The 288,358-nt window shown below is 41.9% G+C and overlaps 4 protein-coding genes and 2 long non-coding RNA genes across 12 annotated transcripts in view; 2 read left to right on the top strand and 4 right to left on the bottom strand.

Moving 5' to 3' along the window:
* The window catches only part of CFAP299 (cilia and flagella associated protein 299), a 224,681-nt gene extending 133,373 nt beyond the window's left edge, over positions 1-91,308 (bottom strand). The window contains exons 1-3 of the mRNA XM_005498548.3: positions 91,150-91,308; positions 89,042-89,163; positions 14,858-14,948 (exon numbers count right to left, since the gene is read on the bottom strand). Of these exons, the coding sequence (XP_005498605.3) occupies positions 14,858-14,948; positions 89,042-89,163; positions 91,150-91,242 (306 nt within the window). The 5' untranslated portion in view covers positions 91,243-91,308. The remainder of the gene's footprint in view (positions 1-14,857; positions 14,949-89,041; positions 89,164-91,149) is intronic.
* On the top strand, positions 89,439-92,763 carry LOC110359824 (uncharacterized). The gene is made up of 3 exons (XR_002415271.2): positions 89,439-89,637; positions 91,012-91,191; positions 92,179-92,763. It is a non-coding gene; the product is annotated as an uncharacterized LOC110359824 (long non-coding RNA).
* A 2,576-nt stretch (positions 92,764-95,339) lies between these two features.
* Positions 95,340-105,362, bottom strand: FGF5 (fibroblast growth factor 5). Of its 2 annotated transcripts, none has more exons than XM_005498549.3 (3): positions 104,804-105,362; positions 101,889-101,992; positions 95,340-97,169 (listed from the first exon to the last, which is right to left on the bottom strand). In XM_005498549.3, the coding sequence occupies exons 1-3, from the start codon at positions 105,072-105,074 to the stop codon at positions 96,828-96,830; spliced, it is 717 nt and encodes a 238-aa protein (XP_005498606.1). In that variant the 5' UTR covers positions 105,075-105,362; the 3' UTR covers positions 95,340-96,827. The 2 variants fall into 2 exon arrangements, with proteins under 2 accessions (XP_005498606.1, XP_064917770.1); XM_065061698.1 differs by lacking the exon at positions 104,804-105,362 and adding an exon at positions 103,980-104,192.
* An 8,118-nt stretch (positions 105,363-113,480) lies between these two features.
* PRDM8 (PR/SET domain 8) lies at positions 113,481-118,276 on the bottom strand. Its single transcript, XM_065061697.1, has 4 exons — positions 118,039-118,276; positions 116,272-116,492; positions 115,764-115,995; positions 113,481-115,538 (listed from the first exon to the last, which is right to left on the bottom strand). Exons 2-4 carry the CDS (start codon positions 116,488-116,490, stop codon positions 114,133-114,135), a joined length of 1,857 nt encoding a protein of 618 aa, XP_064917769.1. The 5' UTR covers positions 116,491-116,492; positions 118,039-118,276; the 3' UTR covers positions 113,481-114,132.
* A 30,325-nt stretch (positions 118,277-148,601) lies between these two features.
* On the bottom strand, positions 148,602-253,185 carry LOC135579376 (uncharacterized). Of its 3 annotated transcripts, XR_010472353.1 has the most exons (7): positions 253,118-253,185; positions 251,741-251,782; positions 217,598-217,710; positions 182,727-182,840; positions 158,331-173,045; positions 153,966-154,749; positions 148,602-149,607 (listed from the first exon to the last, which is right to left on the bottom strand). It is a non-coding gene; the product is annotated as an uncharacterized LOC135579376 (long non-coding RNA). The 3 variants fall into 3 exon arrangements; XR_010472351.1 differs by lacking the exons at positions 251,741-251,782; positions 253,118-253,185 and having other exon boundaries at positions 217,598-218,626; XR_010472352.1 differs by lacking the exons at positions 153,966-154,749; positions 158,331-173,045; positions 182,727-182,840; ... (1 more) ...; positions 251,741-251,782; positions 253,118-253,185 and adding an exon at positions 149,828-149,967.
* ANTXR2 (ANTXR cell adhesion molecule 2) lies at positions 150,044-271,202 on the top strand. Of its 4 annotated transcripts, none has more exons than XM_065061691.1 (17): positions 150,044-150,283; positions 151,182-151,253; positions 154,315-154,386; positions 162,746-162,827; positions 163,850-163,957; positions 164,060-164,128; positions 165,032-165,112; positions 178,488-178,548; positions 179,640-179,735; positions 185,158-185,227; positions 202,925-203,003; positions 207,726-207,821; positions 213,663-213,704; positions 214,746-214,841; positions 219,451-219,618; positions 220,818-220,898; positions 269,342-271,202. In XM_065061691.1, exons 1-17 carry the CDS (start codon positions 150,141-150,143, stop codon positions 269,378-269,380), a joined length of 1,455 nt encoding a protein of 484 aa, XP_064917763.1. In that variant the 5' UTR covers positions 150,044-150,140; the 3' UTR covers positions 269,381-271,202. The 4 variants fall into 4 exon arrangements, with proteins under 4 accessions (XP_064917763.1, XP_064917762.1, XP_064917765.1 ...); XM_065061690.1 differs by lacking the exon at positions 269,342-271,202 and adding an exon at positions 224,688-227,743; XM_065061693.1 differs by lacking the exon at positions 207,726-207,821.
* Positions 271,203-288,358: the final 17,156 nt, after the last annotated feature.

The raw sequence follows: 288,358 nt of genomic DNA, 5'->3' as shown, positions 1-288,358 counted from the left end.
AAGACACTTGTGTATATCTGCTTCTAGGTCATTTTTTCAACATACATGAGAAAGTTCATTATCATGTTACACAACATGAGTCAACAGACAGCTGCCTCCTTGCATAGGTGGTTACAGAATACAAAAGAAGAGCCAGTTCCTAATTTTAAGAATGCAAGTATTATCACAAGTACTAAAAGACTATTTTTGTTTATAAAATACAAACACATAGAAGATAAAGCCAAGGTCACCAGCAGTAATGGTTTTGTTATATCTCTCCGCAATTACTGGATCCAAGGCCCTGTAAGTGCTAAAACGTTTATGAGTCCACAAGCTGGTATTCATTAAACACTACCATACATTTACCAGATAAGTAAATTCTCGCAGCATTTTCACAGTGCAAATTGTGACCCTTTCGTTTGCAGTGATGTAAAAACCAGGTAATTTAAACATCAAGGAATGTATGCATACTTGAAGAAAAAATGCCAGCCTAATGAAAACAATCTGATACCTGGTTCTCTCCTTCGACTTGTTTTCAAGCCAGAGAGGAGGGAGAAGGACTGTTTTACCTTTGGTATTTTGGTGTATTTTAGGTTAACAATCTGTTTTCTCTTGTATTGTTTTATTTGGCATTTATGTGACACTTACATAGTTATTAGGACTATATATGCCAACACATACACTTAAAATTTCAGTAAGGCAGATGTGACTCTCAAGTGTTTGTTTTTACATGTTGCAGTTTATGGTCCACAATGACCTAACTGAAATATGTTATTAGAACAACTATACTGACTGCACATCATAAAAATAGAAAATAATAAAACAATTAAGAGCAAGAGGGCTATATCTATTTAAGAAATAGTCTACAGGCTCTGTGAAAGCTAAATAGGGTACAGTTTCTCATATGCTGTTAAGAGGCATTACTTAAGCACTGCAGACACATGGTGATCCCATGATCAACATGTCTGAAGAGAAGTTTGTTCCCAATACTACTGCAAAGTGCTTATGGACTGCTGCAGAATAATTTTCTCTGTCTCATAACGGGAAAAATGCATCTCTTCTCCGTACTTGCAGGATGCTGGTCAAAAGCCATTATGATCTCTTCTAACTATGCAATACTTAAGCAAAAAGGGCTTCTGCAATGCTCTTCTAAGAACAAATAAACAGGTATTTACAAGTGTTATGCTGAAATTTAGATTCACTTCCTTTTGAAGTTGTTCATTAAATTGTAAATTATTACATTACTCATAGTTCTCTTGCAGACAGCTCATGACACTATGCAGTTTTGTGATTTTGCTGCTCAGTGAAAACTGTTTCCTAGATAGACACCAGGTTGGAAATGTGAAAAGTATGCTTTTGTGGCTTTTTTCTTGTTTTGTTTTGGTTGTTGTTTGTTTGTTTGTTTGTTTGTTCCCCCACCCCCAGGAAGCCATTCAGAACTCATGTACTGCTGAACAAACAGGCTCTGCTGGCTAGCAAAAACTACAGTTCAAATAAGTTTCATACAACTGGAAAGAAATTTGTAACTTAAACACCTTTGAGATGCTTACATCTAACACACCAATACAGCACTACTTATCTGCAAGCAACCCAAATTTTGCTTCAAAACAAACATGGATCAAAATCGACTTCCTAAAAATACCCACAAATGCTAATCTCTCTCACTTGCTTTTTCACTTGTATTGAGATACATACTTGTTACTCTCCCAAATCTCTGAAGAGAAAGCAATTCATTTTCACATAATAGCATCCTGCCTGCTGGACAGAAGAGCAATTTTCAGGACTGCTTGCCTTTATAGGAGCTTTCAGTTTCAAGACAGACACACAGAGAATGTGGATTTCACGAAATACATATTTACACTTTCCTATCCTCAAAGACAGTGTGTGCCATGGCATTGCTATTACTGGTCTTTGTCCCAATGCACATTCCCTGATCTTGTGAGTCAACCCTCAGAGAAGCCCCAGGGCCAAAAGTCTCCTTCAGATAAAACACTGATGGAATCAAATGGGCACAATGACAGCCTGAAGCTCTTTGAAGGTAGTCAGCTAGCTAGGAAATGCCCCTGAAAAGTTATTCAGTGGTTACAAAACCTTCAGAGTTCCCAAACCTGCTCAAAAAGCAGCTGTGCCACACTGGAATACCTTCTGCTAGAGGGCGCTGTAGTGATATTTTGGCTCTGTTGGCTACTGTATAATACAGTACACACAGTCTGAGCTCTCAAGGTCAGTTCTTGACTAAGTGCAGCATATTGCAATGAAGAAAGAAACAAAGAATGAAGAAAAAAAGAAAGATAACCCCTCTTGCCTGTTTTAGCACATTAGAAAAAATATTTCTGCTTAAACAGATATGCTTTGCAACGTGACTCTCTGCTGGCACACATTTGACATCTTTTACAATCAAGTGACAGACCAAGTCCTCATGTAAATGCTTGATTCAAAAACTTACCTGCATCATCTGCCCAAAATGGTGCACACTAACCCCCCAAAAAAGGGATTACATCAACCTTTGCCCTGTGTTCACGGAAACTAAGATCTCCATCTTGCCGCTCCCTTCCTTTAATCACTAGAAATGACAAGATCCCGCACACCCATCAGGTCTTGTCACTCATCACCACTGACATTACTGACATCCCTGTAGCATCTGTTCAGTTACTGCAGGTATACTATCCGAAAAGCTACAGAACAGTAATGTAAGAGGACATCCATTTTACCGCCAATAAAATACAGAAAGACAGAAAGTGACTTTAGCAAGGACAGGCAGAGAATACTGCAGCAGAGGGACTCCAAGCATGGTGTCTGGCAGAAAGCAATATTCTGGAGATGTATGTGCTTCTCGATACAACCTCCCAGTTCATCTGCATGATTCTTATACTGCTCAAAACCTAATTCTGGAATCCCTTCCAGCTGAGAAGTATCTCACCTTGAGGGAGACAGAGGGGAGGTTACATCACTTTCTATACCCCGTGGCCACACAACAGATCTTATTAAACTTCTGCCCTTTCAAAAGATGCAATGATGATGACCTGTGAGCATTACACAGCACAACAACAGAGGCCCAGTTCTGCTGTCAATAAATTGCGTGAAATTCTCATTGGATTTCCTGAAAATTTTCCTCTGTAATGAGACAGAGCTACTTTGGTCTTTAAAATGAATAAGCCTCTCTATGTAAAATCTCTCGATGGCTCTTTGGTAGTGCTGTATCACCATACATAGTGATGCAAAAACATTTTACAAGTTTTAAGGAAAATTGCACAACAGAATGAAAATGAGACTGTGAGGCCTGAAGCCAAATCATTATCCTATTCCTTTTTTGCAAGCAACTAAAGAAGCTGTGTGCGAAGAAGACACTGATAACTCAGGTCAGATACAGTGTGAGAAACACTCCTAGTTTTAACTGATCTTTTAAACCCCACTTTTTTTCAAAGTACAGCTGTTATTCAATAACTTATTACCCATGGGTTTTCTATACCATTTTGATGAACAAAATCAATGACACATCAAGCTTCTTTTAAATCACTCCTAAAGCAGACCAGCTCTTAGCTGATATCAAAGTTTCCAAGTAAAGTAACACAGGTAACCTTACAGTATTTTTACGTTGCTGTGTAACATACTGAATAAATCCAGTTCTACTAGCACTGTAGACTTTCCACCCATGCTGTCATGAACAGTGCCACTGAAAACTATGGCATTTTTCATTAAAACTCCCATGACAGTCAGTGGGACTACTCTAGGTAGTACATTTAAGCAATATGCAAAAATATTTTTAAAATCTGTGCCAAAGTCCTATTTTAACATTTTAGTGTTAGACAAGAAGTAGTAACTTTGTTCCTAAATCAGAAATATTTGTCTTAAGTACAGAATAAATAGGCTTAGGGGTGATTTTTTTTCCTACAGTGCCTGCAGTGAGAACGGGAGCATGACTTGGAGGGTACTTCATTCTTTTGGTGAGAGGACAGCACTTAACTTGCTCAGTCCTTTTGAAAAGCTAGAATGGGAAACATATTGTAGTACATGATGAATATTCATCTGTGAATACATATCTATCTGTTGATATTTGTCTAAATCTATAATGGGGCTCTACGCAGACATCTCAAAAACAGGCAGAATATGTTTTTCAACTCAGAATCAGTTGTACAAAATCTGAGCTTCTTCCACCTCTCAAAAATGGCAAACAACAGTTCCTAAAGTGATAATAGATGTTAGAAATTCTCAATTGTTTATAACATATTGTATTTCAACTGCCATCGGTATGATTTAACATTAAATGTAGAAGTGAAACATCTCCCACTTATTGCAGTGACACCACATTTGAAGTTTCTGTGAGATGAAACCAATGTACGTTTTCTTTGTCATTCATGGGGGGATTGCATGTAGTTGACCTCAACTTTTTTCTGGGTCTACAAGAAACAACCTGTAGGCATACCTTATGCACATGCTAGTGTCATTTATTATGCTACAATTCAAAAAAGTATACATCATAGTGAAAGCATATGCTGTATTGACTAGCTCTCTAATGGTTTGAACTAGGAGGCCACTGGATATCTGGCAATAATCCATATGACTATGTCATGACTTGTTGATTCTATGCCATCATACCAGGTGTCCTGGTTTTGTTAAAAACAAGACCAGTTCTCTTTTAGTGATTTTTCTTTCAGCTAAGTTCTTCTAGGTGGCTGTACTTTTCTGAGTTTTAGCCTGCATACTTTTTCCTAGGATGCTGTACTCGGTGCTGATAAGAAGACCAACGGAATGCTGAAGAAGCTCATGTTTAGATTTATTACTATGGTAGCCAAGAAAGACTGATAAATTTTCCCACATTCTGTTGTGAGAGGGGTGTGTTTGAGGAGGGGTGGATAGAACAGGTGACTAGAACTGAACGACTGAAGTATTCCATCCCATAACCATCGTACCCCCTATATAAGAGAGTGATCATGAGGGTCAAGCTCTCTTCGACCATGGCCGGCATCTAGAGAGAACCCAGTCTGTCTGCTGTGATCTACAGGCCTCAGGCCCTGCATCCCTGCAACCAGGTTCTGGTTTGCTGTGAAGTCCTGCCCATGACTTCTGTGGGCCTGGCCTTCACCTGCTGGAGCCGCCAGCTCTGCACACCCAGCTCTGCTGCTGGAGTGACGCCAACTCCACATCGAGCATTCGAGATCGGTTTTGTATATTTTGTATACATTCTCTAATTATTAGTAGCATTAGTAAAACCCTTTAAAACTCTCCAACTTGAAGTCTAAGTTGCTCTTCCTTTCCTCTTATCTTTCTGATCTAAAGGAAAGGGGTGGCAGGAAGTGAGGGGATAACAGGGAGTGTCTGCTGCGGTTTATTGCCACCTTGCCTTAAACCTTGACACCAGGTGGCTCTTTCAGTAAAAATTCACAGGGAATCACTTTGTCAAAAAGCAACAATTTCCCCTCATAACAAACTCTGTTCTCAGAGATGACCAACAGTCCACAAATCTGTACAAAGTACAGCTATGAAGTTGTTCACATTAACAGACAAGGTGCCCAAGAACATCACTCAAACTCCAAGTACGGAAATATTTCGGAACATGGCTTATAACATATCGAGCCTCCTTTATGCCCATTAGTTCACATTCCAGCTGTCTTCTTATGCCTCTTTCAGTAATACTTTGAATATCTTTTCTTACAGCTGGTTTTCACTCAGTCTCACTTAGACTATTAGTTAATTTGAGCAAATGAAATGATCTGCTGACAGAATAGCTGCTTATTTCATTCGTTTCCACTAAAAGCTTTTATGCATCAGCTCTCTCCCCTTTCTCCATTGTTTCCTTTAGAGATAATCATTTATAATGTGAAACTCATTGTGTTTGGTAACATTAGGCAGTCAGATGGTTTTGTTTTCTATAGCTAGGAAAAGAGAATTACTCCTATTGTTGAAGTTCAAGAGCTGAAAACACTAATGTGGGCATAATGATTTTTAAAAGTTGGTGACCAAAAAAGAAAGAGGAAATTTTTTCTAAAGTATCACCATTTTTCTATCAGTACCATCATACTTTACTGAGCTTACCCAGATATCTTTTCATTACACTGCTTATTTGTTTTAAACGAACATTATAAACCACATATAACTTGAAATATGATGCCCACGTATAAACACTGAAAGCCTCTTGAAACATGTGCACACTAAGAAAATAGGTTTCCCAGTTAAATCACATGGTATTAGTTATTTACTGAGAACAGATCATGTGTTTCATAAAGGCACTCAGAAGATCAATTTCTTATGTGTGGTAAAGAATTATCTCCTGAGTTCCAGAAGTATCTCACAGCTTCTAATGGGGATCTTGCATGCAACCAGTTTTAATTTCTGTAACACCCACTGGGCTTGCATTTACACCTGCAAAAAGCTACTGCTGAGAACATGAAGTAGACTACAGATAAAATTCAGCTACCCATCCAATACAGGAGGAACTCAGCTGAAAGCAGCAGAGAAATACCAAGATCAGTATGGAACCCAAGGTCCTTATTTACACAGAATACATATATTATTTTTTTTTTCCATAAAATAGTGCTGTCTCAAAGAAGAATAGAACTCAGCAGCACAAACAGAAAGCAGACAGGGGTTCTAGCTCCTTTAGCTCAATGGTGTCAAAATAGACACTGACTTCAGCAGGAGCACGACTTCAACCTCCATTTCCAAGCAGACAAAACGCTGCATTGACAGATGCAGTGAGCAGCCAGCTAGTACATGTTCTCTGCTTTGTCCGAGGATTCTACAGAAAAACATCCCAGAAAACAAACATACATTCTTTAGGGTAAACCTGCCATTTTACAATCTAAATTCAAATTTTTCAAACTGGTATTTTCTGACTTTAAACATAGCATTTTTTTCAAAATATGTAATAAGCTAAGGGTTACAGAAGAAAACAACTTCTGTTTAGAGAAACAAATTTGTGACGAAGTCAACATCAGAGACCAAGAAAGTTAGCTTTAAAAACAAGACAGGCTAAGAACTCCAAGAACATTTAAGCATAAGAGACAGAAAACTGCAGTGGTTCAGCCTGCAGCCGCCACACTGCCACTTCTCACTGCCAGAAGAGGTTAGAGTTGTCCTGCCATCAAATCAGGACTCACACTCCACATCCCACACTCTCACCAAAATCCCTCGAACCTCCAAGTACAAGTAAACCATGGAGCACGAATCACACATTCAACTCACTAAGCGGTCATGTGTATTTTAGTCAAGAATTTCATCTGAGTACATGGAGTCTCTAAAAACATGTTTTCTAGCTAAAGCATTTATATAGTCACGTACATTGCCATCCTTATGCTTTTTTTTAATATACACAATTGACAAGAATGCAAATGAACACATGACAAATTCCTTCCCATCAACAACTTACGCACACAACTGACATTCTTTGAAAACAAAATAAAGTCTTTAGAAATATTTCTTATATTAGTTGTTAAATTATATTCATGCAAGTACACTGACATTGAGGATCAGTCTTCTGAACTGACCAATCATAGCTACTTTAGGAAAACAAAATGGTTAGGTTTGGTTTAATTTACCTATAGTCTGTGATCACCTCTTTGTCTGTGTTTTAGTGATGCTCTTTGATGGTTCAACAAAACATTACCCACTTCAAGGAGTTCTTTTCCTTTTGAGAAATCTACTTCTTCAAGCCGATAGGCCACGATGGAAGTTCTCTACTGCATGTGCCAGTGCTTAACACAGCCTACTGTCATAAATACAGTAAGATGAACTGCAATGTATGTTTGATCTATATATCTATAATTGCATTTGTAATGCAACCTATTTCCCCAGTTATTCTTTACTGGGTTTGCACTCATCTAGGTCCTATTCAGTAGAGACCTCAGGTTACATTTACACTGGAACATGTCTTCAGGAATCCAACAGAGACCATGTGTTGCCACACATGCGTCTTGGGATCACAGGAGCACTAGTCTTATCACAACATCCGTAAGAGGATGGTGCTCCTGGAGACCAGCTTCTTGTATGATGTCTCTTTTTTTTTTCCAGTTAAAGCCAATTAGTGCATTCCAAGATTGCTTGGTGATGCAAGATCAATGTGTGGTAAGTGGGACACACAGAGAGACTTGTTGCGAAAATCACTCTCCTGATCTCAGCTCAAATGCAAATGTAGACACACTCTCGGTAGTACGTGCACGCAATCACTCATCAGTCCCTTTCAAGCTGTCTTTACAAGGAATCGAAAACTCCTGCTGAGACAAATAAAACCAACCACAAAGTCTTTAAAAGGAGCTTAACTGATCTTGGATTAACAGCAGTTAATGTATTTATGCATTTTGATTGGAATTCTAAGTTAACTTAGAGGTCTTCTGATGACAGCTAAAACACTTCAAGTAATACACCACATCCCTTGCTGTCAGCTGATCTGAAATATGACCATTTGCCACAGTGCAAATAATTTGCAGTTATTTGCAGCTGTTGTGTCAGTGAAATTATACAGTTAATGTACTCTATAAAAAGTACTCAGCTTTCCTAACTTTTGTTTCCCTTTCAATAAATTACAGAAAAGAACAAAGAAATATGAGATGCTCTGTATTTCTCCTCTTTTTCCGCATTCTTTTCTATGTGGAGTATCAATTTTGCAGCCTCCTGATGCAAAACACACTCTATCTAACAATGCAGTTCTTAGGTGTTTAAAACAATCTACAACCCATATATTAAATTAAAATGATTTCTTACATGATACTGCACCTACAACTGATGGAGAAGAAACTTGGGGAAAAAAAAAATTAACTTGACTGATTCTTTTTACAGATATTTCTCCAGGACAGATTTGATAAACACAAAGAAAAAACCTATTGAGTTTAAGAGCTGTCTTAGCGTGCTGTATAAAAACTGTAAGTAACATTCTTTGCTTGCTTTCTTATCCCTTCTCTTTTGCCAATACTTCACGATTCTACAAGTGAAATAACAGAAATAAAACTAGACCATAAACGTACAGCCAGAACCCTTACAGTTGTTTTTAAGTTTCAGAGGACTCTGGATTCATTGACTCCATTTCTAAGCATTCCAAGTGCTTTTATAACTTCATTACATCTGTTGCCAAACATTCATCAGTACGCAAACAGTAGCAGAAAATCCCACCTATCATTTCTGGAGAGAAAATACAAGGAAAAAAGGTTCCGCTGGTCATCTGCATAAGAAGTCTCATCAAGTAACAATTTCCAGACGTTCCTACCCCCTTTTAATTGAGGAAACATGCATACTAGGCCGTTAAGAGATGGAAGACAAATATTACATCTAAGTACTGGAAACACTGTTTCATTTCTTTCATACTACACTCTTTCAAATGAAATTGAATACGATATATATTTTGTATTTCAAAGCCAAAAGTGATTTGTTTGAAATGAAGTTATGATTACCTGCATGACTTATGCAATTTCCATAGGGATTAATTAAATAGACAAACATAGGTTCAGTTAAAAGGGAAATAAACATTTATGTAAGACTCTCATTTTCTTGACAGGGAACCTTTCACAGATGTTGGGAAACAGTAAAGGGGAAAAAAGATCATGTCAACACAATATTGTTGGTAATATACAACACAATCTTACGCTTCACTGAGTTTTGAATACAAGAAACAGGTATATTAGAACATGCCTAATTCACAAGTTTTTCTGAGTCAGGAACAGTGGTTTCTTTGAATGGCTCTAAAGGAACAAGCTGTAACCCGTACCTTCATACAGCTTCAATAGTACCCATTTCAAAGGCAAAAAGGTCCAGCCAGCTAACTCTTTTCACAGCCAACACTCCGCACAGAAAAAACTAAACAAGCTCCATTCTCCTAGGCATTAATTTTATCTGATCTGATCTCCTGGTTGTAGTTCTCATGAAACTGAGGACAGGAGCATCAGGTTTTTGTTTGTTGTGGTCTTTTTGCTTTCATTTGTTTTTTGTTTGTTTGTTGCACCTTTTTTTTTTTTTTTTTAATTTGTGGGATCTACTTCTTTTCCCCGCAAATCAGTGGATCAGGGGGAGAAGGAATGAATCCTCAGCTTACTAATGTCCCTAATTTCCATCAACAAATTCCACCTTATTATTTGAAGCACTTAAATACTTTTGATGGTGACACCGATGCCTTTGAGACCATAACTAGAACTTTTTCCCATAGCCATGAAATCCAAATTGAGGCTTACAGCGTGTACCTGTGTTTTCAGATATCTGCTACAGTGTAGCTGTAGTCTTCCTCTCTGCCCCATTACCCCAAGCCTCTCTCATAAAATATCAGCCTCAAGGTATTCACATAGTACCTGTGAGACTTGCTCTGGGACACAAAAAGGAGTTCCTAAGTCTTGCATAATTTTCTAAGGCTTTTGTAAATACAAACTATGATATCCACAGAGCCTTTATCACACTGAATAAACAAGTAATATTTAGTGCATACCAGAGTATAGGTGAGGGCTAGATAGGGTAAACATACACCTGTGCAAAGAAGTCAAGATCTGTCTGCTTGCCAAGTTCATCTGATCATAAGGCTCACACTGAATTTCATGAGGACATGGAGAATTCACCAGTACTGTCAAAATCCATCAGGAGTCAATTGTTTCCTTACCCCACAGCCTCCACTAATTTTTTAAAATTGGCTTCTACCTCATACATCTTATTTCTCTTACAAACTCTTCTGGATCAAATTTTTGAATGGAAATTGTTAATAAGCAAATACAAGCATTGCACACTCCTGTCAGACAGGCTCATTTTAAAGAATTAACCTCCAAGACCAACTTGACAAATAGATGACCCGCAAAAGCTGATATGGAACAGAGAGGACATAAGAACCTCAGCTAATGAAGACACACAGAGTGACCAAGCACAGCTGAGAATTTTTTTCTTCCAGGTACAGTAAAGTGCAGTTTCTGAGACTGGATGCTTTTCAATCCTCCTCCTCCCATTCTATGTGAGAAAAGGAAGACATTTTACTCTGGTTTTTTGCTTCTTTTTTGTTTTGCTTTTGTTGGGTTGATTGTTAGTTGTGTTTTCTTCGGCTGGGTTTGATCTGTCTTCAAGTTTTTTATTGTTGGGTAGTGGGTTTGAGGGTGGAATTTTTTTTGGTTGCTGTTTTTTTGGTCTTGTTTTTGTGGTTTGGCTATATATCAAGAGAAGACAAAGAGAAAATAACTTTCTGGCAAAGGTTGATTTCTAAGGGTCCTCACATACCAGCAGAGGTCACACCACAAACACCAGACAAGAGCATGGATGCTGTTCCCTACATGCAACATCCCTGTCACTGTTACATGCAGAAGTGCTGCTAACCCTTAAAAATGGCCAAGCCTTGCTGTAGATGATGCTAGAGCAAAGTATGACAAAAAGCTTTATCAAGATCACACTCATTCCACTTCTGGAAAGATTTTTAGACTTTTTCTTTTTCAGCTCCCATTTCTGCAGTAACTCTGAAGTCTAGCTCTAAAGTAGGTAACCATATCAAGCAGCATTAACTCCTCTTGTGCTGAGGACCACCACCAATCATGGCAGATAATCTCATCCTGACAATTGTCATGTGTGGGGATTTTTAAGGTAGACCACAGAGCCTCAGAAAGCCCTACCTGGATAGACTACAAAAAATTAGTTTTATGTTGACCAGTCTTTTGTAGAGAATCCCAAGGACTTTATGAACTGGCTCATTAGCTCAGAGAGAGGCAAGTTGCTATTGTCATGTGGTCTCCTTCAAAGGAGAATGGGAAGCCATATGATAACTCCCTGCTGCATCTCTTTATTTTATTACACCAACCTGTGGGACTTGTAAGCAAGCCCCATGGCTTGCACTGCCTTCATCTCAAAAGGAGGAGCAGGTTCTAGACATCATCTACTGAACAGAGAAGCAGAGAAACCATTGAAGTGCTTCACTTACTAAGCACAGGCAGGATGCTGCAACATAAGCGTTGCTTGGCAACAGTTTTAGCTTTCCAAATAGGCAGCGTTTTCTTCAGGTAGGTTCATCTTCTCAGCAACCAGCCTATGTGGTCTCAGAGCCCACGTGCAACCCCTAAAAATGTAAAGAATAGTCTAAAGCGGTAATAGAGGTGGCACTGTCGAGATAAAAACAAATGAATGAACAAACATAGTTTCACACAGGAATGCCTTCTCTCTGTTGGTTCATTAGGTATGCAACAGTTAAAAAAAAAAAGTCTTCTGTGTGCATTTATGATTGCAGCCTAGAAGCCTATGTTCTGAATCACTATTTGAAATGCATTCCCACACTGAAGTGTATTAAGAAAACATTATGAGTTCTCCTGTAAACCAGCAAACTGCAGGTGGGTCAGAGTTGAGGCTGATATTTCATGCTTGATATACTTCATTATGCCTAGTTATGTATTGAATAGCTGTTAATAACACTCACTGTTCCAAAAACTTTTGATACATAACCAGAGGCTGTTTTGAGGGCCTAGAAATTTTATCACTGCAGGAGGCCTGGGAACTTGGGAACTGACACCAGCTCTCTTCATTTTGGTGGTACCTTTACTATTTATTTTTTATTTTAATTGGAAAGGCTAGCCCATAACTTATGTACCTTTATGTTTTAGAGGTCCACATGTAACTACACAGGCTGAGTACTAAAACCTTACTAGCTCTTCCCTGAATCCAAGCTCTGCATAACACAGGGGTGGTGGCCCCTGCCTGCTTGTTCCAATATCCTCTTCCACAGCAGCATAAGGATACACCATATGAGAGCAGAGAGGTGTATCCAAATTAGCCTAACACATGAAGATATGCTCAGAGCACCAGAAAAATGAAACAAACAAACAAAAAAATCTCTGAAAAAACTCATTTGTTTGTATAATTTGGGTTTATAAAATCCAAGGAGTTTTAAAAAATCATTTTAAGCATATGAACCTATTCTACCTGTTTCTGTCCAAGTTTCTCAGGGCTAAGTTTCACTCGAAGAGAGAAATCTCTAGCAGAAGCTTCCAGGAGTTCCCAGACTGCACTGTATCCAGTTTCAGGTTCAATGAATGCTACTGCACGGTATCCCAAAGACTGAGATGCCTATTACCAACCACAACTCCTCTGTTTCCTCCTTAGGCCCTCTAAGATAACAGAAAAGCACATTTCATTTCCCACCCCAAGATCCACACAGCATCCTGTCAGCACCATGTGGGGTCTGAGGTTTTTCCTCCTCCTGACCTACGGTCTAGGGCACCCTGGCATCAATCTGCAAGAAGGTCCCAGCCAGCCCGAAGTCCTGGATTCAGCCCTGCTGCTTTTACATAAAGTCAGAAAAAAAACCTGTCAGTATTAAGTGATAGTGCTTTCCTACGCTGAAAAGGGTTCTGCGTAACTCAGTAGTGCCCCCAACTGTAAACCAGATAAATTACATTTCCTTTTACAGGATGCTCTGAAAACTACAGCCAAAAAGGGACCTATAAGAATAAGGTGCTACAATTAACATTTCCCCCCCCCCCTTTATTTTTTAATGGCAAATCTATGGAATAAGTCACAGAGTGCTTCCATTTTCAAGGCTAAACCATCATGGCAATGTTCCACCCTGTCTCATTTCTGCCATATATTTAGCCTATTGTGTCATACAGTTACCCTGTAGAAATCTCTAAATATCCCAAGAAGCACAGTTCCCAGGATATTTGTCAGCCAACTGAAACCACAAGGTGGTTGAAGCTTCATGAGAAAGGTTGCTCACATATATTGTGGAACCACACCTCAGGCAGCATTTCCTCTCCAAACTCTGGAGGATAACTAGCTATCCACAAAATAATAAATATTGACCTTACAATTATTTTACAGAGGGAAGGAGAGGAGTTACGTTTTTACTTCAATTAGGAGAGTTGAAGGAACACCAAAAAAATCATTAGTGCATACCTGATCAACTTTCTAAGCAAACAGAACCATGAAGTAAGATCATGATCACTTCTGACTTCCACAATGCCTTTGCAGTAACTTTTATTATTTTTCTTTAAAGAGAGGCAATCTAATATCCAGAAATCCAGGCTCCTGCTACTCTATAAAGAAGGCAAGAAACAGCACTATTCTATCTAAACACAGCAGCAAGACCATGATGACCATTCCAGGCTAATTCCAGGCCTCACTATCCCAGTTGTGTTATCAAGTTTACATGGAAGCAAATTGAATCATGAAACCTGAAACTTCCCCCCTTGTACAGCATGCAGGCACAAACTCTTCTTCGTGCAAAGCCACAGCTATTGAAAAGCCAAGCATATGGGACCATCTTCCCTTTAGAGTGAAGGATATTGATCTAGCTACATTTACAAGTGGAAATTCATAAACTTCAGCAACACTGTCCCCTGAGCACACCTACATCAATGTGAGGTAATGACAGATACATCAGGAAGGATTCCCAAGTGGCATCTGCCAGCATTATCCTGATCGAGTAAAGCATGGGAAAGCACAGCACAGACAGCTCTGCCAGTGTGTATGAGCTGGCTGAGCTGGGAGGCACATGGCCATATTCATGTTTTAGACACAACATATCAAGCACCCCTCCAAAACTCAGCAGGGAAATTCCAATAGCACTGATGTTAATCAGTTTCAAAGAGGTTCTCCTAACAACTAGGTTGCATCTTCCTCTATTTTAAGCACACATGGGAATTAATTTTGCAAGACAGGAATCTACAACTTGTTATGAAATCAGAATATACTTCACTAGATGTTTTTCCTCTTGTATCCTTCAGCTCATCACTTACCTTTTGTAGACTTCTGGGCAGTGTTTTCATATGCTTTGCTTATTTTAAAAAAATTAACATCAACAAATTTCTAGGTTCCAAGGAATCTCTCCTAAATCAAATAAACTTTTTCAAATGTTCCACCTGAAGTTTTCCTGTCAAATACCTTGCTTTCCTATTCGGATTAATTTTTAAGCTGTTAAGAAGACTTTAATCTCAAAAGTACTCACAGAAATTTTTCCAGTACAATTGGCTTCCTCTCTTTCTGCCAGGGCCCGCAAAAAGTTATCTTTCAGTTCTTTTCCTACACTTGCTAGTGACCTAGGAAAAAAAAAAAAAAAAAGGTACAATTGCTACTAATAATTATCACCACACACTTTGGGTTCACTGTTGGGTTAAGTGTCCTGTAAACACAAGGAGATAGTCCTCACCCTATTGTTGCTAATTTGTCTACTGCCTATTGCCTGTTCTGTTTTTACATATCCTTAAACCACTAATCAAAATTCATCACCACTGCAGATGTGCAATATAATAGCAGTTTATCAAAAGGTGACTTCTACTAACACACATTTCCAATTATATATCAGGAGTAATCTAAATGCTTATTTTATTTGTCCAGAATTACAGTCAAAGTCAAGTTTACCTAAGAATACCAAATTATCACAGTGTACTAACATAAACTTAAATAGATTTTATACCTTATTCTTCAGCCAGCAACTAACCAAATGAACTACTACATACTTGCACTGCTTGGTAGGGTCCATATAGTTTCTGTATCATTAAGCACAAAGCATGAAAAGAAACAATTTTGCTCCACAAAAACTGGCAAATACCAAACACACACAACCACACAGGAAAGGATAACATACACTAAAAATTACTCGTCAGTCTTCGAACATAGCACCCTACAACTCCGTCATTAAAAACAGGACACGCCTCAGATGGATAAGAGCACTGAATATTGGACAAACCCCCTCAACAAAAGTGTGATACTTTAAAATGGTTTCTGCAAATCTTTTAGCCTAATCTAAAAGCCTTTGCCATCTGCAGGGGTCATTGCGCTCACTCCAGTGTACTTTGCACACACAAGAAGGAAGTGGAGACTTTTGAAATCCTACACTAAAGTGGCTTCACTTGGAATTTTTCTCCTTTTAATGCCTAAAGTAGTAAATGCTGATCAGAAAGTTCTGTATTAGGCAACCCAAGGCAAACCAGCACTTCTGAGTCCAGTACAGATCTTCCTGAAAGGGGAAAGATTATTACGTTCCCCCAGTATCTCTATGTGAGTATTTCAATAAAAGCAGCAGCATCTGTCAATCTATTAATAAGCAGACAGAATCCATCAAGTGTATACTGCATCAAGCTTCAAATAAAAGAGTGTCACAAAAACTGAAAAACTCCCTTCAGAGAAAAACTCCCTATTATGTCTTTAAACTGAGTGAAAAGTCTGCATCTAAGCTTCAAATCTCTGATATAGAGCTATCAGGTCATTCTCTGGCCACTTTACTGGCTGTTACACAGAAGTACGTTGGTTCAAAGTTGTTTCAGAAGTGCACCTGCTGCATTGTAAAAATAAGAAAAACAAAGAGTAACATCTGGATTTAAACACCTCAATTACATACAAAAGAAGGTTAAGAAATGGAGTCTCAAATTTTCCTTTTCCTGTCCATTTAGGAATTCTAGATTCCTGAACTTCCTTTCTCTGGCAGATTTTAATACTAAATCAACAAAGTCCATGTTTAACAACTGTTCCAGCCAACTTCACTTGAAGTTTCTGGCTCCTATTTTGAACCAGAAGAAGGGTTAGGTGCCTAAAGATTATGTGCCTTTATCTTCTTAAATCTTATGTTCCAACAAGAAACTTCACCTTTCCTTAAAAACTTTGTCTTCCCTTCCATCCTTCAACAGCCAGCTAAATAGTCACTGACCACTTTCTGAACACTAAGTTGTACAAAACTTCTTCTTTAGTAAATATCACTACTTCTGCCACATCTGAAATCACTATTTCTGAAAAACAGGAGGTATCACTGGGTGGCCCTGTCTAGCTTAAAAATCATAGTGTTAAATCACAGAGTTAAAACACCGCAGGCAGGTGTAAGATAGAGGTTTTTCACAGTCCTTGAGATAATTCCAGAAGTGCACCACTGTGCCTCACTTGCCGTGTTGACTACTTGGGGTCTGTTTCAATGAGTCTAACTTCTGAAAGATGCAAGATGAAAAAAGAAATCATCTGACATATATGTATTTTCTGTACACTATTCTTAGCGACAAAGCCCCCCCTTGCTCTGTAGATGTTTCAACATCTACAAACATGAGGGGAGGAAGACGTCTGAATTTTACTGAAATAAACTTGTTCTACTACAGCCTGCAAGGAATACCATCAACAACAATATTATGGCTGAATAAAACATGAGCAATGCAACAGATCATGGTTGATGTGACAAAGCAGCAAGACCACCTGGAGTAGAGCTTAGTATTAACTGACTAATTTTTGTAATGATGAAGAAACTGGGACAGAAGACCCCTCACAAAAAAAGAAGGCAAAATTATTCTTCAGTCATATCTGAGAAATGTATGAGACATTTGTTTATTTAGAAAAATATTTTTAGAAATAAATCAACATCATTTTACTCCTGCAACAATGTCCCTAAGGGCCTAAAAGTACAAGAAAAGTTCATGGGACCAGTGAGTCCAGAAACAAAACATGAGATGGATCCTCTCTATCACATGTATGCACTTTTAATCTCTTATAAATCTACAGTTTTAAATATATACTATTACTGGATAAAGAAAAACAGAAGGTTAAATTCGAGTCACAAAGAAAGCAGAAATAGGCTCAGGCTATTCTGAGGTAAACCTTTATAAATTTGGAAAACAAGAGTAGTGTTAGAGGGAATGCAGAACCTAACTTCTAAAGCCTGAATTCTAAAACTCCAGGATCTGGGAGCATTCCCAAGCATCTAAGCAAGCATTCACCTTTCCTGAGGTAGGAACAAAAATCTACTTGGTAGACTTCCCCCTTTTTTTAACTGGCAAGGATTCACTCTTTTATTTACTGTATGAATGTGTATGTTATTTCTTTGAGTGCTGGCCTTTATCACTTCTTAACCCTTGAGATGTGCACTCTATGCCTCACTATCCCAGCTCAGAGGTTCGTCTCTCCTCTCAGGACTTGCCCACACAGAAAAAATGCACCTGTTTACCTTCAGAGAGATTTTCATCTAAGGTACAAAACAGTAAAAAAGGTCACATGAATATTCTTAAGACTGCTTTAAACCAGGCTCATTATGGCATCAAACGTAATCAATTACTAAGTGACCTAAACAAACTCTCCACAAAGAACTGCAAGCTTCTGTAAACATATATTTGCATTTGAACGGGGTTTAAGAAAACCAGTTTGACTTAAATAAACTGTAGATACAGAATGGCAAGCTTCTGGAGATGTAAGTGTGCAACGAATCAGTTTTAAAAAGTTCAGTTATACAAGGTTCTCACCCAAAGAAGGCCACATATTCACTGGGAAGATGCAGCACTTGTGGGAAAATTGTATGAGAATTTGTTACTAGCCAGCCTTTAAGAAAGGAGATTTTTCTCCCCCTGCCACAGCAGCGTGTACATTCTCTGCGCTCTCATTTACTATTAAAGAAGGAGACTGAGAAAAAAAGATCAAGGCATTCCACTCCGCAGAAGTTCCCCCACAAATAAACAGGCTGAAGTTTTGGGGTGTGACTAGCTAGGAATTCAGGAAGGCCACGTAAATATTTGTTCCAGCTCCCTGCAAGGCAAGATGAGGGAGTTCTCCAAACAGGGAGGGGCATCAAGGAATTCTCTAGCACCCACTAAACACTACTCCTGTCTAACGAGGGTTCCTTAATTTGCCGTGACTTCAGAATTGCTGTTTAAATCCATTTTTTTTAAAGCTACTTCCTAAACTCTAGATTGGGCCCTTCATAAAGCTAAAGGATTTCAAATTATACACCAGCACAGAAAATATGCCAAGAATGCCTTTGCTTTTTCATACAAATGGGCAGCTTACAAGATTCCTTGAAAAGTACAGCACAGAATTTTTCATTATTAGCAGAAATTTACGCATCTCCAGCAACACACATGTAATTGTAACATTAATGCACTTAACGAAACTACTCCCACCATTCAGTTCATTCTTCAGCACACTTCCTGGAGGATGATTTAGAGTGTAAGCCCTATTTATGAGGCAGTGTTATCTCTTTCTAAGGCAATGATGCTAAATGTAGTTACCTGCACTTTTCACTACCAATAATATTTTTAATTATCACCTTCAACACATAGGTACAGGCCCACACCAAGAGTAGGATGTTACTGTGGTAGGTGCTGTACAACCCTACTGTCTGGGTGAGCTTTGAAACCAAACACCCAGACACAGAAAAGCCTGGTGGAAAGAGAAAAATACAGAAGAACTTTACTATTCACAAAAATAAAAGGTCTGCTTTTCTAAAGGAACTTGTTTGGGTACAGAAACTCCAAGTGATGTTAACACTATTAACTGTTGGTTGCTGGGTTTCATTGCAGAAATTCAATTCTTTCTTTATGATGCTCCAAAGTCTCACTTTTAAAACGGTGCATTTACACACTATCATTTTCCTTCCAACCTGCTTGCCTCCTTTCAAGAGCTTTTGCAATCTTCCACCATCCCACACAACCTTCTCACATTCCCAATTCAGATGCCTTTTGCTTGCAGCATGCCTTTTCGGTCTTCACTGATAGGTGTTAGTAAAGCAGAAAAAAGGATAGGTCTTTTTGAACTTGGGTTAGGGCTCCTTGATTTTTATTTTGACCGGCTGTACTGCTTTTTTTTCCATTTTGTTTTGGTTCCCCAGGGCTTCACTTACTTTATTTTCTTACATCTCCTACTATGTGGGCTGTTACTGAGAGCACTGGGCTCACAGTTGGAAACAGAACAATGTAGTTTAACTTTTAGGGAGCCATGGTGACCTGAAGAATGCTTTTTATCAAACTGACATAATGGGAAGAACATTTAACAGTTACACTGTTATTCTTTCAAAAATACACTCCATGTTCCAGTTTAGCAAAAAGCTGCACTGGAATGCACATTCTCTCCTAACTTCTGCAAAGCAGCTGTGTTTTGCAAATATCTGCCCCAGGATTAGTTGGGAGACAAGCATAAGAACTCAGTCCCAAAGTTTCTCCCTCATCTTGAGACACATAGTTTTTATTTTAAAACATTTGAAGTTTCAACCTCCCAGTGCCATGTCCTGAGGCAGGACTATTACTTGAGTACTGTTCCAAGACATCAGATATGTATTTGTTTTCTCTATGTGAAATATACATGCTTTATAAAGAAGGGAGAGACTACAGTACAAGATTATACCTTAGAGACCAGCGTGTAAGGCTGGGACTGGAAAGATCCAAGTTCATCACCTTGTTCTGTTACATATACGTGGTGCAAATGAATCTACAAGTTTGCTTCCATTTTAAAGAGGAAAAATGAGACAAGCAAAAAAAAATATCTTTGATGTACAATTAGCTGTCTGAGTCTGACCCCCATGGCCTGGTCCTCTGCTCGCCAGCAGTACTCTTATTGTGTTCAAGTGATAAGGCAAAAGCAAGAACCCAAAACATCAACTGAAACCACAAGGTTGGGTTTGGACTCCTGCACATACAGATGCCTCTACCTAGAGATAAACAGAAAGGACTTCATTTCTAAATAAGTATGATATGGGGCTGCTTAAAGAGGAGGCCTAGATTAAAAACAAAAAAAACAAACCAAACAAAAAAAAAACACAAACAAAAGCAACAACACCACCTAAGAAACCCCCACAACTTTTTTAGTTCAGCTCTGTCAAACAAAGTCTGCTGATCCTACTATCCAACTTGACATACTGTGTTAACTTGCATTTCCCTGTAGCTGCTGTAAAGCTGCTATAAGCAACACCAGAAGGTAAAACCATCACGTGAACTTTCTTATATTTTACAAAGACGACGATACAAGGAAAAAAAAATATTTAACTTTCTTTAAACATAAAATAATGGCATCAAATGACACTAGGCAACAGCATTTGTATAAATAGCCTCTGGCTGACAGTCTGCAATGTTATTAGATAAGGTGTACGGCATCACAAGCGCAGAGGACCTAAGCAGCAAGGTATGGCTTGTAAAATACAAATGAACTTAAAATCTGTTGTATCTCCATCACCTTGTGTATTGTAAAAGTGTCGTATCTCTAAAACAGAGTGAAAAATCTTCAATTAGAGTGAGAACAAGCTGGCTGTAAGGGCACAAGAAGCGATGAGTTTAATGCTGATCTCAAGAGAAGGGAGTGAGTGTATCCATGTCCAGAACCGGGTCCAGTGTGACTGTGCCCAGTTTCACAAGGTCCTTTTAATTTTTTGAGATCTCTGCATCCTAAATGTACTCTCATACAAACCCTCTGAAAACTCCCTAACCCGAAGATCTTCATATGAACAGTTCATGGCATACTGACATTGGGGTGCACAGTATGTACTATTTTGTTAGTTGTACAATTTTGTTTTTAAAATATTTTTACTGTATGTGTGTCTGTGCTAAAAAGAATGAACCCAGTCATCAAGGATTTAGATTATGAAGTTATATAGAAAGAGAAGATTAAACTTTGAGCTATTTTGACATTTTGAGGCATGTAAGCATTTGTAAAATCTGCTGTAAATTTCTTCATTGCTGGTTACATAATCAAACATACGGGAAATACCTTTCTAAGGACCTTAATACCAAATATTGCACTGTTTAATAAAATGAACAAGGAACAACTACACTTATTACATGATATTTGAAACTCCATGGAATAAATTATCAAAAAAAAAAAAAAAAAGAAAAATTTGAGTTGCTCATGCACCCGCCTGGACACCTTCCTGTGTAGCCTCATCTAGGTATTCCTGCTCCGGCAGGGGGACTGGATGAGATGATCTTTTGAGGTCCCTTCCAATCCCTAACATTCTGTGATTCTGTGATTCCCTTGAAAAGTTTCCAGAGCTTTTGCAAATTTATTTTGTGTTGAGATGCCGACACCTGACAAAACACTGGCGCCAATATTTCAAACGGTCCAAGCTACTGGCAACATGGTGTCGCATGGGAGTGATTTAGGCTTCTGGTCCTGTCACTTATCCAACAATCACAAACTTAAATAAAAATAAATAAATAAAAGCAAATAAACAATAAATAAATAAATAGGGATAAATAAATTTAAAAGTTCCTTTATCAGCTCTGGTTAAGGTGCTAGAATACACTGCTGCCTATTTAAAACAAGGAAGGGAGGAAATTCTGGGATTTTTCCCAGTGCAGCTGTCATCGCTTACTATCTATCAGAAAAGGTAGGTATATGTCCTCTATGTTGTACCTTTTGCATGAAAGAATCGGAGTTTAACTCGAGAAAGAAGCTCACCCAACTTTGGGAGGCATACTGAACAAATGGGCTGCAGCTCATGAAAAGGAAATTTATTTTGGTCTGGCTGGGGAATCTCTTTTTGCTCATTCAAAGCTGGACTACACACAGGCCAAGCCACTCTCCTCACACAAGTCAGAGCAGCCGTGAGACCTTGATTCAGATGTCAGCACAATGCAAAAAAGCCATTTGGAGAAACACAACCATCTCTTCAGGTATCATGCCATGAGTGGTTAGGTCCATATTGCTGTCAGTTTGTATCACAAAAAGGTATCAAAAAGCTGGAAGAGAAACACAGCCTCCCTTCTTCATCATCAAGAAGTGAAACTGGCATCTAGAAGACTTCTTACTATCACATCTTAATCACGACTGTTGAGGAGTGAAGCTGGATTGTTATTTTTCCACCCTCACAGGCTCATTTTTCTCAATGAGCAATAGCTCCTTCAAAACTCATGCCAAATGGATACAGAATGAGACACAAAACCCAGCTGTAAAAATAGGAGAAAAGTCACTTTACCTTCTTTGCGAAAATTACAGCATCTTAGGGAAAAAAAATAGAAATAATATAGAAATAATTACATTGCCCTTAAGAAAAATGTTTCTTTCTGGTTCTGCGTTTAATAAATAAGATGAAAGTGAGGTAACTTGTCCACATAAACCACTATGTCACACATAGAACCAACCAGAAAAAGGGTTTTGGTTAAGGTATGACTACTTTTGTTTGTGGTTTTTTTTTTTAATCATTGTGTTTGTTGGTTTGTTTTTCCCCTAAGAGAGACAAGATTATGACTCTAAGGACTCTGCAACATACAGTTCAGTCTCCAGGCTAAGTACAGCCCTTCAGAGGATACGAATTTATAATGTGTAGTATAAAAATTAAAGCAGCTGACAATTTCCCAGCAAAAAAATCTTACACCTAAGGTTGGAGGCCTATCTGCAGCAAACTACAGGTAGTATATCTGTAAAAATGTTTACCACCTTCTCCACTGAAGGACAATCGAAGCACCAAGTACAAAAGTATCACTCTCTGCTTTTCCCATAGAATGCATAAGGTCCTTGCCCCTTTTAAATAAATGTTAACAGCCTTGCAAGTTGAAGCATCTCCCCCTAGATCTAACCAGTGGTTTAATAAAACACATGGAGGAACTTGTTGCTCCCCTTCTTCCTTCACTATCTTAGCAAAAAACACTTGGTTTAGACAGAGAGATGTCACAGGAGAATGAGGGAGGTAGGAGGAAGGGTTGAGAAACATGAACAATAGCCAGAGGCTGCTCCCAGGTTCCTCAAAACAACTGACAAAAGCAGAGTCTAATGCTGGGAGTAAGGCTGGAGCAATGGCTGATGGACACAAATATTTGGCAAATGCAGGTTCAAGTGGAATGGGGAGAGCTAGCACACACCTGCTTGTTCCACCCCACAAATGTTCCATTTTCGATGTCCAGTTTTTCTGAGGGGAAAAAATTTGAGGCAGTGCACTTAAATGAGGTGCTCTTATCTTTTTGTGCTTTGCTGGCTGACCATTCTCCACTTCAATTACTTGGCTGCTATTATGCAAATGAGAAGGAAGCCAGAAGTCATGCACCTGTGTTTGCCCCTGTATTCAATATTCCTATTAAGTCCTAAAGCCCTATTATGTGGTAGACAGGCATGTGGGATTGCCAGCTCATGTTACAGTAGGGCAAGGGAAGGGCTTTTTCAAGCTCAGACAATGTTTACATAGAATTCAAGACAACACAGTGGTTAGACTTGGTCTTACAGCTTGGAAGAACAAAAACACTGAATGTTACTGAAAACATAGCATTTATTACAGCTGCTACTCTGCACCCAGATACTTTATGTGCGAGAAAAGAATAAGCAAGGCCCCAACCCAGTAGGCCTACCGTCAAACACAACAAACAAGTCCAACTCAGACATTTAACTAAAGTTATGGATAACACAGTTTGCTGCATCAAGGCTCTACACATTTTCTAGTACAGTTCACAGTGCCAAGAGGAACGTTCTTGCATTTTGGCAGATCTGCTTCACTGTAAGAGTTGCCTCAAGACTAGGTCTTAGCTGTTTTGATTTACTGTCGTTGAACAGCAGCTTCCACTTCATCAGAACCTCTCTTGTCAACAGGGTCACGATAAACACTTGATTTTGCCCTGTGCATGCAAGTTATTCTGTAGAGAACTGGAAGTCTGCAGTAATAATTTCCCAGGTTGGAAGAAACTGTAAGCAGTATTTATACACCATTACACATATTGAATGTTTAGCTTCTGAAGCAGTGATTCTGAAGAAGAGATTAACAGCTGTACCTCTACAGATTAACTTTATGAGTTACCATTAAATTGAAAAAAAAAAAAAAAAAAAGTAGAGCTGGAGTTCCAAAGGCATAACAACCTGACCTTCAAATTTGGTGAAAGTAAAAACTTTACAAGAGGCACCTGGCAGATTAACTGTTCCAAGACAACAAAAGAAAGTTTTTTGGGAAAGACAGAAGTTTAGAAACCACTCAGATAACAGAGTATGTTATCCAACTGTACCTCAACCATGAGTGAGGGAGCTTAAGACAGTTCACAGAAATCTTGCTACTACTTGAATTAAAACAGGCAGGAATAAACAAAACATCAGGCACATATAATCAAAGAGAAATTGAGATAACAACAAAGAGTGTGGTTCTGCTGCTGGAAGGCTAGTAAGTATGGACAGAAAGTCACAGGGAGAGCAGCAACATGCTGTCAGCAAAGAAAATCTCAGGTTCAGGTCTCACAAGAAGCTCCCAGCCCACAAAGAAAGATCTGAAGTGTCAGAAGCAATTGTCAGAAGCAACAAGCAGGCAGGCACATTTGGTCAGAGTGGCATATGCCCATCTAACTGATACCGCATCAAGCTGTTTCTCTGGGCTACTCCCAGGACTGAGGTTTTAGGGGAGTGGAGAGCAGACAGTCTGTTTTGTCTGGATACGCTTGAAAACCTGGTAGTAAAAAACGACCAGAAGCATGACCACCAACACACAGCATCTCAGTATTTCTGGGTACTCTACTCAGGAGGTTAGGCAGTTCTGCTCAGCTATAGAACTTCAGAGCGAGTTTTCACTGAGTGCAGGTACCAGGGCAGAGATTAGATGGACATGTACTCCTTTTCTACTAGCTGCCATTCCTTTAGCTGTTTGGTTTCCTTTGAGCTTCATCAAATGAACATTTTGTTTCTGAAGGAATTCTTACCTCTAAATTACTAATATTTTGCCTCAACTTTCACCTATGTACAATTGTTCAGCTGGAATCTGACAGTTAGGAGATTTCTTAAAGTCTAGAGACGAAGGAGATTAAGAGGTCTCTGGAGAGAGGAAGAAAGAAAGAAACAGGGTTTAGTGTAAACTTAAGTAAACCTTCATTAACATCAGCAAGCATCCTCTAACAAGACTAGGCCGAGTTACAACCAAGTGTTGTGAACACTTCAAAGGACCTTATTTACCTGCAGATTCCAACTTCCATGGCTCTGAACAATTTTATTTCTCAGGAACCCACTGATGTTTTTACCAAGAAGACCTGCTTTCATAACCATTTCAATGGAAGAGATTTAAAGCTGTCAGTCCTAATTAATTATTACAGGTACTGTTGCATTGATTTACCGGTGAATTGAAATTTTGTTATTGGTACAATTAAGAAACAAGAAACCACTAATATAATATATGGGATAAAATATAAACACAGGAGTGAAACACTGCTTTGTACTGAAAAACCAAAAATCCTTTTAAAGAAAGCTCCCCTCCTCCTCCTAACTTGCAATTTGCCAAGGAAAGCAGTTTCTAGACTCAGGAAAGTCACTGGTTGAAGTCCAACTAAGGTCCTTGATGCACAGAAACTACCTCACTAGCACCTAGGGATTTATAAACTTGATATTAAATGTATCCAAGTTATGAAATTTATTGTCTGGAGAGCTAGAAACCATCCCTTTCTCATCTTTTGTTCTTTTTCATACAATAAAATAGAAGAGAATTTTTCAATGTTTCTGCCAAAAAAATACTCCACAAAACTGCAAATGCTATATATTTTAGGTGTGGGAATGAGGAGGTAATATTGTATCATCATGTTTATGGTAGGAAAAAAAAAAAGAAAAATTAAAATCAGTAATAATAACAGATCTTGATTCCCTCCTTTTCCTCCTCACTCTGACAGGATTACTTTTAGAGCTATTTCAACTCTCAGTATGAGGAACTAACAGAGCTGGCTTAAACCAATTCCTTTGTAGGCAGGTGCTACATAAAATTTCCTAGTGACCTCTGTTCCATACTTCATATATAATGCCCAAACATATTTGCCATTTCACTATTTTGGCCTTTTTTATATGGACAATTGCCAATTCTGGCAAAACAGATAAAGCTGAAGGATATTACCATGCCAAGGGTTTGCCATTGCCGCTTCCTTGCAATACTTCTGAAGAAAAACCTGCACATTAGCTGCAACAACGTGTACATCACCCTTTCCATGGGGACATCACGGGCTCTATCACCTCTGCTAAAGGCTGGCTGGGGCTGCAGCAGGTGGTGGTGGTGCTGATGGGGATGCTGGCCCTGCCACAGCCACCCACGTGTGCCCAAAGTCTCCAGCCAGCCCCCTGCACTCAGCACCCTGCAGCCCCCATGGGCAGGGTGCCCAGCTGCTCCGTGGTGGGTCCTGGGGCACAGCCAGAAAAGGCTGGGGGGCTCCAAGAAATTAGAAGCTTTCTGCTCTAATCTGACTTTGCCATGCAACCTAAGCTGAAAATGGTATATGCTACGGGTTACTGCTTCTACAGGCCACACAGTCAGCAGGAAATGGTGGGAAATTACTCAGACTCCACCTTTGTAAACCAAAATTAGGTTGCCAGACAACAGAAAAGCCTCTTCTGTTGTAACATATATATAGTATCACAGTCTAAGCATCAGCAGTAGGAGTGTAACTAAGTGACAGTAACACATAGAACACACTCTGGTATTTAACAGATATTTAACACCCAAAGAAACTATCACTAAGGCAACACACATTAGCAATGGGATGAAATGCAAGCACTTAAATACTAAGACAAGCCCAGACCATGGTGATGTTAAGGTAAGAAAATTGTTCCCTAAAGAATGGTGTGTTTGTTTGCAAGCATTCATCTAGTTGTTCATGTGAAAAATACCTAAAGTGCTGACTTGAAGATGGGTAAAGAGCAAAAGACACAGGTGTGTTTCTTTGCAGATAAACAAGTTTCATTATGAATCATAGAACATCAGGTTGGAAAGGACCTCAAATATCACCTGGTCCAACCTTTCTTGGCAAAAAAAAAGTATGCCACACTCAGCAGGAAGGGGGCAGCAACTCAGACAGAGCCACAGCAACATGCAGCCTCCCAGACCTCAGGCTGCAGAGAATGCCAGAGCCTTCCACTGGTATGGAGTGGTAATACAGAAAGCATCTGTGTGAGATGTGAGCGGGTGGATATCCTGCTCAGCCTGGTAGTAGAGCCACGAGAGGAGATGGAAAGATTGAGAAGTATCAGGGAACTGGGATCAAGCTCTAGCTGCCCGGAGGCAGGTAGGACCAGCAAGAAACAAAGATCAAGGGATTCCTGTCTCCTCCCCTTGCCTCACTGAAGAAGGCAGGTCAATGGAAAGGGATGAACGGGAGCAAGTCCACACTAGGGCAGCAGGAGAAACATCCCCCTACCCACCCCACCTTCCCACAAGCAGATTGTGGTTGTAGGAGACTCTCTTCTAAAAGGAACATAAGGCCCTATATGCAGGCCAGACCCACTTCTTCGAGAAGCCTGCTGCCTCCCTGGGGCCAGGGTTAGAGATGTTAGAAGGAAACTTCCTGCCCTGGTTAGGCCCTCAGAATACTACCCACTAATAATTTTTCAGGTAGGCGCTAATAAAACTGAAAAGGGGAAACTAAAGATGATCAAGAGGGACTTCAGGGCCTTGGGATGACTGGTCAAGGGATCAGGAGCACAAGTAGTGTTCTCCTCTATCCCCACAGTTGCAGGGTATGATGATGAAAGATACAGGAAGACCCAGCAGATCAATACCTGGCTGCAGGACTGGTGTCACTGGCAGAATTTTGGGCGTTTTGATCATGGGTCAGCTTACATGGCACCTGGTTTGCTAGCAACAAATGGGATCGACCTACCTCAAAAGGGGAAAAAGATTCTGGGGCAGGAGCTAGCAGGACTTATTGAGAGGGCTTTAAACTAGATTTGAAGGGGGAGGGGGAGGAAACCAGATGTGGCAGAAGCACACCCAAGGGCGACATGCTGGCATCTGAGGGTAGCACTAATGAGACCCTTCAGTCTGCCAACCCAGTGGAATCAATGGCTCAGCTGAAGTGCATCTATACGAATGTACGCAGCCAGGGCAACAAACAGGAGGAGCTGGAAGCCCTCGTGAGGCAGAAAAACTATTATTTAATTGCCATCACAGAAACATGGTGGGATGACTCCCATAAATGGAGCACTGCAACGGATGGCTATAAGCTCTTCAGCAGGGATAGGTGAGGAAGGAGAGGAGGTGGGGGTAGCCATGTATGTTAGGGAGGGTTTTGATTGTCTCGAACTTGATAGGGTTGAATGTCTATGGGTGAGAATCAAGGGGAAGGACAACACATAGATTTGGAGGGAGGGGCAGGAATACAGGAATACAAGAACTCTGTGAGGTTATTCAGGGAGAAAATCAGAAGGGCCAAAGCCCAACTAGATTTGAGAATGGACACCGCTGTGAAAGGCCACCACTGTGTAGCGACCTGCCACACCACTTGGACACTCAAAAGACTATGGGGCCAGATGGGATATACCCAAGCATGCTGAGGGAGGTGATCACTGAGCCACTTTCCATTACCTACCAACAATCTTGGCTAACTGGGGAGGTCCCAGTTGACTGGAAGCTGGCTAACGTGACGCCCATCTACAAGAAGGGCCAGAAGAACGATCCGGGGAACTACACACCTGTCAGTCTAACCTCTGTGCCAGGCAAGGTCATGGAGCCAGTGATCTTGAGTAACATCGCACAGCACTTACAAGAGAACCATATGATCAGGCACAGTCAACATGGGTTTATGAAAGGCAGGTCCTGTTTGACCAACCTGATCTCCTCCTACAACAAGGTGACCCAACTAGTAGATGAGGGAAAGGCTGTGGATGTTGTGTACTTAGACTTCAGTAAGGCCTTTGACACTGTATCCCACAGAATTCTCCTGGATAAAACTGCAAGTCAAGGCCTGGATGGGTGTACTCTGCGATGGATAAAGAACTGGCTGGAACGCTGGGCCCAAAGAGTTGTGATGAACAGAGCCAAATCCAGTTGGTGGCTGGTCACGAGTGGTGTTCCCCAGGGCTCAGTATTGGGGCCAATTCTGATTAATCTCTTTATCAATGATCTGCACAAGGGGATTGAGTGCACCCTTAATAAGTTTGCAGGTGACACCAAACTGGGTGGGAGTGTTGATCTGCTGGAAGGTAGGATGGCCATACAAAGGGATCTGGACCGGCTGGATCATTGGACTGAGGCCAATTGTATGAGGTTTAACAAAGCCAAATACCGGGTTCTGCACTTGGGTCATAAAAACCCCAGGCAGCGCTACAGGCTCAGGGACGAGTGGCTGGAAAGCTGCCTGGCAGAGAGGGATCTGGGGGTGTTGATGACAGCTGGCTGAATATGAGCCAGCAGTGTGCCCAGGTGGCCATAAAGGCCAACAGCATCCTGGCTTGTATCAGGAATAGTGTGGCCAGCAGGACTAGAGAAGTGATTGTGCCACTGTACTCGGTGATAGTAAGTCTCCACCTTGAATAACGTGTTCAGTTTTGGGCCCCTCATCATGAAATTGACATTGAAATACTAGAGAGAGTACAGAGGAGGGCGACGAAGCAAGTGAGGGGCCTGGAGCACAAGTCTGATGAGGAGCAGTGGAGGGAATTGGGGCTGTTTAGCCTGGAGAAAAGGAGGCTGAGGGGAGACCTTATTGCTGTCTACAACTATCTGAAAGGAGGCTGTAGCATGAAAGGTGATGGTCTCTTCTCTCAAGTAGCAAGTGATAGGGCAAGAGAAAATGGCCTCAAGTTGCACCAGGGGAGGCTTAGATTGGATATTGGGAAAATATTCTTCATGAAAAGGATTGTCAGGCATTGGAACAGGCTGCCCAGGGAAGTGGTGGAGTCACCATCCCTGGAGGGGTTTAAAAGGCATTTAGATGAGGTTCTTAGGGACATGGTTTTGTGCTAGAGTTAGATTAGGTTATGGTTGGACTCAATGATCCTCAGGGTCTCTTCCAACCAAAATGATTCTATGATTCTATGAAAAGCATGGTCTAGACAATATGGCCCAGCACTCTGTCCAGCTGAATGTGTCTGATTTTGGGAAACATATCACTTCCCTGGGGAGATTATTCAAAAAGTTGATCTTTCTCATAGTGAAAAATTTCCCTCTTGTGTCCAATCAGAATATGTGTAGTGTAGAACAGAATAATTTTAAAGGACTTACTACCTGATGAAAAAGTCAGACCTTTCAAGGTCATTAAAGGAGATAAAAAAAATCCCAAGGGAATTGCTCAGCAGAGGAGAAAATGGATAAGGAATAAATCACTCAGACTTGGACTCCTGACTCTAAGAGATGCAGTCACCTGCACTGCAAGTGTCATAGATTTGAGGCCAGACAGGACGAGTGATACCTGTGCTGTGCCTAACATTCCTTTTCCTTCTGCACAATACAGGATTACCCACCAGTTTCTGCGTTTATCATCATGTCTCACACAACCTTAGCTGCGTATCATAGGCAGAAACCCTTTTCCTTTAGAAAGCGTTCTCTCTTTCTGGTATGGTTTGTAACAAATGGACAAGGATGATGCTGGAACCAGCTAACTAAAGGCTTTCTCTACTATTACAATACCAAGTTTTCCAGCGACGATCTTGTGAAAAAAAAAATGCTTTTAAGGCAACGTTATGCTTACATTTTTATCAGCAGTCTTACACCACTAAGTGAGAAAACCAAACATCTTCTGCATATGTGTGACTTACATTAAAGTGGTTTGGGAATCTCCTCTATCTGTAACTCACAGTTCTGAGTTACCCTAAGAGCCTGCCTCTGATCCAATATAAGCTACAAAGCCTCCACCCTTTTCTTCTGTTGCTGCTGCAAGATTTCATGCCTGAAGCAGTAACAAACCTTGACAGAATGTCTTCAGCTGTTTGCAAACTCTAACAGAATTTTGTCATAACAACTGAAACCACTAAGAAAGGACAACTAAGATGTTTATCTGAAATACTAAAATGAAATTTAGGGAAGTCACCTGTACGTCAAGCCTACCTAGACCTTATCCGGCTCTCTTGCTCTGGGGCACCCCTCTACATTACCGCAGAGAGACAACGTGGAAAATGCAGGTCAGCGTGCACCTTGTCTGCAGGAGGGTAGTCTCCTGCCCATGAGCACACCAGCAGCACTCACCAACACCTTCTCTATGGTGAGCCTCACATACTTGGACCATGCACAGGAAAACGTAGTTTGAAACAATGTTCTGCAGCACTTGATGGATGTATATGTATGCACTCTACCCCTCCCAAAGCCTTATCCCCATGATAACAGACAAAAGTGAAAATAATAATGAATCAAATTAATTGCTCCAATGTTACTGACTTACATTATGTCTTGTTCAGGATTTTCAAAGTTCACATGTTTATATGAATTGGCCTTTGTTTTTCTTGGGTGTCAAATCCTCTTGAAAGAGATGAAAAAGGCAGGGGGTCAATTTTGGAGTGGAGTTAGCAGCTAGCTGGGTTAGAATTTACCCTTGAGTAAAAATAAAATAGATTTTCATTTTGAAATGCTGATACTCACATTAATTAAACAAAAAGAAGTTACATGAAAATATGAATATTTATTACCTCACCGTAGGGATCTCCCTCTAGCAAATGGAATTTACAGAAGTAAAAATAAACAATAACAGAAATAATACCTTCACATGGACCTGCAGAAAGTGAGGCAAGTAAAAGCAGGCAAACCCTAAGTGTTTTAGGGACAGAAGGAGCTATAGCATACTTTCATTGGATTACACTGGCAGAGTCAATTGTTCATAAAGCCTTAGCAAGTACACCATTAAAAAGAGACTGAAATAGGTCCAAAAGCAAGATATTTCACACATATTTATTTAAATCCAGTGGGAATTGCAACCAGACTACATGTTCTTATCTAATTGATAATACTTTGGTTATTTTTACTACCTTACTTGATAACTGCTAATATATGCCACTCTCTTTTTCTGGTATTATGCTGTATTATTAGTTATTTTTATTATGAAAGATCTAAGTAACTTTTCTATGCACCTCTAACTGGATTTATTTTGTGATGCTTTCAGACTTACTGCCTCCAAGAAAAATGACCACAGAAACTGTCATAGTCGATTAATAAGCTAATTTTGCACTTTCTCTCCAAATCTCCAAGCTACTCCTTAAGCAAAGATTAAAAATAAACTCTCTCAAAGGCTACAGGAAGAAAGAGGCACTTCTAACAGCCTTCATTTCTAACCTAACAACACCAAGCAAGACAAAAGCAAAGGCAGAAATCTCACTTTAAGACTTTGGCTATCAGCAGCCCACATGCCTGAAGCAAAATACATTAGTTTGCTTTGGATAATCTAGACTTTGTTTCAGCCCCATACAACTCAACTATGACTCAAACACCCAATTACAGGAAGTCCCTCTGGGCCAGCGCAGAGATGCTTCTGATAACAGCAATTGAGAAAATGGAAAGCACTGTGCACAAGATGATGTTTTCATATTAAAAAATCTGCTATGCAGCAGGCTTTTGAGCAGAGAACAAATGTTACTCATAACATTACATAAGCTGACTTCAAAACCTAAATAACATTGCACTTAAAAACAACAAATCTAGTTATCTTTTGGCAACATACTTGGATTTAAAGCTACAGCAGATAGCACGGTGGCGTATATTTCTTAAAGTGACTATAGATTGTTAACTCAAGCTGTTTCTTGCCAAGTGACCCTGATTTTCAACAAGTGCTGAGCATTTACCATGTGAAAATCAAAACCCAAGACCAAAAAATTTTGGTCCATTTTAGAAGAATTAAGGTTGCCAAGCCCATTCACAAAACTGAATTCAACACATCTATCTGCATGGCTTCTCAAGGCCAAGTTCCATGCAACCTAGCTAGCATAGCCAAAAAGATAACATACAGCTGCTGATTTTTTCCAACCAGCACTACACACATCAATCCTCATTATTTCACAAAATGGGTATTAGGATGCGGTTTGTGCAAATTACTAGGTTATCTTTGGACTTGAGCTCTGTAATCCTGGGCTTCTGCTGTCTTAGTTCTCTAACCAATCAACACTGCAAGAAATCTGTCTTACATGCTGAAAATACTCAGAAGACATTGAATCTCCTTCATACCACATGGAAGTAATATGCTATTTGGCAACTGGTTCTCCACTAAAGTGATAGAAAAAAAAAATCCAATTTTTTAACATTTGGATCAAGAACCTACATATTTGTTAATGGCGCAGCAATAAAATACAGCTCTGGGGACTGTCTCTTGCACCTAGAATGGGGAAGTGCTCAGTGAGTCTGCTTCCCGATGCCAGTAGTTTTGTCCACGTAAGAAAATGAAAGACTGCTGACAATATGCAAAAAGGCTGGAGCCACTCCTATCTTATCCCACTTCCTCCAAACATACTTTTCTCAAGCTTTCAGATTGAAAAGAATTTCATATTTTCATGCCAAGCCCCTAAGGCAGCCGGAAAGTGCAACGGCATGGTCACTGAGAAGCTTAAATACAAAAGTGGTGACCCAAGAAGACACAGAGTTGAAATACGCTCAAGCACTGTAACGAGTCAGGAAGAAAGCTGCCCAAAGTAGCAAGTCAAAAAAGCAATGTGAAGAGCTGAAGAGCAGCATGATGAGGCACCAGCAGGAACCAGCCACTAGGACCTTGTCTGAAGTTCTCACCATGAGGGGGAAAAAAAAAAAAAAAAAGAGGGGGCCAAAAGGTGATATCTGTAATAGTATATAAAATAGTCCCAGCAGTCAACTGGTACAATAGCACATAATATCAGTGAATCCAGGTGTCTTTAAGGAGTGGGTCATTGCATCCAAGCTGCCTACTGGGACCTGTTCCACGATCAGCTGAACTCAGGAATTGTGACTGATAGGTCTTTGGTCCAATGACCAAAGGACCAGTACCAAGGACTAGTCTGATGTTTTAAATACAGAATAACACAATTTCTGAACCAGCATGAGGCCTTTGACACTGCTTGATTGCTTAGCACAGAGATAACCAAACAGACTGAACCAAATGGAATATCCCAAGGTATGAGGATGCTAACCAAGTTTCAGCTGCCAAAACACGGCAGAGCTAGGTCAAAGCCAGATGATCCACTCCTCATGCCAAGAGGTCCTGGGTCCCCAAAATACACTGTAATCCCTCTAATGAGCTGGCACAATCTCCAAACGCTGAGGCTGCTCAGAGAGTCCCAAAGCTGTGTGAAAGCCCTCACTCCCTACTTGGATGCTTTTAAGGACAAGAGTTTATTTGATGAATTCTGGCCTATCCTAAGTTCTTCTAAGGCCAGTGGACATGCTGGCACACAGCAGTCAGGTGGTAGGAACTGAAAGCATCTGGAGCTTGCAAAGAAATGCTCAGGATCACTATGAAGGGTGGGATATGTGACCAAGACTTTCAAGAGAAAATGCTACAGCTATTTGCAATCTGCCAAGTGGGAAAAGCATGTATACCTTAGCACGTGGACTTAACACTATAACAACAAAACAGATTATTTTAGATGGTGGGCTGAATGCTGACCCCATATACAAGTAACTTTGTTATATATTCACATTTTAAGACTATGAGCCATAAGAGGTTTTTTTCCCAAGGAGTGCATCAGTTAAAGAAAAAAAATAGAAAGATAAAAAAGAGAGAAGAAAATAAAGCAGTAAGATCTTTTCTGCCGGAAGAGCAGACTGAGTAGGAATACAGACTTGTGAGCTGCAACTTAATATAATTACCACCACTACACTCAAGGCTCACAGCTGCTGCCCAAAGTGTTCCAGAAATTTCTGAAACCTTTGAGACTGCTGCCAAAGCAAATGCCATCCACTGCAAGGCTTGAGAGTAGATTTCTAGGCAGGATACCTGTCATTACAAGGGAATTCAGAGCAGGTTGACTTTGTTGTTGTTTTTTGTTTAGAACTGAATTTCAAGCTACAAAATAAAAAGCTTTTGGCACAAATCAACTGCAGAAAATGTTTCTGTGTATGTATTTAAGAGAGTAAGTTTTTGCCCAACTATAGTTACTTAGCTATTACAGAAGAGGTTTTCTTCTGATGGCCAGAGAATGCTGTGCTTACACTAAAATAAAGCTTTGCATTTTCTCTTCTGCTGAGCTATCGAATCACTTTGTTCAGTTAACTCTGCTATCTTCCCAAGAGATAAAAATCTCATTACCTGAAAAGCACACTGAAGTTAGACCAAGTCAGAATCATTGCACTAAAGCTCTGTACATGCAGTTGACCTGTCAAAGCTAATGAATGAGTGGGCATCATACCCATTTCAGAGCCTGTGAAAGTTATCTTAATTCGGACACAAAAGTCACTGAATTCTTTATTGAACTTAAGTTTTCAGGGTGAAGAAAGACTGATTTTTTTTTTTTTTTTTTTTTTTTTTTTAAACTCCATGGAAAAACTGACTTACAGAGAAGAAAACAAATATATATTAGCTGAATTGACAAGGTAAGAAAACAAGATAAACATTGTTCGGCTGTGTTTGAGGAAAAATGGATGAACACTTTTTGAAACATGTCCACACATACTGAAGAAGATTTTAGTAGTTAACAGGGGCATACGGAGAGCATGAGTAAAATCTTTTAAATAAACTATAAGCGTTCTCTTAAATATGATAATATCTTCATCTTGGAATAATCAGCTCCTTAACCTTTGGCACTAGAGTTTAACTCACAACACAGTAATTATTTCATTAACTGAAAACTCTTATGTTGCAACTTACAAGTATTAAAATGCTTTTAGTCCTAATTACGAATGCAGGGAAGAACGTGACCTGCACTTACAGAAATCATGAGTGACACACATTTCCAGCTCTCACACAGACATACATACACAGAGGTGTCATGCACCTCAGCAAAGCTTCATTAACTTCACTAGAACTACACACATTACAAGAGTTGTGGGACTGGCTCAACACCTTAAATATATAACAATAAAAAAGAAGACATTAAACTAAAATTCTGTTATTACGAATTTACATGCTGCTACACGTGGGTTTCCAAGTATAAAATAGTAGATTTATTATGCTTGATGAAAGATAGCACAGTACTCAGCTCCCATGTGTATCCCCAAACAAGCTCACTGGCAATTGGTTAATCCAAGAATTTGAAATTTTGCCAAGTAGTAAATCTTGCCCTAATAGAATATGTCATACCTCATCCATCTTGCTATGACCATGGTTCTGAATTGCTAAATAGCAGTGAGAAGCGCTCTGTAATTTAGAAAACTTGCAGCATTTTAAAAAGGAAAGTAAAAGTTATAAGTCAAGGTTCTGTAGCATATGGTTCCTCTTTACAGTTCTTCAGCTTTCCTGAACCCATTTATAAGAATCATAATGAGGTTAAAATGTTTAAGCAGAAAACAAACAAATAAGCATTGCCCAGACAGGCAGTGTCCTGCTTTGTTTTACTCTTCGGTTACTCTTTCTTTCCCAACCTAACCTGATATTGGAAACTGCACAATTTCTGATGAAATCAGGGAAAATCATGCTCTGGGAGCCATACAAATCCAAATGTAGCCATTGTCTGTTCATTCTTGTAATTTCTATGAGCTTCTCAAAGGGCTGGTTGAAAAGAAAAGACAGGTTTCTACTGTGACAGAACTAAAGGAAGAACCAAAGAGTTACACCCCTAAAGCTTTGCAACTTCCCCCAGCACAACTCAACTCCTGAACTCACAGGAGTAATGCAGAACATGGGTTTTACACCAACATCTCCTCATGGTATCTGGGCACTATGCAGCGATTTTTTTTAAAGGGTTTAATATTCTTAGAAAGCCTAAAAAAACACTAATTGGATCTAAGATTCAGAGTTAGGAACTACAGCTTTAGCTGGGCCTGTGAGAGGACAAGTTGAGCTTTATGCCTTCCCATATTTGTCTTTAAGGGCTAGCTAGAAAAAACAAAAAAACAAAAAACCCAAACAGTTATAAATGCCAGCACTAGAGTACTATTTGTTAGTTTTTTACTAATTAGCCCTTTAAAACGGGTTACTGATGTGTGTGCATTGGAACTTGATACTGACAAATAATTAATGGATTATTGATAACAGGCTGGAATACATAAATAGGGCAATACTATCTAAAAAAAAAAATACTGGATTAACAAGTTAATGAAGAATTTGGGTGTTTTTTCTTTCAAGCACAACAGTTAATGTATTTGTTCTGAAACAGTACCTGTTCTTAACAGGATACATCTGCTATATTTTCATTCTAAATTTTGTATCTCCAGATAACAATTTAAATGGTATTGTATCAAGTTACAACTTATTACTTAAAGGTATGTATTTGCTTCATTCCACTTAAATGTGGCACAGACCAAAGCCCATCTCTTCTGAATGTAGATTTCCCTGTTTTGGAATGCAATGGTGGGCCACTTGCATAATGCTCAATACACCTTATCGGGGAAAAAACAGTAGGAAACAGAAACAGAAAGTGAGACCTTGACATGTAAAACCTAAGCACTATCAAGTAGAGGCAAGAATGCATTAAAACAGAAACCTGAAATGAGAAACATGCTGTCTATTGGAAGGAAATGGAACTCGCTGCACCTGTTTACTTGTTCCCAAAACCCCGCAACAATAAAGGCCAGTTCTAGTGCTTATGTCATTAAAATCAAAGTGAGTGACAAACATATGAAAGGAACAGGAGAGGTAAAACTTAATGAAAACAGCAAGGCCTTTCAGTAACACATCCACTCCTGAGACGCTACAGCAGGATTGCAGCTAATATGAAGGACCACCCTGTTTGGTTCAAAGCACACTCTGTAAGTTCCCTGCCCCACCGCATATTCACACAGGACCTCCTAAAGCTCCCATTTCATTTTCAGTCACTTGTTTGTTTCTGTCAATGGGAGGATACAATTTTATTAGCTAGTCCAGTACAGCCTGCCATTTTACTCCTCAGTGCTAATACAGCTTCTTGTGGACTATGGTGATTACTCAGTGTAGTGCTTATTCTGTTTGGTGAAAAGACAATAGTTGGACATGAATTTTTTTTTTTTTTTTTTTTTTTTTTTTTTTTTTTTTGCTTGATATCTTCTCTGCTCCAGTGCCTTTTTAGAAATCCCTCTTCTAAGAAGTATCCATGATCATTAACTACAAGCAAGTTTAGTAGGATATACTGATGTATCTCCCATCCCATTTATGTGAAACAGGACAGGCTGACAAAAGCTGTCGCAGTCAGGGTGAGGATTCCTGATGCAGCAGACGACAGCCTCACATCTGCTTCCAACACTTAACAGTGACTAAACTCCTCATTTGTTCCCTCGTGTTCTTTTTTTGCAATTCTGATGGGTGCAAAAGGGAATATGGATTAAAGAATTACTAACTCACCTAAAGGGTTGTAACAAGCAAACAACAGAAAACCTGCCCACTGTAAGCATGATCTGCTGGACGTGCAACAGTTTGACGGCAGTGAAGTAAACACCCCCTGCCCACTACTTTATCAAATACCTGAAAACTATAATAGCAGTCCTACACACTGGAACATCTGAAGCAGGAACCAGTGTCTACCCTGCAACTTTCAGAGACAAGAACGGCATTAGATTATTTTCTCTCTATGAAAAATATAGTGCAAATACAGACCTAAGCTTGCTATTTAGCAGGTGGTTTGAGCTAGCAATTTTCACACTAGATCTCAATGTAGCGTAGAAACTCTCATTCCCTTTTAAGTTGAAAAACTACCCACAAAAATCACTTAAATAAAAGAAGTAATTTGACGATAAAGCAGTAATTTCTTAAATCTTGCTGATATAATTGCCTGCAGCTCATATTTCGTGATCTACTTTTGAAAATTATATCAAAATCAATTCACTTATTTTGTTTACTTTCATTACATCATTAATTATGAGAAAAAGAACAATGCTTTTTGAAGCTTCCATGTCATTCAATTAATATTTTCCTTTGAAGAGCTTTTGAAATAAGCCTATTATTTGCTTTTCATAAGTGCTTAAGTGCTCTGGTAATTTGCTGCTTTTCTTCTATGTATTTTAACTGAGTTGAAAATAAGAACTGAAAGTAAAGACTTACTGAAAATCTAGAAAACACAGACAGAAGAGAGAAAATATTTATTTGATGGTGAAACAATTAGCTTTTTAAAACAAGTAATATCACAACTTATGTTGCAAACATATTCATTAATGCATTTAGTTATATAAGAGTTAAGGCTACAGAGATTTGCAACTTTTTTTTTTTTTATAAAACATGCTATACAGCTAGAAGTGCATGACTACAAATAGTCTCCATTTCAATTGGAGTTGCTAACATAATTCAAGTTGTGAACCTTGACCCTTGAGTGTGAGTATTGGTTCAGAAAACAGTTCATCAGGTCATAAATAATTGGAGGGACATTTAATTCTATGTGGAATAATATTAATTACATTCCTTAGAGAATTACTGCTGCAGATGTTAATATCAGCAAATCAGTTACAGAGCACTCTAAATATTTTGGAGGAAATTTTTAAAGATTCCACCAGTTCTAGGATGTGCAGTTTGTTCATGACAGAATATGGCTTGAAATCAGAAATAGAATGAAACCTCCACAAGTTCCAGGACCTTCCACAGTTTTGTTAATTTGCCTAAGAAATTATGAGCCAGGTGTAAATCTGGACTTTGTTACTACCCTGATCTCAAAAGTCAAAGAATGAGAGTATCTCAGTTAATGTTTCGGTAGCCCAACTCTAGCTTCACACTCAGGCTTCTAAGTGCTTGAAATGCAAAAAGGACTGGTTTACAAAAATACAGTTTAAATAGTTCCATGTTTCAGTACAAGGATTTTTTTTTTGTAGATTATATGTTGCACAACTTAAAAAGCATCGCAAGAATAAGATCTCTTGAATGGCATAGTGCCATTGGATCCATAATTCAAGCTTGCCAAATCTAAATAAACAAAAAAATAATAATAATATTTCCAATGGCTCTTAACATTTTTATACATTCAGAAATTTTAAGGTGCTGTAGTGACTGCTTAGAGCATTTAGTTATGCCTAATACTTTCTACTGTGTATCTTCTTTACAAAAGCATAAACATTTCACAACCAGTATTATTAGCTACGTATGTTTTCTCCCTCAAGATCAATTTTTGAGCATGTCTGATTTGAAGAGATGCAGTTGTTTTCAAGAGAGCAGTTAGTGAAAAATACATAAGCTTTTCTTGGTTGGGCCTTTTGCTTATTTAAAATAAACCAAGGTGGAGTAGGTTCCAGGGAGTGGGAAACACGATCTGAGTCATTGCATTGGACAGTATTCAGCATTCACATAATTCTTAATTTGAGGTATACTGCACTTAAGAGAGTATGAGATGTCCTGCAGTAAGCTCCTGAAAGATAATTTCAGGCCTAAACCCTTTAATCCCTGCAATTTAAGACAAACTGGCAAATGCTCAAATATTAAAAAGCAGCACCAAAATTGAAGAGAGCGCTCTCTGTTGTGAAATACCCATGCACACAGCCTTTAGGTATACTGAGTGGAAAAAGAGTTTGAAAAATTGCTAGATTATCCAGATCCATGTATATGGTCAATGAGAGGACTTATCCCCTCCTCACCATTACTATGGTTTTCAGAAGATCTGTCTTATAATTGCATAAGCACAAAAGAGGCACTTGATATTAACAGAGCCACTGAATGTCAGACCTGACAATTCATCATCATTACCAAGAAACTGTTTCCTTCCTACAGGCTGGAAGTGGGAATTTTTGGATTGGCATTTCCTCAGTCACTGAAGACACTAGATGTACACAGACGAGCAGTATCAGGGCTGAATTATCTTCCTGCTTCTCCCACCGGTTGCTTTCCCCCATAGCACTGGCACCAACTTGCTATGTTGGCTGCGTCTTGTGATAATCTCAAAGCCTCACATAAGTAAAGGAGCAGAGCGCAGCACCAAACCCTCCCCACCTTTCCCCGTTGAGGAAAACAGAGCCTGTTTAACACAGAGTTCCCTAACTCCATGAGAAAGTGTTTGTGTTATCCATTCACTCCACTTACACAATTGTTCAAGTTACTCCCGGTGTGAAGTTTTACAAGAGGAAGAATGAAATGGTCTGCAGGAGCCAGAGCCAATACAAGGAGATTTTCAACTTGAATTGCAATATGCAGCACCTCCAGCACAGAGAGGTGCAATGTAAACATGTCCACCAGAGGCCTTGTAAAAATATCACTGCATCTCAAGGTGAAAAACAGCCCACCTCACACAACAGCTCCATTAAGTGCCTTTAATGAAGAGAGATTGACAACTGTCTTCAACTCTGCCGAGCCACAGATGATGCGTTTGGGATAACTTCTAGAGATGATAAAGACCAGTTTCTGGCCAAACTATATTTACAACAAAATTGCAGCAATTTAATTGTGCATCATATTCTGAAATGTCATGTAACGAGATGTACATAATAGAAAGCCTGAAAACCATGAAGAAATTATTCACATTTTTATCCAACTCAGGAAAGTATCTGGATTGAAGTGCATGCTAAATTAACTGTCTTCCTGAAGTGAAACCACACCACTGGAAATACTCTCATGGAACACATGGCAGCACATAGCTTTGGTGTGGAAGAGTGTAATTCAGTTTCTATTTTGCTCACTTGACCAAAAAGCAGTGTTTCTGGATCAGATTCATCCACTTTGCCTGAACGAGCTTAATTTCCCTGCAAATGCTCGATATTCACTGCTTTTTACACAGTGTTTTCTGCATAAAACTATTTGAAACAGTCACCATACAAGCGAAAAAAATTTCTAAAAAACAGGATAAAGATTCATCTCTCAGATAAATAGATACTGCATCTAAAATCTCTTATGTTTTCACTACTCAACATATTTTCAAATAATGAACAGGAGCTGAAACAGCAACAACAGAAAAGCACAAAACCAAAAATTCTCAGCCCCCCGTAATATCCTAATTCAGTACGTCAACAGAACTCAACAGCTTACCTGAGGGCAAAAATACTTGTATAATTTTAGCTAGTGTATATGAATGGCTTTTTCTTCCCACTTTTTGGAAAACACTGTATAAACAGTAGATACACTATGGTAACCAAACCACCTTAATTTATGTGGTTGCAGTTTTCTTCAAATAATTCTGACAAACACATAAGGTAGGACTTCCCTGTACAAACACAACATCTGTTGTTCCCCAGCACAATCACACTTATTCAAACCTTCTAATTCCATTCTTCATTACAATTTCTAACAACTTGCCTCGCACAGTTGTCCCAGCCTTACTAGTGAATAGATTACTGACTCTCCCCTAGAAGATACTTCTAAAACTATTGTCATATTTAACACTTTGGACTCCCCAGGCACTAAGGTAGTTTAAGCAAAAATATTCCCACCAATATAAGACAGCTAACAGTTAAATTAAGGATTTGCTTGAAAAATTTCAGAGAGAATATGATTTTCAACTGTTTATTTCACAAAAAACAAAACTAAACAAACAAATTATGGGAAATCTAAGAACAGCTATCACCAAAACTATACTGGAAACATCATTTAGGCTAAGCCTAAATAATTTGTGTCCCTATGGATTAAAAAGAACAGAAACAAAACAAAACAAAAATAACTCTAATAATAAAATTCAAAGAAAGAAAGACAAGACAGCACTGACTGCAAATATTTGTAGTAACCTGTCTCTGAAGTTGCCACATTCCAAACCAATTTTACTCTAAGATTAAAATGTAAGCCCACAAGCAGATTTTTTTTTCATCTGAAACTTATAGAATAAATGTCCACAGTAGCCTCAAATATACCAGAAGGGTGAACACATGACTTTGTAAAACAGAACAAATAGAGGAAAGCTGCTCTGGTGCCTGACTTTACCAAATCTTCTACCAACAGGAGAGATTCATCGCTAAATCATGAGGCCTGTTAGGGGGCAAAGCTCTTCATCTCTGCCCAGCTGGTGACTGGAGATGTACTACAGACTTAATGAACCCAGTTATTCCATTCAGAGATTCCTGAAGAAGACTTGCGCTTAATTGGCGAGTCTAGCATCCTACTTAGCATGGTTAATAAGAAATTACTCCTAAATACAACATGTTGGTAGTTTATTGAAAGTTCATCTATCAGTAAGGCAGCCAGGCCTGATCTAAATTATGAAAGTTAACTGTATATACATTATTATTAATCCACCAAAATGTAAATTACCCTTGTTAAAAACTTGTTGATTATTTCCAGATGGAAATAGGTTTCTTCCATATTCTAGTCACTGAGTTACAATGCTCAGAAGCACATCAATAACACCTATAATATACTTTACATAAACATATTGCCATCTATCATTTAGATTGAACTGACTTTTTGTTGAACTTCTTCGACCTGTCCCATATGGTAGCAAATCCACAGACGCTTCCCTTTTCCTCAGTGGCTGAAGAAGCACCAAACTCCAAAGGGTATTTTCCACTCTTTCTGTTTACCCTCTTCATTTTCTCAGCAGTCTTACCATCACATACAGCCATGTTTCATGTGTAGGCATAGGACTAAAAAGTCAAGGCTGACAAGTTTAATAAAGCTGTCCCAGAGAAGCTAAAAATAAAAGCAGACCACAGATGTCAAAGGCAAGGCTGTAAAGCTTCTGCATTACATTAGCTACAGACACAATCATTGCTTATATCAGGTGAGCCACATCCCTTCCTATCACAAAAAGAAGTAATTATGATCACTACTCCAACATCATTAGTCAGGCTCAGAGCACAGGGATCTGTGAATCCCTGACATACAAAATACCTACATCAACTGGGGCCTGGTGCCTCTGAATTACAGAGGGGGAAAAAATGTCAAACACAACAAAGCTTTGGCACTTGAGACATCTTGAGGCTATCAACCTATATATATTTTCATCAACATTTCTCTGAGTAGAAACTTGGAAGAAAATTCCAGGGCAGGAATCTTATAAATTAAGAACCACGTGTTAAGAAATACCATCTTACTCAATGAACTTGGCTGAAGAGACCAAAATAAGTCAGATTTGTGGTGGTACACCAAGCAGCTGTCATTTGCATACAGAATGCTTCCTAGCACTCCTCCATCAAAAAGCCGCTGTTCTCTGTGTAAGAAGCTGTTCTCAGCTTTGTGCAGCACGTGGGAGAAGACAAACTGCTCTCTCCAGTTCCCTACTGCTAAAAAGGGTTGGCGATTAGGTAATATGAACCATCAGCAACCTCTGACAGGCAGCAGCGTGGGACCAAAAACCTCTTTTCATTTAGAATTTAGAACTGCCATTTCTGAAAGTGGGCAATTACTGTAAAATCTGCAAAAATAGGGGTGATAGCTTCAAGGATGTTGGCTACTGTAAGTTATAGTTAATCATCTTCACAGAGCAATCATAAGGCACAAGGGAGAAAAAAAAACCAAACTGAATAAAGACTGGCAAAGGCCCTTCTTCAAGAAATGCTTCCTCAAGAACAACCAAGTCACTGCCTTAAAGGAAGAACATAACTACTCTTTTAACATCAGGATTATCACCAAGACCCACAGTACGGTTGAAGAATGATGTTTACAAACCAAGCAAGGATTACATGGCAGCCTCATGAGCAATAATATAGTGAAATCCAGTGTCCCTAGAACAGCTTGGGGACTCCGGGCTGAACAAGCTACTGAATCACCTTTTGTTCCCTCCTGCCCCATCAAAAGCAGGTTGAGATTAAGGTCATTCTTCACAGTGGAGCAACCATTACATGCCACTCAGTCACAAGCAGTCTGTGCTTGCTTAATACGCTTGTTCTATCTAAGCTACTGCATCCAAGTCAGGCCCAAAGCACGAACCAGGCACACGGGAATGGACATCACTGTTACAATTGAAGAAAAAACCATTGTATGTAATTTCATTAATGACCAAGAATTACAAGGGTGGAAGGAAATAATTTTAAATCAGTATCCAAAAAAGCATAAAGGGACTTAACAAAATAAATAACCCTCCCAGAAAGTGAGAGACTTCTATTATACTGCACAAAACTTCCGTAAAGGCCCAGAGCAGTTAGAGGTTAAAATGTTAAATAAGGAACTCAAGTCCCAATAATAATTCATAAAAACCTACATCCTCTCTTGAAATTGAGGACTGAGTAAGCAAACCTTATCTTACAGGCAATTCTCTGTCAGAAATGATTAAATTCTCCAGTGTTAGGTTCTAGGGAAGCTTTACTTCATCATTTAGAAACAGATTGAAGTTATTCACAATGACAAAATACTGGTTTACATTTTCCACTGCACATTATGAAATCAATTTTGTCAGCTTGTTTTCCCAAAACTACAGCAAAAATTTACACTGTTTTCTAAGTTCTCCACAGACAGCAATGAAGGAGCTAGGTCTATCAGCTTCCCTGTATTTCAGCCTACTTCAGCCAAAGTAATTCCCAACAAATCTTTAATTCAAGGAACTCTATTCATTTACTGAAGAGAATCATATAGTAGAAAAATGCTGATCATCACACATAAAACATGTAGCCAGCGACTGCCTGAATGCCTTAAGACGATGAAAGTTTGACACAATAACTGGCAACTCCCAAAATCTGCTTCTACTTCCCCTAACTACTCTTAAGAGCTTAATTCTGACTTTCATGTAAATTGTACCATTGAACTTGCTGCATAGATCAGCCAAAAAGATAAACCTCGATTTTTTTTTTCCTGCTCTTTTTGCAAGTTGAAGGTTAATGAATAGCTTTGGCATAGAGCACAAGCCAGCTGCTTTGTGATATCATCCACCCGACTCTTTGGCACAATGAAATACACATTTCTGATCCAACTTACTCCACAATTGCTGACAGCTAAAAATTTGCAATCTAAATATTTTTACTCGTAAAAAATTTATTAGTAGCTCTATCAGGGTATTTGTGCACATATACTTTAGCCCATATGGCTATAATGTGAAATTCCTTTTGAGTACATGGAATGATTACTGAAAGAGATCTGATTTTATTACAAATATTATAAGTAAATTAAATTTATCATTCTAGATTCTGTCCAGCAGACAGTAAGTTTCATGATTTGACTAGTAAAGCTCTGTGGCTTTGCATGGATTAGTTTCTTTAGTAAGGAAGGACTCCACAGCTGATCTTGCATAATTTAACTACAGACTCTGAGATCTTAATGCTGAATACCCACATGCACAATGTGCAGAGCCCATTTTACTAAATAAAGGGTAGCAGTTGCTAAAGCACCACAAACCAAAAGCAAGGTTTAGAAATTCTTTTACAATTAGAACTATGTCACAGAAAAAAAAAAATCCAGTGTGTATTCTTGTTTTAATAACACCTCTGTTTCTTACCTGAAAGTACAAACAATCCATCTTTAACCTAGGTGTTTCTTACCCTGATACTCATCACTGCAATATGTGAATACTTTGCACATGAGACTTTCTGTAACCACTAAAGCTCTGGCAGACTCCACGGTCTTGGACTGCCTTGCTGCACTGTCTTATTGTTTCACAATTTGAAATTTGATTATACCTGAATGCAGGCATACAGTGCTATTTTAGATATCCTGGAGCACTTATGAGGCTGTGAGGTATGATACAAACCTCCCAGAAACGTGAATTTGTCTGGAGCAGCAGCTAAAATCCAGGCAGGGCTACTCTGTTACTGTGCAAGATGGTGGGAACTTATCCTATTACAGGACTCGACCTATTGCCCAGCTTCAAAACATTGGGTCACATACTGCCTATCTGCTTCACAGAGGAAACCAAATAATTGTAGGATAAGAAAAAGTTACCACTTCTTTAACAGGTGTGAATTATCCAAAATTGCTGGAGTCCTGCATAGTTCTGAGCTTTGACAGCGAGGAGCTTGCAGGTGAAGCAGCACTTTGTCAACAACTGGAAGTAGCCCTAGTTTAGTTTGTGAAAAAAAAAAAAACAAAAAACTCACAAGCTTCTCCATTGGCTTCACAATAGAAATATTTCCTAGAATTATTATTATGTGATAATCAAGACAGCAAATTAACTACTGAAAGCCAAATAAAACTATTGTGGAAGTTAATGCCTGTTATTTCTGTACCAATAAAAAACTAGAGTTCTGCCTTCTGCTTATCTGAACAACTTGATTAGAGGCCGTTCCAGGCCCAACAAAAAAATGCACTGAATAAAAACGGGGCCGGTCTTAGGAAATAAGTCATTATCTAAGCTTTAGTGATGATCATTATATGGGGTGCTAACATTTTTGTAGAACTCATGTGAACCACTTGCTCTATGCTTTTTTCACTCTTGGGAGCCTATACTTGAAACATAAGCAATAGATCCTTGATGTACCAGAGACAGTCAGATTTTTCTCAATATTGGGGAATTCCTACGAATCAGGCCATCCAAGGAGAGCAGAGGACCCAGCAAATCTATGAGTGGGTGGGCAATGCAATTCTCCAGTGCAGAGCCCCAGCGAGGCAGTCAGAACTTGCCCTGGAGGCACGGGGATTGGCAGGAGAACACCAGATCCTCTTAGAGGCCAGATTTCTCTGAAGCCACTGCAGCAGGTTCCAGCTGCATTCTCTTGATGGGAGAAAAATCTGCTAGTGCTCTCATTAACTCTGCTGCTGCTCCAAGCCTTTTACCTCTGCTTTCCGTATTTCTTTGGGCTCAAGGTCTACATTTCTTCTGCAGACCATTTTCAGTACCCCCATATGTACTGTAAACAGAACTGGACAGCTACAGTATCATTAGCAATTTTCCTGTTTTCTTTAAAGTCACCACGATCCATTTTAATTTGGTCTTTCAAGAAAATTAAAGAAGGCTTTTAAAAGGAGCTCCAAAACCTAATGCACCACAATGAGCATGTGGGCGGGTTGGCGGAAAAATAAAAGGGGGTAAGGAGAGGGCTCAATTGCTTCCTGTGGTTAAGATGTTAAAATCCATTCCAGAAGAATCTGGCTTGATACTATGGGTTTTGCTGGTATCTTATTTATGAACATCGGAAATAAACTTGCATGTGTGCCCCATTTTTGGTAGAAAGCACATGTTAAACAGATGGAATTTGGTTTTATTTGCATCAAATACAACTGAAGACTCATATTGAAGATGCTGCCAGATGCCACAAAAACTAAACAGTTTCCAGAAGAACAGAATTTGCTGTTGCAGTGACAGCACTTTCCAACAAAATAACAGGCTATACTATCAAACTGAAAGAATTCGGCTTATCCACAGAGAGATTTCTCTTACTCAAGTAATTTATAGGTTCTTTTTACAGATCAGACATCCATTTATTCCAATTAATTTGGGGCAGATATATTAATAAGCCAGATTTAAGGCTTCTTTAAACACTTTTGTAAATTCTTTCATTAAAGAGCAGTCAGAAACAGAATATACTTCAACTCAGATGGTCTGACGTTCACACTGAATCTGCATTGTGTAATGTGTTATCTGTATGTCAGCCTGTGTTATTGTCCGAGTCTGATATCTGGCCTTATGATACAATAAACACCTTAATCTTGGCTTTTTTCTTTTCTCATTCTTGCCTGGACACTGTCACATTGTTTTGTATTTTGTTAGCATCCTTCTTCACTCACACTACACAGCACCACTGAAAATGGTTGAATATAACACAATTTGCACTGAAAAAGGAAGATTTTAGTGATTTCTTGTAAATACTAAAAGAATAAAATCATTGTCCGCTGAAAGGAGCTGGAGAAAAACAAAGTTATTCCTTAATTATAAATGCATCATGTGATAAAACACAATGAGATGTTCATGAGTGCTGTGAAAAAAAAGCCAGTAAGATGAACTTTTTTTGCACCACAAATGTAAGCCCATGGTAGAAAATCATATCACTGCAGAGGGAAAAAAAAAATAAAATAAAAAAAGTGTCTACTGCTTGTGAAAGATAAAAACCCCATGTTCTTCCATGTTCCTGTGTAAACTGGTGTCTTGTCAGGTCGCCATCTTCCTTGCTGAAATGCTTAGGCAGGGGATAAGCCTGACTTAGAGAATCCAGCTTGCAGCAAGGCAGACCACCCTGGCAGCACCTTCTGAGTAAAAGCATCATTTTCTACTAGAACTCAACTTTTTAAACATACTGTAAACACTGCTTCACGCAGGTTTTTGACAGGGAAAGAACGGGTGGAGGATAAGCCTGAAGACAAGAATGTAACACTATGATATGGGAGTCATTGACCACTATAATGGGCAGATATTATTATATATATCAGGATTAGGCTTTTATTCTATATCTTGTAAATATAGTGGTTTACTACTATTCAAGGTTGTAAAAGCATCTGGACTGAGGGAGATAAGCAGATCTTTATAAGCACATTAAACAGCACGGGAACTCATTATTAATTACATGATGCTAGTAAGTACTGGATGAGCACTGAGGGGCCCTGATAGACTCTGTGCTTGCTCCCTCAATATCAAACAGTTAGCAGTGGTCAAGAGAATTTCACGGCAAAGATGTACTTCAAAAACTGGTACATGGGTATGGTTGGGAATCACTTATCAAAATGATGAAGCACTAATGGAGTTATAACTATCTTCATGTGGACAAAATGCCAGATATTCTCAAGCTTGTTAGTTCAGCAGGGAAGGACCCAGCCAAAACCAGTGGGTAGCAGCTGAAGCCAGGCAAAGCCAACATTCAAAGGTAGAGCACAGCACCTCACCAAAGTCACTCATGTCACTTCCATTTGGGAATACGGAGGCAAAGCTAGTTGTTTGAATACAGTGTGTTTAGCTATGTTTTTTTAAAAGGTAAACCAACATTTTCGCATTGAAAAAATTATCTTCTATGAAGGACTGGGTTCAAATGCACCAAGGCAGCAGATGGCTGATCCTAAGAAGACTCAGAGTACTTTTCACCAACACAGAAAAGTATTCTTGAACTTACCAAGCAGAAAGAGATTCAACTTCTTCAGGTTTAATGAAAATGTCATTCCATTACTGTAATCAGAATTGAGTACATACTGCATTTGGTACAATGATAACTGAAAGTCTTTGTGATCTTTCGATTTTTTTCACATACCAGCATTGATATTACACAACAAATTACTTGGGCTGATTAGTGAATAAGAGTTATTATTTTTACTTCAGCAGGTTTCAATTCAAATTTATGTATGGCAGCCTTTAAAACACTGGGAGCCTCCAGGCTGTGAATGCAACTAAAATATTTAAAAAGCAACATGCTGAATCACTGAAAAAACAGAATGCATTCCTAATGCAACAAAAGGTAAATGTTGTAAATCCATGTGTTCAAACATCCCTTGGTCTTACAGATTGTCTATAAATCAGTTCTCCCTTATTCCACTGGAGTAACACACCTGAGTTCTCTGCAGAAGCAGACAGCAAGAAATCATGTGTCAAGTCTAATTATCAAAAACATGTTTATGGACAGGGGGTCTACTTGAAAATAAACCTGTTTATTTTGTTGCTCTTTTGCTTATAATTCTAGCTGAAATGTTTCAGGAAAAAAGAAAAAGCTTTCTTAATATATTTTCAGTGGGACTCTTTATTTCCATTCTGAAAGAGTGGCAAAAGGCCCATATTTCCTTCAGGATTTTTTTTTTTTAACCTAATTATTTCCTCCCAGTAAAAGAATGCGAAAAAGTTAAAAAGGCAAAACACTTTATGGAGTGTTATTTTTCACTTTTTAGAAGTAACTTTTCACCTCTAAGTGCTAACTGAACACTTGAAAGCTAAATGAATACATCCCCCCGTGGCACTTGCAGCACAACAAAGTGGACTGCTATTAAAAAAGAAAGACTCCTGTGGCAAAGTCATGAAGGAAATACAGTCACCTCAAGTAACCTGAATGGTATGTTGGGAAATTCTCACAAATAGGGCACCAATCATTATGCAAGGACTTTTCCTGGGTGTGCAAGGATAAAAATTAAATATCACAACCACTGTCACTTCTAAACACTCAAAGACTTCTCACAAAATTTAAGATCATTTTTACTTCCATAGTGAATTCATAATCAGGGAGAGATTTTATCACTAACCGAAAGTAGATAATTCAGTAATCTGCTCACATCAGATTAAACCGGGAATGGGACGGGGGAACACTAGACTAATGGAAATGGGAAATCTGGCTTGTTTGGCACCTTGACCTGTTACCTCACTGCAAGGTTCTCTCTACTTCCACCTTATCTGTGTCTTGTAGACATTATCTCTCAAAACAGTGACTTCAGAAAGGAGCACTCAGAGGAAACTCCAGGCCTGGGCCATGAAGGAGTTTGTGGAGAGCACTTGGTTTCAGAATGACCTGCACATGGGGATGCTGACTGGCAGCCCTGGCTCCTAAGGCTGAGTCGTTGTGTGGTGGTGCCTTCTTCAAGAGACTGAACATCACATTCCATGTAGGTGAGGGGTGCGTGGATGGAATTATATACCAGTCACACCAAGAAAACAGCATGAAAGACCACAGAGCAAATAGATGGTCCAAGGCCTGAGATGCTGTCTATAATTACAATAATCTCATCATCATATTGCCTGTTCATAGATGTAATGGTCTGTCTTGTTTTGGGCAATCAAGTTATTTTATAAGAATCCAAGTGTAACATCACGTGTACCTTTGCATTTACCATTCTGCCATTAGAACTGAACTAGGAAAAAACACATGAAACATCTTAATTTAGCTTTATATAAAAATTGTCTTCTGTATTAGATTATAGCCTGTTCAGAAAACCCAGGCCAAGACCAATAACACAAATGCTTTAAACAAGGTATCAGGTGGTGTGGTCATGAAATAACACTCCTTGGTAGAGAGGAACTGTGGCTTTTGATCAGAGCTGAAACCTATTAAAAGCAAATGTTAGAATGTGAATAAAAAATTTAATATTTTTACATTGCCTTTAAGCTTCTATGAAGGCAAGAGTGAAATCTGATTAAGTGAAGCCATTTGGAGGATTACAATGCAACACTGAGTGGCTATAGTTACACACAGTATATTGTATCTACCCAGTTTTGGAAACTTGCCACCACAAGAACTCAAATCCAAGCCACCTGGCTATAAAGTGCAAGTGCAAACCTCTTGAAATTCAAATATTTAATCTTTGTCTCCTAACAAATACAACATAAATGCTTAAGGAATGCGTGACCATCATTTTGTCTTATATTATTACTGTGAAATATTCTGATAAAATATTTTCTGATGTAGTGTGATCCATAACTTGTCTCTTGACTTCCCACAATGAGCTAGCCATATGCATAATGCGACATAACAAAAATGAGAAAAGGACATTCTAGGGTTAAGCTAAGACAAGAAATTATTCAACAGTTCCCTACAGCTAAGAAGCAAAAGAGAGGACCTCAACTTGATGACAAAGACAGTCATATATCTGATATTACTAGGCAATGCATTCGACTTCAAAAGAAGAGAGATAACAGCAAAAGGACAGACGCTGACCCTTCACAGACTAGTCAGTAACAGGAGGCAAAAATTACCTGAGCAAAGGAAAATCTTTGCTTTCTTTGATGGTCAAATCCTTTGCTTGCCCTGTGATTTGCACAAGAAGAAATGGAAGATATTTCAGATGCCTGTGGCTAGCTCAGAAAAAAAAAAAAAAAAAAAACAACAAACAAAACAAAAACTAAAAAAAAAAAAAAAAAAAAAAAAAACAAACAAACAAACAAAAACAACAAAAACACAACAACAAAACCCATAGATGACTTAGGGCCTGGTACCTGAATGGTCCAAAGAATTTCCATTTCAGTAACTAGGAGAGTCACAAACACATTTTATGATCAACTCTCTCCCCCAAAAAAGATAGATCCAAATTCCTGTCTTCCCTCAGATACATCTCACTAAATCTTACTCTCTGCCCTGCAAACAGCCTCTTCCACAACCTTTCCCTCAATCATTTTTGCTGAAGGAATGCAAATTGAGATCAAGACCTCACTTTTTATAGCTTCATCTTCTTAATTTGTACTTATTAAGAGCTTACAGTATTTCTGTGATTCTCACAGACATTTCTGAAAGCTTTCTTGTAAATAAAAAAGAACTACTAGGAAATTTCCTTAAATTATGAAATCTAGAAGTCAAGGTGGAGAGTTGTCTTCAGACAGCTTTACTTACATGTCATATGTTCTCATGCAGGTAGTTCTGAATGTGTAACTGGCAACATCTTCCAAGGACTTCAGCTCACCATACCACCAACTTCTACTGCATTACAATATCTTTTACATTATTTTCTTCCACTAAGCATGTGCATCAGAAGGCAAGAGCTGTAGACCAATGACACACTTAATCGTACATCCTCCTTGCAGTTGCATTTCATGCTATGCCCTAGCTTCTAAAACCCTGCCAGTGTCTGAGTATAATCCACTTACTGTGCCTCACATCTACCTAGTGGTTTGCAGCTTGCACTGGTTTTATGGTACTTCTTGACTATGGCTGAAAGTCTTTAAAGCTAATGATTTCCAACTGCAAGTTGGTCAATTTTTCAAAAGAGAAAAAAAGGTGACGTCATCTTCAAAGATGCAATGATAGGAATTTTTGTGGTTTGTTTAATATTAAGATATGGATTTCTGCCACAAAAACCAAGGCAATCATAAAAAACAATCAATCCCAGGTAATACTGGAAATACATAAGGAAAAAAATTGTATATATTGTATATTGCATATTTTTATTTATTTATTTATATGTATGTATATAATGTATCATTATGGAAATGCTGTTGAAACATTCTCCAAACCATATGCAACTGCTCTTATTTCACTAATAAAGTTAATTTGTAATAGTACTTTATAGATTCTGAAGATAAAATCCTAGACTGATGTCTCTTCTCAGATATCATTGCTTACAAAACCTCTAGATATTTTTCCATACATATGCAAGATTCGGAATGGCAACATTTCTGATGCTACCTGCCTGTTGCTGTCATAGTTTTCTGATTATTTTAAAACAGTTACAGTGCTGGAAATGGTTCTTTTTGCTTTCTATTAAGAAAAAAAAAAAAAGTGTGTTTTGCAAGGTCCCAAGCAAACAGCCCAATTTTTTTTTTTTTTTTTTTTTTGCATAAGCTTCTTAGGAAGTTGATGTTCTAGGGGTTTCTGTAGAGCTTTTGACTGCAAGTTAAATTCTTAAAAGCCCCAATTGAACACTGGCTCCCTCCTTCTCTTCACAAGATCCAGTATCAGAGGAAAATGCCTTCTCATGTCTGCTTATAACCTGGTCCTTCTTTGACTAGTTTTCCTTTCTCACTTCATCAATTCTACATGACTGATCCCAGCAGGATCACTTCACTGCACTGAGAGGTTTTAATATACATTTTCATTGAACTTGCACACTTTTAATATAATCTCATGTCAATAAAACACTTCTGGACTTATCTTAGTCCAAAGGGATCCTGCTCAGTGCAGCACACACAGATTTTATTTCTGTCAACTAGAGCTGTGTTTGTAATTTCCAACACAAGCCAGGGAAAAAGTCTACAGACAGAGGATCTACGTGAAACCTCAGCTGAAGTACCTGGCATAGTCAACTTCAATACAAGTCCTCCCCATCTGCAAATCCAGCCACCCACAACGTAAGACTAAAATGTTCTAAACTTAGCTGCACTGAAACCTTTGCAGGACTGTCTGTGGACAGTGATGGCCATAGCTCTAAAAATGAAAGGATAAAAAAGGAAAGAGAAGATGGACAGCCTCAGATGAGGAAAAACAAAACCACAAACAACAACAATAAAAAACACAACAACAAAACCAAACCAAAACAAACCCCCCCAAACACAGCCACAGAACATGGGATAGACTTCACATAGCTTACTTGTCTCACCTGCTCAATTGTGAGTTCTTCAAAGCAGCTACCAATTCCTGCTAAATTTTAATATATATCCCAACTGTTACCCTGACAATACATAAAAATTCACTCAGCAGGAACTTAGAGTTATCAGGCTTAACCAGTTTGTCATGATAAGGTGAGCACCACTTCTAGAGTGACTGCTGTAACAAAGTGTTGTGGGTATGGAGTCACTTACTACTACCCTGGGACACCAAAGGCCACTCTTGGCCTGAGTTCACTAAATGCATCTGATGAAAATTGCCATTCAGAAGCAACTGTGACAGGCTAGAAAGCATCATCTCTGTCCAAGAAGCAAAAGCAAGAACCAGCTGCACAGCAGGTAAAAGAGTGAAAACACAGTTCAGAAAATGGGTTAAAGAAGTGAACAAGATATCTGAACAAACAGAAGTTACTAGATGTTTATATTTTCTTCAGGTGTTCACTCTACTGTATCAGTTACTTGGGCTTCAAACAGAACAATTAAAACATATCTGAGAAGCATTACAGAATTCTGGTGCCCCACACAATTATCTCTACAGCAAAACTCAGGGCTAATGTGTTGCAATATGCTATTCAAACACCAAACGCTTCCTTTCCTATGATAGAAGACAATCCAGGAATTTAATTTGTGAACTCCCAGGTGGCTGTCTTCCACATTACACATGCCTCAGGGCAATAAATCCTTTAATACCTCTTGCACCCTCAGGTGAATGTTCCAGACATGTTCCAGAAGGAGCTCCGCTTCATGTAACCACATCACACAGTAACGAGGAAGAATTCTTTCTGAAGCCACACTACGATTATATTAAGAGTTACCTAAACACATTATGGTTCCAGTATTTTACATGCATTTTGTACTCTTTCCATTTCTTCTGCATATGTTTGAAAAAATATAATGGGTAAAATGCTGCAATCTGCTCCTACAAAAAGGATGCTACTGCAAACAGCAATGAAGCACTTCAAAAACACGACAGGAGCCAATACTTGGTGCTGGAGAGGAAACTGTTCAGTGTAAAAAAGTGCCTTTATCCATAGAAGGGATTTTGTGCCTGTTAGATTAGCACCATTTGCAGTACTGTAATAAACCAGGTCTCACCTAACACCATAAGTGCAAAGGAGGCTCTTAACTTTATCACTCAGCTTTTAAGAAAACCATCAAGTCCACTCTGGACAAAAGGTTTTCACATGAGTACAAGAAGAAGCAAACATAGCTACTAATGCTAAATGAAACAGCAGCTTGAGCAACGGAGACACAATACTGGATCCACTTCAGCCTGCCTTCAATTGAAGTGCTGTGGCAAGAACTTTTTTTTTTTTTTAATTCTGAATTTTTCTATCTTGGAAAATGTCACTGAAATGGAAAAACAAACAATGTCTTTTTTCATTTTTCACAATGGTTTCATAAAAGCAAATTGACAGAAACAGGTAAGAGCTAAAATCTACAGTTAATATAATTTTTTCCTTATTTTTTCATTGTAGTCTTTACACATTAGATCTAAAGTAATGTGGGACCTGTTCTTCAGCCATACTGTCTTATTTCACATGTACATTCCTAGATCACCATACATACAAATTATAGAAAGAGATTCAGAGCTCCACAAAACCTATCATATACAAGAGAAAGTTGCCCGAGCCATAAGGAAATAAAGCAATTTCTTAGATTCGGATACTTCTTAAATTATCATGCACTTCACTACCTTTCTTCTTGTCTGTAGCCTACTACATCCAAATTGCATAAACAGGCCTGCACATGGGGCTGCTGTTCCACAGATTGTCGTGGATGTTGCCATTTTCCTTCAGTGCCTCGATTTACCCCTAAAGCAGCTGGAACCAGCTTGCATTCTTTTTTTGGTCAGCTTCTCTCAAGGTTACAGGATGACCACCTCTTCAGTGTGGGACCCAACAACACCACTGCACCTTAGTCACTTCTGGATGAGTTTGGCTTAGTGTGCTTTTCATCAATAATCTACCAAGCTGTCTCAACTCACAACCCGACATATAGAGAGCAAACAAAACGGGATTCATCTGAAGGTGAAATTCACATCACTGAGTGAAATTGGACCCCAGGGAAAATCACCAAGGTGATCATCTCCTTCTAGAAACTTAAAACAGTTTCCAGAATTAAATCCTGAAAGCTATGACAGGGTCATGCAAGGATAAAATTAGTGAGGGCTACAATAAAAACATACAAGACAGACTTCGAGAAACAATGTGGACACTTGAAAGTAACAAAAATTATCATTTGCTGCAGAAAAAAGGACTGCTTACTGAACTGTCACATCTGCTGTTCTAAGGATCTTACTGTACAGCTATGAAAAAAAATCAAGTAGTAATAATTCACAATTATTTCTTTAAAGAACATGCAGGTAATTCATAAGCTTAAAGAATCTGTATAGCATTGACTTTGCATGTAACAACTCATACCTGTGCATTGTTTCCTAAAAAGGGATTTAAGGCCTTTTAAAAATGCATTTTCTTATTTATAATTTTATCTAAAAACTGTGCAAGAAGCTTATTTCTGCTTAACTGAAAAGATCTTCAACAATTATATTCATAAGGATGAACCTCGCTCTTTGAGTTAGACTAATCACCAGCTACTTTAAAAACCACTGAATTAGTAAAATGGGAAGAAACAGGTCAATTCTAACAGTCATATATGCAACTCATCTTTCTCATGGATGCAAAATGAAATATTACTTTTACCATGAAGTTTAATGGAGCAAACAAATTCAGCTTTCAGGTCCTTCAGGTGACAACTTCTATGCTCTGTAAGGTTCCAGGAAGAAATATGTCTTTGGATTGTAAAAGGGAAAATAACCAAACTTGCAAGGAGTTTTCCAGTATCAAAAATCTCTCCTAGTAGATGTGTGACTAAAATCAAGCAGCAGAAAAAGTATTAGCTTTCATTTTCCTTATTTAGAGCAATATATCAACAATACCACTCTTCTATAACTCATACAATACAATCGTACATAAAGCCACAATACCACCCATCTGCACTCTCAGAAAGGTTGTTTGCACTATTTTTTGGAAACTACTCAAGAGCTGAGAACTGTATCTACATTAGCTCATTCCACATAACCACAGGACAACTGGGACAATTGTTTCGTATTCCTGTCCAGACTTCTGAACCCACAAGACCTATATTTGGCAAACATGACAGAATGTGATTATGTCTTGGCTGAGTGTATTCACACACGAGCATACACCTGGCATTGTTCAGCAGTAACAAATTAAGTAGTTGATGCTTCAGTTTGCTGCAGGCTGGTGCAGACTCAACACCTGCTTAGCAGCTCAGCACATGTGATTCTGAAAAAACAAACAAATAAATAAAACAGTCTCAGTGATACAGGTCCACCAGAGCCCTTCCTGACACTGCAGCAGGACTCATCTAGAGTTAAGCAAGGATGCCCATGTACAAGTTAATATAAAGACTAATTAAATAACAGGTCAATAAAGAAATAAGTTGCTTCTCTTGAGAATGATACCTAGAAATGTCTAGGAGAGGACAAGAAGAAAAATAACACACAACCATTCTCCCTGTGTTTGTTTTACCTGCAGCTTATCACTAAGTGGCAATAGCTAGAAAAAAGTCAACCAGTTTCTATCTGTGGGTGGACCATAAATACAAACAGACTAGCACAGCTGGCTGAAGTTGCAATAGGAAAGAACCTGGAAATGACCACTGCCAGATGGTTGGCAAGGTCCCACAGCCCACATGGCTCCTACTTACAGGCTGCCCACTACCATCCACGGCCTTTCCCAGTTTGCTCATGTCAATGGTGTGCATGCTGCTGAGAGTCCAGTGCCTCTGTTCAAAGAGGGCCAACTGAGGGGCTATTTCTATTAAAATCACAGCTGGGTTCTGCAATGATGAGATGTGCAGTGGAATTCTGATCAATTCTACTAAACATCTTTAGAGACCCAGGCTCCCAATCACCTGTCACACAATGCCCTGCTGCAACAGCAAACCATGCAAACATATTCAAGCTCATTTGTCGCATGTGTTTGGGAAGGAAGATTGTAGATATTTGTTAAATTCTTAAATCCCTACTCTGCTGGTGACCAAGTGAAAGGAAAAAGCTATGTAGCTCACAGAATAGCTACACATCAAAACAATTTTTTTATAGATTGTCTTATTTATAATATCAAGCTCAATGTGGCAGTAACACGAAAACAGGGACTAAGAAGATGAAAAACTCAGAGCCAGACAGCCAAGTCAAAAAGGACAAAAATGGGTGTCCAGTCCAAAGACCTTGTAATGCAAACAGAAAGAGACCCTGAAGCAGTACAAATGATAAAGTAAAAATATTTATTATGGGAGATGAGGACAGAGATGGCCATTACTTGTTTTACCTACACGTAGTTTCTTTTTTCGTGTTCACACTCTAAATCTGTCAGGTAGTCATGCCTCATCCATGCTGAAAAAACAAATATTTTTAACCGATGCTTTCAAATTCCCCTTTCTGTGGAGGAGAAGAGCCTGTGGAGTGGCAGGAACCAAGGGTAGTTGCATTCTTCAGAGCACATCCACAGGTGAGGAAGGGCAAACTCCCTTCCCTTATTTGTTGAACAGTATTTGTACTGTTCAACAAATAAATACATCTGAAATGGCAAATAGCTGAGAGCTATGGCCAACCCCTGTTTCTTTTTATTGGAAGGTAAAACTATGCAGACAAAAGCTTGCACCTCTATTAGCTTTAGAAGACAAGTTGCAAAATTAAAAAAAAAAAAAAAAAAAAAAAAGAAAAAGGTGATCTGAAGTAAGAACTAGGAAAACTTGTGGTTTGGCCTTTTTATTGTCTACAATGTGTCGACCTTGACCTCCCCCCTTTCCTGTGGCAGATGTCTGACTGGATTCAAATGAAATCCTGGAACACTAAAACAGTTTAAGTTCCATGGCTATCTTTCAGAATGGATTTCACTAAAAGATAACTGCGTGGATGAATGAAGAAAAGGTAGTCTATTAGTACACCTGCACTTTGAGCAGTTATTTTATTTCTCCCTTTACATCCACAGTTACAAGGAGTGGACTATTCCAATTGTTTAAGTATTTAAACAGAGCTTTGATTAGGTTACATTTAGACACTGTTCCATTAATACATAAAAATATCTAAGGAATTCCATATATACAATTGACCTACCAAAAAAAAAAAAAAAATAGCAACACCAATCTCCAATTAGAAAAGCAGACAAAAACGAACCTAATTCAAGCCAGATTATTGTTGATTTCGGCTGCCTTCATATCACGAGCAAATTGATTTTGGCGTGACTCTCCTAATCTGTGCAAAAGCATGTGTTTGCACAAGTATGATTGCTAAAGCCTGAAAATACATGCCATGTTAGAAATTTGAGCAAATTCAATGGCTAAGATCTAAGTTCCCAGAAAGGCCTATCTACAAGATTCAACTGATACATTAACTCCATTGGTCTCTTCTCCCAAGTAGCAAGTAATCGGATGAGAGAAAATGACCTCAAGTTGCACCATGGGAAGTTTAGATTTGGTATTAGGAAAAATTTCTCCCCAGAAAGGGTTGTTGGGCATTGGAACAGGCTGCCCAGGGAAATGATTGAGTCACCATCCCTGAAGGGGTTTAAAAGACACAGAGAAGAGGTTCTTAGGGACATGGTTTAGTGCCAGGGTTAGGTTATGCTTGGATCTTGAGGGTCTCTTCCAACTGAAATGATTCTGTGGTTGCTTTCCCCTGTTCCCTGCCATAAACAGGAACCAGAAGCATAATGACTTTGCTTTACTTAGCAGATAGATGTCATCAGACTCCATTTTCTGTTTTCAGATGGAAAAACAGCATCTGTCAGAGTACAACTTTTATCAGTGGAGGGAGGAACTCTTCATATTAGTCACTTGCAACCTTTTATCAATCAACAGCAACAATTTTTTGTAAACTTCAGCCCTCTGCTCAATACCCAAACTTTTCTCTCCTTACATGCTTTCTGAAAACAGCAATCATTCTCCCTTTTCTCCCTAGCATGCCACTCTGCTACATACCTTCCCATGCTAACTTCTGCTGTTTCCTCCCCAGTGCTCAAGAATGGCTATTCCATGACTCCCGGCTTTCCAGTCCACTAGGGGTTTTTGCGTAAATGTTTGTTCTTTATTCTAAAGAAAGCTTACCGCATCTCCACATTGCTCCTAAAATGCTAGGGTTGTTTGGTTGATTTTTCCCCTCTCATTTGTTTTAGTGCCTAAAAGATAATTTATTTTGCAGTCGTTGTGGTATCATCCTTGTATGTTTTTTTTTTTTACTCTGTGGAAGAAGGTTCCTGAAAGCACTGCTTACTTCTGAAAGTCTTCCTTTGTTTTCCATAATTCTTTTTTGCCATTCTGCTAAGCTGATCTTTTCCTGCTCTATGTTTTTTCCTTCTGTCAAAACTTTTCTCTGCAATCTCTTGCAGTGCAGCTCTGTCTGCCCAACTCCATGGCCCACAGACATTGAGAGATAGCAAGAGCAGGGAGTTGATTCTGGCACCCACCTCAATAAGGAACAGTTCTCTTCAAAACTACACTTTGGAGTCGCACCCACCCCAAGTAATTGTTATTTAGATTTCATAATTGCCATATTATGGCATTAGGTAACATACACACAACCTTCACCTCAAATCCAGAAAAGTTTTGCCCAAACACTGCAAAAATAAGACGTGAAGTTATGTACTGCATATGTATAGCTGACAGCACTTTTTAACCTTGCTCAGATTTCATTTATAGATAAGGGGATCAAATCTATTCTTTTTTTTTTGGGGGGGGGGGATTGCATTTAACACACACACACACACACACACACAAAATAAATCCTGCTTCTTTCCAGTACAAGCTCTGAAATTTAAAGGTGAAAAACACATAGGTATTCTCCAATTGTTCTCCAGTTATGCTTCTGAAGATAAGGTTTCTCAGCTCACATATTACACTAACATAACTGTGAAATAAATATAAAAAGAAAAACACAAAGAAACCTGCAGTCCTAGGAGTTTTTATCAAGTGGTATTGCATTTCTTGCTGCAAAATTAACTGCTTTTCAAGTTAACATACTAATTCTATATCTCCTGTGTCTAATCTTGCAACAAGATTATTTATTCAAGTATCTTTCCTAAGAGGTCCTCACACAAAGGCGGGAAAAAAAAAAAAAAAAAGGGTATTCAATATATGGGCTTCCACCTAAATTCATTTTAAACAAGGCAAATTATGCAGAAAGTTTGCCACTTTTTCAGTAACTTCCCCCTAGATACACACACAGGCAAAAATGCAGCCTCTCTTAAATTCTACAGAACTTTTTAAAAGGTATTAAAAACATTACCACAACCTATCCAGGTGTTATGGATCAATAATACATTCATTATAACTCAAACAAAGAATAAATTAAAAGGTAACTATAGTACTGTGACATACATTGGGGATAAAGGGGAAGATAATTCATATGTTCTATAGTGACAGGAGTCAGAAACATGTTTCCAACTTCTGTTGCTGAATTATTATTTCCTTAGGAGTCAAATTTGGTCCTGTATTTTCAAACATCAAGGCCTTGAACCTGATGAGCCAATCTAGTCTCCAAATAAATCTCTTGTGAGAAGTCACACACATTTATAACAGCAGAAAATCAAGTCCAGGCACTAACACCTCATGGATACGTTATCAATACTTCCTAACTGAAGAATTTTTTATTCTTGGTCTTACAAACCCCTACACAGTCTCATGCGCTTTAATCTCCACATCATACATTTTAACCTTTCACAGACTCTTCTAGAACTTCTAATTTTCGAAGCTGGAAAACCCTCTCATTTTCCCCTTAACTTTGAAAAAAAGAGAAGGAAGAGGAAAAAAAAAACAAAAACAAAAACAAAAAACGCTGCTGGAGTCTCATATTTTGCCCACAATTCTTTCACATCTTCAGTGGTTGCCTCCAGTGAGAAACAACTTCCTAAGGGACAACTGCCCCCTGCAGTCTTAGTTCACTACTGAACATGGAAATTGTCTTCCCTTCACAGAAAGTCTTACCTGTCCAGATCTCATCATCTTGATTCCTTTCATGCTACTCATAACAATATGCAATACATATTTTACACACAACTGCACTCAAGTTTCCTGTTAAACAACTCAACTGCTTCTAGGTGTACTAGGCTTGTAATTCAGGGGGCAATCTTTACATGCGCCACTAGTGATTTCTGAGATCATTTTCCATAACAGCACAGGACTGCAGATTACACACACTTGATTCATCATGGTCAACTACAGAAAATTGCAGGACAGCCTCCAGCAGTGTAGACAGACACAAAGAAGGCATTCAGTAACTCTGCCTTCTCTGTATCTTCTGTCACCAGGGTACTCACTTCATTGATCAGTGAGCCTACATTGTCTCTGGTGTTAGTTTTATCTGCCATGTATTTGAAGAAGCTCTTTCTGCTGTCCTTGACCTCGCAAGGTTTAAGGAGGCCTTAGCTTTCCTAGTTGCCTCCCTACATCCTCTGGCAACAGCCTTATATCTTTCCCAAATGGCCAGCCCCTCCTTGCATGATCTGTAAATTCTCCTCTTCCACTTGAGTTCGCCCAGCAGTTCCCTGTTCAACCAAGCAGGTCTCCTGGTTCCTTTCCTTGACTTCCTACCTGTCAGGATGCTCTGATCTTGAGCCTGGTAGAAGCAGTCCCTGACTGCTAACCAACTATCTTGGGCCTCTTTACCTTCAAGTACCCTTGCCCATGGGATTTCCCCTAGCAATTGTTTGAAATTGCTTGAAAAGGCCAAAGTTGGCCCTGCTGAAGTCCAGGGTTGTGATTCTGCTTGCTATTCCGTTCCTGCCACAGGAGATCCTGAACTCTACCATCTCATGGTCTCTGCAGCCAAGGCAGCCCTCAACCTTTACCACTTCAACCAGACCCTCCTTGTTAGTGAGGATGAGATCCAGCAGCACTCCTCTCCTAGTTGGCTCCTCCACCATTTGCATCAGGAAGTTGTTGTCAATGCACTGGAGGAACCTCCTGGACTGTGGCTGGCTAGCTGAGTACTCCTTCCAGCAAACACCAGGGAAGTTAAAATCCCCCACCACAACCAGGGCCTGTAATTGCGAGGCTGCTCTCAGCTGCCTGTAGAAGGCCTCATCAACTTCCTCACCCTGATCTGGTGGCCTGTAACAGACACCCACAACAGTATCACCCATGCCAGCCTGCCCCTTAATTCTCACCCATAGATTCTCAACTCACTCCTCATCCGCTCCTGGACAGTACTCAATACAGTGTAGTTGTTCTCTCACGTAAAGAGCAACTCCACCACCATGCCTGGCTGGCCTATCTTTCCTGAAAAGAACATAGCCATCCATGACCACATTCCAGTCATGTGAGCTGTCCCACCATGTCTATGTAATTGCCACCGGATCATAATCTCCTGCCCTAACACAGGTTTCTAACTCCTCCTGCTTATTCCCCATGCTGCATGCATTGGTGTACCAGCATTTATGGGAGCGAGCTGAGCACACTGATTTCACCTCTAGGGGGATGTAAGGCCTCCCAGTCTTTATCAATTCTAGAGTGCTGCCCCACTGGTGCAAGCCCAGCCACAACTCCATCCCCCTTCAAAACTAGTTTAAAGCTCTCCAAATGAGCCCTGCTAATTACTGTTCCAGCATCTTTCTGCCCCTGTGAGATAAACCTTTCCCATGTATTACTGTTTGGATGGGTGTTTTATAAAACCAGCCATTATCAAAGAACCCAAAGCACTGCCTGTAGCACCAGTCTTGTAGCCAAGCATTTATGGACTGGATCCTTCTATTCCATCCCACGTCATCACCTGAAAATGGAAGGAGTGAAGAGAAAATAACTTGTGCCCCAGACTCTTTCACCAACCATCCCAAGACCCTGAAGTCTTTGGAATATCTGGAATAAATCCATGCTAACTTTGAAACACAATCTAAGGTTTCTGTAACTGCCTGGCAACCTCCAACTTGTCAAGTTTCACAATCCTGGGTTATTTTCTTCTGGTATGTGTGTTCTTTCAAGACAAACACAAATCAGTTGTAGGTCACTTTCTGCATATTCCAGTTCCTAGGGATCTTCATGGAAACAGTTTCACACCACTTCATTCAAAAGCCACAGGAATTACAGTTTTTGCTGTTTGTTTCAATTCAGTTCTAGAAAGGACACCTACTACTCTCTTTTCCAAACATATGTTCGGAGACCTCATGTTCCCATGGTCCTGCAGCTTGCTAGCCAAACTGACTACAACATCTTCTTGTTTCTCCACCAGCATTTGTGATCTGCTCTGATTTATCCTCTAGCTTGGCTAGTTATCTTTTTTCTTCTCATTCTTCAGTTTTAAAAACAAAAAAGTACCCACCAATGGTCTTTCCTGACTTTGGGACTTGGAAATTTCATTCCTAATGAAAATCTGCTCTTTCATTAAGAATCCAGAGGCCTAGACAAACGCAGCTGGATAGACTTTTTTCCTCAGAATTTCATTCAGCAGCTTCTCATGCTCCCCATTCTTAGCCAAGTTGGTGTTTTTCAAAAGCTTTGCACCTCTTTGGGATGCAAAACTCTTTACATTCATTACCATTTCTGGTAATTGACTTAGTCTTTCTTGCTTAATTCCATGCTTTCAAGAAGTAGAGTGCTTCTGTTCCAGAAGTAGTCAAAACAGCTGCTTTGCATTCATGTTCTACCTTGCTTTCCATCATGAAATATAGAAGTTCATATTTCATCTTCCTCCAGGGGTCCCCAGCTGGACTTCTTAGTTTCTTCAGGATATTATTCCTTTACAACTTCTTCCTTACTCTGTATCTCCAGTATAGCTGTAAGGAGTTCACTGGCATTCCTCAGAGAAGAGCACCACACCAGATTTTAATAACTGGAAATGATGATGCTGACAATGCAAAGCCCAGAACAGCAGTGAGATATTCTCAGAGAGGTGACCCACTTCACGCATTTCAGTCTTTACCAGTGTCCCATGCAGACCAAAGGCGTTTTTTCTCAGTTCAGGTGCAATACTTACTTTAGAAAAGAAAAAAAAAATTCTCCATGTGGAGTTTGATACTGTTGTTCCTGTTCAACCTTCATCTGTCCAAGCAAGCATACAAGTGCTATTTTCAGTGTTAAAATTAAAAAGTAAAGTATTACAAGATAATTTCCACTAGCTCTTTTATTTTTAGTCCTATTTATATAATTCAGTTCTTTAATGTGCATATTTAAATCAGAATCTTTAAATTACTAAAGGGGTACTTTCTCCCTCTCTAACAGAAAGAGCTGTCTTCCTCAAAGGAAGAAAACAATGGAAAACACTAGCACGACACACCCTGAAGAGTAATTCAAAATATAATTCCCTTAACACCTTGTTAGGACATCAAGTTTACATTCTGTGATTTAGCAAAATATACCTCTAAGAATATACAAAAAAATTGTCCTCAATTATCTTATGGTTTTAGAAATTCACACATAGACTTTCATGTATTAAAAAAGGTTTTAGGAAATATTACCATTTACCAGTATCACAACAGGCTTTTCTAATGGCAAATCCATCTGAAAACAAGTCACTTGGAGTGCAAGGAAAGAGGCCTGCCTACAAGCTTTGTTTGAAGTCACTGAATCACAAAAACTTACTACACTGCGGGAGATGAGAAACAAACTTGGCAGAAATCTACTACAAGTGTTTTCTTTTAAAATAAAATTCCTAGTACATCTGGCAACACAATTAAAATAAATACATGCATTGGCAATCCTCAGGGAGAGCTTTTTAGGGGAGAACAAAAGCAATTTCAGTGGCTCAGCTCAATACACCTTCAGAAAAAGTAAAATTATCACCGACTAGTGAGAAGATCCCTTGTGAAGAATCAGGTCCTTCTAGAGACACCTAACATAGGAGTCAAATGAAAAAGAAGAAAAAGACTAAGCTTGTAGTGCACAAATAGGAAAATACAAATACGCAAGCCTTTAAAAATCTATCACATTCTGAAACTGGGTAACAGTGTAATTTTACTTAACATCTATGTAATCACAAAAAACAAAAGCTAACTGAACAGAATCCACTGAAGAGAGAGAGAAGATTTTACATGTCCTTGCTTTGGAAGTTTTATGACACCCATCAAAGTTTATATCACTTCTTATTCACCTCCTACCTCCCATTTTCCACAACTTTTCTTAGGAGTTTGCACCTAACACTATTTTTCTATTGCAATGGTAGCACATCATAACAAATCAAGACTTTGGCTTGATCTCACAGTCTCAAGGCAGATTTTACAAGAAACTCGTCTTCTTTTCTGTGCATTAGCCATGACAACATTTTCTCAGTAAAATAAATATTTTCTGTAGTGTAATGCAGGTGCAAGGGAAAAAGTCAAGTACAACGCAGGAATATTTTTCAGCCTAAAGACAAATATAAATCTTTTAAATTTACTTACTCTAGTGCAACAAAAATGGTTTTGGGCTGTGCAACCAAAAATGCTTTGTCCCTCTGACCAGACTCATAGCAAGTCATGGCTATAAACCTGCAAACTCAATCCATCTGTTTTATCTTTGAACTAGAACATCAGCAACACAGAAACTAAGCTGCAGTGTGAAACAATCTCGCTGTTTGTACACCCCTCTGAACCAAAAGACAAGGGCCTTTCAACAAAGCAGTGTTATACCTGCACAGACAAGGTGCAGCATGTCCTACCTTTGCATAAAAACCTGTACTTCAGATGGCTTGGTCACGGGTTACCATCACAGGACACCAGCTCTCACTCATAAGGTCTAGGGCCATCCTGTACTGAAATACAGTCTTCTGCTTCCTTTTAAAAGTAACTCCTCTGCTTCATAACATACATAGACAAGGAAGGGTTATACACTTGGAAATATGACAGTTTAAAACTCTAAGCTTGTAGGTCCACGAGCCATTTCACCAGAACACAGGTGAAGAGGAAGTTCTCAAAAGCACACACCTGAAAAAACTCGACTTGATACGTATCAGTTCATTGCCTTTGGGATTTTCAAAGCCTTTTTTCAGAAGTCCTACAAAGTTTCTGCCTCATTAAGCATTAAATTGCTTTTAAATCCTAGAGATCCCATAGCATACAAAGTGAAGTTTCAATTTGCCCTCTCAACTCGGATTCACAATGAACATAAACTCTTTCCCTGGTGCACCACTCCACAAGAGGACCACAGAAAGGATCCTTCTGCAGACACTATGAGTTAGTCAATGTGGCAAAGATGGGAACAAAATAGTTTTGTTCCGCTAGAAGGAGGGAGCAGCCCTGAGCAACACAGGTAATCTAGTTATACAGCTTTGGCTAGAAGTACTCCAAATGAAATCACTCACTGTTTTATTATGTCGTACACTATAATACTACAGATTTATGTGCACATCAAGATTCATCCATAAGAACCAATATCCTTGTACATTCCAACTTTCATGCAAATATTGCATTAACCTTCTTGGTTTCTTTCTGTAGTGCAATGACAGGGCAAATTGTTTAACCACTCTCTATATTTATAAAATAGAGTGCAGAGCTTGAAACAAGCCTCACCGTTTGAGGTACACTGTCTGTCCAAAAAGAGTAACTTTGTGCCCAGGAACGAAAAACAGATGCATGGACTGTTGTTGAGTTTGTACCTGCAATTACCTCTATTTCTGGCACTGTATTAACACAGCAATCAAAAAAATTGGCCTGAAGATCTCATTAAAAGCGTGCAAACTCTATTTAACACTTTCTAGAAGGCTTCAATATCATTATTTCAAGGTGTGGCTCAAAGAAAAAAGTAAAACTAACAAAAACCACAGATAAAAAGCTGGATTTTGTTGGTTTTTTTTCTTCTTTCAAAAATCTCAGGTATCTGAAATATGTTTCTGTAATGCAGGTGAGTTCAATCTGCCAGTTTCTCTGGAAAATGAGTCAAGTATGTTTGTGTTCTATGATACAAACAGCAATATACTAAAGTTGTGGGACACAGAATACCGTTTTCAGGCAGAAGGTCAGCAAAATTTTGAAACAAAACCAATAAGTTATTCAAAGCATTGCTTAAAAATAATAGTTGACCAGAACCTTCAATCACATACACACTAAGTACTAGTAATCAAGTGCTTAGCTAGCTTAAATTTACCACATGTAGATCCACTTTTCTTTTGGAGAGCACCAAAGTACTTGAAACTGCAGTATAAAACATATCTAAGCACAGGCCAACAGCCGGGTCTCACTGCAGTACTACAACATGTTGAGTTCTCTGTTACTGTGCTTCTTGCAGCTAAACAAAAAAGGCAGTTCTAAATCCAAGATATTTGAACTACTTTCACATGGCAGATTCGTAAAAATAAATTTTATACAAGATCTATTTTGTTTTGCAGAAGTACTTAATTAATTTTCAAGAATGAAAAAGGGTTCAATCAAAAACAAACATTATATAATCAATTTGCAAATAATAATCTCGCATCTTGCCTTCATCCTTCTACACTGACAAGATATGGCTTTGATTGCAAAGTTAGACAACTCTCTTCAACTTTTGTTAAAATCTCTTTAGCCTTTGTTGTGGTCCTCCTTTGCACAGAACCTAGTAATGAATGCCTTGTGGTGGCTCTTGCAGACAGGCTTTTCAACAGACCTGCTCATCTCATCCATGTTGCTTCCTAGATCTAACACACTCACAGGCATTTGCCCAACTGTGGATACCACCATCACTGTCCTCTCAAACAACACAATTTAAGCCATCGAGATAAATGATCACTGTTCCAAGAACCAAAGCTGCAGATTTTAACGGCTATTAATACAAGAAGTGACAGCTAAACAGTGTCATCTGTCTCATTTCAGTGAGACAAGACCCTCTCCTCTCTAAAAACAGTGATTTAGCATGCAATACTCCTAGTTCTCAGCCATATGCTTAATTTAAGCACTTAATTAACTCTTAAGCACTCAATTATGTCTGGGGGAGTACTTACAGGGCCTAAGATCTAATGTTATAATGTGGCACACATACAGTAGCTCACTGTGTGTCTACAGAAACCATCATGCTACTATGGTATGTTTTCTTCTAGAAAACCCACCCATTACAATAGTCACACATCTGACAAAAAAGCATCAAATTACCTCAACTCCCATTATCTTCCTTCTTTCACCACATCCTTAATTTTTATAGGAGAAAAAAAAAAAGTCTACAGCTCTTGGAGTACTTCTTGGAAATACAATAAAACACACTTTCTTTGGAATGCACTAGGGTAGGTATTGAGGGCACAATACAGTCTGTGCCCAAACCCAGACATCATGGGCCTAAAAAGAGCACAGTCTTCAAACCAGGTAAATACAGCCAACGTCACCTCTGTGAACAACTGGAGGACTAGCACTGCAGCAGAGGACTAGCACTGCTTGTTCCTAACAAACAGCCAGGTGTGACTCACTACGTGTTTCCCTCTGATATACCCCAGGAAAGTTTCTGCCAGGCAAGCAAACTTTGGCAACTTCAGTGCCTCAGCATCAACATGACTTCCAACTACGCTTGCCAGAAAAAGGACAGGTCTTTTCTGCACGCAGGGTATTGCTGTGGCTCTAGTGCATCTTCACAACAGAACTGACAGGACAACTTCCACACTGCAGTTAGCAATATTGTTGCAAAATAATCAACATTAATGCCACATGCAATACTTCCACTCTCTCTTCACTGAGAAGAATTGACTTATCACTATAATCAAAACAGTCCCTTGGGTTTAGCGAGAGCTGAAACAACCTCTGCTGCTGTGAAAGTTTATCTGTAAACATCCTTTAAATACCTTCAACACCTGCAGCCTTGGAGTAACAATCGAGTTGTTTTATGAAATGCTTGTACCCTTCTGCAGCATTTCCTCTAAGCAAGCAATTAATCTACAACTATGTCGGCTCACTCAGAGCCTTTTCCTCAATCGTTCTATCTAGCATCCTGTATTTACATGCAGGATCTTTTGTGAGTGCAGGTGTATAAATAGAATAGCTTCAATTAATTTCAATGTTGCCCATAGGATGTCTCTGAGCAGAGGCTGTTGTGCACCTGCAGTAATAAAATACCAAGAGAGATAATGTACTGAATTTTAATCACATGTTGCTGTGTTACATATTCCACTGTTTAAAAACATTCCCTTTACTTCTGAGCTGCTCATAAAAGGGTGTTACCAATTAAGCACAAATAGCCTGGGGAGTGATATTACAGTTCACACAGTTTGATTATAGTGACTAAGCGGAAAAAAGCAGCTTGATAGAAGCTGGTATTTTTCTTAAATGGCTAACATAATAATAGGATATTTTTTCCTGAGCCATTGCAAGGGGAAAGGATCTGGGGTGGTTCAAAAACTCTCGCCACACTGTAATGCGATATTATTGTGTAGCCCAAAATGATTCACAGTTCAATATAAAAGCTAAAATGAAAACAATCAGTGTGCAGGGAAAATTAAATTAGGATGCACATTAGTGGCAAGATGTTCCCAGAAAAACAATGAGATATTTCAGTCCTGCTTCTTTGTATATTCATGGCGACAGCCTGTGCCACTGCACACAGACATGTAATCTGAAAGAACACATAAAGGGGAAAACTACATGCTGGCTTTAAAGGCATTGCTTCTAAACCACCACCCCATTTTTGCCAAACACTTTTTTCCAGTCAACACCAAGTACATGGACTGAATTTAAGGAAATATGAGTGTGCACTAAGGGCCTTTACTGAAAGGGAAGTACAGAAGGAGAAAAGACATCTTTAGCATCTGGTTATAAAAGAGATGCCAAGCTCCACACTTTCTCTCAGTTTCTTGGTTCACTTACAAAACCTCAGAGCACCCCTGAGGAACAGTACAGCTGATTTTGTTGTGCTTTGGCAACTTTGCTGACTAAGACAGGAGGCTGGGACCAGAGCAGGTCTAGTGCTAGCTCCCCAACAGCAGGAGGAAATGCTATTGCTAACAGCCTATGCAAGAATATACTGGAGAGTAAACACCCAGCACTATATTTTCCTCCCTCAGTGCCACAAAATTAGGACCTTTACATATTGCTCTTCTCTCTGGTTAACCTGCAAGCTGGAGTGTAAAATAAAATGCACTGTGCTTCTCTTGGTTTTCTGCAGATATATGGTAAGCAGGGATAGGTTGTTAATCTGCAAATTGATCCACACAGAACTTTGCATATGCATTGAAAAAAAAAATCAAGACAAAATAATAATCCAAATATGAGATACTCTAATGCTTGCGAGATTAGAATGCCACACTGTACAAGAATCAGTATCCACTTCAACTATTACAGTGCTAAATGGAACACAATTCCAGTATGGTCCACATGTCTTGAATCTTTTTCCATTGTAAAATAATAAATGTAATGTCACTTCTAAACCTAAAACAGCCATTGAAAGGGCTTTCCCTACAATTATTTGGGTTATAAATGCAAAAATAATGGTTGTTTAATCAGAACAATATATTTGGACAGCAATTCTTGAACTATGGATGCCACTTATTATGAAGTATGGCAACCAAAGAGCCAGGTTCACGGGCACGTGCCTCTGTCCCCAAGCATGGAGATGGATGTGAAAACAAGCCATCACCATCCACACCCTTATACTGTTGCCAAAATACAGTAAGTGTAAAAAAATCACTAAAAAGAAAGCCATTGGATTTGTAGCATACATTATTTCCTCTACCAGGGGCTTCAGAAGAGGTAAAAGCGAAGTTAACACAGGGAAAGCATGTTAAAAATGAGCACATAAATTGAAAAGGACAACGAATGCTGGCAGCAATTAAACAAATACTTCAGGAAACAGCACACGAAATTGGAAGAGATTACAAAAACAAATTGTCAGAGAGAAAACCACATAATCCAGCTGTCAAATCAAAGCTAACGTATTCATTCCCAACTTGGTTACTCAGGCAATAATGCTGATAGACACTCAAGAATGCATTTCTCAGAAATAGCTTTCCTAACCACTCCCACAGCACAATGGCAACTTGGAAAGAAAAAAAAAAAAAAAAGGCACTTGAAAACTAGTAGCCTGCTTTATTAGGAATTGGAGCTACCAATGGAAATTTCATTATAGGTCTAATGGTTGGATAGAAACAGCTGCTAATAATAAATTATAAACTTGCATTCGTCAGAAAATGGGAAACTTCTCCAGCTGAAAGGTTTTGTTAGATACAAGTGATCTTTGTTGCAACACAAGACAAACCTGTTCTTCCCTGGTTCAATTGACTCTGGAAAGAGGTCATACTTCCCCTCTACTCCGCCCTGGTGAGACCACATTTGGAATATTGTGTCCAGTTCTGGGCCCCTCAGTTCAAGAAGGACAGGGGACTGCTGGAGAGAGTCCAGCGCAGGGCAACAAAGATGATTAAGGGAGTGGAGCACCTCCTATGTGAGGAAAGGCTGAGGGAGCTGGGTCTCTTTAGTTTGGAGAAGAGGAGACTGAGGGGGGACCTTATTAATGTTTATAAATATATAAAGGGTGAGTGCCATGAGGATGGAGCCAGGCTCTTCTCCGTGGCAAACAATGACAGGACAAGGGGTAATGGGATCAAGCTGGAACACAAGAGGTTCCACCTAAATTTGAGGAAAAACTTCTTCTCAGTGAGGGTGACAGAGCACTGGAACAGGCTGCCCAGGGAGGTTGTGGAGCCTCCTTCTCTGGAGTCATTCAAAACCCGCCTGGACATGTTCCTGTGCGACCTCACCTAGGCGTTCCTGCTCCAGCAGGGGGATTGGACTAGATGATCTTTTGAGGTCCCTTCCAATCCCAAACATACTGTGATACTGTGATAATGGTGACAACACCTTCATCAGAAACAGCAGTAAGTCATCAATCTAACATGCTACGAGGGATCACAAAATACAGTATCAAATAGGTCCAATCAAGTTTTTCATTTTCACAATCGCTCTTGTCCTTACAGTTACTGGGTTTCTAATTTTCTGGGCCAGTGTGCACATGACTACTGTTTAGTTAATTCCAGACCTGATCTAATCTTTTCATATATACCCACTACAATAACTACTCAAGTTTGCTACTACAGTTAACGTTCCCTTCATACAAAAGACTTAATGCTGTTCTGCACACATTCTTTAGACCAAACTATGCTCTAGAAAACTTTAAGGTGAACTTCAGCACAGGGTAGTAAAACTAACTCACTTTAGCAACAAAAGTTTTAACTTACTATTATCATCATAACTATGTTTAATCAACAACCTAGAACTTACTTCTTGTAAGGGCATGTAATGTATGGCTCATCTTGTTACGCCCTTATATGGAAAATCATCATCTTAAAAGCACCAAAACTCTCCTAAATTATGTCTTTTAACTCCTGTCATTTGTGTGGCAACATCACATCATTAATTGATTTCACTCAGTGCCTGGAAAACTTATTAAGGAACTTCAATCTATAAGTAATATCTGTACCTCACACAATACAGTTGATTGCATTCTAGTAGACCCAGTGACAACTTGCTCCTTAAGCGAAGGCTAATTGTTATGTATGGCAATTCTCCTATTCTCCTCCTTTTCTTGTTCTTTCAGGACTTCATAACTATTCCTGCTGCTACCTGCAACTTAGCAGTTTTCAGCACTGAATTTCACCAGTCTCTGTAGTACCAGTCCATATAGTCTAGTTAAATTCTTCAGAGATATTTTAACCTTTTCAGGAATTAATAGATATAACTAAAGTTTATCTGAGGAGTAAGGACTGAGCCACCATGCTATTGATCTTTTGCCAAGAGTAAAGATTATTACTCCTTGTTCTTTTTAAGCTGGTTTAATGCATATCAAGATAGTCCTTACTTTACTAACCCCAGAGAGACTTATTGTCAAAGACATTCGGAAAGTTTAAATCCATTGTGTCAGACCACGTCTTTCCCTCTTGGCAATAAGTTTGAAGAATGGCAAGACATTAAGAAAATCCAATTTGTACTTTGCCAAAACCATGTTGTTATGATATTTCAGGTGTTTTATTATTTATTCTGTGACCAATTAAACACATTCCTACTTAAACACTCATAATCTGCAATTCTATGCCTCCCCCTAAAAGCATTTCTAAAAAATGCAGTATTACTATTCTCCATGGAGGCCAGATAAAAGCAGCTTTTAATCAAGGATGCCATAAGCTCCATCACTTCATTAGTGATGGCTCTTAGAGTCCCGAGAATACACGGATTGGACTTCATGATACTGCTTCATAACATTTGTCACTTCTTTCCAGCACATTTTTTGAGACTATCGCCCATCTTCACTGCTAGAAAAAGAACATACCTTTCCTGCTGTATTCTGTAGGGAAACACTGTGGGACAGACTTTATCAGCAGTGTGTGTTACAACAGGACAAAGGGTGATGGTTTTAAACTAAAAGAGGGGGGATTCAGTCTACACATGAGCAAAAAAATTTTTACACTGAGGGTGGTGAAACACTGGCCCAGGTTGTCCAAAGTGGTGGCAGATGCCCCATCCTTGGAAACATGCAAGGCCATGCTGGACAGGGCTCTGACCAACCTGATCTAGTTGAAGATGTCCCTGCTCATTGCAAGGGGGTTGGACTAGATGAGCTTTGAAGGTCCCTTCCAACTCAAACTATTCTATGATTCTATCAATGAAAAAACATCATCTGCCACCTGAAAATTACTAGTTTACTTCATTATTCCAACTGTACTGTTCTGTAGACTATTATTTCCCTACACTAATAAAGTACATGGTTTTTATCTTTCCCGTTGGCTATTCTCTTTTAAGCCATATTAGCCTCCCTCTGACATACCGGCTGCTACAATTAAAGCTTTTGCTCACCAGCTTCACGCATCCAAATTCAGCTGATTCTCCCTGTACTGAAAAAGCCCTCAGATAACCAAATAAGCCCATTTTGCAGGAACTTCAAACCAGAGAACTGCAAGAGGCTTCAACCAAGACCAGAGTCTTCTCTAGCTACTGCTGACAATCCCCTAGATCCCAAAGTGAAAAAGCAGGGTCTTTCCAAATATTCCCCAGGTTTCTGTAACTTCACCTCACTTGCAAGGACACCCAAAGGCAGGTTATTGCAGGTAACTGGAGCAGTAGATTTCCCCTCAGCAAAAAGGCCAATTACAAAGCAGATTTTTCTGATGCCTGCTGGAGAGTAAAGACAGGTAAACACTTAAGTATTCATTTCTAAGTCTGAGGTTACCACACAAATTAACTCTACTAAACACGGTGTAAAAACACTCAACAGCCTTGCATTTAATATGAAAACATACTCAGGAAGCTTCTGAAATAATTGACTGCATGGCACAAAATAGAACCTTGTTACACTGTGAATATACATAGATAATCTATATTAACCAATATCACCACACCAATATTCCCACTATTTAAAAGGAAATATTTCATTATTAATAGCACTATGTCAAATACAGATTTCAGGTCTGGGGGGGGGGGGGAGGCGGAAAGGTAGCTAAAGGTAGCTACCTAATCACTGACTAGTTCCCTCAGGCAAACAAGTCCCATGAGCACTATCTGAAAAAGCTGCCTCTAGTAAACTGCTTCAAAGAAAGCCTGAAGATGGACGAGGATGGATGTCTTTTGCTCCATAACTGGTCAAAGGTTACTATCAATAAATCATTCTCACCAAAAATAGAAAAGAAAAAAAAAAAATAAAGACAGACCTCCTCAAGGCTAGAGTGCTAGAAGTTTCAGGCTAACAAGTACTTCCTCAGGTTTTGAAAACCTACACAAGCAAAAGTAAAGAATACAAGACAAGTGCTTTTAGAAATTGGACTGTTTTACAACCAGGGTTGAGTGGACATAGCAATAAAAGTGACAAAAAGTAAGCACTTAGAGCCAAGTGCCACACCACAGAGAAACAGACAAAGGTATCTAGCTATGTATGAATCAAATCAGTACAGACTAAAGAATTTGTGAAGTACACAAACATGACCTGTTTAAAAAGAGCCAACACAGCCTCTGTGAGGGGAATCCTGCCAAATGTCAAGAGTTCTCTGAAACAGTGTCAAGCATATGCATAAAGATCATCTGGTTGACACGGTCTACTTGGATTTTTGAAAGCTCATCACTAAAGACTTCTAAAGAAACAAACTAGAAGTGGAGTATGATGAAAGGTCCTTTCTAGGACAAATGTTGCAAAAATTGATCATTAACTTCTACCCTCTGTTTTCTATCTTTTAAACAAAAGGACAATAGAGTGCTGGTTGGAAGTGTGCTGTTAAACCTAGGGAAGATAAAGCTTGAGGATGTTCAGAAATTATTCAGTGTAGGGATGAGTTGACATGCTAACAAGCTATAGAATGACTTGATGAAACTTCGTGACTGGCCCAAATGACAATCAATGCAGAAAAATATTAACAGATGTCTATGGTGAAAAAAAAATTAAATCCTACCTTCACAGATGAAACTGTAAGGTTCAAACTATTATCGGTCAGGAATGAAATCTCTAGATTATGATACACAGTCTGAGCTGTTGCAACTACTTCCAAGTCAGTCTTGTTTGTTTATTTTAATTGTTTTCATACAAGTTTTAGATCCTTATTTCGAAGCTGACCAAAAACCAAGAACTTGCTGGCATACCACACCCTTAAGAGTCCAAAGAATGTGCAACTCAGCTATTTACGAATTTATTACCCTGATGTAACATGGACATTCATGTTTCATGGCCTTCCAGTTACCAAACTGAATCATAATTCAAAAAAAATGTAAAATTTTAGTCTTCAAATACTATAACTAAAAAAGTATTACGAACACAGAAAAAATAAGCTAAGAAGTTTTGGAATTTAAGTTATCTTGCTAGAAGAGAAGCACAGCATCAATGCTACAGACAGCTTCCTACCTATATTTAGGAAAAAAGGTAGCAGGGAATGTGGCTTTTCTGTAGTCATCTTTTGTAATTTGATTCAAAGAAAAATACAAAGTGTTTGGCAATGACAGATTTATTCCCTAAACTGTAATGACTTAAATCCCTCCATTACCTCCTGTCTTCACTGAAAAGGGCACACTGAGGTCCTAGGCTTTTAACATAACACCAGACAGAAACCAACCCAATCTTTGCCTGGATTCAAAGAGAAGAACAACAATAGCGACACAACCATTGGAGGCAACATGAGTAGACAAAATTCAGTTGGGGCATGGGAATGTGTGAGGAGGAAGAATCCAGCTGTAACAAACACCCTGCTGCCAAGCCCTCTACCTCAAATGGGGTGGATATCTATGGCTGTTACCACAGTTCAGCATGAGATGATAGGTGCACGAACACTCAAACAGCAGTAAATGCCCTGCAGGAGTATTAGAGAGAGTATTAAAGCAGGAGAAAAAAGCAGGAGAAAGTCTAGCCACTGAAGCACTAGAGGAAAATTTCCCTCATGATTATGTGTGGAAAACCACAGAAAACTCAAGATCAATAGGGCTCCTGAAACACCTACTACCAGCTCTTGTCTACTACAGTTCAAGGGTTTCACACACATACCCTAGCTACTGTTCTCCTGTTTGTTTTTATTCCAAACAGCTTTAACAGCAAGTTTGGTGTTTCTTTTTAAGATCATTCATCATAGTAACCTTGTTATTTTACTAAACTTAAAGGTAAGAATCAACATGCTGGTGTCAAACCTGTTGATTGCTTTAAGAGAAACCTGCACACAGTTACATCTTGGATATGGAGACAATTATAATAATATGCCCTTTAGGAAGTAACATACTGAATTCTATGACAATTCAGGTATTTCAGTTGGAGCGTAGAGAATTATACCACGTGAAAATAGGGTGTTATTTGTGGTACACAGTGCATCTCAAATTTGTACAGAGACTAATACAGGTAGTCTCCATTTTGATGTTACTATACAATTTGGTACACGCATCTTTCACATGCAAGCCAGTCCAATCTGACAATTCACGCTGTTCCCACCAACTTTGCAACCCTCTACAGGGGTGTAAGCCATAGAAAAATTTAGCTTTTTTTAGCACAGCACTCATATATATACAGTTTGAAGAAAAGCAGCAGAATGTCTTAGAGCAGATTTAGATCCTAGAGGATAAACTAGACAAATAGGTTGAAAACATTCCCAAAAGCATGCATAGCTACGTTGAGGTGTTTGCTGTGTCTAGAAGACACATGAAAATACGCAATTCCTCTTCCAGAAGGCAGCACTAACCAACAGGTTGAGTTCTCAGGTGAGGAAGCACTGTTCAGTCTGAGTGCTACATCCATTCAGCAGGAACTGAGTGACTCTGGCTACTATACCTTTACAAGGATGTGCCCCAAATGGGTGCCAGGTCTTGCATGTGAAGAATGCAAACATACCATCAAGCTTTGAGCATCAAAACCTCTCAACATGAAACACTAAGGTCCCCAAGATCCTTAAGCAGATCTGCATTCCAAAGAAATTCAGGGTTTGTGCATCCAAGACAGCCAGACATTGAAACATTTAAGTGAGTAGCATTGGCAGATATTTAGCTTCTGTACATGTATTTGGGAAAGCCTCTTCCGTACCACAACAGAGCTCCTGACAATACCTTTTTCACGACTTGCCATTCACTGCATTGGAGGTGGCCAGGCAGAAAATTCTGTCTAGTCATTAGTGTGGGCCTGCAGCTCTCACTTTACTTTGGTGCAGAGAAACATTTCAGCTCAGAACTACTGTTTTGCAAAAGATTGCAATCCTTGATATACTACAGAAGAAAGCTGCTTTGTTCTTTACTTAATACAGAACTCCAAAACTTGAACTCTTTGAAGATGTGTGTTCACATAGCACATCAGCAGGAAGAAGCTGGAAGAATGTGCAGATATTTGAGCATCCCTGCCTTAGGCAAAGTTATACCAAAAGGAATACGTATCAAATTCTTTTAAAACATTTCTCTTCTCTAGGTATTTAGCTCATCTTACCTAGAGCTTATGCTTTTTTTAATATCTATCTTGCCCAAAAGAAATCCAAGCCAGCAGATTATGAACTGCAGGAGTCCACAGGCACATCCAGTTCTCAGAATGCAGTTTCATTTGCTTGAAGATTACCAGCAAGATAACAAACCATCCCTCTACAAAGAAAATACTTTTCTGCACCTACTTAAAGACATTTATTTAATTCAAATATTTTCCCCAAACTATCCACAATTTATAAAGAAAAAATTGTAACAAATATGAGGGCCAATTTATTTTCAAGCAAAGAATGTTGATTATTGCAACAGAATTCCAGGTGAAAAAACATTTCTGTTAGTGTAACAAATTCGCTGTGTAGAGTAGAAAGCTACCCAAACACACCTGGACCTCTTTAAAAAAAATTAATATTGTATTACTGACATTAAAGATGTAACACTTGAAATTATCAAAGCCTGCCCATAACTTGGGGGACAACTTTCACACACAGTGAACTGAATAGTCCCCAGATCTAAATTCATACTACTCAAAATTTATATTAGATATATGTTCAGCTTCTCAGCTTTTTCAGAAGCTTATGCGATGGCCTTCATAGTTAGGGCTGGAAATCCTTACTTAGTCTTCTATACCATATTTTGATTTGCTGGAAAGTAAGTACATGTGCTTATTTCTTTGAAATGTCAGTAGGAAATCATGTGACCTATCAATTTGTTCCTCACTGCACCACTTAAAATAATTTTTAAAAATAAATAAATCACAAAATAAAGAGCTTATTACAGTATCATCTTAAAATATCCAGTGATGGACAGAAAGGTAGAAAGCTCTTGTTCTTTCTGTTTTCCCAATTCTGGACTGGAGATTTTATGACAGATAACATATTGTCCTTGCTTGCAGACATCAAGGCTCCTCTCCTCCCTTCAGCCTGACTGTCTGACTTCTGAAGGACCAAAGGCACTAGCAACTCAAAACTTTCAGTACTCATGCACCCAGTATCAGTATATACACCTTCATGTTATATTTTCTGCCAAACATATCCATGTAGATGTTTTCACTTCCCTCCCAAGTTTAGGAAATTTCCTCTAGGTCTACATTTATCAGGGAGACCAACCAGGTGACATCTGTTGAGAGAAACAAAAATTAATCATCTTGTTGCTCATGATGACTCAGATGTTTCCTAGATCTGTGCAAGAGGTGTACACTGAGGACACTTCTTGGCACATTCATTTCCTATGGTATTAGACACACCAGGGGAAGCAGAAAGAAACTGGTCATTAAACTAATCTCTGCTGTCTCAGATTACATTCTGTGTCTTTTTCACTTGAGTATGTAGCTATCACGAGTTTGGAAAAAGCCCAGGAAGAACGACTGGTGCTAATTTAAGTGTCTACTTGTGCCTGTGGAATCCCTAATAAGCTTACTGATGCCTGTCCTATCCCACTCAACTTGGCGCTAATTAAACAAAAATAAGAACAGTTAATAAAGTGTCAGCATTTATTTCTTTCCTTAACAGGACATATAATAAAAGAAAAAAGCAGCATTATGGTTACATGACCATTTAGATAAAACAGAAAATGCAGAAAAGTTTTAAATATCAGAAGGGAAGAAGTCCAGGATTGTCAGCACCTAGAATTGTACTAGTTGGTAGCATCAACGCTAAGACCTAACCAATTAATTCATCTCCTAGTATTTTCTGCAAAATATCACCTTGTGGGTAAGCAATTCTCAAGCCCACTCCTTTCTATGGTTGGATCTTAGGAGTTTAAAATCATGATAGAAACAGAAGGAGATACCAGATCTCTGTATCATGAGCAAATTACTGTCAAAGAGTCAGTCTTCCAGTAAGAGTGGGAGTTGCATTTGTCTCCTTCCTTCATTAGTCTGAGAAAGCACAGCTTCACACTGAATTGTTGAAAAAAAAAAAAATGCTGCTATTTTAACAGTAGAACAAGCAATAAAAATTCAGAGAGGGGGAAAAACCTGGTCTCAGTCCTGCTGTTAGGTTTAGGGTCAGGAATGGGTCATCCTCCCCTTCCCACTAAGGTACTGGTTTAAAAGACTCCAAGGGAGGGTGTGAAGAAGAAGAGAAACAAAGAGAGAACACAAATATGTCCAAAAAAGCTATTTTGCTGGGCCAGAAGGGCCACCATGGAACATTCTTAAGGCAGTTCCAGTTTGCTTTGAATTATTGAGACATGTGCAAGCTTCAAAAAAATTCAGCTCAGAGAAGCCTTCCAACATTGATACCAATCTAAATGTTATCTATACATTATGGGCTTATAAAAGTAGGGAAGAAAAGTAAAGCTCTAAGATATTCCTGCTGTGGATTTTCTTGCACATTTTCCAATTCTTGCTCATTCCGGTTGAGGCAAAAAGCAGACTGTCAGCCACATGACTCAAGCTGTTCAGCCTCTAGTCCCAGCAAGTGCTAAGAGCACTGAGGCACGTTAATATGAAATATAATTAATGATTTTTTTCCATAACTTAACAAAAAAAAAAATACTATGAGTGCTTAGCAACAGGCAATGGGGGGAGATCTGGCAGAGGACAAAACTAGGAGTAGTTCTAATGCATTTGCAGAGACTTGGTTCTTCAAAGCTTAGGAGGAAGTTAGCTGGTTAATTCACTGGAAACTGGGTGCCCAGCTGCCTTCAATACCTTTCAGCATTTCAGCCTAGGAATGAGTAGGTTCACACCATATTTTTAATGTTACCTAAAAAGCCACAAGTGCTTTAAACAGCTATCTCAATCCAACCTTGGCTGTTAGACACTAGCCCACCCATCAATCTGGGAGCACCACACATTCCCCACATCCTTCCACTGAAGTGGTTTGGTGCACTTGCTAGTACAGACTGTACCTTTCCCGCTCCTCTTCTCAGTGAAGGTATAGTCCATGCCAAAGTTGAAATTCATTTTATAAACTAAAATGGGAAAGGTGGGGACAAAAGTCATGCCACTTTCCTCCAAGATTCTTATGTGTATTAAGAGAAGGTCACTTTCTGCACTCCTTCAAGAATCAAGAGACTCATCCCTTCCTGCTTCCTCCCTCTGAAGGAATATCCATGTAATACTCAGCCACAAATGGATTTGTACAAAGGAAGGATTCTCAAAGAACTTTCAACCAATAGGTTATTAGTTAACTCTTGAGTGTCTTCCCTGCAGTCACAGCAAAGCCCATGAGGGTTGTGCTGGGTACAGAGTCACTCTAGCAGAAGAACCACAAAGAAGATTTGAATAAAAAAATAAAACTACAGATTCAAATCCTAGATACTGAAGGAAGGTCTGCTTTCAGCAGATTTCTTTTTTCTCTTTCTATACACAAGAAAAGCCTTTAGACCACATGTACATATATGTTAAAACCCCTAAGCAAGGATTTTGCTTTAAAGATGTTTCACTTAATATTGTAGACATATAATTGCTTTGGGATTTGACATTTCCTGCATCTCCAATAACTGAAATAAATTAAAATAATTAGGCTACCATTTAGTGCAAAGCCTGGAAGTTTAATTCTTTCCATTATATTTCAGTGGGATCACTTGCAATACTAAAACCCAAAGCAATACTATAAAAAAAAAAAAAAAAAACACAGAAATATTCTGTCCCTCACTCTTAATATTTTGTTTTATTGGCCTGATAAGAACACATTAAGGAGAGGGAGGACAGCCAAAGACCCATTATTGACCCATGTACCAAAATAACCTGTTTTCCGCATGTTTTGTAAAATCAATATATTTTAATTAGACCTGATTGCTTTTCTAAGAGAAACATTTGTACACATAAAGACATATCTAGAATACAGAGTTCTTCCTGAGCCCACACCCTCTGGGTAAATGATCAGAGTAGTAGCACAAAGGGATCAGGTGCCTGAGAGAGACAGGTTGAAGTTAGCTCTGTTAGCTGTGGGATACTCAAGGAAGATTTGAAAGCAAACTGCTCTGCAACTGTCTGAAGCCTACAGTTTGCAGAAATGAAATGAGCTCTCCCTTCTGCTTCATTTTTTGCTTTCTCTGATAAAAGGGCAGTCTGTAACCTGAATCAGCTTATGCAGAATATAAAAGAGAAGATGGTAGTATCTGTCCAATGGTTTAACAAATGCCCCTAGGAGGACTGGTACTAAGGTTTCATTCCCTCCTCTGGCTGATGAAGGTTAAAACCAGGCTTTCTATAATACTGCCTAGGAGCGAAGCCCAGCTTTGCCATTTGCTGTTCTGCTCTCACCCTCTCAGGCCACCCTGTGGGGCATTTGCATGGGAGGAATACTTCTGGATTCCTGGCCATGCTCCAAATGCCAATGCTGGTGTCTTAAGCCACAGAAAAGCAGCCCTGGAAGTGATGCTGGAACCTGGGACACCCTCCCCTTCTCAAGCAAGCATCCTGATTGACAGGCTAACTAGTCACCCTCATATTTCTTCTAGGAGGAAAAAAAAAAAAAAAAAAAAAAGGAGAGAGAGAGGAAAAAAAAGGGAATTTTATGCATGAAATGATGAAATTGACCCATTTCAGAGGACAAAGATGTAGCATTCCATTCCAGAGAAGCTTGTAGCTGACCATTACTCTTGGATTTCCCGGGACAGTTCTGTAAATATCCCAGCATACCTGCACAGAGGTAGCTGCAGAGCATTTCTAACACCTGCCCTAATATTCCAAATTTAAGCAGCAGCCCTTCTGCAGAGGAAAACCTAAACAAGGATGGTTCCACTTGTTTGGTTTGGGTTTTTCCCTTGTCAGTCTTCTCATACCACTGTGCAGTCAGGCGAGATCTCACGGGCTGTGAATCTTAAGTAGAGAGAGGCCTCTCCTGGTTGCATCAGGTAAGGCACCGAAACACTGAAGCAGAGAGAGATAAAATGTCCCTATCCTACACATCCTCCCAGTTTTGGCCAGTGCTCCTTTGACTGCAGGCTCTACTAATTCCCTGTGCAGAGACAACTCATAGCTACAAAAACCATACCAATGACAGGGGCAGCGCCGAAGACACCTGTTCAACATGGACATCAGTAGAGCAGGAGTTGAAATGAAAGTGATATACAGTATTATTGGTGTTGCTTAGTACTAAATCTTGCAGGTAAAGAATACTCATGTGCCATTGAGAAGTCACTTCAAATCCATGTTATAAAGTACTCTGTCTCCCTGGTAAGCAGAGGCCATAGTAATCCCACAGTAAAAGGCAGGTATAGGTGCCATATAGATGTCAGGGAGCCCATGGAGCCCAGACCCAGGCTTCAAAATACAGAAGCAGTTATGAACTGCTGCTACCTCAGATAGTTTGATCAGAAGAGGAGCTTAAAGCACCATAAGGCAATACTGGACAATTGACAGTTGTTTCATTATATCAGCCAGAGTTTTATTTATTCTATGCATGCTCAGCTGAAAAAAAAAAAAAAAAAAAAAAAAAACACACACAGCTCTTTTTAAACATCAGTGCTATACAAGTTACAGAGAGCTTATGGAGAACATGATATTTTTCCACCTCCATCATTCTGAACAACAAAAAGAATAAACAATCTTGCACTCATTTAGAGACGACCTAAAAAAAAAAAATACCCTTATTCTTTATTTCCAATTTGCTTCTGTCAAAGAAAATAAAAAACAACCCTGGGCTCAACCCCCTTCACTTCAGATCCTGAAGAAACACACATATATCCTTGTTGCAAAAAACAGATGGTGTTTCGTGCTTCTGTCTGACTCTTGAAGTCTGTGGTACACTGTTTTCTATTCTCTTGCTTCTTTGTTCTTACCAAAAAAGCTCATACCTAACCCTCTGATGGTGCCACTTTTTTGTGGAAAAGCACAAAGTATTTTAAAGAAACTAGTCTTACTTCTATTTACTTTCTCCTGTCAACTTTCACTTGACTTCAGATGCATCGCTAAGACCAGAAAAGTTAAGAATGCTTCACAAAAAGTCAAGAAGAGGAACTAAATGCACTGCCTCCAGCCCACCCAAATCCATCTTCTGCAACAGGTACTCAACTTATTTTTACCATTTCTAGAGGAAGTGCTACCAATCCTACCAAGTACATGCCTTAATTGCTAACACTACTTAGGTAAGCAAGAGGCATTCGGAAAACAGAGGTAAGGATTCAGGGGGAAACCACACTACCATTCTAGACACTTGAGGGAAAAAATTGGCCCTTCTGTTCAGGAGTTTTGCAATATGGTGTAATACGTAACTACTCTGAAGCCCATGTTTTCAAATATTAGTCAAGATGAGCCTTCCCACACATGAAGACAACTTAGTTCTTGAGCTAATCCTGATCATTACGTTTAAGCAACAACTACAAAAACAGAGAGGCACTGTAAGAATGACCACCTTCTTTGTGCTCACCTTTACTACCACTCTAAATCATCTAGTGAATTCGGTCTTGTTGATTTGTCGCTACTCCATAGGAAATATTTTGTTGCAGTTAAGAGGACACTTCCCACTTACTAATATTTCCATAAGGCTACTATATTTCCTATAAACTACAGGTTTCTGTGATTGTTCTGTGATACAGTTGCAGCAGCAGAAGGCATGGCAGTAAAAGGTTGCCAACTAATACAGCCTGTGTAAGTTAAACGTTCCTGATCACTGACAGATGAATTTTACACATAAAATGGGAATTATAGAAGCCTACAGCAAACATGGTAGCTATGCATAGTACCCAGTGGCACCCTATGGAGGCAAAATGCAGCAGATATATATAGATATATATAGATATATATATATCTCACATGGCTTTTCGCTTATTTTAATACTTTCCAGCAACTGGAGCTTGAAGTTGTTGCTGCGCAATACCAATGGTATACAGCATTCCTTATGGCTTGGTGAGGAAAGCACTCTAGCTGTGGGAACACCATTGCTATGAATATCAGCCACTTGCAGGTATTTCCAAAACCACTAAACACAAGTTTGTTTGCCAAAGAGAACACAAAAAGTCACCAGCTAACTCCTCTGTGTTTTAACCCAAGCAACCCCTCACCATATGAACCTCCTGAGGCACATATCCCAACCTTCTAGTTTAAAGGCTCAACATAGTTTTTCATTGATAGAGGAGATTATTGTGGAAGGGAAACAGCCCTGTCAACCTCCTTTTATGGGACAGCAGTATCATGGCAGTAGGTGGGGGATGGAGAGGAGCATCAAAGCAGAAATCCTGAAGACACCTGCCTAAGGGGTTTTCTTTCATATGCAAAAATAATTTAGGTGGTCAGAATTCACTGTGAGAGGTTCCGAGACGTGTGCAGCCAAGTCCAACTCAAGGAAACTTTTTTCTGCTCAGAGAGAACCACAGAAACATTTCTGCAAGCAGACAATTCAGAAGCCCTAACAGCAGCAACATCTGACATGTGGATAATCTGCTCACCTAAATGCAGTTAAAATAGCCCACTTAACCCTGTGAATCAGCCCTGACACCACCACCTACAAACTAATGGGAAATTTAACAAAGAGTAACCAAACAAAAAAGGACAGTAGGGCAGAATACCCACTCAAGACATCAAAGAGAGAAGTAACTGACCTGAGAGCTCTGGCTTTAGTTCTTTTTCACTCATCTCTGCACGCAGAACTGGAATTGCTATAAGAGTAACTAAAAATATTCACTGGTTTAGAAACACACTTTACAAGAACATTACAAGGCCAACCAGTCAGTCATTTGAGCTCAACTCTTACTCTCTTGATGTCATCAGCACTGTCACCATCAGCCTCATCTGGTTGCAAAGTACATCTCGGCACAAGCTACCAAATCTTACAAGTCTAAACATGTATTCAAATCAAACAAACATGGTCTTTTTTGTCTTTATTCAAATAATTAAGCCTTTGATTTTGCAAAATTAATTTATCCATACAGTGAGATGAACAGTTAATTCTTAAAACGAAAGTCACCTTATGCCTGGAATTGAAGTTTGATACAGGATTGTACATGAAGTATAGCAATAACTTAACTACACAGCACACATGTTCTCAGCCCACAAATATTACGAAATATATTTGATACATGTTGTTAAACTGTTAAATGACAATTTCACAATAGCAGGAAAAGCACCACAGGAGAATAATACCCCTCAGTGGCTATACTATTCACAAACCATGCTGATAAAGTATTGTAATAATGTTACTTAGCTTCATGTAGCAAGGCACCAAAAAAATGTTCCCTACTCACGGAGGCCGTTTATTTTTCTCAAGAGGCTAAGAAAAGAAGAAACCACAAAAGTAAACAGCTAAATGTTTTAAGATCTGCAGAATGGTTAAACAGAGTACAGAAAGTGTAAAAATAAAAAGGTAGGAGAGCTTTACTGCAAAGCATTGAATTATCAGTGGAATTTTTGTGAAAAGTGCATGGTGCAGCTATATACGCTGTAAGAAGTACGAGATTGGCAAATGACAAAACAAACTAACAAAAAGCCTAAAAAAAATAACATATACATATGTTTCAACTCCCTTTGTCAGAGACATTTGGAGAGAAAAATCGACTCTCCCCTCAAAGGCTTTTGGAAACAGAAACAAAATAGTCCACATAAAAGAGCAGGCACCTTGTAACACTGTCCAAGGAGACCCTCATCCCGTCTAAGCCACTTAAAACTCTTTCCAAGTGCTAGTTCTCACAGACCCTTGCGTGATTTGCTTCAGATACCGTATGTAGTGTGCACCCTCACAGCAATCCCAGTCTCCCTGACCCCAGCAAACACTTGCAAGGAACCAAGTACAAGCTTACCCATTGCTGTTCACAGGAAAAGAACTCTAGACTACATTACTCAATAAACTCAGTCCTCAAAGCCTAAAAACTGATCAGCAAAGAAAGAATATTCTCCATTCTCATACGACACCCCTTTTCCATCAGTATGTTTTCTGTCTTGTACCCATCAATCCCAGAATTCCCAAGTGTTATAAAACACATATTTCTTGGCTATAACTTCAAAAGGATGATCCAAGTATTAAAGTGCACTTACTTGTAACCAAGTAGCAGTATTTAGGTGTCTCAAACACATTTACCACTTAAGAACATGGTTGCCTCATTTCTCTTAGACATTAATGGTATTAAAGCCTAGGTGAAGGGTGACAAGAAAAAAACAGCACTCCCTGCAGCATCCTTGACATACAGAACTCAGCTTTCGAGGACTAGTAGCTCGTGATACAACACTTTTTTGACCTGGGAAGGAAATCAGTGGAGGCTGCAAAGTCGTGGTGCAGACACGGTTCCCGCTCCTGAAAGCTCCAGGGCAGGTGCCTAGCAAGGTGCACCGAGGGTGTGGAGGGCCCGGGCAGGCAGGCACTTACTTCTGGGGGGCCACCGCCGTGAGCTCCGCGGCCAGCGCCCTGGCCTCGAACTCCTCTCGCTGCAGCACGTTCCCGGAGCCGCGGAAGCCCAGTTCCACCAGCTGCCGCCCCACCTCCTCGCTCTGAGGGAAGGAAAACACAGACAGGGAGCTTTGTTAGCGACGAGACACCGGGGACGCGCCCCCCACAACTCCCACCGCCCCCGAACACCGACAGCCAGCGCCAGCGGAGGGCGCCACCTAGCGGCCCGGTGGTCAGTCGGTCCTAGCGCCCCCGCGGCTCCAGGACGGTCCCGGTGGTGCGGGCGGTGCCGGGACGGCCCCGGCCCAGCCCCGGTACTCTCCCGGGGCCCGCGGACACACACCTCCGCTCCGAGCCGCGGCCACCCGCCTCTCCGCAGGGGCCGCACCCCGCGCCGCGGCCAGCAGCGCTACTCCCGCCTGCCACCGGCTTTGGTGTCACAATGGCAGGTCGAACCTAGCGAGACAGTCCTGGGTGACGCGACCCGAGAACGTAACTCAGGAAATGGGAAGATGCATCTGCATAGCACCTGCTTGAAATCAGCTGTGCTGGGGCAGTCAGGAGCTGCTCATCAGGTGGGGCTGCAGCGACGTGCAGGCTCTGCCTCAGGCAAGCCTAATAACGACTCACATGGACAGCAATACCAGATGATGACAGATGTCTGAGCACCATTTTCCAAGAGGGGTTTGGGTACTGGGGGTGCCCAATGCTATTGCAGCCCCTGGCATCCCTGCAACATTGCAGGAAGCAGCAAACAAAGCTCAGCAGCTGAAGCCGAGCAGTTTCTTTCCCATCTTCCTTTACCTGCACCACACCCAGGAAAGTACACGTGTTCCTCTTTTTATACCTCCAACTGGAAACCAATTCATGAGTTTTAAGTAACATCCACACAGGAGAGTAGCACTGACAAGTTAAGTGCTGGGGCAGGAGGTGGCTGAGCTGGAGGTGAGGTATTTCCTCCCAAAACCAGGACATCTGATGAGCCCTGACAGGTGAAGCACCCCAGGAAATAACACCTGCTGCTTCCACCCCATCCAGGCACTCCAGCCAACTCTTCCCAGGCTGCAGGAAGGCTGCTAGACTACATTCTGATTTTTTAAAGCCAAATGGAGATAGGTAGATGCTTAATGAGAGCAAATCTGTACACTATGGCAACTGGTTTCAATACCACCTGCCTCCTAAGACAGAAAACCTTTTGTGACATTTCCCCAAAGTGTTTTCCACCAAGCAATGTGCACTATCATTTTTAGAGGTCAAAATTTTAGTAGTCAGCACCCTTCAAATATCATTGTGATGTGACTTGTTCAACTATACACATTCCTTGGAATGATTCAGCCTAAAAATCATGGTTAGTAAGCAACAGACCCATGCAAGATCTTCCCAGTTTTGGTTAACAATCAAGCCAGTGCTAACTTGAAGCTGCCTTTATACGTCAAAGCCAGCCCTACTGTCTTCATCTCATACCTCTAGACAGACAGGATCTTTGTTGCCACATTTTGTTTCTCTGGGTGAGTACCAACAGTAAACACTACAAACCAAACAGCTCTTTGCATGAAAGGCTTTGTAGTCCAGACCTGCACTTCAAAGCTTTCTCATGAGCAGACCACTGCTCCAGCTAGCCCCACTCAGTCTGTCAGGCCAGCCACACACAAACGCCACTGCATGTCCCCCTGCTTCACAGCCATCACACTGTTCACTGACTTCAGCACAGGTACGGGGGGTCTATCTGTATGTGAGAGCTGCGCCACTTTTCTGTGGAGATAGTCTGTGCAGGGGGAAGAAGGCCAGTTCATTCCCTGAGGATGTGGGTTTTATTAATGAGACAGTTGCAGTTAATGAGCACAGAAAGCTTCACAAGGTAACAACGTGCCTGACTACCCTCAGGAACTAATTAATGACCTGCCACGGCAAAAATTCAGACCTCTCCCACTGCAACTGCTTCCTCCCAGAGCCCAGGCCCGCGGCCCACACAGGAACCTTCCCCACCAGGGGCACACCGGGACGGGGAAGCCTACCCCAGCTGCTCTCACCGGGGGAGACCTGGACCCAGCGGGCAGCACTGAAACAGCGTCCCGCCTCCCACTGACCTCCAGATAGTACATGTCCAACGCCGTCAACTGCGACTCCAGGTACTCTTCGTAGGTGCGGAAGGACAGCGCGGGGGGCGCGGCCGCCGCCATTCCGCCCGCTGCGACCGCGTCCGTGGTAACGGACCGCCCAGTCCCGCCCAATAACGGACCGCACGTGCCGCCCAGTCCCGCCCAATCAGCGCTCGCGCGCGGCGTTCCCCGGGCCGTGGAGTTGCAGGCGGGGCATCTCGGCAACACACTCATCCTGCCCGGAAAACCGCACCTGGTCACCGCAGCGTGTACCCCCTCCGGGGAGCGGAAAGGGGATGCTGCTTGCGTTTTTTGCTTTGGGTTTTTTTTTGTTGCTTTGGGGAATTTTCTTTTTCGCGGGAGGAAGGGAGGGGGGGAAGAGCTGTCGCTGCACATCAGAGTGGTGAAAGCTGGGCACTCTGCCGTTGGGCGTTAGGGTACGGCAGCTGGTGCTCAGCCTTTACTGCAGCATTGCATGGGGCAAAAGAGACTGGAACCGAGGTGTCACTGCCAAGCAGTGCAGCCACAGGACGTGCAAAAGCAAATGAAAGTGGGAAAACCCATTTATCCTGCACCCCTATTTCCCTCCCTGCCCTGTTAATGCAAGCACATGCAGCCTTTGCTGGAAACCTCCAGAAGCTCACCATGCTGCACCTCATACACTGATTTTTTAAGACATGTGGTTGCCTAGTTTTAGGCCACTGTTCCAGTGCAGAGTTTTTTTGGTCATCCCCCTTCGAAGCAGCAGAAATGAAGCCATATTAGGGCCCTTTGCAAAGGCAGGTGACAGCAAGGCATGTCTGCAGCTGATGGCTCAACAGATCCTGCACCCACATCACTGGGCTCTGCCAAAGGGACCCGAGCTGTAAAATGTTGCAACTGAGGAGAGTAGGACCTTAGAAAGTATTTCGGGGGGTTTGGAAAATGATGTACCTCTGCAGTAGCATCTGCAGAAGTTAAAAAAAGAAAAAAAAAATAAAAGGAAGAGGGGCAATATGGTTTTCTTTTTCATTTCAGAAAAAATGCACCCAACAAATGGAGCACAAGCAGGGCCGGCAGCTCAGCACGCATCACCCCAGTCCCTGTAGTTCCTTTCTCAGCCCCGCACAGACTTGCACTTCCTTTGAAGATGGCAGTTTTTTGAAAAGGAACTTGGGAATCTCCTTAATTTGTTTCATTTCCTGCTTTTTCTTCCCAGCACCACAGTTATGTCAGGTAGGAAAACGACAACAACAAACAAACAAAATAATAATAATAAAAAAAAGAAAGAACAAAACAAACAAACAAAAAAAAAAAACACAAAACACCAATATACCACCATGCCAGCCCCCAAATTCTCAAAATACGAGGTGTTTCAGGCAGTTTTTCCACCACTGGGTGATAAGCTTAATTTGGAGTTACTCCCTTTGGGAGGCAACATGCAAACAGTGCACCCTGTGGTGGACACCAGCCCTGCCTGTCCAGAGAAATGCATGGCAGAGCAAGCTGGCTGGTGTAAAACACCACCTTTGCAGAGCAAAAAAGAAAGTCAGGTGCTCCTGGGAGACTTTATATTTGTTTTAACACTTGCTAATGTCACGCTTTGAGGTGCATTTACAGAGGCACCACATCTCTCTCCATGCAATACTTTGTCTAATCACAACATCTGAGACTTTAGATCTGGAAAGCCTGCAGGAAAAGATTACTCAGAAAGCAAATGGACGGGGGGAAAAAAGGGCAAATTTTAGGTATTGATACACATTGTGCAGTGGCACCATTTTTAGGCTTGCTGACAAAGAGCTCGGAGGCATCATGCTAGCATCTGACAGTGGTTAACTTCATACATCAGTGTTATCTTCATACGACCCAGCTCCCTCACTACTGTGTGCTGCCAGGCTTGTACCAGCCCTGCTCTGAGCCTGCTCCATGATTAAAATTTCTTTAAAGGCCTTTGGTCCCTCACCCAAGGCCACTGGGCAGGCAGATGCAAACCACCACCCCCGCCACACTTAATTCCAGCAGGCAGACCTCCCTGTGATCCTGAAATGTAGAACTTCTTCCCTGACATGCCATGGTACCCTCAGCACCCCAAAAAGAGGGATAGGAAAGCTCCCCTGACCTTGATTTTCCCAGCAGATTTTTGCTCCATGTGCAACAAGATTTAAAGGCAATATGAAGAGCTTTTATGTAAAATAAATACAAAAATATGCTAAAGAGTGCAGCAATTAGTGCTGTTGCTGTTGAAGCCAAGATGATAAATCCACTTGGATGAAACAGAAGTGGCTGATAGAAAGTTTATGTCTTTCAAGCTGCAAAGCTTTCTTCTTTTTCTGGACTGTCATAGCAATTTTCCCTCCCTGAAGTCAGGAGCAATACTCCCACCAGTATGGAAGACCAAGTTCTGCGAACAGGCGTGGAATACGAAGAAAAGCGTTTTGGTCTCACATCCTTTCTCATGGTAAATTCCCATCAGCTGAAGTGCAGTGGAAGTTTGCCCTTGCCTTGGGAGAAGGATGGCAGAAGGCTCTGGCCTTCTGGCCCAGGTTTTGGGCTCCTTATCCTGCTCAGAGAGCATCTGGCCTGTGCAATGTGGCCTCTGCACTGCTTGGAAAAGCAGTAGCCAAAAACATTTAAGTGCAATCAACAGCTGTAAACAAAGGTAAGCCAATAGCAAAACCACTTCAGAAATGCAAAAAACACACTGAAAAAGTTACCTTTACTCACGAATAGTCTCTTAAGTTGTCCACAGGCTATGTTTAAATTTAACAGAGATATTTACCCATTTTTCAATGCTGTCGGTCTTCTCCCAGTAAGCAAACCTATTTAATTTCCTTGCAGAAGAGTGGCCAGAAAGGAACAGGCAGGGTTTGTCAGTCCATGCTACTTCAATTAACTTGCATTAGGCTATGCTGAAACTGTGAGCAGGCTGCTGCCTGCTGCAGCACAGACCTCCATTACGATAGCACAATTGCATTTAAATAATTACTGTAACATTAAAGCACCAGCCTCCCTCAGGAGCTTCCCGGGCCTGCTCCTAGCTGCCAGAAATCCCAAGTAAAATATCAGTTTTTCAGCAGCAGCCCTCAACATGCAGCGCTACAGCCCACACATCCCTTGGGATGTAAGGTGTGAGAGGGGAATGCGCCCGCATGCCTTTCAGCCCTTCCCAGTCCTTGCCTTCTAAATTTCACCCAACAGCTCTGAAACATAAGAAATGCTCTGCTTCTTCTCAGCAGGAACAGCAAAGGGCATCACAAGAAACATCACAAACAGACCCACAAGCACAAGATGACGCCACCAGCGCTTCATCCCCTGCAAGCACAGGGCTTGCTGATGGGGGTAAAACCCATCACCAGCACCACTCCTCCATCCTTGGGTGAATCACAAGGGTGACATGCCCAAAGCATGGCCCCCTACACTTCTCTCCCTCCCTGCAAGCACAACAGAGCAAGCTGTATTTCCCAGTAGTTGCTATAGCAAACACTTTCTGCTGCCATCACAGCTCAGTTCAGGATCAGGTTTTGCCCAGAAATACAGTGACCCAAGCATTTTTTGTCATACAGGTTAGTTAACAATAAGAATTTTCCTAAAAATAAGAGTTAAAAAATACATTTTCCCTATGATGGAAAGCAGTGGCAGCCAGGGACCAGCACATTTGCCCTTCTCTTACCTGCCCAGGGAACTCCAGGTACCCACCCTGGGCACAAGCACGCAGGGTTGAGGCTGGCACCCTCTGAGGGGGGCTCCTGAAAATGTTTTCATTCAATTAGTTCATTTATGTGGCCCCATGCTTCACTGAGCATTAATTACACCTAATTTTGTCTGACTGCTGAACAGCAGATAAGCAATATTATTTGAATTTTTTAAATTTGTGGTCAGGCTTTCTCACTGGAAATGGCAGGGGTGCAGAATACCCTGTGTTTGGCTTTCACTCCCCTGCCATTACTCAAGCCCAAACAACTGCACCAGAAAAGTGATCAGGAGGTTTGTCTCAGCGCAAAGCATGCAGAGCGTATAACACAAAGGAAGTGCATGCACCAATTTTGCTCCACTCCATCCTGTCACTTGATACCATATTGGCCAAACCCACTGACAAAAACATGCGTAGTGGCTAATTTAGCAGTGTTCATTTTTCACCTTCAGGGGAAGGAAAAAAAAAAAAAGCACAGACAGCAGACAGGCAAAAGATTACACAACTATTTTATAAAATGAAGCATGGTTATACTTTATTCTGGCATCACCGTCCATCCCTGCATGTGGAACTCACACCCTTGTACAAAAATCATTTGTTGCCACTTGGAGCTGATGCATCTGGACAGAGGCTGCCCAGAAGGACAATGGGTGGAGAACCTCACTTTAAATGGGAATAATGTTTTGTATGATGATCAGATTTTAAGAAAAGGTTCAACAGTTATTGCTAATCGACAACTAGAAGACTAGGAGGGCTCAAGCCAGGAGGGGGTTTTCTGACATGAGGCTGCCTGGGCTCCTATTAAGGCTTAACCAGTGAGGTTCAATGCTACCGTTTTCTGTATGTACACAACACAGCTAAATGCTGACTAAAAACTCCATACGCACAATTGCTCCACAGGTAACACCATGACGAAAATACAATTCTATGGTCAGGACAGCCTGGGTGAGGAAAAAAACTTCTGAAGATACAAGTAGCTGTAACAGCGTTTATTGCCACATTGCTACAGCTGCTATAAAACGAAAACCTTCCCCTCCCACACCCAAGTGAATAACAAATCAGCAGCACAAACTGTCAGAATAAACCAGTGGGCTCCTCCTAGCAAACATGTCCCCATCTCCAGGGAGCAGTGGCTTGGAGTGGCTCCCCCCGGCCACCAGCCGGGGAGGGCTATTGGCGCGGTTCCCTCCTGGCACTAACAGGAATGCCACGGGGCCAGGATAGAGGTATTTTAAACACAGATATTGAAGCAATACTTTGATGGACAGAAGGAGACTCGCTCATCCAGCTGTCCAGGAAAGAGCAAGAGAGATCACCAGGAGCACGGCTGCGGGGCTGCAAACAGCCACCCTCCCCAAGTCTGCAAGCCTTAAAAAAAACCAAACCACAAAACTATCTGTCTATATTATTGCAAACAAAGAGTTTTAAGACCTTCTTGCACCGCAGATGGTAAGGTGAATGAATTTGTTGGGCTTGGTCTTGTTATTTTGTTGTAGAATCGAGGAGCTGGTTTGTAAGCAAAGGGGAAGGGGCGGACCTGGATGTCTGAGGTATGGTTGGAAGAAAAAAGTGCAGCGAAAAGGAGACGCAAAAAAACCCCAACAAAACAAAACAAGCACTTAATAGGTTGGCTCCAAATATATCTCTTGTATGAAAATGATTGTCAGAAGAGGCACTAGTGAAAATAAGGTAAGAAAATATGTTTGCCATAGAGGTACCTTTCTGCTTCTTTCAACAACAGAAAATTAACCCAAAATCCATAAAGTGTTTTCTGTTCACCACAGGAAATACTCTTTGGAAAGCCCAAATTATGTTGTCCCAGTGCACACCTCCAAGAGTGCCCTCTGATTTACAGGATGAAGAGAAAACCACAAGTCCAGCACCGCTGCCTGGAGCTTCCCCAGGGAGAAGGAATGCAGGTGTCCCGCAGGGTCACCCCTGAAAAGCCACCCAAGTGTCCGGTCTCTCCCATGCTGGCATCCCCATCATGATGCAGCTACCCAAAGCGAAACTTCAGACGGTACTTGACAAGGCCAGGGCTTTTTCGAGGTGGCGACGGGGCAACCTTCAGTTTTGGCGGTGGGCGCTTCTTTTCAGGAAGGGTGACGGTGAAGGCAAGCTCAGGAGGCTGAGGCTGCCGAAATCGGGGGAGGAAGTGTGTGGAGACATGCTGGGGTCTGGCACGGGGGCTGCAGCCGCGTTTGGCTTTGCCCCGCTTGTTGAGTGCCACATACCACTCACGGCCCGACCGTGGGCTGCGGTGCACAGCCGAGGCATAGGTGTTGTAGCTGTTCTCCTGGAAGCGCTCCCGAAAGTGGCAGTCTGCCGTGAACCGGGCCTGCAGGGACAGAGAGCCAGAGTGCACCATTAGCAAAGGGCTTCTTTTACCCATCCCCTGCCATGCCATGCTTCATGGATTTTTAAGTCTCCCAAACCAAGTCCAAAGGGGCGAGCAGCAGCACAGAGGCACTCAGAAAACCCACTCTGAGGCCAGCAGGCACCCTACAATGTGGAACACCTCTGAACACAGGTACTTTCAGTGGCCGCTTAGCACCCAGTTTTGGACTTACTTTGAGAAAAAAAACAGGCTGAGAGAGCCTTGGCCTGCCCCAGCGCCACCCTTCCCACCTCAGCTCTCCTCTTGCCCTTCCCACCCACAGGAGGGAGGACAAGGCTCCATAGCCCTTGTGCAGCAACCTCACTGAGGACCCTTGGGTTGAGCCTCCGCTCCATCTCCATTCCTGCCCTTACACCCCTTGCTTTGGCACCAAATCATCACTTAATAATCTGGAAAGGCAATTTGCATGCATATTTTCATTGCTTCACTGAACATGGGTTTGATTGGATTGGATTTTTTTTTCTTTCTTCATCTTAAATGAACTTGGGGCATTTTGTCCCTTAATAACCTGAAGAAATTACTTGCAGCCAAAGAACATCGCCTCTTATAAACAGGGCGGCTTCGCTGACTCCCACATGGCTGAGGGGAAAGACTTCTCCCAACACAAAGAGATAAGACATCGCTCCCTAAAACATCAGATCCACTGGCACAGATTTGCACCCATGAGAACAACTCCAGTGAAATAGTGATATCCTTGCAGGGATGCTGGGTCACAGCCAGCACTAATGCCCAGCCCATGAGATGAGAAAAGGTTTGGCACCAGCTCCCACTCAGGCCAAAGGGAGGCAGCCCCCCAGCTCCACTCTGAGACAAGTCACCCCAAGAAAATAAAGCATTTTTCTGCGGATGGATAAAGAAGCAGAGCAAGGGCCTGCCTAGTGAGCAGGCACACGGGGGACGGTCACACTGCTGGCAGAAAATAAAATGTGTGTTAGGCAAATCCTGACACCAGGGAAAGCACGAAACGCTAGCTATCGCCCATTGCCTTAGAGGACAAAGTGAATACTGTCCAGAACAGCTCCTTATTGTTCCCAAGGAGGGGAAGAAAAAATACCACAACACTCAGAAGTACAAAGCCAGAGCCATAATGCCCCAGCTATGTGTCCACAGCACTGTGATACCTGGCTGTGTCCTCCAGCAGTCCTCCTGAAATCCTTTGCCATGCTTTAATCTGATCACAGGTGTGTTACCTGGTGTTCTGACAGCTTCTCCAGTGATGCCTGGTGCACCAGCCTGATTGCAAAGCAACCCTTCAAACTATTGACGTTAAAGGGATGCTGAGCTTTCTAGCTTCAAAATCCACAGCACAGGAGAACAAGACAAAACCGCCAAGCATTGCTATAAAACCACACAGAAGGCCTATTTGACTGGGATTGTTTTTGAACTCCTAATTTAAGTGGAGAAGCTGAGTGGTACAACACAATTGACAGAGTCCCCAACCTGCAATTCATTTTTTTCCCCCATAACACTTTGAATTAAGTTTCCTTTTGCTCTTCACTTGAAAGAAACATCATCTTGATGACTCCTTTTTGGTTTCCCCATTTTTTATAAATCTATAATGCTGCATCATCCATGTATGAGTATACGTCTTCATAATGCAAAGATTTGCTGACCCCTTGTTACCCTCAAGCCTTGACACACACAGTAGTGCTCGGGCAAGACACCTGTGCATCAGCCTTTACAAAGGAAGGTTTTAGGACTGACCAAGGGGCTGATGTGCTCCTGAAAGGATGCTTAGTGCAAACAGCCCTGAAACAGGCCCTATGCTTCCCAATGGGATTTAGGCAAACAGCAAGAACATTTTTGGCATTTGAGACGAAGCTGGCTGCCTTGGCCCAGGCATCACGGCTGGCTGTGGCCAAGGATGCACTATTGAAATCTGCTCAAGAAGGCACTGCAAATGCTGTTGTAAATAGGAGAAGATGCTCATGCCCTTGCTCATACAAATTCCTGAACAGATGGGCAAGATCACCACCGCTTTTCTCATGGGTAAACTGAATTAATTTTTTCAATCTGACCCAGCATTTTTGGGGCAATGCCACCCCACAAAGGGAGGTGGCAGTAAGAAGGCTGTCCAGGTCCCCATCTGGAGCATGACAGGTAAAGTTCCTGCTCATATTGGTTTGGGGGGAACTGCTCCCTAATAGCTGGAGTAGAATCCCCTCCAAAGTGAAATTCGGTGAAGTTTGAGTGTTCCAAACCAGGGACGCAGTGGAATGCCATGGGCTGCTCCTGTCAGTGGTGTGGGGGAACAGGGAAACCTGCAGCCAGCGCATGTGGAGGGAAGCCTTCCCCTCCAGACTGCAAAGCACAGCGGGAAGCACATCAGCTGTTGGTTCGCCATCACTCTGACAGGTAATCCCCACGTCCCAGCTTCTCAAATCAGCAATTGCACCATTTCAGCCAGGGAAAAAGAGCCATTTTTCTCAGCAGAGAGCAGGCAGCGCAGCACCATGCACTGGCCAGCAGTCAGATCTGCTCTGCAGCAACTCCAGATACAATTGTAAAGAGCCATCTTGAAGTCAGACTTCAAAATTCAGTTCAATGGAGATTTGCCCACGCAAGGACCACAGCATTTGGTCGACTCTGAACAACTCCTGAGAAAGGAAAATTACTTGAGACCCCTGTGGACAAGTCTCACCTTTGAGGTTCCTGCTGGACCCTCCCAAGACCAATACCAAACCCACTCCTGCCTGATTCAGGCTAAAAATGTACAAATATAGGACCGAGGATTTAACAACAAGGAAGAAGCCATCTGTGCATGCAACTGATAATTGCCGGGATTACTGTCAGTTTCTGAGGCTGGTGGCTCTAAAAATGAACCACTTGGTAATTTAATTAAGTTGATGTCAATAAAAAAAAAAAAAAAAAAAAAAGGAGGGCTGCTATAAAGCACCAAGCTTGAATAAAACAGGGCCCCGTGAGCCAGTTTCGAAGGAGCCCGAATCCCTGCAGGAATGACTTTTATCTGCAGTTCAGCACAAAGGCACCAGCGTGACTCCCATATCAAAGCTCTGTCCTGAGTGACAGGCACAGGACTCACTTTGTACTGCTCAAAACTCATTAGGCCATGAAATAACTTTATCCTGCCAAGACAGGAAAGAACAACAGATGCTGGGGTTGCATTATTGGCGTTATTTAGCCCAGCAATCTTTAGACATTTGGGTCAAGTTTCTACAAATTCACGGCTTTCATCCGAGTGGGGCATCACGTGTCCTAACCCCTGGCTCTGACCTGCCTAATTGAGGTCCCTCTCCAGCATTGCCCTTTGTGTGGTGACAATTAACCATACACCAATGAGGTTTGATTTAATTTCTGCCTGTGTCGGGGCATAAATCAAGGCTTCAGCTCAAATAAGGGCTTATTGTATGCTGTGAGGGAGGGGAGGCTCTGGAAGGTCCGAGGATCGTGCTCCACACCACCTGCCTTGCTCTCCTCTCCTTGCTTTACCTTCCCTTTGCTCCTCTCCTGCTCTGTCCTTGTCCTGCCCCACCTCCTTCCCCCATGTTTTCCTCCATACAGCCGTTCTCCCTTTATCCCAGACACTGTTCCCACTCCTATTTTGTTTCCTAAAATATGCAACTATGTTCTCACCCTTTAGGCATCATTAGGTTGCAGGAATAACACTCCAATAAGACTCAAGGGAGAGAAAGGAGAGTTCATAAATCTCACCTGAAGGCAATTTGCAGACTCGGGCAGTATAAGCACATCAGTAACATCCACTTCACAACCATGAGGTTTGCCTCATAATCACAAGGTAGGCAATTTGCTTTTCCCTCTTCCAGACTATCAGCCCTGAACAGGATCCCTGGGAACAAACTTGGGTGACAGGTCATCCAAGATGCTGCACTAAAAATCCCCTTCTTTGGGTTTTGCATTTATACACACTTTTGAAAGCAAAGAACTTTCATATAAGCAGAGCAGTTATTTTCATTTCTTTAAGTGATCTCTAGAACTAAAGAAAAAGTTGGGAAGCAGCACCTTTAACTTGAAAAAAAGAAGTGAAACCAACTTACAGGGTTCATTCAATGCAAAAAGTCTGGAAAAAGTACAAATAGACCTGCAGGAAACCCAAACCTCCCCGAAAACAACCTGTAGAAACAAGAGTTACTGGGATTTTTCCAAGCTAGTTGCAATACTCCCACACAGGCTGGATTTCACCTCCTTGAAAACCTGGGTACAGCTCTATGCTCTCACTGGGACTGGTTCACCCCCATTGACATGCACCCAGGGTGAACCCAGCCAAAATACCAGCACCGCAGTCCCTTCCCCATGCGCGAACGGGCACATATGAGCTGCCGGCACTACGCATGCCGCTCTCCAGGAAACATTTGGCTAAAACCGTCTGCGTGATATGCTGCAGAAGTTGCTAAAAATAAACCGGCAATGCTCAAAGAACAAGTACTTTTGATGCGAATATCCAACTCAAAAAAAAAAAAAAGCGCCACTTTTCTTGGTTAAATGCAGTAAGACGTGGGCTTTAGGGATTTCAGGTCCACCTGCCCCCTATCTGAATGTACAGTTCTGATGCCACCCAGCAGCACAGAGCCCCCCCTGCAGCCAAAGTGCTACCAGGGAGCACTGCTGCCACGTGTATGTGAAGTTGTCACAAGGCCTTTAACAAACAATACATACTGGTAAGTGGGGGGGGTTACTTACACTTGCATGGAGTTTTCCTTTTTTTGACATCGCTAAAAATTTGTTGCTGAAAACTCCTCGTATTCCTACAATCCCCTGAGACACAGCAAATATTTCCAAAACACCTAGGATGACAGAAATCCCAGAATAAATCACAGTTCTTTTCACATTGGTGTGACAAAGAAAAAAAAAAAAAAAAAGTCGCATACTTTTGCATTTCCTCTCCACAAGACCCTGCCCTTTGGCTCCCTTGTTCCATGCACCACTCACACTCAACCCCACAAAGAGCTCTGCGTTTACTCCTCAATGGCTGTGGGCTGGGTTGTGGTGGTGGTGGGTTTTTTTGTTTGTTTGTGTTTTTTTGGAATTTGGGTCTGGCTTTTTTTTTGGGGGGGGTAGGGGTTGTTTGGATTTTGAGGTTTTGTGGTTTGGAGGGGTGTTGTTTGGGTTTGTTTTCCAAATTTTAGAAACTGTGTGTTAGAGGACAATTCCTGAGTCAGCTGCAATAGAGCAATTTCACACCTGGGGAAATATCTCTCTAGTGTGGGAAAAGCAGCCAAGGGAGAAGGAAGACCTTTGTGCCTTACAGCCAGCCTGCTGAGATCAGTTTTGCCTTTCCTCGTCCCTGTATGCACCAGATCCTGAAAATAAAAGTGTGACACACACAATTTTGGGCTAAAGGTACCAATAATGTTTTTTTAGGCTCCTCCTAAAAGCAGGATTTGGGGACCCAGGTGCTACACAGACCAGCTGTGAAAAAACAAGCCTTTTTCCTCCTCAAATGGGTATTTTCTGAGAAGGATCGTGCTCTAGCCCTCAGCAGGGTGTGCATGACTCTGCTTTGACCTCTGAGCATCATTTAGCAATAGCACCAACACATTTAATCTCCCCACACAGCATGGTAACCCCCCTGGCAGATGAAGGGTGTTAGCAGGGAGGAAGACATCCCCCAGTGTCCTGCCAGCCAGGGAGAGACGGGGTAAGCGCCACAACCCTAACGTGTGCTTCCAACCCATCATCCACGCTTCAGCTCCCTTGGTTTTCAGAGACCTCATGCATTCAACAGCTGCAGCACCAGCTCTGTTTGCCACCTGGGAAAAAAGCATTGCTACCCACAGCTGCAGCCCTGGGGTGGCCTCAGTGGCCCCAGAGGAAGGAGCCCTGAGAGCATCTTGCCTGGCCCCAGCAAAGGGCTGCACGGATTAACATGCCAAGAGCAAACATGAAACCGCTGTTAAATCCCTGAGGCCGGTGGATCGGATCACCACTTCCCATGTTTATTTTAAGGAGAAAGTGCAGTTCCTGAAGGTGCCCGAGTCCTGGTACAGAGGGCCTGGGGACAACTTTGGGGGGCCTTGTGGTCCACCCATCCTCACCCCACCTGACCCAGCAGTAACAGCTGTCAAGAGGCATGGGGTTGTACAACCCCACTGCAAAAAGGTGCATACCATCTCCAGCATATTCCCTGTCCTCAACAACAGGCCAAAAAACCTGCTGGCCTTGGGGAGGATGTCTCCCAGCCAGCACAGCCACCACTCCCCCACACTTATTGAGGTGTCCTGGGCCAAGCCCAGTTTACCAGGGGCCAAAGATGGAGCTTCCCTGCCAAAAGTTGACCTTTTCCCCAAAAAAAGGGGAGAAGGGAGCAGATCCTTATGGCACATACCCCTGCATAGCTTCCCTCTCTGGCACATGCCCCTAGCCAGGGCTGGCTCTGCTCTGAAGTGCAGAGCTGGTGATGCTGTCACCCCATGTGACTTTCCAAGGAGAAAATCTCAGATTAAAGAGGAATGAACTTCACATAATCCAAGTCCCCGTGAGACTGCTGCAGCATCAAAGGCTGTGCATATCTCACAGAGGAGAGTCCTGACGGATGCACACCATGCCGTGGTTCCAAAGGGTGAAACCCTTTCCCCACGTTTTCTATCTTAGGGGGAACAGTACAGGCAGCCCCTCCAAACTCACATCTCCCAAAACAGCACTGGCCTGAATGCCCCACTTTCTCATCCATTCCCTTTGCAACCCTTAACATCCTCCCCAGCAACGGACACACAGTGCTTCTCCCCTGCTATTGCAAACTGCTCAAAACCTCAAACACAATTTCCAGCTTACCAGCTGCCCTCCTCTGTAGGGCCATGGCACAGACCAGGGCCTGAGTAAGTCCAGGTCAGATTTGGCTGTTGCTCCATGATGCGACTGGCAGCTGAAATCACACGTACTCCCGGGGTCACCCCAGGCTCTTTAAGAGAATTTTTCATCCCTGCTTGCCATTTCATTCCCTCTAACAGGAGATCACAGCAACTCTGACCCAAAGGATAAGCCATGAGTTAGCAATGCTTTCTCTCAGGGGAACGTCAGCTCAGTCCTATTTTTAAACTGAATATATCCTATTGCCTTGCTGGAACAATGAAAATGCAGAGGGAAGGATAGAAAAGTTACATGGGGAAATGATGGCAAAGGGGCACAAGGGAGAGCCCTGTGCAGCATCCTCCCACCCAGTACTCCAGCGAGGTGTTGTGGTGGGAGCACAAGCTTCATACCTTCACATCAATCCCCTTGTGCTCATTTCCTAAAGGTGGACAAACCCCACAGAGTGGCACTTCCCAGAGTGAGCAAGGCAGAGCTCACACTGCTCCCCAGGGTGGTGGCCCACCCAAAGGCAGTGGGACACAGAACCCCACATGTCCAACATCCCCCACCCTCCCACAGCAGACAGCACTGCAATTCACTTTTCCCGAGACTGCCTCTGCCCCAGCTCACCCCAAGTGAAGGCAGCAGGGAGCGAGGGGCTCTATCACCCCAGAGGGGCACCCTCAGCACCACCTCCCTGGCATGGAGGTGCCACAGCCCCGTGGCCACACCAGGGAAGTGCCCCGCTGCTCCACGTGCTGGTGCACGACCAGACGCCCCCCGACCACCCTCCCCCGGGCACTCACTGAGCAGGCTGGCATCGTGGGCGCCGTCCACCCGGCCGTCGGGGTGCAGCTGGAGGTGGAAGCCGATGCCCACCCGGCAGTACAGCCGGCCCCGCCGCCGCCCCGGGCGGCTCCGCGGGAAGCGACTCGGCCTTGCCGCCGAGGAGGAGGAGGAAAGCGCAGGGGCGTTGCGTTCCGCCGGCCCCGGCTGCGCCCCGCCGGGCACCTGCTCCCTCCGGGAGCGGGCGGGCAGGGCGAGGAGGGCGAGGAGGAGGAGAAAGGACGGGCTCATGCTGCCGGCGGGAGGGAGGGCGCAGCATCCCGCGGAGTCCCGGCAGGGGAAACCGGGACGCCCCTCCCCGCCACCGGGGGATTTATAAGCGGGCGGAGGCCCCGCACCTGTGCCCGGCCCCGGCAGCGACGAGCACCCCCTGCCCCGGCTGCGCCGTCCTCCGTCCCCCGCCCGCAGCAGATGCTGGGACTCGGGGGGCGCATAAATCTGGGGAATTAACTTGTCCGCCCCGCCGAGACGGAGGAGATGGGGCTGCGCCTCGGGTTACCGCCGAGAAATACCTTGTCAGCGGCTTCACCCGTGGTTGGGCAACGGAGCTCGGCGGGGCCCAACAAAACCCTTGGGAAGGGATTGGGTTGCAACCCCCCAGTCCGGGGGTGTGGGGAGACGACAGCCAGCAGCTGCAAAGCCAGCACAGCTTCAGCCCCAGGCAAGGGACTCAAAAGCCATTTTGGGGGTTGGAGGCAGCACCCCAAGCAGGAAAGCTGCTTTACCTCCCACATCAGGTGGCCACGCTGTGCCTGATCCTAGAGAGCAGCCCTTGGCAAGTACTGGAGTTGGTGTCCAAGTGCTGCCACTACTATAAATTCCCTGACAGAATCTCATGGCTTGCAAGAAAGCACTGGCCCCTGCTCATGCACAACAGCCCCTGCAGCTCCCAGGCAGGATCATGGCAGCCCTGTGGCCTCCCACCGCTGGTCCAGTAACCCTGACACATGCCCAGTGCCCCACCAGCACCAGCAGCCTTTTTTTTTTTTCCCCCAATTACAAATACAACTGCCATGCAGCACCATGTTGTAGGAGATCTGGCAGCAACAGCCCATTTGTTGGCCCAGTACAGCACCAAGCATATTCTGCTTTTTTGAGCTCCTGGGGACTGTTCAGTTGCCCCTCTGCATCTTCTAAAGCTACAAAGAAAACCTCACCTCTATGGAAGCTGACATCTGTCAAACTTGCCTTGCTCAGTACACAGCCCAAACGCTGCACCTATGTGCCCTTACTGCTCTTGCAAATCGGTGTTTCCCCCCTAAACCCTACCCAGAAAATGCTCTGTGGCTATCACTGGGGTCGGCTCTGGCCAGCAGGCTCAGGCGGACTGCACTCCCAGGGATCAGGTTTGGCAGGAAGTAGGCAGAGCTGGTGGCATGCTGGAGGGTGACCTTCGCCTTCAGAGGAAGCTGAAGGTCAGGGGCACAGGGAAGGACACACACTGAAGGGGCAATATCCAGCCTGACTGACACTTGGCACCATCTGCTGTGAACAGAAATGATCTCACAACAACATAACTGCGCTTTCAAACTATTTATCAGCACACACACATATATACACACATACACAGATATATATATATATAAACATGTAAGTGCATATATCTGTATGTGTAGACACCCCTATATATAGATACACATACCTGAAGGAGGATCAGAGCTCTCAATATCTTGTTTACTTCTATCAGCTGCAGTGGTTGGCCTGGTAAAATCTATTACTTCCCCTTACCCACCTAATCTTGTTTAATTTGATGCACACACTAGCTCTGAATCTGGATCCATCAGAAAGACAAGGAGCTAAATGGGCTATAAACCTCTTCCATGATGTTTGCACTGGACCTTATATATCAGCACAACTGAGGCATAGTCACACAGCTTGAGGAAGATTTCCCCTTGCATTTTGCTTTAAAGGCTGCACCTGCCAAGGATCAGCCCCTGGGAAATCTCTGTTCTCCATCCAGGTCGACGAGACCATAAACCATTTCTGCCACTGGAAGTTAAGGTAAATGTAAAAACATTTATATTCTTTATCATGGGGCTAACTGAGCACAGCAACAGCCCAGGAGCAGGGAGAAAACACATGCAAGTCCCAGGGGAAGATGCCCACCCAAAGCTGCAATGCCCAGAGGTTAATCAGCCAGCCCAGCCTCCCACATTTTGACCCTAAGGTCCATCTCCATAGTTTTCACCAGCTTTTCTGGTGCAGGCATCCCCTGCTCGCACACACTTCTGGACCAGATCCCCACCTGCGCCCCTCGAAGAAATCCCTGAAAACCTAAATTCCAACAGGGTGAGGCCATTGGAAAGGCTACCAAGAAGGTGACACCTGTCACATTGGCTTGCCCAAGCTGGTCCTCTAGACCTGCTGTTGGTAGCAACTCCACTGTGCTGCATGTTCACAGACTTTCTGGAGAGCACCCTGAGACAGCCAAGCCCTTTTGGGGCTCACCTGCCACACTGCCCACTTTTCCCTGCTATGGGATAGGACATGGATGCCCTGCCTGAGTGGTAGTGTCCTGCCTGAGATGGGGGGTCCTGCAGGATGGCATCACCCTCCTCTGGGGACTCCCACATCCCCTATCACTGTCGTCACCCAGCCAGCTGCACTTGCTCCATACATGTACATCAGACAGTGAAATCACTCACACAAGGTATTGTCCTTATGGCACGTGGCATATTTTCATCTTCACAATGAAACCTTAAGAAAGAAAACTCCCACACTGTCCTTTGGGCATGAGCTACATAGTCTTGGGTTGCTTTAATTTGAATCTATTCATTAACATGATGCATTAACTGTAACTTCAAATAGTCCAAGTGCTCATGTAGCATAACACAGTACGTTTAAAGAAAAAAAAAAAAAAAAAAAAGAGAGAGATTTAACTCTAAATAAATAAGTAAGTACATGTAATAGCAACTTCCTGGAATAATCCAACATGATTACCTTTGGCAGTAGCAGCCCTTACATACACACCAGCAGCTCCTGAAGCCTAATGCCAATGTTATGTCACCTAAATTATTCAAGGCTTTGTTACAGAGAAAACTTTTAACAAACGGAGAGGATAAGTTGGATTTCAAGTGCAGAAATTTTTGTTTGAAAAGGAAAAGGGCTCTTCTGAACCTCTGTTTGATCTGCTGAGTAACATGGGGCAGTACTCTGCCATGGCAGGAATACCCTCTCCTCTCCAAATGCGAGCTTGGTGCTGTTTTAATTGCTCCTTAACAATATGCAATGCAAAATGTGACAAGACATAAAAAAAGCTAGCAAAGCTCTGTTCAACAAGCTTTTGTATTAAGTTGTAGCCCTTACTGTGCTTGAGCTGCCACACATTCCACCAGACTTGCGTTGGTAGGAGGCCCTGGTTTCCAGCAGGATGCACATGTGAGCATGATTGCCCCAAGTCAAGCCATACCAGGCTATAGCAGTGTCCTAACAGATGGCCTCAAGGGGAAAGCACATGAGGTTTTTAACCTCACTTATTTTTTCCACTCACAGTATTTATTTCACAGTAGTAGAGTAATAGCATACTGGATTGAACTGCTTGGGGTTCTGATAAGTGACCTGTGTCCCTGTGTTTGTGCAGACACAGGGTTCCCTGGGGAAGCTTACTCTGGACCACCCTCAGGAGCTTGCAAAAAAACTTTTGCAATAGGTATTTGTGGCTTGAGACTCACCTGCAACAGGAGGTGAGGGGTGGCTGCCCCCCCGTCATGGTTCCAGGACAGCCCTGCACATGCCTCCAGGAGATGTCCCCACTCCTCAGAGGAAGGTGCAAGCCTTGGCCATCAGAGCAGCTTTTTGCACAGAGCTGAAAGCAGAACGTGTTACAAGAAGCACATGCATTAAATGGACTTGATTTAAAATTATAAGCCAGGTGCTGTGGGGGACCCAGGTGGATTATTAAGACAAAATATAGAGTAAACAGTGCAGATGGGAGGTGGACATTACACTGAACACACTAGGCAGTTCCCAGGCACAGGCTGGTCCCAGGTGTGCCACAGCCTCCACATGCCACCTTGGGCCACTCTCTCACACTTGCCCACTCTTACCAGCAACACAGGAAACAGTGCATCCCTCAAGCACATGCAGTCATCCCTGACACTGATGGACACCCCATTAAAAGAGGACAAAACCCCCCCATACCTTCTCCCAAACAATATAGAGGGATTTCTGCTGGGCATCTGGTACCAAAGGACAAACCGCACCCGTGGCACCAGATATATTTGCACATCCGCACACACACAGCACCTTGATTCCTCCTTTTACACAGGAAGTCCTCTCGGTACCATGCAAGTGTCTGTGCCCAGGGCTGCAGTACTGTCCCCAGGGAAAGTGAAGCTCTACTGGGGCCATTGCTGCAGGTACAGGCTGTGCCAGGGCAAGGGCGTGGAGACACACAGTGCCATGCTCCTGGATGGCAGTGCCCACACCAGTGGGGAGAGCCTGGCCTCAGCCTTCTTGCAGTGTCCAACCACCCTCCTCATGCATTTTGCTTTTTGTGTGCTTTTGTTTTAAACCCACCATCAATACCTTATTTAGAAAAGATCTTACCAGGTGCATAAGACCAGCAGGGTCTGGTTTTGGCTCCAAAGTAGAGAACAAATACCGCATAGCTTGTACTGTTTTCAAAACTACTATTTTAGTCTTTTCTTAGATATCCACAACTGAAAAACTCATTTTTAAGATCTGGGTGTTACAATGAAATCTTAATAGCTGATTTTTCAATTTTAACAGCTTGTCCAATTACAGGTTAACTAGCAATACACTCCCTAAAAACAGGAGCCCAGCCTACTCATAAATAACCACAGCAAATGGTGTCAGCAACCAGGAAGCACACATTTGTCCCTCCATCATGCTAGCATGCTGCTTTGCATCTTCATGCTTAGCAGAAAACCCAGCAGAGAGATTTTTGGACAGCCTCTCTAGGCTGAGATGCAGGATGCAGGCACTGCACCAAGCAGTGAGACAGAATGAGGGGAGGTAGAGGGATGCTCCAGGGGAGTTGGGAGGGGGCCAAGCCTCATGGAAGCCTTGGTCAGACACCTCTGTCCAGACCTTAAAAAAAATTCTAATCCACAGCTGAACCTGCTGTTGCGTGGAGCCAGATGCTAAACTCTCACTGGCTTCAGTGGGGGCAGGATTGGACCCCAAGGCAGGCTCTTCACTTCAGCCCAAATATTTGTGAGCTGTGGGTCTGCTGTCTGTAGCCACCTGATTGCTGCTTTGTGTATTAAAAACAGTCAAAAAACCTCAAACCGCAGTTTTGTCCATGCATATCACTGACAAAATAAATCCAATTCAGATCTGGTTTCAGATAGTAACTACTGGGGCTGCAAGCCTGCCTGTTGCACCCTGATAACAGCATTAATATCAGCATTTGTTGGAATTAGTATTATTTGCAACATGGCTGAGCAGCCTCACCTCAAGCACAGGAACTGGCAATGGGCTCCCCTGGCAGTGCTGGGACAAGATGGAGCTGAGATGGAGCTTGAGAGTGAGCTTCCTCACTCTCAAGGTACCCTGCTCCTTCGCAGCACACTGAAGGCACACCTCATGGGGTGGGTTTCAGAGACAGATGCAGCTGTGTGCTCAAATATGGGCACTCAGAGTCAGCTCTCTCTCCTCAGGAAATGCCTGAACTCCACTTCTGTGCTGCCTTTTCTGGGCTGCAATGCTGGGAAAGGATCCCACACAGACAAAAGCTGGTGGGTTCCATAGCATGGCCAGTGTCTGCCTTGCCACAGGCACCAACATCTGCTCATGCTTGCCATGGCACAGAGATGCAGCACAGTGTTAGCCCACAGGCAGAGACAAACATTAACCACCCCCGCAAGAAACAACAAAAAAATCCCACCACCACACACCACAACAATAAAGGAAAGATTCATTTCCTTCTTTTTTCACATGTGACAACACTGTTAAGTCACAAAACAGCAGGATTTGGGCAACAGCCCTAACTCTGACCCTGAGGAAAGCCAGCACAGCTCTGGGGAGTGAATCACCTGCTGTGGCCAAGTCCTAAGCCCCCAAAACCAGAGGGAAACTCTCATCACGCTCCTTAATATGATACCCAAGCACGCTGCTTGTGCATATAGCATCAGTAAGGTTTCAAGTTTTATTTATCCCTTCTGCTACTGATATCAGATTTTATCAAAATAAAGACTAACACCTTTGATTAAATTTTCTGGCCCACAAGTCCTTTACATTTTTTTGGTGATTACGTAAATGAACAGTGTGCCTTTTGTGTGCAAGTAATGCCACAGGGTGCCTGCTGCACCATGTGTGTTCTGTAAACCAGTTTTTAAGGTGTTGACTATGCAAGCAGGTGCCCCATATCCCAAACAGACCCCACGAGCAAAGCCCTGGGACTTAGCACTGTGTTTGCAGACAGGGTCAAAATGAAAAGATGGAAGAGCAGGGTGCTGCAAGAGCAAGACAGCGCCCCCAGCCCACTGCTGAAGCACACACAGCCACTTGGCTGTGAGAGGCCATGAAGTATTTTAACAATATTTGAGAAACACTGTATGTGCTGAAGTGCCCGAGACCCCACAGCTGTAAGCCAGCTGCTGTAACACTCACCTACGGGCAAGGTTGAGGGGCTAGAGAAGGTGCAGCAGCAGCCCTCCAGCAGCACCTAGACCCAAAACCACCCCAGAGTTACTATACAAAACTGGGGTGAGCATCACTTGTACCTCCATTATCAGCCTCCCCGGGCACCAGCGAGGCACTGAACTCCAAAAGAAGCCCCAGGACTGCTCGGTCTGCGGGAGCCCAGACCACCTCGCACCCCCGAAGGCAAAACCATGGAGACAGCCGAGCATTCTCCGCTCCCCGCACCGCCGCCGAGCTCGGGCCGGCGGCGGCCCCGCTAGATGGCGGTGCCCGCCCGCCCTGCGCCGCCCCCGGCAGCCCCGCGGGGACTGGGACCGCCCCCCACCTACCGGGAAAACATCTATTACTGCGGCACAACAACGCTGGGAAACTCCAGGAGCCGCCCCCCCCCCCCCCCCCCCCGGAGTAGGAAGCCCCAGGGCTGCTACTGCCTTTAATTGCAAACAGGTGGAGCTACGCGTGATCTGATTGCAGTGAGTGGCAGGCAGAGGGTACTGGGTTTGCCGGTTTTGCACGTCATGGGGTTTGGAGTTTATTCGTACAGTCTCTGGGGTTCGGCACATTTTGACTTTCAAGGGCAAGCACACTGATGGATCTAAGAGCATCAGCTAAGAGCCGGGGGGGAGAGACTCCAGCACAGTCTACAAGTGTGTGGGGAAGAGTAATCAGAATGCAAAATGTACTTTATAGAGGGAAACCTCCAGACTCTGAAGCCAGTTTCATATTAGAGACCTAACTGTGATTTTCTGTCGTACAGGACGGCCCGTGCTGGTTATTAGCCTGAGCTCTTAGAAAGATACGAGAAGGCTCAAAGTATACAGCGTTTTCAAGTGTGAACTATCGGGAGCCCTAGTCAGCTTCCCCTGGAGCTGTAAAATCTTTGCAAAAGGTCCAGGTACTTCATGGCAAACTTCAAAAGACATGACAGCAGACACTGGTGGTACCCTGAGCCTCATTTGCACAAAGTCTCAGGAGTCTGGAGCTCTGACTTGGGCTTGCACACCTCTGCTTTGGGTATTTTACCTGCTAGCAACTCACCAAGCTGCAGAGACAGCCTTGTGCTGGCAGCACCCAGTGCCCGCCAGAGTTACACCTGCCCGCATGTGGAAATGGGTTTTAGAAACATCACCAGACTTCTCCTTCAGCTTGTTCTCTCCCTTGCATCCTGAAGTACATGGGTTTGACATAACATGCACCCAGTGCAGGTGGTGCCCGTGGAACCAGGCTGTCCCTCTGTGCTTGGGGAGGATCCCCCTATTCTGAGACCTCCCAGGTTATGGTTCCATCACCCCAACAATGTACCAGGGCAGAGGGGACCCACCCATGGTCCCACGAAGCACTCCCTGCCCCAGGACACCCTTGGATGGGGGTGGAGTCCTCTGGCCCCATCACCCCCGTCCCTGTGCATCTCCCATGGGCCCTGCCAACAGTAAGGGCTCAGGCTCCCCCCACCCTGTGAGCCAGGGACCATGCACAGCCCTGCAAATTGTGGGCGGCAATAAAGGTTCCTGGTAATGGTGAGGTAGGTGGGTATGTGGAGCAAAGATAGGAGTGTGCGGGGGAGCAAGAGCAGGCCTGAGAAGGGCTGTTAAGGAAAAGGAAAAAGAAAAGGAAGAAATAGAGGAAAGGGAAAAGTGAGAGACAGAAAAATGGAGGAGAGAAAGAAGAGGAAGGAAGGAAGGAAGGAAGGAAGGAAGGAAGGAAGGAAGGAAGGAAGGAAGGAAGGAAGGAAGGAAGGAAAATTTAAAAACAAAACAAATAAAAACCAAAACAAAACAAACTCACAAAACAAAAACAACAACAACAAAACAACACTGAAAGGAAGACAAAATGAAGGGAAGGATGAGATGAAAAAGAGATAGAGAAATAAACGGTGAATAAAACACGGTACAGAACCGAGGAAGGCAGGCAGGCAGGAAGGAAGGAGGATGTGGCCCGGAGGGTGGCACTGCCCCTGCCCTGCAGCCGCGGGGCCACCCGGCCCCCCACCGCTCCCCCTGCTCCCCGGTATGATTAACGTCCAGGTGCTTTGAAGAAAATAAAGTCATTTATTGTCAAAGCATCCAACATACCCAGATAAACTATAAAGTTTAATAAATCTTTTGGAGAAAAAAAATAAAAACAAAAACAAAGGAAAGGTAACACATAACTATTGAGACATCATTTCACGGGCACCAAGTGACACTCTGTAGTAAAAGGGAGGCGGGCCGTGGGCGGTGGGGACCGGGCAGGCGGGAGGTGCCCGGTGCATGCAGAGTTCCCCGGCCCGCCGCCCCCGCCACGCTCCTCCTCGCCTTTAGCTTTATATCTAAAATAAAAATTTACCCCCACATATAATTATTATTACATCTAAACCATAAGTGCTTAATAATTTAAGTAGAAACGTATGACAAATGCATCAATATGTTGCAATATATGACATTTTAAAAAATGTATTTTTTGTAAGTAATTTCCTTTTTTTTTTTCCCCAGTGCTTTTATTTTTTTTTTTCTTCCTTCCTATTTTTCGTCTTCTTCTCTTCCTCTTCTCCCCCGCTGTCCTCTCCGCCACTCCCCCTCCCCTCCCCGGAAAGTGAAAATGCGTGCATCAAAGGAAAGGAAAGAAAGCGACGGGCGGCCGCTGCCCTCCGCGGGGGGTCGGGCAGGGTGTCCCCGGGGTGGGGTGAGAAGGGAGGTCCCCGCTAATTGTGCGAGGTCATGTGGCGGGAGAGGTGGTGGCGCTCGCGGAAGGACTCGTTGCAGATGGGGCACTTGAGCTTCTCCTCGCGGCGCCGCTTGACGAGGGGCTCCAGCGCGTACTCCTTCTTGTGATGGGAGCGCATGTGGTAGACCAGGTCCGAGGTCATACGGAAAGAGGCGTTGCACTTGGCGCACCAGTTCTGGGCCGGCAGGCACAGCGAGGTGAACGACGGCGGCAGCAGCGTCAGCGCCGACGGCAGCTGCAGCTGCAGCGGCCCCGCCGCCGCCGCCGCTACCGCCGCCGCCGCCGAGCTCTTGGGCCAGAAGGCGGTGGCGTAGAGGAATGGGCTCTGCTTGGGCAGTCCCCCACCGCCGCCGCCGCCACCCCCGCCGCTCGCTGCCTCCCCGCCGCCCGGCAGCTTGACGGCCAGCGCCTCGGTGGCGTAGAGACGGGCGGGGGCGGCAGCGCCGTCAGGACATGGCTCGCCCAGGCCGCCCAGCTTCTGGCCCAGCACCAGCGGCGGGACGTGGGGAAAGGAGCGGGCGGGCTGGGAGAAGGCGCTCTTCCTCTCCTCCGCTCCGCCGCCCGGACCGCTGGGGCCGCCGCCGCTCCCCAGCTGCGGCACAGTGGTGAAGGCGCTGCCCCGAGCCGGGCTGCCCCCCTCCAGGCGGGCGGCCAGCGGGCCCCCGGGGCCGCCCCGCGGGCACAGCCCCGGTTCCCCACCGCTCGCCCCCGGGGTGGTAGGGGAGGAGCGTTCCTGGCCCTCCTCGGTGCCGCCGTCGGGCTCAGGACCACGGGCCGCCTTTTTCACCTCCACGAAGGCGCTGCGCTTGGCCTCCCCCGTCTCCGGGCTGGGCGGCGTGAAGAGGCGGCCGCCCTCCTCCAAGCCGCAGTAGGAGCCTGCCGCCCGGTACTGCTGCTGCGGGGCGCACACCGGCTCCTCCTTGGGCGCCGAGGGCAGCCCCGGCCGCTCCGACGGGAAGCGGCCCCGCAACCCCGCCCCGGGGCCCCGCTCCTCCTCCTCGGGGTACCGGCGCTTCGCTTTCCCGGCCGACGCCTCGGGGACGCCGTCGGAGGGCGCCGGTCGCCCCGGGGACCCGCCGTGGCCGCCGCGGGAGTTTTCCAGCTCCCGCGCCAGGTTGTGGAAGTCCGTGGAGGGCTTGGTGCCGGCGGCGGCGCTGCCGCCGTCGGCGACGGAGAAAGGGTGGTGGAGCGGCCCGCCAGGCTTGCAGTATTTGCCGGTCTCCTGCTCTTTGCCGGCGCCGTCCTTGCTGCCGGGAGCCTCGGCGGCGGGGCCGGTGTCGGTGCCGTGCAGCCTCTTGGGGCAGCGGAACCGGAGATGGGCGGCAAAGGGCAGCTCGAACTGGAAGCGCTGGCTGCACTCGGGGCAGGCGAAGGGCGCCGAGCCTGCGGCCGGACACACAGACACGGGAGCACCGGTCAGCCAGGGCCGGCAACGAGGCTCCCTCGGGAGATTAAGGTGCGGGGGGAGGTGTCCCGATGCCGGCCGCCTCTCCCCATCATACCGGGCGGGGCTCCCCGCGCAGCCTCCCTTCTCCACCCCGCCACGGCGGCCCCTGGTCACCCGGGGCCGTGGGAAAGGGACGCGGGGCGGCCGCGCGGGGCACCCACCGTTGCTACGGGCGGTGGCCCGGGCCGGGCTGAGCAACAGCAGCTCCGTGAGCTCCTTGCCGTACCACACCAGCAGCTCCTCGTCCTTGGCGATGCGGCGCAGGGAGCGGTAGAAGAGTTGCCCGCTCTTGATGTAGGCCTCCAGGTTCTGCTCCTCCCTCTCCCGCGCCGACTGCACCAGCCGCAGCCACATCAGTCCCTCCGATGAGCCGTTGGCTGCCGACGTGTCCACCTGCAAACTCCACTTTAATAAACCCGCATGGACGGACGGGATGGGGTTGAGCAGCACCGAGCAGCCGGCAGGAACGGCGGGAGAAAGCACGCCGGCGGCGGAGGGTCCCGCCCGGCTCAGCGGGGCCGTAGCAAGTAGCGGGCGCCCCGACAGGGAGGCGCTCCGCGGCGGGGATGTGCTCGGGCACCGGCCGTCGGGGCGACCGGCGGCGGCGGGCCAGGCGGGCTCCCCGGCTGCGGGGCGAAATGCTTTACCCGGCATACGTGCGGCTCTTACCCGAAATATGTAGGGGACGGTGCGCTTGTCAGTGGACTTGAGGGCGATGAAGGCAATGCTGTCGTACAGGGACGTGTGGCTCAGGACACAGGGGCCGAAAATGGCATTTTCCGGAATGTCGCAGGTGGTGTAAACGCTGGTGAAAATGTCAGTCAAGCACTGCTGGACCGTCTTGGCGTCCCCATCCCATATTCCCCTCTGGACGCCGGCGCCTTCCATGTCTGCGGGAGGAGAGAGGGACAGAGAGAACACGTTACATCGTGGCAGGGCTTCGCCGCAGCGCTGCGAGGAGATGAGGCCGCGACCCGCCGGGGAACAAAAAAAACCAAACCAAACCAAACCAAAAGAAATGAAAAAATTGGTAATCATAAAAGAACCAGGCTTTCACCGTTCTGGAAAAAATAAAGGCGAGGAGCTCCGTGAGCGGGAGGCGAGGTGCGGGGAAGCTGTCGCGATGATTTATTTATTAGCAAGCCCGGCTGCGACCTCGACGAAAGCCAGCTCCGGGCAGCAACCATGCAGGCTCAGGGACGGAAAACCCAGCAGCAGGATCCGATCGCGGGCAGGAGGTGGACAAAAAGGGGCAGCCGTCTGCGGGCCTCCGCCCGAGACTAGGGGCTCCCGGGCCGGTCCCCGGGCACCGGGGCCCCTGCAAGAGGGGAGCTGGGCCCGTCTCCGGGCTGTGACAGAGAAGCAGAGCGAATGGATTTCAAGTGGCTTGTCATTGTCGCTGATTGCATGTCAGCTCACCTCCCGCTCCACTCTACAAGAGGGAACGTATGTCTGCTCATTACCATAATCCAGCACTTTCCCTCCGAGACTTTAATTAAAAGCAGCAAGCAGAGGTAATTATTTTTACCTCGACACGCTTATTTATGGAGAGGGTGAGCCTCCGCTCCAGTGTTCTGCGAGGGACGGATGCAGGCGGAGGCGAGGCGGGCAGGGTGCCGGCAGCGGGACGGCGGCCGCCGGGCCGCCCGCGCATCCCGCCGCGCACGGCGTTGCCGAGATTGGGGAAGGAGCTGAGCGCAGGGCTGAGGGTGCCCTTTCCCTTTCCGACCTGACTAGTTTACGGCTGCTTTCCCGCCACCCCATCTGGCATCGAAATAATTCATTTGGCTTGGCTCAGGAATAAATCTCTGTTCCTCTCGGTGCACCTATTTACACCCGAAGACGCCCGCACCGGGCACGGCCCCGCCGAGCCGCGCTTTCCCCCACTTTCGGGAGACAACTGGGTTCCCGGCGCCCGCGGGAACTTCGGCTCCCGAAACGGAGGAGCGGGCGGCGGCGAGTCCCAGTCCATCCCCGGGAACGAGGGCCCGGGGAAGGGCGCTTTCGCTGTCTACTCGCCGCCCTCGTCGTTACGGTGCTGCCCTGCGCATCCCATCCCCGAAGGGATTATTTCGCCAAACGAAACAAATGGCAGCAAGCGTCCCCCGCCAAACTTTCCACCCGCTCTCGCCGGGCCCCGCACGGCTCCCCATGGCCCCGCATCCCTTGGTCTCAGTAGGTCCTCCCCGGCCCTGCGGCTCTGCTTTTCCCCGTCCACCCTTTGTCCGGGCCGGGCGACGCCGGAGCCACTCCCGGAGGCGCTGGGCACAGCAACCGGTCAGGGCCGCCGCGCCCAGGCCCCCGGCACGGCCATCTCCCGGCATTGTTCCCTTCTCCGGGGCTACCCCGCCGGCTCGGCGCGGCTTCCCCTGGCCGGGCGCTGGGCCCGGCGACGGAGGCGCTGGGGGATGAAGGGGCCCCTCCGCGGGTACTCACCAGGGAGAGTGGGAATATAATCCTCGCCCCGACAAGTGGCACAAAGACGGGCTCCTGCCTCCGCTGCCCCCGGCGCTATTGTATCAGTGCCGCTCCATGGCCGGGCAGGCGGCGGACCGGGGACCGGGGCGCGGGCGGTGGAGGGGGAGCGGGCGGGCGAGGCGGGGAGGAGGCCGGGGAGTCGAGCGGTGCAGATGGACCCGATGCAGTGAGTGACTGGCACACAGACACACACTTTTTGTTTGCTGCACATAATCTGCCCAATGACGCGTGACAGCCCACGTCCCCTCCCTTTAACCCCTTCGGGGGCTGCCTGCTCGCTGCCTGCTGCCCGCCCGCCTCTCACCTGGCTCCACCGCCACGGGGCACCTGCAGGACAGGGCGAGAGGCCGGGGTGGCATGGGCTCATCCTCCCACCGGCCCCGTCCGTGGCAGCGTGCGGATTTCGAGTCCACCGCTCCTGCCCTGCCTGGCAGGGGCTGTGGGGCAGCGAGCGGGGGGCCCATGGACGCCTCCGACCGACGCCGGGATGCCGGCGGCCGCCTTACCCCTCTGCTCTCTCACCTGCAAGCCAGGGGGTAGCTCAGACACGCGAATAAAATCCCTCCTCGCCAGGATAAAGGCAGGCAGGAGTGCCTGTGCAGAGGCGGATTAAACGTCCGCCTTGCTCCTTAGAGATGACTGTTCTGGGCGGCTGAGATAGGGAAAGCGCCCGGCGGAGGCCCGACGTGCGACCGGTCACCGGGAGCGGGCGGTCCTGGGTCTCCCCGCCGCCTCCGCCGAAGCTTTCCCGGGGCCGCTGTCTCTACGCGATCCGGAGCGGAGAGAGCCGCCGACGGGGCTGCTCTGGCCCGGGTGCTTCTGCCGACCGGAGACCTCGGCTTTCCCCGAGCTCGGAAGAAGTCTAGGGGTCTCTTTTGCCTCCCGGTGCGCGGGGGCAAAGCACACGCTCACACACCTGCACACGCGGAGCTCGTGTATTAATCGATACGCACGCGTATTTGGTAAGCAAGAGCATCCGCAGATGCTCTGTGCCAAAATGAGGTTTTTACCACACGGACAAGTGTTTACCGGTTCCTTCATTTTCGCCGTCATTTCAGACACAAAGCAGATTAAAGAAAAAAATAAAAATAAAATTTAACCCCCACCAGTAAACTAAACAAAAGAAGAGACAAAGCGCTTTCTAGAGGCGAACGAAGCGTTGTTTGCAATCAGAGAGTGGGCTGATGTTTGGCTTTCAAATTCACTTATCCTCTACATAATTACGATTTTCCTTGCATTAGGATTAAGAGCTGCATATAATATGCTTTCAACATTTATCTTATTAATTCGACAAAACACAGTGTATCCTAAAACGGAGATTGTAATAATATTAAAAATATGGGAGTCCGTAAAATTTCGGATCTCAATTTCTGCGTCAAAGGGTTTTTTTCCCTTTTCCTCTTTTTTCCTCTCTCTCTTTTAAATTTTATTTTTAACACTGCGGCTCTTGGTATGTGATATAAATTGTCCGAATGATTGTCATTAGTAGGGGGGAAAGAAAATCTACGCGTTATTTTTATTCACGAACATTTTAAGGGACACCACGGTACATGAACCATCTCGAAATTGCTTCGGCATTATGTCGGATACCGAAATTCCCCGACACTAAAACGGACCGTAGAGGCATTTATGAGCATTTATTCATACTCGGATGCTACCGTAAAAGTGAAATCCAGTCGAGAGCGTCGGCTCAGCCCCGCAAAACAGCACTTTTACGTACACGGATTCTTTCTTTTAAGTTTATGCTTCCTGGAATCACGACCGGGGAGCGACCACAGCAAAACAAAACCGACTCCGAATCCCTAGAAATGCCCAGTGCCATTGTCTGTGGCGCTGGAAAGTCCGCTGTGCAAAGCAGGCGACGTGAAAGTCTACGTAGCCGCATCCCGGCTCACTGAAAAGCCGCACTTCGGATTTTGCAGGTTTGGGAAACGGCTATGGCGCGCCCGGGCCCGATCCGGCTCCAGCCCCGCTGGTTCGGCCAGGCGGGCCGGGGCCCCAGGAAGGGCGAAGGGGGCTCGACTCGGCTCTGCCCGGCTCTGAGTGGGGAGAGAACGGCTCCCCGGCCACCAGCCCTGGCCGCAGCCCAGCGAGGCCTCCGGGTGTCCACAGGTGCACTGCCAGCCCTGCGATGCCGGACTAACGCTGCCTGCTGCCTTCTATAAAACGCATTTAAAATACCTCATTAAATATATGCACCTTACATACGTTAATTCTTTCAGAAAACCTCCCGTGGAGAGCCAAGAGTGACCCAGGCTAAAACAGCTCCAGCCGACTTCCCACGGATCCCCCAGCAGCGACTCGCACAACGCTGCCTCCCTGGTGCTTCCAGCTCCCTAAAAGCCCAGCCTCGGCCCCTCAGCACCAGGCGCCTCCGATGCCCCCCGACGGCACCGGCCCGGTGCGGAGGCATCCGCCGACAAACAGTTCCTGGGGAAAAAAAGTCCCTCGCAGCAGCCGGGACAGGACCGGCCCCAGAGCCCCTGCCGCGGGGCTTTTGCTCAGAGGGGGCTGGGCAGGCAAGCCAGAGTCCCACAGACACGCGGAGATCGGTGGCTGCCAGTCCCAGGGGTGGAGACCCGAGCTTTGCTGCTCCCCAGCCAGGACTCTGATTAAAGGATGGGATGGCTATGAGGGTCACAGAGCCGCCGGGGTGGTGATGCTTGGCCATCTCAGTGATGCTTGGCCTCATCTAAACCTCTCAGAGGGAAGTGCCAGTTTTCTCCCCATAGTGAGTTACCATGGGGATGGCTGCGAAGGATGGCGGATCTGTCTACCTGAGGATGTCAATGCACCCTCCTGACTCTGCTGGAGGACCCTTCTCTTTCCTCCCTGAATTTAACTCAAGAAGGTGAGGGGGAAAGAGGCCAGGTAAGGCGGCACAACCTGTGCTCAAACAAACTCCTGAATCCCTTGACAAATGCTTCCTCAAAGCTGGGACACAATGAGGAGAACATGCCAGACCTACGGATGTGTGACTACTTCTCTGAGGAGACATAGACATGACCAAGAGACACTCATAGGTGACTCTACTGTAAAGTGACCCATGAAATACAACCACTGAGAAAACAGACAGGTTCCCAGAAGCGCACAAGCCCAACCACGATCATCCAAGTGGTGCCAGAGGACTGTGGGGATGAGGGACAAAGAGATGCCTAAAGCTGCCTTGCTGCCATCTCTGCCTGCTGCTGTCAGAGGCAGGTCTAGCCTGTGGTCCTCAAGGGGAAGCATGCAAGGAGGAAAATAAAATGTGGAGCATGCCACAAGCTTTCCTGGTGTTTGAAGAAATGCAAGCAGAACTGTTCCCTTCCCCTGAGAAAAACACAGAAGCTAGGCCTCTGTAATGGAAATAAATCAGGGCCTCAGGTGAATTACAAATCATCCTTTCCACATTTAACTGTTACCAGGCTTGTGGATGGTGCCTTTCTTTGGGAGGTCCTGTCAGCAGCACCACCACCATACTGCAGATCAACAAACAGCACCATGGAGAAGAGGTATTTCTCACTGTGGTAATCCTTCCAAACAGGCAGTGGGATCCTTCTGAGACTCCTCAGCCCCACAACCAGCCAGGACACTTCCGTCCTACCAGACCCTCACCATGGCCAACGTGCACCAGCAATAGCTGTCCCATCTTGTTTCCAGCACAGCTCTCGAGCAAACCTGCAGTCCCCTGTACCTTCCCATTTCCACTGGCCCTTCAGCAGCAACTCACTGATGTTTACAGGAGCACCTGGGACTCCCGGGTTATGTCACCACTACACTCCAAAATTGTAAAGCCCCTTTTGCTATACTCCAGCTTTGGTTATGGTTCACCTCAAGAAGGAGCAAACACTTCTGCTCCCCAAGGAGCCACAGGCAGCCATAGCAGGACTCAGCATCCCTTCCCCACTCATTTCCTCATGGCTCAGAGATGCTGTAAGCACCTCAGCTATTTCTTCATCCTTTGACTGTGCTTGAACTTTCCTTATAATTCTTTCCAAGGAAACACGGAAACTATTTTGAAATATTAATTTGTAGATTCACTGAAGAGTCACAGATTTTTTATTTTTTTTTTTTTTTTAACTGGCCAGAAAAAACAAACAAAGTGTAATATAGATTGGTTAGTTAGCTGATTAATATATAGCCCCAAATCACTTTTGAGTTTCTATCTCAACATTATTTTTCTCAACTGTGGCTTGCTATTTTTCCTCCTTATTTGACCGGAAAGTACCAGCAAGGTTTGTTTAATACCTGTAAAGCTTTCACCTAGCTTTAACTTCCTTAAAATGTTTAACAGCCTGATACAAGATGTTATGGGCTATAAGGGACCAGAAAGAGAGAGAAAGGAAAAGGGGAATCCCTCTAGGACTGAAGTCTGCTTCTGCCTCTGGTATGCCCTTGGGCCTTTCAGTCCCTGTGTGCCACTACCAGCACTCCACGCTGGGGCAGGACTTCACCCTGGTCCTTGGTCATCCTTCAGCTTAGGTGTGAGACCATGCAGAAACTCAGGCTTGATGGCCAACGCCACAGCTGGTGATGAGGACCGACCCTCCTCAGAGGGCCCTGGGAGACAGTGCAGAAAGCCATTCCCTAGCGTAGAAGGGATCCCAGAGCCTCTAGCCTGCCCAGTGTGGGGTGCAGTGGAGTTGGGCAGTGCTTGGCTACCTGTCCTTTGGGAGATGTGGGCTCTGCAGTGAGCAGCCCAACCCAGGCTATCTTTGGTGACCACACAACCTTGACATTCTCGGGTTTATGAGGACATCACTCAAAAGTCCCACCAGGACCCTTACGGGTTACATATGCACATGCCTTTACAGGAGCTCACTGCCCAGCATATTCCCCTGTGGTAGATTATCTGCATCTGGGGATGGTCTTTTCCTTCTTGGTGTAGCCTGTGGGGCTGTGAAGGCCTCTGCTGCTTCAATGAATGACACTCCCTGAAGTCTGCAGAGGTTTACTAACTCTGATGGAGAGGGGGTGGGGAGAGCAGTGAAAGGAAAGACAGACAGAGGGGGAGGGAAGGAAAAAAAGAAAGATGCAGAGGATTTCAGTATTTGCTCTGCTACAGCGACTTGATATGGGGTGTGTGAAGGAGCCTGAAACTTAAAAAGATTTATTTTCTCTAGTCATAAATCTCACCCCGTTGTTCCTCTGACCAACCAAGCATGATAAAGTCCTTTTCCATAAAGTATTCAGTATTAAAGCCACAAAGCTCACCCAATCAGTAGCCATCTGCTTCTCCCATAACTGCTGCTTCAGAAGCAAGGAAAAGCGTCCAGAAGAGAAAGGACACCACTGTTACAGCTCCGGGACAAATGAGGAGGCACTGAATAGCAGACGAAACCTTTAGTTTGCCTTGTATATCTGTATCTATAGAGACAGAGAAAGAAAGGAAGCATTATATTGATACAACAATTGTAAAACAAAAAAAGGAAGAGGCATCTAAAGGGCAATATAGCAGGCATCAGAGGGCCCCACGTAAAAGGGATGCTAACAGATTTATAGAAACATTTAATTGGTTTTCAATTGAAACATAAAGAGGTCGACAAAAAAAAATGGGAAGAGTAGCAAAGTGATCTGTGTCACGCTCGTGCATAGGCGGCTGATCTCATGCAACCAGAGCTTTGCTTTTTTTTTTTTTAATGATATCTCTGGTATCGACACCCCTGCACCCCACCCCGAAAGCATCCTAGCCCAGAAAACCTGCACTGAACTTGACTTTCAGCCGGCAGGAAGGGAACACCCCCCGCCCCGCCCGCACTCAGCTAAATATATTTGAACGACAAATCCCGAAAGTCACCCGCTGCAGGCAGCAGCAGTGGGGACACCGGTTCCAGCTGGTGGCCAGTGTCTAGTAGCAAAGGATGAAGGGACAACGGCTGACTCCCAGAAGGTTGTGGTTTTGTGGTTTTTTTTTGTTTTGTTTTTTAATGAAAACTCTCTTCCAGGACAAAGAGTTCACTGCGCTGCTCCCCTAGCTAATTAAATACAAACAAACGGTCCAGATTATAGTTACGGGGAGGGTAGAAGATGGATGATCCTGACTGAAGGCGCTGCGACAGAGAGCGGGTGAATTCACCGCGGGTGTGGAAGCCCCAACCGGGGCAGCATCCTCCGGGCCCGGCAGAGCGGCCGTGGCCAGGCAGGGCAGGTCCCTCTCGCCCGCCTTCTCCTACGCACGCACCGCCGGGCAATTAAAGGGTTAATGAAGGAGTTATTTGATGTCGTAAAGGCAGAATGCTTGGCCGAAAACCCCCATCGCATCACCCCCATCCTGTCCCCACACCTTGCGTGAAGACATCTCCCCCGAGACCGAGGGGACCAGCACACGGATCCATGCACGCAATACTGGTCGGAAAAAGACATTTGCCGGGGCTCGGGATTAGCGGCCGGCCGCTATAATACCGCTTTTGGGGATTACTCCCGGGATTAGGCGGCAGACGCGCTGGGCGGACGCGGTTCCCGTCCTCTGACAGTTTGGATGACCGTTCCCCAGGTTGGCCCCACGGAGAATTTAGGCGAGGGTGATGGGGGAACCCTGAGGAGTTCGGAGGAGCCCGGGGTGTAGGGGACCCCTCCCTTGCTTTTCCCCGCAAGGGTGAACGCTCCCTTCCCTCCGATGGAGGGCAGGCGAGGAAAGATGAAACCCATATAAGATGCTGCCGGCGGCGAGATTTAGGTCCCAGGCACCTTCCTGCAGCAGCAAACTCGGCTGTCGGGGAAGTGGAGGGGGCAAAACTGCGCCTTCCGTCCTCAGACACCCTCTCCGTCCTACCCGACAGCAGCACCCGGGCCAGCCTCGGACGCGTTGGAGAGGGCAAAGGAGAAGCACAGAGCCCGAGGGAGAGAGGTTGGCAGGCACCAGCTGGAGCCCACACTGAAAGTATAATGAAAAAAAAGTGGTGTGTGTTTTTGTTTTTTTTTTTAAGGTCCCCTGGTATGCAAGTGAAAGGAGCACAAATATGTTCTATACACCAATTAAAAACACGGATGAGGAGTGGGAGACATCAATATATTACCTTCCCCTGTGCAGGTTTTCTCTCTCTCACAGAACAGGAAGGGAAATTGAGTGTATTGAAGGCAAAAGTTATGCCATGGCTTTTCCCAAGCACTATCATGTCCAGCAGCACTGTATTATGTCAAAAATCTGGCATGGCAGCCAGTGGCACATCTGCTAGGTGTGGATGACATTCATTAGCCAAGGTTCTCTGCTAAATGGCCTGCCAGAGTCTCAGCAGTAATGCCCAATGCCAATCACTCAGCTGCTGCCAGCTCAAAGGCAATCCTGCTTCAAGGATGGCTTCTTTCCATGCTGGCAGGAGAAACAGAGGAAACAATGCATTTAGTAGTTTGGGATGTGAGCAAGGTTGCACATGGGAGCAGGAAGCAGATGTAGCAGAAGAGGAGATGAAGTTGTGAAGTGTCATTTAATAACTGCAGCACACGGGAGATGTACTGGCAAGTTGAGGTTTAGGAAGGAACAGCATTAACCCCTTTCCAAACCACAAGGCAGACAGTGGTGGATACTTTTTGAAAGGGGGGGTAATGAGACTAATATAGTGAATCGCCTGTTTGTGCCCATAAACGTTACACAATGTCTTCAGCATGGGGAAAGACTACATGTCAAGACAGTCTGGAAAGCAACTCAAACCCATGGATGTGTGTTGCACCTTTTGGCATCCACAAGCATGAACTTGAAATCAAACAGTGAAGCAGCCAGTGTGGGCTTAAAAATACCAATGAAACTCAGGTGTGCAGAGTTTTGTTTTGTTTTTTTTATCCCTTTGCTTTTAGTTTTGGAGTTTTTAGAAAATAAACACAATTGATGTTGAAGCAGATCGCTTGTGCTGGAGCTGTTACCCCCAAGAAAGGAACAGCAGGGCAGCTCTGCTGTGCCCACCTCTCTGCTGTGTGGGCACACTGAGCTCAGAACTGTCCTCCTGCAAAGTCACTCCGTGCACAACTCACTCCCTCTGCAGGGAAACGAGCTGCAGTGACTTGCTTGATAGTCAACTTGATTCAGGTTGTGCTTTCTCTCTGCAAATCTACCCAGCACAGTCTGGACAACTTCCTCACTTGTGTCTCAGGGGGCTCACTGCTGTTTTTGACATCCTGGTTCACAGCCTATAAAGGGTAGCTTCATAACTGGGTCAGGCTGGGCACTCAGTGCACTCTCCTTTACAGTGCCTAGGCAAGAAACACATGAATGAAACACCTGTTTGGCCCCTGCTACTACCATCTTCCTCTGGGATCAGAAGCTCAATTTCCCTCTGCTCATAGGTCTTGCAATGGTCCTTCTTCCTAAAAAGCAATTAAGATACTTTGGGATAAGACAGAGGTAAATGAGGTGCTGGAGGCAGCCTTGTGGCTCCCTCAAAACTATAGCTGGGCACAATGTTGGGAGTAACAGGACCTGCTGTTGGGAGGGTTACAGCCTAGGTGGAGAGTAGGAGGCTCACAGAAGTAATATGGAAGATGCAACCATCTATTCACGGTGACTGTATTGTCTGAAGCGACAATCACAAGGGGATTAACTCATTAATCTTCCCCTCTTAATACTTGTACAAAATTACAACCACCTAATGAGGTCTGAATTTGAGCCAGTATTTAATTTTCAATGAAGTCAGGAAGCAACCTCAAAGAGGTGCTCAATAAAAGCTTGCCTCTTCCCTCTGCCTTCCTTTCTTCAGCTTCCACACCTATTTCTATGTCTGTTTGCTTCCATTCATTTAAGTAGTGGTTCATAAAATGTGCAAAATACTACCTACACACAAGAGTGTACAGTTTTTGCCTTACACATCAATTTCTATGACAGCCTCAGTGTCTTAAGTCTTCCAGTACTTTTGCTCATGCTCTTAAAAACTAGCTTACAGTGCCTTTTCTACTCCTTTCAGCCAGTCAAGGAATTAGTGGGCTTTTCAAGTCCCCAGTGTCGGTCTCTCTACATTTACCAGTGCTGTTAAATGTCTCATACACTTTTCTGCAGTCACCCAACAGCAGCACATCCAGGGTAGCATGCTTCACTGTGGTGGTGACCATCTCCAATACCATGTGCGCTTGGCCTAAGGCTTATCCAACAGCTCTTCCTATGCCGCAAGGTTGCAGCTTCCCTAGTTTCCCTTGGCTGGCCATCTGTGGAGCAGGTTCATCACAGGCCCTTGTCCTGGTTAGCTGGTTGGCCTTGACCAACTAAGTGCCTGCAAATCACAAGATAGTTCCACAATTTCCAGCTTTTCACAGTTTAACACTTGCTACACCACACCAACATGCTCAGGAGGGAAGTTGTGATGGTGGGAAACAATGCCTTGCTCTCCTTCCCCCGCCAGCTGTGTACTCTTTTAGCTGCTCCTGGTGCCCTTTGGGTTTGGTATTTCCATTGGCATCAGCTATGTGAATGCAGTCATTAATGCTGTCAGGACTGATGGAAAAAAAAAATTAAAAAACTATTGTCAAATCAAACCCCAAATTTTTAATACCAGATTGGACTCAGATATTCATTGTGTTTGAAACCATATTTCATTTTATATTCAAGGTGGTTTTCTCATTATTCATTAAAATTGTATTAATTGTCATTATTTTCAGACAACTATGTGGGAGAGAACAGAGTTATTGCTGTTCCTACAATGAGGGCTCTGTGAAAAGCACTTATGCACATGTTTCCTTCACTCCCAAAGCACTTTAGGCATGTACTTAAATTTAAGCTTAAGCACTTTTTGGAATAGGGAAGGTCTCTTAGAACTGGGCCTTGATTCAAAAACTGCTTCTGTGGAGCTCTGTCTCTTAACTCTTTGCTTCAAGAACTAGAAAAACTCCTGCCTCAGCCATACAAAACCTTTTGAGACATTTCTTGGCACATACACATTCTGATTCACAATACTACCGTTTTCCCCCGCCTTTTTTAATATGCATTTCTTTGGGTGCAATGTATTATGTTTTACTGTATGTACAACTACATACTGCTTGCACAATGTTTTGCATGATCTAATATTCTTTGTTCAAAACTGCAAAAAAATCTAAATAAAGACTATAGTGTGTTGCATCAGTATAGGCATCAGCTAACGTTTTCTATGGCATATGGTACTTCAGAAGCCATATGTACCACTGTTTAGTGATTCTGGCAAAGAGGCACAGAATGGTGAAATCCAACTGCCAGGATTTCTGAAAACAAATATGTAAATGCTCTAGTGCTTTTGTTATTCATAACATACCTCTAACACAGCACATACAATATGCTGTTCATTCTGTAACTAGTATACTACTAAACTATATTTGCTTCAGTTCTAATTTTTAAAGGATTTTTTTCTTCTATGGAAGATTCCTCCATCTTTTCTATCAAAATCTATTTAAATTGGAATTTAGAAAAGGCATTTTACATATTTTAAAGGATGCACTTTTAGGGGGAATGGTGTATCGAGCCAAGGGTCTAATACCAGAACAAAGACGTTATTTCAGCAGTCTGAGAATGCCCATTATAGCTAGTGGAATGAAAGAGAAAAAAAAAATAAAAAGAGCAAACTGCAGTTAACAAGATCAGTTATGCAGAGTGAAGTCTCTTCAACCAGGAATAACATCCCAGGGAAAACTGGTTGGTTGGCCCCACTCACAGGCTAATGCAAAATGAGTAGGGCTGACCAATTCTTTGGGTATACACTCAAGGAAACAATAGTTGGGAAGGAAACAGATCACACAGTATCACAGTATGTTTGGGACTGGAAGGGATCTCCGAAGATCATCTAGTCCAATCCCCCTGCCAGAGCAGGAATGCCTAGATGAGGTCACACAGGAACAGGTCCAGGTGGGTTATGAATGTCTCCAGAGCAGGAGACTCCACAACCCCCCTGGGCAGCCTGTTCCAGTGCTCTGTCACCCTCACTGAGAAGAAGTTTCTTCTCAAATTTAAGTGGAACCTCTTGTGTTCCAGCTTGATCCCATTACCCCTTGTCCTATCATTGTTTGCCACCGAGAAGAGCCTGGCTCCATCCTCGTGGCACTCACCCTTTATATATTTATAAACATTAATAAGGTCACCCCTTAGCCTCCTCTTCTCCAAGCTAAAGAGACCCAGCTCCCCCAGCCTTTCCTCATAAGGGAGATGCTCCACTCCGTCATCTTTGTTGCCCTGCACTGCACTCTCTCCAGCAGTTCCCTGTCCTTCTTGCACGGAAGGGCCCAGAACTGGACACAATATTCCAGATGGGGTCTCACCAGGGCGGAGTAGAGGGGAAGGAGAACCTCTCTCGAACCACCCCCCTTCTAATATACCCCAGGATGCCATTGGCCTTCCTGGCCACAAGGGCACAGTGCTGGCTCATGGTCATCCTGTTATCCACCAGGACCCCCAGGTCCCTTTCCCCTACACTGCTTTCTAATAGGTCATTCCCCAGTCTATACTGGAACCCGGGGTTGTTCTGCCCAGATGCAGGACTCTACACTTTCCCTTGTTAAATTTCATTAGGTTATTCCCCGCCTAACTCTCCAGCCTGTCCAGGTCCCGCTGGATGGCAGCACAGCCTTCTGGCGTGTCAGCCACTCCTTCCAGCTTAGTGTCATCAGCAAACTTGCTGATAGTACACTCTATTCCCTCGTCTAAATCGTTAATGAATATATTGAATAATATTGGCCCCAGTACTGACCCCTGAGGCACTCCACTAGATACTGGCCTCCAACTAGACTCTGCACAATTGACTACCACTTCTCTCCTTAAGCCAGTTTGCAATCCACCTCACTACTCTATTGTCCAGACCACGCCTCCTCAACTTAGCAACTAGGATGCTATGGGAGACTGTGTCAAACGCTTTGCTGAAGTCAAGGTAGACCACATCCACTGCTCTGCCATCATCCATCCACCTTTTCAGACATGTGGTCAAAGGTAGATGGCAGCTGCCAAACTCCGACCTGAGCTAAGATCTGTCCTGGAGAGCTGGCACTTGGTCACCAGCTGAGGAATAAAGGGGGCATGCTCCGCCACTACAGGTTTCTCCCCAAAAGGGGCAGTAGCATTGACACCAGCATTTTACATGCAGTACCCTGACAAGCCACAGTACAGGCATTAGGGCAGTGCACAAAGCTAGGCAGTCTCTCACAGAATCACAGAATGTTAGGGATTGGAAGGGACCTCGAAAGATCATCTAGCTCCCCTGTGGGAGCAGGAACACCTCTCACCCATTTAGGTAAGCACAGCTTGCCTAGGGTCTATCCTGACACTCACATAAAGCATTTTTGCATTGGTAAAGGCACTTCAGACCCTAACAGTGAATGTAGGAGCATTCCTTACAGAGCCAGCATGGGCAGGTAAACAGGAATAAACACCTGATTCCCATTAACCCTCCCTGGCAGTGCTACTGCATGGTGCTGCTCTCTTCTGCAGAGAGCCTGTCATCTTTGCCTGAGATTTTTGCTATGATGAAGCATTTCAAAATGTTGCTATTTAACATTCAGCTTCACTGTTCACAACAAACATTTTAAAATTCCCTGTCACCATGATTGCCTCTGTCTTTCGGTTTATCAGTGTACATGGAGATTGAAATTATGGGACTGATCAAACATGTTTGCAAGTTGTTCTGCAGATCACTCCTGTCTTGTCTGAAGAAAGGCTATTGTAAATCAGTGTCAGAGCTAACACTTAGTACGGCTGCAGCTCTGTGTGACACTAGTGAACCAGGAAAACCTTGAGCTGCTCAGTGAATAATAAGAGGAATAAAAAATAGCAATGCCTCTGAGAAACACTTGCCTTTTCAGTAATTGCCTTTGATATTTGCATTTTCGAAAGCAAACAACAATACAATGACTCCCCTGCACAACTTTTCAGCAAGACATTGTCACACTACAAGTTCTTGGAAAATTTCAGCCATCTCCAGACACAACATTATCTGAAGCATGTGGATGCCTTTATCCCAAGAGACCAAGGCCTACTTTTTCTTTTTTTGCCAGTCTTGAACTACAACACCCCATTTCAGCAGGCACAACCTTCCTCACTGAGGTCTCATGCCCATTTCCCATCTCTGCTTAACTTTTGTCCTACATGCAGAACAGACCTGCTCATTACCCAAAAATCTCTTTTCAGGTCACCACTACATTGTCCTGGACTGCAAACAATCTGGGTACACAAGCAATTACTTTCTGGTAGGTTTTTCCCCCACTCTGTAATGTTAACTAGATTAAGCTAAAGCTCTATGTGCAGCCAAGTCTTTTGCCTCTAAACATAAGGTTTTTTTTTTCTATTATATTGCAGAAGAAAACCTTAAAGTTAGCTTTTTTGTTTGTTTGTGTGGTGGGGATCTTTTTTTTTTTTTTTTTCTAGCCAGCAGGTCATAAAAAGTTGCATAAGACATTTTTGGCTTTGACTATGTTTCTGGATTAGAAAAAGAGAAAAATTAGAAAAAGTGAAAAGTGGCAAAAAGCTCCTAAGAAGTCAAAAATAAAAGAACAAACAAACATACAATCTGGCTATCAAAAAAGCCGCATTTTTCCCTTACTAAAAAAAGTAAACCCAAACCAAAACAAACAACCATGCAGTAAAAATCAACCATGCAGCAATCACAGAATATTTTGGAAGGTAAGAAGTCTATTAGAAGAGGAAAGCCCAACAGTCCAATACAGTCAAAGCTCAAGCTACAGACACCCCTGAGAAAAACCTCTGAAAATAGAAGGGGCTACACTGCAACTGGGGGTTATGCCAAGCTGCAACACAAAAGGAAGCAACAAGAGATGCCAGGCAGCTCGTGCCACGCAGCCACCTGGTAAGAGGTTGTACAAATCACAATAAGACAAACTACACCAAGGGAAGAAAGCCAAAAAATAACTTGTTGACTGAATTGGTTCATGTACACCAGCATTTATGGCAGAGCAAAGATCAGTCCTGTATCACCCCTTGTGAATCCCTCTTGAATGAGCCAGCTGGAGACTTAATGGGCTCAGAATGAAGATTTATCAACATACCATGAATTGCTGGCCCTAATTCTTAACCTATTGCCAGAGGGTTTATTTTTTATTAAGGGGGCTATACTTGTAGTAGGTGCTTGCTTATGTTAAGAGTAAACATGATCTCGTCTTGCTGAGCTTGCAGATGTGAATTAGACAACGGACTATTTTTTCTTTAAGCACAGGTTTGCAGAAAGCCTTCCTGACTTCTCACTGCCTGAATAGGCAAGGGCATGGAGGGAAGGGTGAGGGCAAAGCTAGAAACTTTATCTGTAGTTGCTGGCACATCTGTACTTGTTGGTACTATTGCACCTGTGGGCACAAGGTCAGCAAGAAGAAACCCAAACCACTAGTAATAAAGGACATGGCAGGTACTCACTCCCTTCCTCTGCAGGCATCCCATTCCATGAGCCAGGTGAGCACCCCAAAGCCAAAAGACAGACACCTCCAGAGTGTAATTCAAAGCTTGCATCTGAGGTCTTCATATAATCACCACAAAAGACAGCCTGATTTTAAGGGAGGAGAGTCCTTATCTGGGATATAACCCCCTTAACAGACTTGCTCTGTCTCATAAATCATCACCCTTGATTGAACAGCAACAGTGGCTTGAAAAGGGAAGAGCAATCTGAACAGTTCTGTATTTACAAAAACATATCCTTGCATCTCTTCCACCAACAGCTTGACACTAGGGTCCTCATCTCTACACCTCTGGTCCCTCCATCTGGAGCATCATCTCTGGCTCCCTGTATGTGAACTATTGCATTATTTCCCCCTTCTCTTATTTGCAGGAGTTTCCTGTGATCCCTGATGTTTGAGGGGCAGAACTTGACTCCATGTCCTGTTTTTACACTTGAGGTTCTTGCATACTTCACACTTGCTCCTACCTTTTTGTTTTCTGTTGCAAACCAAATTCCACATGGTGCCGGACGGGAGCACAGGGCAACTAAATTCACTCTTTTCCTTCCTGCTGTCTCAGGCAAACCACACAGCTGTCCTCTGCTTCCTTTTCCCCTTCGTGAAAAGAAAGATAGAACTTTCTTACCTCACAGAGGCACTGCCAGAATAAGCTTCCCCACCTGTGTGGGATGCTTAGACACCCAAATCCCTTTGACTGCCTGGGCTGCAACAAGTGCAGCTGGAAGAGCCATGAAAGGACTTAGAGGGATTCCCAATATGTGCTTTTGCAGAACGAATGAATAATTTCTCTTCTGCAGCTAGTGCCAGCACTTGTTCTTTGCCAGCTGGCAGAGGGTACCGCTTTCCTTTTCTGAGGAATGCTTAACATTCACCTTTTTTTCCCCACCAAGCGGGGGGTCACAGAGGCTTGTGCAAGTCTTTCGGAGCAGCCAGGCTTCCTCATGAGGTGTAGGCTTGGAGAAGGAGGAGTAATCCAGTGAGCAGGAGATGGTTCCTGCTTCAGGTTCTCCTTTTAAAGGAAGGTGAGCAGCTGGTACATCTCCCTCCCTTACCTGAGAGTTCCCATGGGAACACAGAAGGGCTCTCCAACAGCAAATTTTGGAACAGACATGACTGTGAAAAACTTCTGATATAATATTTGAATCCTCAGATGTTCAACCATTTGCACATACTGCGTGAATGCCTTATTTGCATAGAATTTGTATTTGTTGCTATTCACATTTGTAGGAGAACGCATACATTAGATTAATGTCATCACAGTTTATGGAGATCATCTGTGCCACAGTATCAGCTCAAGGTCTGCCTGCATTCACCACCCCTAGGCAAATTTCAATCCCTCCTGCCCTTCCACAGTGGCAAGTCAGGGCCACTGAGAGCTGGAACACCTGGCACAAGGATACAGACCTGGAAACGGTCACACTGAGCCCTGTGCTGGTGGACTATCCTGCTTACTAATCGGTGCTAAATTTTCAAAACAAAGAAGCTTAAGGATCACTAAGAGCAACCAGGCAAAATTGCTTAGCCCATATTTCCAAAGGTGAAGTTAATTGAACTATTTGGATTTATTCTCCTAAATTGGCTTATATGATCCTCTATGACACTCTTCCACTTAAACCGTTAGTGCCTCCACAGGGATGCTCAGCTGTGAAACTGTCCAACTAGGTGGTCTCTTTCAGTCTTGCAACAGTATCTCTCCCTCTCTCCATAAAATGGGAATGGTTATTATTCACTCCCTGGTTTACCATAGCACCTGGGTGCTCTCGCCTGCTAGACAGCTGGAAACTGTCACAAGAGATGCTGTTCTCACAGAAGCATTTCTAGGCTCAGTCAGATATTGTTTGTAAAGCAGATGGAAAACCTCAGAAGAACAGCACTGCAGCAACAGAAAGCTCATTTTCTGCTAGGAAATTTTTGTTATTGGTTGATGTTTTCATCAGGTGACTTCACATCCCAGCGAGACCACATGCCAGGACACTCTAATAAAGGTTTTTTTAACTGACTTCCATTATTGAAGTCCTACAGCTTTACTTCCCAACAGTGACTGATAGCCCCAGGTCACTTTAAAAATCTCTGCACTCCCAAATTGCATGGCAGAGAGAGCATCTGAGAGCAGTAGAGATCAGGGCTCACACCCCCAGTGACAGCAAAAGCCCTCCCAGCTCTATCACACAGAAAGCCTTTATAGAAAAGACTGTTCCATCACTGAGGAGCCACTCACACATGAACCTCTCATCTTCACTTGTGCATCTGAGTCACTTTTCATGCAAAGGATTGGCTGGATTTCCCTCAGGGGCCACACACCCCAAGCAGCAGCAGCTGGCCTTAGGGAAGAGAATACTGCACTGCCCTGTGTGCAAGGACTTGGGACCAGACTTCAGAGGATGCTCACACAGGCTGAGCACAAATAATTTCAGTGGCCATTTCTAGAGGAACTCACACAGGTCAGTTAGCAGGAGAGTTAGATTCTTTGTGAAAAGCTGATGATTTTACTCTGTTTGCTCAGTCACAACAAGCACCATGCATGGCATTACAATAGACTGAAGAGCTTCACAATGGTTTTGAGACTTCTGTAAAGTCGTTCATACCACAATACTGTTTTACCTTCTCCCTCAAACTGCATGTGACATATCCCACTTCAGGATGTGACCCCCAGCACAAAGTCATTATCTGCTGCTTGAAGGGAAGGTGTAGTAACAACCAAGAGCCAAATCCTGCACAGGCAACAACGTGTTACTGTAAAAGCTGCCTCAGTCTTGATGACACAACCAAAAGGATGTGGGTGATAGAAAGGAAGAGCGTACTTCTCCAAATCTGTCTTTTAATGATTTCACACTTACCCCAGTAACTGGCCAAGTAACACGATTCTGGCAGTCATTAACAGTTCTGCTATTAAGCATGTGTGCCACCAGCTTAGGCTAAAGCTAAGTGCACAAGCAAGTTGCTCATGTTGATCCACTACATAAGCACAGGTCTTCCACCTCTCAGCGAAGGTCCCATCCTCACTGCATCAAACACATGAAGTTACTATATTATGAATAACTTAACAGGAAGGCATGTCCAAGTTTAACTTGTTTTAGTAGACATGATTCAAAACTATGCCTGTTAGAAGCAGAAATAATTTATTGAAAAGGCCTTTCAATATTTGAGTGCTGCAGTCCTGTTTTCCAAGTGATTTATGCACTAAGAAACCTAGATAGACATTTCCAAATCATAGTTAAACTCACTGGATATTTCAGAAAATTTTGTCTCTTAGTCTTTTTTGTAAATAACATCCTTGTGACAAATAGCTCCCTACTTTGTGTTAGTTCCTACTTCTCACCAACATCTGTCACTGTGATTGTGATCTCTAATGAGCTTCTAAATTGTATCAGGGCATTCCACATTGATGAGCTACATTCAGTAACTACTTCATTCTTCAAACTGAAAACACCCTGCAAGATGCTGAATGCTCTTAATTCCCACAGCACAGAAGGTGAGAAACTTTTTTTTTTTTTACACTTTTTATTCAAGGAAACCCAAGAACTTTAAGAATGAGACAGAAAGAAATTTGAGCCCACCTGCTTCACACACTGAAAATCTTTAAAGATGGGGGACTTTCTCTTGATGCACAGCACCAAAGAGACAGCATGCATTTCTATAAAGTTATAGGACAGTGGAAAAAAGTATAACAAAAAGCCCTAGAGAAACTTAAGGTTTTATTTATGTCGATTTAGAATTTAAAATGAAGGCTAGTTTAGGTGATTTATGTAAGCACTCAGCATCCTGTACCAACTTAGTTCCCTCATGCTGTCAGGATCAAGCACCTGCACTTTTTCACCTAATGACCATACTAGAACACTTAAGGCACTAGTGAAACTGCAAAGTTAATAGTAACAAGCAAGAATTGCTACCTTTGCTATTAGAAACTGGTTTCACAGCTGTGAAACACAGCCCTGCAAATGCATGCTCACCTCAGTTGACAATCTCTAGATAACAGATCTCTCAGAGCCACATTCTTTTTCATTCTTCAGGCAGCTGAGACAACATGTAGCACAACAACAGCTCTGCTCAATGTCCTTATTAAAACTCGCTCATAACATGTACATCTTTCATAACTCACCTTCCCTGACCAGAAAAGGGAACACTGTATGCTCAGTCAGTACTCTCTCAGAAAAACAAAGATGGAAAACAGCAGATTTTTGACAGGATGTACAAATAATCTTTCATGAGATTAGCAACAAAATGATGACTCCTTGCTGATGACTCACCTTTACTTTTTTGCTTCCATTCATCAAGGTTCCTGTGACACAGCCAATGACAGTTGAAACCCGTAGGGTTTATTTATAATACATTATTTACAGGGGGTATTTCTTATTTCCTGCAGAGCTGATTTTCAAGCACAGAGTAGCTGTGTTTTGCCTGTGACTCCTCTCTGTGGCCAGCCTCTCACTCTGTGCCTGGGAAGTGACTTCAAACCTACCAGGATGAAATGTGCTGTGCACAGTAAATATGGGAATAGTTATTGTCATTCCTGTGACTCCCCTGGTACAGCTGGGCTCCTAGACACTGCAGTAGAGTGGCTTCACAGAACAGAATGTGGCAGCAGGACACAGTCTGAATCTGTGTTTGTCTGCACGGATGGTAAGCTGTACGATTGCTACAGGTGGCAGTTACACCCCTTTGCTGATGCCTGCACACAGGCTCTGTAACCTACGCTCTGTTGTTTGTCTGCAGGAGCAATTCATCCCACCCAAAAGCTGACACCTACATTTGTTGTGAACTGTGTCTCCATCTCCTCCATCACCCAGAAAGACTAACTCACTGTGAATGTTTACCATCTAGAAGATGTCAAGTCTAACAAAATGGTGCAGTAAGGCACACTTCAGCCCCCTCTGCATACACAGGGATGCACAATTCACCTTTCCTAGCCAAAATCTGGAGAACTGACCATTTCTTAGTATTACCTCAGCATTAAGTGCTAGAGTGCTAGGCAGATAGCAAGGAAAACCTGAAAACCTGGGCAGAGGCTGCAATGCATTCCTGGAAGGGAGAAACATTGCTGGCACAAATGTAGCTGGTAATGAGTTCCCATACAAACTGTGTTTCCAAGGATAAAAGTGGAAAAAGCAAGTGACAACTCTAATTGCAGAGCAGTAGACTGGTTCCAAATGAACCCTGTTCAACTGAAACATCTGCCTGTTCTTTTCCCAACTGACAGCGTCTCCCATTTCTTTTGGTCTGTGTGGACCAAGTACCTTCCCAAGTCCATCATGACTCTGGCTCACTCCCTGAGGTGCAGCTGATTCCAATAATTCTTAGCTAGGTTGAGAGCACAAACACCTAAATGAGCAAAATGAAAAAAAAAAAAAAAACAAAAACAACACAACAAATAAATGCTCCCAAGCAGAGGGAAACGGGACAGCACAGTATAGGCACGGAACAGATAAGGGCTATATGCTGCTTAGCTTGTGTGTGCCACAAGTCATCTTTGTGTATGTCTAGGCAAGTTGTCTGTGAGTTGCCCAGGTGAGCACACACTGACTCATCACCATTTCTGACTCAGGAAATTAGTTAGCCAGTGAATTAAATGATATCTTCTTTGCAGATCCTCAGCAGGGATTCAAGCACCTCCCACTCTGAACACAGAATCATTCATGCTTCAAAACAAGTATCTTTTGCTATGATGGTCTTGTAATCAAGAGCAAAAGCTGCTTCCAAGCAGAGACCAAGGAGCACTTCTCAGACTAGCCAGGCAAACAGTGGGTCAGTAAAATAAGTGCAAGCTCCCACTTGCAGCTGGCTGCCTGCACACCAGCCTGTTTTCTCTGCTGGCAGAGGGAGAGTTGGGCAGGTGCCCACTGGAGTCTGTACAAGTAGAGATGCTCAGGCCAAGATGCTGCAGAGCCATCACAGCAGATGCTCTCTAGAAGACACAAATCCACATAGGAATTGCATGCAGGACATCACCAAGGAAATATAAGCATAATGGAGACAAAGGTGTCCTCTAAAAGCAAGGGGCACGTTGCTAATGGTGCTACAGAATAGCCTAGAGAGATGAGGCTTGATTGGGCACTGTTTCTAAACATCACAGACAGTAAAGGAATAGAAGAACTCAAGTCACCATCTCATAGATGGAAATCTGAAAAATCAAGTGACCAGTTTCCTGCCAGGTATCATGCAGGAAATAATGGTGGTTTTCACATTATCAAGTCTTTCTCTGCAATCAGCCTTTGAGCCTTAACCACAAGGTCAGCCTTACTTTTCCAAAGACACTGGAAAGACACACTGAAACGATCATCCTTGCTCCCATAAACTATTTTGCTTCTTGTTTAGCTTCACTGAACAAAACTTTTACTTTATAATGCCTTTTTTTTTTTTTTTCAGCCAAGAGACCACAAATATCCAACAATAATACTAAAATAATGCAATACCACAATGACAGTTTAGTACCCTGTGTTTTCCCTGCCACTATTCCTGTATGGCAACTGCATATATTCCCCAAAACGGTTGCTTAAGTATGACATTATCTGCATCCTGCTAAGTTGATCTATACAGGTATATTCAACAGTAGCCTTGGTTAACAGAATTACCACTTCCAAGGCATCAAAATTATCAAACACTTATAAAGCTTCTTCATCTCTAGGTGAAGAGACACTACCCTCCTGTCTGTGGTAGACAATTGCATTTACTGCTCTGACAACACCACCACTTGAAATCTGGAATCCCAGAAAACACTGCTCCACTTCTGTCCTAACTATTCAACAACAGAAAAAGAAAAGCATAATCTCTTCAACTACTGAAAACAAGACATTAGTACTACTTGCTATGTAGTACAAGTTCAACTTCTTTTGAAGTGCTGAGAAATTGAGGAAAGGGTAATTCAAAGTAATGAAAATGTAAATATCAGTTAAGATAGATCAACTCTATCGCACTCCTGTCTGAAGGCCAGTACAGTCACACCAATGCAGAAAACACCACTTATCTTCCAGACAGGTGGAGGAACTATTCACACAAATAAGGCAAGTAAGGCTGACGTCTGTCTGAGTTAGCAGTATGGTTCAGTGGGCAAATAGACAATGACTCAGCTGGCAAACACACCCACAAGCGCTCTTCCTTCCCAGCACACTCTGACAGCAGACAGAGGGAAGACTGACTGTAGTAGGAATCCCAGGCTACATTGTGAATTTGTGTTTTTAACAAGCACAGCCCCCTTGGAAGGTTTGACAGGAGTTTGACTTTTTTGTTGGAAAGTTTTCAGTAATTACTCAAGACAGCAGAAGCCAATGCCACAACCAAGTTTAAACTCTTTAAGTCCAAAGCACATAGTGTCTTTAAGCCAAAGAAGGAAAACCATCCAGTCAATCAGGTTGGAAAACACCTCAAATGGTCCAACCTCATGCTCAATGCATGGTAAACATCAAGTTCAGAGCAAAGCTCAAGGCTTTGACTCATGATGCCTTAAAATTCTTCAAGGGTACAAACTGCACCTCCCTTCGTTGCTCTGCCCCAGTGTTCAGCTGGCTTTGTGGTGACAAGGTTTCCCTACATCCTGCTGCCAGCCAGTGCCCAGCATGGTGCTACCTCCCATCCCAACCTTAGGCACTCAACCAGGCTATCACACAGTCACCTGAGTAGCTCTTCACCTTGCAAGCACTCCTGCCTGTGGAGGGCAAGCCATTCCCCTCTACCCTTCCCACCTGCCTCTGCCTTGGAAAGCCCACATCTAGCCACTGCAGCGTTACTCCCACCTCCAGGGTTCCCACACAGCATCCTGGACTGGCAGGGACAAGGCTTTGCTTCTCCCACACTTGCTATGCCATAATTATCTGCTCATAGTTTTAAGGCAAGCAGTCCTCTGAACTGCTTGACTCCTCCTGAGGACTCTGTAGCAGACATCACCCTGCCCTATGTGCTCAGCAGCAAGCTTCACTCCACAGTGTTTCTCCCCTCCCTTGCTACCAAAATAGTAGGCATAATGACCCAAATGCAAAGAAAGAGACTTTCTCCAGCTGCCACAAGGCACAAGCTGCCAACCTGCCCCATATTGGAGACTACATCAAACTCCCATGGCAGCTCCATCTCCAGCCATCTCTCCTCCCTTGTGCCCTGGCGCTTACCTGCATGCAGGCCTCCAGAAAACCCCCACAAAAGGTCTGGCATCTTCTTGTCTACCCCTCCTGGTACTAAGCACCCACATCACCTCCTCCTCCAGCTCTTTTCTCTACAGGGCTTCCACAGGCCCAGCCACAGCCACCCCTGTGCCAGGGACTAGGCCTTCCTTAGAGCAACTTGGGTCCCAGCACCTTCTACCCAGGGTTCAGGGACAGCTGATCACCAAACCACCCTGCAGAACCCCACTGCATCTTCTTGAAGCAGTATTTCTACCTATCCTTGCTCTGCAAACCTTTAAAATCACTGTGTGCTGAACCCCAGGAGCATGACTCCCTCTCAGCAGGAACATCATGTCCCCTAAGTGATAACCAGAAGGGAGCCTCAGGCTTCAGCCTTTATAATCACAGACCCATAATCAGGGAACACCTAACAGCTGTTGCTGGCTGCAGGTAGCCCCAGAAGCAAATCAGAGCAGTCACCACAACCTATGGAGTGCAGAATCTTAGTGAAAAGATAAATTACCAAATCCCACAAAGAGCTTCTTGGGGACAGAAAGGGAGAAAAAGTAAAAAAAACCAAAACATCAAACCCCACAGATGTTTCCTTAAAACACCATGCAAGAAAAAGCTGCCAAAAACCCCAAACCCAAAAGCCTATTTCAAACTTATAAAAGACCCCATCTATACAAACAAGATAAATAAACAAACTCCAAAATTAGGGACCCTCCTTGAATTATGCATGGGAAAAAAAAAAAAAAAAAAGAGAACAAAAGGAGAAAGAAACATCCAAATATGCTGCCAGAAAAAGTGGAAAGGAGTGAGACTGTGCTCCAAGAACCACAGGGGAAACCAAAAAAAGAAGATTAAAAAAGCACCAGCAATGATGCCATCAAGGAAATCTCCTCTGGTGAAAAAAACCCCACTGGTGGAAAATTCTTCCCCCTCCCCAAACTACCAGCCTCACTAAACATTAATTTCTACTGAGCTTACCCTTCCTTGCTGAATTGTCTCCCCAGCAGATGAACCCCCATTAGCAGACAGTATAACCTACAGGAGGTAAAGAAAACTAAGAAACAGACCGAAATCCCAATGGGCGCTTGGTTGGACCCTAAAATGGGTTATGTTTGATCAGGGTTTTGGCATGCTTTATTACAACACGGAGCTGTAGGTAACCAGCTGCGAGTGTATCCTTGCTCTAGGTCTCTTAAAAGCTTACATTTCACTGAGCCATTTTTCAAGGAGATACATGGGACATCAGCAGCATTTACAGGAATGAGTTTCACACTCTAACATGATGATAATGCTGATGGCAAATGGGATCTGTGTGTGGCCTGCATGTTGTTCAGCAGTGCCCAAACCCCCTGTGCAAACAACACTACCAGGTTTCAGACGCTGCCTGCTGGTGTTTTGAAGCACAAAGCTCTTCGTGACTGTAACTTGACGACGGTTGCATGCCGGAAGAACACTGCACAGATGACTTCATGAAACAAAATTAAGAGTCATGCATAAGAAAGGACATTGCCACAGCTCTGGTGTAATTAGGAACCATCATCATCAAATACAGGAAATTGGCACATCTGCTTTTTCAGGCTCTTGATCCAGCAGTGGCTTGTGCATGCTGTCAGGGGGAGTCCTGCTGCAGCTCACTAGCCCTGCAAAGCTGTCTTTGCATAAATATTTACATAATTTCCCTCAAACAGCAGTATAAGCAGTTATAATTTATCCTCCCAATTGTTATTTTCTCTTTCCTCAGCTAGGAAATAAAAACCTGGCTTCACAGCATAATGTTCTCTTTCTCCTTTCCTGTCCCAAAGAGGACAGGCCAGGTAGGTAAACATTAGTCACTTTTTAACCACTATAACCCAAAATATAAAAAAAGTTACATTTCTGCTTGGATGTACCCTAGAAGGGATTTGATTCTTCTCCACTTGGAGTCAGTTATAAAACTGTTGCAAACTAGGTGGCTGCAGAATCAAGAGCTATTTTGTACCTGCTTATGCTTTTTTTTCTTCATATACCTACTCACGGAAGTGTTGTCCTTTTTACGGGACACGTTGTTCTCCAGGGAGAGTTCCATTCCTCCATCTCCTCTAGTTGTGTCGTCGTTTCCTGAGAAGACCAAAAAGGGTCACTACAACTCTAGAGTTGTGCTAAAATCCCAGCCTAAGTTATCCCTCAGTGCTGCTCTGCACCCTCCTTGTGCAGAGCAGGAGTTTGATGTTTACTATCACACCTTTTTTACTCTCCTTGAGATGGTTTGCACCAGGACAGCACAATCTTTCCACCTTTCCTCCTTCGTTTTCATTCCCTCTGAGGAAATGAAATACCTGGGCATAGTGGAAACAAACAGCTCTAAAATCGTGGAAACAGCTCTGAAAAAGTGGAAACAAACAGATCTGAAAAAGTGGAAACAAACAGCTCTGTGCCCCTCACAGGGAATCGGGCAGCAAATAATCACATCAAAAAATTAGGGAGCATTCTCCACCTTTGCTGAGACTGGGAATGAGTACCACATATTATCCCTGGCTCTTCTGGTCACATAGTAGTGACATTACTCTGTACTCTCACATTTATGGCTTCTCTCATCCAACGTATTGCTAATATTTAGGTTTTCTAGTTCCTGGAATTGAAAGGGTTTTCTTTCCCTGTGTTTCTGTGTGTATTTTCAGTGGATATTGCAAATTATTTAATGATGTTGGAAAGGAACAACTCTTCAGGAATTCTGAACTTGCATAATTTCCAGCTTTTTCTAGGCAGATATTTTCCATCTGGATGATACATGCAACAGAACACTAACACTAGAGTTCCTGTGTTACTTAATGCTATCCTTTTTATTTATTCATGTATACACTAATTTACAGAATGAGCACAGACCACTAGTAAGTGGAAAAAGGGTTTTTATTGCTAACCCTCCATGAGGCAGCTCTCAGTGGCTACTGCATACTGTATAACACCTGGAGTCATCCTGGTTTCTCCTTCCTTTTCCAAAGCACGAGACTTCCATGTGTTGTTTATATCCTGTGGTGGGAGAAGAAAAATAATTTCCTATGAGCTGCCTTGAGTCAAATTCTGTTTTAAGCTATAACTGCTCAAGTGTTCATATCAGCGTCACTGCTGTCCTTTTGTTTATGCAGCTTGGAGTGTCTCAAAGCATTCATTGGCTGGTGTCTGCCACCATGTTATCAGAAGATGTCGCTTTGAAGCAGGGAAGTGGAATGCTGTACTCTCAGCAGGCATTTCTGGAGCTGTGAAAAGGACCAGGGTGTCCTCAGCTCTCCTGTTTTGCTCTGCTCCTGTAGCATGTGGCAGAATGACAAATCTGAACCTTAATACTTAGTTAATCAGAACTGCAGCCACACACGCACAAGTTTAATCTATCCCAACCAAAACTCTGGCAATCATGGAACCTCCTGTAGAAGTTGTACAGAGGTATCCTCAACCAGAATTAATTTTAACAAGCAACAAAGACCTCCTGACCCTTTGTATTCTATAGAAATGCAGCCCATGTGGTTGTTTCCCACTGCTTGACTTTGGTTAAGCCAAATGGTCCTTTCTTTTCCTGCTGAGGTCATCTCACCCCAGTGATAAAATATTTCCCAACACCAAGCACCATCTTTCTGCTGCCACATTAAAAAGTACCCAAGGGCAGGGCTGGGCTTACAGCCAGGTTACATTGAAGTGGCAGGTTGGATTTTTACTCAAAATATAATACTTCTGAAATACACTGCGTTTGGTTTGGCACAAATGCAGTTCGCCTAAGGTCTTCCCAACCAGTCTGGGCCAAAAAGGAGGTGGGAGTGGGTGGATCCCCACATGTGGGGAAATCATCTGCAAGTGCTGAGGAAAATGAAAGTTGTATAATCCCATATGTGTTTTAAATTGTACTGTTTACTACTGGGCAGTAAACTTATGTTCATCTGTGCATCAACCTTCCACATGAAAACTTCTGCTTCTATTGCTGTGTTGTTTTTAAGCTGCATTTAAGTGTTCTGTTTTAATTGACTATGGATTTCCCTGCTCTAGAGTAACTAACATCTTCCTTTCATTCTCTGTATTTGCTGCAAGCAGAAGAAAAGGATCCTTGAAAGAAGCTCCTTTTCTGCCTTGTGAATCTGACATAGCCAAAATATGACCCTTTAGTATCATGTGGGAACCCCCAAACCAAAAAAAACCCATCACCTGAGTTGCTGTTCTCTGTTCATTTATCCAAGCACATAAATCCAGCATAGTCTTACATCTTATGATGGATATTATAATCTGCCAGGCTCAAGCTGTCCACTTTCTAAAGCTTTCTAAATGCCATGCAGCTATGAGACAGGTGATGACATAAAGAATGAATGTGCTTGCTTGAGTAGATTGGTCCTCCAAAGCCAGGACATGTATGACCTGATGGTCCTGCAATGGCAAGGGCACAGACTCATCACTGCAGTCTCGCTATGGGTTGTGCATCCATAGGACAAACAGTGCCAGAGCCATCTTTCTTTCCCCAGATTGAACAGTGGACAGAAATGGAACAAAACCCTATCATTTTCAAGAGGTAGGAAAAGTTTGAAAGGGACCAGTTGTCATTAGGCACTTCAAGAAGTTTTAAGTATGCTACATTTTGGAAGACAATTATTTTACCTTGCCTCTCCAAGTGCAGTCAGCTTTATACATACCAAATGCATGTGAAGACTGCTTCTTCCTGGTTCCTCTGTTTTCCGTGCTGTCATGGCTGCCAGTAAATACTGTGGTGCAAAAAAACCCAGTGTAAAGCAGGTCCTTATGTGAGCTCCACTCAAGACCAAGGGGATGTTGAGTGAGGGGAAGCTGTTGTTACTCCAGTTGTGGAACCAATACACAGAACCACTAGGAGACTCCCATGGCATGGGTGCAGAGGTCTGCAACTGGCCTTGGTCCCTTGGTACAGGTAAGAGCATGAGGAATCCCCTCCCTCTGCTGCAACATCGTCTTTCTCTCTACACTGGCAAGCTACTGACACCCCATTGATGCTCCTTGGATATAAGCATCTCCATACGCACTGGAGGGAGCAGCACAAGGGTCCAATTTAAGTAACATCTTGCAGCATTTCTCTGCATAGCTCCATGAGTCTGTTTTTCTGACGGTTTTGTATATAAACAGTTGTCAGGGCACTCACATTTCCCCGAATTGCACTTCCTGTGTTGATGTCTGCATAGTAAAAAACGCCTGCCTTGGTGGGGCTGGGCACTGCAGTGTAAGTTTTACTCAGCTCTGTGGTGGTGAAGAAGGAAGGGGAAGAGGTGAGTGAGCCACAGTCATCTAATGAGTTCTCAGAACTGGGAGAAGAAGTCCCCAGGCCATTGTATGTATTAAGCCAAACACATGTAAATAGCTTTGAGCTACTGCCAGGTACTTCCATCCCTGTCTCCCTCTCATCTATCCGTTCTGGCAAAACAGGCTGGATTTATCTGTCACCTCAGCAGAAACCACAGACTAAAAGAGGAATTCACACACTTGGAAACAAGAAATGAGCAAACCCTGGCTACCACAGATCCCCAACTGGTAGGGGTAGCTCGTTCCAAAAACAGTTGGTTGCATGCACTTGAAGTAAAATTTCCAACAGCTGGATAACATGACACGTACTCCCAGGTGAGGCAAGTGCTCCTGGGGCTCAGGGCTGACTCGTGCAGCTCTGATAGTCAAAGTGCAGCTTGTTTTGGAAAGCCTCAGAATCCTGCTCTGCCATATCGCACGCCTCTGCAGAGAGAGGGAGAGGCCGGCGCTGTGCAGCGTTTCTGAGATATAATGGATTATATCTTGGGCCTTTGGCAAGGCACAGGCTGCTCGGTCCTTAATCTTCCGTGTTTCATGCATCCACGGGGACTGTAAAATATTGCTTACTTACCCTTTAGCCTTGCTAGCTCAAAGACATTAAGAACTTCATGAGCCAGATCTTCGGCTGACATAAATCACTGTTGGTCCATGGACTTTTGTGAAATTTCCAAATTGCATCATACTGAGGCTTAGCTTTGCACTGGATCAGCACAGAGGAGACACTCTGGTACGGATGTGTCAGGTCAGAGCTCTGCGCCTGCAGGAAATCATCCAAAGATGGCAGGAAATCAGATGAAATGGAAGATCTCTGGCAGGCTGCCTTTGACTATGACTTTCCCAGCTCCTCTGGAAGGGGTTTAAGATCTTTTTTGGAGCAGATGATGTGTGTGATTCACCTACAAGGCCTGTGAGAGCCATATGATCCTCATTAGGTCATTGTCTTAGTTAAAAAACAATTCTGTCATGTGCAGATGAAACTTTCTCTGGTAGACTAAGATTTGCAGATAGGTCAGTACTGAATTCAAAGTGCTTGTGATTTTGTGTGTCTATTTCACATACTTCATTTTTGTAAAGCGCTTTTCAGTCATCCCATTCCAACTTCCCGACAGAGCCACTTCATCTGTTTTATTTGCACTGAGAGCAACATGAAATTACATAGAAAGGAAAAAATATATTCTAACCAATACATATTCAACATTAAATTTGTTCAGGGCTTAATCTACGACACAAGACTGCATGTGGGAATGCTGACAGCAATCTGCTATCCTCATTCTTTCTATAAGAAACAGTACTTGTTTAAAGACTGAGGTTGTTCAAAAGTCTGCAGCAGGCAAAACAGAAATAATTTGTTTGATCTGACAGTAGTGGGACTATGTTGTGACCCAATTTAACAAGAAAATACTTGAAAATCCTGTGTGGGGTCCTGTCGCTCCAACAAGCAATGCAGCATGGCAAAGCTGTCTGTTGGAAGTGACAAGGAGAAGATGGATGTTAAAGATATCAACTTTGCCAGTTTACCGCTGGTGTGACTGACACAGGATTCTTCTTCTTATATTTTATCATGCATGAAGAAAAAAGATGTTGACTGAGCGATCTTCTACAAGGATAATGAATATCAGTCCCCCCCATATTGTGTATTTTTCTCACCTATCAATGATGCACAATCTGCCTGGACTCTTCTGAGCAGTACACCAGCTTTTACATCCATTGTAAAACAGACATTCTGTCACAGAAGCTTGCAATAAGCTGTGCTTTTCAAATAGCCACATCACTTTAGTTTTTGTCAGAGAGAAATACAATGCATTTCTCCTTAAAACTTTCCTTCAGTAACCCCTTCTGTATAAAAAATGCACTTTGTTTCAATTCTTAGTACAAAGGACCACCTGCTGTAAGACATGGTCTTGTGGTTTAGTAGCTGTGCGGCTGGAAAATTTATGTATTTGTTATATAAATCCTAATAGGATCATTGCCCAGATTCTCTCCCGTATTCCCCATGTATCAGGCCTGCTACAGCACTCGGAGGCTGTGCTGTGCAATGCCTACACTTAGAGCTCTTCTTGCAGTGAGGTTTCTGAAGCATCCATCACCTCTGTGTAATGCCAACATGATGCCCTGCAGGATGAAGAACTCTCACCAAATTAAAAACAGACAATGGAGCAGTGGCTGTTGAAAGGGAAATGTAAATAAGATTGTCAGCCTAAGAAATGTGATATTTACTATGAGAAAAAGGAAAAGAGAATCTTGGGAACAAATAGTAGGGTTCCAGGTAATATCCTCTATACAGCCCCATAAAACAGGAATTTAATAAAAGCCACAAGGCCATGACAGCTTACTGCCAGTCACAAACTCATACTGACTCATGAATAATTTATTTGGCAGGTGATGGAGGAAATTGGTAATTTCTGGGGATTTTTGTCTTGGTAAATTGCTTACCCTCTGACTACTTCCATTGCAAGCCAGAACTGTCAGATTCTGAAGGAAAAGTTTGGGTTTTTTTTTGTCATAAGGCACAGGGCACCTCTGAACTTTGTTTTATCCTCCCACAGCTGGACAGCCTTATTGACTCATTGCTCCTGTGACTGATGTTACAATGGGAGACAGGCTTTTCAGAGCTCTAGCAAATTATTTTGCTAGTAAAACATAACACATTATGAGAAAGACTCCTGAGTTTGGGCCTAACTTGAAGTTTCCTGACATCTGTGGTACTCAAGAGCCCCGTGTCTTGAGCTTCCATGCATCGCAGCAGTGAACACACTCCACTGTAAATCCAAACTGCTCAAAGTAGATGCTATTAAAACAAAGCACTGAGCACACAAATGGTGAAAGAAAGAATAATATTTTTTTATTTTTTCAGATCCTCTTAATTGCTTGTCACATAGCACTCATGGCAAAAGCTTCAGAAGAGAAACAAAGAAATAGAGGCTAGATGTTTATTTTTAACTTACAAGATAATTTTGGTTTAGGCAGTTTGTCACATGACTAAAATTTTTCTTCACAGAAAATTCAGGCATCTACTTAGCCTTTAGATAATATTTTAAGATTATTAAGCACATTTGAACTTCCTGTGAAAATCTGAAACCACAGATGGAAAAATCTGAAAGATAATATTCTCACAGCATAAAGTGACGCTTTCTACAGTGCCTCATGTTTACTGTGAAGGATCCAGCTTATGCTTCAAACCAAATGTCTGCTCTATATTTAGTTTTGCGGAGTCTATTGTAAATCAGTACGTGTTGGTGGTTACCACACGCACAGTCCCAGAGCAACAGTTTGGATATATTGTAGAAAATGGCTAACATGCATGGCAACATGGTTTGCAACAGTTTTTTAGATGGCTGCTGGTTTAGAAAAATGTTCAGCGCCCCTGGCAAACAACTAAAATGAATGCTCAGAAAGTGAACAACTCCTTTAATAATTTATTAAAAAAAAAAAAAAAGTTAAATCTCATAGGGGTAGTTGACACACAGTGACTTAATGGATAGGTTGAGCATCAAATCCCAGTGAGGAAGCAGTTCAGAGAAATGTATGAGGCGACATGCCTGCCCTCCCAAAGTAAGAAAAGCTTGGAGAGCCACAGGTCCTGTTTTAATTATGAGTTTTCATTGTCAGCATGGAATAAGGTACTTCTAGTCCGTTGCAAACAGTTTTGTCAGCTCTTGTGGACTTTTAAAATTTGCACAAACCAAGGCGAACCCCGGGTATGGGTGGGCTTCGTCCAGCTGCGGGAGTCTCGGCCCCGCGAGGCTGCACGGCGAGCACTCACACCTCCGAAAGTCCTCTCTCTCCGTCCGGTTCCTAATCGCTGCTCTTCGAAGCTGGGCTGGCCCTGCGGGAGAGGAGAGCACAGAGTCACACGGAAAGCAGCCATTTCTGGACCTCGCGTCGGCCGGGAGCCTGCCCCGGCACCACCTTTTCAGGGGGTGGGGGGAGGCTTCCAGCGGGGCTCGGCCGCGGGGGACGCGAACCCGGGGTCAGCCGCGGGCCGCCAGCGAGGCCGCCGCCTGCCGGGGAGGTGCCTGGGGCGGTGGAGCGGGGCGGGGGGGTACCCGACACGGGGACGCCGCGAGGCCGCCATTGCCGAAGTCGCGGGTGTCCGCCGCAGCCGGGAGGGTGAGGGGAGGCGGGCCGCGCCACACAGGCGCAAAGGGGCGCGCCGAGCCCGCCCGGCCCCGGCCCCCGCCTCAGGCACCGCCGCCGTCACTGACGGGCGGGGAGGGCCGGGCCAGGCCGGGCGAGCCGCGGCGGCGGACGAGGCGCGGCCACTTCAGCACCGCCCGCGCCCGCAGAGCGGCAGGACCATAGCGCCGGGCCCTCGCGTCCCCTCAGCTCCGCCGCTGCGTTCTGCCGTCCCGAAGCCCCATGGCGGGGCCCGTGCCGCGGGGGCGCCTCGCCCCGCGCTGCGTGACACTGCTGCTGCTGCTGCCCCCATTGCTACCCGCCGCCCCGGCTCCGGAGGGGCCGTCGTGCCACGGCGCTTTCGACATGTACTTCGTGCTGGACAAGTAAGGGGAGCGCGGGGGGCCGGGCCGGGCCGGCACGGCCGCTACCTCTCTCCGGTCGCGGCTTTTGTTCCCGGCCGCGCGCGGCTGTTGGAGCCATCGCGGGGTCGAGGGGAGCCGGGCTATGGCGGTGTGCGCGCCGCCGCGGCCGTTACGGGCTGTAACGGTCCCTCCGGGCCGTAACGGCCGTTACGGGCTGTAACGGCTGCCCGGGAGAGCGATGGCGGTGGAAGCGGGCGCTCAGCGGACGGGGGTCGGTAGCCGACGGCTGGGCTGTACCATTCGTGGTGGAGAGGCTCACAGAAAGTTTTCGGCTCTCTCGGTGCCCTTGCTGCAGAGTCGTGGGGGCGGGGGGTCGGGGGTGGGTTTAATTTCCCCGCCACCCGTGTCCGTGGATATTGTGAAGTTTCCGGGGAACAGGGTTTTAGCGAAGGTCTGTGTTCCGCCCGAAAGTACATCGGTGGACATTTTTGAGGCATCCCGAGCAACAGGCAGCGTCTGCCACCCCTCCCCCTCAACAGCTGTTGATTATCATGTTTTTCGTGGGGAAGTTTGTGCGTAACAGATCGCCGTCAGCACGCTCCACGTTTTCGGGTGGAGTGGGAAGAGGAAAGACTTAGATTTGATAGAGTGGCTATTTGAACTGATGCTGCTGGGCCTCACAAGAAGTTATTAATGTGTTTTTCCATCTGGTGTGCTGTTTAATGTATGCAGTTTGCCGTGCCTTAGCTTGACAAATCCCCCAAAAAATCACAAGCAAGTTCCACCATGAGCCAGGGTTGGTGCTAACTTGAAATAATTAGAAAAGCAGAGTGCTGTATTGGCTAATTTCTCACTGAAATTGTCATCCTCCTTGCTTTCCTTAAATAAGGCCTACTAATAGCTTTTGCTTTCTTTTCAGATCTGGAAGTGTAGCACAGAACTGGCACGAAATATTTGATTTTGTAAACCAACTGACAGAAAGATTTGTGAGGTGCGTTCTTCTCCTTGTGACATCTATAATACTGGGATATGTTGGAAAAAAAAGCCATGCTTTTGTAAACTAAGTAGATATGTTTCATAAACATGTTAAGAGTTTGGCTTCTAGTGCCTAAATTGCTGGAAAATATTGAAAACTTCACATTCTCATGTTTGGAACTCAGTAAAAAGATGGTAATATGCATCTTTAAATACTTAGTCTCTAAAATTACTCTCACATGTTATTTTATTTTTAAGGTTTTTTCCTATAAGCCACATGCCTCATTTCTGCTAGAGTATTTCTTGTTTATTGCTTTTAGACATCTATATAAAGAAGGCAATCTGAATACATAACCATGTATTTGTAAATATATGGTGAAGGTCAAAAGGGAGTGTTTTTCAAGTGTAGACAAACATACAGGAAGTTTGTCCCATGTTAACAGTATGTATGTTATACATATATGTAACCAATTTTGTCTGTAACTGGTTGGCAGTATTGCTGCCATCAAAATAGCTGTTGTAAATACAGGCTAACTACTCTGTACAAACAGTTGAAAATTACTGTGATGCAGCATTTTGCTTTAAATAGCAACAAAACCCACCCCTCCTCCCTGCAACCCCACAAAAAACCAAACCAAACAAAAAACAAACCCAAAGGAAGACCCCCTAAAACACACAGACATAGATGATGTGGTACTTTTTGCTAAGGCAAATGAAGTGCAGCAGGCAAGTATAAACTTGGCTTGCTAGTAAAGGGATACAGTTAGGCTTGTGCAATTAAATATTGCTTAGATCCCTCTTGTAAAAAGCAAATCTTCTGTAAACCAAGTGGGTAACATGAACATTTGAAAGTTATTTTATAAGCTTTCGAATTAAAAAAAAAAAAAAAAAAACACAAATAAACTAAGGAGACCAAAGCAGCACTTATTTTCAGCAAGTAATGAAAAAATGCATTTACTCCCACTGAAAGGATGCTGCTAGTCCAGGGTAAATCTTTCAGTTCATCATCTCGTACTTCAAAATGACATCAAATGACAATCCCTTTTGCAATAGTTGTGTAGTGTTCTGGCTGCATTATCTGAAATAAAGCTATTGAACTGGCAAGTTACTCCACTGACTTTTCACACTGAAGGAGGATCAATTATAGTGCTGAGCCAGACAGCCCAACCTAAGAGCATCTTGCTTGGTGTCTGCGTGCTGAGGACTCAACCTTATGTGGCACAAACCCTTCACAGCATGACCGTTTTTGGGCTCTTGTGGGAGCCTGAGGAGTATAGCTACAGTGTTTCCCTGATGGGGCTGGAGCACCTCTGAAGGCTGATGAGGCCTTTGTCCTGCCTTCTGGCCTCAGTATATTTTCAGAATAGGGCACAGAGTCATTTGACCTTGCCTTTTCTTAAATTGAAATAGTAATTGCAAAGGACCAATTGGTAGCAGTTTGCTTCAGCTCTCACCTGAAGAATTAATTCATGGTCATGTGACCTGTGCATCTGCTCTCTGTTTTGGCTCATCTGTAAAATGCATGTTTGCAGTAATAGCAGTGTGTGCTGATTATCTTAGTTCGGAAAGCCCTGCACCTGCCAGAGCTGTCAGGTCTAATGGGTGCATTCATACAGTCCTCTGCCATCATCACATTTTCTGAGTCCTGGGAGAGCAGAACAGAAATGGGATGTCTTATGAAGGGGACAGTGTTGTGGTTGTCCTAAAGACAAGTTAACTAAATCGTAACTTTAAGGTTATTAAGTACAGAGAGTTGCATCTCAGACAGGGAAGTCCCATGTTACTTGGGCTAGGTGGTGATGTAATCCAAAGAGATCTGGATTGCAAGTACTTGTTTTTTGTTTGGCAACTGTTTGGGGCAACTAAGATTGATTATGCCATGTCTTAGATTATAGTTTAATTCAAATCCTCTCAGATTTTTGTATTCAGAGCCTTAATGGATAGACTGCAAGACTGGATTGTAAATCCAAGATCCAAATTTGCTATCTGAGCAAAGACTTGCCCAGTACTTACATTTCCAAGATGTCAATAATTTTAAGTTGCATTGTTGACATAAGCAACTGAAAGTTTATAGTCATTCATCTTTACAAGTGTTACATCTTTACTAGCATCAACCCAATAAATTAATGGTCATACGCATATATAGTCAATTTTAAAATTACTGAATATACTGAAATTGTCATGAATAGAAATCGAAAGCAGGTAAGAGAAATGTTGTTACAACTTATGTTAGGGGAGTTACTGTCTTGGACTTCCAGAGCATCAGTTCTTAAGAGATGCATTTTCCTCAGATAGTTGGATGTAATTCCTCTTAGTTTTGCTGAGAGACAGGTGGACCTCTCCAAAACAAGTCTAAATTCCTTAATAAAATAAATTTGTAGTGTTGCTTTTTATAACGACCTTTCCCCAGATACATTTATGGAAGTTGATCTTAAGTGTCACAATTTTATGTCACCAAAAGAAAAACATACTCATTCTGAAAGAGTTTGTCTTGTTCCTTTTTTAAGAAATGAACCAGTTGGAGGGCACTGTTTCTTTGATGTTGATCATTTTATGACCATAAAGTACAGTTTGAAATTTACATTGTGTCAGGATCAAACTATAAAAAGGGGAAACTGACCTTTGAACGGGTCCATGTATAATACCCCAGAGCAAGAATGTACTGCAAGTCTACGTCCCTGACTTATTTTTACACCAATAACTATGAAAATATAAAAGGATGTGTTACCTTTTGTACTTTGGTAGATCATAACCTGTGAAATTCATTTTCAGTTAGGTTGCAATGAGATCTTAACTCTTAAGTTTAGCATGTCGTGATCTGGAGTCCAGTCAGGCAAGAAAGAATAATTCTGCTACTTCATTCTCAAAGTATCTCAGTAAGGAGTAAATGGGCAGATACCTTTTAATTCCTCTCTCATTCTGTGTTTGTAGTTGAAAGTATGTTCTTTAGAAGCTGGAGGATAAAGATGATACTAATGAAGCATGAATAAGCAAATGAAATTCTATGCATCTGTGCATTTATTTTAATTTGTTTAAAATGTTGTTTGTTTGCTTGTTTTCTTCCCTTTTTTTAAAAGCCCCAAGATGAGATTATCATTTATCGTGTTTTCCACCCAGGCACACGTCATTATGCCATTAACTGGAGACAGGTCAGTGCACTGCTTTTTTAATTCTCCCACTCCCTCCTCTCCGCCCAAGGACTCTTATTCAATCAGAGGAACAGTAACAGATACTGAAAAATAACCTATACCTTTAAGTGGTGGCCAGTCATGAACCCTCTGTGTAGGGCTGGATTTAATTTTGTGAACATATCAATGGATATCCTAGTGAAAAAGTAAGGAGAACAATGATGTGGAATAAATTCTTGATGTGAACTCTGCCATTGCTTTGCAGAGCAACTAAAAATAATTTTTTCATCTCTGCATCTTCCTTGGCACAGCAGGAGAAACATGTCTTGCTTTTGCTTTTGTAAAAAAAACATCTGTAGATACGTCTTCAGTATTTTTTCATGTCTAGGTAAAGCATACAATGGTAAATTAATGAATCTTATAATCTCATATAAGGTTGGCATTTAGTTTTGTATTTTCAAATTAGAACTTCAAAATAGGTTTTAGACAGTGGAGTTGGTGCCACTTGAAAGGTGTGAGATCTTTCTGGCACCGTGAGGATGTATGCATAAGCCTGAACTCTTTGTCTCAGTTGATGTTTTGAAGGTGATGCAATTCAAGGCTGCTCATTCTGATTTTCTAAAGCAAATAATGATTAGCAGCTAAGATAAAGACAGGTGGAGAGACGCTGAAGAAGAAAACGAGGTAGAGAAGAGATTATTGTAAAATTAACTACTAAAGATCACAGGAACTGCTAAACAGTATTGCAGAATCACTGCTTTTAGTGGAGGACAGTTGCACTGTTGTCAGACTCCTTCAGAATCCTTTCAGGCTTGTCAAAACCAACACAACCTCCTCTCTATCTCCCTTCTGTCCAGAAGCTACACACACTGAACAACTTTTTGGATTTTGAACATGTGGATGAACCATTTAGGAATCATTTTAATGAACTATGGCAGGGTAGAAGTGAGGTAGTCTGTCCTTTCTGCTCCCTTTAGTAGAGTCAATACAAAAGTGTGGTCTGTCATAGTTTACTGCTTTTATTTTATTTTTAATAGTACAGAGCAGCAAGTATAAGACTTACTTGAGTGTGTACTTACAAGAGACCTGTCATGGGCAACACACAAATGTGTCTTGCTATAGAAATATAAGCTGACACCCTAGATACAGAACGTCTAGAGACAATTCTAAGCCCCTCCTGTTTTAGCATTTAAAAAAGTGGTCTGACTTTAGAACAGCTAATTTTTCACTTCCCCCTACTCAGGCTTGGATACTGGATCTGCTCTCTGTGAGGACACACAAGGTTACAAGCCACTTTTCCAGATGGCTTGAGAGAGGTCAGGAGAGGACACTTAAGCCTGTTCTGATGACTGCTGAACTCAATGAGATCCTTTCTCTCAGTTTTAGTAGGCCTTTAATTCCTGTCAGTGGCCTATTCCTTATCAAACAGTGAGAGGCAGTGCTGATAGCATACAGACCACTTTGAGTGCTTGGGCAGAACTCTGGAACCCAGCCACGGAAACACAAATGCCTTTTTCATTGCATGTCTGTGGCACGTTTGAAGCCATGGAAAGAGACATATTTTTCTCGGAAGCCTAGTTTAAAGCATAGGAAGAACCCTTTTTAGTTCCAGTGAGTTCTTCTGTGGGACTTTTTTTTAATGCAAGGTTTGCTGATGCTTTTGTGAATGTGGTAGGGAAAGGAAATTACTACCCTTATTGTTTAGGAGGAATTGTAAGAAGAATGATGGAGACAGTAGTAACTGTGACCATATATAGAGAGGTAAGAAAGGATAGATACAGTTGGAACAGCTGTCCTTATAAACATTAAAGGAGTCAACAGTGGAAAATTAGAATATCTAACAGTCATTGTTCCAAATAGAAGATGAGGATGGTAAGTCCAGTGTGGTTTTTGGAATGGTTGTGTATGAGTGTGTGATTATGGGATCTTACTGCTTTGTTTTTTTTTTTAATGTGCATTTTGGACTTGCAGGGATGTTTTTCCTCTCACTTGCTTGCTCATTCACAAACGTCATGAAACCACAATTCAGTCTCAGCGGTTAGTTCAAACTAGGGAAGTCTTTTTTGTTTTGAATGCCTCAGGCTTCTAATTGTTTGCACAAAGTTCTTGCTGTTTTTTACTGCATAATAAAGCTGTGGATATAAAGAAACCCACACCATAGCACTGAATTGTCCAGATTACCAAATATTTTGTGACTATGCACAGTGCTATGTGAATAGTTCTGGAAACAGAAATCAGTGTTAACAACAGTACACAAAATGCTATAATAAATACATAGGAAAAAATCCCAAACAAAACACCCAGATGGAAAAGACCTCTCACAATGGTTATATGCTATTTTAGAGATGCACATTTCACCTGTGAAGTTTAGCTGGAAACTATATGCTAAGTGGTAAACAAAAATTTGTGCATTCACATTTGGTGCTACTAGTTTTGAGAAGTGAGTTGTTTGAAAAAGTGGATACACTTACAAATATCATCCAGATGGCACAATGTCTTCTGCATTCCAGAAGAAATTCTGGTTTCTGTAAACCTACTTCTGCAGCATTTGACCAGTGTCCATGGCCAGGACTAGCCCTACTGACTCTGCTTAGGTGAAACTCCTATTGGAGCTAAAGAAAGATTATAGTAATGAAGATGGGAAAATAGAACACTTAAGCATCTGGTACATGACCAACCATACCCTACTATGCTTGTTGATAGTTTGATGGAGTTAACTGACTGTTCCTTTAATGTGGAGAGACATGTAACCTAGCAAGACATGTATGCATGTTCAGACTGTCATGTGAGCGAACCCTACGCTTTGGTTCAAGAAGCTTACCGAAACAGAGCTATCTGCAGAAAGCATGTTCTGCTGGGTATATAAAGAATGGCAGAGTCAATCACTTAGTTTTTTCCATCTCGAGCCCATGCAGGAGGCCTATAGTTCGAAGGAGAAAAATTACTGTGATTGTACCTAGCCCTCTTGAATATTTGAGAGGTGTAGAAAGCAGAAATCTCTTCCAAAGCGTGCATCTCAGGAGGCTGATGTGCAGGGTTTACTTTTACCAGTGCATCAGCTCTTTGTTTAGGGATGCAACCATCCCTTTTTTTCTTAAAGAACACTTATTCTTTGTCCCCTTCGTTTCACTAACAAGTGTGTGTTTTCCTATTATTATATTTCCTTCTAAGGAGCAAAACCAAAGTACCTGTTTTATTTGCCTTTATTAGAGATGAAGTATGTTGCCCTGAAGGCACACAGCCCCATTCCTGGTCATTGGGAATCACAAGTTCCCTGCCAAGGCACAAAGACAATTCAAGATTCCAGCACTTCAATAGGGAGAATGGAATGTGGAAAAGAAATATAAAATACTGTCCCCCATCCAGAAGAGCTAAGAAACCACTAATTAAAACTGCATAGATGTTAATGGAGACTCAGCATTTCATACAAGGCCAGCCCCCTGCCCAACTGAATCAGCACAACCTGAGGCTTATGTGCCAATTTCAGCTGGTTCTAACCTCTGCAGCTCTAACATACAAGCACAGATTTTTTTTCCCACAAAAAAAGCAGGGATTTGAAAGGATTTTAAGATTCAGTCCTCAAATATACTTTGCTTTCTAGCAAGTATAAACTTTTATATGTGTTGAAGATGCATTTATTTCCTTTATGTTGTCTTCTGTTAAGTGTATTTGGTCTCAAAGACAGTATCAGGTCTCTAGAAAACAAAGGCGTTCTGTGCTTTGTTACTGGTCTGTAGCTTTATCATTGGTCCTTTTAAATGGGGGTTTGATCTACACCCTGCTACTGTATAAGGAACTATTTATTACCTGTCTTCCACTGCCAGCAAATGCTGTGGTGCTGTCTACATAAGGAAACTAGGCAATGTATTAACATCAATAGTTGAACCACTTGCCTGCTCACAATACTGTTTTTAGCATTGTATCAATTAAACTTACTTAAAACAAGAGATAATATTAAGCAGTACCTGTTGAGTTGCCTAAATAAAAGCTTGCAGCTTGGTGAAACAGAGCTTATGCAGAGAGAAACCTCCCCTGTAAACTTCTGCTGATAGTTGCTTTGGCATGCTCCAACTCTGAAAGGCAAATGTTTACATTTAAAGCAGATCTGAATTGTGGAGCATGCTGTCACCGTTTAATGCAGGGTGACAATAAACCATGGCAGATGCTTTGTTAAGCCACTCCCCTTTCCCATTCCCCTTAGTCCCCCCTCCGGCCCCCCGCTAAGGAAAGGCAACAGGAGGGCAAAGAGAGGCAAAGAGAGAGAGGACTTGCAAGTTGTAAAGAATTAAAAATGTTTTACTAATTCTACTAGTAAAATAGAGAAAATAATACAAAATATACAAAACCATTCTTGAATTTCCTGGCAAAGCTCAGCACTGCTCCAGCAGCTTCAGGGCAGGCACCTGGAAGTCCTGGTTTGGACTCTGCAGTGAACTGGATTAAAGGATGCAGGGTCTGTCACTAGGCCTCAGATTGCAGGGATGGCGAACAGGGTCCTCCCTAGATGCTGGCCATAGTCAAAGAAGAACAAGACCCTCGTGATCTCCCACTTTTATGTGAAGTATCACGTGGATGGGATGGAATACTTAGTTGGTCAGTTTTAGTCACTTGCTCAGTTCACTCCTCCTTGCCCCTCTCACTTACGGGACATGCATCCTTATCAGTGACCTTGCATTCCATTGCTATGTCTGTTTACAAAAATATGTAGCCAACTTCAGAGAAGTGCAATTACTTAGAAGAACTCAGCTGAAAGGAAAATTCACTAAAAGAGAAACTGGTCTTGTTTTTAACAAAACCAGGACACATGCTCAGGTAAGGAGAGGTTGCTACATTTTAATTTATCTTAAATGGATTAGGTTGTTTGAAAAGCTGGGCTGCTTTGTAATCTCTCTTTACTAAATGGTATGTTCTCATTTCTAAATATAATTCTATAGTGCCCTGTCTTGGTGAAACACTGATGGTGCAAGACAAGTTCAGTGTAGAATTTGTCCCATGTAGGGAGCAGTATTTGTAGATAGGCTCATATACCTCGCAGCAGAGCTGGCACAGTCTCTCTGATAGCAAACAAGCCCTCTGTCCAATACTGGTGCAAGTTCCTGCCCTCCGAGACAACCTACAGCAGAGTTGCTCAAAGAGATAAAACCAGCGGGTACTGCTGAAGCTACCACCAGAACCTTTCCTGATCTCAGCCGGGCTGGGATTTCAGCTGCAGCCCCTGTTCATGGAATAGGTAAAAAGAACCCACAGATCAAACTGACAGAGAGCTTGTAGCCATGGTTGTGTTTCCTGGCTGCTGCTGGAAGAATTACCTGAAGTAGGTACAAAATTTAAAGAGAGAACAGACAGGGATACTATTAAAAATTAGATGTGCCTTTTCTAAAATACAGAGGTGTAATGCAGTGCATATGCTGAATGGAGAAGAGATATTAAATTTGTAGTAATTGAGCCCAAACACAGACAGGCTCAAGTTGCTGGTTTTGTTATGCTTTTTGCACCTCCCTCCATTGTTTGACTTAAACCACAAAGCCAATGACACTTTGACCTTTATCACTGCTACTGAATTGTACTGTGGTAATGTCCAGACACCCAGACTGGGGTCACAGTTCTATTATCATAAAATCACAGAATGTAAGGGATTAGAAGGGACCTCGAAAAATGATCTAGTCCAATCCCCCTGCTGGAGCAGGAACACTTAGATGAGGTCACACAGGAATGTGTCCAAGAGAGTTTTGAATGTCTCCAGGGAAGGAGGCTCCACAACCCCCCTGGGCAGCCTGTTCCAGTGTTCTTATACCCTTACTGAGAAGAAGTTTCTTCTCAGTTTTAAGTGGAACCTCTTGTGGTCCGGTTTTAACCCATTACCCCTCGTCCTACTATTGGTTGTCACCAAGTGTCATCCTCATGATACTCACCCTTTATATATTTGTAAACATTAATAAGGTCACCCCTCAGTCTCCTCCAAGCTAAAGAGACCCAGCTCCCTCAGCCTTTCCTTATAAGGCAGATGCTCCACTCCCTTCATCATCTTCGTGGCTCTGCGCTGGACTCTCTCCAGCAGTTCCCTGTCCTTGAACTGAGGGGCCCAGAACAGGACACAATATTCCAGGTGTGGTCTCACCAGGGCAGAGTAGAGGGGAAGTAGAACCTCTCTCAACCTACTAACCACTCCTCTTCTAATACACCCCAGGATGTCATTGGCCTTCTTGGCCACAGGGGCACAGTGCTGGCTCATGGTCATCCTGCTGTCCACCAGGACCCCCAGGTCCCTTTCTCCTATGCTGCTCTCTAATAGATCATTCCCCAACTTATACTGGAACTTGAGGTTATTTCAGTACAGATGAGTTTTAAAACTAGACTTTTTCCGTAGATTTTATAACTACAAAAAATATTACAAAAACTAGGGAAAAGAGAGTTTTGAGAGCACTGGAGAGATGGAATGAGGGCTTCAGAGTGCTATGGCTGATTGACTAAAGTGTGTCCCATTATCAATATGGTTCAGGCACACATGAACTCCTGTGCCCACCCTCCAGGCCTGCTCAGTGTGAGTTTTAGTATGACTGAACTAACCTCTCTTGATGTCTGGTGGGGCTCATTTGCTGGGGTCAAAGTCATGCATGTGCATTGGCCTTGTGACACCCAGGCCAAGACTCGCTGGTACCTAATCAACTCAGAGCATGGGTGGAGCTTGTTCACACCTGGCTGGGCCTATGTGGTACAGATGTGCCCCAAGGGAAAGAGAGGGTGACTGATTAAATGCAGCTAAACAAGCTCATGCCACCAAAGATTTTCCTGGAACCTCTTGTAGTCAGAGGCCTGGAAACACCAGAGACTTCTGTGTGACTGGGTCACAAGACATTTTAAATAAGTAAAACTGAAGCGATTGTACAAAAGCTATTTTTGCAAAATGAAATCTGTTTCAGAAAACTGGGACTTCACTTGCTGCTTGTTTCTTGGCAGCAGAACACTAATGCCTGTGATGTGCTGCCGCTCATTTCTGGCAAGCATGAATGGTTTATAATCTGCGTTCATACATAATCAGTTTCAAGTTGTTTCTTTAGATGCAGAATGTAAAATATTTGGATCAAACAGATTGTATTATCTTACATAATTTGTTCTCGTCCATATATTCAATGCCACTTTTTTTTTTCTTTTTCTTTCTTTTTTTTTTTTCCCCACCTGCTTCCCAATCATATCAGTTGATCCTGTGATTGGAAGCTTATTACAGCTATGGATTGTACTTTGGAACAGAGCTTCTAAACATAGAGGAAGCCCATCAGTGGAACAAATGACTTGTGGGTGGCATTCAGGCAGAGCAACATATGCATTCTTTCTCATTTTGTTTACCCTAAGGAAAGCTTTCACGCTTCCTATAATGTATTTTCCCTCCATCTCCTCACCCCTGATGGTTTCCTCTGTGTCACCTGTATTTGTTATAGTGTTTTATACATTCTGGCCCAGATTTTTTCTCTGCTTATTTTTTGCTTGTCCTTCCCTAGAACAACTTTCCACAAGCTTCACTAGAACTTTGTATAATAATTAAAAACTTCCAGATTTGATTCTTTCAGTAAAGTCTCTCTGCCTTTTTTCCCCACTCATATTGATTTCACTGGAAATAGTTCCTTTTGTGCTACCTATGTGCTTCTCCAGTCTTACCATCATAGTTAACTGAGCATGTCGCAGTCAGTGATGGATTTATTTAAAAGCCCATGAGAAATAATGGCACAACTTCATCCTCTGGTTAAACATAAGTGAGCTGCAACCTGTGTAAGTGTGATGTCTTGTCAAAGGTCACACAGAAAGGTAGCGACAGCTGAGAAATTTAAAACTATCTTTAATCCTGGTCCCTTTCGTTGGATACAAGAGTTGTCTTGCAAATGGTGCATTTTTTAAGGAGAGGATTTTAATTATTGTGATTCTGCCGTACCCCATTAAATACCTGTATATTGACCTGGAAGCTTATTCTAGATATAGAACAGCTGTTTTAAGGGTTTTCTTTTTTAATTGCAGCATGATTGGAAGTGAAGTTCATTTAATTGAGCAAAGTAGACTTAATATAACAGAATTTCCATTGGGCTATCTTTATGCTGAGGGTTTGCCACTTCTTTGCAATATCTGCTCTGTCTGAAACATTTTACTTGAATCTAGCTCTTTGTCTCACTAAGGCATATTGTGTTATTTAGGTCTAAAATATCCGTTACCACATTGCTGCTCCCATTGTGAATATAAAATCTGCCTCCGCGTGGTATCTCAGCTGAATGCTATATTTTACAGATTTTAATTTCAGACCTCCCTTATGTCAAATACTGATTTTTCCATCAATAAACTAACCCCTTTCCCTGTTTCAAATCATACTAACAGTCTTTTACCTTTTCCTTTTCAGAGAGAAAATCAAGAAAGGTCTCAAGGATTTGGAAGAGGTAAAACCAGCAGGTGATACATACATACATGAAGGATTAAAACAGGTAGGCTTTACTTATCTTCTTGCAATCAAAATATCCTCTCTTCTCACTATCTGGATAACAACAGCAACCTGTAACATAAATGGATTGGTTTTATGTCTCAATCTGTTACAATCAAATCTTTTTGGTTTTCAAAATGGTCCCAAGATTGCTCAGATACTATGCAAATCCCATGCAGAAGATTAACCATCACAGAAAATTTCCATATGGAATTTGTTTGACTTGATCCTTCGCAATAGCGAGTGATTCTTTGTTATCAATCAAACAGCTAATGCAGCATACCAGTTATTACTGGTAAATGGTCACACACAGCTTTGTAGGGCTGTGAGTGTAACCGTACTTTCTAGAGCACATGCTTATGGAGAGTTTACTGCACAGATCACCGTTTTCAAGATAAAGGGTCTTAATTTTGGACTATCCAAATTATGGAGTTCCAACTGCTTATATTTTCTTCAGACATACAGTTAAAGTATGTTTTGCCATTTTGCTCAGACTTGGGCCCTGAAGGTAAGGATCCAAACTTTCACTATTAGGAATAGAAACTAATTTTTTTCCTCTATGCCTGTGGAGCCCAGTTTGTAATTGTGATCTGCAGGCTGAAAAGCTAGGCAAACAGAAGTTTCTTGCTGTTTAAAAATATATATATTTTAAGCCATTCTTGTATCTTGGAACCTATTGACTGGCATTTGAAATCTGAGGAGTAGCAAAGGAAACCTTATGGTGGATGTAAGGAGAAGTGATCTTGACAACTCACAGGGTATCCATCCTGAAATAATCAAGTGTTTCCAAGGGTTAATCAGTTAGTGACCCCAGCACTTTGGAGGTGGGCTGACCACTGACTGAAAAATACTGATGAATGACTTCCTTGTTAGTAAAGAGTAAAAGAGAGACAGAAGATTGTCACAAGAGATGGGTTTGAAGATAAGACTTCAGCATTGTTTCAGATACTATGTTCGCTTAGAAGAAGTATTTTGGTTAAAAGTTCAAGTGTAATTTTAAGCTGCATAAATATTTTCTGTTTTCAGGCCAATGTGCAAATTGCGAAGCAAGGAGCCTCAAGGTTTTCTAGTATCATCATTGCATTGACAGATGGCAAACTAGATGGTCAGATTCCCTTGTATGCAGAGAAAGAGGTAAGTGCTAGATGTAAATAAATGCATGTTATATTCTGAAAAGTTTGTGTGCTGTCTATTGAATGAAAAAAATTCTTATTCCTCTGTTCTATTCTGGGGCAGGCAAAGAAATCCAGAGAACTGGGAGCTAGAGTGTACTGTGTTGGCGTCCTTGGTTTTGTACAAGAACAGGTAAGAACATTAGCATTTTAGGCTACTAGGCAGTATCTTGTCAGGGTTTTATACAGTTAATGTTAAATAATATATAAATTAATTTTACTTACATTAGGCACTGAGGCTTAGGAAGCAGACACTCAGATGTGTACATGGACATAAATAGAATGCGTGTCACCTTCATTGCTGAGAAGACCCACAGGAAATACCCTTGCTGACTGGTAGCTGCCAGCAGTAAAGGATGCAGGCAAAACCACTTTCATTAAGGTGGTGACTAAATTAGGCTACAGGTCGCATTAACAGAGTAGTTATAAACAAACTTCAAGCAGAGTATATAACAACTTTGGGATAAGAAGGGTCCATGTCTTTCATTGCCTGATAGTTCTTCCAGAGCTGCTGTGTCCTAATCGGGGATGTAGCTACTCTTGTACTGGGAAAGTGACTTAAATGGAGAAGTACACAGAAGACTTGTTAATATACAAGGGCCATAGAAAGGCTTTTTAATGGAAGGCACAGCAAATAGGGGAGGTAATTCTGGAAACTGCTGCAAAATCACTGCCAAGATACAGGCTCTGAAAGGTTTATTTCATGTGGTGGTTTGACATGATGGCTATCCACTATACCATTTTGTTAGCTGCATTAGGTTGTAGTTAAGTCCTCCCATTTAGAATTATAGAATAGTTTAGAAGGGACCTATAAAGGTCATCTAGTCTAACCCCACCCTGCAATGAGCAGGGACATCTGCAAGTTTGTTTTAGAAGACACATAGTTAGCTGTGAGGGAACTAAAAAAATTCCTTCTCTTTGCCAAGTTGATGGGAGTTGTTTTTAGACAGCCATTTACATTTTAAGGCTGAAAAGCAGTGTGATGTATTTAATTTGCCAAATGACTCACATGTTTGCATGTGTTCTCTCTCCAAAGCTTGAAAAAATTGCTGACACGAAAGAGCAAGTCTTCCCTGTCACTGGAGGATTCCAAGCACTTAAGGGGATAATCAATTCTGTGAGTATCAGGCAATAAGCTTAACATTTCCTCAAGACTATGGCATACTCTCCAATCCCACTTGCTTTTTCAGGCAGAATTTGTTCTCCTTATCTCAGAGATGCAGCTCTGTAAATTAACATTTCCTGCCACTCCTGCAATTATTGATGCTCAAACCTTGTATGGAGTTTGAGGGTTCCATACAAGTGCAGTGAGCTTGTGGGAGTTGCATTGAGGAATGGCTGGTATAGTTTTGGTTTAAAACAAATTGAGACACCCAAAGAGAGTTGAGAACAACTGGTTAAAATCATTAGGAATGGGTGAAATTTATGAATTGCTCAAATCTTCCCATACAGAGAAGCATTTTGAATACGTATTTGATTTTAAACAGTTGTTTTCCCAGTAAGTGGTAAGTTGCAGTTCCTTGTTTTCAGCGTACCATGAGAAAGTCCCATCAGTGAGATGGGGCTATTGAACTGATTACTGTTATTTTCAAGAAGGGGTCAGAGCAGGAGGAACATTTTGGTTCTGATCAGTGCAGGACAGTATTTTAGCTATGTGTCAAGATGACACATTTGCTTGTGGAGACCTAATTTATTTGCTTCATCTTAGACTAAACACTATGTGTTTTATGGGAGGTTAAAAGTGCTGCTGCTGCATATATGCACCACAGAGGAAAAAAGCTTACTGTTAAATGTCAAGGCAAAACCAATAACGAAATCCTTTTCTTCTGAGAGAGATCCCATTACAATTAATTCCACCCCCCCCTTTTTTTTTTTTTTCAAATAAAGGATACTACTCTCATACAGGATATTATGCAGTCACAAATTTATCATTTCACTTCAATAGTGTGTTTTGTGTAATGTCATAATTAAGCAACTTATTTTCCTTCTCATTCCTTAAAATAAATGTATTTTCAGAAGCTTCCTTGAACATTCTAAAGAAATATAATCAACCTTTTCATGCAGTAACATTTATTTTCCTGAAAAGATAGTACAGCCCACGTGGTACTCCTTTTAAAAAATCTCATTCTGTGCCATTTCAAAGACTTAAAAGAACTGGTTATTCTGCCAGTGTGAAGTGATGCAACGCTGAAGTCACTAGTGATAGACTTATTTAAAAAGAGCTGAATGTTTAACTTTCCGAGGATACTACATTTCAAAATCTCTATGTCAAGATAGAACTAGATAAAGGCATGAAGACATTTGCCTTTGGAGTTTTCCTTTCCTACAAAGGTCCCTGACCTGCAGTTTGGCCCCTTCCAAGGCATTAGGTTTCTCCATTCTTCTTGCTCTTTGATGAAGCAGCAGGAGCACAATCACTTGAGATTTCTGAAGAGCTCAGCTTAAGAAGTCTGTAAGTCAAACATACAGGAGATTGGCACATCTTGTAGGCTGTCCCACTATCCCCCATTCTTGGCCAAGGTATTTTTGGGCAGTCTTTGGCTAGTAGCAGTGCCAGTCTGCCTCTTTCATACCTCCAGGAGCTTTCAAACACCTTCACTTTTTTTTTGTGGACAGAGTAGGGGAAACATTTCTGATAAGATTTGGCAGATGGTGTTTGCACAAGCCTCAATCCAGCTTCTTCTGGAACTTGTGAAAAACATGAGTGTAAAAGTCCCAGATTTGTGCATATCAGAGCTGTAGCACAAGCAAAGACACACATAATGGCAGCCCTTTGTTTTAAGATAACATCTTAGCACTGACAGGAACTGTACAGAAAAAGCAAACTTAAAGTATACTATTCTACAGCTTAAATGTGTTGTCTTCTTTAAACTATGACTGAACTCCTGAATTGTTTAGGGTTTTATTTAATGACTGCAGATGGAATAGACATTTTAACACTTGGTTTACTGCATATTTCAGTCCATAAAAGTCCAGAAAGCCTTTCTGATAGGAAACTGTCTTCGGTCTTACCTGTGTCACTCTCACTTGTTGGGATAAAGGATCAAACAAAATCAGTTAGTGCTAGTGATTTCATAGCTCTTGGGAGCTTTTAGGGGCTTGAATATTGTTTACAGCTTCCTGCGAAGCACTGTCTAACTAGAGCTTTATTTAGCTGTCCAGGCATTTGAAACTCTCATTTTCTCTTCTCTAGTAAGCATCCATAAAGGTATTTGGTGGAAGCAATGGGAGAATGATACCCTGCCAGCATTCTTGTTTTACCACTGAGCATGGACAGAAGTATCCATAAATAGTCTCTTTCTTTCTGTCTTTCTCTCTTTCTGTCTTTCTTCTTTAAATGCATATGTGGTGGCTGTATTAATGTGATTTTTTTGTATGCTGTAGTTATAACTCAATTTTCTTTGAAAGGGTTTTGACTGATTATGACAATTCATTCTCATTGCATTATAAAATTGATAAGCAGATCTAATTGAACATGAAATAGTCACAAGTTTCCTTTTCATTCATCATTATAAATCCATTTCAGTTTGCAAGTTAGCTAGAGAATACAGACTCAGAGGGACACTCTGTCATTAAAGGGAAACCTAATTTCAAAACAGATAAAAATGAAATACCTACATCACAAAGATGCAGAGGTATTGCTTAAAAGGTGGTGTGGAAGGTGCAGCTGCTCAAAGCCTTTGCTACATTTGTCCCTACTGGACTCAGCTGTGAAATGTTTTGGCTGCTACATTGTTACACTTGCAGCAAATTCTGCCAGAGCTGAGCAATTAATTGATTGATGGCAGAAAAAGTGATGAGCTTCATCGTAGAGTATCTGTTAATACCTGCTTCTGCAGTTGTTTGAGGTCTAAGCAATTACTCCAGTTTATTTTCTTTGGACATTTTAACTGTGTTTGACTGTGGCCATGGATTAACATTCAAGAGACTTGGAGATTAGCATTTACAGAAAACCTGTAAATGCTAAATTTCAGATGTTGAAAAGCTTGCATTGTGTTTTCACCTCCTTACTTCAGATAAAATCCCAGTGAATTTAGTAAGGATTTAAGCACCACCATGCTGTGTTGTGTTTCTGTTGAATAATATCAACTAACAATATAAAACTATGCAGTCTTCTCTAGAGGCCACTGTTTTATGAACTTTCCAGCTCTTCTGGCATTGCTAATATCTAACTTTACAAAGTAGCAACTGAACAGCATTGTCAGAGTAAATAAATATAAGCAGAAGTCTAGAGCTTAAAAGAAAAATGCTGAAGGCAAGTTATTATGCTATCAGAAACGGTTTACTGATGTGGTTTGGCTGATAATTACATGGAGTGTGGCCTCATGAGCAAGCCAGAGCAGTGTGAACTGTAAAGGTTTTGGAGTGCACAATTTATGTAGTATGAAACTGTCACATAGTGATATAAGAAAATGAAATGCATTCTTTTTTTCTCTTCCTTTCCTACATAGGATTTTTTTCCCCTCCCCATTTGATAAAGAACTATTTGGGAATTTATCATTTACATTGTTAGATCCAAGTCCATCTGTCGTAACCAATATAGCACCTTCCTACCTGGCTTTGTGGGTCATGAGGCTGCACATCTCTTGATACAAGAATACTGAGCTGTAAGCAGTGTGTAAGCAGGCTAACTCAAGAGTGCCTCACTTGTGTCTAACTATAGGTGGTCCTGATCCAGTGCTTTCATCAGGAGAAACTGTGGAGACTTTATACTCATTAAATAGCTCAGTCTGAGACACAATTTCTCAGGCATCAGGTAAACTCTAGAACCAGTACTGGACTCTGTCAAGGAGGGGAGCAGGGGAAGTTTGTAGAAGCAGATAATGTTGCTGTTCTGAACACTGCTTATTTTAACTGTTTGATCACTTATGAAACTATGACTGGAAGAATAATGAGAAGAAGCCTAATTAAGGAGCTGGGAGCCAAGCTGCTGCTACCACTTAACTCAAACACATGGAGCCTTTAGACAAGACAATATGCCTCTACTCCATTGTTAGAGTTGTTTTCTAGTGCCCTGCCTGCTTGTCTGCCCTAACCCAGTTTGATTAACATCAGACTGTATCTTTCATAAGGCAAAAGTTTCTGTAATGTTCCCAAAACACTCTACTGTAAATCAGTATGTTGTTTTATTTCCATTTTTTTCTGCGATTTTCTCATGTTTTGCCTGCTTTGATGGCATGTTTCTGTGCATGGGGTTTGCAGAGCTCAGCAAATATGAATCGCTTTTGTGTGCCGCGTTCTGAAAAACAAAACCAGTGAAAGATCCCTGCTTCCCCTTTTGCTTAAGTGAACACAAATCCTACTGAATTGTGAGTGAAAGTTGTCCACTTGTCTCTGCAGGCAAGGCTCCTGCCTTTTAAAGTTACATTAATGGAACTCACTTCAGTAACATTATTAGAGCATGTGACAGTTCTAAGTAGACTTAAACACATTCTTATACTAAAGTGAGTTGGCAGCACTTAATACGGGAAGTTAAAATATATGTTGCACTTAAGGAACCCCACAAAAACTTATCAGATAAGACTTCAGGAACTGATACATGCAGAACTTAAGAGGAAGTAGTCAGTTTAGAAACAAAAAAAGTTTAGTCCAGAATTGTTTTATCTTTAATTGTTACAAAATTTCTTAAGAATTCTACCTCAAAAGGAATAGAAATAGAATTATAAAGCACTCTTTTTGCTTATTTTCCAAGTCCTCAGTTTTGAATTGGTCATTTTATGTGGGAAAACCACCCTTAAACATACTGAAAAAAAAATGATTGAGGCATGTAAGCTGAGCAGTTGCATCACCTAGAGTATTTTTACATTGTTCTTTGGAATTTAAATTGTCTCCAAGTTGGTTGAGCGTATCAGGAAAAAACCTCAACCCTTAGCATAAAGTTTTAAGTTTGTCCAGAAAAAATTGCAAATTCATAGATAATATTGCAACAAAATAAGAGACTCATTGAGTCTGGGATCTCAGTGTACGCATGAAGAGACAGAACACAGTAGAACAAGTTACTAATTGCCTGTGAACAGTCTCCCTGCAGCTGTACCTTGACTACTGTGTTCAGCTCTACAGATCTCAGTCCAGGAATGGTATTCACAAAAATTGGAGGAAGGTTAGCTAACTGGCCAGCTACAATAGTGAAAGGGACAGCAGTATGACAGAAAGGAATGATTCCTGAAAGAACAGAGTAATACATTAATACATGCATCAGTAGTTCTTTTCTCAGGCTGAGCTTTTTTTTTTTTTTTTTTTTTTTTTGCGGGGGTTGTGTGTTTGAAAATGCTTGCACTGAAATTAGTAGCACCACTTGCTTCATGGTACCTTACCCCACATGATCAGATATCTCAGTATCTACTCATGTATCCATCTCTTGGTGAAAGGGTAACCTGTGGGAGAAGAGACCTCAGTGTTTGTAGGGTGCAAACTCCAAGGCTAAAGTGGAGTTACTTAGAAGCATAAAATGAGCATACCTAGGAACAGTAAAATTGAACAAAGGATTAAAAGCATCCACGGTCCTTTGAGAAAATATATTAATAACATACCCAGTGGCAGAGTCTTACTAAAGTGGTCTAAGCAGGTAGTGCTGTAAAAATCTTACTGCCTAATTGTAAAAATTAATTCCAGTAAAATTCTTGTTGATGATAGAGGGAAGTCTGCTCTGATTGTAAAGAACAGTCAGCAAAATCCCTTGAGAATTGAGATTCATTTGAGCAATGGTGAAGGATATCTATTGAATATAGAGAGATTCCATGTCAGGTAGATGGTACCTGTATCAATCATTGTACGTGACAATACATTCCTACCTTTGAGTTAGATGGATTGATGACAAGCCAGATCAGTGGGGGCCAAAATGAAGCACTGCATAAAATGTATGTGATAGTGTCATGCTCAACAGCTCTCAATGCCTAGCTAGTCACTTATCTTCAATGTGGTGATAGTCACTGTCACAACACTTGTACCCTGATACTTCAGTAGAAAGTGGAGCCACATAGCCTGTTGACAAGACTTGATGTAAAGCAGGCCTGTACCTATAGGCCTTACAGTCTAACAAAAAGTCAGCAGGGAGAGAGGCACAGAGAGAGAAGTGACCCATGTTGGACAGTGAGTTGGTGCCAGAGCAAGGAAAAGAACAAAACCTAGCAAGTGGTAGTCAGTTGTGTTGAGGTAGGCAAGAACTGTTTCAAATTAAGAACAATTTTAAGCTTTTGGGTTTGTAAAACTTACTGCAATGACTTTACAAAAATATGTTCCAGTCTCCCTACATCAATTTTTGACATTGCACTAGAGTGATAGTAAATTACTAAACTTGTAGGAGTCTATCAACATTTCCCACTGTTACCTGCTTTAAGGCAACAAGACAGGTTGGCAGAGTTCATATTTATGGAGAATGGGAAGCTTAGCAACTGCAACACTTAGTGCACCAATGTTAAGACGTTCTGGTACATGCACAGTATCTCTAATGTGAATGTTTACCGAGCCACTTGTATCTAAACTCCTTGTGTCTCACTGGCCAAGTTGCAAGCAACTTGATTATTGAGTAGTAATCAGGGACTAAATGATTTTCAAGTAGTCAATATTTTTGCCCTGAGCCAGCTCAGCTCACTAGAGCTGAAATTCCTCCCTAGTCTACCTTGCTTAGAGTATGTTGAGACTGCTCCCCCTTTTTTCCTTAAATTATGTCCCTCAGCTGCAGATGAGGGAAGAAGGGTCAGGCAACTACTGCATGCTCTTAAGATTTTTTTCAAGAGAAAAATCAGCTTAAACAGTTCATTATCAATTATACATCAACTTAATTGGATCATTTCCTGTAGGAAGAAAATATGCTCAGTTTATGCACTGGGAATCCAGGAAGTGAACTATTAAACATTTAAGGAGGTGGGGGGAAGAGAAATGCAACAAGTTATCATTAAAAGAATTATTCTGATTAAATCAATCATCTTTAATCCCCTTGGATGGTCTAATAATCAAGCTGCACTGGGTGCAAGGTTTAGAACTAACATTGTGCTATGTTTTCCATGTGATTGAGACTGAGTAGATAGTTTTGGGAATTACTGCATGTAGTTGTTAAAAGGAATCAATGGCCTGGAATAGAATGCTTTCTGCTCTACCCTTCACTGCTGTGCAGCCCTTAATTTGACATTCTCTGACATATTACAAACCATATAATGTTCTCCTGGAGAACAGAGCTTGATAAGCCAGCAACATGACTGACATGGTTCCAGTTTGTGTGAGCATGCATGTGCCTTCTGATCTGGATTTGACTTGTCAGTTATCCCTGCATGGCTATCAGTTCTATTACATAAGAGATGCTGTAAAACTTGCTTAAACTGAAACACTCCCAAGTCCAATTGAAATCTAGTATTTCCTTGGTGATAAGTTTCTTCAAGCCAGATTTTCCTTACTAATAAAAAAAAGAAAAGGCAAGCTAAATAGCCCAAACAACTTTTTTCCTGTTACAGAAAATAATAGTTTCTCTTGATTCTTATTTATATTACTTGATAAATAATGGGTTTAGGGTTGTTTTTAATAATTTGGGGGTAAAGGTTCTGATACTGTTAAAATACACATCTCTTATGACCCACAGTCTTGTCATCTACATGTAGTTTACTCAGTGACTGCAAATGAGGTACTGCTTAGACATTGTATAATTGGAATATTCTCACTAACCTGACACTGCACCAGGCTTCTCTCTGATGGTTATTTTATGCAAGACCATATGTCTTAGAGATTTTTTTTTTTTTTTTCATTTGGATAGGGGACAGGATAGCAACCTTCCCCCCACCTCCTTTACCCTTGCTCTTTATCTAAAGCATTGCTGAGCAATGTCAGGACATAGGCTGAAGCTGGCAGCAAGTTGTAGTTAAGAGCACAGATGTTTGGCAGCAAATAGAGGTGAATCCCATTAGGAACTGCTGTAGTTCCTTTGCCTGGAATTTGTTGGAGAGAAACATCAAAACAGAGTTTCCTATGAAAGCATGTGTTTCATTCCAAGTTATCTTGAATTGTTTTCTGTTTAGTGTGAGGTGGTCCTGTTGCATTATTGTTTTCCTCACAGATGAGCACTGGGGAAAAAAAAAAAAAAGGTAAATTATAGGTCTTGCTTTAACACCGTAGAGACATGTGATGTGGGACTGACTCATACATGTAGTATGGAATTTCATTTGGCATATGGATCCTTTTTTTTAAAAACAAACAAACAAACTGCATTAAGTTCAGATTATAATGTGACAGACCTTATGACACTATCTGAAATAACACAAGATTTTCCTTTGGAAACAAGTGATTACCTTCAAAGAGTTTAAACATTAATTAATAAATGGAGCAGGTGGCCTGTCTAGAACCTAAGGTGTGCTGTGAAGGTGCTTCTGATTTAAGGATACTCAAGTGTAATTGATGAAATCAAGGGCTCTACTTATATTCATTTTCTCTTGTAACCTGCTCCAGGTCTTTATATTTAAAGCCTAACTCTACCACAGTATAAGGGGACACAACTTGTAATGATATTGGCATACAAACAGCCTAAGTTTTTCACCACCTTGATTTTGCACATGTTCATTTTTACATGCTATAAGGTTCAACGAATGCAGTATGAAAAATACTGATCTGTGGACACTTAGCATTTCATTCTCCAGAACAAAAACAACAAATGAGTCCATTGCACCCATTAAAAACCTCTTGCTTTACTTTAATTTCCTTTTTACTGCCTCTGCAGTAGTGGGAAAAAAGTTGTAAGATACATGAAAAAAAAAAAAAGAGGAATAAAGCTGCCAACAGTACTGCTAAATGACTCATAGAAAAACAAAACACATGGAAACATGAGTTAAGCCCAGTCCTAATTCAGCCAATCAGCACAAATGAAAGCAAAATCGTTTTAGAAACTAAACTAAGCACCTGTGTAAACTCAGTTTTGATAGGTTTTGCTTGACTCACTCCAGCCAGATAGGCTACTAGCCCAATCTAGCTCAAAATGACTAAAACAAACAATAGTACAACACTGTTTTCACTAAACATTCTTCTGAAGAGTTTTACAACTTCACACTGGGATGATGCTCGACAAGGTATCAACTTACTAGAGAAGGGACTAACTCAAGAACATTGTTCCACAGCATCATTAGGATGAGGGACAACAGGCATAGACTGAAGCATAGAAGGTTCCATCTGAATATGAGGAAAAACTTCTTTCCTTTGAGGGTGACAGAGCCCTGGAACAGGCTGCCCAGAGAGGTTGTGGACTCTCCTCTGGAGACATTCAAAACCCACCTGGACACATTCTTGTGCAATCTGCTCTGGTGAATCTACTTTAGCAGGTGAGTTGGACTAGGTGATCTCCAGAGGTCTTTTCCAACCCCAACCATTCTGTGATCAGACAGTTCCATGTGGCTCTAACTCAGAGTTTCCACACCCCGCATAGACACACTGCTACAACTATGAGCTCAAGCAGCTCAGTTCCTGCCTACCACTTAAACAGATGCTCCCAAGCCCCAGTTGTACCCGTGTGTGCCATTCCCTGATTAGCACTTAGTGGGAGATAAAAAGTGTAGGCAATCCCTAATCAGGAAACAGCTGACAGAACTTGAATATTACAGCAGGCAATTAAAAGAGACTTGGTCTACATGCACAGATTCAACTGAGACTAGTAATGCTAAAAGTAGTTTTAAATGCTCTTATGTTACCAGGGCCCTCTCAGACACTATTTGCAAGTTAGCTGTAGTGTGTAATAGAGCCATCTTCCCTTCCTGCCCCCTTCTTTCAGTACATTTTATCAAATGAAGTATCTGTGTTCTGCAGTCACTATTATAGGCTTGTAGGTGGCTAACTTGTGTATATTTACCACTTATCTTGATAAAGGGCAGAATTAAAGGAGATGCAGCTCTTCCTGATGCAGGTTTCATGGTTAACTGAGGCGCTTGGCACTTAGAAAAAGCACATCCTCTCTGTGTGTCAAACTAAAACATAGCTTCTCCAGTTTTAATTATGTTTGTAGTTTGCCATGGTTCCTAGATGTGCTCTCCTCACAGCTAGTTGAATGTATTTTTCTTACTAGGTGTTTCATTTATAGCATCCCTAGAGAAAATTATAAATCCCACATTTGGAAGGGAGTGACAAAAGAAAAGGGAGTGGAAGTCTCCAGAAAAGCCACTGTTTTGAGTTTGTTTTTAAACTAGCATTTAAGGCTTTTTTAGTGCTGTTTTGCCATGTTTCTGAATTGTACAGCACACATTTTGCAGTGAGTGTATGCATGACTGGCTGGCAGTGTATCAATAGGCAGTGCTCCAGGCACAAACTCAAGAGTGCAATGAGCGGGAGCTAATACTGCTGTAAATATATTTTTGCACACAAACTGTGGAAGTGATTATATTGCTCTGTCAGCATGTTTGTCACATGTCTTGCCATAAGTGAGTATAGCAAAGAAGATTATTTTTTAAAGGTGAACATTTTCTTCCTCTTTAAGATGCATTTGTTTTATTGCAGTACATACCATTTTGTTTATGGAACTGTGTTGTCTTCCCTTGTAAAGAGTCAAGCCAGCTTGATTCGGGATTGGCTTCCAATGAACAATGATGTAAACAAAGAGGAATATGTTTGAAAGTGAACTGTAGGGTGTAAAGGTCACCAGTGACTCTGCAAATACTTAGTTGTTCCCAGTTATTAATAGCATGCCAAGTCTGATCAAAATGTGTCAGAGCTCTCTTCTTCTAGCAGTTTATGATTATCCTAATCCTTTTACCAGAAAGCAAACACACATCCCTATACAATTTTCTAGTTTCAGGACAGTAGACTTAAAAGTAGTTATAGTGATTCAATAAATAATCCAGCTGTGCTGATGACCTGCCCCAAATTCTGAACTCAGTGTACAGTTTCAGGGAGGAACAGATGTCATGGGAGTTATGATTTATGGTGCTGACTGCTGCCAAAAACTTTTGAACTGCATACTGGGACTAAGCAAAATCAAATGGTGCTGTGAAACAAACTGACACTTAGCGTATTTTGTTAATTGTTGATGTACAGTTGGGTTGCTCATGGCTTCTTACTAGTACATTGTTCTCACAATTTCTTGGAACATGAAATTCATTAAAGTGCTGGAAGGGAAAGTTGTTTTAGCCTGCATATAACACTATACCGCATGGTACAGCTCTGTTCCACAGTTATGTTCTATGTGTATGGTAGTCGAAAAACTTTAAAAGCTGCAGGAGCCGTACTGCTTTACTGTTCAAATTCTAACAACTTTTAAGAAACAGTAGCAAGAGTGAAAAGTGAGGCAAAGCAGAGCTGGGCCGAGTTTGTGTCAAGTTAAAGAGGCACTGGAAAATGCAGAAGGCACATTTTCTATGGGAAAAAAAATGTTTGCATAAAGCAGTGGCAAGATTAATGACACAGCAAAATTCATAAACAGAAGTGGAGTTTGCAGAGACTGTAAACCACTAATAAGTCTTATGCCATCTCATTACTTGGCTGCCTTTTTGTAACTTATTGCAGGTAGATCTGCCTTTTGTATGCTAGTGTAATTATTTGTGTAGGTGCTTTGTTTCTGCAGCTTAAATCTAACAAAACTAGAACCTGTTTTTCAATTCAGACACCTAAAGGTTATAAACTGACAACATTTCTGTAAAATATCACTAATTGAATTAAATGTTTATAAAAGATGAAAATGCTAAACCACTTATATAGGAAGTGGTCTGTGAAGATTATGCAAGCCTTTGGGAACCTTCTAGTGGGAAGTGTGTGGAAATACACGCCACTGACAAAGACTGATATGGATTTTAAGTACTACTTAACAACCAGGTTGCTCAGAAAGAAATTTTTTAGGTTAAAAGTGGTCTCAAACTGAAAAGTTGATGAAATGGATGGACTTCTTACTAGCATTTTAGGAAAAATTTACATGTGTTGTACTTGTTTGTGCCCAAGGAAGATCAAACTTCCCTTGAACACAAACTGTCTGTGCCTTGTAAACCTCTGAAATTGCTCAAGAGATGGAGATACATGACAATAGGACAGTGTCGTACTTAAATAAAAAATCTGAACCAGCTAGCTGGTTCAAGAGCTAAACAGTTCCAGTTTTGATTGCTGCACACTTCACTGCTGTTAGTGAGCTAGTAGAAAGCATTTGACAGTAACAGTTCAGTACATTGAGAGTCCTCTAAAGAACCGAGCCTCTGAAAACTGTGTGTGTGCCAGACTTTACAGGACTGTTGTGCAAGGAAGATGAATCTAATTTTCTGTATGGGACATCAAAGCCTTGATCCAGCAAGGGACATCTTTAACTGTAAGCCAGGATCTCATCCCACCATATTGAACAGAATATTAATGTGGTTAAAGTTACACATGCAGTTAAAGAATGCAATAGCTGGCTCACAGACAGAATTGGGCAGCGCAGCAGCTGATTTACAAGTGACCATTTTAGAAAAAGAAAGCTTGTATGACCAAATAGCATCCCAGCCTACATCAGTGAGTTTACATCAAAGATGACTCTGCTTTTGAGTGCCCATGGGGATATCTCAGATGCCTTTATTCTCATAACTTATGCTCTCGGAAGTATTCTGAAATGATTAACGAGAGAGGCGGATTAACGTTTCAGTAATATAAATAGGTATCACAGCTCCTTCCTGGACAACAATAACAAGGGAAACATGGGGCCCCACTGTGGGATAGACATTCTAGCAGTGGGAGGAGTATGACCTCACAATCAGATTCCAGCAATAGTTGTAGTCAGACAAGCTTGACCCATTCCTCCTGAGAAGCACCATTTTAGCCTGAAAAATGGTCTGCAGTTATCAACACCTGGGTGCTATTTATGACTCTGCTTAAGTGTCCATGAATAACTTGATCACTTGATGTATTTGTAAATGATAAAATGTGACTTGGCTGAAACTAAAGGCTAGTGTCTGGGACCTTGTAAGTACAAATAGTTCAAAGGTGTCTAGTTGCTCATTCACCTGTAAGAGTATTGGTTTGTCCCAGCCTTTTAGAAGAATATTCCCTGAATGGCTGGAGAATCAAAGCAGGCTGACTGGTATAGCAGTGAAAAAACCTATCCAGCATGGGATGTTCCTGTTGTGCTTTATGCAGAGCAGGATGCCAGCACTTGGAATAATTCGCACTTGGTTTGACCCACAGATTGTTGGAAGACTGCTTTTGACTGGATTAGATTTTGGATCACACTCCTTGTGACTAATTTTTGGCTTAAATTTTAGGATTGGGGTTCATGAAAAATTCAGGTTAGGAATCCTGGCAGAAATTTAAAGGCCAAAATCAGACATTAGTATGTTTTGAAGACTGTCCTAGATTTAACCAACTAATCCAAGTCTTAAGAATTATTAGGAGACTGTGCAGGTGTACAGAAGCTTTACGTGGTCAAGGCAATGTCTTACATTCACACTTAGGCAAATCAAGCCTGTAGTTGTGCATGTGCATCTTCTAGAGACAAGAGCTTGTTTTAAAATAATATTCCTCACTGAAACAACACTCTGAAGCCTATTTATGACTAGTTTCCTCCTTTGCAATAGGTTTTGAAGCAATCATGCACTGAGATTTTGTATTTGGAGCCATCCAGTGTCTGTGTGGGAGGTAAGTTTTTATAATTCAAAAATATTCAATTATGGGTCTACAATTTCCATATTTTACCCAAGGGAAAAGCCTACAGGTCTCTAGAATAAAACACCTCTATCTAAAAAAATCCTGAAGGAGTTAAGATTGATCAGATCCTTCTCTGTTGAATCACTTTTCTCCTCAGAAGAGCTGTCTTCCGGGGCCTACTTTCATAATTTAGGTAACTCATGTAAAAGTATGAGGGACATTTATCTGACATTCTCCCATTAGTCATGCTCTGCACTTGCCTTTGTATTCAAAGCTATGATATTTATTCTCTGACACTTACACACTGTTTTACCTGTGGTCACTGAGTTAAGTTCTGGGAATCTTGTTAACATATAAACCCTGCCCTGAATCTGTGGAGTATAAGCAGTAAACATTTGACGGCATTTTTGAGCAGCAAGTGGTAATACATTTATTAAGTAGAAGAGGTGCACAAAATTTCAAGGGCTTGTCTTCTTCCTGGGTTTCACAACCCACACATAATTTGAGACCAACTGAAATAAGATAGTTGCAAAATCTCCTTATTTTGGTGTTTTTATAAAAACAGGGATCATCTCAATGAAATCAGTGGCCTTGGTAAACAAAATGTTTTTACTCCTCCTCTGCACAATTCACAAATACTGTGGCCCTTATGCAACTTCCAGAGAAACAATACTGAGAAGGAATGTTTTCTTCATCTGGCACTTTAAGTGGTCTTGATCCAAATTTGGGTACTTGTCTTGTTATAAGACCCAGATTTCTAGTTTGTCACAGTAATCACTGAGAAACTGATTTTTACTGTGCAACTGAGACCCAAGGAATCCACTTACCCTGATCCTGTTGATTGTCAGAATCAACTTCCATTCTAATAGTGCCGCCTCAGTGATAAAAATTTGGGAACAAATCTTTGTTTTTCCTATAGTGACCTAACTGAAGAATTTAGTACCAGAGGTCAATTAAAAAGGTGACCTAAGTTTGAAGCATTACTACATTGTGTTTAATTTATTGCAGGCTGTGTTCTCCTTGTAAAACTTATTGCATTGCACTAAAGACTGGTGATTTTTTTGTTTTGTTTTTCTCTCCAGAGGAGTTTCAGGTTGTTCTTAGAGGAAGCGCTTTAACCCTTGGTGGAAAAACTGATGGTGTAACTTGTACCTATAAATTGAATGGAACTACAATTCGTAAGTATTGAAGCTGGAGATGATCTACCTTTATATTTCCTAATAAGTGAATTATTTTGCTTCTAGTTAACTCATTTAATTAAAATCTACAAAGAAAAACTATGAAAGAGCAGGAAAAGAGCAAAGCTCTGAGGATTACTAAGAGGATGCAAATTATTTCACATCTTGCTCAGTGGTTTGAATTGGCTACCAATTGTCATTAGCTATAAACTGTGACTGGTGTTTGGCAGCCTAGCTGGCTGTGTGAATTAGCATGGTGATAATTGTCTAGCTCCCAATGTTAAATAAGCAGATGAAAAACCCCCATAACTGCAGAACGTACCAACCAGGTGCCCCTTCTTGTAAGAAGACCCAGACTAAGACACAGGCCCTCTTCATGATCCCAAAAGGCACTATTTTCCAAAGTGCACTTTTTATCTCAGAGCATCCATGCCCATTCTGTCTGGTGTACCAGGTATGTAGCCATTGTGCTGTTGGTCTCAGGGGCATGGCAGGACATGGGGGCCCCTCCATGACATGGAGTCCTTTCCCTGGAGCTCCTGCTACAGCATAGAGAGAATAAGGCCAAGTCAGAACAGTTGTTACTATTTTATCCCTGTATTTTGATGTGGTTCATCAGCTCAGTGTCCCAAGCAGCACTTTGCTCCAGGAACGAGTCTCACTGTAACCAGATGCCTAACTGGACTCTATTTTCCTGACCGGTGGAAAGGAAATCTGTTTCCAAGTGACCATGGCATCTTTTACAGGCACTTTCCCTGTAGCCTTTTTTTTTTTTTTTTTTTTTTTTTTTTTTTTTTTGCGGGGGGGTGGTCCAGTTGGGTGGTTTTGATTTTTAATTATTAGTACTCACCATTGGCCAGATGTTACAATCCTTAGTTCTCCCTTTGTCAAACTATTAGTGTCATTGAAGAAATTCTTCTGAGTGGAAGGCTGCAGAAGTTAGAAAAGCTCTGAAAATAATTGAGATGTAGTGCAGACTATTTTCTTCTGTTTAAGTAAGTATGCTCATGGAGAATTTAACTTCCAGCCAAATATTCAGAACTTAGTCTTCTCTTGCTTAGTGTACTAACTCACAGCATGGCAGATGAAACATCATGCCAGAATTTGGATTAGTCTTCTTTTGCCGCCCTGTTCACTGAACTGGCACAAGGTAGGTGATGGTGGAAAAAGTGCCATTAATAAAAACATCTGGCATTTTTTATATCCAGAAACTAAACTGGATGGCTTGTATAAGTACATCCAAGTTCTTGTTCTAACCAGTATCCCTTAGAAGCAAGCCAGACTGGAAAATAAAAAGTGAACCTGTAGGGAAAAAAAAAAGCCTCTCCCCTCCCCCCCAGATACTAGAATGACCTCAGTTGGAAGGGACCCACAAGGATCATCAAGTCCAACTCCTGTCCCTGCATAGGAAAACCCCACAGTTCATATCATATGTCTGAGGGCGTTGTCCAGTCTCTTCTTGAATATTGACAGGCTTGGGGCCATGAGTACCTCCCTGGGGAGCCTGTTCCAGTGCTCCATTACCCTCTGGGTAAAGAACCTTTTTCTAATGTCCAACCTAAACCACCTCTGGTGCATCTTCCTGCCATTCCTTCAGGTTCTGTCATTGGTTGCCAAAGAGAAGAGCTGGCAATGCTGTGCTTGATGCACCCCAGAACACTACAAACCTGAGCTGTCTCTGCCCAGGTTGCTCCTCGTGTGCAGAGAGCAGGGAGGGCAATGCAAAACTCAGGTCCACCCACCTGGGTCCAGATCATCCAGTGTTGCTACTGAATTAACAAGCCCAGGTAAAGTGGCATGGCTATGCTGTCAGCAATCCCGTGCTGTATGGACCAGCCAGCCTAGCACCCAGCTAGCTCAGTCCTCCCCACGCCATGCACTGGTTGCATGGGAAATATGCCTTTGGACACCTTAGCCTCAGGTCAAGGCCAAATCCCAGCCCCTCCTGCTAAATGCATTCACATAGCTGGCTCAGGTAGTCCTTGCTCTGCCCTTCCCAGCAGGATTCGAGTGATCTTCAGAGGAGCAGCAGCTCCACAACACCCTCAGCCCCCAGTGCTGCCGGTACCCACTGGCCTGATAAGCAGGAAGAGTTCTGCACAGTCCATGCCTGTAGGTGGTCTGGTATCACTAGGAAAGAAGGTCCCTCTGGGGACAGCAGCTGGCAGAATGTACACATCCTCCTTGTATTCCCAGTTCCTGCACATCCCAAGTGTATCCAGGGGCTGGGATTATACCAACAGGGGGCAAGAAAAACAAAGCACCACGCCTCCCCCCCCCCCAAAAAACAAAACAAAACAAACCCAACCAAACACCACAAATGCCAAAAGCCTATTTTTTCCCTACCTAATGTCTGATTTTTATATTAGCATGCCTTAAATTCCTACCCAATTGAACATGTGCTTCCAGTTTCTTTCTTACTCTGGATATCATGTATGCTTGAATGGGCTGCCAATTTCTCCTGCCTGTTATATATCTAAAATAATTTGAAAGAATAACAGAATAGCACAGTAGCTCTAGACAAAGGCAACCTATGTAAAGAAGTTCTGCTTGTATACTTGTATAAATTTCCCTCCAGTTTCAATTAAAATTGTCACCTTTGTTTCCTATGTTAAACTACAGCTTGCTTATTTACACTTGTTTTGTAAATTAGCTTTATAAAGCTAGAATTTGAAATGCTGTAAACTTACTGCTGCAGTTGCATATTTATTATCATGTACATATTATCATGTACATTTCTTACTTGAAGAAGTGGGGAAATAGACTAGTTAAGTTCCAGGTAAATAAAATTAGCTTCCCACTATCTAGGGTACATAGTTACATGACCTGAAGTTAATCAGAACTCTAATTTCAGTTTACGTGTCTGGTTTACAAGTCATCAGGACTCCTCAGTTCTATTCCTGCTTTGTTCCTGACTTCTTGTTTACCATGAGCAGTCACTCCTCTACACCCCAGTCTGTCCATTGAGGAAATGAAAACAATAGCACATACCTTCTTCAAGTGAGTGTTCTGAGGCTTCCATCAGTATGGTTATGTTTGTAGTGGTGTTCATAGCATTCAAGATATCCTGATGTGGTGCATTAAGGTACTGGTGGAGATAGAGACCTACAGAATATGAGAGTTAAGGAGGGATTTAACCATTTTCCATTAGCATCACACATGTAAACTGGTGTTGTGCAGGTTTTTTTTTTTTTTCTTTCCTTCTCAAGTATGTTATTACAGAGCTACTACCACTGTCACTGATGGGCTCAGATTTGGCCAGCAGTGGGTCCATCTTGGAGGTGACCATCACTGGCTCTATTGAACATGGGGGAAACTTGTAGCAGCTTCTCACAGAAGCCCCCCCACTACCAAAACCTTGCCATGAAACCCAATACAGTTGGGCTCTCCAAATCCACTGAGAACAAGAGGCAGACAGTTTCAAGTTCTGCAGCAGCTCTAGGTTAGGTATTAGGAGAAGGGTCCTCACTGTAAACATGTCTCAGACCTGGAATAGGTTTCTTAGAAAGCCTTTTAACAGCTTAGATGAGTATCACTGAACAATGTCTGAAGCATGCTGCCTTTTTAAAATGACTTTTAAAATGTTTTCCAACTCTAGTTTCTCTAGTTCCCTGGTGGTGCAGTCTTTTACAGCTGTACAGTGTGTATATCTGCTTTGCCATGGTAGAAATAACTATACTGGGACAGGATGAAGCCCCCAAATACTTGCTAGCATCTAATGTGAGAACTTCCAACTAGATCTCTGGGCTGCCTTTTTTATTTTTTCCTTTTCTTTTCTTTCTTGGCTTCAGGAAAGGGTGTGCTAAAGCACACAAAGGGAGGGGAATGGCATAGTGATGTATTATATGATAATGATGTGATATATTTATTATTATATAAAACCACAATCTGTTGAATCTCCCGTATGGGGTGTCTTGCCAAAGGCCTCCTACAACCCACCCAGGTTCTTGTCTTCAGCAATGGACAACTGCAAATGTTTAGGAAGCAGTATAGGAAGAAAATAGGGACATTTAAAGTGATTCTTTCTTCCTCTGATATGAAAGCTGCTTCTCTACAGCTCTGTGCTGGGCTCCAAGCATTTTTGTCTCGAAGGAAACCTCAAAGAAAACAGTGGAGCTAGGATGGACAACAAGGTAGAAAGGACTTTTGGGCAGTAGCAGGAAGAAGGAAATGGTCCCCGGAAAACAAAAATTGTCCCTTTGTCATTGCATTATCCTTTACAAAAGAATCACCATGCTTTCAGCAGAACCCTTATCATTTGAGGGAGTAATGGAGGATACTTGCATGAGAACATATTTGAAGTTAGAGTTCCCCTTATTGATATCCTGGGCTCTGCTTTGGGACCAGCCTCACAATAAAACAGTATTTCGTCAGTTCTTCTGGTTTTAAAAGATGCATTTGGCATGTTTTTCTTTTTGCGTTTATAAAGAACCAATACCAAATGCTAGAAAGGAAACCTGCCAAATGTAGCTGTGGGATAGAAAAATAATCTATGAAACATACCATTAAGACAAAAACATATGGCAATGTGCTAATCCCTCTTCCCCACCTCACAACTAGCCCCAAATCTAGGCCAAGCAGTCAGTGCAGATTATAGCACATAAGAAAAGCTCATTTATGCCAACAGCTCCTCCTTCAGCTGCCCCTGAACTACTTGTATGTCTGCCTCTTCCCTAAATGCAGGACAGAGTCCTCTCCAAGTTTATCTGGCAGATCATTTATCTGCTCTCTCCCCTAAATCAGAAAATAGGGAATTCTTGCAGGAGCAGCTCCAGTACAGAAATGAACAATCCGACCGTGGGGATGTTTGGGACAGTGGTTCTGCCCCAAAGAGCAGAACTTTTCCCAGTTTACCAAATGCATGAGGTAAAAGAGCTCCCTCCTCTCCTTTTACAAGTGCAGAAAATGAGTGCTGTGCTGGACTCTGTGTTCTACAAATAGATGCTTTGTAAGCATGAGAGATTTGCAAACAGCTAGAGAGTCAAAAGCATGAGAAACACTGTAGAAACAGACACTCCAATCACAGCTGATAAAATAGCCCTTGAATGTAGTGTACATGGCTAGGCTAATTAGAAACAAAACTTCAACTTCAAAATTGTTCTCATTCTTTGAGAAAAAAAGCCTTGATTCTAGGAAATTCTCAGCATGAGCTGACGTGCATAAAAAGAAGCAATGTAATGTGGGCTCATACTCATGTGTAAAGTCAACGATGGATTTATATGTTCAAGATATGGCCTTAAAAAAAAAACCAACAAACCACTTTTTTCCCCTAACTTGGGCCTACCTTCTTTGCAAGTTCCAGACATTGCCAAACCAGTACCCAGCAGGCTGTGATAAGGGAAGGGACTTCATAGCATGTTCATGCATCAGCTTCTCATTTAAACAGCACACTATATTAAGCTCATGTGATTTGTTTTTCCAGATGAAAAACCAAAAACGGTGGAATCTGAATTTTTGCTCTGCCCTGCACCAATCTTATACAAAAGCAGCCAGTAAGTACTTCTATCATTTTGATAGAATTGGACTCGTTATTGCTGATGTTAATCATGAGGGGTTTTGCCTAGAGGCAGTCTTCTGTTGTTTTTATGGAGGGTGGTTTGTTGTTGCTTTTTTTCCCCATTTTTGTGTTATTTCCCTGGTGTACTTGCCAGCTTTGGAATGGGCTTTAAATAGTCATCTCTGACCAAACCAATTTGGACAGTGCCTTAAAAATGAATATTCAGCCAGTTTATTAAACACTGCAAAGGTCTGGCTTGTCATAAGTTTTATGCAGATTAGCTGTTTTAACAGGGCATAATATGCTCTCTTCTAGATAATCTTTAGGCTCATTGTTAAATAGATTACATTATCATTGACACTTACAAGCTATTATTAAAATTACATGTCAAGATGTGTACCACTGCTCAACATGTAACGATAAAACGAGGCACAAATTTAACAGAAACAGCAACCTCCTAACAGCGCTGTGGCTAAATTGCAGTTCTAGCCTTATTCTAAGTGTCATTGTCCACGGCTGCACGTGACTTCCAGCCCTTTGAGCAAATAATTCTTCCATCCTTCTCTCAAATTCAGACATGCCCTAGGCTTTTAATATCACTTCAATTTCATTGTTCAGATTCATGAGATAGTAGCTTGAAAAGGAAATTCTAAGCTAATCAGAAGTCAGAAAACTGCATGTCAGATATCAGCCCTGTAGGAGGGAGGAGGCTTTGCGGCTATTGACTTTCTCGCTGTTTTGCAAGTTCTTCTCAGGGAGTTATTTGGGATGAAGTTAGTATTATTCTGGTAGGAAGCTCAGAAGTTCATTAGCAGCTCTGCATTATCATTTTGTGGTAATTCTTAGCAGTTTAAGAACCAAGCATATTGCATAGATGATTTTTTTGAGTAGTTACTTTTCTGAGGAAAGCAAGAACCAAAGCTGTAAGACTGATAGCAAAACCCCAAATGCACATCTGTTTTGTTGCATCAAATGGTAACTGGGAGAAACGTTGAAAAGCAGAAGAAAAAGCTTAAGTGATTGGAAGAGAATGGGGTTAATCACTGCAGAGGAGCTACATTGTAGACTCTGTGCACCAGCGAAGCTCTTCCCTGGGGAGTAAGCACTGATTTATGCCAATGCAGGAAAAATAACCATGGAGGAGAGTTACACTGGAGAGCAGAGGAAGGGGATGAGTTCTTAATTCCATTTTGTTTTCCTGATACTCAAGTTGCCTTCTGCAAAGCTATGTGAAAATGTCGGATCTTGTTCTATGCGCAGCAGGAGTTTGTTACACCTATGTGCTGTTACATTAAACAGTGCAGTTGCACTGTTTTCCGCTGAGCTAGACTGAACATGGTTGTGTGCCAGTTGTACAACAAAACAGCTGTAACAAACTGCTGTCTTAGCTAAAATAAATCAGCACCACATATAGCTGTAAGAGAACTAATTTTATCATCAGGAATATGTACATCAATCAGGTTAAGAACTCCTCCTCTCCCTGCCAAGTATTTAAATGAACTTACCTTGCAATAGAAAAACCACCACAACAGATTGGGCCCACAATATTAAGCACCTCAAAACCTGAAGCTGTAAATGCTTTTCCACATACCTTTAGTTTGAGAGTATGTAAACAGCCTATTCTGCCAAATGAACATAAAATGCATAGAATATTTATTTTTATAAAGCACAGTGGAAGTTATTTAAACATACTGCATTTTTTCTTGTTCTGTGAAGGGCTTGTTTGGCCTCAGAAACATCGTTGAAATAGAAAAAAACTCACCATATTGTAATTGCAGTGTGGATCAAGCACCTAATTACAGCACATTTCTTACCAGCAGTGTTTGTAAGAATGTACAAACACTACACATGAAATTGTACTGCTCCACAGAAAAACAAACCAAAACAAAACATTTTGCAAAAGTTAGTATGCAAAACTTACTTCCATAACCTGATATTGAAGTACTTGCAGCTTTGGCCCAGAGATAAACAGTTGGCTGTGCATAAGACTGACAGCTATGAAAGATATGTACACGCTTGAACTCTTGACTTTCCATTGGCACAGCTCAGGCTATTGCTGGATAGCTCCCAGTAATTCCTCTAGTGGAGCTAATATTAGTCACTAATGCAGCAACAACCAGTCTGCTCTTTTTCTAGTGCTCTTTTTAGTGGAATTAAGAGCAACACAAGCAACATTAGCTTTGTGACTTTTAAACCTGCAACTTTGTTTCTGGGTAAACAGTAAAGTCCCATGTAACTGGTTTCATTATAGTTTTATAATTTGAGACACTCCTTGTAGACTGATGAATTTGCACTTTTCACATGCAGAACAATAGAAACCCACGTGGAGTAAGTAAGACGCCAAAGTACCCAAGATCTTTGGGTCTCCTGGGCTTAGGCCATTGTGTATTTCTAATTTCTTTCCAGCTGCTGACTGCATTTAGTTAGGAGCCTCCAAAAATCCAGCTGTAGATTTAGCCAACCAAACATTCTTTATCAAAGCCTGCTTTTTCATAGTACCATGTAGCAGATGGATGTGGTGGTATCCTTAGGTTATGTGACAACATGACTGTGCGGCCTGTGCCACTTAAAATACCTTCTTGTCAAGCTACTTCCAAGGTGCAAAATTAAATAGTCTTCTTACAAAACTAGCTCATTTTAAAAGACTCTTGATTAGCTAACAAATGAGAACTACTTGGGATTTTCACATGAGCAAGCTATGCATTATAAAAAAATGTTTGAAAGAATGAAAATAATCCAGAAAATATCAAGTACACTCTGCAGGATGGTGAGGAGACAAACCCAAGAAAGTTGAATTGCTTTGCTTCATGTACTTTGAGAGATCATTTATATACTGTGAGGACAAGTGTAATATTACAACTAAACTGAGTTACTAAAAAGGACTCAGGTCCTACTGCATTGACCATTTAAAAGCCATATGCCTTTAGGGTCTTGGAGTATATTTGAGAAAATTGGTTCTCTTTTTTAGCTTAGGCTTGAATTTGCTGTCCTGCCACAGCACAAGGGAATCAAACTGAATCATATTGCTTTGACCTCTCCATTACTTTAGCTGTTTCTGTAATAATTATACTTTGGAAAGAAAATAGAGCCTTTGTCTCTTTGGAAGACCAGTATAAGAAAAAATGGTATATTTTTGTAAGTCTGCCTTCTTGCTCTACCTTTGCTTTTCTTCATTTTGTTCCAAGTTCTTTGAGTACATGTTCTGAAAATGCATCTGTAGACTTGATTTCACAAACAGATGGCTTCTGTTCCTCTAAGCCAATGGTAAAATCCCCTCGGCCTATCCTAAGGCACAATATAGACATTTCTCTTATATCCTGAACATTTACAAATTCTTTTATTTGATGAGTGGATGACAATAATGCAAGTTTAACCTAGCACAACAGTATAATATTTTACTGAAATATTTGTAGTAAATATTTACCTGTCTACTACTTAGATACCTCCATTTGTTGTTTAAACTGTAATTTCTCTTTGAAGTACTACAGGAGGAGATTTTGGATTTGCTGGTACCTACTGAAAAAAATCCAATTTGATCTTGTGCATATACTTATCTAAAAAAATAAAGAAATGTTTGGTCTAGGCTATGCAGTAGATTCTTCAAAATGAACCAAGAAGCTGAGAAATTATAATTGTTCTTAAAATAGTTCAGAAAACTACAGAGGTTTTTTTTTTTTTAAATGCAGCTGCAGTTTTGCTCATCAGCTTCTATGTTTATGCATCCTGCTCTTGAATTCACAAGAAGTGTTTGCTCTAAGATTAGCTTATAAACTGAAGTGAGCATTTTACCTCTCAGTCCAACAAGAATAGTAAGTGTATTTTGACTTGAAATACAACAACTACGTCTACCTGAACCCATATACAAAAAGTTGGTTGTGTTTCAAAACACCAACAAAAGGCTAAACATCAGGTTAAATGGGATCATTGCTTTCATTTGAGTATCACATGGTTTCCACATCTCAGTTGAGTGACAATTTGACACCTTTGTGGTGAATGACACTTGAATTTACCTATCTGAAGGGTGCCTTAGGATAGAAGTGGGCAATATCTTTCTCCTTGGGCTTGTAGGCTTAAGGAATAATAAAGCCAAAAAGGACAAAACCAAACATAAACCTGAGTGCAGGTGAAACTTCACTTACAGTTAACTTGAGCTTATGATCATATTGCATACAGAGGTGGTACAGTCTGCATTACTGCTTTTTAATGACCTTCTATTCAAATCATGTTGACTTCAGCTTGCATATATCTCTTCCTACATCCTGTCCAACATGAACAGCTGGTGGCACTTAAAAAGCAAAGATTAAATAGGATTTATTTTTGTGTGGTAGGAAGGAAAATTACACTTGTATTCCCAAATTCTTCATTGCCTCCAGTTTCAAAGTATTCAACTTAAGTTTAGTCCCCAGTATGCAGTTCACTTGAAACAAAGTGCACAACAATACGGGACAATCTTTGGTCATCAGATTTTTTTAATGTATTGCTAGTAGTAAGAGCTCTTGGCAAAAGAACAAGTTCAGTAGTTTACTAGTAACTTTAAATGTATTTCCTATCCAGACTGTCCAATACAGAGTTACTAAGAAAAAATTAATCTTATTGACCAAGTTGTATGAGAATCTGAATATAATTGGAGAATTTATAGCACAAACTCATACAACTATAAGATAAAGTAAGAACTTTTGTCCTAGAAAGAAAATATAATGAGAAATGATCTCTAGGACTAAGCACATTGCTTTATGTTTCTGAGCTGCAAATACTACCTTTAAATGTGCTTTTATTTGGCTGTTAACCAGACTTCTGACAGCAGAAGCCTGTGTCATTCAAGTCTTTGTTCTTCCTGTTGATAACAGCTGCTTTGCTTGTTTTCAACTTGTGCATGGGATGGAAGCACAGAGGGGATTCAACAGCATTGTGTGGTTTCTGCACTGTCACTTTTCAAGTCTTTACATTTTAATATTTTGTTTTGGTTTATCACCGATTTCCTTTTGATCCTGTCTTTACAATTCAGGAATCATCCCTTAGGCCTTTGGAATGACAAGATGAAGAAAGGAAAAAAGTAACTGTCTCTTTATATAGCACCTTTAAGTAGCTGATTTCAGAAACTAGCTTAACCGCCTGTTGCATCCCTGTGTCTTCCTCTTAAGAAGTTTCTCAACTTCCCTACATGTGAAAACAACTTTTTTTTTCCTGTTTAAGTTTTAGATTTTTATTTCCCCACAGTAGGAAGCCAGCCTTGTAATGTTTAGTAATGCTATTTGGGTGTTTTTGTTTGGCAGTCCACATTACCTGACCTCAGTCTATTTTTGTTTGAGCTAGTGCTAAAACAAGCTTCATGTCTTGTCTTTTTTATACCTTTTTTTTTTTTAATTTTTTTGATAGCCTATGATCACCTAAATGCTGGCAAGAGATTTTTCTCTCTGGTCAAAGTTTGGGTAGTATGATCTGAAGTACAGGTTGAAGGCAGAATTAGTTCCTCTGCTTTTTGCTGTGGATCACATAGAGGGCTGGAGACAACGGGAAATAACCACAAGCTTCAAATTAAACACTGCTTTGGGTGCATTTTTCAATATGTGCTTCAGGGAAGTCAAGGTTCTGTCTTCTGGAAGAGCTTGTAGGTCTGTGCAATTGGGCAAGTCAACTTGTGTATCCAGTGCATTTCTTCCTATGGGTTTCTGACAAATTAATGTAAGAAGCATAAAAGAGTCTCTTTAAAGCATATTCATTGCAGTTTGCAGGACGCACCAAGAAGCTCCTGCTCACTACTTTAGAGGTCTTGAACATTATTTACAGCAGCTATGCAGGAGAAAACTAAAACCAGCTGAAAACCCAAGAATTCATGCCCAAGTTGTGACTGGCACTCTTACCCTCAGTTTCTGCCTCCCTGGGCAACAATCTCGCAATACAAAGCAGAATCACATGCTTCATATTTAATTATAGGTGTTTTTTGATTCAAAAATGTTTCTGTGAACGTAGAACAGTGGTATATTGAGTCTCACCTTCCAGTTTCAAAGTGTCACTTTTATTAATACCAGCACAAGATTTAAGAGGAAGAATACAGAAACATGAAAGCAAACAGACACAGCAAAGATGAATGGATTGTAGGCTCCATTCTGCAAATTACCTCATTTGGTTTCTAGACAGCTGCTCTTTTTCAATAGCAGCTGAAAGGTGTTCTACAAAATGGTTGTCATGGCAGGCTTCTAACAAAGGATCCTAACTATTACCCCACTTCCCTGACTAGCCCAAAGACAGAGCATATTATGCCTTTACTCCATCCACTGCTTCCTGGGAGCCAGAAACTTAAAAATTACTTCTGAATTTCATCTCTTGGGGAACAAGAACATGTTACATTGGCCAGCAATGTTTCCAAGTTCATTATGCAGGCAGAATGCCATGCAAGTGCTTGCATCTTCAGGGATATGTATAATACATGCGGAAGCAGCGAAGCCATCATTTTCAAGTTTGATTTGACTATACTAAGAAAGCCTTTTTCTACTGTTAATTCCCTTTTCTTCTCCAATACCTGTAGGAGCTTAAACAACTCTTCTGGCTTCCTCCCATGTGCTAGTACACATGCAGTATTAAGAGACATATAATTAAGGCATTTACCTAGGGCATTTCGGTTTTCATTAATACACAATGATCAGATTTCATAAATCTAATTTCTACTGCAGGTCCTTTATGGAATCTTTATTTTTGCCCTTCTTTTTCCTGTGGTTGACAATGGCAAAGAAGTGATCCTTTGTAAGGTGAATGATGTTTAATACATTTGCCTAATTAACTTCTGACTAATAATTCTAACCCATTAAGTAGCTAGTTAGTATATGTTTTGAATAAACACATCTGGTCGTGCAATGAGTGAAGATTTTGTCTACGTGTGGGTAACAGATGTGATGGTAGTTTCCCCAGTGCTCTCTTTTAAATAATTAACAGCACACTGGTGAAGTAGGCTTAGACAGACAGCCACAAAACCAGCTGTATAGTTTCAGAGCTGTGTCTGTGGACATGTGCCTTATCTTGTTAGTCTGCTTCATCTATTACATTCCCTTTTCTTCGGTATTTCAAAAGCTATGTGTAGCTCTAAGAAACATCCTTTTAAGTAACTTTGGACTCTTGGCTTCTGGTCTGAAAGGCAGCAGGAGGAACAATGTGTCAGGCCACCCAAGGGGCAAATAGTTTTGAATTCACAAGCCTTGCAGATTGATCTCACTTACCAAACAAAGGGCATTTGAAACAGTCCCGCCCTACTGCTTCATTACTGGGAGTTGCTAAGCTAGGTTTGGAAACAACCTTCTTTTGAAAGAAATGTCATCTCATGGTACCCTACTTCTTTATGTAGTCAATAGCTTCTTAGGCTGCAACAGCTGGTAACTCTTATCGATCTCAAAAGTGAGAAAAGCTAAGATTAGTTACATGCAGAAGAGATCATTCCTTCCAACTCAGCTGTCATTTTGTTTTTCAAAGTTTGCTTTTTGTGATGGGGCTGTTTAAAGTTCTGTTTTTTTCAGGCAGAGGGAGGAGGAATTATGCCAATAAATTAAATAAACAACAGGATATTTTGCAAGAGACTAATTCACACAAATTTTACTCCTTAAAAATGTAACCTGAGTTCTTGCTTACCAAAGGGCAAGGTAAGATTTGTTCCTACCTCCAAGGGTCTGTGAACCCTGATCATTCTGTGGCTGTACCATAATGGTTAACATGGAACTGTCATTAGTTCTAGTGATACAGGCTCACAGTCTGTGACCTTTGTTTTGTAAGGCATCAACAATAGCACAGCTGCCCCTGCATAGTTGGGATCTCAAACCTGCAATTTGGCAAGAGTAACAGAACAAATTGGATAAATATACATAAACACATTGTGAAGAAAGGGAAAACAGAACAGAATGAACCAGAGCATCATCCTAGAACTTGTTTGATAGGGATGATTTGAGTAGGCATATGGTATAATTAAATGTGCTTTCAAAAACATTGGCCCGATTCTTCAAGCAAATATTAAATAAATATCTAAATAGAAAGAGAGCTGACATAGTATCATTATTTGTCTCAAAGGAGGCATATGAATGCCTTTGGAAATGTGTGCAAGTGGGGGCTGGGCGTGAATGATAAGCAGATTTACATTCCCACACAAAAATTGTCATTAGTTTATTGTTAAGATTACACAGTTGTACTTTCTTCTAACACTGCAAGCATTAAGAAACCAGGCAGGCAATGAGGTAATATTTTGACCTAACTCAGCATCAATTTTCACGTCTTATTAATTCAATGTTGGCATAACAGACCACGACAGCCACTGTAATACCTCTCATACACAGTTTCCATTCAACCATACTACCTACAATGCACATATTCAAGAACTGAAAATCATTGCTCTGCTCATCTACACTATGACCTTTCAATGCTCTGTTATTTAGGAACTCAATAACAACTGTAAGTTAAAATTAGCCTTTGTCTTTCCACATGCCTTTTACAAGAAGAAAATATAATAAGCCAAGAAATTCTAAATGTGTTATTATAAAATAAGTCTAAGCATGTATTTAGATGATGCTCTTCACAAGTCAGACCAGGTATATTTCCCATATAAGCTGCATGCAAGTACCCAAAACCATGTGATTTCCAGAGTGTGTAGATAAACTTACGAGACGATCTACATATTCAGACAAGCCCCCATAACTTCATCAAGTTTGTTAATGTGAAAAGAAACATTAATTTTTCTGCCTTAAGGAGTATTGAGAAGAGTTGTGTGCAACTTAATTGAGTTGTATTGTGATGTTTAATTAACTGAAAACCAGGTGAACATGATGATTACTGTCCTTTTCTATGGCTATGACTGGAATTGCTGTTATTATTTTTATTTTGTCTCTTTTTGCTCCTTGGCTGAGAAAGGTAAAATTGTGGGAAACCTGTTGCAATCAGAGAAGAAGGACCAAAGAAGGGAAGCTCTATCCAAGCTGCAGATTTGACTTCTGTACTTTTCAGGAGTCATTTAAGAAAGTATGACTATTTCATGGGGAGTGTTGAGCATTTTCTATTCTCTTTCCTACTAACAAAATACCTACACCTTCTTTTTGTGGCATTGTCAAATGCTTTACTTGTCAAGTAAAGCAAGAGATTAATTTGGCCATAGAACTTAATTACTCATTAATGTAATGAGGGGGTGTGTGCACATGATGAGTACTTAGCCACTTGAAATTTAGGCAAGTTGTTTAAATACTCAAACATGAGTTTAAGGACCCATTTCCAAAGTCTCATCTTCAGTCTGTAAACTATATTGTGACTGTAAATTGCTTGAACAACAAACACCTTGTCCAAAGAAAAGGGGAACCCTTAAAATCAGGATTAAAGAGAGTTTCTCAGTTAAGAGGTATCTTATTGACCAAGATACTTCACATTCCAAGTAATACCAGTAATTGCTATTAAAAAAAAAAACCAAAAGCACAATAAATCCCCATGACAAGTTACCTCTCAGGAACCTGTTGTGTAGCTGTACCTTAGGAAGTATGTGGTGGAGAACAGGCAGTCTGCTGTTACAGAAGGAAGCACCAGCCATCAGAACAAATAGCAGACTTCATTTGACTTGCCAGCTTTCCTACATCCAGTTGCCCTTCCCTATGCTCAGTAGCTGAGTGGTTCTTAAATGTTGAAGATGTAGTAGTAGCCAACACCAAGGAAAAAAGAAAGGAAGTGAACTCTGTTCACTTTTAACTTTCTGCTGCCCTCGTTAACCACATGACTTAATCGTGCTCACAAATTGGTAGGCTGGTTCTTTGAATTAGGTTGTTTTTACCTGTTTTCATTCCAGGACCTCTGTGCTCAGGCGACTGAAATACTTCTCCATCATAAATGTACTCATAGTTCATTAGGCCCATTGATTCAATATTAACATTATGTTTCAACAGAAACAGCTATTCTTCCCCAGAAGCACTGGATAAAGAGGGCTGACATGAATCAAATCCTCTCCTACCTGAACTCATTCCTTTCTTTGCAAAATCACTAAGAGCACTTATTTTCAGCATCAGTGCTTTAGCTTTTTTTTTTTTTTTCCTGTGCAAACATTTTGTTCCAATAAAAATGAAAAAGCATGTGGCTACTAATCATTGGTTGCTCACATGGTACCATCTCTTCCCACCCCTCTTTTCCCATCTCGCCTCCCCCCCAAAAAAAGAAAAATAAAGCTAGCAAAATAAATTTGGGTAGAGGGAAAACAGAAATATAGCTGAATTAGTCTTAATATATGTTATAAATATTAACTTCTGAAAATATTTTAGAAATACATTTAGTTTGACACAATTAGAGTATAATGGGAACTATTCACAGATGGGAACATACTCAATGAATTGTATAGGCTGACTGGCTCCTAAGACATATGGATCTGATGTTAAGATCAGTAGTAATTTCTAATGCAGTCCTTCACGTTCCTCTATAGGGCACACAGTGTTCCCAGAGCACTGAGAAGGAGTGTGTGAGCAGAACTAAGTGCTTAATATTATGCAGTGGACATAGTATCCTGAGCTGAATTAATAGACTAATTTAACATAATAATGACATTTCATAACCTGTTACTGCAGGTTCCCATGATTCCATGAGATCAGATCTAATTCATTGCCGGCTTACAGTTCTTTCAAACTCAAAAGCACTTTCCAGGAGTGAAATGCTTCTGTCCATTTCCCATGGAAAGCCAAAACCCAATAGACAGTATATTGAATATGCTGCTGAGAAAGCTAGATAGTTCTGGGGTAACAAGAGTGGATCCTAGGGGAACTGTAATTTGAATTTATGTCAGTGCTAAGCTACACCAAGAAAGGAGAGAGAGAGAGGAAAAAAATATTAGAAAATAATTTGTACTAATTCTTACCAAAACCCCAAACCACCATAATGATTTGCATAAAGTGCAGATCTTGCTATCCTCAGGAAAATAATTAGGTATTCCATTTTATGCCTGTGTGGCTGGTGGGAGGAAAACAACTCTGACCATTTATCTTAATTGCGGATTATTAACTGTCTCCAGTAAAATTCCCATTGACTAGAGCAAACTGTTTCCTGTGCTTCCCAGTCAGAGCTGACCCTTGGCAGAGTGGAACTGCACTGAACATCTGGCAGGCAGGGATTGTAATCCTGCTCCAAGGGAACTTGCTGGGTCCTTACGCAGCTGGGGCTTTTGATCTAGGAACAGCAACTAAACCAGAAGTATGGACGTGAAATGCCTTCCTCTGTGGCTCTGTGTTGCCTCCTCCTGTTGCAGGGATGTGTCCCTAGGCTCATATTTGTAGTCCTGGAGTGCTTGTTAACCGAGGCCAGGGGAAAGGATATTCTGTGCTTTGGTTGGTTAGAATGTGTGGGTAAATATTAGTTGTTTCCCCAGCAAATAATGGCAGATGATTTCAAACAAGCTTGTGAAATGAAACCCCTGTGTCCATACACTGAGGTTGGAGCTTTGGCATAATTAATGGTCCACAGGCAGATACATCAGAGACACCATCACCTACTGCTCAGAGTCCTATGGCTGTCTCCCCTACAGTATAGCTGAGCATTAATTGTCTCCTTCTGTATGCCAGTACATCTGCTTTTCAATCCTCAGGCAGAAAAGGGGGGATGGCATGACAGAGGCTACCTCACTTGGCACTAAAAATTTCAGTCATCTCCTGAGGGGAGGTCAGTATTTTTTGGCAATGGAGCTTATCCTTCGAATGGTAAACCATGGAATACTTGCACTGAGTGACACCTTGTATTTGTTCCAGCTATGAACAGTGGTGAACATTTCAGGTTAAAAACCTGAACATGCTGTTGTCAGTCATAGTGTGTTCCAGTTTCCCCATCTCTCAGGTGACCATCAAAATAATGTATGGTCACATTGGTACCCCTTTGTGCAGCCAGACTGTTGTGTAGGAGATGGTAAGTTACATGGGGTAAAGTGATGGGAATACATAAAAATGATACTTAAATTGATAGTTCTACTGAAGCCTTCTCCCACCACTGTTACTGATTTTCCAGTGTGTGATTTCTCTATACAGAGCTATATGTATGCAAAATATGTATAGATATATTTAGAACACATAAACACACACACTATTGGCTTACCAATATTAACTGTGTAATAAAGCTATACATTAATTCATAGGAGTATTTTTTTAGGGGAAAGCACCCTTTTAAGTACATAGATCAAATTTTTTCCTTCCTACTATGTACAGCATTTTAGCTATTTTAGTGCTGGCACTTGATTCTAAAATACCTTTAGTCACCATAATTTTAATAACTTTTTGAGCAGTTGCCAGTTTAATTTTCAGTGTGTGAAAATTGGAGGTAAATTATTTATTACTTCCAGCAAATGTCTTTCACAATTTTATTTAATTTTTTTCATGTTTTTTAATGGGTCATAAAATGGCACTCTTTTATTGGATACTCATAAAGTAAGGTGCAAATGAATACTTTGCAAGTAGGTTACTGTGGATTGAAATGTCAGCTGTATTTCACAGGATATGAAATTCTTTAGACCAGAGCTATAGCAACATATGGCAGTGGGCCACATTCCTCTTCTGTAATAGCAGTGGACATAAAGGAAAGAAAGAATTGCGATTGCTGGGTCTTCTCAAGTTACATTTTTTGGTAAATTATTTGTTGGATTGGGTAGTGGGCCAAGACTGATACAATTTTGAATTGCAAGTCTTGTGGGTAACTTTGGTAATAAATAAGAGCATTTTTTAAAAGCTCTTTTCAGACTTAAGTTTTCCAGGATTGATTCCCATCCAAAAAGTGATACTTCACAGATAAAATATAGGACAATCCTTTCCACATTAAGCAAGGACTGTGTACTGTAAATAAAAACCTTCCACGTTAAGCAAGGACTGTGTACTGTAAATAAAAACCCCACAGTTTTTCCTATTACAAGGAAATAGCTTAAAAGGTATGGACCACTGGAAAATGGCACATTAGACCTGTGGTACCTAGGAAGCAATTGAGTTTGTGACTATCTGGACAGCATGTTAATTACACATGCTTATTAGCTCAAGTTTGCAATCTTTTTGATTTCACTTTACTCAAGTGCCATATCAGAAGTGATCAAAAGATACAAATGAGTGTCCTGGATAAAAGCCTTAAACGGACACTGGATTTGGGCACTGCTGTGGTTTTGAGGAACAGTGTGAAGGGCTGCACTTGTTTTTCCCTGGAGGCTCGTTCCTGCAGCCATGTTTTTTTTCCAGCTAGACAGAGAAGCTGGCCAACTCCTTGTGTTCTTGGGTATAACTGCAAGAAGGCCTGGGTATTTGTGCATGGAGTGAGTGGGCCTTGATGACCAGAACCTCTGATTATTATCTTTGGGTTCTGCTTCCCCAACCCCAGTGCACAGATGTAAAGTCCACACTGTAAACCACACAGACTGTGTCACACAGCAGAGAAGAGGCTTCAGCTGGGCATTGGAGGACAGCTTCTTGGGTTGCTACAGCAACATCAACATTTACACTTCCTGATTCTTTGTGGGTTTTATTCAGGGTTGACCTGAAAAGATTTGCAGCAACATTCAAGAGTTCAATGCTTGTTTTTTTTCTGTGTGGGTATCAAACTAGTGTCGATCTAACCTTTGCTTGCAAAAATACAGTTATGTCAAAAGGTCTGGTTTACTTCAGGGATAGTCTGCCCTTGCATGCATAGCTGTGTTGTTTGAGTGTGGTCAGATCACAGTCAATCAAGCACAGTAAGGATTCAAATATGGCCTAATACATGCCAGAAGAGTCTTTCTTTGGATGGGTAGGGCATTGGTGCCTCTTCTCTTGTCTCACTCTCTGTACACACCTCAGCAGAAGGAGAGACAATTTTCCTTGAGTGTTTGGAAAGCAACTGAGATACTATGGATGTAGTCATGTGAATCACATAAATAAATGGTGGGAGATCTGACCATACGGACTTCTAAAACCAGGTATTTAGTGTCTGTGGAGGTATTTTTGAAACGTTTCTGATCACCGCCACTACAGAGACTGAAGGTACAGTCTTATGACCAGCTGACCAAAATCTGTGCTGCCCCTTCCTTTGTGATCTAAGGCTGTTATAAAAATTTTTATAAAAAATTTATTTATAAAAAATTTCTTCATTCTCATAACCCTTTAAATGGTATTCCTTCAGTCGGCAGAAAAATATATCAGCAGGGGCCCAAAGATTTAGAAATGTTATCTGGTGACATAGGCTGGTTGAGCTCTCAGCTGATTTGAGCTTTACTGAAGGAACATGATAACAACATACTGACAATCACCTGTGGGAAATGAAGGTATTCAGAATGCCATTTTATTTTCTAAATATTTGCAGTTTATGCAGAGTACTGAGCTAAAACCCTCACACATGTGGACTGTTATTAGCAAGCACTGGATGTATTTATCTATAAGTCTTTCTCTTGGATGTTTGTGAATTAGTAGAATAAATAGTGTGCCTGGTTTTTGGAACTCCAAATTTGAAGAGGCAGTGTTTATATGAATCATAAGTATGTATAGCCCAACAAACAGGTGTATGCTAAAGAAATGAAAAAAATGCATTTCTTATACTCTACAGACATGACAATTTCAGGAAAGAAGTGATTTTGTATGTTGACAGGTTCATCCTTTTGAAGATGAGGTAATTATCTGTATGAGTTCACTTTGTGGTTTCTAGAACTGTACAAGTATGATCAACTCCTATGAAAATCTCAAATGGCTCATCCCTGCAGCTGTGTATCAAAATGGAATTTGATACAGAAACTGGTTGTTCTTACTGCATTGTATCTGTGTTGATAGCTGATGTGTTCAGTGAGCCCATTGCTTGAAATATTTGTCAGCCCATCTGACAGCTAAAGGTTAGAGGAATGCAAAGCTTGACAGTAGCGACGTGGCACATGGCACCAGAGACCTGAAAACAGCTCTTACTGCAGTCAGTGGGAGTTGCAGCTGTGGGCCCAGTTCTCATTTAGACTCATGCTTTATCAGTGCCCTTTTCTGGGGCCGGAATGGTGTACAGAGGCGGTACTATGAATGAGGATTTCACTGGCAACAGAGATTGGTCCCAGAGAGGGCAGTAAGAGCTTGCTCAGTGGTACCTCCTAAAAACAGGGGTAAACTCACCCTTGTAAGAACTGTCTGTAACAACTGGCCTTTAGTAACTGGCTTAAGTAGACTTTGCTGTTCAGTTAATGGCAAGTCTCTTCCTGGGCCATGTTGCTGGACTGAGAATTTTTTGCCACTTTTGAAGATCTGTTTCCACTAACTCACACACTGTAATCGGAATTGTTTACTTGTAATTTACCTGGTGTGGCTGTGTTCTGAAGCTAAGAGTCAGGAGGAAGGATGATATTGCCAGGCAGGAGAGGGAATTGGTTGCATAGCAGAAAAAAAAAACCCAAAACCAAAACCCCCCAAAATAGGAAATTGAGAATTCACATTCACTTTCTTAAAAAAAAAAAAAAAAAAAAAGAAATAGGAAAAAGTGAGCATCTGAAAGCACTTTGGAAATTTAACCCCAGGAGCTGGCAACAACTGTAGTCAGATGTTACTGGCCAAATCTAGCAGTTCTTCACTGGTGCCTAGGCAGAGCTATTTCTGATCTCAGTGGGAGTTTTGCCCAACAAGAGACTACAGAAATGGTTCCAAACAAAGATAAAAGAGCTGAGAAAAATCTAAAATGTATTTAGATACAGTTAAAATATGATCAGAAATAAAGTCAATACAGGAAGTATATAAGGACTTGGATTCTTAAAGAACATGATATGTTGATTAAAAAATCAAAATTACTTGGTGTAGTATATTTGAATTTAGTGCAGTTGGAAGGATTCTTACTGTGCTACTAGGCTTCAAACCAAGCAATGTAATCCCAATTATGGCATCAGTCACTGGGAAGGCACCCATCGTTACTTAAGAAAGTTCAGGAAAAGTGGAAAGGCTGAATAGCTTTTATGTTCAGGAAACAACCACAATGAATGCTCTTTCTTGCGTAACCATGTTCAAACTTGGTGTGGAGCCTGTGGCATGTTTCTCTAAGTCATACATTTAAAAGGCAAGACTAATGGGGAATAAATGAAACATTTAAGAGCTTAATCTTTCCTCTTTGAAATTGTGCTTACCTGAAAAGTTGGCATCCAAAAATATAATACTTCTGTGTGCTGTGAATTCTTTGCTACTTATGGGCTGAATGCAGTTTTCAGTTACACCTGTGCAGTCATAGTTAATGCAGTAGTATGACCAGGCTGCAAAAGGATGTGACCCCAGGAGACCAGAAAGGGTCATGTTAACTTACTGGGCTGTAGGTTTGTGACTTGGAGAGAAAAATGTGTAACGTGATGTGTTTATGATGCGCGAATCTCAAAAAGATTTGACAGTTTGAACATATAAATTTCTTCAGGGACACCTGTCAGGATTTGGGTTGTGTTTCAACAGCATAGTATGTACCTAAGTCCTTCTCTGATCAAGAAATGGCACAGAATGAAACCCTCTCCCATTGAAGTCAATGGCATTGTCTTGCCAGTCAAACTCCAGCAGAATTGTCGTGCTGAAATTTCTTACAGCATTTCTCATAAAGTGGCAAAGCTAAACACTGAAAATTAAAAAAAAAAAAAAATTAAAAATTCACATTTTGAAAATTCATCACTAACAAAAATTTTGGTATAGTTTACTTTATTTAGTGACTTGGGAGAAAATTGAATTAATTTTTTATTTTTATCTGTTCTGATTCACTTATTCCAGTAATAATTAGAAGTTATTCTTTCTGTTAGATCAATTATTGATAATACAGACCATTTAATAATGAGTTTAGCAGAAGCAACGTACATAATTTTTACTAAAACTGAAAAAGAAATTAGCCAAATTAGTTAAAATAGCTTTGAACTCCATATTGACTAAAGCATTCGTGCCAGAATAAAAATACATGACATAGAAGAACGGTATAAATGATTAATCATTTTAGTTCACAGATATCTATATTTTTATTTAATTACATCTATGGATAATATAAACTGCCTGAATCTTGGGAATCCAAGCCAGAGAAGCTGAAGAGTCTTCTTATGTTTAACATTCACCATGTGTTGTTTTCTACTAAGGTTAATTTGTAAAATGTAAACCACATACTATTTGTATGCAGTGTTTGTGTTCTATTTATAGAAAGTCTTGACCATTTATAATTATCCGACATTTTTATGCATAATGTCTGCATATAACTAAAGAGATGTTTACGGAACAGACAAAACAATGTTATTTTTATAGTTGAACTTCAATTTATTTTATGTAAAACTTTTTACAGTATTTTATGCTACGTGAAATAGAGAAGAGAGATTCTCTATTCAGATAGCTCTCTATCTAGAAGACTAAAATTATTTCTAAATAGTAATCAACAGTACCACAGGAGACTGCATATATTTAGTATCATTCATTTTAAGCAGCACAAAAATAAGCTTGGTCTGAAATAACCAAAAATTGGTTCCTGGAAGCTACAAGATCCTCATAACAGCCAAGTACCTTGATCACTTAAAAGTCATCAGAAGTTTCTAGAAATGGTAACACAAAGTAATCATGTTAATTTTATGATTTCTGTGAAGATGCTTCTCACGTCTAGTGCCACTCAGAGGCACCAACTCCTGTTTTCCTCTCTAAGAACACTTTCTCTGTGCATACAAGTGCCTCTACGCTATGTACGTGCTTTTATTGACTGTTTTATGGCTGCTGACTTTTTTTTCCCTCTTTCTTTCCAGAACTCTAGAAGTTTTGGTGAGTTTGAATGAAGGGCAGTCATTCTTGTCCAGCTCATTAACAATCACCGCTTCAGAATGTGTAAGTAAATGGCTAACATCATTCAATGTAAAATCCTGAAATCCAGTTCCTCTTTTGGTTTTACCATTTCATGACCTCTCACTGCAGAGAACCTCAACGCATGGCAAGCTGCATTAGATGTTTAGAATGCACAAATCCACCTACCTGAAAAATATACCCATGCAAACACATCCAGAATATATATATAATTTAATGATATATTTCTTAATATGTAGGTGCTTACATACATAGAAGTCCTAAGTTGCTTTCTCTGTATTTTGAGACACACTTGGAATCTGTTTTACAACACATGTTTATACACAACAAAGAGTTTTCAGCTGTTTTGAATTCCCTGATGGGGTGTGTGTGGGGGGGGTTATAGACAGGATTTTTTTTTCTGCTGTTACATAAAACAGTTTCCTTAATTCTTCATATTAAGGTAGCAAACAGCTTTATTTTAGGAACATTTTTTTGCAGGATTCCACATAAGTATTACTATATGTATCATCTGAGACTTTCAAGTATACGAAAGCCATTTCTTACATGGCAGGCTTGGAGATTTACTTTTGCTTTCCGACATAGGCTCTGTTATAAGGGTTTCTCCTTTCATTGCTGCTGCATCTATTTTGCTGGCTGCTTCAGGAGCAGCTCACTTAGTACAAAGAACTACATGTAAAGGTAAAGCCCTGGAATTCTCCTCCTCTCAGGCTACCTGTGCTGGCTCTGCCCTGAGATCCAAACAGTGTATTTGTGTGTTCCTTGTCTGTGCTGAGCTTACATTTTTCTATAGCTTGTGAATTGTATTCTGCTAAATATATTACAACAAATTACTTTAGCACTGCGTGCAGCTGTGACTTTCAAAATATTGGGAAGCTTCCATGCCATTAGAAACATGCTTACTATAAATATAATCATGTCATAAGAGGCAGGTGTTATACAGTCATCTAGGGTCCTGTTCCAGCCCAGTTTCACTGAAGCTGAGCAGGCAGAACCTTAGATATTCAGATTGGGTATGGAAGGTTGTTACAATCCTACAGGAGGATACTGCCACCATGTAACTTTAGTGCCTGAATAAGGAGTGTAAACTCTCAGCTCTGTATATTAGGAGAAACAGTCCTCGCCAAAGCACAGGCTAGAGTGCCCAAGTTAAGCCTAGAGTTAAGGTAGTAATATTGTCATCCTCCTATGTTTTTATCATAGGCTTATAGGAAAGAGTTAAAAGCAGCTCGTAGGATAAGCCACATAGGCAAGCAGTCAGCAACTTTTCTAACTTAATATATAAAACTTCTAATCTCACATTTCTGCTGTCTGTTAATTTCTTCTATATTACATAGGCAGGACAGTCAAAATTCTTGCAGTTAGACACAAGACCACTATGTAGTTTTGAAAATGTGCTGTGCTTGGATACCAATACAATGTTTCTTTAAACTTGTCTCATTTAGAATCATAGAATCATTTCAGTTGGAAGAGATCCTGAGCATCATCAAGTCCAACCATAGCCTAACCTAACCTAACTCTAGCACTAAACCATGTCCCTAAGAACCTCGTCTAAACACATTTTAAACCCCTCCAGGGATGGTGACTCCACCACTTCCCTGGGCAACCTGTTCCAATACCTGACAACCCTTTCCGTGAAGAATTTTTTCCTAATATCCATTCTAAACCTCCCCTGGTGCAACTTGAGGCCATTTCTTCTTGTCCTATCACTTGCTACTAGGGAAAAGAAACCAACACCCTCCATGCTACAACCTCCTTTCAGGTAGCTGTAGACAGTGATAAGGTCTCCCCTCAGCCTCCTTTTCTCCAGGCTAAACAGCCCCAGCTCCCTCAGCCGCTCCTCATCAGACTTGTTCTCCAGGCCCCTCACCAGCTTCATCACCCTCCTCTGTACTCTCTCTAGTATTTCTTATGATGAGGGACTCAAAACTGAACACAGGATTCAAGGTGGGGCCTCACCAGTGCTGCGTACAGCAGCACAATCACTTCCCTAGTCCTGCTGGCCACACTATTCCTGATGCAAGCCAGGATGCTGTTGGCCTTTGTGGCCACCTGGGCACACTGCTGGCTCATATTCAGCCAGCTGTCATCAACACCCTCAGATCCCTCTCTGCCAGGCAGCTTTCCAGCCACTCTTCCCCGAGCCTGTAGTGCTGCCTGAGGTGGTTATGACCAAAGTGCAAGACCTGGCACTTGGCCTTGTTAAACCTCATACAAATGGCCTCAGTTCAATGATCCAGGCGGTCCAGATCCCTCTCTATGGCCATCCTACCCTCCAGCAGATCAACACTCCCACCCAATTTTGTGTAATCTGCAAATTTACTAAGGATGCACTCAATCCCCTCATCCACATCATTGATAAACAGATTATACAGAACTGGCCCAAAAACTGAGCCCTGGGGAACACCACTAGTGACTGTCTGGCAACTGGATTTGGCTCTGTTCATCACAACTCTTGGGGCCCAGCCCTCCAGCCAGTTCTTTATCCATTGCAGAGTACACCCATCCAGGCCATGAGCTGCAAGTTTCTCCAGGAGAATGACGTGGGATATGGTGTTAGTGTGACTGGAGTGCAGCTTTCCTGTCAGGCATAAAAGCATACAGAACAGTACCTTCTGCTCATCAGCATGTATTTTTCCAACAGTATTTTTGTTGTTTGTAGGCAATTAACCTAAAAGAGGAAAAAAATTTTCTTCTATTCTTTTTAAAACTAAACACTTGGGTAACTGTAGAAATCAACATAATCTCAGTTCAGCTTTTCAGTTTCAGGAAGAGAGCCTGTATGAATTGACAGCTAAAGAAACATGCTACCCAAATAATATTTCTCTGTTTAAGGGCCTCTGTCATTCAGAACCATTTAAATCTTATACCACAGCATGATGAACCAGCCCCTCAGTGTGATAACTTAAGGACAGTACAGTCACAGGAGGATGCTGGAGACTAACAGGTGACTGCTTTTCTTGTTACCTTAAGTCATTCCAGTGAGAAAGCAGTGCACGTAAAGTCTATCCCCATGCCCTCTTAAAAATGTCTAAGATTGCACTCATAAGTAAAAAACAAAGCACTGATGCAAAGCAGATCATACTAAATTGTGAGTAAGCCTGTCTTCCCTCTGCTGTATTCTTAAAGTGCTTTTCTGTGGTCAAAAGTTTTCACTAACAGGAAACAGAAGGAGTACAGATGTGCATTGACAGGAAAAACAGTAGTACTTCTGGTATTTTTTTTTATTTTTGCCTTTCATACATGTTGCAGCAAAGACAGCTCTGTACAAGGAGACTGCTGTTTCCATAGTAGCAGATGGGCAACTGCAAAAAATGGGTCACTCCTAGAATTGTTCCACTAATTCATATAAGCTGAGCGGCTGATGGCTAGTTGGTATGTAAGAGTTAAAAGTTCCAGCCTCCCCTAGCAAACACACATTGCTGCAGTGAAAACAAACAAAAAAATACGTTTCATCCAGGCACCAAGGCATGCATATTACCTGTCTCTTGTAAATGTGTATGCCTCGTTGCATCTACATATACGTTGAATAAAGTTGTTGCACCTTTCATTTGTATTGGTATATCTCCAGTACAAATTTTGTCACTTTGACAGAATTGCACTATACTCCAGCCTCAGTGATTACCTGGATGTCCCCCCTTTCTCCACGGTTTAAGTCTGAATAACTTTTATTTTCATAAGGTCCCCATTGCATTTTTCTCAGTGTTGCTCTAAACCAGCAAAGCAGCACAGAATACCAAGTGTAAGAATAAAAGCATCTACAGGATATGGGTTTGAGGTGGTGGGAGATGGGCTGCTCATTTCTTCATTAAAAGCAGTATTGCTGGAAACAGTAACAGTCATTTAGAATTTCTTAGAACAGTGGCTTCAGGTTCAAATAGCAATACTACAGGGATTTAGTGTGCTATAACCTGTGCAGTGAGAATGCTCCAGATGTATGGGCCATAAGCATGAACACCTGACTAGAAAATATGTATTGTTATTAAAGATTCCTTAAGATTCCACCCACCCACCAATCCATACTGACCTGTGTCCTCATGTGAGGAGAAGGACACCTCTCATCCACAGACTTGGGAGAAGACTTTCCCTGTCTAACAGCTCATTTCTTAGCAGTTAATGTAGCCTGTCTTTTCTTCAAGCTAGGCCTCATTCTTATCTTAAGGATATAAATTTAACAATCAACCCAGTAACTTGAGCAGAAACAATCCTGGCTTGCACTGGGGCAAGTTGGGCCTGTTTCCCCTGACTTAATTGGAACATAGGTTTACAGGAAAGCAGAACAAAGTAGTTTTCAGAGTTCTCTCATTTCCAGTTGAATACGTCCATCAGTACTGCTGTTCAGTCCCTTAGAATACCTGAGACTTTCAGGCCCAAGAATACATAGGGGAATGAGAAACACAAATAGCATTCTATCACCTTCTCCTCTTCTTAGTGTTGATACATCATTCATTGTGATACGCAGCTCCTGCTGAAGTGTCCTAGCTAACCTTCTGCATAACTCATCGAACTGAGGAGACTTAAAATGGAGGGAATCACTGAACTTGTGCCAAATATGGGTTTGGCTAAGATACCCTTTGGGATCCTCTGTGAGGAGTTTATCTGTTAGCAAGAACAGAATCTGACGAGTTGGAACAATTTGATTGGGATTTGTATCAGTCAGTAGGAGGCCATTTTGGGGTGAGTGGGAAAATGAGGCAGCAATTATTTGCAGTATCCACTGACATTATCTTTCTGCTTTCTTCGCAGTCTAGTGGAATAGCAGCACTTATTGCTGTTCTTGTGCTGTTATTGTTGGCAGCACTCGGTCTACTCTGGTGGTTCTGGCCCCTCTGCTGCAAAGTGGTGAGTAAGGACTATTAGAAAAAGTAACTGGATGTGTGACTCAGGTTTATAACTCATACCAAGTTGAGAAACACAGATACTATAGGAAATAGGTTAAGTAACATGAGAGCTACATGTGACATAAGCCATCTGTTGAGGAATTTTTTCTTTGTTAGTAATGCTTAATAAATGGAAGAAGAGCCCAGCTTCAACACCATGGACTGCACTCTTAGAAGTACTGGCTTTCAGAGACCTGCATACACATGAACCAGCATCAGCACGCTAGTGTGCTGCTCACTGGCTTTCTACTGAGTGAGCAGATGTGTTATATTTCTGTGAAATCTTTGATAAAAGCCTTTTTTCTATTATTTGAAAGTTGTTGTCCATAATGGTATGCAGATGTTATCCTGAAATCAAGGACCATTTCAAAAGTACTGTCGCGAAAACTGGAATCTGTAGTCCATTATAGGCTATCAAGTTGGAAATCCCTTATTGTCTGAATAATCCCTTACACACATTGGATCTCTTTTCATCTGGATACACTCTTTATCCTTCTAGCAGCAGTCAGCAATGGTGTTTCACTAGCTCTCCTTCCATCTCCTCGTGTGTTGAGGTTTTTAAATTGCCTCCTGTTTTCTTATTTTAAAATAATTGGATAACATTGATTCATAGACTGCCTTCAGACTTCTTAGTTTCTACACTTTCTCTCTATAGAAACAGGCTACAGTTAGGCATTTCACATAGATCTGTCATCTGAGGCAGAGTGAGGGGGAGATGGAGGACATGAAGGAAATATATTGCAACAGACTGGAAGAAAAGCAAACAATTTTTGTTTCAATACCTGGTTATTTTAAAAATAAGTATGTAAAATACAACTTAAATCCTTATGTGAAGTGAGGTAATATTTTTTTTCAGTGGCTTCTGTCAGCTACTTACAGGCATCCACAGGATTCCAGGATTCTTAATAAGCAACTCCTGACTTTCTAATGAGTTGTTTCACTACTCTTTCACAGCTGTTGAAGGGGATCATCATCATAATCAAAAGTTACTATGCTGAAAACAGCTGCTTTTCTTTTGTCCTTTCCCTGACTTTTCAAGTTGTGTTTTTGTTTTTGTTTGTTTGTTTGTTTTCCAAGACAAGCAGACTTATCTTTGAATTGACTGGTATCAGTAAACCTAATGTTTCTTTAGTTCGTCAGAGCTTTTAGAATGAATTACTTCACTAAAATTTTTTTTTTTGTCACTAGCTGAATATGACTGTCAGAACATAATCCATGCACCACTAATTTATGTTAGCCCAGAAACAGTCTTTTATAGTTGGAAGTGCAATCAACTGCATCATATTCACTTGCAAATGAAGTTTTAATTGTTTGCCAAGTGGATTTGTTTTTCAGCATCAGGTTTACACATGTACAACGCAATGAAAAAAATTAAAATACTCTTCACATTGGTCAGTGTTCAGAAGTCAGTGCTTGTTGGTGGTCATTTCCCATGGAATAGTAAAGTTCATCTACTATGTCTTTTCCTTTCATTACAGTAAAGAGTTATTGCAGTATCTCAGTCCCTTGAAAGCAGGAATTATCTTTCTAGTGTTGACTCTATAATGACAAGTAAGATGCTTTCTGGATTTTTTTAATGTCAATGTCCTACATTAAAAACAAGTCAAATATACAGATCTATAATATTAATTTCCAGACCTTTTGGTAGCTATGCCAGTATAATATAGTAAACCCTTAGCTGCACCACCCTATGCCTCTGTGAAAGGAGTTCAGTTTACCTTACAGGAGCACATCAGCGCATCATGCAGAGCTGTGGAGGGATACCTAAGCTAGCACCCAATTAAACTAAAATAGATACCCTTTGTAATGAATTGCAGAGCAAAGATACTAGCTTGGGTGCTGAAGACGCTCTGTGGCATTAAGGCAGGGTTCTGTCTGGGCTAACCTCCTATGTCGAGCTACATCTCCACAGAGAGCTGTGCTGAGCCCTGAGAAAATATCCCTCCATTCCGATTCACCTTGTGCTTAAGTCTCTTCCTCCCTGATGTTTACTTTAAGGGACAGTAACTTACCCTGAGCATCTTTTTTGGATATAGTGCATAGTACATGAGTAATTGGCTATTTCTAGGGAAGTTTTGAGCTGTAGATTAATGTTTTGAGCTGTTATTACTAAGAAGCAGCCTGATTTCTTATGAGAACAATAAAACTACAGCACTTGTTAGTGCCCTCTGTTGTTTCCTCCCACCTCTCAAAGATATTATTTGTTTCTTTAAAAAGAAAGGCTAATTTTAGGACTCATTGCCACAACAATACTGAGTTCCAAACCCACGTACTTTTGTACTGAACCAGTTACCAAATACTGATTTCCTTTCTTTTTGTTTTGACGTCTTTTTCCTCAGATCATTATGTTGTGCCTCCATTCTATTCCTTCTGTCTTGCATCTGAGGTTCTCACAGTGTCTTATTGCTGCTTCTGGTTAAATACTTGTGTGCTTTGGTGTCAGAATCCTTGACAAGACAGGCAGCGTATCAGGGCCAGGCAGGACCACCTCTTCCTCTGAGTCCGCTTCCCCAGTAGAATGGAGCATCTGGTTTCGTGGGGCAAAGAACCAGGAGCAAGGAAGAAAGTAGCAGCCCTCACACCTTGTAAGCAGTCCATGCTTCAGAATTTAATGAAAGACAGAGAGGCAAAAGGTGGTGTGGGCAGAACAGAATGAGTGCTCGCAGCCACATGAGCCTGTAATCCCTGTCACCTATGGGCAGAGTGGTGAGCTTCATGTGGTTTGGGAACTCTGCTTCATCCTTGCTAGGACTCAGTCTTGACAATGTACTTTGCTATGAGGTCCATGCACACTTACAGGCTGGGGTTGGGGACTCCTTTTTCTTCTTTCCTCCCCCCCACTCCCCGCCTTTTTTTTTTTTTTAAAAAAAAAAAAAAAGCAGTGTGCTGTTGACAGTTCTTTCACTCTTTCCTCAATATCAGAACATATGATCGCATCAAGCTGGCTTCAGGCTCTGGTGCTGACATTTCCTAATGCCCACATCATGTGAACATTTGAAAAGTGTTAATGAGCAGATCAAAGGGACTGTTGCCTGAAGCAACTAACTTTTTTTTTTTTTTTGAGAAATCGGCTCTCCTTCAAACTCAACTCTCTATTCTTTGCAGCTAAATAAATGAGATGCAGCCTTGCCTGTTGCTAATGATAATAAACCAAAACAAAATAAATTTAGGAAGTAATCCATCTCTACATAAGGCTAATAAGACAGCAGCATTATTAAAAATCTTCTGTATTTAAACAATCTGAATCAAATTCAGAAAAAGTAAACTTGCAATATTATGATCTTCAGTATGTGCAGTTTCATGCTACATTTGCATTGTTTTTTGCCAAAACTGCATGGGGTCCTTGATTTTCTCTGTTTTAAAAATGGCTTTCTAGTGATTTCACTTGAAATACCACACCAGACTGAAAATAATCTTTGTGTGCCTGCACATGAGAGTGTGTGTGTGAGGACCCTGTGGAAACATAAGGATGCAGGCATTTACATTCCACTTCTGTCAGCAGGGGTGAGTATCTGCTACTCAAAGCAGATTATTTTCTCACACCACTGTCACATTTAAAAGAAGTTTCATTTTCTGAAGCTATTAGAAATAGCAGCTAATTAATGTATTGGTTAGCTTCAAATCAAGTTTACCCTATAACTTCAGGGAGTTTAGCAGCTGGCATAGGATTAGATCCTTTGCTCAGGGAGTCAAACAAAAACTGTCATTGATGCGTGACTTTTGAAGCACAGTAGGGTCAACAAGTAGGGTTTTTCTCCATTCCCCGGGGTAGAAATTTTGATTCTGTAAATATCAATTAGTGTAAGGGCCCAAGTGAACTCTAGCATGCATCACAAGTAAGTGTACTACACACAATTGTCTTTGCCTGGGAGAGACTGCAAGACTTAAGAATTGTAGAACTATAGAAAGCGGAGTGATAATACTGTTTAATATATATTCATATAAATCTGAAACCTAGCTAGGCCTTTCCCCTCTGTGCAGCTTGTAGTCTTGGCAACAAAACACATTTTTTTTGAGATAATCATTACAGACAGGCAAAAGGGAAATAAGAATGAGAATTAAGTAAGATAAGGTGACCCTCAGTATATTGAAAGTACTGTTTTACTGTTTCTAGTCTTTTAGTTGCTTTCAGAGAGAATGAAGTATCTTAATACTCTGGAAAATCTTGCTCTGCGCCCAAGTATCTCTCAGAATCTGTCCCATGATCCTTCTATGGTGTTGTTTCTGTAAAGTTAGGGCAGTAAGTCCAGTCTGGCTCTCGGGAATGTTTCACTAATTAAATAATTGATTTCTGTTGTCTTCTGAAAATTCCTTAGGGGTGGGAAGAAAAAATATTCAGAAACATGTAAAGAAAAGTAATTTTGGGCATGTTTTTGCAACATCATAGCGGCAAAGGAGTGTCTGGATAAAAAACATAGTTGACTTTCCAATCCACTCAAAGTACCCTAAGCTTGCTTGATGAACAATTCAGTATCTTAAAACTGAACTGCTGGGGAAAAATGTTTCCAAGGGTGCAGTAACTTATTTCTCTGATTTGAAATAATTGCTGTATCCAGTAATAAAAGTCCATAGCTTGTTTACACAGTAACTCATAACTATCTTGGTGGTAATGTGACTTGAAGTGTAAATCAAGAAGGAAAACTCTTGATTATTAATAAAAAAATGTTTATTTTATATATGATGCTATACATCTGTGCAGTGACAGATTATTTATAGGCAGTGGTAGAGTAAATGGAAGTACTATAATTAATAGCACGTGGTGAATAAAATAATACATACTTCAATTAAAGTACTTAATTCTGTATTTGGAGATATAGGTGTTTGCCATTATGGACAATTTTGGTTATGTTTGTATACTACTAAGGCATAGCAGAAACAGACTCCTTTATATTAATGGGGTATTTTTTAGTCATTTCTATACAATATTCAAGCACAAAAAATTACTTGATATCACAGAAGTACTTTGTTTTAGCTTACAAACCTGTTTTTCTTGTGGAAGAACACCTGTGCATTCAGTTTTCATTTTAATCACTGAAGAGGCTTACTGCCTTCCTCTTCCTCTCCCTGTACTGTTCAGTGGACTCTTGTCAGTAGCAGGGAGCTCCCTGAGATTTACAAAATGTATGTGAGAAAGAAAAGAGGAAGAAACTGTAGGTAGAGGTTTAAATATAGGTGTCAGTGAATTATCCCAAGAGTGGGCCTTCCTTGGAAACAGTTTAAGAAGCCTTGTGAATTTAACTCTCACTTGCAGGCACTCCACACTCAACAGTCAAGAAGCCCTGTATTTAAATTATGAGATCTGATATGCGAGATCTGCGGAAACAATCTGCACATCTAGAGGTGAATCCTGAGCTACCAGAAAGCATTTCACACTTTTCATTGGGCTAGAAATTATCTAGCAGCATGGGACAAGGAAGCAGGCATCTTTAGCCCATGATTATACAAGACCTCACATAAACCTTGGGATGCTTTTCCTTCCAGGCTTGCTAATTAACGCTATAGGATTTCATCACTGGCTATTACTCAGAATGACTAAGTCTTATCCGGTCAGGAAGCAAAGTGGCAGACATGTCTCCCCAAAGAGTGTCTGCCAGTCAATTGATGTTATTTTCTATCAGACGGATGGTGTTAATTTCCAGAAGGCCTCGATAATCGATACCCAAGGGACTCAGCAGCAGCGGTTGCCAATTTGCAACCAGATGTGGGCAGGCCAGATAGAAACAGTTCACTTTTAAAATTTTCTGTTGGCTTTTGGATGCTGCCAGTGCAATTCCTTACGCTTTTATTTGTTTGGCTTTTTCAGGTCATCAAAGATCCACCTCCACCTCCGCCACCTCCAAAAGAGGTAGGGTATGACGGTGCTCTGCTCATTGCATTCGTTACACAATACCACTCCTCTGTGCTTTCCTGTGTTCTGTGAATCTGTCTCTGTCCGAGCTGCTGAAGAAGAAAGAACTGCCCTGTGGGAAGCCTTAAGCTGAGAGTGGGATGGACAAAGTCCAAATCTCTGTTCTGTCTCAGTGATCTCAGTGTGGTATGAATTAAGCCACTTAAGCCCAAATTCACAGAAATATTTAGGGGCTTTATCTCAAGATAGCTGAACATTATTTTTCGCATTCTGCAGTAAAACCAGAAAGACTGAATAGCTTTTGTGTAACAGTCTAAAGATTCATGTACAACTTAAACAGCATTTTGCCTCAGCTTTGGCATTCCAGACAGTAAAAAACCCTTATAAGGAAATTTTTCTCCCTCATGGGCAATAATGCACTAGAGAATATTCTGGTGTCTACAGTATTTTTGCCCCTTGGTCTTGATTTGACCAAGTATTCAAGTGTGCTCTGACAGTTAAGTCCATGATAATGTGCACTTCATTGAGCTGAGACAGCCAAGAGTGATTTTGACAAAGGTTGGCTCAGGAAGTGGTGATCAGCTGTGTAACTTTTATCTGCAGATCTGCTGAACAGCGCCGGCTGAATCCAAATGAGTAGGGCTGATGATCTGGCTCTTTGAAGGCATTCTACGTTCTGTAGGAGAAGCCACTGCAAATTCTTTTCTTTGTGTACATTTTGCATATTTTTATTAGTGGAAAGGAAAAGGATGAAGAAAAGGAATGATGGTCAGTGGAACACACAGTTGGATTTCCCATTTGGACTTCCCTAATGGTCACCAAAAATGCTTTTCCTGTGCAAAACAATAAAAATATTTCCAAACATGACCAGATTTTGTTTGGAAATTGGTAAAAACTTGGGGAACTGGAATATCTGATCTCTCACACTTAGCATGGGAAAACTTAGCCTCTGTGAACTCTAGTGAAATATACTAAAAAGACACATAGTTAAGAAAAAAGTATATTTTTAAACTAAATGTTTTTTTAATTTAATAACAGGAAGAAGAACAAGACCCCTTGCCAACCAAGAAATGGCCTACAGTGGATGCTTCCTACTATGGTGGACGAGGAGTTGGAGGAATTAAACGGATGGAGGTTTGTACAATATGGAGATGCAAGTTCACTAAACTGCAAGCTCTCTCAGGCTACAAATGGTGAAAGCAAATACTTTTAAAGTGTAATGAAAATACAAGGGCATAATGTGTGCTTCCTTCCCAGTGACATAAGCCTTATATAATTTTTTACCATATTGAATAATTTTGACCTTGCGTATGAAAGAACAGCTTTCAGTAGTGCCATTTGACTGGAATTTTGAATAGCTGCCTGAATACATGCTCTTTCCATCAAGCTAACGAGAGAATGAGAGCCTTTTCTGAATGTTTTGGAAGAAATTACAGTGAAACATAAGTCCTCCAACTGTGGGCCAGCCAAATGTACTGACAATGGTGACTCTAAGGAGAGGCTTGATCCCAAAGGAACTCATAGCGACAACAGTGCCTGTCTTTGAAGAGACATTATAGCATCACGTTAATTAAAACAGAATGAAAAATGTGCATACTTATGGGCATGTCGTTACATCAGATTTTATAGTCAAGTCAGCCTTTATGGAATTTGCAAAGTAGTTTTCTGCAATTTTTAACTTCCATCTAGGAAACAGTGTCTGTCTGAAATACCCACCTAGGCCATACTGATCTATCTTGAAACTTGAAATGTACTGGCCTAAGAATCAGCTTTGCTTGAGTTCTTTTTAAATGTAGCAGAAGAATATGCACATTTAAAGCTGTGTTGATTGTACGTGTTTCACTCAGCAGTTCAGAGTTGCTAATTGGGAAGAGCTTCAGATTTTAGAAAAAGAAACCATTTTGTGGAATGCTTTTTAGAGACAATACTTTCCAACATAAAGAATTACAACGCTGGATTTCTAACAGGACCCATGATGAGCTTCCAGGAGGAGTTCCAGGGTTTAAATCATTACAGTTTATAAATGGGATCTTGCCCAGTGAAACACAAACCTGATAGATACCTCATGAACACAAGTAATATCAGTACCATAAAGAAATGCAGATTTATCACATAGCAAAAATACCATCACATAGCAAAAATTTCCTCTTCAAAGAAGAGAGAAGGCGGCAATGATTAGGTTAGAAAACTTTTTTCACCTGTGCTAGGAATTTTGTGCAGGACTTAGGGCTAAAGATACAAATGAAATGAAATTGCTGACAACACAAACATGGGCTTTGAAAAGCACCTCATTTTGTGGAGCTCTGTCTCTGTCCTTCTCTGTGACTCGAGAGCACTCACAAATTTCAGGTTTGGGTGCCCCATCATAAATGCTTCAGCATTTGAATATGAAGCTTTACTTCTGTCCTGTAATAGTGAGGCTGATGGAAATGCTGGTTTAACAGACCATTCCCAACTGTTTGGACAGAGCTGTATTGGACCTCATACCTTTCACTGGCTCAAGAAAGCACGTTGCTTATCTGGTGAATCAGGGCAGAGCAAGTGTGGAAATGAGAGAAGAAACACAAATTGTCTAAGATGATGCAGGTGAGCAGGTCAAAGGGAGGTTATTCCCTGCCTGACAGTTAAATGTGGTTTCTGTGCTATGGCCAGCCAAAATCTTGCTGGACTTGTCATGACATTTCTTCACTGTTTTTAGTTCATGTGGTCATGTAGTTGTTTATTTTCCTTTGCTTCTCTCTGCTCTACTTTTCTGCTGGTTTTCTGGCAACTTGATTCTTCTGGCAGCTTCCTTGCGTAGAAAAAAGGAGAAAATGAACCAGTAAACTTCCAGTTACCACTCCTGCTCTATTTCTCTTTGCTTACTATATTCCCTTTCAGAGCAGTTGCATTCACTCCTGCCTTCTCCACTAGTTTTACCCCTCTATGACAGTTCATAATAATTTAGGCAGAGTCACTCACTTTTCCTACATCTAACTTTTGGCATTGCTTTGAAGTTTTATGATGTCATTTCTATACCACACCCATTGCAGGCAGTAAGTTTTTATGTCAAAGCTGTGTTGTCAGACTCCACAAATTCTGGTTTCTTCTGGATGAAGCTACTTTAGTCTGAAGGAGAAGGTCATTTTGTCAGTGAGGAATCCACCATCTATCTCTAAATGGTTTTAACAGTGTTTAAAATACATTTTAACAACCTCATAAAAAACACCATAAAAGTACCATTGATCACAGTGAAAGATACAGATGCATTTTAATGACTCAGCAGGGTCTACTTGGACATGAAAGCCCATTCTAATATTACGGAGAGAAGATTCCCCAGTGAGAAAAAGAAATTACTAAGCAAGCCAAACAGTAAAGTTCGAAAAAACAGAAAAGTTCAAAACAATCCCCCTCCTAAGAAATGATGGTCTGTATTTTACCAAGGTGAGTTATAGTATTACAGACCAAATTAAGCTCTGTCCTATTTCACTGCTGTCGTTCTCTACATTGAGTGGTAAAAACACTTGGTGGTGGTGATAAAATGACAAGATTTTCCTCCAAGGTATTTAATTTTTCAGAATGGGGCTAGACACTGTCTTGCCTCTCTTTTCCTCATATGCCGTATCAGCACATTCTGCATATGGCACTGATGAGGATCAAGAAGTCAGGCTGCTTCCTTCTCTCATCCCACGGCATAGTTATCCCGGCACACTACTGTGTCCCCAGCAATACCCGGAGCAGTCTTCTCCCTCCCTCTGGGTAGGAGAATGAAGACTGGGAAATGTCTTTTTCCTGGTGAGCAAAACAACGTTGTGCCCCTTTGCAGTGGGAGAGTTGTTGCATCCCAGTGTTTTTCTGCATACTTTTCAAGTGCTTGAATTGGCAGGTAGCAAGATAAAACTGACATTTACCTAGCAAGCAGCATGCTCTTAATTCTTTCCCCCAGGTGGAAGGTCAGTCTTCTCTGATTTTTCTTAGTTTGATTCTTCTGTTTTCATGCCTGACATCTCCAGTCAGGAGGTCCCTGAAAAAAGCAAGTGGAATCCTTCAGTAATGATTAGCTGTTTTCCAGTAACAGTTTCATGACTCATCAGCGCACCACATTTATCCAAGATGTAATGTCAGAATTTAACTTGCTGGCTTTAGGTGTATCACGTCCTTCTTACAGACTAGATTGTAGCAGGTTGCATGATTTAGAAGGCTTGCACTGCAAATAATCCAGGCCAGTTTTAATAAGAATTTTCAAACTTCATCCATGGCTTCTAGATGTTATTTTGGATGATAAAGTAAGAGTCTTGTCTAGGTTTGTTTCTTTGTACAATACAGCAAACATCCTTGCTCTAATTGCTGCACAGTGTTTCCAATTACAAGATGAAATAAGATTATTGTAGCAAGACAAATGATCTCTCTCGGAGGGAAGGTGTTTTTCTGTATTTTCTCTTTACAACATAGTAAATACGACCTTACATGGAAGTGGAAATATGTGTGTGTCTCACCAACAGCAATAACCCAGGTTTCCTTTCTCCTTGACCCGATTGTATGTATTTTATATACTGTGGCAGTGATAAAGTATACATTGTTACATGTTTTGCATTTAGTTATTATGCAGGTTAGACTGCTTCACCTGTATTTTCTCCAGTATATATATCTTCTGGCAGAACTACTTGAAAACCTGAGCAGTTTCAAGGAGCTTCTGCTAAAACTTGCTCAAGTATTGCTTTCTGTCTAAACTGAGGTTCTCAACAACATGCTGTGTTAGGAAATCTGGGGTGTAAAAAATCTAGCCTTTCATCAGGGCCAGATCAAGGTCTGCTTCTAGGATAAAACAGAACTGGAAATTATATTTTTGCATCATTAAGAAAAGAAGATTTTTCAGATTTTCTGTCTTTTTTATAGCCCATGTGATGCATGGTAGAAGTTTCTTTCAGTATTTCTCTTGACTTTTTGCTACTGAGACACTCGTACTTACAATTGTATTTAACTGTTGTGGTTTAACCCTGCCTCGAAACTAAGCCTCACACAGCCACTTGCTCATCCCACGCCCACCATGGGATGGGGGCGAGAATTGGAAGGGTAAAAGTGAGAAAACTTGTGGGTTGAGATAAAGGCAGTTTAATAATTAAAAAGAAATAATAATAACAAGAAGAATAATGATTTGTAAGGAAAGAGGAAAAAATAACCACGAGAGAGAAAAGAAAAATAAAACCCAAGGAAGACAAGTGATGCAAATGAAAACAATTACTTACCACCACCCACCTGATGCCCACCCAGTCCCTGAGGAATGGCCCCCTGTCAACTTCCCCCCTAGTTTTATATGCTGAGCATGACATCATATGGTGTGGAATATCCCTTTGGGCAGTTGTGCTCAGCTGTTCTGAGCATGTGCCCTACCAGCTTCATGTGTACCCCCAGTCTACTCACAGGTGGGGTGGTGTGAGGAGCAGAAAAGGCCTTGACTGTGTAAGCACTGCTCGACAGCAACTAAACATCCCTGTGTTAGCAGTGTTTTAAGCACAAATCCGAATCAAGGCCCCATGCAAACTATTATGATGAAAATTAACTCTATCCCAGCCAAAAACATCATATTAACTAAAAATACTTGTCATCACAAATGAAGAGTGAACATTTTCCTCAGTATCTCCCCCTTTTGCGAATTTAGAACTTCTTCCAAATATAAAGTTTTTCAGCTTTGTCTGTTTATTTGCATCAGTTTCCTTGTCCTTTTCCTACAGCACATTTACATATGAACTCTGGCTTTACTTAGGTTCGCTGGGGTGATAAAGGTTCCACTGAAGAAGGAGCTAGATTAGAAAAAGCAAAAAATGCTGTGGTGAAACTTCCAGAAGAACCAGAAGAACCTTTTCATCCTAAACCACCTAAACCAAAGCCTACCTCACCAGCCATTCAGGAGAAGTGGTATACACCAATTAAGGTAATGTTTTTAGTCTTCAGTACAATATAATTTTGTACTAAAGGCTGACTGGCATTTGTCTGCCTTACCAGTCTTATGCATGCTGAACTGTACATTATTTTTCAAGTATTCCCATTCAAATGTAATATGCTATTCTCAAAGTTAACACCTACTCAGGATGGATAGCAGGAGCAGAGTTTTTAGCCCTAAATGCACTCCTTCATTGTTACATGCAACATTCTGTTATCCTTTCACAAAAAAGGGATGCATCCTACAGTAAGAGTATTAAAATATATGGAGGCTTTTTTGGCATTTTGTTTATCTCAATGTATTTCTAATGAAGCCTAAAACTACAATGTTTGTAGCTGTTATACTGAGTTTTAAACATTGAATTAAACTCGCTACCAATCAAGAAAAATAAAAATTACAAAGCCTGACAAACAAGCGAAACACAATAAACAGCATCAAGACATTTTCCTCTGTAGATGCCATGAGTCACTTGCAAACCCATAACAAGCTCTTCTTAAAAACTGAAGTTGGGTAAGAGCACAGAATACACAGGTTTAGCTGGGAGTACAGACAAAGCTATTCTGTCCTCACAACTTCTTATCAGAAGTCCTGAATATGTTATCCACACACACACACATGCACACTCTGCAACCCATCTGTGCAGAGCAGGATGCTTCTGACAAGCATCAGAGCTGCCGTGCATGTTCCTGCACAGGCAGCCTGAGCACTCCCAGTGAACCTGCTGCATTCAGTACCTGCTAGAATCGCACAGAGCACAAGTCAGCTGTATACCATGTGCTGAGCAGGTTTGAGCCTTCCTGAGAGCAACAACCTTGCTGTATACATGCTGTAAAAACAAACACATTAATGTGGGAGAAATCTCAGCTGGACATGTGGCAAAATCAGCCCCAGGTATTGGCAAATAAACATATTACTTCTAAATCACTCAGAAATAAATGTGGCTTAGATCACAGCTACTCTGCTCTCAGTGGAGGTGATAGTGGATTACCTTGCATTCACCAATGGGAAAAAGCAGCACCACAGCTATGTGGTGTGGGTGATACAAGCCTAGGTTTATACTTTGCTTATCCAGCTCAGTTCTGCCAGTAAATTTATCCATGGATCTCCTTGGACATTAACTCAGCATGTGTGCTGTGCTCTCCATTGACTGATTTTATCACACTCAAAGTCCTGTTGCTCTGTTGCCACAGGGTCGACTTGATGCACTGTGGGCGCTGTTACGAAGACAGTATGACAGAGTCTCTTTGATGCGACCACAGCAAGGAGATGAGGTTTGTATGTGGTGACCATGTCTGCTAGAGTCAGCAAAAGCGGGGCATGTTACAGCCAGGCTTTAGCAGCTGCTGAACATTGGCAATTCTTTGACCTTAACTAAAGCAAACAGTGCAGCTGAAAGAATGGCGCAACAGAGAAAATAATGCATTGGGGAAACAAAGTATATTGAAAGATGCATCATACTCATCAGCCAAAGTAATGCTGCAGGAACACGGATCTCCTGAACACAGGGTGTTTTTTGTGTGTTCAGCTGGAAAACAGTAGCATAGCACAGACTTCATGCAGTGTCCACTCTCTGTAACAAATACCCAAATCTTTCTTATTTCCAGCTATTTATAAGAGTAGAATTTTACTATCATAATACTAAAACAAAATAAAATTTCATGACCACAAATAGCTTTCATACAAGTTGCTTCACCTACCTTTGCACTTACATGCCAAAGGTGACTTTCATAGAAAAAAAAAGTGAGGAAACTTGTTTCTTAGACAATCCATTCTTCTAGAACACTCATGACCCATGAAAAAGTGGCCTCCACTACAAAGACAGCTATGACTGGGAAGCAGAGGAAGTAAGAGTGACTATTTGAACCTTTTATAGTAAAGCTAGATAGTGTATTTCTGATTGTTATTCCTTAAGAAATTATTACTTTAAATCTTAGCATTTATCTCAAGAACTGATGTATCATTAAGGTATTTCAAATCTACTGGAACCATTCAGATTCCTGTTTGTGGCACACCTAAAGAGAGATAGGAGCAAACTGCTTCCTCAGATTCATAGCACAAAGCAGCAGTGTGCAAGAATGCTTTTTTGCCACATATGCATCTTTATGATGACATATAAGAATTAGAGAGGTTAAAGAGCTTAAAGGGAGGGAGTTACCTTTGAGAAAATGAGAGATAGTCAGTATTTAGATTATTTTCCTGATGATGGGGATGAAGTTTGGTACTGTTCTAATGGAAGAAGAAAAGGTAAGATTTCATTAAGACAAGTGTTGGAAGAAGCAGAATGACAAAAGTGCAATACTAGAAATAGTGAACACAGTCAAATCCTAGTGTTATCATTCTAGTTGTTACCTTGGCAAGTTATTTACTCTGTGTGTGGATAATACATGCTACAAGCAACTGAATTAACAATAATAAATCTACATACAAAATATACACTGCAATGTAGTTTAACAGGTGAATTGAATGTAAATAGGAACGTAGAAGAAATGGTGCCTGAACAGGCTAAAAAATTGTCAGTCCAGCCCTGTTTTGAGGATTTCTGGCCATAAAGGCAGGGAAGGCTTTGGCAGGGAAGGCTTTGTTGAGCCATTGTGAAGTCAGTCATCTGTCTTTTCTGGATGTGACAGGAAGACACCAACATCTTGGTTTATGGAAAAACAGAGAAGTAGCTCACTAATCTCTGGTGTCCCCACTGAAAAAAGGAGTAGAATTGTACTGATGAATAAAATCTAAACCAACCATCATCAAACCTGTAACACTCTAGGAATGCAGTTTATGTCTGGCACAGTATTTCACATCTTGGGGGAAAAAATAATTACATCTTTTTACTAGTTTATAACTTGCTAGGTACAGCTCCTGCACTGTGCCCCGATGGGTTAAAGTCAATGAATGGATGAGCAGTCAAGTGTATGTGCAGTGAGATATACATAGACATACTTTGGAAGCATTGTTATGGTAAATAGCAGCCACATAGTTGTCTTGTTTTATTTTCTTTCTTTTATTGTTTAAGAACTTGGTAGTTTCCATTTGTAGAATTCACTGCTGAATTCAAGTCCTTGATCAAGTAATTGAAATTTAAGCGTGAAGTATCAAAGCACAGTGAGCTTTTTCTTCCTTCTCTCTCTCCTCTCCCACCTCTTCCATGTTGCCAGGTAATACCGAGGGTGGCCCAGTTTGAGGGCTGCACACAGTTTAGTCAAGAAGCTTTGATTGTGGATGGAAGTCCTTGGAGTCATAAATTTTTCAGCTAGCAATCCGTGAGGTTAGAGAAACTTATACAGGTGTGAGCTAGCAGGTTGCTGCCGACATCTGTTTTGAGTGGAGGCACAGGTCCTTGGCAGCCTGCAGCGAGGCTGCAGGATTGTCAGCAGATGTAGTTAAGAGTGGCAGAACAGTTTTGGTCTCACATTTGCCGCCTGGGGGCTGAAACACTAAAGGTAGAGTGGGGGTGGACACAGCTGCGCTCCCAAACATGCCTCAGGCACAAATAAAGAGATCTAACATAGTTTGACTCTATTGTGGTGGGGAGATGAGGACACAGAGCCACTTCAGAGACAACTTAATGCTGCAACATCTGCCGCCAAGTTTCCAGGGAGTGACAGGGGACAGCAGGTACAGATCGAAGTCTCCACATAAACAGCCTCCATTAAGCCATGAACTCTTTTGAAGGGCTCCCATCAAACATAGTAGAATCTGCAGCAGGAGATTTTGTTTTCAAAGCTGTGTTTCATTTTCTGCACTAACAACAAAATCTATAAATGATGCATTACCTTACTTTAATACTCCTCTTTATATTTTCTTTCCTTTTTTTAATTAAAGGGGTAAAGAAGATTGAAGCACATTAGTTTTGGGGTACTTTGACAAACCAGTTAACTGCTTGAGGGTTTTAACTGAGGGTATGGCAACCTTCAGTCCTCAGCGTTCCATTCAGCTAGGAAGCAGAGCTGATAGTGGGTGCTGTTAGGGTGGCACGGTGGAGGAGTATCTGCTGTTGTTTCTCTACTGTAATACCTTTACCACCAAGTTTGTTACTACATGAGAAGAAAACTTGTCACAGGTTCACAACATGCACGTTAGAGTCTTGTTCTTTTATCTAAATTCTTGTGTTTATTTTCTGAGTTGTAGTTTAGCACCTAAAGGCATTTCAAATTCTTTACATGACCTTGTCGCTTTGTGCAGTTTGATACTGGCTGAGATTCTGATCCTGTGCACATCTATGCACATAAATAGCTTTAAGTCCACAGACAGCCTATGGCACCTGCATTTAAGATTTTGTGCTATCAGGAAGCAAATATCGTGACTGGTAAAGGAAAAAGCCCTGCAACTAATTTTAGAAGAATTTCTATAGTAGAACTATTGAGTACTTTCAAGCTTTTTTAATGTTACAAAACAGCCTAGTAAAAAGGATGACATTTTAACTTGTTTTTAATTTTAAGCTTATTACCCTTTACTTGCTTTAAAGATTCATTTATAATAATGGTTTCAGGATTAATAGAAACATCTATTTAAGCTAATGTTATTTTGTGAGCATCTCAAAGCACACATAAAATAATTATATTCTGCATTTTGACTGTGTTAGCATCACAAAATTTACAGTTAGAAACACTGACACTATTATATTCTCTGAAGTGAGGCTCATGTTTCTGTTCCCTTTGTGTTTCTTCAGTAATTCCAACACTGGGCTTAGGCAGAAAATACTACATCAGCAGCACAGTCTGTCAGCTGTAGAGTGCAATAGTAATTGGTGGAAGGCTGAGGCTTCAAGTGCTTTAAACGGAGAGAACACAGACTTTTGAAACAAAAGACTAGCTGCAGTGCCTAGGAGTACCCCAACTGTCAGCTCCCCACAATGCTTTAACAGGGTTCAGCTGGCAGCTCGTCATCCACCCTTGCAGCAGAGATGCCAGCACTATTACCAACTTAGTGCTTTCTAAATCACTTAGCCATGTTTGCTTGCCTACAGCGTAATGGCAACAAGAACAAGACTAGTGATAGCATGATTTTTTGTTTACTTCTGTATTCTCTAAAATCTGAATGATTTGTCCGTTTTCTAACTGCAGAGGACCTCCTTCAAGAGAATGAAGATGATTTGGCTTTTTTTAGTCACTGAAAATTGTTGAAATGTGTACAGAAATAACAAGAGAATGATTACCGTGGCTACTTTGAAGCAGTGCACTTTATGGTTTAAAAGTTTTAAAAATCAAACTGCACCTAGCAAGAAGTCGCATTACAATGTAAAACTCAGTTCACTGAAGCTCCTTGTTAAATGATAGTATGGTATAGCAATATTTTAGTAGAACATGGAAATTATTATGCTAAAGAAAATTGTTGACTGAGAATTTGAAAAAGAAACTTCAGTATCATTCATATAGCAAAGTTTATGTTTATATTGGATCTTCTAAATTCCTGCAATGGTAAAGAAGACGCAAAACTAGCTAGGAAGTATGAAAGATTAAAAAGGAGTTAAAGAGCATCTCCTTTCCTTAAGTGTTTTCTGCCAAAATATTCCTTCTGCCATTTCTTCCAGTGGGAATTTGTCTGTATAGACCTGAGAGTTAAAAGCTAAACTGGAGCCGAAGTTTTTCTTAAAACTTCCAGAACAGACCCATATTACCATTACAGTTATTAAGTTCACTGTTACAGAAAGTGGAAGAAAACATTTAAGAGTATTCATTTCATAGAATAGAATCATCGACTAGTTTGGGTTGGAAAGGACCTTCAAAGCTCATCTAGTCCAACCCCTGCCATGAGCAGGGACATCTTCAACCAGATCAGGCTGGTCAGAGCCCTGTCTAGCCTGGCCTATTCAGACTGAATTCAGAGGTCAGTCTCCAAGAGAAAGCAATGCATCCTGGTGAGTGAAGCACTGAACAAGACTTCAGAAAAACAACTGTCCCTTGGCCTCCCTGAAAAAGTATTTTTTTGGAGAGCATACTTGCCCCTTTTGTTAAAATGGCAACTGATAGCAAAGAACCAAGCATGATTATGAGCTTACTGGAATTTTCTTGTGCTGATGACCCAGATGAATATTCTGCAATTAAAACACGGTACTTAAAACATGTCAGTAGTAGTGATTCCTCCAAAAGGATGCTCATCGTAAATGGGTATCACAGTTTCACTTTGTTAAAACTGGATTGCAGGCTGACATCCAGGAGGGTCCAGCCTGTCTATCTCTCACGTGCTCCATCCTACCTAGAGTGGTTATGTGAAGTAATATCTTAATAGTTAGATTTGCTAGCTGTCAATCAATGAACGCAGTAATCATCTTTATTAAAAGATGACGTTGCTCTGATGTAATGAGAAATAAAGATATTTTCCCACCTAGGTAGGCAGTCACTTCTGGCACTCCTTCCCTTTGTGCAGATGAGCACTGTTCCTCTCTTTAAAATAAGCCTTCAGAATTCGTAAATGTGAACACTTGTATGAATGAAATAAATCTACTTGTCAGTGTTAAGGTTATGACATTTTTACCAATTTGACTGTTACTCCCAGAGTCTAAAAGACCTTGTGCATGTCCTTGGAGGCAGTTCCATGCTGCTAAGCATGGTTCTTCACCTGTAGTGTTGCCATTGCTGATACCCTGTTTTCCTGAAAATAAGACAGGGTCTTACATTAATTTTTGCTCCAAAACTTGCTACTTTTTTACATGTATAGCTACCTGGACACTATTTAAATTGATTTGTTTATGAACTGTAACTAGGGCTTATTTTTGAAGTAGGGCTCATGTTTCGAGCATCATCAAAAATTCTGAAAAATCATGCGAGGGCTCATTTTTGGGGAAATGGGGTAGAAAACAGAAGGCTATATAGTTGGGTCATGGTCCTGATGGAAGTACTGTCATGCCAGCATAGAATGTACTTTTTGTGAAGCAATGATACACTTTAAAAGAGCATTTTAAAAAGCTGAGTTGCCAGGAGAGTGTGCAGCCAGAAGAATTCTTGCTTTATTAGTTTACAAATAGCTATCTGAAAGATGAGTGCCTTAGACCTCCTAAAATGCAACAAATAAACCATACCTGCCATCATGGTAACCTCACCTTTGCTGGCAATGGAGATAATGCCTATTAAGAATGGAAAAGTCAGTCTTTTCTGGGTGGAGTATGAATTTGCTATAGCTGTCAAGTACCATCCCTGCTACCCTAAAGAGCATTACAATTCTTCCCCCAGTCCCAAGCTGTACTAAAAAGAAAACATTTCATTTGGCAGTTCATTTTTTTTTCAATAACTGTTTCTTTCACTGGGCATGATTCAAAAGGGAAAAAAACAAATTTGTTTTCTTAATTCTGCAAAGCATATTTTTATGGCATGGTTTGCAGTAACACCAGTTATATCACTACCTGGCTTCCAGTGAAAAGAGGGCAGTATATAGCTAACCAAACCCAGCTATAAAACACAGCTCCTAGCTTGGGCACAGCCCTTATGTACAGGGAAGGCCGATGTAGTTTATGTTAATGTCGAGTATCTCATTAGTCCGGTTTACAGAGAGACCGACTACCTTCAAGAAGCAGCAAGAAGCAAGCTGACAGGTTAATTCGGTCACTGCTTTCCAGAAGAGACGTGACAGCTTTAACTGTCTTGGGCACCCAGATTTATGAACTAGTCCTGTGCTCCTAACCAGATTAGTTCCTTTTCCATTAACTGCTGAAAGTAGGGCAGCTGTCCGAGCGGCTGGTTGTAAATTCAATAATGTCTGCTGTGTTAATCTGTAGGCTTTTCAGATGAAGAAAGCAGCAGATAACAGGATTAAAGTTTCACAACCCAGGGTTTTCACAGCCCGAGATGCGGGTGGAAGGGCATAGAGAATGACTTCTGTCATTAATCTTAAATTGATTGCCAAGAGGTTTTAATCTGGGTTATTAATTAGGAAGGTCCTTAACACACTGTCTACATATCAACATCAGATGCTCTTTTGGGACTTCTGGGACATATGGCCTATCTTATATTTACATTCACACAATTTACACATACATACATTTCTGTATGAAAAACTCTTATATGTATATATGCATACAAATAGCTGCATGCACAGAGGCATCACACACTCTTTAACAAAATGTGATGAAAATGAAACACAGCACATGGGTTAAATTTCCACATAATAAACATATATACCTCTATTTATATTGATATGTATATCAATTTGTTTCAATTATATATGCCATTTATCTGTATTATCTTTCACAGTATCAGAGTATCACAGTATGTTTGGGATTGGAAGGGACCTCAAAAGATCATCTAGTCCAATCCCCCTGCCAGAGCAGGAACACCTAGATGAGGTCGCACAGGAACATGTCCAGGTGGGTTTTGAATGTCTCCAGAGTAGGAGACTCCACAGCCCCCCTGGGCAGCCTGTTCCAGTGCTCTGTCACCCTCACTGAGAAAAAGTTTTTTCTCCAATTTAAGTGGAACCTCTTGTGTTCCAGCTTGATCCCATTACCCCTTGTCCTATCATTGTTTGCCACCGAGAAGAGCCTGGCTCCATCCTTGTGGCACTCACCCTTTATATATTTATAAACATTAATAAGGTCCCCCCTCAGTCTCCTCTTCTCCAAACTAAAGAGACCCAGCTCCCTCAGCCTTTCTTCATAAGGGAGGTGCTCCACTCCCTTAATCATCTTTGTTGCCCTATGCTGGACCCTCTCTAGCAGTTCCCTGTCCTTCTTGAACTGAGGGGCCCAGAACTGGACACAATATTCCAGATGTGGTCTCACCAGGGCAGAGTAGAGGGGAAGGAGAACCTCTCTCGATCTACTAACCACCCCCCTTCTAATACACCCCAGGATGCCATTGGCCTTCCTGGCCACAAGTGCACAGTGCTGGCTCATGGTCATCCTGTTGTCCACCAGGACCCCCAGGTCCCCTTCCCCTACACTGCTCTCTAATATGTAGTTTCCCAACCTATACTGGAACCTGGGGTTGTTCCTGCCCACATGCAGGACTCTACACTTTCCCTTGTTAAATTTCATCAGGAAACTTCAAATGGATATCTTTGCTTTGCAGATTTAAGTAATGTTTTAACTTCAGTGCAGCACACGTCACTGTGTGCCTCTGGCCATTCAGACACATACATGTCTCAAACAGAATCATTATCATTTTTATCTTTCACAGTATTGATGAGTTAAGGTTCAGGCCTTCACTTTTCCCTTTTCTTATTTTTTAAAAAGTTACTGTAGGGCAGCCAGAATGGATAGAGGTCCAGCTATCCGTAGCTGCCTATGTGATAAATCCCAGTTATATGGCTTTGACGTTTACCAAAGTACTGTATGCAGGAGGAAATATTGAATTATTATTCAAGTATATAAACTTGGCAAGAAAATGCTGTGACAGAGTCCTGACATTTGAATTTTGTGCAGATTCAAACTGTGCTACAAATTTCTGCAGTCTTTCATTTCTTTACAGAAGATTATTTACATGATTAATCTCATGTATGGAAATAGAGCTGGTGCTGAGGAAGCCTTTTGTTTCAAGTCCTCAGTGGCAATGGAAGATCCCTGTTTCTCACTAAGCATGCTAGGCCATACTGTGTCTGGCTTTCCAAAGCAAAATGCGGACATCATTAGAAAGCAACTGCTTAGTTACTCAGGAGCTGAAAAGTGTGCTCCTAAAGCATTCACAACAAGTAAGATTGGTTTGAGATAACTCGGACTAGAGAAAAGGGTGTAACTACTGTTTTTTAGGAAGAGGAAAAAAAGGCCTATAATCAAGGAGGACTTCTGGACAACCGAGTCAAAGAATTTCCCATTTTTTCTTGGGAAATGGAGATCTATCACTTGGCACACCTAAAACTAGTCTGTACAAGGCAGCTGTAGTGCTGTAGGCATCTCTGTCAATGGAGGAACACACAAAACAATCTGAAAGCTATTCCGTCATGTCCTTCTTGGGTATTGTGTTGCCTCTTGAAACTGTTATGTGCAACTCTTGCTCATCTTCTGCAGTAAATTGCATCCAATCTTCCCTAATTAGAGATGTGCCAACCATTGCACCATCACCCAGTGGCATCCCATAAAAGGGCCCAGCGGCCAAAGACTTGCTGTGGTTTTCTGCTTCAACTTGGATTTCACAGGAATTAACTGCTGGCTAGTTCCAGAGTATTTTGGCTCTTAAAAAGGAATTCATTTTGACTCATTGTTAAGGCATTTCTTTGTCCGAGTCCCACCTGTGGAAAACTTACGGTATATGTCCTACATCTTCTTACTCTTGCAACACATTCGTCTTGAGCAGCCTGTATAGTTTCATTCGGACTACTGTGCTATGTGGCTATTAGTCAAGTCCTGCTTTGTACCTGGCATTCAGCAGCTATTTGAATCAGGCTGTAATTTTTCTCTTTGCATGTGAGACGCTTCTGCTGAGAAGGAACAGTATGGTAACAACAACATCCCAAGAAGGTATCTTACTGATATGGCAGATAATCCACCGTTGTGGTGTCTTGGGATTTTTGGTCTAAGTCAGGAACACCTCCATGTTGGCAGATTCAAGAAGAGGTCAGAACTTAATTTCAAGCAATGGCATCATTTTTTTCCACCCTGTCACAAATTTGAAGTCCAAGAATGAAATTAATTTAATGACCATGTTTCCTTGACATAGCTCTACATCTGCCTTTTCTCTATGAGTCACAGATAAAGAGAGAGAACTAAAATAATTTGAAACTATGTTGTAGGCCACAAACACCAAAAGCAGGTGAGAAGCCTTTCGATTGCTCACACAGAATCAGCAAAGAATTTTCTTTAGCTCTGTATCCGTACCTCTGTGAATTTGCTTTTTGACAACATTTAAATGAAAATATTTTATTTTGAGCAAAAATAACGCATTAATCATTCAAATTGCCCAAGATTATTAGGAATGGTATTAGGTATTCTCCATAGCCATAGGAGTGAAAAGTCCCAGTGTTCTTCAACAGTGATTTGGCATGTTTTAAAAGATTCAGACTTATTTCACTGCCATTTGGAGGAAAACTAGTACAAATACTTTATGTCAGCAGGGATGAGTGACGATGGAAATCAACTGACCGAGAACTAGAGAGGAAACTTGGTGACAGAATGAGGTGACTCATTTCCTTTGACTTCATTGTGCTCTAATTCTCTAACCAACAGGGAAGACTCGAGAAAACATCAAGGCTATTTTTACAAAGTGAGAGTTTATGTATCATCTTGAAGGTGTTACTATCACCTGCAGGTACCTCTGGCAGCCTCAAGGAGATTTACTCACTTAAGATGAGTTTATTATAAGCTTGTGCTAAGTTGTAGCTAATTGAGTTCAGAGTATGCTCAAATAGGCCCAGCCAGATACTCACTGTATCGACACAAGGGTATCCGAACCCTGAAAGCAGGTGCACATGCTAATCATTTCATGCAAGCAAATTTTTTCATTAGCTTTAATACAACATTATCAAAAAGAAGGTGGGGTGAGGGAACTGTTCAATTATCTTGACATTCATTGCACAGTTCTTGCACAATGAAGGAATGAACAAGAAGATAAAAAGTTGGGAAGGACTACAGCACACATTCTGCTGAATGGTGCAATTATATGTTAGAGGCAGACAGTGGGGAGAAAAAGAAAAAAATGATAAAACCCTATATTTATTGCTTCTGATCTTTTTACTATATTCCTATAATTCAAAATTATTTTTGTTCTTAAATGAATTTTTGCAAGTACATTATAAACTACAGATCCATTAAGAATTAGCAAAAAGCCATAAATGCTCAAGCTATTAGCATTTTTAAATGACTGAGTCTTCATAGGCCATAATATTTTCTGAACAGCTCAACTGTAATATCTTTATGAAGTGCCTTTGAGTAACATACACCTCTTCATCTGTTTGTAGGCTTTGTCTAAAGGGGAAATTTCTACCTAGTAAAAGAAGTGACTGTGCCATATGTTGCCAAACCCATTATACTTTAAGGCTGACGCTGACATCCATCCATAAATTAGAATGTCTCAGTACAGCTGATTTTTGTCCCTCAACAGTGTGACATGATGGCACGCCCTCAGTCTTAACATTTAATTTTAATATTGAATGTGCTGCTTTTTGATGGCTTGTGTTACAGCCTTCATGTAATTTAAACACAATCTTAAGAAAAGTTAATTTAATTACAAGTAATGGAGTTATTAATGCTGCTTCATGTCACTAAGTATATATGGATGCATACAAATATGCTCCTTTCAAGTCACTCTGAAATGAACTTTGATAACTATGGCAGACAAAAATGCTAAATGAACATCAATCACTTAAGTTTAAATGGGCTAATCTCACCGTCTGTCTTAAACAGCCTCTGTCTGACTGCTAACCAGATGAAAGGGAACAGTTTCACTGACGTACAGCCTTTGAGTGTTTGATTTAACCCTCTAAGGACAGTACTACGATTACCATTGTGTTGCTTGTACCCTAGGACTCAGTATTTCTCATTCATATATAAGGGCTACTTTATTTTTTATACACATTTCTATCTGTAGTTTTTTAACACAAAATTTAACACAAAATCTTTAATACTTAGTCTAGTAATCCAAACCCTGCAAGTTAAATCAGTTTGATCAAATTAAAAATTATTACATTTTTCTTGGAACTCATTATCACTTTTTTTTTTTCCACTGGAAACAACTGAAATTCTTTAATGGTCTGAAATATAAATTTCCTTGCTGGATGCAAAACATTACTGTCTGATCAGAGAGGGTAGATTCAAGTGGAAGTGCACAGTAGCTAGAAGCACATTTTATATCTTCCTGTGCCGAAGTAGATGTATGATATTTTATTTTACATCATAGTACAACATAAAACCTGCTAAAATTTGGAATGGTTGTAAAATGGTGGACAGGTATCTTTAGGAAGTTGTAGAATACTATCCCAGAAGAAAGTTGATTATTTAGGGCTGAACATTTTCAGAAGAGCCTAACGGCTCTTAGGATATTACTCCGTTCTGTGGAAGGACTTTCCTAGCAAACCCAAATACACCCCAGCGTAACAAACTGTAGCAGGTCTCTAAATCATATAGAATTGCCTCTAGAAAACAACTACTTATCCCAGGAGAGAGAGATTGTTTTTTAGGGCGTATTCTTATGTCAGTGCTGCCTTTTTGCCCTGTTCCTGGCTCCATTCTCCAGCTAGCATGGACTGCTCCATTTGCCCTCACCGCTGGAGAGCTTTGCTTGCCTGTCTTAAACCCAGAGTGTCTATCACAGTTGAACCACAAGTAGTCACAGGTCATTTATTTAATTTCATTAATAAAGTAATAACATCCATAGGATAAGACTTCTGCCTGCTAATAGTCAGTTTGTATCTCAGGCAGTGGAGGGGAATGACCTTTTGTTTGTGCAGTCGTTTTCATAATGATATTCAGGGTCAAGCCTAACAACCTGCCAAGCATGAGTAGTACGACATAGATGGTAATACGACATAGATGTACCCCAAGCAGATGGTCAGAGATCATAGGTGGCTAATGAACTTGACAGAGCATTTTATTGAGATTATGATAGCAACCAAGTATGGTTTCTCCCTCTGGTAATGACATTTGTAACAAAGAAAGGCATGTAAAGAAAAACCAGAATATAATGGACTATGTTTCTGTTGGATCTAGGAGTCTGTGAATTAGAATTCTGTGATATCTCCATCTAGTTTCTCAAATCCTATGGCTTTAAAAGTTCAGTGGTATATGCTGTCTTGTGGTCAGCAGAGTGAAAGAAACTCCTAATGGATGTAGGTACTAACTGGAAAGAAACTGGCATGATATTAGCTCCACCATGGTATTTTTGTCACTGACTCTACCCTTTTAAATGAATTAGCCACGTCAGATATTTCAAAGTTAGTTACCATTCTCCCCACTCTGGTGAAGAGAAACAGAGAGAGAAAGAAAATGAAAGAGCAAATTTCAGTAGGTTTGGCCTTGCAAAGGCATATCAAGGACTTGCATATATAGGGGGCTGTTAATACCTACCTGACTGTTGCGGATTTGCATTATTCCTTTAATCTTAGCGAGCACAGCACAACATTCATACTTTTTGCCTTGGAAGTGCTTCCTGCTCCTAGCATTTACTTTTTTGGTGTAGAAGCATTTTAAAGGTTTCTGGCCTATCAAACTAAAATCCAATTTATCCTCCCTTTTTTCCCCTCCAAAGTGACTGTATGCCTTCAAGTCCAGCTCTCCCCGTAAAATTTTAGGCTAGTCTCTGTGGACCTGACCCTAGGAGTATCAAGGCCAGTTACCTCTGATTAGAACTGCTCCTAGTCAGGGCCAAATCAATGACAAATCAAAAACATCCATCTTGGAATAGCACCTTATACCATTTTGTGTTTTAAATTCTTACCAAATGTAATATGTTTTTACTGAATAAAAGCCAGTTTCTCTGTGCTAGATTAAAGTTTCAACTGTGGATCAAACTGCAAGTGAGATTCTACGTTTTGGCTTTTAAAAGTTGGTCTGTATTTAAGAAACCTCTTTTTTTCCTGCCATATTACTCTAGTTCAGCTCATGCAACCTGTTCCCACTCAGCCTGTGTGAAGTGATGTGAGCTGGAAATTGACTTTCACAGCCAATTGCCAGCCTTCCATTTGCCTTCCACTTTGGATTACTAAAATATACACCTAATGGTTTTCAGTGCGGACTGCAAAATTTCCTCCAAGGGCTTGTCTGAGGAGTAGTAAACATAACTAGCCTTCAGCTGAAATAATTATTTGCTATACCTGGTTTATAAGGTGGTTCCATGATAAAACTCAACTTTCTGGGTAATTGTGCCTGCTTGCTGACTTAGACCTGTGGTTGCCAATGCTGCACTTAAGACTGAGTGGTGGCAAGGGTTTGGTAACAACTTCTAAATGTAAGCACTGAAAAATTTGGTTTTAATATATCTCAATAGCCCAAATAAAGTAAAATGAAATAACTCTTCCTATTAATTTAAATTTATATTTCCTATGTTAATTGTAATTAAAGCCCTTTTCTTAAAAGTCAGCCACACGCTCAGTTAGCACTCTGTGAATACTCTCTTAGGCATGTTTCGGTGCATGTTTTATGTCAGTCTTTCCTGATTTATAAAGCTGTAAATGTTCTGCCTAGGGGAAAAACTAGGCATTAGCTCAGAAAAAGTCAGGAGAAAACCAGAATACTGTATCACTATATCAGGGAAGTTTTGTTGATGAGAGCATGCTTTACCATCACATGTTTTCATGAAGGTAGAAGTACAGAAATCTGCCCCAGTTGTGCATCTCTGATCTAGTCACAGTCAGTTGCTCCCTACTGGAGTTTTAAGAAACATTTGGATGAATGAAAACTGCGCCCCTTGAGTGAGGGCTGCAGGACCAGGCCTCTCAATGGCCTCGTGAACCCTGCTGCCATGGTCGAGATGGTAGCTGCCATACCACTGAGGTGGTGGTGTTGATGTGTGGAATGTCTGTTAGCTGTTTTCTCTGGAGTATTACAGTACTTTGTTTTTTAAAAACTCCTATTTACATTGCACATCACCTCTGATTTTGAAGAAGATAGTTACAAAATAGAAACATGAGGCTGTAAACTGTCTTAACACACATCATAGTGTATGACAGCAACACTGATCAATCTCTAAGCAAGAAAGACCTCTTCTATTTATTGAACTTGCTGTCACTTCATGCTGCAGGCACCTCACACCACCTTTGCTGTTCCAGACAAAGACCAGCATGTATGGGCCCTGGTGCCTGCTCAGAAGCAACTCTGGTGGTTCTCTCTGTGAGAGCTGGGCCGAATCCTTATTGTTATTGAAAGCACAAGGACAACTCACAGCAGCAAAGGGTCTGCCCACTCTCTTTTCCTGCTCTGGATGGTGGGGGATTGCACTGACTGACACTCAGATGTTTTCTGACATCTCTTTTAATCTGCTTCCCATGCTAGTGTCTCCAGCAAAATCACAACAGAGATATAAATGCTGCTAATTAGAGTGGGAATATAAGAGACACTTCAACAAAATCAGGAGGAAATTATAAGAGAAACAGCAAGCATGCCTTTCAACTGGGTAATTTTTTATTTCCACTCAGCACTTGCCAGCAACTGGGCCACTGCCACACATACAAGTTGCAGGTTCACTAAATGCAACATGTCTTCTCTGGGCAAAGCAGCAGTGCTTTTCGCAAGTGACAGTGGTGGCAATTAAGACACAAGAGATAGGGCAGCAGGTTTTTAAGGGTTACAGTCTCTGAGGACGAGGATGCAATAAAGAATGAAGCCAGTGATAGCATTTGACATTTCTGTAGAGGTGATGTGAACACTAAATAATGAATGCAAAGCCAACTAGGGGATGGGGGAAATAAAGATGCCTCTAGTGAGCTCTGAACAATGGCTAGGAACTGAAGACTGCTGATATGGGTAGTAGAGTTCACATTCCAGTTTTAATGGATGAAAATGGGAGAGTTAGACTCTAAAAGCAGAGCCAAGGACATCTGGTGCAAAAGAAATGCAACATAAATAGCCTTGTTCCCATAGTTCTGTTAAGTGCAACTAAATGTCACTCTAAGTAATACCCAACTGGTAGTATACTCCAGTCCCAGGGATCTTACTGCTATACCAGGGTAATTGGTCACTAGATAATAGAAGCAGGTATAATTTTTAAATGCTGGGATTACTGGATTACTTCTATGTGATAATAACACACATGTGCAACACCATGCTGGTAAGTCTTGTGTAAATGCTTAATAAATACATTCTTATTTGTCATGGAGCTTAAGGCACAGACATTTTTACCTTGTACGCAGCACAAAACTAAGTCAAATGTTGTGCCAGACTAGACTGATCTATAGAATCACATGTATTTATCAAAGATGTGCACTGCTTAGTGTTAGAATATTATGGCATGAAAGGTTTTATTCTTAAGATGACTCTGAACAATAATTTTATTAATATCTGCTTTACCTACTGTATTAGACCTAAGCCATGTGCCTTCAAGCCTCCTTGGAGACAAGATGGTGGCAACATCAGTCAGCCCACGTAGGAGGGTCCAGCTGCTGCTGCTGACTGCAGGCCTTGTCAGCATTAATGACCTGCAGTTGACACCTCATCCCAGCCATCCTTGTTCCTTGTATAAGTATCCCATTGGAATAATGACTGCATGTCATCCCCTATTTCACACACGTTCTCCTCTTAGCCAGCCCAAACACACAAGTGACATGTGACTGGATGCTAAACTAATGTTGACTCTCTTTGTATTTGGGCTTCTATGCATGTACATTTGTGTGCAATAGATACGCACACAGCTCACCTCTGCATGCACACATCAGTGCTCAGGTAATAGTTAAGTTACATCAGTGAGAATCAGAATTCCCCATTGTCCTTCCTGAACCCTGTCAGATGTAAATCATCATCAACAGGTAAGGTGTCCAGCTTCCCTGCAGAGCCTGAGTGGCAGGTTTGGGTGCTTTCATGAGCTGTACCATGCTCCACAGCTCTATACAGAGAAACCTCTTAATAGGTCTTTACCCAGTTCTTTCCATCTCTTTGGATATGTGGGTCCTGTGCCTGGGACATCTTGATTCTGAGAGCTACATAGGTGCTATACAATTTGTCACTTTGTGCCTCGCTGCCATAACTCGCTGCCATAACTCGCTCTTTCATAAGAGCTCTTTCATAAGATGTCCTTAGCATGTGCATACTTTTCACCAAATTGTGAGATAACTCTCAACAGCATTTTAACAGAGGATTGTTTTGCAGTTTGGAATAGATGGCATGTATTTTCACAGCTCATTTTCTCCATCCATCCTTTTATTCCTCTAGTTTAATGGTAGAGTCTTAACAACTCCTGGACCACGTGCATCTTTGCATAGACTGCATCCTGTGAAGCTCACCTGAGTGGGCAGAAAGACACTCGAGGTAGAACAGGTGTGGCCAGTGTTCTTGCTCCACCTTTGCAAGGTTTATATGAAGCAACTGACAGCTATAAATTAAGTTTTTTCTTTGGCTGCTAGACCAGCTGCAAGATCAGTATTGAAGAGATGAACGTTCACAGATAGAAAAAAAAAAATCAAGCCTGATAAAAAGTGCTGTCCTGGCCCCGGCAGAGCCTAAAACTTTCATAGATTCATAGAATCATAGAATGCTAGGGATTGGAAGGGACCTCGAAAGATCATCTAGTCCAATCACCCTGCCGGAGCAGGAACACCTAGATGAGGTTACACAGGAATGTGTCCAGGTGGGTTTTGAATGTCTCCAGAGTAGGAGACTCCACAACCCCCCTGGGAAGCCTGTTGCAGTGCTCTGTTACCCTCACTGAGAAGAATTTTCTTCTCAAGTTTAAGTGGAACCTCTTATGTTCCAGTTTAAACCCATTACCCCTTGTCCTACCATTGTTTGTCACCGAGAAGAGCCTGGCTCCATCCTTGTGACACTCACCCTTTGTATATTTATAAACATTAATGAGGTCACCCCTCAGTCTCCTCTTCTCCAAACTAAAAAGACCCAGCTCCCTCAGTCTTTCCTCATAAGGGAGGTGCTCCTTAATCATCTTTGTTGCCCTACGCTGGACTCTCTCCAGCAGTTCCCTGTCCTTGAACTGAGGAGCCCAGAACTGGACACAATATTCCAGATAGGGTCTCACCAGGGCAGAGTAAAGGGGCTCTCTAATGGATCATTCCCCAACTTATACTGGAACCTGGGGTTGTTCCTCTCCAGATGCAATACTCTACACTTGCCCTTGTTATATTTAATTAAATTTTCCCCCGCCCAGCTCTCCAGCCTGTCCAGGTCACACTGGATGGCAGCACAGCCTTCTGGTGTGTCAGCCACTCCTCCCAGCTTAGTGTCATCAGCAAACTTGCTGATAGTACACTCTAGTCCCTCATCCAAGTCATTGATGAATATATTGAACAGTACTTGCCCCAGCACCGACCTGTGAGGCACTCCACTAGATACAGGCCTCCAACCAGAGTCTGCCCCATTGGCCAAGACTCTCTGGCTTCTTTCCTTCAGCCACTTCGCAGTCCACCTCACTACCTGATCGTCTAGACCACACTTCCTCAGTTTAGCTATGAGAATGCTGTGGGAGACTGTGTCAAATGCTTTACTGAAGTCAAGGTAGACCACATCCACCACTCTGCCATCATCTATCCACCTTGTTATATCTTCATAAAAGTCTATGAGGTTCGTCAAGCACGACTCTCCCTTGCTGAAGCCATGTTGAGTGCCCCCAATGACCCTCTTATCCTTGATATGCCTCGAGATGGCACTAAGGATAAGTCGTTCCATTACTTTCCCAGGGATGGAGGTGAGGCTGACCGGTCTATAATTACCCGGGTCTTCCTTCTTGCCCTTTTTGAAGACTGGGGTGACATTTGCTTTCCTCCAGTCCTCAGGCACCTCTCCCGTCTCCCAAGACTTGGCAAAGATGATGGACAGTGGTCCAGCAATGACCTCAGCCAGCTCCCTCAGTACCTGTGGGTGCATCCCATCTGGGCCCATGGATTTGTGGATGATCAAATTGCCTATTTGTTCCTTAACCCAGTCCTCATCAACCAAGGCAAATTCTTGCACCGTCCTGACTTCCTCTGGGGCCTCAGGGGTAGGGGGCTCCTCAGGACAGCCTCCAGCAGAATAGACAGAGACAAAGAAGGCATTCAGTAACTCTGCCTTCTCTATATCTTCTGTCACGAGGGCACCCACCTCGTTCATCAGTGGGCCTACATTGCCTCTGGTGTTAGTTTTATCTGCCACATATTTGAAAAAGCTCTTTCTGTTGTCCTTGACCCCTCGTGCCAGCTTTAATTCTAAGGAGGCCTTAGCTTTCCTAGTTGCCTCCCTACATCCTCTGACAACAGCCTTATATTCTTCCCAAGTGGCCAGCCCCTCCTTCAGTGATCTGTAAACTCTCCTCTTCCACCTGAGCTTACCCAGCAGTTCCCTGTTTAGCCACACAGGTCTCCTGGCTCCCTTCCTTGACTTCCTACGTGTCAGGATGCTCCGATCTTGTGCCCAGTAGAAACAGTCCCTGAACACTAACCAACTATCTTGGGCCCCTTTACCTTCAAGCAGCCTTGCCCATGGGATTTCCCCCAGCAATTGCCTGAAAAGGCCAAAGTTTGCCCTGCTGAAGTCCAGGGTTGCAATTCTGCTTGCTACTCTGTTCCTGCCGCACAAGATCCTGAACTCCACCATTTCATGGTCACTCCAACCAAGGCAGCCCTCAACCTTTACCACTTCAACCAGACCCTCCTTGTTAGTGAGGATGAGGTCCAGCAGTGCACCTCTCCTGGTCGGCTCCTCCACCATTTGCATAAGAAAGTTATCTTCAATGCACTGGAGGAACCTCCTGGACTGTGGCTGGCTGAGCACTCCTTCCAGCAAACAGCAGGGAAGTTAAAATCCCCCATGACAACCAGGGCCTGTGATTGTGAGGCTGCTCTCAGCTACCTGTAGAAGGCCTCATCAGCTTCCTGACCTTGATCTGATGGCCTGTAATAGACACCCACAACAGTGTCTCCCCTGCCAGCCTCCCCCTTAATTCTCACCCATACACACTCAACTTGCTCCTCATCTGTGCCCGGACAATACTCAATACATTGTAGTTGTTCTCTCACATAAGGAGCAACTCCACCACCTCACCTGGCTGTCCTGTCTTTCCTGAAGAGGACATAGCCATCCATGACCACGTTCCAGTCACGTGAGCTGTCCCATCATGTCTCCATAATTGCCACCAGATCGTAATCTCCTGCCAAACAAGGTTTCTAGCTCCTCCTGCTTTTTCCCCATGCTGCGTGCATTGGTGTACAAGCATTTCAGGGAGCGAGCTGAGCATACAGATTCTACCCTAGGGGGATGGGAGGCCTCCCAGTCCCCATCAATTCTAGAGTGCTGCCCCACTGATGCAAGCCCACCTAGAACCCCATTCCCCTTCAAGTCTAGTTTAAAGCTCTCCAAGTGAGCCCTGCTAATTCCTGACCCAGCATCCTTTTGCCCCTGCAGGATAAACCATTCCCATGCATCACTGTGTGGACTGGTGTCCTATAAATCCAGCCATTATCAAAGAATCCGAAGCCCTGCCTGTAGCACCAGTCTCGAAGCCAATAGTTTACGGATTGAATTCTTCTATTCCATCCCACGTTGTCACCCAAAAATGGAAGGAGTGATGAGAAAATCACTTGAGCTCCAGACTCTTTCACCATCCGTCCCAGAGCCTTGAAGTCTTTCTTTATTCCCCCTCATACTGTGGGATGCAGCCTCCTCCCCACCTGTCTGGAAGATCAGCATTGGGTAGTAGTCTGTTGGGTGCACCAAGTCAGGGGGTGCCCTGGTGATATCCCTGATCCGGGCCCCGGGTGGGCTACAAACTTCCCTATGATGAGGGTCAACTCTGCATATTGGGCCCTCCGTCCCTCTCGGAAGGGAATCGCCTATTACAATCACCCTTCTTTCTTTCTTGTCAGAGGCTGTCTTTAGGTGTGGAGTTGACTGCCTCTTCCTACGTGTCTCTGTAGGCGGATCTTGCACCATGTCCTTACCTACCTCACCTACCTGCTCTTCAAGCTCCAGGGCTTCAAACTTGTTACGGAGAGGCACCTGGGGAAGTAAAGCAGGTAGGGAGGGGGGTTTCCCGTGACGCCGAATGGGAACTCACTTCCAATCCTCCTCATCTTTTAGGTCACATACCTATGCGCGACAGCGACAGGGCAGGGGCTGTCTTGGGTCTTCCACCTCTACCTGACAAGGTAGGGGGTCCGCCACCTTTTGGGGGTATCCCCCTGAGGCCTTTCTGAGTGGCACGCCAGGGAGCTACTCCACCAGTCTTATCTCTTTTTCACACTCCCTGATGGTCCTTAGTGTCTTGACCTCCTCCTTGAGTTTGGCAACAATGCTGAGCAGATGTTGCACCTGCTCACACCTCACACAGGACAAATTCTGGCCTCCCTCCCCCGGCAGCAGCAGGCTCTGGCACTCTCCACAGCCAGAGACCTGAACAGCCACGGTTCGGGGTAAGGTCTCTGTTTGAGTCGTCACAGTCTTTTTCAGGCAAGCTCTCTTCCTGGAGGAGACCATGGCCAGCAGCAGTCTAAGATACTGTCAATAAATGAGAGATCTAACAAGCAAGGAGGGCAGAACCTCTGTGCCCTACTGCACGAGCAACCACACCTGTTGCTGCAACACAGTATGGGTGGGCCTCACCACCTCATAGGTGCTTCCCCTCTCAGCACCTGGTGGGCAGTGACGTGTGGCTGCCCTCCTAAAGGCTTTTTAGAGACGAGGGTGGGGGTGTGATCACCGTCATCATGGTAACGGCCATGCCATGTCATCCACCCCCACAAGGACTGCCGGGGACTTCCAGGTTGCGATATTGAAAACGCGACCAGAAAACCCTCTTTCTTACTGCTGTAGCTTCGAGATTTCGCTCACGGCTCTGGCCGAGCTGGCTCAGTCAGCTGATCCCAGGAACTTTGACTGTCTCCTCTTTGCTGATAAACCCCTAGGGAGATGGTATGCCTCCTCTTCACCCCTCCAAAAGGGCAACCTGAGACAGAGGCTAACTACCTCAGTTCTGTGGTCTGAAACTTGCTTCCAATGAACAAACTTCAGTCACCTACTGGCTGAGCTAAATGCAGATCCCATCCAAATGATTGTAAAGTCAGCAGAAAAACACGAAAAGCACTGAGAGAAATTACTGATAATCGATAACCTGTTTGGTGTTTTTTTTTGCTGGTTGTTGTTTTTTCCTCAGTACATACTCAGATATAGTATTTTCTGTGCTTTTGTCAAACATTGCTTGCACTGGAAATCACCTGAAACAGCTAGTTTGGCAGTTATGAAATAACTGTGAGAAGTAAATAGAGTAATGCCAACAGGAAATCAGGTTCTGTGTTCACTAGGACTTTTGATTTAGGATCTCTCTCTCCCACATTGTGATTCATGGTCTGTCCTGCAATAAGAGGCAATTTCCTAAGTAACCTAACACTTGTGACACTTACTACAGAACCTATACATGCAGTACTGAAATTAACAGATGATATTGGTGTTTTCCTCTTCACAGCAGATTATATGTACTAGAGTGACTGTACCTTCTCAGGCCTGTAGTAAAATAATACTGACTGGGGAGAGAGGAAGAGCTGAATTTCCTTTTGGCATAACCGGAGACAGATCTCCTTATATCAGTGTTGAGTTTAGTCCTATGCATTTCAAGTTTTTGAAGATGATATTTTCAGGCGTGCTACTCAAATTTATGTTAAGGGTTCTTCATGCTGTAAGTTTGTGAAGAGCCTGCATTAGAGTTTTAAAGCACTGCTTTGGGAAGCTATTATCAATAGATATTAATTATTTAATGCTATACCTTCTGGAAAAGTTGCTTCATCACTAGAAAGTGACCTTGTTAGAAGAGGCAGAGGGAAAGAGAGACATATAGTGCCTCCTGAGATCAAGTGGAGTGATGCATATCAGAAGACACTAAAGATTTATTGTCTGTGGCAAAAGAAACACAGATCTCTGCTTGTGCAGTAAGTGTTTTTGACATCATACACCATAAAGAATGATTGGATACTGTAGGTTAAAAAGTGTTTCACTGAAGGAAAATAATAGACATTTTCATAGTGCAGTTTATATTAAGAGGTCTCACTGCCTGGCTGGGTAGCCTAGTTAGTTCTGAGAATGTTATGGGATCTTAGTTAAGTCAATGTCACGTTAAAAGACAACTGAGTAATTGAAGAGAGGATACTGAGAATTTATCAAAGTAAAATAAATGTAATTTAAATTAAAAATCCATGTTGCTTTTGTTTTGCCTTTTTTCAATAAGGCCTGCAGTTAGTGAACTAAAAAGATTACTGTAGCCTTTCACAATTGGCCTTAGAAAAGACACTGGGAAAGTTTAAATGATTACATTGCTCACAAAGGCAGCACAAAGTGTATTGCTGTGATGATCTTATGTATTACATTTGTGAGATTCTCTGTTCTACAACAAAAGCTGCCATCTTTGCAGCTATTGTTCAACATTTACTGGAAGAAGATCCCTTCTGACCTTGGTGATTGCTGGTACAAGTTCCTACTGCATGACATCCACACCACTAGGATAGTCCAACATCAGCATCATTTCCAAGCCTTGCGATAGAAGTTTCATTTATTAACCTCACCCTGGCCTTTCCCATGGATTTTTTTTTTTTTTTTTTCAGAGCTCTTTGTGCAGCACCATGCTTGTCTTCCAGTAATACTGCTGTTTGGAGTACTACTCTTGCTCAGCCAGCTTGAATGGTTTAAAAAACTTCAAGATAAATAGGAATTCAGTTTGAAATAAAAGCTAGGGAAAAGCAACCACTCAAACTCACCTCTCACTTTTATGAATGCTTCTGTTAGTTTGGAGAGCAAGGCATTATGGTCAGAAAGCTTTTAGATAAATCATAATTAGATACACGTGCAAATACATCAGCTAGGCTTAGGCGCACAATTAGGCACCTAATTATGTTGAAAATGCAATTGCACACTTAGCTAAAATGGCCACGGCTTCCTCTGAAACTGTCCAGTTGTTTCTGTCTCTTCCTTTGATGAGACTCTGGACTGTCACTTGTTGAAAATGCCCCAGCAAATGGAGGTGGAGGTGTTTTATGCAGACTGAGCATTCACTGTTCCATACTCCATTCCATATCAGCCATTTTGAAGAAAGAGCAGCTGCTGGGGCAAGGTTTCCAGGAGGCGTTTCCACTGCTCTCTGTCCATGCACTTCCCACGTTTCGGCCTGGTTTTGCTGCCGAGATGGAGGTGATGGTGCTGTGCAGTGTTGGAGGGGACAGGTGTGGCATGGAACGAGTCTGGCACATTTTACAGCAAAGTAGAGGTTTTACAATGTCACTTTAATGGAAAAAGTGGACAGGTAGAAAAAGATGATGTTACAGTGTTTCCTTGGAAGGACGAGAGCCCTGAGGTCGCACTGAAGTATCTGTGCTGATGCGTTCTCAGAGTATCAGTCCATAGAGAACTGGGCTGTGCCGAATTGAAATCTTGTGGAACTGCCTGTTTTTGAGGAAATGAATGTGGAGCCATCAGAGGGTATGGTAAGAGTGGAGGAACTGGTAGTTCCCAGCATCTCTGGCATCAGGCCATCCTTGGCTTTTATTTAGCCTTTTTTTTCCTCTTTCTGCTGTGACTTCTTTATCTTTCTTTTAACAAGGAAAAGAGAGGGAAAAGCCCAGCCAACTGTGATTTGTGATTCAGCTGACAGACAGTGTGTGATTGAAATTGCAACTAAGTTGATTCCAAGAAAAAAAGCAGTTTAAAATAACATTGTCACTACTCAGGGACAGCATTTTCTTTAGGGAAATGTCTTATCTGAGAATGTTGTTAATATTGCAATGCACTCAGGGCCTAAGTTTTAAGCCACTACTTTGTCTGAAATGATTTCTCATTGCTAAGGATCATATGTGAGAATTAGCATTTTAAAAGTAACAGTGTGCAAAAGTAGAAGGTGAAGCTCAAAACTGGGGAAGAACAGCTTTAACTTTTACATTAATACTACATAGATTATGAGTGATTGTTTGGCTTCATTCCTGTTTACTTTTGCTAAAAGTTTTCAACCTGGATTATAAAACATGACATAAGGGCAACCAGTTGAGGTGCACGATTCTCAGATCAAGAAAAGTTAATTGCATTTTTCATGTGCCTGTTCAACATGCTACAACCCATTTTCTTTATTCTTAGTCTTTTCATGACTTGCTAAAAACATCCCGGCTTCACAGTAGTGCCTCAGAAAGTCACTAATACGTACAGAATTACAACAGCATTTTAATTGCATGATCTCCAGAGATGCGTACAGAATGGTAAGAGCCCCTTCGGTGTGGTATGAAGGGGATACCTAAAACATAGTTTCAAAACCTGGGAAAGCAGAAAACATAGTATGTCTGCCTGGCAGCTGAGAGCAATAAACAGCCAAGCCCTAGTTTATAACCCTGATGGAGACAGAGATCACCATGGAAGAGAAGAAGCTTTAAAACAGCACTTGAGCCAAGAATGCCAAGCCCTAGATAAGCGACAACACTTGATTTTGCCTGGTAGAATAGCAAGAAGACCAGAATTGCAAAGTTATGCGTTTCACTGAATGATCTTAAAAGTTCAGAAAGAAAAAAGCTAGATATTTATAATGTTGAATGTGTATCTATACTCACATGCATGCACACACAAAACCATGCTTGCCTTTAAGGGCAATGACTGAATGTTTAGAGTGCTGGGAGGTCAGAGTCCCCTGTGGGGCCCCAGAGCCTGGCCAGAAGCACCAAACACTGAAGTGGCAGAGTCCAAGACATGAAAGATTTTGCCAGCAGTGGTCGATATGCTTAATATATTTAAGAGCTTAATGGCCTATTGAAATTAAACTGCAAATGTATTGTGCCAAAGTCTTCTGTCTGCCAACAGTCCTGTGAACTGCCTTCCCAAGCTACCAGTTTGCTCTCCTTGCCTGGTATTCACCAAAGTACAAACCTGTCCTTTATTTCCTTGAGCAAAGTATTTTAACCTTGCTGTTTACCAGGGACAAATTGTTGAGGGAGATGGGTACATGTGAGGATGATTTTGCCTGAGGTTAGAGATACATATCCATATTTCCCCCTCTTTCTAATCCTTGAAATGTAATATTGTAAAATTCAGATATTTTTTCTCCTACTGCAGCATTTTTTTAATGTTCAGGTGATATAATTTTTTAAATGATTGTAATATGAGTAATCTTGCATAGTGCTCAGTATATTAAGCATGCTGAATAAGAAAGAAGTGGCCCTTAAAGCAATCATTTCTCTTTTTTAACACTATGTTAATTCCTCTGAAGGAGTATCTGGAATTGAAAACTTCATGTCAAAATCTGAGAATGAGACTCTTTTCAAAGAACTTAACAGCCACGGAGTGACGATAGGTTACCTGCCACCCCCCTTTCTTAAAAAACACTATAAAACCATAGAATTAACCCTTAAAATATCTGTGTTTTTTACTTTTAAAATTAATATAATTTGTACAAGCTGAGGTGCTACTCAAAGATACTTCGTGTACTTTAGGGGATCTTAATTAGCTTGATTTGAATATACAAAAAAAAAAGGTTTTTACGCAGATACTGGAAGATACTGTCTTTGCCTGACCTTCATTCATTTCCACCCCACTTGCAATGATTAAACCATGCAGCTCTGCAGAGTTTGCATTATCATTCTTGTGTTTACAACCAGTACTAAATGCTAGGGAAAACTATTATTATGCTTGGGAAAAAATTCAATGTTTCACATTTTCCCTATTTCTTTCCTACATTTCCAAAGAATGTGTCCGTGTTCCAAAAACCCACAAAAAGTTCTAACAGTCATTCTGGTTCTTGTTAGCACTAGAGTTAGGAATCATACTTGTATTTGAGGAAGTTAGTTTTTTTTGCAAATGGTAGAGAAATGGTAGGACTTGCAGTAAAATACTTGTCCCGCTTTTGGTACCAGAACTAATTAAATATTGCTATTAAGCACGATGTGCCACACTACCTGCACACCTTGATACAGCGGCTGCTGGCTGCAGGGGAGCAGACATCTAGGAGACCTGCTGATGCTTAGAAGAGCTGAAATTCCTCTGTGGTCTGTCAAGCCCTGTGGCATGCCCTCATGCGGTCCAAAACGTCTGGGATTCCTTTCAACTATGACTGTAGCTCGGGAGCACCGAGTTGCCAGCCTAGGTGCAAATGGTATGTTAGTTCTCGGCTACAGGGGGACTGTCCTTCCCTGGTGGTGGGCTGAGCAAACCAGATGATTAAAATCATCCCACTTGAATAGTTGAGCTAACAAATGTAATTTCTTAGAAGCAGCTCTGAAATTCTGCCTGCACGCAGCTGCTAACACACTGAATCTCTTACAGCCTCTATGTGGCTATTTTGGTTAGGTGCTTGGTGATGGTTCCACATGCTGCTATGTTCTGTTGAGCTCCTGCTGTGTCTAGAGCACCATATTAAACCAGGACAAGCTCATGTCCATTTTTGAGATAACGTGTCAATACAGCTGGCTTCTTAATGCCTTACAGAATTAATGCATACAGTACAGGACATACTACCTGCTCTTTTTCATACTTCTCTGAAACACAAGCTGGCCTCTTCCTCCTCCTGTCCTGTCCTGTTGCCAGTCGCAGAGCAGCCAGGAGATAGAAACGTATGAGAAAGGAGGAGTCACTTGAAGACACTACTTCTGTGTCCCAGGAGGGGACACAGCATCCCATCTTGAAAACACGGTTACCACAGGTGGCATCACCTCACTGTGGCTGTATCTTGCCTGAGTGGGCTCAAAATGGGGCAGAAGCTCTTGCATCCCTTCCTCCTCTTCAGGTTTCCTTATCATTTGTTATTATCTCTATTATAGTGGAAGAATAGCTACTGTATTTTCTTATTGTCACTTTCAGGTGTGCAATGATTTATTCCCATAGTCTGTCACTGAATTAAAATCTTAATTAAGCTTAGGCCACTTTTTTCTTCTTTTTAATTAAGTATAACAAAATCACTTGTCTGTGCGAAGACATAAGAAAAAGATAAAGAGCAGAAACATTTTTTCCTGATCTGTATTTGTAGTAGTGAAAAGTCTTGGTGAAAATACCCTCTAAAAAAGATAGGAAAGGTTTTTTTTTTCTTTTTTATTAATGTTAAGAATTTATTCCTCCAAAAAAGTTTAAGGCTGCTATGCAGTCATATCCTGTGTCTTCTACCCAAGGAATTCCTGATAAAGATTCAGTCTTCTTTCACTGAGATGGACAGTGCAACTGGGTGACCTGCACCTTAGGCAGAGAACAAATGCAAGTAGAAGCATTCACAGTGAAGGCTTTCCCTTTAACAAATACAACGTATGTCAGGTGGCAGAGTGCTATCTGACTGAAAAGGAGCTAGAGCCAGAGAGGTGGGGAGTGACTATACTAGGCCAGATCAGTAACACAATGCCAGTGTCCATTCTTCACACACAGATATATACCTCTTTACTTGCTTGCCCTCAGAAACTGCCAAGACCCCATGACATATTTCTGGTGAGGAGAAAACAATTGCCAGTACCCCTCTGTAATACCAGGTGCTGCTACTTCGTTTCCTCTCTGTGTTTTACTTGCTCATTAAGAAAAAATAAGGGAGCATGGATGAGCGCAGCTACAACTGGATTTTGCATTTAGGTCCTGATAAGAATGAGAAGTCACACACAAAATAACAATTCTGGCTATTCTGATTTGAAAAGCCCATAACCACTGTGGTGTAGTACTTGAGGAAGGGGTTTGGCAGCCAGCTGAAAAGCTACCAGCCATCTTTCTAGCTCAATGCATAGTCCATGCTTAGCTGTGTGCCCAGAGTTGTTCATCAGGACCAGCAGCTTTCTAGTCAGCTTCTTATCCGGGCTCTTACCATAGTAATGATAACACATTTAAACAGAGTGCTGTTGTACAGGAAACCGCAATAACTCATGTAAGTATTTTCTTTGAGTGTTTCCTGGTGCTAGTCCCACACCTGACTTCTGTAGTTCTTATTTACTTTTATAAGACACCAGGAGATGACACATCGCAGTGATGTCTTTGATGCACATAACAAACACTGCTTCAACATAAAACAATAAATCATAGTAAAATGCAGAATTAGTAGCAGATTTGGCCTGTGGTACACTACAAACGTCTGTCCTGGCTTTGCAGACACAACTAAAATTTTAAACAGGTTAGGTGGAAAGGGTGAGCTCAGCTGCTCATCCTCTGAATGTTTTGCTTCTCCTTCTTGCTTATGTTTCACACACAGCAAATGTTACAGATTACAGGGTTTTCCCCAAGCAAATTAGAAGTTTGTAATAAGCTCTCCTAAAATATCAAATGCTGCCAGCAGGGAAGTGTAAATCCATAACTTTTAGCACTGAAGAGATTTTTGCTTGGTCTTCCTTCAACGTTACCCATTCATTTTACTCTTGCCTCAACTAGCCTCTTCAAAGGCCACAGTTTTGTGGAAGAAATGTAAGCTGGCTGTTTTCTGGGAGACTAGAGCTGAGTTAATGTACTCATCTGCAGGGAGGAATCTTTCCTAGCAAGTGCTTTCAGCTTTTGGAGATTTGGATTCAGCCAAAGCTTTTTATCTGGTCTGTGTTGTGTGGGTGTAGGATTTTCATCTAAGTTTACTTCTGACGTTTACTCTGTAATGCCACTTTATAATTCCTATTTGTTACAAAAGTCAGCTTCTGCAGTTTCATTAGTGTTTATAAAACATGTTATTAATTGGGCCTTTATTAATAAGTCCTAGGAAGAAACTTTCAAACCATCATAAGTGCATGTTCTATGCCTTTCCCTATGGATACATGAGTTATTCCTTTTGCTTGAATCAGCTGTTTACTGAGCAGCTTTTTTTAAAAAAGCCTGTCTCTTTAGTCATAACTAAACCCATTTCCTTCCACATTAGCCTCATCATCCGAGTTTAATCTGCACTGTCCTTCGGGAGAGGAGGAGCTCTGGCATGTGATTGTTTTAATGTCCAAGTGGCAGACTTTCAAATACGCAAGCCCATCTCTGGGCTGACAGCTTACTCCAATTAAGGCTGACACTCTGTCCTTAACTCATCCTCTTGTGCGTAGGTATTGCAGCACATATGGTACGTAACATCATGTGCTAATCCGAGACCCCTGCTGTACCTTTGCATGAAAGGGAAGGGAGGGAAGAGGGGTAGGAATGAGTCTGGTCCAACTCTAACCTGATTTTATATCAGGGTGTGTGCACCAAGCTCTGTGGACATCCTCTTTCACACAGGCGTGTGTGGAAGAGAACCATCTGTCCCCATAAATTCCATCTCATCTGATGGAGAACGTACTTCCACGAGCAAATCTGACTATTTCAGTGCAATAGGACTGAGATTTTCAAAAAGGTTTACAGGATATGAAGTGTTTCAGTGGGACTTGGAGACCAGGTTCTTCCGTAAATCTCGTGTTTAACATTTGCATGTTGAGGTTTTCTACTTAAGGGAACTTTTGGCATCTTTTACATTAATTTATAATGCTGTGATGGCTGGGTTGCAAGCACTGCAGGAAGACTGTTTATTTTAACAAGACTTGGCTTTGAAATAAGATTTGATTCAATATAGAGACTGACTACATTCCAATTTCTCCTATCAGTGTTTTTATTTTTAATAGGTTTTACAGATGTATTTCCTAACAAAATTTTCCATTATCTTTACATTTTACATATTTATTACATGACACTGACAATATTTTGTACACCTTCCTATGTTAATGGTGCCTTAATGTTGCCCTGTGGATTTTAACAGGATTACTCAAGGAAAAAACCCACTTCATTGATGGCAGCTTCTGTTCTGTTAGCTGAGGTATTTTGTTCATACCATTCACAAAGTTTACAACTTTAAGGACTGTGGGAGCAAAAAAATGGGCCATTAATTTGTCCATTACAGCAAGTAAGATTATATACTAGTATTCAGCTCTGAAACTTCAGTCAGTTTGCAAAGGTGTAATTAGAAAAAAGGATTTTTAGACAGGCGAAGTGGGGCTTAACATGGCTATTTCAGTAATAGCCATGTTACACACAAATGACAGACTTACATACACAAATGACAGACTGGCTTGATTGAATTATATTACAACTGGTACAGGACCACTTACCAACATGCCTGGGTCATTTAAAAATTATGAAAATCATGTAGCAGAAGTCAGCCCTTTACTAACTGCAGCTAAACATACGTAAGCCATTTTAAGACAGTTCACACAGCTATCTTTACTAATTTAACTACATTTGTTTGAAAAAATAAATTGAAATATGCAACTAATTACAATAATTAATCCTACCTTTTATTTTTGCAAGATAATTTTTATTTATAAGTTTATAATTTAACAGTGTAGGCTTTTGGTTTATTATGGTTTCAACTAGAAATACCTGTCATCCTCATCAGTGACAGGATTTTAAAAAGGCACCAATCTACCCATATTATAATTAAATTCATGCTTAAGTATGTGTGTGTTTCCAGCTTTAGAAGGTAATTGTGCACACCTCATTGCTTTTTACTTCGAAATGTTGCTGTGGTCATTTACCAGGTAATTTCAGAGACAAGTTCTAAATTACCGGTGATTTCATAAAGTTTAAAATATTCATACCTAGCTCGAGGATGACTGGGCATTTTCTCCTGCCCTTCCAAACAGCAAATTAAACATTCATGAAAAAGACCTGAAAGAATGGGAGGTGGGGGGAGGAATTACGTACTCTGAAGCGCTCTCAGGCAGCACATTTTCACAGTTTACCCTGCTGTATAACAAACAAGGTGTTACCATAGCAACAGCCACATAACTTCATTTTTATATAACAAATGACATACCTCATTTCCTTTCTTAAATTCACCAATTTGATTTATCACCGGATTGTAAATCTTACCTTGATTCAAACATACTGTACCATTTCTCTACTCTTAATTAAGGAGCTCTTTTTATTGGTTGTTAATTTTCTTTTTACCAATTAAAAAAATTAAATAACTTAGCCAACGATATTGAGATTATGAGGATGATGATAATTTCTTTCAAATTCCTTAAAACTTTTTTCTCCTTTTCTTGTTGACATTTCCAAGCATCCACTCAGGGAGAAACAAGTAGGCTTGGAGGCTAAGCCTATGTAAAATAATGGTGGTATATATAAAATAATTGGTAGTGCATTTCTTCACATCTCAGTACTGCAAGATGGATCAGCCATCTTGCTATGGCTAGACTTGGTTATTGCACATTCAAAACCTAGGATGCAGCTCTGTGCTGAATCTATTTCGCTCCCTGTACCAGGTAAGCAATGAGTACTTCTATATACCGAAGCAGAAGATCAGTAAGAAAACCCTGCACAATCACAGATAGGGAAGTAAGAGAGAAGGTCCTCTAGGTCAGAAGGTAGGAACCTACATTTATGTCAGAAGGTGGTCATTTTAAATTTGTATCAGTGCAGTTTTTCAGTAGAGGCCAGTTGAAGTACTACCAAGTATTCAAAAGGCAATCCCTAAATCAAGTGGAGGGTCTTCCTTCCTTGACTTCAAAGCTGACAAGTTGATCCCAACCTCTACATGGCAATGCTCTGATAAGCCTTATATATGCTGCAAATGAAAAACCAGATGTTTGCTCTCCAAAGCTCTGAAAAGTTAGTTTCACTGTCTGAAACTGTCCTCAAGGGTGTTTCCTTCCCTGCCATGTGTTAGAAAAAAAAAAATATCAAAAACCAGAAGCTTTTTATAATGAAGCAAACATGTTTTTGTGGTGTGGGCTATTTTTTCAGTCTGCTGCTAGTTTTTAAATATAAAGTATAGCATATGCTCAACATGCAACATATGGAAAGAAAGATAAAGCAAATTTTGAATTCCAAATATCATATTCTTAGTAGAAGAGATTCCACAGTGTGAAAGTGGTCATTCAGAACAAAACAACAAAAAATATTTATTATAGATAAATATTTCTAAAAGTAGCTCTAGTTCTTCTCTCATATATCCTGATGTACATCTGACGCAAGAGAGTTCAAGATAGCACACAGTGTAAAGAAGAGAATGCCAGCAAGTATTTTGAGGAATAGATCAGTTCAGTATGCCTGTAAGAGCATGTCTGAAAAACTGACCTTCATGCAACCATCCAAGAACAGCCACTGTTGCTTTTATACCTTCTGTGTCCTCAGCAGACTGTGCTCCCCAAGCTCTTCCCTCCAGGGAATGGCTCCAGAAGCACAAAGTGAATCTTCGTCCCCTATTTCAGGCTGATCCAGGTGGGAACGGGTCAGTGACCCCCAGGGTGGGTGAGTGGCCTGAGGGCCACGTGCCTTTCTCATGCACCACTGCCTCCAAAACCTGCTCTCAGCACTGGTGAAGCTTAACGGCTTCTCTTGTCCTGATGGAGCTGCTGCTAAGAGCTTACTGTTGAAAACCATGTCCTGCTATACAAATGCCATAGCAAAAAACACACAGATTATTTTACCCTTATATTCCCACACACATTCCTGCCCCAGGAATGCAAACACCTAAGCAGCAAGCACTGGCATGGGAGGTGAGCCCATGAAGGAGACGTGCTGTATACATGTGAGTCACAAGCTCTACTCTACAATATCAGATCTCAGTAAAAATACACTGTGAACGGACCATGCAAATGGCGCAGAAATAAAACTGCCAACATTCCAACATCTTTTCTTGCTGAGAGGGTCTACTGCTAGGTCATTCCAATTTCAGAGAAAGTTTAAATTACAAGTAAGAGAGGGTTCCGTCAGTTTTGGCACTGTCCAGGCAAACACAAAGATGAGACCTTCTTTGCAGCAGAACACTTGATTCATCAGCTTCAGTAGGAACTGGGTTCAGCTCAGAGGTGGCTTCTTAGCCCCTTTGCCAGAAGCTTGTGTACTCTTTCTCTAATAAGGGTCAGGCTGGGTAAGGCACATTATTTTTGTTGACAGACTGACATTGCATTGATTTAATGAAAGTAATTTTTAAGCCAGATAATTATCTTTTAAATTCATAGCAGACAGTTATGCTCATTTTAAGAATTCTTTCATTTGTATTTATATCTGTTCTTTGTATTTTTTAACCTACCTAGTTAGGACAAATTGATCCAAACTGCTATCAATTGAGAGTATGCACAAAAAGTTATTTTTGTTTGGTTCAGCAATACTGATCTTAAACAAAAATATAGTAAAATGAGAAAATATTTGCCTTTAGTTCACAACCTCTTAAATGACCAGACCTTATTCAACTAGATGAGAGAGCTGCAGAGCTAGGAGCAATTTAACTCCTGATGCAGATGTAACTGTACTGAGGGGAACAAAAAAACAAACAAAAAAAACACCAAACCAAAACAAACACAAAAAACCCAACCAACCAGAAAAACCCAACCAAACATAAACAAAAAACAAAAAAAAAACCCCTGAATATTGGAGAGGTGCTCAGGATGATGCCTGTCAGTCTGTGTCCAGAGACAGGTGTGGACAAACCTGGACCATGATGCTTTCATTGGCTTTGCCAGAAATTCCCTTCCCTGCACTGGCATTAAGACTTTCCTTGTCTCGCAGATAGACAGAAACAGAAGTTTCAGAGGCCCTTCTCTTGAAAATACCTATAGAGACATTGGGGAGAAGGAAGTCAAGGCAGCAGGGGGTTGTAGGTGGAGACTGCCTATGAAAGCATGGCTGTTGGGTACTGCTTGCTACTCTGACACTGTTAGTAATAAACCTTTGGTCTTTGCAAAATGCTTCGATTTCTCAGGAATCCTGGAAGAAGGTTATTATGCTGCTGCTTATCAGTATTCTCTGACTTGAAACAGGGAATAATGTTTGTTTATTATAACAAACAAGACAACAGACATTTAAAAGCTAGTAACAAAAGAAAATGCTCACCTCTCCCTTTATTTATAAGAAAGAAACCATAGCAGGCTATTTCACACTTAAATTTTTTTGACCAACAGATGACTCGGAATGGAAAGCAAAATGATACACCCAGCATGGTGACATCTGCATTCCTATATTCATTCAATATTGTAAATAACCTTCAATACTACCTGACAGATTAATGGCATCACTCTGCCCAAACTGAAACATGACTCAGTGTAAAAAGACCAATCCAAAACTATCCCTCAGACCGCAGTAGTTTTTTTCTCCTAAGTCTGGCCAGTTTGTCTTCCCTTTGAACATAAGGGTAGCAAAATTTATCTGAATACCACAACAGAGTGAAGCAGCTCTTATTTAGAGAGAAACACTCAGAAAGGACACAGCAGATTTCATCAGCAGTTAAAATGAGGAACATCAGTGCAGGTGTTTGTGCTCACCAGTGTGTCTTCTTCCCTGAGATCCATTAGTGCAAGCAGCAAGCATAAAGCTCTAGGTACCATCCTTACTGTCTCTCTGTCTCTCTTCCTCCCCCCTCTTTTTCTTTCTCCCTTTTTTTTTTTTAGTGCACTTGCAGATAAATGCCAGTCATTTGGCCAGAGCTAACTCACAGAAGGTACAGCAGGCACAGATGGTACTAATGCATAAATGTAATCTAGCAAAAGGATGCCAACACCAACCCAGAAAAGGTTCCAAATAACTGCAGTGCACTTACAGGAATACAGTGATTGGCAAGGTGAAAGCTGAGATTTGCAAGAGCTTACTGTTCCCAAATCAACAATAGAAATTTTACAACAAATGAGCATATTTATTTATTAATTTATGAACTGCAGTTAATACCAAGATCTCTGGGCATATGTATAATAAAGACTCAACAAAACCCAAACTCATTATACATATTACACCCATCAAAATAAAAGAAGGGAGAAAGAGTAAGGTGGAAACTGAAAAACAGAATAGAATCCAGTACCATGTACCCACTGCCCCAGGAGACTTGAGAGATGGGCTGCTTAGAGAGATGCTTAGAACTCAAGTGATCTAGACAGTGCCTGACAGCGACAAAAGCAGATCCCATTTGGGTAGCTCTGTAGACCATATACATCCTAACCTTCCTCAGGATTCAGAGCACAACTCTACCCATACCAAATCCTTTTTCCAGTAGTAGCTAGTAATGTACACTTAGGAAAAACATACAGGGAAGAGAATACATGCAATTTGAGTGTGTCCCCATGGGACATTTCTCTTAGCTTCTGGAGAAGATTAACATCTCCACTAAGCACATCTGTAGCAGTGAGGAAAAAATGAGAAAAAATATTTTTCCAATGAGGAAAAAACATTTCAGAGAATGCAAAGTTCACCCCACATACCCCACTCCACAAGGAAGGAAAGGAGTGCAGTTGTTGAAGAACTTGAGCAATGTCTCCTTACAGTGCACACATCCTAGACACTGCCAGCACTGCTTGTGATGGCCAGCTGCTTGGTAGTCCTGAACAGGAGCCTGTGATAGACACCACACTGTCATAATACCATCTGAGGACCAGCTTCTGATCTTATTTCCATGAGCTTTACACTGCTGACTTTAAAGGAACTATTCCTAATTTACAGCAAGACAATGAGATCAGAACCAAAGCCTAAAAATTAAGCTGGTAACTGTGACACTATGACATCCAAGATAATTGTTAACAAATGCCTTTCTAGAAGGAAATAAGGAGTGTACTGCTAGTTATCAAGCTAATCCAGGACAACAGTCTTTCCAAATTACAGACCTCTTGGTAAAGAATTACTACAGAAACCTGGTACATGTGTGCTTCCCACCCTGTCTTGCTTGCTGGAGTAACTTCTTGTACAAGGAAAGCTCTTGCATTCCTCTCTTCCTCTGCTGGCTACCAGTTGATCCTTCCATTGTGCAAGAGCTCTGTTATTCAAAGGCTGCTCTGACCTGTGCTTGCCGCAAGTAGCTACAGTTCACCAGAGCACTGTGACTCCATGCAGTGCATCTCATCTATGGTCTATAATGTCCAAATCAGAAGTCATGATTTTAAAATGTATGCAAGGGGTGCAGACATGCAGCTCTCACTTGTAACAGTTTGCATTACTACACAGAACCACCAACTCCTAATTCAAATGTGAGACAGATACGGAAAAGCATAACGGCATTTTGTCTTTGTCCCCATTTATTAGCATCAGAAATAAGCACTTTTCATTGTAATGGACAAATTACAGCAATATCTTTTCCTCTGTTCTCTGAACACAGTGGATTGTGGGACAATGGCTAGGGCTTCAACCAGTAATAACGCTAGCAACAACAGCAATAAATTAGCACTATTTGAAATATGCTTGACACAAATAATAGACACCTTTGTAAACTGAGAGGAAGGCAGACTGACAGAGATGTGTATGAACACGAATCAGACAGATTCATTCTCCTCTCATAATCCAGAAGGTCTAAATCAGATGTGGAAGATGCCACAGGAGAAAATATCTTATGTGGTCATTTTAATTGTGGTGTTGCATGAGGGTTTGCTTTTCAGCAAGGGTTTAGGCTGCCCCTTCTAACACTGCTCTGAATGGAAAATTGTTTTCTTGGGAGAGGGGTGGAGGAGGGATGTCCAAATATCTGTGACATTTATGATTTCTAATCCATTTGAATTAAAACAAAAGCCTAATGATGGTCTGTGGGGATTTTTCTGCAAGAGGGAGAGCTGACTCACTGACGCGTGCTCACCGTACCAGGGAAGCCAACATAAGTTGAGGGTGGGGAACAGCTTGGCATTTGCATTCTTTACTGGGTCCAGTGGCCACTGTCATTAATGCTGAATTCATTATCACTGTTAAGGATCCAGCTATCTGATAACACTGCACAGACTTCACTTGGTGAAGTGACAGCTGGATCACAGTGGCATCTAGAGGGCTGCTACATGCAGTGTGTGTGCAGGCATTTGCGTGGCAGAGCGAGAGCAAGATTCATGCCGAGGCTCTGTCTTTCCATCTATACAGCAATCTCAATCTAAGCAGTCACAACTGTAGTAGAGATGGGGAGTATTCCTAAAGGAAGGAGATTTTAGGAGAGGCTTGAAGGAACTTTCTTGAGTTGAGGTCATGACATAGGAGAAAAGGAGTTTGAAGAGAGTGGTTCTTCTGACAGTTAGTTTATTTGTTGTTACCTTTGATAAATTGCATTCTTCCCATTTTGAGTAGTTGCACAGAAGGGAACGAGGAAGAATAATGGAGATGTTCGACTTCTGCTTTAGAGATGCCATCTCTAGCCACTGTAAATTTTTTATATTCTTTGCCTTTTTAGATGAAAAACACCCCAAAGTGCCATGTTTTGATATGTGCTGGTTTTAGTGGGCTTAAATTTGGGCTCTGTTTCTGATTTTCTGAGGTTTAAAACATGATGCATCTAGTAGCATATATTTCTCTTTCTTTACTTCCTACAAAAAGATGCAGAGGACTCAAGGAATTATTTAGGATGTTAACAAGAGAAAAACATTTGGCACCAAAGATCAGGCCTGCTGTCAGTTTGGCCAGAGTTCCCCCAATGTAAATGGAATCTCCAGTATTACTTATTCCTGACAAGGACTCATTGTACAAAGTTCTAGAGGAGCTCAAAGAGCCAAGATGCTCTGCAGAGAAATCCCCCCTCCTCTTAATTCAGCACCCCCACCCCACCACAGCAATGCATGTGTACCTCAGAAATTAAGGAAGAACTCTCGAACCTCCACCTGGCAATGAGTGTTACAATCCCACCCCACAGGTTTCTCACTACAGGAGAGCAAACTCTCCCAGTGTCACCTCTGCATATCACTCTAGGGATGATGGGAAAAGAAATGTCCTGGTTATCATGCCCATGTGAGGGAGCGTTAGTGCTGTGTTAGGTGTGTGCTCGGATGGCTGCCAGGACAGAGATCACTTTCCCTCTGGCAGTGAGAACAAGCTTGATCTGCCTTCCAAGGCATAATTAGATCTGAAGGAGAAGAGCCCTCCATTGGCAGGCACTTGCAATGGGAAAACAATAATGTGTCCTTCCCTTCAGGAAAGAAGGGTCAAATCTCGCCAGGCCATGGTGTATTTCCAGGGAGGCAGAAGCACTGCAAATGAGGGAGGTTTACTGCCCAGGGGTCAGATGGAGAGCACTGGGCCCTCGCTCCAAAGAATCTGTGGCAGAGAAACAGGGGCTCTCCAGGCCATTTCCACATCCCTTTCTTTTGCATAAGCAATGCTTGCCTTGTACGAGGAAAACAACAAACTCCTGCCCTCTAGAGACAGGAGACCTCCAGCTCTGCTGAATAAAATATTTGCCACAACCTCCTTTTGAAGCAGATGCTACAAATGCATCCAGTTTTATTCTTCCCTAAGGCCCACACAACCAGCTCAGCAGCTCATCACACTCTCTTCTCCCAGACCTGGAAGGCCAACTCGCAGGAGAAGCAGCTTGTCACAACCACTCTTTTTCAAGGCAGTAGTTTATTTGGAGAACTGCTTAATAAAGCAGTCAGAGAAAACTTGGCAAAGAATGATAAATCCCTCCCATTACTAAAACCTGTCTAGGAAGGATGGCAAATGTTCATGCTAGTTTGAGCCCTTCCCTTCCCTTCCCTTCCCTTCCCTTCCCTTCCCTTCCCTTCCCTTCCCTTCCCTTCCCTTCCCTTCCCTTCCCTTCCCTTCCCTTCCCTTCCCTTCCCTTCCCTTCCCTTCCCTTCCCTTCCCTTCCCTTCCCTTCCCTTCCCTTCCCTTCCCTTCCCTTCCCTTCCCTTCCTGTCTGCATAGCTCAGCAATCCACTCCCCTTCTTGTCCTTCTCTGAAAACTGGTCAGGGCAAGAGCTACCTCTCTGTTATATAAATCACGGAGTGACTGGCACTCGCTCTAACTGATTGTGTCCCCTTCTTGAGCAGCCCCACAGACAGTAAGTCTGTGCAGATGCAGGTGTGTAGCTGTACAGTTCCTGTGCTGCTCATGTTTGACTTCATTAACAGGAATTCTGTGTGAATGAAGCTTTTCGGATTACTCTGTGGAAGTTTTAACTTGGAATTTCAAAGGTGGGAAAACAGTCTTGAAAGTTTACCCCTCCATTTTTGCTCTCAAGTACCAGAGTCTTGGCAGAAGCACCCCTTTCAGTGGCACATAGCATAATGAGCTACAAAATCCCTTCACTCCTGGGTTTCACAAGATTATACCACTGGTAAACGTGTACTTTGAAGATTTTGTTTGCTGTGGCAACTGTGCTAAAATGTCCATATGTCCAGTTGCAAAATAAGCATTATTAATGGGGTGAAAAGCTGTTCTTAATAGCATTTTCTCACAGCTGCCTGTGTACTAAAAATACTACAGATAATACCCCTTGATTCCTCACTGCACAAGTATTTTCATTTATGTCTAAGCAAAGTGTGAATGAAGCTGATACCAAGTCGTGCCAGATCACAACAGAACAGCAGAATTTTACATGTGCACACTTGCTCTGCATCACTGAATGTTTTCTCCAAAGATTTAGCAAATTACATCAAGACAAGATTTACCAACACAAATGCCTAAATCACAAGCACTTGAAAAAAAACCCACAAAAAATAACTTAGCAACTTTGTTCAACAGTAGTGGACTGCTGAACTGAGACTATATCAGATATAACATATAAATAGGTTTAAGATACTGGCAGGGCTTCTCCCCACAAATTCTTACTGCATAATACTTGTATGAAGCGAAAACTTTGATGCAGATGGCTACAACTGAGCTGCATATTTTTCTGCAAGAAATACTTATCTAACACAGCTACTACAGACTCTTGGCCATTCATGATGCATTTTATATATTTATATAGCATCTTTAAAATACCTATTTTGAACCTATTACTGGCAGTTTTGTTTTTTGACCTAAACTCTAAAATACAGTGTGTATTTGGTGCAGAAAGACAGGAACTGTCTTCTAGAAGAAGTTAGTCCTGTCCTTTTGTGCACCTTCCTTCACTTGCCTACAGTTAAAGCAGGATCGAGGGATTAAAGGTGGCTATGAAGTCAGACTCAGCTACCGATTTACCTGTAATTGTGCTGGCACATTCTCCTCAAAGCAGTCATGTTTTAAGGCAGATACTGCCAGTTTTCATTGTGAAACTACTGTTCTTGAAATTCAGATTATGTGACTTTTGAAAGTTGACCTAGAGGACTTTTAGAATGCTTGGAAAGATCATGAGGTTCACGCACACATGCTAAGGAGGCCACACTACATAAATATGGGGATAATAAACAAGTTATATATATGCCTTTCCACTTATCTCAAGTTACTGGCAAAAATTGCTAGACTGAAAAAAAAATCTTTCTTAGGGTAAAAATATATAGCACCATTCATCTGTAGGTTGTTTCTTTTTATTATGTGGTTGTTATTTTAGGAAGATTTTTGAGCCCACCCACTGTTGTTCTTGGGGTTCAGAGCTTACTTCAACTCTGTCAGTGATATTTCAGCCATCAGTTAAGTAATTCTGGGGGGGAAAACCTCCTCAGGCAGCCCTAGAAATGAGCCTGATGTCTGCATCAGTAGTGATGTGTAGTAGTAACATCAGTTCAGGATAATTCCTCTAAGAGATTAATTGCTGATCTATTCCATGAAAAATGCTACTTCCAGCAGTGTATACCACTGCAAGTCATCTTTTCCCAGGTGCTAAGTATCCCCCACCATAGTGTGCTTCAGTGATGCTGACTCAGACTTCTCCACTTCAACTTTTGCAGCTGCCTAACGGTGCTGCCTCAGGATGGCATCTAGTGAGCCTGGAGCCACCGAAATGTGTGGTGGGTGGTCTTATGCAGGTAATAAAGGAGACATATACAAGGACAGGCAATTCAGACAATTTAAAATTATTTTGCTCTGTATAAAATAACCATGCTGGTAGCAGCACTCTTCTGCAGAGACGAGGTTTCAGCAATAAGGGCTTGGCAACAGATCACACAGGTTTCTGTTGACAGAAGTGTAAAGCCTATTCCACATTCTTAAAATGTTCTGAGCTTCCGGGGTCTCTGGGACAAGGGATTACCTGATCGTCAAGGACAAAGAGCGAGCATGAGAAAGAGAGATCTGAGTTAAAATCTCTGAATGCTATGTAGAGCTGCACAGACATGGGTGGGTTAGCAGCTCTTCTTCAAAGTAAACATATAAATCAGATATCTTGGAAAAAAACCCTATATGTATTTAAACTTAACTTCAGTTGTATGCACCAGCTTGTCAATGGATATTTATGAGGCAAGCGTAATATTATAACAGTTATAGCAGTGAAATACATCCCAAGCGGGGAGCTAGTAAAGAAGTGCACGAATGTTAATGCTGGTAGAATTTTAATGCCCAGGAGATGGGGCAAGGTGACACTAGCTCTAGTTAATGTTGCTTTTGTGGGCTGCAGCGAGGGAAGATCACTGATGTCCCTTTCAGAAGGTTGTAACACAGCAGGGCTTGGCTCCTGAACCCGACACTGGTGTGTTGGCACAAGCTGCTGTCTTGTTCCACTCTGTGGTAAAAGGTTCTGCTGAAGGGAAGCAGTGGGATGTTTCCAGAAAGGAGATATCCACTGCCATTCAGCCCTTGTTATGGGACTTTGGGGAAGGTGGTGCCAGTGCTGGAATCTCAGTGCCTTATCTGCATCCCTACCAGTCTTACGCCTTTAAAAGGCCCTTCTATTGTCACCACCGGCCATAAGTGTGCAAGTCAGGAGCACACACAGGAGTTTATTATCCCCAGTAAGCTCTGTATTGGAAGTTAATGATTCTAAAGAGGTTTGGAAAGCAGGAAATTGCCTGCTCTCTTGCATTAGCAAAGACAAAAAGGAATACACTGTCCTGTCCTTCACTGAAAAGGATGAATACCCCAAATTTTGACTCCTTATAGGAAGGCAAACTGCTGGCTGGGCCACATGAAAATAAAGTGTAGGAAGTAGAACGAAGTAAACTAGATTCTCGTCTGATGATCCTAACTGCACCAGCATTCTCAGCAGAATGTAGTGGAGAGCTGTTGTGAGAAGACAGCTTTCTAGGGAACAACAAATCTCGGCTAATAGGGGTGCACTGATCACAGAGATGAAAGACAGTCTAATAATGCTTCAAAGACAGGGCCAACATAAATGACATTGCTAAATACTTGTCTCTGGAGTGACATTATCTTAAAAGTCTATCCTTCCTCACAGCTACGTGGGCACTTATCAATCGTGCTGGAAAGCACAGACCTCATGTGTGCCATATAAATGACAAATCCCAAATGGGTATGGTCTCTTTATGGGGACTCTGCAGCTGGGGGTAGCAGCACATGATTCTCAGCTTCTGCTGGTATGTCAGTGACAGACAGTGGAGGATCTTGATTCTCTGAGACCAAAATGAGCCAATCTTTTATGAAATTTTATAGGGGGAAACACAACTGTTCTGGACTCCAGTCACTCCAGTCTTCAAAAAGGGCAAGAAGGAGGACCTGGGTAACTACAGATCAGTCAGCCTCCCCTCCATCCCTGGGAAAGTGATGGAATAACTTATCCTTGCTGCCATCCCAAGGCATATCAAGGATAAGAGGGCCATTAGGGGCAGTCAACATGGCTTCATCAAGGGGAAGTCATGCTTGACCAACCTCATTGCCTTTTATGAGGACATAAACAGGTGGATAGATGATGGCAGAGTGGTGGATGTAGTCTACCTTGACTTCAGTAAAGCATTTGACACAGTCTCCCACAGCATCCTTACAGCTAAACTGAGGGAGTGCAGTCTGGGTAATCAGTAGTGAGGTGGACTGTGAACTGGCTGAAGGAAAGAAGCCAGAGAGTTGTGGTCAATGGGGCAGAGTCTAGTTGGAGGCCTGTATCTAGTGGAGCACCTCAAGGGTCAGTACTGGGGCCAGTATTATTCAATATATTCATCAATGACTTGGATGAGGGACTAGAGTGTACTATCAGCAAGTCTGCTGATGACACCAAGCTGGGAGGAGAGGCTGACACACCAGAAGGCTGTGCTGCCATCCAGCAAGACCTGGACAGGCTGGAGAGTTGGGCGGGGAAAAATTTAATGAAATATAACAAGGGCAAGTGTAGAGTCTTGCATCTGGGCGAGAACAACTCCAGGTACCAGTATAAGTTGGGGAATTACCTGTTGGAGAGCAGTGTAGGGGAAAGGGACCTGGGGGTCCTGGTGGACAGCAGGATGACCATGAGCCAGCACTGTGCCCTTGTGGCCAAGAAGGCCAATGGCATCCTGGGGTGTATTAGAAGGGTGGTGGTTAGTAGGTCAAGAGAGGTTCTCCTGCCCCTTTACTCTGCCCTGGTGAGACCCCATCTGGAATATTGTGTCCAGTTCTGGGCCCCTCAGTTCAAGAAGGATGGGACTGCTGGAGAGAGTCCAGCACAGGGCAACAAAGATGATTAAGGGAGTGGAGCATCTCCTTTATGAGGAAAGGCTGAGGGAGCTGGGTCTCTTTAGCTTGGAGGAGACTGAGGGGTGACATCATTAATGTTTATAAATATATAAAGAGTGAGTGTCATGAGGATGGACCCAGGCTCTTCTCAGTGACAACCAATGGTAAGACAAGGGGTAACGAGTTCAAACTGGAACACAGGAGATTCCACTTAAATTTGAGAAGAAACTTCTTCTCAGTGAGGGTGACAGAGCACTGAACAGGCTGCCCAGGGAGGCTGTGGAGTCTCCTACTCTGGAGACATTTAAAACCCACCTGGGCACACTCCTGTGTAACCTCATCTAGGTTAATCATCTCCAGGAGAGTACTGCCTCTCATCCTCATCCCTCCACATTTTGAAACTTTTTTTTTTGCTGAACAGTGTGTCTTCCATCTGTAGTACTTCAGAAGAGGAAGAAAACCCAGCTCAACAGTTTTAAATGGCTGACCAGGACATAAAGTTTTATGGTGGTACATGTTTGCAGCTTTAAACCTAAAGAACAGAAAGTCTGCAGTTCAGTTTAAAAGAATGCAGCAGAGAAGCAAAACCTAATTTACCCTCTAGATCACACAGGAGCTACCCGGTGAATATCGGTACAAAGCTCGGAATGTGGCAGGCCAGCTCTGGCAGAGCAGGAAGCGGGCTCGGCTCCAGAGGAGCCTGGGAACTTCTCCCCGCTGCCTCCACAAAGAGTGCAGTGGCACATTACAGGATCGCTGGAAGGTGGCATGTGTTTGCCCACACATGCACACATACAAATTAAAGTGCTTTTCATACCTATCTCGCCAACATCAACAGATGAGTTCCAGGCTTACATCAGAGTGTGGTCCAAAAGGTATCCTCCTCCAAATGCCGAGCGCTCTGTTCCAGCAGAGCTGTACAGCCTTACACAAGGTCATGCTGGAGGAGGAAACATGACTGTTTCTGCAGGCACCTCTTGGTGCCTTTTGAGGGGGACATTACCAGACCCTAATGTGCATTCCAGTGCGAGCATCCATCTCCCTTGAGATTATGTGCCCTGCAAGGAATTTAATTTATCCTGTTATTCCTGTAGCTTAAACTCAGATATGCAAGAATTTAAGAAATGGCTTTGATGTAATATAGATGCCATATTCTTCTCCTGCAGTACCTGTGGTTCATCTTCGTGAGTTAAGGGTTGTTTTTTTTTCTTTTGCATGTGGTACACGGAGACAACTCCCACATTCCACATGGAGATCCCAGAATACTTGCATAACTCATTTTTTAATTACTGCAGTCCTAAACCACTAATTTAGTTCCATTTTATACTGACTCCATGTTGGTATTGTTAAGGTTTATGATGCAGTGATTTATAAGGCATGATACAACTGATTTCAAATTGGTTGTATTGATTGTTTAATTGAGTATGGTACATGAGTGTAACATTAACTCACCAAACTGACAGATCATGACAATGCCGCTAGGATGGTAATTAATTGGTGTAATTAGTTACATAGAACAAGCATGTTTTAATTGTGAAGGCAAATAATAGACGGATGAATCTACTGTTTAGTAAATAGTGTTTCTAGTGAAGTAAATAGCCCTTTTTGTAAAGTTCAGATTAACCAGAAGAAAAATTTAATATTCTGTTTCTAAAAGCTGATCCTAATAATGAAAGAGATGATTTACACAAGTATGCATCTTTTTCCCAAAACCAACTTGCATGAATACTGTGATACTCATTACATCACATATGACCCAGTTTTCAGTTGATGAAAACCTACAGTTCATCTGAGTTTGATCTGGAGTGATAAATCCTTAACAGAACTGAAAATTAGTCTTTTTACTTTTGGTCTATTTCCTTTTGCCCATCTAGAATGTGAATGGTTTTAAATCTCCTCACACTGCTTACAGCGTACTTTTTATTATCTATTGTTGTCTGATACTGACAGCAAATGGTATTTTGATAGCTGGTATTTCTTAGGTGCCCTGAGATTCTTCCATTAATGGTGTTTTGTACGTAACAGAATTTGGGGGCACCATCAGAATATTTAGCTGAGCTCTAGTGAAAAAGAGAGAAATGTTCCTTCCTGTGGGGGAGCTCCTGTAACCTGCTTGGCGCTGGAACACCTCAAGGGTGAAAGGGAACCAAAACCCTAACAGATGACACCGTAAGAAAATAACTACGGAAAAGCCTTCACAACCCCCCAAGCTCTATAGTGTCTCACTTTAATGTTACTGCTGAAGTAAATATTTTCCTCTTGCTTACCTTTTGCTAAGAAATCATAATATGAAAAGTATGTATGGTAATTGTGCAAGTTAGACTTAAACTGCAAGCATGATAAAAGCTCAAAGGCCTTTATGTTGGCTTGAAAGCCACTACTTATGCATTACATGTGTAGGTATTGTGAAAACATGCACCTTATCACATCCTATTACCTAAAGGCGAAAGCTGTTCTCTACTACACCAACACGCAGTATTTACCGTTCCATTAATGACACTACAGTGTTCCTGACCTTCTCATTAAATAGCACTTTCAGTGTATTTTCCAGTATCCTGATTTCAGCTCTGTCTTCTGTGAGTATTAAATTGCACACAAAAAATTACTTCTTTTATCAAAGGCCTTGTTTTCATTTGAAAGACCTAAAAATACACTCAGACCCTGTTAACACACTGCACTTACTGACTTCCTGCAGTCAGACCTTGAAGAACTTGTTTTTCTTCCAGTGATTATTTTAGACTCAGGTAAAGCACTGAGCCACTCAAATGCCTTCTAAATGAAAATTGAATGCAAACACCAAGATGAATAGTCGTCAGATCTTTTGCCCAAAATGCATATAAATATATGCACTGGTAACTTCTTTAAATAATGGTGGGAAAGCTACAAACAAAGTTAAAAAGTCTGTAACATTGGGTAAATTGTAGTATAAATTACATCATTTGAGAACTATTGTGATTCCCCCATTACCTGTTTTCCACTGTTGTTCTGAAGAGTGTTGGTTTTCCATTGTGGCATTAACTTGGATGTAAACATCCTTGCTGTCAGTGTTTGTTTAACATTAGCTCTGTTGCCAGAAGTGTTTGAGTTGCACAGCATTTCCAGATTTTATGCTCTAGAAATACTTTGCTTCTACCACAATTCATTTTGATATGCTTACTTAAAATAAAGACTCCACAAAAACAAAACCAAACCAGAACAAAACCCCCAAACAACAAAAACCCAACACAAAAGAAACCCCCAAACCATAACAAAACAACGCAAATGGAAAGGTGCATAAGGATGTACAGACATATTATAGTTTGCCTTTAAAGGAATCTCTTTACATCTCTTCTGCATTTATATGCACTTCTGGTTCATCTCTCTGCATCTCTTCCGCATTTATAACAACAGATGGTAGCAGCTAGAAGTTACTACAACTACTGTACCCGCTTATTCACCACTTTTCTATTGATCATACAATTGCCAGAAGTAGAATCATTAGAAGAGTATTAGGAAAAATCTTCCTGCATCAGAACGCTGCCCCTTCCATGCCAGTCAAGGGCAGGTGCCAGCTGAGACCTGCCAATAATGCCAAATAACACTGTGTGAAATCATCTGCCCTCTTAACCAGTAAAACATTTAGATAATAAATGAAATGATAATAAAATAAATATAAATAATATATTAAAATAGTAAATAAAATAATAATAAAATAAATAAATGAAAGGAACATGAAATTCAGCTCTGATTTCCTATGATAATGCCACTTTTAAGAAGAAAGCAGTAATTTTACCCGCAACCATGCATCTTTAAAAAGAAAATACAGATTCAAAGGTTAAGAGCAGCTGCATATTCCAAAACTTGCTATCATTGTTGCTATCCAGTTAACTTGCTATCATCGTTAGAAGTTCTCTTATAAATTGCTTCATAGACAGGATAATTTCAAAGTCCTCAAGCAGAAATTGAAAGAAATAGAGAACAGAAAACAGGCTCAGCTTTTTTCCTTTTGTGGAGATTTTCAAGTAAAGTCCCTGTAAACTCTGAAACCTGCACCCCTGCACATCTCTGAACATCTCCCACACAGGACAGAGAGAACCATTTGAAATAGATTTTATGTTACACAGCCCACTCAAATGGAGAGACTCGGTAATTAAGAACCTCACACCAAAACATTAAATAGTGGTTGGTGTTCACTAATCATATCCAATGCATTTTCATACAAGTACCTAATACTTCCATGTAGTATCTTGGAGAATTACTTTCTCTGGGTGGAGAAGTCCTGAACAAAGGCTTGATGTAAGCTGTCTTGTTCCATCACAGAAAGAAAAGGTATCACTGCTATGGCCAGAAGAGCTGTTTGAAGAGAGAAGCTGTTGTGCTGGGAGCACAGCCTGCTTCCAAAACTGACCATCAGTTTGGAGTTTGGGCATTCAAATAAGCTCCGTGAAGTGACTGGCAATCTTTCACTGCTTATCCCAAATTAATAAAAAAAGGTCATGCTTTTTGCTAGTGGATTTGTTTCATGTTCAGCGACACCAAAAGCTGTCAAGATGAATCTGGGACCATTTATGGGAGAGTGGTATTTATTTGAGTATGGCACCAAGAGAAACTGCTTTTCCTTTTAGTGCACAGTGATTTTAAGTGCATAAGAACAGATTTTATAGATGTAGAGCTTGGGTTATTGCTAATAAAATAAAATTTCAAATCAGCAGTAGCTCTGCTAACAAAGAGTTACATTTATCTGTGCTGCACTACATGAGGATTTGGCTTGAGGGAGATCCTTGGGGAGTATCTCTCTTTGCCATGATCTTCCTTTTCCATGTTGAGACAGGTTTGAGTTTGCTCACTACTCAGATTCGTAAATTATCCTCACAGAAGACCTGAGTGTTCAAAATGTGTCTTCTGTGTCATTGCTGCTTTCCTAACATCATAAATTTGTAAGTCAAATGTAGTGCCTTACTCTGGGTAATTTCCATTAATTCATACAAGGTTTTTCATAAGTATGTTATTTTCATAAACATCTGAATTTAAATTACAGTCTTCTTCTAGCATATAATATTCAGCATTTGAAAATTTTGGTTGCATTTATTACTCCGCCAATAAGAGTTTCTGTCTTTCCCACCTCCCCTCAGGGTCGATGTATCAACTTCACCCGAGTTCAATCTCAGTGAAGGAGAAGAAGACGATACAAGGAGGAAAGACAGCCACATTGACACTTTTCAACCAAGCAGAGAGAACCGTGCACTTCCTCGCCTTTCTTGAACCATCTTCAAGCCTGAACTTAGATGGTTTCTGCATTCCCCACTTCCAGGAGCCAGCACTGCTGCACCAAGCTCATGTGTTTCACCCCAGTATGTTAATACTCAGTGATTTGCAACAGCAATGAGAAGCATTGACTTGCATGCCTATGCTTTTATAGAAACCTAAGGGAGAGTACAGACAACCAAAGATTATGACGTTTTCCTATTTTTGTAATTTTCTAGTTTTTTAAGGACTACAAAATCTCAGGACCTAATGTGCTTTTCGCAGAGATGCAAAGATGGCACTTATTATTTAATTAGGGACCACTAGCCAAAGGCAGAGGATAAAAATTCCTAGCAGGCTAAGCAACTGCTAGAGATGACTGCCTTACAGCCATGTCAGATCACAAAAGCCTTCTGAGTCTCTCATCGCATCGTGCCTTACGGGAACCTTCTGACTGAAAATCTTGTCACTCTAACACTGAAAAGTGCACACGCATGACAAAATGTAGACAGGATGCCTCAAGGTATTGGTAGCAAGCAAGACTTTGCCCTTTAGTTTTTGAAGACACCTTTCTTTCATTATGCACCCGGGACAGGAAGAAAATTAACCGAGCGTTATTCCACGGGAAGACAGCCTGTAACCAGAGATTTTGAGCAGAGTTTGAGGGACTGATGCTTCAAGACCTTGACACTGTGGCTGGTGTTTTTTTCCCCCTTTCCTGCATTCAGAGTTCAGTAGCGCATAAAACATTATCATCTACAAACATACCTAGCAGTAGTAGGCTTATGTTGGTGGCTTTTTTTTTTTTTTAAGATTAAATAAGCAGTAGCCACTAAGCTGGTATCTCAGGGTTCCCCCCGCCCCCGAATCTCCAAGGGCTCTTCAGAGTCACAAGCCAGCAACCCTCTTTGCATGAGAATTTCAAAGTTTAATTAATATAATTAAAGGCAACAGCAAGCAGCAGCCTGTGAAGATTTTGCTCATCTTTTTTATGCCTTTTGACATTGAATGACCTATTACTGTATGTGCATTACTCGGTTTTCAAGGGGGCACCGAGCATTGGTTAAAATTCTGCAGTGGAAAAAGACCTCCTTCCATCAATTTAGAAATTAAATTTACAGGAGCACCAGCCATCACAAAACATTGACAATGTATGAATTATAATTTTTTAGAAAAACCAGTGTTGTGTCACGTTGACGATGCCAAATTATGTTAGCGTGAGCGGAAACACTGTGGGGGAGGAAGGAGGGAGCAGCTGAGGAAAAAGGCTCAAATGATCCAGTCACTTTCGATACTGTACTTCAGATGCAAAATGGATATTCGAGTCGAAACCTGACAAAGCGCGCCCGCTTTGATGGGAACTGGTATAGACAATGACCAGTGGCTGGGTCAGTGGGATGTCTCTCTGTGAGCAGGGAGGCTTATCAAATGACACTAAAAATAAGTTCAACAACCATCACATTGGAGGGGAAAAGGCGAACATTTCACATTTGGTGGGCATGAATGTGTACAAGATGGAAAGAGCAATGCGAAGCATCCTAGTCTAATTATCTCCTTTGTGCTCTTCATTGAAATTGCAAGGGACATAAATAATTCTTTTGGTCAATGTCCAAATTCATGGCACTGCCCAAAGAAGCCTTTACATATATCCACTCGCTTACATCTTTTGCTTGAGTTTATTTATGTTACTGGTAGCCTCATCAACAGCCATGTGTGCACATTAGACTATAAATAAAATTATTATCTGAAGTTTCAGTGATCATTTTCTTCTCCTTCTTCTTCTCCCCTCCAGCCTCTCATCCTTTTCACAACTTACACCTTCATTTTGCCAGCTATGTGGTCACTCTTGATATCAGCTTCAGAAGATGAACCACCTTCCTGCGGCACCACGTGGCGTGCCTAGAATTCCTGTCACAACCTAACTCGGGGGTTTCTGACTCTTCTACAGTGACTGAAAATGTGTCAGACGCTGGCTTGTACAGTATGCAGCATCAGTCATGTAACGAGAACAATAAAGTGCCCACAGAGATTGCTTGTCGTTACTGCGTGGAGCATTATCGCAGTTCTGTACCACTGGCCGTTGGCAGGGGACGTTTCAACACAGTTGCGTACAAAAGGCTGGTTTTATCCACAAAGCCCAAGTGCCAACAAGTCTTTGGTTTATTTCAGGCCATTGATTTAACCTCTGTGTACTCTCCAGCTTAACTCGAGATGAAGAACCAAAATTACATACATTTCTGGGACATAGATGAGGTTCTGCACCACTCCAACATACTGAGGGAGTACAGGTAGAAACACTGATCTCATCAGACACAAAGTTAAAATAAACTCTGCTCCGTTTTACTTATTTTTCCACCATTTTTAATGTAAATGCAACACTTCTTTTGCAATCTCTCTGGAATTGTTGGCTTGCATATTGAGCAGCATATTGCATAACAGGAAAAAATGCAGATCAAGAGGATTTTTTTCCCTCACATGTATGTGCTGTCTCTCAAAGAACATTTCTAACAAACAGAGCCACAGAAACATAAATCTACCAATAATATTTTCTCCTGTCTATTGTTATTCATTAAAAACTCCGGAACACACAATTTTTCGCCGAGTGGCTGATACCAAGCAAAAACATATTTCAGATATCTATATTGATTTTCCTTTCTAATTGTCATGACTCTACAGTATGTTACACTTTTCATTTAGTTGAAGATAATATCCTAAGAGTTTCATTATTATACAGTGTGGAATATCTGTCACAAATAATTTAGGGGGCAAGAGAAAAGGGTAATAATACTTCAAAATCTACTGATTCAGAATGGCACAATTTAAGATATCCTTGGCACAAGAGCTCAAAATGCTTGAGAAAACCACAGTCAGTAGTTTTAAGATAGTACATCCCTAGCATTAAGACTTTGGGTATCTCCTTTAAAAAATGCCACATCCTGGTAAAATTGTTTATATCTATTTTAGTCTGCATAAGATCAGTAACAGTCTCTTAAAAAATTAAATAAGCACCAAAATGATCCAGAAAACTTTCTACTTAGCAGTATATATATAAACACCACAGTCTAAAATGATTATTTAACAAGATCCCTGCTCTTATTTCAGTATCTTATTTCCATGTCAAAAATGCCTTTAAAACATAAATTACAAAGCAACTACAGGTGTTGGGTGGCATGAACCTCGACAAGTTAAACTGGTTTAGGAAAATTCTGATCTCTCCCAAATTACAGGAGAAAGAGCATATATTCAGAGAAGTTTCTCCTCTCAAGAAGGCACAGAGTTTTCCAGGAACACATGCCCTGGGTTTCCATTCTGCACCAAATGAGCCGTTAGCTGCGATGGCCCCAGTAAGCAGCCGGCAAGACTGCCATTCCGAGGCAAACTCCACAAATGAAACCACCTGTATGGCACTATGAGCCTGTAATCAGCACTTGGGATGTTCTGGTTTGGTCTCTAAAGGGAACAGGGGGTATGGAACCTGCACTTCAAAAACAGAACATGCTTGGTTTTTCAATGTTGTAAACATGAAGATTACATAGAGCAAAGAAAAGAATAAACCTTAAAATATCCTGTGGCATGGCAATTCAAAAATGCCTTGAGAGGTTGTAATAATTTTTCTCCTAAATGATGTGTTATTTCACTTACCTGCAAATGCCTCATATTGCACAGATGCTCAGCACTGATTTGCTTTCATTATAGTTGAACTACAAGTTCTGCCTCAGTACCAGCTTTATAAATGATACACACCTTGCTCACAATGACAGTGCGCTGACAAGATACTGGGGATGTACAACACGATGCGAAGTAATTACAGGGAAGCAAGTATCAATTCCAGGGGACAAGAAATAAAATCTAAATGGATTCTCACCCAGATGCCACTAGCTACTTTGAAATCTGTTTCAGGTGTAGTATAGCTAAGCAGAAAAAGTCTGAAGTGTTAGGAAAATGGAAAGTTGGTTTCACTGGTTTTATGCTTGGTTCCCTGGTAATTCTTCATGTCTGCAAATGCTGTTTGCAGGCAAACTGTTTAAACAAAACTGGGTCTGCATGAGACACAAACAGTGCTCTATAATAATCTCTCAGTTTTTAAGGGATTTATCGATGCTTCTTTTACTTGATCATGCTGAGACAGAGAATGCATACCTCACTACATGAGAGAGTATCACCAGCAAGAGAATCACACTGGTGAGGTTTTTTTGTTCTTCTTTTTCCTAAAGAGTGATATACGAAGTGCATAAACAACCACCAGTCTTTGAGGAGCTTCTGTTATGACACAGAAAGCAGGGTTTATAGGAACAGCAAACATTATTGTGGACATCAGGATATCCTAAACTTAACAAGGCTTGTTTTATTTTATACATTTTGATAATAGCACAAGTTAATTGGCTGGAGTTAATATGAAATAAAAGTGATGTTTTAAGTGTTCCCTTTCAGTTGTTTTTTAATTTAACACGAACTACAGCCTTCATCAAACATTAATCTGCTGGGCTTAAACCACAGTAGACAGGTCAGGCTGATGTGTATAAGGTGAAAGGTAGGGGAATTTTCTTGAGTGCCATGATGCAGGTTCATTCCGAGTCACAAGCACTGCATGAATGCATGGACTGGCCGGTATAAATTCATGCTGGTATTTTTCCTGCAGGAAATTACTGTGCCACAACTCTCCTCTTCTAATCAACCTTAATGTGACATCACAACTCTGCATTTTACATACTGAAGTTTAATTAGTGTCATCATATTAAAAGCACGGTGTTTTGGTTTTTTTTGTGTGTTGGGGTTTTTTTTAAGGAAAAGATAAGGTTATTTTTTACCAGTCTCAGTAAATGGTATGTCATGCAAGTCATGTTTACATTCTTTCCCATAATTTTGATAGACTATGAATACACAGTTATCCAGCCTCTTCAAAATTCATGGTGACATAAGACTGCACTGGTCATTGTTTTCACTTTTAAGCATGTCCTTACAATTCAAATCATGTTGATGTGCTACAGGGAAAAAAACGGTGAAAGCCACGAGTAGGGTAGGTTTTACCTTTTGCTTTTCCTCCCTGCACACAGAAAGGGACCAAGGAATTTTGTGTTCTGCCATTTTAGACAAAACATCCCTTTCCAGCTGTGGGAGAACTGTCTCTTTTATTCATCACAATTTAGGCTGCAGGGAAGGGTGAAGAAATGGAGTGCTATGAATTAGTTTTTTCCAGGTGGGAAAAATACACATTTTACGTGGCTATCTCGTGACTAAACTAACATTGGTCTCTGCACAACAGTTTCCATTTTTCTAGCTCATTGGGAAGCAGTGAAGGTGCCGTCACCATCTGTCTTTAGATTTTAGCTCACTGGAGCTTCTTGATTTCAAGAGGGTCCTCTGAGGAACGCCAGCAACAGGCTCCACAGACCCTGCTGCTACAGCAGCCTGCAGCTGGCACAGAGGTTTTCTTCTTAAAAGACATAGGTTTGCTTGGTGGCAGGTGCCACAGAAAGATTAAATGTTCCTTCCATGTTGAAAATTTCAGCCTGACACTATCAGCAGATTAGGAATAAATAACAAGGTCATCTGCTGTCAAAGCCAAGTTCAAGTGTTGCAAGATAGAAACGGGGGTTGAGAAGCACTGGAACAGGCTGCCTAGTGGCTGAGTCACCGTCCCTGGAGGTGTTGAAAAGATGCATAGATGAGGTTCTTAGGGACATGGTTTAATACCAGAGTTAGGTTATGGTTGGACTCGATGATCTGGAGGTTTTCTTCCAACCAAAATGATTCTATGATTCTAAGATAGAAACATTTTCTTTCAAGACTGCTAAAGGGGATGAGGAGGTCTTGCCATTGTCTTTGGCAAGGAGAAAAGGATTCAGCCCAGGGAGCTGAATTGGAAAAGGATATTGTTAAAATAGCAAACCTCAGGTGTCAAAAAGAAGCACATAAACTCTACCAAAGAAAAATCAAATCAGGTAGGAATGTACTGATCAAGAACTTAAGAGATTACAGTAAGCAAGTGAAGTAAATGATACATTTGCTAATGACCGTCTTCTAGATACCTCTTGTGCCATTAAAAAATTGCTTAGTGTCAAAATTTCTAGAAAGAGCCTTATCAGACCTGGCATGTACTATTTTATTTCACAAATCTGCTTTGCATTGGCTCAATTAAAATTGTTAAGTATTTTTGGGTCTTGCCTAGGTGCCATCTGTTTAACAGTACAAGTGTGTCCTGTGTTGCACTTGTAAATTTTCTGATGCAATATATATATTTTTTTAATATAATGAGGAACTTTGGATACAAGAAACTGCCTATATTAAATGATTTTTTTAAAAAAATTTTTTTGGCAGTAAACTTACAATGATTCTTACTGTGCTACAAGGATGGGTCTGCATCCTATGGAAAAGCAAACAGTTGATCTACATGTTTGCACCAAAGTCATATTATTTAATTCACACTTTTTTTTTTTTTTCATTTGCTTGTTCTGCCTTATTTCGTAAATGAGCTTACTTTCCCAAACTGGAATCCATAGGATTGCTCTCAGCTGGCTTTCTGAGGCTATATCTGCTGCCTTCTGTGGAGCTACCTGGACCACATGCTGAAGTCAAGTCTTTACCCACGCAATACTGAAATACAAGTGTTTGTAGGACTGGACCCTTCTTCCTTAAGGATTGGGTCTCCGATGCCCATTTCAGCACAAACGTATCCTACCTGGCATGCACTGTGACCAGTGCTGTTGTCAAAGCTAATTAAAAGAAACTACACAAATGTCTTACGAACACAACTAGGAACAAATGCACCGTTTTGAGGCAAAAATCCCACCTGCACAGGAACACTTCTATGTGCTCTACAGCAGAGTGAAACCTGGGGACAAATCTCTTGGGAAACAGAACTAAAACATTTTTTATACTTTGTGGGGTTTTATTAACATTACTATTTTTAGCTCTTGCTGTTACATCACAAGCACTGAAACGCTGTTCCTAAATCACAATGAATTACAACAAAACCCCATAGACCAACCTGTTAGTTGGTTTTCCTTTGAAAAAAAATGTAGTGTCAGATTCTTCTTATAACTCTCCAGTATGTTTTAGGAGATAAGGATTTACAGTGGCAACAACACTGTGGCTTATTTTGAAGTTCTCAGTTTTGCTCTACAGTCAAGAGAAGGATGTCAAATTTAAGCATACAATTTATACATGCAGAATTGCCTTTTTCTGTGTAGTGGATCAAACAGTACACAAAGGTGTTCGGCTACCTGCAGTGCTGTTTAGGATGCTCAGTAGGATTGTCCTCTTAGTGGGCATCAGAAATCAGAAAGAGAACTGGCTCATTACAAACTCTTCAGATGGACTCTAGTACCTTAGCCGTCTTTGATGACACTAATTTTTTTCTCTTACATACTTGCTTAAATGTGGCAAACGTTTTTTTTTTATTTATCCCCAGCTGCCTGCTGGCTGAGGACTTACTGAGGTGACCACTTAGTGAGGGCACTGGCCCTGACAGCCTCTGGGCACTCCTCAGCAGTCTCCTGTGGTAACTGGAAGATGAAAACGTATTCATAACATCATGCTCTTTCTAAGATATCTTTAGAGAAACAGATGTACCCAAAGTACACATCTTGTCTAGTTCAGTATTTCACTTACAGGACTGGAATCAGCCATGGAGAGATTCCTCCTTGACCAAATCACTTGCTTTAGCATTTACTCGAGGCTTCAGAAGCCAAGTACCACACCGTCTCTGGACATCTGGCTGAGCACCAGCCACCTCCCTTACTCCCCAAGTAAACTACTTACAGCACAGAGGAACCACAGTGCTAAAGCAAAGCATTTTATTTACCAATCAGCTGAATACTAAAGCAGAGAATCTGTACCACTACAACACACCGACACAACAGGAAGCATTTAATGCAGCATCCCAAGATGCCTTCAGTCCTTCCAAAAACCTCTCCACATTATCCATGCACTCAGCAAATTCCTTGGTACTCAGGACATCTGCTCAGGGTATTGTCAACACCCGGAATATATTGTGTCTATTGACAGAAATGCAAAATGCTGATTAAATTATGTGCTTTAGCCAACCTGTGTAGGGAAAATTAATTGAACTGCAAAACTGATGGGTTCAGTGTTACCTTGTTGGAATGGGAAGGCTGGGCTATGTAATGCTTGATCTCCTTTTATTTGATTAGGCAAATTAGGAAACAACAGTGTGAAATGCATTATTGTACTGATGCGATGTCCAAAATGTGAATCTCATTAGAGCTCTGGTCCTGATGGCTTTTATTGGGTTCCTCTGTAAGCTGCAGAATAATAAGTAGGGCAGAAATATATATATTTCAAATTACCATGGAATTGTCCAGTAATAAATGTCACATTCTGTACAGGCTTCAGTCACTGAAACATCTCCTCATAAAAAGCATTTCTAAGCTTCTGGAAAAATGTTGTGCAAAATGTACTAGAAATCGAGGAGATGGAGTAGGTACATGAGGTCAGATCAGATAGCCTTCTCTATTGACATATGCTCACTTAGACCTGAAAGCTGCCCTAGAGAAAAGCAGCGTTAAGGGGTGAGATAACTGGGGTACTGGGCACCCTGTAGCTCCCCAAGGGGATGGCTGAATGGCCAAAGAATGTATTTTGCAAAATTTATCTCGGCAAAGGTGCACATTATGGTTATTTGAAGAGAAAGAAGCAAGGATGAAGGACCATCTCCAAGGTGAGCTCAGGGGACAGCCAGCTGCTAGGATCAAGGGAAACTTTGGCTGGTTCTGGGGAGAGCTTTGCTGCATTAAAGGCTGTACCTGTGCTCTCTGAGGTTGCTGTAGGATCCCCTTGTGACATCTGTCTCTTCTAGGAAAGGTTTGAATTCAAGATGACTCCCTAATACTATAGTAGAACAAACATATGGTATAAAAATAAAACAATACTACATTTCACCTGTAAAAGGTTTTTATGAGAAGAGCCATCTCAGATATAAGTTGGCAAAGGGTCACTTCACAATATAGCCCTTTCAAATTGCAGTTCAAACTCAGAATTAATTATCCTTTCACTGTCGTGGGTTTTCCTTTCTTCTTTGCTTCACATTAACTATGTCTGAAATTATTTTAAAGCAATGATCTTGAACATCATGTCCTTCAGCTGGCCCTTGAAAATCCATTTTCTATGGAAAGCTCCCTTTCTTTTCCAAGATTTCTGTTAGTCTATAAAGCTCATCAAGGCTCTGGTTCTCTAGGCGTGTCAGATGTTTGAATAATACCCAGGTGTCTGCCTGCTGGACAGCCTCCAAGCTACTCCAAGCCCATTTGAAAGCAGTTTAACTCCTTCAGCTTTCAGACATACAACGGGCCCCACAGCAGCAGGACACTTTGCACATGTGCATAGCTACAAATACAAGTTCTGAGTCATCAAGTTGTGAGATAAAAACAGAGCATCAAGGGCAACAGGAACAGGCAGAGACACGCCAGTCTGACAAACAAATGATTTTTCTTTCATGCAATGATACTTATGAAAAAAGTATCTCTAAAGCCAGAACTACTCAGAAGCTCACACATTCTTTAGGAAACACCATTTTTCCCCCATCCTGTGTTAACTCTGGGCACAACAGAAATGAGGCAGCTTTCCCATGTGTAGCCACCACAGCTGCATTTCAAGGAGCTATTTTCATACTTCAGCTGCTGTCAGCTCACAGTTAGATGTGCAGTTTCCTTATGGATGGTGGTGGAATGAGAGGAATTCAGGGCCCTGTTTCTGGCTCCCATTGCTGTACCAGCAGGATTACAAAGCTGCATGCTGTGGTGCAGCTATGCAGTTCATAAGCCTGTGCGTGCCACCCAACTCTACATCACATGGTAAGTCACTTGCTGAACACAGGAGGGGCATGTCAACTCCCCCTCTTACCTTCCTATTCCACATGGTTTTCCCAAGGGAAGCAAAAAAATCCCACACAATTAATCCCATTTTAAACAGATGGCATAGGAGATGGTCCCAATCCAAACCAGCTGCTAAAGAGAGTTGACTTCAGGCTAGAAAACCTGCCTCTCTCCCTGTACATAAGGAAACACTGGTATTTTGCTTCCTCACAGAAAACTTTTAAACTTGTGCCTGTTGCCAGGGTTCGCCATGGCATTTTATGAGGTTCAGTGGAGCAGAGCTGCAGGTTACCAGTGTAAGGTGCAGGGATATAACACTCTGGCCCCTGAACCTCCAGAGCTGCCTTCAGTCTCTTCTGGAAGCTCCCACCATTTCTAGGCTAGAAGGACAGCACAAGTTCCCCTCTCAACCCAACTCACCAAATCTGCACCCCCACCCCATGCTACATGCTACCTGCCCTCCCAAAAGCAAGCTGAAGGACGGGGCTGAAAGGCAGCGACTCCAGGGAGTCACGCAGCACAGAGATTTCCCTTTCCCTTCTCCATTCTAACAATCTGTCAGTGGGTGTTTATGAAGAACTGCCTCATGCAGGATTTTCAGAAACTTTCACCAAAGCTTAACGCCACAGCTTGCAAATAGATGGGATTTTATCACTGACATCAGCCCACAGCCAAACTGGTGCTAAGAGCTCTTGAAAATTACTCCCTATAAGCTCAACAGTTTTCAGGAGTGGAAAGGATCCTGTTGCACAGGCTGGAATTTGGTGCAGGGCACCTGTTTTTTATAAGGGTCACTGCAGACCCTCGCTAAGGGGCTTGCCAAAGGAGGGGCTGCGAGGGATGAAGGGACACAGCCCGCTGATGCTAACGGAACAGAGCTGACTTTTGGTAAATGATGCAACCCCAATGGCCAGCAGGCTGGGAGTGGTTCTGTGAGTGACTCACAAATCTCCAGTCTCTTAGGGCTGATCTTGCCAAGGAGAAAAGTTAGCACTGGTCATCGCTGCAATGCATTACCTGGTGAGGAATGCCACACTTCCCTGCAATTTGGGCATATTTTGAGCACCAGCATAAGCTGTGGTCGTCTGATGAAAAGTAGGAGAAAGCAGCATGGAACAGAAGAAACTGAGACAAAGTTAGCTGTGGGTTGTTGTGACTGCGCAATATATGGCTGACGCTAGAGCTTGCCAAGACCGGTACCTCAGTATCACTAAATACTGACTTTTCCTGTTTACATTCTCCAAAGGACAACATATAAGGAAAATAATAGCATGATGAAACACTGAATTCTGGTGTCTCCTAGTCATCCCCAGGTACGTAAATTGGACCTAGACACACACCACTTCTCAAGTAAGCCTCATACACCCACAGCCTCCCTGTTGAAGAGGCCCTTGATTTTTTAAATTCTTAAATCAACTTGCTGGAGATTCAAACCAGGGGCTTAAGAGCTCCTGTGGCCTGGAGGAACAAGGGCACATGCTCATATATTTTGAATTACAATAGCCCATCTTCAATTCTTTTGCTGTTGACATTTGCTTTCCTTCTCTCTTGGTCAGGGCTGTGTTCCCAAATGTCTCTGCCTCCAGCCTGTTTCTTTATGAAGCTGGGGGAGGAGGCACTTTATCACTGTGCTCAGGTGCCTCTTTAGCCTGTGCCTGTCAGAGTGCTTTTCAGAGCATCCCACTGCCGCCTGCTCAGTAACACAGCAGAGATGTCCCTTAAGTCACAGGCTTCCCATTTGCTTCCCATTCTGCCAAGCAAGTCAGCATAACCCTCCTACGTCCACAATCCTCTTACAGCAGGAGAATGTTATTTCTTCCACAGGGTGTGACCTGCCATATGTTAACCCAAAAATCCAAGAAAAATGCATTTCTTCTCTAAGGCAGGAACAGTCACCTTGCATCCAGGACCCTGAGCAGTTAAAGTGAAGGGAGGGCCATGCAGACCTCCCAGTTGCAGGGGTAAGCAGAGAAACCCCTTTTTTAACCGTGCCCCTTGGGACTTGCTGCCTTATGGGCCTTGTCTGCACATGAAGCTCTGCAACTTTGAAGCTGTGCTGCTGCTCTCACCCCTTATTCTAAAATTTCCACATGCAGTGACTATATGACTGTGGCATTTATTCCCTGAAGACACCAAGCCCTGTGTGCTGGCTTGGGCAGGGGAGCTCTGTTCCCCCAGCACAACAGGAAACACAGCTCTCCAACAAGATCCAGCTGGGAGGCTGCAGAGCAGGTGCTGCCCAGCAATACTATAAGCAGGATGAATGAAACCACAAAGGACTATTTTTACTCTATGTGCACAATAGAGAGAACAGTATAGAATACTTCTCCCCCTCGGCCTTCTTCTCCATATCCATTTTTGTTCTCTGTCATCTAATTTCTCATTATCATGAGTTGCCTTCACCAATGAAAACTTTGCCTAGAGCATGGTATAATTTTCCTTAAAACTGCACGTGATATCGCCAACACCTCTGGGCTCTTTTAAACTTCATCTCCTCCAAAACATGTCCAAGGGAATAAGTGAGTTACCACAATTTCCTCAGGAATAAACAGGAAGGACTAATCACAGCATTTCAGGCACCACTGTGTGGCAACTCAAGTACACGTTATCCTCTTATGACGATTGGTTTCCTTACCTCAAGAGTGACAGCAGGTGAACGCACAAGAGAGGTTTCATCATACCTAGAGTTTTACTTGGTGAAAAACTGTCTTGGCAATTTTGCTATCAGTGATAGTAAGTCTTGAGTATTAACAGCTAAAAACAACTGGAAGATGTGAAGATCAGTGATGTATTAAACTTTGGAAGGGTAGCAAAAAGTAAATGCCCAAGCAATAGATGAAGTTAAATACCTGGAAAACAGATATCAAGAAAGGCTTCTAGGAACCTTTGGGTTGTGCTCCTTCACCCCACCAGACATTCACTGCTCTGCGCTGCCACTGAAATGTCTTGGGGAAGAAATACAGTTTTGTCATCATAGCTGGGAAGATCACCTGGTGAAGTCCAACTCACATAAGTAAAGGAGAGCTGGAAGAACAGCCACAAGATACAGCTTTGCTGCATACACCTGCCTTCCCAGGGCTCACACACAAACTGCTTCAGAAAATACTCGCAAAACCATCTGTGTGATGCTGTCATCTTCTTCACATTGGTGGCAGCAAGAGGAGAAAGAATGTTTTGACTATTTTTCAGGCAAGAAGCTGTCCCCCTTTCTGTGCCCAAGGTGCTACGTTTGGCTCAGTGTTCCCCCTTTGCTGCACATGGAGGAGCTGTGTGGTGGTGCTTGCCCTGACAGAGCGGGAAACCAGCTGTAATGCGGGAACCTCACCAGACATCTGTCTCCATCAGGGTGGGGCGAGAAGGGCCTCTAGCATGCCCAAAATGACCAGGCAGGGTGAGGTAGGGCTGTGTGACTGCTCACTTCAAGCAAACAAGAAATCAGCAGCAAACAAACAACTGAGCATGTGAAGATCCTGTCAACACACACTTAAAATAAGAACTGTGAGCAGATGCCCTTGGCTTTCTAGGGACTACAGAAAACTTAAAAACTGCTTAAAACTACTTGGGGCTCTAGCAATTTGTTTCAGAAATGGAAGAATCTGAAGGGACACCCAGCCCCACAGCCAAGCACATATTCACTGGGACACTGCACCCCCTTCTCCAAGGTTAACTCTTCAGTCTACTTGCCACAAAACAGCTGAACTGGAATGAGGTCTCTTGTTCAGCTGGAAAATGCCATTAATGAACAAGTAACATGGCACAAAAAGCCATACACCCATCTGTTCCCTGCTGTCAGCAAAGCTAATAAACCCAGGGAACTAGTCACTCTTCTTTATAAACCAAATAGCAGCAATGACATATCACAGCATCTTTCTCATGCTGTCTGACCTTTTTATAACGAAGATTTCTGTGTCAGCACTACTACAGGTATTTACTATTGACCATTGCTTATGCTTGCTATAGAGAGCCCTGTTACATTTTAACCAGAAAGCCCTTCTATAGCAAAACATAGTTAACCTACTTCTTCTAAATGCCACATAAGAAGATATATTGCTGTCTACTGAGTGAAAGAAGGAGAGAGATGATGACAAGTGCTTTGGTGGGAGACTGAGCTCAGGGACTGCTCCATCACCTCTGACATTCTAAGTTATACAGACTGGTTATTATTGAGACCCAAAAAACATACCACATCAGCAGCTATGGTTCAGACCAAACATCCATCTAGTCCAGCTTCCTGTCTCAGTGACAGACGGCAGGCACAGTGAGAGGAGTACAAAAACACAAGACTATGACACCGGTGCAAACACACAGTATTTTCCCTGCATACTCTTCCACGCCTCAGTTAGCAGCTCAGGGATGCCCTGATCTAGAGATTTTTTGTATCTTGCTGTGGAGGTCACATGGCCTCAGTCCCACCCTTTCACAATAGATCTTTAATTTACAGCATGCAGAATTATACCATGCAAAATAAAAATATAAAACCACAATCCCTAGTGTTAAAGAAAATAACTTTCCACTTCAAAAGTAAAGCCACTTTTAAATTGCACAGTGCATTACTGCAAAAATTGCAGCAAAAAGCTAAAAATATGAGCCACCAGGATACACGTAGGATGTGAACAAATACAATCCCAAAGGCAATATTTAAAGTTTTAAAAACCCAAGGTTTAAGCTATTTAAAAGCTACTTGAGACCGAGTTACCAGGGTTTGAAAGGAATGAGCTGACAGCCCATTTCTTCACAAACCACCAAGTATGCAGGGGGTGGGATCGCTCAGGGTCGGTGTTTAGTGCCCAAGTCCCCCAACTGACACTCAAATTCTCCTTCCCTTCTGCAGGACCAAACTCTTCCATATCCTCTCCCCAGGGCTCAGCAGCTCTGCACACAGAGCCCTGCCAGCCTCACTAACAATACACTTGGCTCCTATTTAAATAGATTTATCAAAGTGTTTTCACTTTGTGGTTAGAAACTCTGTAGAACAGATTCTGCAGGATTTGTGTAAATCATTCTCTGCATCACCTACATGCTGCTGGTAGTGGATGGCAAAAGTGAGTGTGGGGACTGATGGCAGTTGGGGATCATTGTGCTTATTGGAAAATATTTTAGATTGCCATACTCAGTTTTTAATGAGGACGCAGTAGCCACAGCACGTCATAAATCCCAGCCAAGCTCTGTAACTATTTTTCCTGCCTGCAAAAAAATAGGTCAGAAAATCCAGTGCTTTGTGTTTCTCCTTGTTATTTCCCAGTCACGCAGCTATCCCCCTGCAGCACCATCACGCAGGGGACTGAGCATGGAAACAAGCTGCAAAATGTTTCCTGGTCCACACAAAGTTTGGTTTCTTCCCTCACATGCAAGATTTGATTACCTCCACATTAGCATGTAAAAACACTACCATGCACAGAATAACCCAGTCACTAAAATGGTGCTACAGCGTTCAGCCTCGTGGCTGCAGGCTGACTGCCTGCTGTGCTAAGGAATAGAATTTGTCTGTCCAGCACATTCTCACTGGGTATGCTCAGAGAAACCTTAAATCCAAGACCTTTTCTCCCGTCTCAGCCTGCCCTGATGCACAGGTCTGGTCCCTCTGTTTTCTAGAGGAAAACAAAAGGAGATGCAGATACTAGGTCAAGGCCACTGGCCTCAGCCCTCAAAGGTGAGGCATGTATATGCTGGTATATTCTGCATTGATTCTACAAAAGATTGCGGTAAGTTTCCCAGGTTCCTCTAAACCGAGCTTTATGGTAATTTGCTCTAAAGCTACAAACATATGGACTGCAGGACTTCTCTGAAACTAGACACTAACATTTCTGTATCTGTAACTACGTCAAACCAGCTGATGGAGTGGCTTTGCTTATTCAGATAATTTCCTCTGAACGGGCCATGTGGTAACCACCAAAAGTCCCCTTTTTTAATTTTACAGGGCAGTATTATTTGACACATTTGCATCCAGTTCAGCCTGTGTAAGTCAGCTGAAAGACTTTTACTAATTTCTTCGGTCGCTGGACTTTGCTTTCAAAGCTCTTTCAAAGTGCTGAGTTTAAAGGCTCTCTCCAGAAAGGGAAACATGCCTTTTTGGCTGCTTCTCATGCACAAAAATAGTACAAAAATCTGTTTTCTCAATTAATTTTTTCTTCACATGAGAAATTTCCTTTTTCTTAATAGCAGCTGGAGAACTTCACCTATGAACTTCTGCTATTATGTGCAACTGGAGAGTAAAACTGAGCATCTGAGAAAATAAACACACTTTGGCCAGACCACTTAACAACCATTTAAGTCTTCAAGATCCAATTTCTTTGTTTAATAAGAGCTATAATCTCTTTGGTGCAAACTCCTTACTTCAAATCCCCATGAAAAGTATCAACCCTTTCTTTTGTTTGATTTGAGAGGTGAAAGTTTTCCTCAAAGTTTTTTGTCCTTCCAGGTGAAAGTGAGCAGCAGAATACAGCAGTCTGCACATCCAGCTGCAGCTCAGCCTTTGGTCTTCACAAGTAAACACTTTCCACTGTCAATCTCTTTAATGATCCTTTGTGATGAGAAGCAGCCACAAACATGCTGAAAGGCTAGTGATGGGTGATTCTGCCTCTGGCAGAGCAGACTGCGAACACAGCATTTTTCCCGCTCCTGGCTCAGCACTTGAGGGGTGCAACAGGCTGGAAGGACTTGGCAGCCTGTTTGCTCTGCCAAGGTGAGGTCTAACCTGTGCTGAAAAGGCCCTAAATGCGTAGCTCAGAGCCAGCCGTGTTCTCCATCCTCCACACTGCTGACCACGTCACACGTAAGGACACATGAACTCTCGCCTTGGAGATGATTTGCTGCTCCTTTGAAGTTGCTGCTACAGGCCACATCTGTGTAACCAAAGAAAACATTTTATGTTGCCAAAACATTATGTAGCACAGGGTGGCTGGTAATACAGAATTAGGAAACAGCTGGTGAGATCGATGTTTTCTGTAGCTGAACTCTTACTGAGGAAACATGAATCTTGGGAAGAGTGAAAGGAAGTTCAAGCCCTCTGCATAACAGGGGTCCAGAGCCCACAGCAGTTGGAAGGGGAGGAGAGCAGAAAAAATTTTAGCTCTGCATCCAAGCTGAAGGGAAAAGCAGTGTCACTGTTAAGACCTGGAGAGAGAAATTAAGTGCCAAGGAAAAGCTCTCACAATATTGTTTCAGCCTTTTACCTAACAAAGTTACTTCAATCTCTTGTGTCTTCCTCCACTCCTCCAGAAATGCCCCACTTTTGAAGCAACGCCAAGAAGGGGGTAAGTGTCTCCTGGGGAGCATTGGCCAAGCCTGCGGATGCCTCCAGCCCTGCCAGCACCTTCCAGAAGTGCTGTCACACTGGCTAATGGCAGCTGAAGCCACTTGCAGTGCTCATCTTCCTCTGAAGATATGGGACTTTAGCAAAGAAGTTTATTTTACCAGAACCTGGAAATCTTTAAGATGAGTTGCCAAGACAAAGCCAACAATGAGTGAATTCTCACTGGGTAGTGTCTTTCAATACCTTCACCTAACAGCTAGAAACTCAACTGGGACATCCATGGCCATTACCTAACATGATCAGGCCCACCAAGCTGTCCAAGATCAGGCCATTTTCTCCCAAAGCCCCTCAAACTGAAGTTTACTCCTTTTTCTTCCAGAGACAAGGCTGTGCCCTCTGGTGTACATCACTGCTAGAAGAACTTCTTCACAGAATCACAATGTTAGGGATTGGAAGGGACCTGGAATATCATGTAGTCGAATCCCCTTGCCGGAGCAGGAACACCTAGATGAGGTTACACAGGAAGGCGTCCAGGCGGGTTTTGAATGTCTCCAGAGTAGGAGACTCCACAAGCCCCCTGGGCAGCCTGTTCCAGTGCTCTGTCACCCTCACTGAGAAGAAGTTTCTTCTCAAATTTAAGTGGAACCTCTTGTGTTCCAGCTTGAACCCATTACCCCTTGTCCTATCATTGGTTGTCACCGAGAAGAGCCTGGCTCCATCCTCGTGACACTCACCCTTTATATATTTGTATGCATTAATGAGGCCACCCCTCAGTCTCCTCTTCTCCAAGCTAAAGAGACCCAGCTCCCTCAGCCTTTCTTCATAAGGGAGGTGCTCCACTCCCTTGATCATCTTTGTTGCCCTGCGCTGGACTCTCTCCAGCAGTTCCCTGTCCTTCTTGAACTGAGGGGCCCAGAACTGGACACAGTATTTCAGATATGGTCTCACCAGGGAAGAGTAGAGGGGAAGGAGAACCTCTCTTGACCTACTAACCACCCCCCTTGTAATACACCCCAGGATGCCATTGGCCTTCCTGGCCACAAGGGCACAGTGCTGGCTCATGGTCATCCTGCTGTCCACCAGGACTCCCATGTCTCTTTCCCTACGCTGCTCTCTAATGGATCATTCCCCAACTTATACTGGAACCTGGGGTTGTTCTCGCCCAGATCTAAGACTCTACACTTGCCCTTGTTGTATTTCATTAAATTTTCCCCCGCCCAACCCTCCAGCCTGTCCAGGTGTCACTGGATGGCAGCACAGCCTTCTGGCGTGTCAGCCACTCCTCCCAGCTTGGTGTCATCAGCAAACTTGCTGATAGTGCACTCTAGTCCCTCATCCAAATTGTTTATGAATATATTGAATAATATAGGCCCCAGTACTGACCCTTGAGGCACTCCACTAGATACAGGCCTCCAACCAGACTCTGCCCCATTGACCACGACTCTCTGGCTTCTTTTCTTCAGCCAGTTCGCAGTCCACCTCACTACCCGATCATCCAGACCACGCTCCCGCAGTTTAGCTGTAAGGAGTGTAAGCTGTGGGAGACTGTGTCAAAAGCAGCCAATGTGATGCTGGGTACCTCCCTCACCCAGATGTTGTGTCTGGGGTGACTACTGACACCAGCTGACCGCATTCTCCTTTAGCCTCAAATGCACCTATGGGTTCAGTACTTAGCAACAAAAATGTTGTAGGATAGTGGAACTCCCCTTTTATTTATATTTGTTTCTCATTATGTAGCTGCTTCAACCAGCAGCTGAAGTTTAAATATGAATGGCTTAAAAGGTAAACATTTCTCACAGCTTTCTCATCAACTACATTAA

Source organism: Columba livia, chromosome 4, assembly GCF_036013475.1.
Source record: "Columba livia isolate bColLiv1 breed racing homer chromosome 4, bColLiv1.pat.W.v2, whole genome shotgun sequence".
Classification (NCBI taxonomy): Eukaryota; Metazoa; Chordata; class Aves; order Columbiformes; family Columbidae; genus Columba; species Columba livia.
This window is presented reverse-complemented; position numbering and strand designations above follow the sequence as displayed.

What these genes read in the sequence shown, in the direction of transcription:
- FGF5 (XM_005498549.3), bottom strand. Translation starts at nt 105,074, where the DNA reads ATGAGCCCGTCCTTTCTCCTCCTCCTCGCCCTCCTCGCCCTGCCCGCC. An exon ending in CCACGATGCCAGCCTGCTCA is followed by an intron (nt 101,993 to 104,803) that starts GTGAGTGCCCGG and finishes CTGTCATCCTAG; the next exon opens with GTGTTTTGGAAATATTTGCT. An exon ending in AAGGAAAACTCCATGCAAGT is followed by an intron (nt 97,170 to 101,888) that starts GTAAGTAACCCC and finishes CTGTCCCTGCAG; the next exon opens with GCCCGGTTCACGGCAGACTG.
- PRDM8 (XM_065061697.1), bottom strand. Translation starts at nt 116,490, where the DNA reads ATGGAAGGCGCCGGCGTCCAGAGGGGAATATGGGATGGGGACGCCAAG. An exon ending in CCGTCCCCTACATATTTCGG is followed by an intron (nt 115,996 to 116,271) that starts GTAAGAGCCGCA and finishes TGGAGTTTGCAG; the next exon opens with GTGGACACGTCGGCAGCCAA. An exon ending in GGCCACCGCCCGTAGCAACG is followed by an intron (nt 115,539 to 115,763) that starts GTGGGTGCCCCG and finishes GTCCGGCCGCAG; the next exon opens with GCTCGGCGCCCTTCGCCTGC.
- ANTXR2 (XM_065061690.1), top strand. Translation starts at nt 150,141, where the DNA reads ATGGCGGGGCCCGTGCCGCGGGGGCGCCTCGCCCCGCGCTGCGTGACA. An exon ending in TTGGTTTTGTACAAGAACAG is followed by an intron (nt 164,129 to 165,031) that starts GTAAGAACATTA and finishes CTCTCTCCAAAG; the next exon opens with CTTGAAAAAATTGCTGACAC. An exon ending in CTCCGCCACCTCCAAAAGAG is followed by an intron (nt 213,705 to 214,745) that starts GTAGGGTATGAC and finishes ATTTAATAACAG; the next exon opens with GAAGAAGAACAAGACCCCTT.